The sequence below is a fragment of the Paramisgurnus dabryanus genome, chromosome 7 (assembly GCF_030506205.2).
Source record: "Paramisgurnus dabryanus chromosome 7, PD_genome_1.1, whole genome shotgun sequence".
Classification (NCBI taxonomy): Eukaryota; Metazoa; Chordata; class Actinopteri; order Cypriniformes; family Cobitidae; genus Paramisgurnus; species Paramisgurnus dabryanus.
Genome location: NC_133343.1, coordinates 35,289,484 through 35,495,606, shown reverse-complemented (window position 1 = coordinate 35,495,606; position 206,123 = coordinate 35,289,484). Strand labels below are relative to the sequence as shown.

The 206,123-nt window shown below is 36.7% G+C and overlaps 3 protein-coding genes and 2 long non-coding RNA genes across 12 annotated transcripts; 3 read left to right on the top strand and 2 right to left on the bottom strand.

Annotated features, from left to right (window-relative positions):
- Positions 1-9,323: 9,323 nt before the first annotated feature.
- Positions 9,324-33,393, top strand: LOC135770072 (uncharacterized). Its single transcript, XM_065279717.2, has 8 exons — positions 9,324-9,479; positions 22,969-23,070; positions 24,981-25,171; positions 25,804-25,887; positions 27,061-27,181; positions 27,345-27,397; positions 29,664-29,813; positions 30,873-33,393. The coding sequence occupies exons 1-8, from the start codon at positions 9,356-9,358 to the stop codon at positions 31,047-31,049; spliced, it is 1,002 nt and encodes a 333-aa protein (XP_065135789.2). The 5' UTR covers positions 9,324-9,355; the 3' UTR covers positions 31,050-33,393.
- On the top strand, positions 19,499-21,675 carry LOC135737607 (uncharacterized). Of its 2 annotated transcripts, none has more exons than XR_012336995.1 (4): positions 19,499-19,749; positions 19,853-20,003; positions 20,312-20,388; positions 20,484-21,675. It is a non-coding gene; the product is annotated as an uncharacterized lncRNA (long non-coding RNA). The 2 variants fall into 2 exon arrangements; XR_010528547.2 differs by having other exon boundaries at positions 19,501-19,749; positions 19,846-20,003.
- A 4,006-nt stretch (positions 33,394-37,399) lies between the features above and the next one.
- LOC135769885 (uncharacterized) lies at positions 37,400-39,830 on the top strand. Its single transcript, XR_010542529.2, has 2 exons — positions 37,400-37,513; positions 39,634-39,830. It is a non-coding gene; the product is annotated as an uncharacterized lncRNA (long non-coding RNA).
- Positions 39,831-45,123: 5,293 nt separating this feature from the next.
- LOC135770070 (membrane cofactor protein) lies at positions 45,124-59,102 on the bottom strand. Of its 2 annotated transcripts, none has more exons than XM_065279715.2 (12): positions 58,773-59,102; positions 57,936-58,127; positions 57,548-57,647; positions 57,387-57,457; positions 56,993-57,181; positions 50,694-50,867; positions 50,301-50,363; positions 50,191-50,223; positions 49,196-49,246; positions 49,053-49,095; positions 45,671-45,737; positions 45,124-45,494 (listed from the first exon to the last, which is right to left on the bottom strand). In XM_065279715.2, the coding sequence occupies exons 1-12, from the start codon at positions 58,831-58,833 to the stop codon at positions 45,480-45,482; spliced, it is 1,059 nt and encodes a 352-aa protein (XP_065135787.2). In that variant the 5' UTR covers positions 58,834-59,102; the 3' UTR covers positions 45,124-45,479. The 2 variants fall into 2 exon arrangements, with proteins under 2 accessions (XP_065135787.2, XP_073671358.1); XM_073815257.1 differs by having other exon boundaries at positions 57,002-57,181; positions 58,773-59,100.
- A 4,747-nt stretch (positions 59,103-63,849) lies between these two features.
- Positions 63,850-201,263, bottom strand: magi3b (membrane associated guanylate kinase, WW and PDZ domain containing 3b). 6 transcript variants are annotated; one of them, XM_065279712.2, is made up of 22 exons: positions 200,248-201,263; positions 124,900-125,016; positions 115,163-115,282; positions 101,057-101,263; positions 96,281-96,467; positions 93,469-93,548; positions 92,645-92,702; positions 90,455-90,567; positions 85,091-85,285; positions 83,871-84,488; positions 81,729-81,760; positions 79,827-79,986; positions 75,494-75,591; positions 74,692-74,884; positions 74,399-74,578; positions 74,051-74,248; positions 71,774-71,864; positions 71,550-71,655; positions 70,984-71,121; positions 68,504-68,639; positions 68,302-68,375; positions 66,822-66,956 (listed from the first exon to the last, which is right to left on the bottom strand). In XM_065279712.2, exons 1-21 carry the CDS (start codon positions 200,555-200,557, stop codon positions 68,323-68,325), a joined length of 3,390 nt encoding a protein of 1,129 aa, XP_065135784.2. In that variant the 5' UTR covers positions 200,558-201,263; the 3' UTR covers positions 66,822-66,956; positions 68,302-68,322. The 6 variants fall into 6 exon arrangements, with proteins under 6 accessions (XP_065135782.2, XP_065135779.2, XP_065135780.2 ...); XM_065279707.2 differs by lacking the exon at positions 68,302-68,375 and having other exon boundaries at positions 63,851-66,956; XM_065279708.2 differs by lacking the exon at positions 68,302-68,375 and having other exon boundaries at positions 63,851-66,956; positions 74,051-74,236.
- Between the last annotated feature and the right edge of the window lie 4,860 nt (positions 201,264-206,123).

Below are 206,123 nucleotides of genomic sequence, written 5' to 3'. Positions count from 1 at the left end.
ACGGCATATATGAAAAATGTCCTTGCAAGATTCAATCTCATTGATTGAGTGGCAGAACATTAAGTACAAGTCAGTTGGTTGGTTGGTTACAACAGTGTATACTTTAATTAACAAACTACATTGAAGGAGGGCACCTATTACGCCCATTTTTACAAGATGTAATATAAGTCTCAGGTGTGCCCAAAATGTGTATGTGACGTTTCAGCTTAAAATACCCCACATATCATTGTTCCGTGTCTGTACCTTTAAATGCAAATGAGCTAGCTCCTCACTCCCTTACAAAAAAAACATTGAAGGCGTTCAGGTAAAATAATCTGATTCCTGAGAGACAATATTATCTTACTATTGAGATATGGCAGAGAGGGTACAACTCGTCGAGGGGGGAAACTATGGTAATGCAAGACTGTCAGTAAGTGGCTGTGGGCAGGGCTTCATCAGTGTGATGTCACAATAACAAGAGAATCAAAACAGCATGTTTAATGTAGGGATGGGCGATAATTAATGCGAAATTGCCCCGATTGTCAGTGAACTACGGCTTTGTGTAGTAAATGCCGCTCCATATGAAAGCAGGTGATGGCGATTTACTTCTATTCATGGAACCGGCTTCACTGACGAGATGCGCAATGACAATCACATGCGAATTATCACCCATCCCTAATCTAATGAGACTTATTTATGAGATTTGAAAAGAACGAGTGGGTGGATTTTTTTTTCATTGTAGAGGGGTTGTGTTCACACACTGCCAACACACATTTATGTCCAAACTCTTTGTAAAAGTGGATTTTGCAGAACAGGATTTTGGCAGATTTTTTTGCTCGTTTTATGCACAAAATGCCTTAAATTTGATATTTTTGGTCTAAAAACTAGACTTATTTCTTGGGTCGTTTTGCTCATCAAGTAAAAGCATCTTAATTTTAAGAAAAATTGTAAGAATTTTTTTTCTTGAAAATCATTTTTTGCAGTGTAGTTTTTAGACAAAAAATATATAAATATTTAAACAAACAAAAAAGACAAAAATAGAAACTTTAAGTAAATACGTGCTTAAAACAAGCAAAAAATCTGCCACTGGAATGAGAAAAAATTTCTTGAATTAAGTGTTTATAAAAAAAGTTAACTTATTTCAAGAAATTTTTTCTTATTCCACTGGCAGATTTTTTGCTTGTTTCAAGCACTAGTTTATTTAAAGTTTCTATTTTCTGTCTAAAGACTAGACTTATTTTCCTTCATTTTGCTCATTAAGAAAATACATCTTAATTCAAGAATTTTTAGATATTTTTACTGAAAACAAGACAAAAATATTTTTTTCTTCTGTAAATTTTTTTTTTGCAGTGTACCAAATGCACTGCAAAAAAAATATTTTCAAGAAAAAAATTCTTAGTATTTTTGTCTTGTTTTCAGTAAAAATATCAAAAAATTCTTAAATTAAGATGCTTTTTCTGGATGAGAAAATAAGTCTAGTTTTTAGACCAAAAATGTCACATTTAAGTGATTTTGTGCATAAAACAAGCAAAAAAATCTGCCAATGGGATAAGCAAAAAATCTTGAAAATTGTTTTATGCAATGGGGTCGTTTTGCTCATCGATTTTTAGATATTTTTACTGACAAGACGACAAAAATAATAAGAGGTTTTTTTTCTTGAAAATCTTTTTTTGCAGTGTGCACTGAAAATAATGACTTTCTTACTTAGTATTTTTGTCTTGTTTTCAGTAGAAATATCAAAAAAAAAATATTATCAAGAAAAAAACATCTTAATTTAAGAATTTTTTATATTTCTACTGAAAACAAGACAAAAATACTAAATAAGAAAGTCCTTTTTTTGCAGTGTGTATATATCTGTACCTAATTGGACCTTTTTAAAGTTAAAGTTGGGGTACATATTTGTCCCAACAGTGTATCAAAAATCAGTCATTCAGATTTTCAACAAATGAATCAGTAGCAGGGGCGCCATAAGGGGGGGGGGGAGTTTGGGCGATTCTAAGGGCCCATGAACTTTTGAGGGCCCCAGCCAAGGACTGTGCCGCACACGCAACCCCCTTATTAAGCTGAGCCCTCTTAGCTCCGCCCTGTCTTTACTCTGCGTTTTAGCGCCGTCTTCAATCCACGGTCTCACAGTGCGGAGTGAACTATACAAGAGAGCAAGGTGTGTGTATTTACTGCTATTTGCTATCTGCATATGTGCACTTCCTTACTATAAATGCAGTTTACACAATGTGACGCTGGATCAATACAATGTAGTTTTCTTTCCACTGTCTTCGCTCTGTTCACCTCAGTTTAAAAAAACACAAGGTGATTTAGGTTCCCTGTTTTATGTTATGATTCTAACGCGAAGTCAGCCCTTATAAGCTGTTTAAATTAACGTAGCCCGTATAAGCTAATTAACATAAACTAGAAATGCGATCAGTTACACACTAGTTTTGTAACGCAATATGCCAAGGAAGTATTTTTATGCAGTCGTGAATCAAGTTGGTTGTGATAATACTGAAATGCAACTAAGGCTAAACTAGTCCAGTTATGTTATAAAGCTTCTCAACTTGCAACAGGTTTAAGAAATCAATGGAAATCTATGTCGTAATCTGCTATAGTTGTCATTCATTTCATTTTAGAGCCCCGTTGATTAAAAAACAGTCTGAAGAATCATTTAATAACAGTATAGCTGTTTTCTTAAAGAGTAATATACCATAAACCAGGGATTCCCAAAGTGTGGTGCACGCACCCCCAGGGGTACGCGAGCTGCCACCAGGGGGTGCGCGAGAGGAAAAATGTAATGGCGGTCTGTTTCTTTAAGTGGGATTTTTCCATACAATAAATAAAAAAAGAAATGAACAGTAAACATTTCCTTTGTAATCGCTTTTATTTTAAATAAAAAACTATAATTAATTAGTTTTTGATAGAAACGTAGAAGACAGCTGCTGTCTTTTTCTACGCACTGCTCTTCTGTTATGCACTGCAGCCGCTAAATGCGTGCCAACTCGTTTCATTCATTCCATATATATTATGCTTAACTGGCTGAAATCAGGGAAACTGTCAAGTGTGGGACGTCTTATGATAATGTTGTAACGAAGGAGGAGAGGGACCAAGAGAGAGAGAGACTTTTTTATGGCAAAAATAAAAATAATGAAATGTGACGAGACATGGGCACGTCTAATGCACAGGATCCGCGAGCAATGTGTTTTCATGCATTGTAAAAATACATAAATACTTACAAAGACACTGTAGAGAACTTATTAAAAGCTTTCATTTAATTTTGTTTTAAACTTGAGCTGTTGTAATGAATCTGCAAACTATTATACACCTTTTGTGCGGACAGTAAAGGCTTTCGTGAATGATGCGTCTGCACGTTACGCACGCATCTAGAAGGAGAGCGCACTGGTAAACATGAGGAAACTCTCATATCATCTATTAGCTGACGGCAGTAAGTGTACGTTTTTTTACCATAGTAAACTCGAATGGCATCTAAATATCACAGTGGTTAAACGCATACACGGGGCGCGCATCATCTACGCTGAGTGTAGCTGCGTCTGGTCGTAGTTTCAGATGGTGCAACACGCGTAAATATTTTTCACAATGTCAGACGTAGCTAAGCTCGACACCCAACTTCTTAACGTCCGGCTGTTGCAACCGGCCCCTGGTTATTTGCGCATGATTAAACATGAGTCTAAAATCTTTGTAGTGTTTTTTTTTTTTTTGAAGTGGGGATTGGGGGTGTGCCAACCCGGTTGGGACATAGAAGGGGGTGCGCAGGAAAAAAGTTTGGGAACCCCTGCCATAAACCAACATTTTTAAGTTAATGATCTGTAAGAATGGGGTTTTATTAGTGCTGTTCATTGATTTTAGTAAGTTTTTTGACATTTGGATATAAAGTGTTTCAATACTGGTGTAAAAACGTCTGAGTGCTGCCCTCTTCAGGTTAAACGGTGGCCACTGCAGTTGAATTTTTGTATTGGATGTTGGGTCCAAAAAATGCCTCGTGATGTAAGCAGGTTCAAGCTCACCACACATTGTTACGATCTCATCACACACTTAGTTCGTCCCCTCTGTCGTGTGTGTAACAGCTCAAGTATACAGTATGTCACTGAGACTACATGTGAAACTCAGAAAAGTCTCAAATCTTATTGTGAGATAAAAAGCATCACAGTTTTATTTCCAGCATTAATTTCACTATGATTTCAATCGCTGACATGACATTACTCAGTCAATATTAAATATATCAAGTTTATATTTTCACAAAATGTTCTTTACATTATAGGATGATTTTATGTGGAAAACAGTAAATACAAAGAAATACTTCAGCTGGGTTTTCACAGGCATGGTCACATTTATCTTTAATCTTTAAGAATGTTGCATTTTCTCTGAATATTTGATTTAATGTACTGTATTTTTCAATTAAATTTACATTGCACTATAAATTATCTAGCTGCAGACATTTTAGGTATCTATAAATACTGATAACTGTGGTCAAAACAACAGTAGGTTGGATTGTATGTTTGGAGCGAAATGGGTATGGTGGGGGCCCGACCCCCTAATTTTTCATAGGGCCCAAAATTGCTAGCGGCGCCCCTGATCAGTAGTACATTCAATTCAATTCCGATCAAAACAGAAGTCATAACATAATGCCTACTAAAACTATTACAGTTTTACTATTTTCCCATTATCCTGTACCACAAACATTGTTGGTTTTGAACCTTAGTAAGCAAATAGACAACACAAAATACACTCTGCCCTTAATCAATGAAGCCATTTCAGAATAATGAGAATAATTCTTGAAGCAGTCAATGGCCTTTCAATAACAGCCCCGTACGCTTCATCGCAAATAAAACCACTAATCTCTGTTATGACCGTGAGCCTGCTTATAATAGACATGTACCCATTTATCCATTAATTTATTCAAAAGGGACATTGTGCTCTAAAACACAAAGTATATTCTGTGAGTTTATAGTGATGTGGCTGATCTTGATACCCACATTTATTTGCAGCAGGGTAATTTTGGCACAACAGATGGCGTGGACTGCATGCATGTCTAAAAAGGGATGTGAGATTTTACAAATAGTAACTAAGAATTCGAAGCCAAAAGGAAACAAAGTGAATAAATCTTGTTATCAGAGTCATATCATGCCATATGTTATTTTAAATGTACATTGCCATGTTTACTCAAAAGTTTTGAAAGTTACAGAAAACAGTAGGCGTCCATATGACACTTATTGTCAGGAAGAGATGGTGCCTAAAAAAATCCATCACGCAGACAAATTGACAACATTGAAGATCACCTTAGTTATTATAATGTTTCACAGGAGAGCGCTTGTGACTGTGCGCTGTGAAGGAGAACATCTGCCACATTTTAATAATGTCTTTCAAAGGAATGATAGACCAGGCGTGTCAATCCATCCCTGTTGACTACATCTCGCCAATTAAGTGAACATTCTGAACCCTTCAATACTGATGAATGAATCCCTCGTTGCTTTTCATATTTTGATGCAGGGCGGTCTACAGCATCACACTAAATCTCAAAATGCTATACGGTAAATGCCCAAACATTCGGCCTGAGGCGCTATTCTGCAGAGGCAGCAAAGTCATATTCACAAGTATCTAAGACACATATCACAGTTTTATTTTTGCTTACACCTCACTAGCGGTGTAATTGCTGCAGTGCCCCTGAGTTACAACTGCAACTGTGGAGATAAGCAACTGAATTAGTGGCCAAGAACAATCACTCTCACAGCAGCCGTAGTGCGCTTCTGACATCTCCTCTTCTTCTAATACAAGACTCCTGGACAATGTCTAAAAGCAATTTTCTCTGCTCTTGAGCTTTATATGGAAGCGCTATTAAGGCAGTCAAAGTTAATGAAAAATGGCCACACGGAGCTTTGGATGTTAACTAGGAGGGCAGCGGGCTTAAACATTAGCTTCAGTCTTATTCGAAGGTTTATAATGTGATGGGCAGGTATAAATTTGTACATTTCACTTTATTTATTAGTCTTTTACAATATGAACATTGTATGCAAAACCAGCAAGAATGGATTCACAGCTATTGCTATATGATGAAATAGCCTATGGAAATACCATTATGAAAAAAAATGATTGATTAAATTTCAAAGCATACACTGTATGTTTATTATTATTATTATAGGCCTATTTTATTTATTGTAGTATTTACAGACTATATAAAATAGAGTAAAATATTACTATGTACTACATACTTTGTAATCAATCAGAAAAAATAGCAAAAAGCATTCCCTAGCTGTCACTGGTGCGGTACCCTTTCAAAAAGTACACCTTTGCATTTAAAGTTTTTTTACAGACCGGGCTCGGGTCGGGCTCAGGTTTATTTTAGCGTCTCTCCTCTGTGTGTGTGTGTGTGTGTGTGTGTGTGTGTGTGTGTGTGTACCTGGTAATTATCACGTTGTGGGGACCAATTGTCCCAACAAAGATAGGAATACCAGTATTTTTGTGACCTTGTGGGGACATTTTGATGTGCGTGCGTGCGTGTGTGTGTGTGTTTGCGTGTGTAGCAGAGACAGTGCGCATCTGAGAGGGCGCATCCGAGAGAGGGAGCACGCATCAAAGAGCACGCGTATCAGAGAGAGCTTAAAAGTGATTGATATTGGTCTCGGGTCGGGTTCGGGCTGAAAAAATTGCAGGCATTGTCGGGCTGGGGTCGGGTAGGGCTTGTACACTACGGGCCAGGGCCGGGTTAAGGCTGGAGTTTTTGGCCCGTGCAGGGCTCTACTCAGACGTACATATTGGTACCAAATGTATACATGTCTGTAACTAAATGGTACATATTAGTACCTTTTTAAAGAGTAGGCTACCTTCCCAGTGACAGCTTGGGACCATTTTTTCTGACAGTGTATGTGATATATTTAACTCTTTCACCGCCATTGACGAGATATCTCGTCAATTAAGAGAAAACGCTTCCCCGCCAATGACGAGATTTTCCGTCTTTCCGTAAATACCGCTATTATCCACCAGGTGGCGCCCTTCCGCAACTTTTTAAACTCGGAAGTATTGCCCTATGGCAAGCGGCTGCATGTCCGTGTCTGTTTTAAAGATCGCTCTGAATGGGATCTCTATGAAAAGTCTGTCACAAAAATTGAATTATCTCTGCTTTTTGCTCAAAATGTGGTGTTTTTGCAGAAACCTACCCATATTCAAAAGCTGATTACAAAAGAACCACTGAAGGTAGGATGTTTTTTGTTTTTTTTTGAAAGCAGAGGGTCTGTTCTTCATTTGGTATATTGTATGTTTATATATTTAAAGAAGAACATTTTCTGGAAGGCATTACACTTTGGTGAAAATCATGAAAAACGCTGGCGCTGGCTGGCAACTTTTTTTAAAAACGCTGGCGGTGAAAGAGTTAATGATGAGTGCATTTATTGCACTGGCATACAGTTTTGCAGAGGCATTGAATACTACAAAACATAATGTGATATAACCCAATAATTATGTAGACAGAAACAGGATATTCAGAAAGGAAACTGCTGGACTAACATTTTCCCATCAGGAATTGATTGGGTAATTAAAAAGTGTGTATGCAAAAATACACAGTGGCCAGGGAATAAAAATATGGCAAGAGCGACTGTAATGTTGTATTTAAAAGACAGATAGGTATAACAATTTGATGCAAGATTAGAAATATATTTTTTTTTTCTTTAGAATAATGAACTAATGAAACCTGTATTATATGAGAGTTAAAGGGATAGTTCACCCAAAAATGAAAATTCTGTCATATTTACTTACAAACCTGTATACATTTCTTTGTTCTGATGAACACGAAGGAAGATTTTGAGGAATGTTTGTAACCAAACCGATCATGAGCCCCATTCACTTCCATAGTAGGAAAAAAGAATACTATTGAAGTGAATGGGGCTCACAAACATTCCTCAAAATATCTTCCTTCATGTTCATCAGAACAAAGAAATTTATACAGGTTTGTAACAACAGAGTGTAAGAAAATGATGAGAGAATTGTCATTTTTGGGTGAACTATCCCTTTAACACGTTCTTTATTGACTTCATGTTAAAGGCTCACGGTTGAATCATCAGAGCTCTAAATTTGTAATGTAGAAAACACAGATTTGGTTTAGTAGTCCCCACATTGCAACTGTAAATATTTTGGTACAGTGGTTTTATGCTTATAATGTTTGCCTCACAAAACACAGCGTGCAATGCCTCAGGGCATGAAAGTACACTAACTTAACTCACTCCTGTGGTGTCAGAATGGACTGTAATGCATTTTCATAAATAGAAATGCAGGGCTTTCATGTGCATTCTCGGTAGACTTGCTGTTGGGATATACTTCAGCATCATTGGCTGGAAAAGCAGATGTGGTGCTTTACTGTATAGCAGCCTTACGTTCTACATCATTTAGAAGGACAAACTCTTTAACTATCAATTTTTACAAAATAAAAGCAAATGTTTTTTTTCTAAAAAGGTTTTTAGCGTCCCATATTTTTAACACAGTCAATCTCTGACCAGGAGAGCTTTCATAATCAAACATTCATTTCTCTGAACAGCTCATTCAAAGAGCATTTCTTAAAAATTGGGTTGTCATTAACAACCCAATATCCAAATTTGAAAAAGTTGCTATTTAGATTTAAAACAGCAGGGGGCAGAACTCTCATAAAACTTTCACTGCTTATAAAAAACAGAAAGTTTGGATTAAATGTACATACTACTAGATAGGTGCATTAAATGCTAAATTAAAGAATATATTTTAATCTTTTATTTAAAATCCAAAGACTTTCGCTTTTCTAGCACTATTCGAAGTCACTTTAATAACACCTAAAGAAATACTGTAATGTTTCTGTCAGGACAGAACAACATCCACACCGTCACTTGAAAAACTATACTAATCCAACTCAAATCTGAATATCCCGACTACTAAACCTTTAAAATGGTTATGTATTCAGTTGAAAACGATGGCTGGAAACTATGCGTCAGGATAACACAGGACATTAAAACAACATTTTGCTGAGCTACAGCGGGGCTAAAATGCAGTTATAGACCGTAGAAACCATTCCCATACACGTTCAGTTTAAAATGAGTTTACAATATTTGGGAATATACATAACGAATGGTTCTTATATGCATTACTGCAAGGAACTCATTATAGCATTTGCTTTAGATGAGGATAAAAAATAAAAAACAATAGACTGGATAAAAAGTCATTCTTGAGATCAGCACATTGAAACAGAGAGACAGAGAAGGGGGGCAGAGGCATTGCTTTATCCCTTGTGTGACACTCACAGAGGAAACCTAAAACTTACCCACTCACACACACGCACACACATAGAGAGAGAGAGAGAGAGAGAGAGAGAGAGACACACACACACAGAGAGAGAGAGAGAGAGTAACACCACATGTTGCAGGACTGCTCAGACTTGGAAAAACACTCGCTCAGGATGGTGACACAAAGGATGAGAAAATGCCCAAAAATGTTATCCGGTGCTTTTATGGTCTGCATTTTTGCTGTGGTCTTTCAAGGTGAGTAACATTACTTTTTTAATTAACTGCAGATGTTTGCTTCTAACTTTGCATCAGTTGAGATGTTGTGTGGCTTTAGGAGGGAGGAGGGTGCGGTCCATGAGAGCTTTTAAAGCTCCTGTTAGACCAAAGTTAAATAAAAGACTCCAGTTATCCTTCATTTCTTATTCATCTATTCTGTTGGTTTTGTATCTGCAAGATCACAGCATTTATGAAATAAAGATGATGAGTTTTCTCATGCTCAGGATGAATTTTAATAGCACACCGCTTCACACGGGTTGTGTTTGTGCATATATTAAATTACCAGGTAAAATCGGGGGCTTATCTGTTGTGATTTTTTTAGATAGAAATAGGGTTTTTTATTAATTTGGGAAGATGTTAAGCAATCAGGTGTGATATAAAGACCTGGGCAAATGAAAAACTGGATCAAGTGATCTATCGTATTCAGAGACAAAACACTAATGTTTGTGTTATGTGGAAAACATAAACAACAAATCATTCTTCTTACTTCCAAATAAATCGTTTTTCTTTTTGTTTAAAGCATAAATTAACAAAATTAAGTATGATTTATGTTCAAACAAATGCATTGCCAAAATGGTAAGAAAAGTTAAGATGCAACAGCGACAGAGGAGTAAACTGCTTTGTTGCACAAACAGATCAAGACTTTTATCAATAATGGATTATATTTTAGGTTATTATTCACCAAACCTATGCCTTCAGAACATTTGAAATATCTTGCAGCTGCTTTACATTATAAATTGCATCCGATTGAAGCTTTAAAAGGGTTCCTCATCTACTCCCAATGTAAAAATCCATTGATTCCAAATAGACAGAGATTGAGAGTTTGAACGACTGAACAACTATTTCTAAGGTTTTGATATTTTTACTGGAAAGCAAAAATAGTATTTAACATAAATATGACATCACATGCATTTCTGGCAATATATTTTATTTTTGATTTGTCGGTTAGCTGATCTATATTAAAGGGCGATTTATAGTCGTGCGTAGGTCCTACGCCGCTATCCGTAGCCCTGCGTAGCCTGACGTGCACCTCACAAAATTTCTAACAGCGCGTCAGCTCTATGCGGACCGCAAGCGCTGTGATTGGTCCACCAGAACCCCTCCCGTCAGGTAAAAAAACTGCGTCATAGGGATTTCCGTTTGAGATGGTAAAAACAAAGATTAGCCAAGTTGAGGAGTGATTTAACTCAAACTGCAACATAAGTCGCTGTTTATTTACTTCCATCATTGCTGGTCTTCTCAAATTATACACAACAAGTTCCTTTTCCTTCCTCGTTTGTGGGTTAACTTGCTTAGCTTCTTCTTCTGTGACGACTTCTGCTGCTACTGTGGTTACACGCGTGATTACTGCTAACCAGCGGTTTTGCGTGTGTTTGCACGTCGACGCGGACGGCGACGCAAAAGTATAAATGAAAACCGACGCGGAACCTACGCCGTAGGACCTACGCACGACTATAAATCGCCCTTAAGTGTTTAAGCCAGGTGTGCCTCATAAGTCTTGAAAAGTGAAGCCGCTGGCTCTTTGCTCGCCCCCCTGGTGGCTGGCTGCGGTACAAGTCATAAACCCCGCCCTCTCCATTCAAAGGAATGGGACTCTGCTCTAAATAAAAAAAAATATTTACATTTCCAATAAAAGTTTCCGAAAGATGGTTTTGGTAGTTGATATCATGCTGATATATGTTCAATTTGTGATACGTTTTATTTTTGCTAGTAATTTGCTGCTATAGAAACGTGGCGTGTCGTTATGATTGGCGTGGTTGAATTGGGCGCTCAAGCATTTGGGGGATGTTTGATACTGCGGCTCCGCATCTGGCTCCACAGACTATTCCTTCTGCGCATGCCTTGGCTTCAAACTGACGTTTTTACGTAACATGGCGGCGACCATGGTCGGACATTTTTGGCTTCAATTCATTACAATGGAGGGAGGCGACGTCGCATCGTCCATCTTTTTTTACAGTCTATGGTGTAAATCAAAAGTTGGTGACAAATGAAAAACAGAAACATGCAATGTTTAATATTTGTAAAATGTAAAAGTATTTTTTCGATGTATGCATTGCTTTACACATAAAAACCAGGAACAGATTGAATTCTCATTGGCTTAGGTCCCACTACAATTCATTTATTGTAGGGGGCTTTAAGGGGGTATACGCTTTTCTGATAATGATGCTTTGGCAGTGAGTGAGGGTTCTGGTCTGTTCAGGGAGCGTCTAATTGGAAACATAAGAATCGGGTTTTCTCCATATGTTGTTGCACTCCCCATATGGGTGGAGACAACATGGGTGCCGTACTCATTTACTAAGAGAGGAAGAGAAGGGTCAGAAGTCAGGGGGTGCTGAGAGAGAAAGAGAGAGAGAGGGGGGCGGGGGTCCAAAGAAACGCTCCTCCTTCCCTTCAACAGGATTGTTTTAGTTTCAAATTCCATCATTCCTAAGGGATCTCCTACTATAGCGGAGGACCACCGGCTATCCTTGAGAAAGTTTCTATACCACCGCAGTTTTCTATGCATCAGAGTGAAACCGTGGATACTGTTTAGATGTAGTTTCCCTTTGGTTAAACCAAACGTTGGGTTACACTAACATTGGAAATGTTTTCCAAATCCAACATTTTGGGTTGAACAACCCAGGAAGGGATCATTTAAACTCATTGGTTTGTCCATATTTTAGTCAACCATAGCATTTCTTTCCATCAATATGTGATTTTATGTTTTGTATCATCTGCCAATAGTGAAAACTGAAGTAACAGCACACGTCTCCTCTAGATGCCACATGAACTGAGCATAAACCATGGGTATGATCAACACTAATATGGATGCTTGCCTTAACAAGCACAGTTAAAACAGTTTGCTCACAGCAGAGATGTGAGGACATTGCCATTTGGAGGCAAAAGTGACAGATGTAGATGGGAAATGGAGGCATATGCTAGTGCATCTGCTGTGGCAAATCTGATATCTCTTAACAGCTGATGAACCATCAATATTGAAGCGTGAAGCGTGGCAAACTCGCTTCCAGCTCCGAAAATCTGAGATTTGGGCATATTTCTTGATTGTTAAGTATCCCATTACAGAATAAATAAATGTCACTTTATTGACACTTGGCATGATTTCTGTGCATGATGGGATCCTTTATCATCATTAATTATTCACGTCTCTGGCGTAGAAGGAATCCATCCAATCCCGCTTTCAAGCAATCCTGGGGTTGGAATGCTGAAACATTCCATGACTGGGAATTCCCAGAGGTTGTGGGGAACGGTAGTAATTGGACGAATCATTTAACCTCCTGTGAGTTCTGTGATGGGAAATGTGGAATGTTCAGATTGGGTTTAGGGTTTTTGGGGGGTGGGGGTAGAACAGATCTAACATCTGTTTAAAGGGGGTATACGGGAGGGGTTTAAATGTGCTCTTTGGTTGTAAAGGGCTCAATTGTAAGGGCGAGGGGTAAGATTCGGAGGTAAGGCCATGTGTATGAATTAAGAGATATTTACTCAACACCAAATTGTTTTGGCAATTCAAACAGGTTTCAAAGTGCAAGTTTTGGACAAAAATGCAAATTTGTGAAAATTGTGATGTCATGTGCATGCGTATGACGCATTCAGACACCTACTGGCTTGGCATGCATAATACAGCGTTTACTGTAAGTCGTTTTTGTGGATCTGTGTGAACCAGAATCATTGTCGTCTGTAAGTGATAAACGTAAAAAAAACCAGTTCAGTTTTAGTACATTGTTATGTAAACACCTGAGTCTGGGTCAAATATAAACGCTTTCTTTTCTGAGAAAATATACCACTAAATACATCAGCTACTGCATATACAATATTATGCGAAGACAGATCTCTGTTCTACGCTAACTTCATTTAAAATTATACATTCAGAAGTTGCTTTTCTAACACATTGCCTCGGCATAATGCATTTGCATTGATTCAAAGCAAAATCTTTTCTTAGAATCTGAATCACAAAAATTATTTTTGCAAACTTTAGACACGCCTTTATTACACTGCTTTTCCAGACCTCTTAATGTGGTTGAATTTAATTTGTCAACCACTGAACTAAGAGACACCAAAGCAGAACCTCATTGTAGTTTCACAAGTCATTTCCCTGTTTTTCAGATATTTTTAAGGTTTTCTGTGAGTTTTTTTGTGCTTCTATTTCCTGGATACCAAAACATCAATGACAGTATTTGTATACATCCATCTATAAAATGAGTAAAATTGGGCAGTGTACATGCACAAACAAATCTGAACAAACATTAAATAAGATTTGATGGAAAAAGCAAGATGAGTGGTTTTGAGGGTGGATTTATTCAAAAGCTAAAATAATGTACACATTTAAGAATTTGTAAAGTAACAATTAAATACAATTTTGAAAGGGGGAGGTGGTCTTAATGTTGGGGAACACTGGGCGTTTGCATGTCTGGGTTTCTTCAAATTACCTAAAGTTTATACATTCCTTTTTGATGTGGAGGCTGAAACATTCAAGAACTGAGGGCAAAAGTCACATGATAACAGACCTACAGTAGTCAAAGTGTATCAAGTTACTCTCACGTCGTGATAAACAACTGTGCTGAACCTTTGGTTTGAGCACTCAGTAGGTACGTTTACATGCAACCAAATAATCCATTTGTAATCGTATTGAAAAGCCTTCATGTAAACACCTTAATCAAATACATTTTTACACGTTTATACTTTTAAAACATTTACCAAGCGTTGTGACTTTTAAAAAATGTGTTTTCATCACCTATATCTGAAAACTTCTTAAGAACAACTTTCTCCAACTCCGTTTTGACTTTAATCCAGAGATAAAGCCTGAACTCGACGAGAGATGCTGTACGCAGCGAGGCGTTGCCAGATCCTCTGCCTTTATGAGTTTAGATTTGAGCTACTGTTTAAACTGTTTCCACCAGTTGTTTTTTACTGCGGGTTAAATATGAAAGTATTTTGTTCATTAGTTATTGGTTTTTGGGCTGTGAACATTCATTGGGATGCTTTTGGGCTAGTTTTGATTGTCCATTTGGGATAGTTCTGATACGCGAATCTGGCAACCCTGGCTGTGCACTTGCGCAGACGTTCGGTTCGGATTCTATATAATGTACATGTAAAAGAACATTTTAATCAGATTGCAATCATACGGGTGCATGTAAACTGTATCGTTGTAACCTTCAATCGTATTAAATTCAATCGTATTGACAAAATGTTGTGCATGTAAACATAGCCAATGTAAGTGTCCTCCTCTACAACCATAAAAGTTATTTTATGTTTTGAAAACCCTTGAAAATTATCTTATTAAAGAAGCAAAAACTTTTTTTGCACTATTTTTATAACTATTATTAATAATAATGGTGATGATGATGATGATGATTATTATTATCATCATCATTTTTTATTATTACAGTAATAATTTAGAAAGCCAACAATACTCCTTTAGTATCACAATGCCAAATTTCAATAGTATTTAGGAAGTGATTTCAGGTTTATATAACTATTTAAAGCTTCTCAAATGTTAACTTTCCATCCACGTTTTAAGAAAACACATAAGGCTGTTTATAATAAAATAAAACATAAGATAAAGAAAGACAACTAACAAACGATTCTCATATTACAAACTAGGCCCAAGATCTTTGTTATGTTAAGTTTCCACATTTGCTCTTTTAATAAGCCTCTCTTATTCTAGTTAAAATATCAGGTGTACAGAAACACACACAAGCTTCACATTTGCTTCTTTTTTAACCAATTAATGAACAAAGAAATAAACCTGTATCAGGCTGCTAGGAGCTCAGTGGGGTGAGTGAAGGAGTAAATACCGCTGAGGTGAGGTCATGTTAAGAAAAAGTCTTCGGGGAGGCGGGAGGAGGTTACTGGAGTACAGAAGAAAATTACAACCTTCAATGTACTCTGCCTGAAGTGCATGCACAGGGCTTGTGTAATGAAACGCCTGTTTGGTTATTTTAGCTCATGATGCTGAAAACTCTTTAGTCATTTGCTAAATTTAATCTTTAAGGCATTTCTTTCCAAAAATGTATTGGAGGAAAGTTGTATCGTAGACTGTGAACAATTCCTTGTTGCACTTAAATTTTTAAGTTAAATCTACTTGAATTTATAATTCATTTCAACTTTCTTTACTCTACTGTAAAAGTAAAAGTTGGATCAATGTAAAAAATTGTAGGGCTGCATAACAACTAATCGCAACTAATCGTTTGCAGAATAAAAGTCTTTGTTTATATCATAAATGTCTGTGTACTGTGTATAATAGTTATGTATATATAGATTCACACACATGCATGTACATATTTAAGAAATATTTATATACATTTCTATATTTATATATACAGCAGTTTATATTATATATGAATACTTAATATATACACATATTTTTACATGCATGTGTGTGTATTTATATATACATAATTATTATACAGTACACACACATTTATGATGTAAACAAAACTTTAATTCTGCAAAAAATTAGTTGTTATCCAGCCCTAAAAAAAAATTCAATTGGGAATGCCTACATTTTTTTAAAATATTTAAATTAAATTAAAATTTGAAAATGTTTTAGTTGTTTAGTAAGTTTTTTCACTTAAAGGCGTTCTAAGCGAATCTGCGAGACGTTAGTTTTTGTTGACGTTTGAATTGTTTTCAAACAGACGGAGCGTAGCTAACTCCTCCCCCTCCCTTCCGTGCTTTCTTGAACGCGCCCAACCCCCACCCCCAAATCCTTCTTGTCGTTTATTGGCTGGAACACTTTGAGGCTGTTTACACTTGGCATTAACATGCGTTTTCGTCGATCGGATCACAAGTGGACGACGTTAATGCCAGGTGTAAACGGTGTTCAAAACGTTTTGAACGCGTCCACTTTCGACCACTTTCAACCACATTCAGAGGTAGTCGAAACCACTTTCGATCGGATCGCTTTGGAGTTGCGGAACGCAATGTGGTTGAATGCGTTCGAACAGCCACATGCGACCGCCTTCTCTCCGCCCATTTATCTAATCTGAGGTATTAAACACTAATTTTACGTCTTTTTTGACTTCTGGCGTGAACATACGGTGAACAGCGCTATTTTTAGCCTTTCATTGATAAAACTACTGCGGGGTGTTCTCCGTAGTTTCGTTTTGAAAGCGTGAAAGTTGCGCGATCCTATTTCATCAATTGCGCCGAAAATTCAGAGAAAGCTCCAACAAATAAACGTACAAAACACTGTGCAGCATGTATACTTGCTAAACAAGCAGCGGGCTCCGACATAATATAAGTTTGCGTCCATATAAACTCATAATTACTCCCGCTCGCGTTTGAATGACAGCAGAGAGACTCGCCCACCGTCTCACAGACCACCCCCTCACAGTATTCAGGACAGATGCGGTCGAAAGTGGACAAAAGAGACGGATTTAAATACCAGGTGTAAACGCAATGTGTCTCTCTCGTCCACTTGTGATCCGATCGATGAAAACACATCTTAATACCAAGTGTAAACAGCCCCTTTGTTATGGTTTCTGTTTGTAGGTTTGGCCACTGTGTTGTTATTGCCGTTTGTGAAGCCTGGGCTGTCTACAGAGATCGCGTTTTTTTACAGTTTGATCAGCGGACAGGCAGCAAGCAGATAGTGAGGAGATGTTTGCTGTATGTAACAAAAATGTTTTATGGTCTAAAACGCGTCAATTCGCTTAGAGCGCCTTTAAAGTGAGAAAATTTAAGTTTATAAAACTTAATAAACTTTTTAGGTGTTGATATACATTATAAAAAATAATGTTGAATAAGCTTAAGTTATTTAAACTTATTCTTATAATTTAGCAACTCCTTACAGAAAGTTAATTAAGTTGTAATTTCAAGTTGATTAAACTTAAAGCTGTAAGTGCAACAAGTAGTTTTTTTTACAGTGTACACATTTCTCTTTTGGCTTAATTTATTATACATTTTTCATTTCTGACTTGTTGGCTATGGGGAGATAAAATAAATGAAATAATCACACAAATTGTTTTAGACAAGCATCATTCAGTGGACTAATAAAATTATTGGCATTGATGGTTACAATTTTAAATATACTGTTTCGCTCCATGTGTTACATAATACATTTGTTGGCATGCACTTCAAAACATTTAAACCTACATTTAAACATCAGTCAGATTTACTGGCGTATAGAATAATCAAATGATCGATTATAATAAAATAGGCTACGATGACCTAACAATACAGTGCATTGAATAAAATCTCCTAAAGCATGTAAAATTATTCTGACAAAGGTCTAACTTTATCTTTAGACTTGTCTTCTGAGCACATGGCCAAACACAAAAAAAGATCTCTCTTTAAAACTGAATCACTCTTTTATTAAAAACATCTCCAGCAGAAAATCTCATAAATCAAATCTCCAGCACATAATCGTGTGCAAATGAGAAATGGCTCTAGCAAGCTACTTGAGAGCCATAAATAAGTGCTTCTTTTATTTCTCCAAATCTTTGCCTCCTTTTCTGTCACCAGTCTTTCTTTTTAAACCGCTTAATCTGTCCCTCATCCCTCCCCCTCATCCTAGAGGTCTATAGTGGGGTAGTGTGCTCTGTCAGGGTTAGGGTTATAGGTCAGGACCTCTCGTGGTTTGGGGGAGGGTTAAGGTTAAACAGTATTCGTATCCACGTCTCATCAGTCTATCAATTATAATGCGCCACATCACATTCGGTTTACTGATTTATAGCAGCACGGCTCTTGGCACGGCCTCGTGGTCCCAAAACTGGGTCAAAATGGTTCATAACTCTGCTTCTGAATAGCATTACGTTATGTAGAACATTGAAAAAGTGCTAAAAATTCATAGAAAGTTTAAAGCTTCACTTTGCATTGTCTGGGAGCTGAGAATAAACATAAATCTAAGAATATGATGTCATAAGTAAGCTTTTGGCCACTTTGTGGTGTGGGAGCCATTCTGGCCCTATTCTGCTTGTTTCCACCAAAGAAAATGTGCTTGACAATGCTCCAAAATGCTGGTTTTAAACCAGAAACTAGTAATGGCAGAAGCCATGGGACGGAAAATCCTTAAATAGAAGCCATGGGACGGGAAACCTTTAAAATATAGTCTTCAAAACAACAAGAACCTCAAAACAAAAGCTTAAAATTCGGTCTCCTAAAATACAATTAACATTTCAAGAGCAGGATGTGTCAGATCATAGGTCTGCAATGGAATGCCTTTAAAGGAGACATTTCACAAGACTTTTTTAAGATGTCAAATAAATCTTTGGTGTCCCCAGAGTATGTACCTGAAGCTTTAGCTCAAAATATCATATAGACAATTTATTATAGCATGTTAAAGGGACACAAGGCAGCATTTTTATGTTAATAAAAGTTCGCTGTATCCGACCCGGTGTCCTTCAGTCTTGTATAGTCTTAGATATAGAACGCATTTACTCCCAGACACTAGGGGGAGCTAGTAGAGAAATAATACTCAGACTTGCCTTGTGTGCCTTTAAAATTGCCACTTTTCAAAAATGTGAATTTTTTGGGTGTGTCCTTTAAAATGCAAAGTTGATCTCTGCACTAAATGGCAGTGCAGTGGTTGGATAGTGCAGAATAAGGGGCGGAACTATCCCCTTCTGACATCACAGGGGGAGCCATTTTTTCTAGCAGAGAATGGTTTACCAAAACTAAATTACTGGGTTGATCTTTCTCACATTTTCTAGGTTGTTAGAAGCACTAGTGAACCAATTATTACGGTGGCCTCGGGGTGCAAAAATAAATTACAATGGTAAATTACTTATTTACAAGATTAAAAACAAATTTACAACTTTTTAAACAAATTTATATTTTTTTTAACAAATTTACAAGTTTTTTTTAAACAAATTTACAAGTTTTTTTAACACATTTACAATGAGTGAATAAATGTACAAGTTTTCTAAACAAATTTACAATGATTGAACAAATTTACAAGTTTTTTAAACAAATTTACATGTTTTTTAACATATTTACAATGAGTGAACAAATGTACATGTTTTTTTTTTAAATTTACAAGTGTTCAAACAAATTTACAATGAGCGAACAAAATTACAAGTTTTAAAACAAATTTACGTTTATTACGGAAAGGGTAGGTACAATACGCTGACGTCACGCATCTGAGCCTCCGGTGGGAGGAAACCCGGAAGTATCGCCGTGAATCACATGAGAGTTGTGAATGCGATGTTGTGTATTAGGCTGTACATAATATTAACGGAAAGAGAGTGATAATATATAACCTTTCATCGCTTCCGAAGTGACTAAAAGGGATATTGGACCTTATTTTCAGGTAAGTGAAATAGTTTTAGTTAGCTAACGTTAGCTGTCCAAGTTGCACACGTTTTGGATGGCAGTTATCAAAATAATTCACTGACTTTCTCATTAGATTACAGACAACACGAGAGGGTGCTTCAAACGTTTTAATCAGGACTGCATTGTTTGTTCGCTCCCGGGGTTACATAGACTGAAACGAGGAAGTGTGACGAGTTTGTTTACATGGTGCTGTAAACTTCAACCCAGGAGGACACTTCAAAGGAATCAAGGGTGCGTTAACTTGTTCGATGATATAATCTGAATAATCTTTAAAAGATTAGGATTTTATGTAGTGACTAATGAGACGATTTGTTAAAATTACCTATATTTATACTATAAATTATATTTTCATTTAATCATTTAAACCTCTCTGAGTGTGACAGTATTGTAATGTTTTATCATATTACAAAAACTCTAATGTTGCCTAAGCAAACTGTCATTTATGTCAGATAGATAGATAGATAGATAGATAGATAGATAGATAGATAGATAGATAGATAGACTGCCAAGACTGAAATCATGATTATGTTAATTTCCAGTGTCTGTGATATTGAAACACTAAAGGAAGAAGAGGAGGACCACCATTCGTTTCCTGAGCAGAAAAAAAATTAAGCATGTAATTCATTGATGAAAATTAGAACAAATAAATCTCATGACTTCATTGATCTTTCTTTTTTTACATGTAATTTTCTCCTCTTTCTCAATACACAGATCTAACAGTGGTTCTGGGGCATTGCAAGACTATGGTTACCTGGAAACATCTCCTATTATGGAAGATTATCGCAACATTTGTGTCTTGGATCATTTTTTCTTGTTTCTCTGCCACAGATTTAGCTGTAAGGTTTAAAGGTCCCGTTTATCCTGATCCCATTTTTTAAACTTTAGTTGGTGTGTAATGTTGCTGTTAGAGCATAAATAATATCTGTAAAATTATAAAGCTCAAAATTCTATACCAAGCGATATATTTTCTTTAATAGAATTTCCCTTTCAAAGCCTATAGCAAACGGCCAGTTTGGACTACAGCCCTCTACTTCTCGATTGAATGACATCCAAAGAAGAGTTTTTTACTAACCTCTGCCCACTGGAATATGTCAGTCGCCAGCTAAACTCAAGTGGCTCTACTAAGCTGCTGTTGAATCACAGCACACTAAACAAACTACATAATCAGAACTCGATAGGTATTTCTGAAGGAGGGACTTTATAGAACAAGGAAGACATCAGCTCGTTTTTAGTAAAGTAAAAACAGCGCTAGAGAGTATGTAAAAAATATTGTCTTTTTTTACACACAAAACATGAACACACGCTATATTGCACACCATAAACACAATCATAGTTTGTGTTAAATACTCTCATTCTCACGGCACCCATTCACTGCAGAGGATCCCATTGTAAGCAATGTAATGCTTAATTTCTCCAAATCTGTTCCAGTGAAAAAACAAACCATCTATATCTTGGGTGAAAAATTACTTTAATCCCAAAAACAAACGTTTTTCATTTAAATGTTTTTACTTTGCTTTATTGTTACAATTTGTACAGTAGATAGAAAATATACATTGGAACAAATGTATATACAGTGGTGTGAAAAGGTGTTAGCCCCCATCCAGATTTCCCATGTTATTATTGCATATTTGTCACACTTTAATGTTTCAGATCATCAAACAAATTCAAATATTAGTCAAAAAATAAAACCCAAGTGAACACAACATGCATTTTTTAAATGAAGGTTTTTATTATTAAGGGAAAAAATCAAAACTACATGGCCCTGTGTAAAAAAGTGTGTTAGTACCCACTGGCTTTTAATGTAAATATGTTTGGTTCTAAAAATGTACATATATATTTTTTCATACTTGAGACAATATACATTGAAGTTCATTTATAAATAAAACTATATTTTGAACAATGAGTGAAATTAAGTTTCTTTAATGTAGAAATGAGTTGTTCTAAAACTGTACAGTTATTTACTTAACACGTATCTAATGTGTGCATTGCATGTCTGTTAGAAGTGTGTGTGCTATTCCTGGGTTTATAAGCATGTGTTAAGCAGCCAGTAGTTAAAAAACGAGTCCAACTTAATTTTTACTGACTTCCATTTCTCTAAATATACTATTTGGAGGGTTTAGCCTCCGCCCACATCTCCATCATAGTAAATGCGTTCCAGGTGGATTCGGAAGTCAGTTCTGGTTTTGACAAAAAAAATCACACCATGTTATCCCTGTGATTCCTCTGATAGTGTCCTCCTGGGTTGGAGTTTACAGCACCATGTAAACAAACTCGTCACGCTTCCCCGTTTCAGTCTATGTAACCCCGGGAGCGAACGAACAATGCAGTCCAAAAAGTTTGAAGCACCCTCTCGTGTTGTCTGTAATCTAATGAGAAAGTCAGTGAATTATTTTGATAACTGCCATCCAAAACGTGTGCAACTTGGAAAGCTAGCGTTAGCTAACTAAAACTATTTCACTTACCTGAAAATAAGGTCCAATATCCCTTTTAGTCACTTCGGAAGCGATGAAAGGTTATATATTATCACTCTCTTTCCGTTAATATTATGTACAGCCTAATACACAACATCGCATTCACAACTCTCATGAGATTCACGGCGATACTTCCGGGTTTCCTCCCACCGGAGGCTCAGATGCGTGACGTCAGCGTATTGTACCTACCCTTTCCGTAATAAACGTAAATTTGTTTTAAAACTTGTAATTTTGTTCGCTCATTGTAAATTTTTTGAACACTTGTAAATTTAAAAAAAAAAACGTGTAAATTTGTTCACTCATTGTAAATTTGTTAAAAAACATGTACATTTGTTCACTCATTGTAAATATGTTAAAAAACATGTAAATTTGTTTAAAAAACTTGTAAACTTGTTCAATCATTGTAAATTTGTTTAGAAAACTTGTACATTTATTCACTCATTGTAAATGTGTTAAAAAAACTTGTAAATTTGTTAAAAAAAACTTGTAAATTTGTTAAAAAAACTTGTAAATTTGTTTTTAATATTGTAAATAAGTAATTTACCATTGTAATTTATTTTTGCCTTTCCAGGCCACGGTAAATTATAGCACTTAAACATGGAAAAAGTATTTTTGTGATATGTCCCCATTAAAATGACAAGAAAGGCTATTACAATAAAAATCACATAATACAAACGCTGTTTGTTTGAATGTGTTGTTCTGACATTGTTAACCTTGTTTATCAGGTGTGCTTTGTGAATTTGGGGTCGACGAGGAGGAGCTCATGCGTTTTTTTTCCCGTGGGGATGGTGATCTAACCTTTCCAACAGCAAACAGTAAAGACGGAGGTAAAACTGTTACCCCTTGTTTTCAGTTATTTTAAATATCTAATTTTCATAAACCTTACGACTAATATCTTATCAGATACTGTACATCTGATAAAACATACTACATTGTGTATAAATGCACACTGGAAACAATGCAGCATGAAGTTAAAACAACTTGGTTTTGCAAGTAAATTTAACCTACTATTTTAAGTTTTGACCAGTGATAAGTTGACATAACTTAGAAAAACAAGTTGAAATTGTTAAAGTAACACAAAAATGTATGTTGATTTAACAAAAATTCAGCATTTTTACAGTGCACTGTACACTGAATGATTCATTCAATTTACTCAATTTTTTTAAGGTAAGTGGTCACAATCAATTTATGTAAGCTACGTTTAAACAAAAAAAATTGAAAAACAAAACAAAAAATTTTTGTTTATAAGTAGCTTAAATAAATTGATTGCAACCACTTACCTTAAAAAAATTAAGTATATTGAATGAATCATTTGTTTTTTCAGTGCACTTGTTCATATGATATTCATTGATGCATTATTTATGATTAAAGTGACATTGCTTTTCATCATTTGTATGTTACTTTTGCCTTTAGTTTAGTTTAGCTAACAACCAAATCTTGTCCGACAAACTTGGAGAACTAAACCCCTATAACTAGATAATTGTTTTTTAGATATATTCATGTAAATGTTTAAGTAACAAAATTGACTGCATCTCAACATATTTAAAAATAAATGTATAAGAGCTAGGGGTGTAACGGTACGTGTATTCGAACCGGACCGTTTCGGTTCAGGGCTTTCGGCACGGTGCACGCGTGCACCGAAAGGCCGAATGCATTTTGTGTGCGCCTGTGCGGAACATAATACGTGCGTTTCCGCACGAACATATTAAGTGGCGGAAGTCTCCGCGTTCAGCGCAAGTCTTCTGTCAAACATATAACATAATTCGGCCCGCAGAAAGATTTTTATTTACTTAGTTGTATATCCGTTTGATTATTGATGTAAACGTTTACGTGTCGTATCTAAAAGCGCATGTTAAACGCGTGTCAACGCGCTGCTTTGTTCTTTCAAAAGTGCGTGAGAGGATGCACGTCTTTCGTTGCTACGCATTCATGAGACGCACTTTCTGTGACAGCAAGAATAAGGAATGCGTGATCAGATTTTTCATCTGCATATCACGTCAATCATATCATTGTCACAATGCGATCAGCTGGTCGGGACAGAGAAGAGCTGTAACCCGGGCTTACTCAGCTGTTACTCAGCTGCGGAGGGGTTCGTAAGTAAAGTCACAGCTTACATTGACAACACAAGCAAAGATTAGGATAAACGTGCAAAAGATCAAAGATGGCTATGTATGCAGCTCACTAATCTCAAAATGAGTGTATCATCATGTTGCTTGCTATGCAGTTACACATAGAGCAGTAATATTATTTTTATACAGAGATGGTACATAGCCAATTCAATTCTGTGAGTTAAACAATCCAAAATAAATCAAAACAGAAAATTTTTAGTGGCAAAAATGTAGGCTAATAGTTCATAAATGTATTCAGGAATTGAATTTGTTAGTTCAAGGTTTTAGTAGAAAAAGTTTAAGAGAAGGTTACCTTCTGTTATAAAATAATGTAAAAAATAACTTTGCAGTAGTATTTTATTTATAATTTTTTCATTTTATATATATTTTATCTGTTATATTTTAATAAAGTGTTTAAAAAAGTGTAAACAAATTGTAAAAAAAAGTTAAAAGTAATAAACAACCTGCAGTTTAATGTTTGCATTTCTCCCTTACTGTACCGAAAATGAACCGAACCGTGGCTTCAAAACCGGGGTTCGCACCGAACCGTGATTTTTGCGTACCGTTACACCCCTAATAAGAGCACATGAGAAAGACCATCAAAAGTACCAAATCAATGTCTCTAATAGGTGGTTTTGATGTCCAAGTGATTGGCTTTGACAACTTATTCCCTTCATCTGAGTCACGGACCACAGAAACAACCACGGTTGAGATGAGTGTGTCCACCCAGGCAACGGAGTCCACCACATACGAGCAGAGCACACAGATCCCTGATCAGCCCAACTCAGACTTACCTAAAAACAGCATGGTCACATCAAACGTAAGACAACCAACGCATTCACCCTTAACTGTAAAAATGGATTTATTGCTATTTAGCACCAAGATTTGTGGCTTTCCAACACAATACTTATTGTTTATTATCCAAAAAAGCACTTTAAATGACCAAAATTATACAGAAATGTATTAATAAACATTATTTTAAATCATACTGGTTCACCTCCAAAATAAATTTGTGATACTTTTGGAGCCTTTTTAATATGATTCTGTTGTAATCTCAGTATTTTCCTGGTCTTACAAGCCAATCATTTGCAAAACAAAACGCATTGTGGTCAGCACAAACTTCGCTTATCCTCTGTGAATTTGAATGTAGTCTTGGTTGAATTTTCTCTTAATGTACTTTTCATGAGAATTGAACTTGTTCATTTGACTAGATACAGAAAATTTGTGCCTACAAAGACTAAAAAGATAAGCATTTTTTTTACTATCCTAGTTATGGACAACTATCGCTTTTCCTTGTTGACCCTGATCAAAAAAGACACAATTTGGCCACAAATTGCTATTAAGAGAGATGGATGCATTATTTGCCAAACTCTATACAAAGATTATGTTTATTATTAGGTTAACATTATTAGGGACCATTGCTCCTATAACTTTTTTTTTATTGATCTGTAGGAACATGTGGTGTGTGTGGATAAAATACCGGCGGAGAGATACAAACACAATGTTGAGCTGAAACTAAAGTCTCCCTCCACATGTGTAAGTAGTGACCTGGTTTAACCCTGCATAACAAAGTCAAATCTGGGTACTGTATCTCATAATGGTGCACTGATTCTAGATCAGTTCGGACTAGTTTAAAGAGATGGACTGGGAAACTCTTTCACCAGCTTCAATAAAAATGAATACAGTATTTATACTGATCAATACTGTATATTTATTTGTCTACAAATTTCTTTAAGGATCAAACCATTGATTTAATAATTGGTTTGCAAACAAATATTTGGTTAAAATCCTTGCTTCAAGACAGAAAAGTTAAAGATCGAAAGGCTAAAGACTAAAAGGAACACTTCACCAATTTCCATTAAGCTTTGTATAATTAGAACCCCAGTCATGTTTTTGAATAGTGTGTTTGCATTGAATAAATGCATAACACACTATTTGTGTGGCATCTAAGTTATGGCCATGTGATTTCCAAGCAATGAATGTACTGATAAAACATACCGCGTGGATGCATCGAAATCACTTACAGTAAGACAAAAGTGTCTGCCAAATGCAAACATGTAAAAAATGTAGAAGTCCCTAATAAGTGTGCTATGCCATGTGATCGGTCTCATAGGGCAGATCAGTCACAGAGGTCTTGTGGCGTGCACATGAATGGCATTCCATAACACGCTTTGGGCGGCGGCCACTTGGAATTCATGCCAGGATGTTTGCCAAGATACACAGCCAGGCCTCTGCGTTTAATGTCAGAGCCAAAATACAGCTTCAATAGAGTGAAGTATATTGTAAATAAAAACCACACTGGAAATTATATTGTGTGACTCCAACAGGCCGGGCTGGGAGACAGAAAGCTTGCGACTGATGTTGGCCCGAATAAGAAAACAGTGAAACACGATCCAAACGTTAAGCGTTTTCATCACAAGCCTTCGGCTAAATGAGAATTCGCTCCCTCAGGCAACAATGATTTAGAAAGAAGCAAATCTGTTGCTATGAAAAGAAACCTTTATATATAGCTTTATATTACACCGTATTCCTGAAGAAAAAATGAATTCGAGGAAAAGAGAGAAAAGTTTAAGATCGAAAGGCTAAAGACTTAAATCTGTGAGTTTGTAGTCGTTCTTCAATAAGTCCTTGTCTATTTTGGGTATGCTGTATATGTATTTAAAGTGTCCTATAAAACACATTTAATATAAACACATTTTCATCCAATAGGAAGAGACTAAAGCCAAGATTCAGAGTGTTCTGGAACATCTCTGCGGTGAAGACTGCAAACTGGAAATCTACCAGGAAGACAACACTGATAAGATCACAGTTTATGGAGACATTATCGAAGGTTTGTTTTGTTGTTGCTTTTTATCACTTATATATATATATATATATATATATATATATATATATATATATATATATATATATATATATATATATTATATATAAAAACATTTTCCGGTGCTGTAAATAGTTGGACTAAAATCTGTTGTTTTTATTGTATGAAGCTAACCCCAAAGAAATGGCTGACAAATTCAACAACGACAACATTCTGGATAAGGTAAGCAACACCAAGCAATTCATAATATCATTCATAATATCAACAAAAAGCTAGAAATGCACATTTAAATGATAGAAGAGTAATGCTGCGTACACACCAAAAGTGAAGAATCGTGTGTCTCACTAGATTACTCGTGGGACTTAACTTCGCATAATGCAGCGTACACACCAAACGCGAAGCATTTCATTCCTTGCTTTAGATTACTGACGGGATTTTACTTCGTATCATGCAAAATTATTAACTTCACGAAGACACGTTTGAGGCAAATAACACGCGTTATTGCGGCAATCACTCCTCCCATTTCACGTCATTCGCTCTGTGTGAGTTCACATCTATTCGCGCATTTGCATTGACTTTGTATATAATTCATTTGCGCAATGAATTATATTTTTGTTTCTGGTGTGTATTCAGCATAATGCAGCGTACACACCAAACACAAAGCATTGCATTCCTTGATTTAGATTACTGACGTGATTTAACTTTGTATCATGCAAAATTATTAACTTGCGCGAAGACACATTTGAGGCAAATAGCACGCGTTTTTGCTGCAATCACTCTGCCCAATTCGCGTTATTCGCTCCGTGTGAGTTCGCGTCTATTTACACCTTTGCATTGACTTTTTTTTATAGTTTATTCGTGCAAATTTATTATATTTGCTTCGGCATGCAGCGCACACAACAAACGCGAAACATTGCATTCCTCGCTTTAGATTACTCACAGGATTTTACTTCGTATCATGCAAAATTATTAACTTACGCAAAGACGTTTGAGACAAACAGCACGTGTTTTGCGGCAATCACTCCGCCCAATTCGCGTCATTCACTCCGTGTGAGTTCGCGTCATTCGCACTGTGTGAGTTCACGTCTATTCGCGCCTTTGCATTGACTTTGTCTATAGTTTATTTGCGCAATTAATTATATTTGCTTCTGGTGTGTATTAAGCATAATGCAGTGTACACACCAAATGCAAAGCATTTAATTCCTCGCTTTAGAATACTCACAGGATTTTACTTCATATCATGCAAAATTATTAACTTACTTTTATTAACGAAGACATGTTTAAGGCAAATAGAACGTGTTTTGCGGCAATCACTCTGCCCATTTCGCGTCGTGCGCACGGTTTGAGTTTGTGTCTATTCGCGACTTTGCATTGACTTTGTATATAGTTTATTTGCGCAAATTAATTATATTTGCTTCGGCATAATGCAGCGCACACAACAAACGCGAAGCATTGCATTCATCGCTTTAGATTACTCACGGGATTTTACTTCGTATCATGCAAAATTATTAATTTACGCAAAGACATGTTTGAGACAAATAGCACGTGTTTTGCGGCAATCACTCCGCCCAATTCGCGTCATTCGCTCTGTGTGAGTTTGCGTCATTCGCTCTGTGTGAGTTCGCGTCTATTCGTGCCTTTGCATTGACTTTGTCTATAGTTTATTTACGCAATTAATTATATTTGCTTCTGGTGTGTATTGAGCATAATGCAGTGTACACACCAAATGCAAAGCATTTCATTCCTCGCTTTAGAATACTCACAGGATTTTACTTCGTATCATGCAAAATTATTAACTTACTTTTATTAACGAAGACACATTTAAGGCAAATAGAACGTGTTTTTGCGGCAATCACTCTGCCCATTTTGCGTCGTTCGCACCGTTTGAGTTTGTGTCTATTCGCGCCTTTGCATTGACTTTGTATATAGTTTCTTTGCGCAAATTAATTATATTTGCTTCGGCATAATGCAGCGCACACAACAAACGCGAAGCATTGCATTCCACGCTAAAGATTACTTGCGGGATTTTAATAAATATTTTCAATTTGTCCGAAGACGCGTTTGGGCCGAATATTGCATGTTTTCGCGGCAATCGCGCTGCCAAATTCGCGCCATTCATATTGCGTTTGGTGTGTACGCCACATAATACTATAGATGAGTAAACCATGTTTATATGTTAAAAGGGTTTCACATAGCAGGGGTTGAACAAAGTTCATGTGAATAAAACACAACACACTCCTATGGCTCTGAATCCGCAAACGCTTCGTGTTTTACAATGTGGTTGAATTTATGTGAGAGTGAGGTAAAGCTGTAACTCATTATGAAGTAAATAGCTGTGCTGATGATTCAGATAAACACGCCACACACCACAAACAACCCAGCATATTGATTCCACTTCATATCACGCAGTCTTTTAACACAGGGCTGGAATAATACAACACCTCCCAAATAAAAAAGATAACATGTGTTGATTTCTCTTCATGTCTAGGTTGAAGTAGAAGAGGCAGTGTCTCGTACGAGCCAGCGCTCTAAAGATGTGTTTGTCTCAGTGTTGATAGCTGGTTTGCTTTTGGCTGCTTTGCTAATTGCTGGTTACTTTCTAAAGACTCGACAAGAAGAGCCGAAAGGGCTTCGACTGGTGAGTTGCTAGAGGACATATTTGATTTTTTAAGAACAAATGAACATTCAACGACAGCTCAACTGCTAGAGCACTGTGTTAGCAGCGCAAAATTCACGGGTTAGATCTCAGGAATCACACAAACTGATAAAATGTATAGCTTGAATGAACTGGATAAAATCATTTAAACTCACAACTTTACATACACTATTTGCATTTTGCTTGTATGCAAAGCGACCTACAGTGCATTACAAGCTATGCATTTTATCAGTAAGTGAGTTTTCCCAGCCGATTAAAATTTCATTTTCCATCTCCCATAGAGTTAAACATTTGATTTTTACAGTTTTGGAATCCATTTAGACGATTTCCGGGTCTGGCGGTACCACTTTTAGCATAGCTTAGCATAATCCATTGAATCTGATTAGACCATTAGCATTGTGCTTAAAAATAACCAAAAAGTTTCGATATTTTTCCTATTTAAAACTTGACTCTTCTGTAGTTACATCGTGTACTAAGACAGACGAAAAAATTAAAAGTTAGGATTTTCTTGGCCTATAAGGCTAGAAACTATACTCTCATTCTGGCGTAATAATCAAGAACTTTGCTGCCGTAACATGACTGCAGGAGGCGCAATGATATTACTTAGTGCCCGAAAAATCCCCGGCTATTGAAGGTTCTTTTCAGGCGCTGCGTAATATCATTGCCCCTGTTGCAGCCATGGTACGACAGCAAATTCCTTGATTATTACGCCAGAATGTGAGTATAGTTCATTTCAGCCTAGAAAATCGCATCTTTAAATTTTCCGTTGGTCTTAGTACACAATATAACTACAGAAGAGTCAAGTTTTAAATAAGAAAAATATCAAAACCCTTTGGTTATTTTTGAGCACGATGCTAATGGTCTAATCAGATTCAATGGATTATGCTAAGCTATGCTAACAGTGGTACTGCCAAACCTGGAGATCGGCTAAATGCATTCCAAAACTGTAAGTATCAAATGTTTAACTCTAGGGATGCTGAAAAATGAGCATATATAAAAAAAAGGAGTGTCCCTTTAACTAAAGTTACTTTCTTCATCAAGGCTGAGGAGTCCTATCCTGTGGATCAACAGTCCCAAGGCAACACATTACTGTCTGATGCCCCCCTCCCTCAACAGGAGCCTTTGGACAAACCAGTCATCAATGGAGAGTCACCAGAATCTGCACCCACCAATGGACATTCTGCCACACAGACACAGGTGGCCGATACACCAATGTAAGAGGCTCGGCGATATCGTCAATTCAACAACCAACAAAGAGATGACAAACATAAACGGTTATTGTAAACAACAAACGCAGGCTATCTAGACATTATACAGATTTTTGTAAATCTATGAATATTATGGTGATAAAAATGATACTGGAAATTATGCTGAGAGACTGAACAATAAAGATGACAACTGCGATTTTATCTTTTGTGCAAGAGACAAAGAAAACAATCTGCTCTGACTAAAGCTATAATGTTAGGTGCTGATCGCAAACATGCATATTTACAGATGCTTTGACACAGCTTTTCTATGCAGAAAATGAAAAATATATATTTTTTAATGATTTGCATATGTGCACATTTCGTGTCCAAAGTCGTAATTTTTTTCTGCTTTTTTCAAATGCTTGAATTATTTTAATAAATTTGGTACTCATTGTTATGATGCCATAACAATATAATATTTTCTATAAAAAGCGTCTTAAATAGCAGAAAACAGAATTAACCGATTCAGACAACAGGAACTCATGGCTTTCAGCTATATAAGACACTTTTTAAAGAAAATATTATAATGTTAGGGCCTGTAACATCTTATGATCCATAACGATGAATACCACATTCTTAAAATAATTAAACATGTAACAATTTGACAAAAGCAGATAATGAATTATGACTTCGGACACCAAATGTATACCTGGAATTACATAATCACCCATATGTTTGAATAAGAGTGTGCATTCCCTTGTAAAGTCTGCCATCATGCACCGCTTTCAGGTCCAACCGATCTCATATGCCATAGGGAATAACAGAAAAAAATACACTAATATACACTCGTATCATAATGGAAAACGACCAAAACCCCCCGATCCTAATTTTTATCTCAACAACAAATCCGAGATGACCAAACATGGACTCATGGAATTGGATTTTTTACGAATTATTGATATATTGCTGTTGGTGATTCATACACTGTGTGTTTATCAAATTTTTGTGATTTAAATAAATAGTGCTCATAAACGGTTGTTTAAATTGTATCCTCTAAATAAAAAGAGTTGAGGGTTGGACCCAGAAACAGTATTCCTTATGTCATTACTTAACAAAGCCGACTGTCTTGTGCCTACATGGTATGTGGTACAGGGTACAGTAGTAAATAAGTATAATTGTACATTTTTAAGGTACTTTAGAACAGAAATATGATTATTTACTGTACATGCAGCAACAAATAAGGCTGAGTTCAGCAGCCTCGGGTTTCTCTGACAAGTCATATTTTTCTCTTTGGTTCATGTAGGCATTTTTCTACTTGCTACCTAGATTGATTTCAGCAATGTTCAGGATCTTTTATGTAGATTTTGTTATAAATTATGCATTTGGTATATGCTGTAAGCCAAACCTAGTTTTTCATCAATTTTAAGTGTGCTTCTTTTATGTCTCTGAGAACCTATCAATTTGTTATTTTTAGCATTGTGCTCTACAAGTTGAGCTACAGGAACTGGGTAAACAAAAAATTATCATTTTGGTTAAATTAACATAAACACAAGCACTGCTAATATGCTTAAAGGTGCAGTGTGTACATTTTAGCGGCATCTAGTGGTGAGGTCACGAATTGCAACCAATGGCTTAGTCGACTGCTCACCCCTCGCTTTTAGAGAAGCTACGGTAGCCGCCACCAGACAAACATGTCATCGTCGGAGACAACTTGTCCGTTAAGGGCTTCTGTAGAAATATGGCGGCACAAAATGGTGACTTCTATGTAAGGGGACCCTCAGTGTATGTAAATAAATGGGTCTCGTTCTAAGGTAATAAACCCATACCGGTTCATTATGAAAGGTCTTTATACACCCCTGATAATATAGTTTTGTATATCATTTTGCATTTCCGTCAAGAGATCCTTCTAAAAATTACACACTGCACCTTTAAATATCAGATATATCCGGTGTATCTTAAAATAATTGTAATAATTGGTCAATATCTCCCTTAAAGTGTGCCATCATGAAATTGAACATGGTCCTTGAAATATTTTACCTATACAGTTTTTTGTTATTGCCTATATTTTTATACAAAGTAAGTATATTTAGTTTTATACCTTTCCGGTTTTGGCGTGTAATCTAGACATTTAGTTACTAATTGGGAGAAATAAAGGCAAGCATCTTGTTTTTTGTGCATGTGCATAGTGTATGTTCAAGAGCGAGTGGTTATATCATTTTATTTGATGCTGTTTTCTTTCATGTATGTGGAAAAGCCAAATTCCAGCAATAGAATAAAAACAATTTCCATATGTTGATTATTTGTGTTGATGAGTGTGGTCAGTATAATAGATGTTTACTGTTATAACATGTGACAATAAAAGCCTCTAAATTGTTTACTTTTTCACTTTACATTTTATCATGAATCAATTTCATGTGTTCTACCAGACAATGTGAAAATGGGCCTAAGATATAAATATTTAATTTTGCTAAATCACCATTTCAGACATGTAAAGAAAGTCTGATATTAAATGTGTTTTCAGTTTATCACACCACCCAGCCAAATTTTGAATGATTAGTAAATAAGTAAAATCTTGGAAAAACAGGCAAAGTGCGCTCAAACGCTGGGGGCGTGGCACTGAAACCACGCCCACTCGTGGGAAAGCTGCCATCTCTCTCAACTTTCAATTACCACTACAACCTGAATAGATGCTTACGATTGTGTTAGGGGCGGGGCCATGCGCGGTGGCTCCAGTATGCCATTTAGCACACTTAAGCCCCGCCCAAATAATCCTGAACACAGAAATTTGGAAAAACTGTTTAACGGTGTAACAGTGTTAAAATTTAAAAACATGTACAGCGGTAGAGAATCAAGCCAAACACTTAAAGGTATCGTTCAGCCAAAAATGAAAATAATGTCATTAATGACCCTCATGTCGTATCCAAACTTGTCAGACCTCAGTTCATCTTCGGAAAACAGTTTAAGATGTTTTAGATTTAGTCTGAGAGCTTGTTGTTGTTATACTGACCATGTCCAGAAAGGTAATAAAAAACATCATTAAAGTAGTCCATGTGACATCAGTGGGTCAGTTAGAATGTGTTGAAGCATTGAAAATACATTTTGGTACAAAAATAACAAAAAATACGACTTTATTCAGCATTGTCTTCCCTTCCGCATCTGTTGTGAAGCACATGCCGAAACTAAAATCACATGACTGCAGTGACGTGCATGACGTGTTATCCTAAGACATGTTTGCAAAGTTGTTGTTTTTTTAAATTACAGCATGCATTTCCCTCATACTGTAAACAAAGCCCGGGCGCACAAAAAAAAAAACAGCTGGGGCGCACCAGATAACACGTCAGCCACGTCACTGCAGTCACATGATTTTAGTCTCGCGCATGCGATTCACAACAGACGTGGAGAAGAAATTTTTCATTTTGGGGTGAACTATCCCTTTAAATATTCAAGTGCTACAAAAGGTTCTTCACGATTTTTGCTTTTCCAAATAACTGTTTAAGACGTTTTCCATTTCTTTCTTGCCGTTTTATAATCTTAATAACTTTTTTCCACCACAAAGAACCTTTTGTGAAACAGAGAGGTGCTCTTTGGATGTCAACCATGTTTTTATGGAGCCAAACATGGTTCTTCTATGGCATTGTAAAACACCTTTATATAATTCATAACTTGCCAAAAAAGAAAAAATCACTCCTTAGCACTATGAAATTTGTGACTAATGAATAATTTTTCTCTTAGCTTTTGTAAATGGCTGTTTAAGTAAAAAAGTTAAATGAGCTCAGACTGGTTTAAAGAAAACATAGTAAAGGCCCCTGGGCCACATCAAATGTGTTACATGTATTTCATGGGATTTCAGTGGATCCGCATGCCGCAGGAGCGTGGGATTAAGTGAACTGTGTTAAACCCTACAGTATGTGGAGCCTCTGAGTATAACATTCTGTACTATGGTACTGTATATATTATACAGTCCTGCTTTCACCACCAAGAGCAGAAAAAGGCCAGTGTTGCCATGGTTTCGAAAGAGAAAGACAGAGACAGGGGTAAAAGAAGGCGGAGCCACAATTTCACTCCAACTATGAACCAGTGAGTGACAGAACTCCGTTTTAGATTCTATTAACTTCACCCACTTAAGCAACCAGCCAAAATAATCACATGATAATGCAAAGTTTATCAGAACCATTTATTCGCTAAATGAAATTTACTCCCAGCTGCAGTTAAGTGCACTTATGAAATGTTATTACAAACATTTATAATACACGTTTAACATACTGGATATGTAGCTATAGTAAGTTAAATGTATAGCTATGCTTCTATTTACAGTTAGACACTTTAAACTGACAAATAATCGAAATACAACTTAAATTAATTGTACAAGACAGAGATATTTACTTTCAGAATTATTTACTAGTTTAGGGAAAAGATCTGAAATATGAGTTGAATTATGAGCAATTCATATCTAGAGAGAAGGATCTACAGATAAGAACTTGCAGCATTGCTTATGGATAAGAATAAAATAATAAGACAAATAATAAAGCTCACTTTTAATAAAAACTGGAATTATTTCTTGATCATTTGGAATATATTGAATAAAAATGCTGGGCTATGGCTTAATGGGTTCTTGATAAACAGATGATAGACAGCTATGTATTCACTAATGCTCAGTTTAAATAACCAAATATAGACATACTTTATTTACTATAAAAAAAATCAATATATCTGTTTCTCTATAGGGTCCTAGAAACGTGTATTTGTTATGGTTGATTAAATGGAGTGACCATGTTCTTTGTGTTGTTATTGATGGTTTAATGTGTGCTTATTTATGTTTGGATGGTGAACCAAGCATTCAAGATGTTTGGAACAGGATTGTTGTATAAAGTGTGCCATCTAGTGGGTACAAAGAGCTGTTGCTTTGGTAATGATGGCAACCTAAGAGTTCAGATGAAATCAACTGCTTTGATTTATACATGTAAGTACAACAATTATTTCTTACGAGATGTATAATGGATTTGTTTGTAAAACTAATAAAAAAGACGTCACAAGGGTGAGTTATAGCATCGTTTCCCTTTAAATACCCTACATATTTCTTAAAAACAGTTGATAAGTATTAAGCAGTATATCACAAATAATGAGATCATGTCCTTGTATTGCATGATTAAACCTGATAGTGACGTACTCTGATAATTATTTGTTAAGGATATATTTTATTACTGCGTCATAGCTATTGCGACAAAAGGAATGGAATTTTGCCTGCGTAAGAGCTTTTGTGGACCGTTCACTTTAGTCACATTGTATCGACACGTGGCATTAAAACTATCTAATAATGAGTCAGAGGAAACTATCTTAACTAAATGCTTGAGACGGGCTGAAGACGACGATTGGAAAAGGATGCTGCGCGCGAGAGATGCAATGCGTAATAACGCAACAGTTTAAGTGCGCACTTAACGCTTACTGACCTCATTCCAGCATAATGTTTTCCTGATAAACGGAATATAGATAAATGAACAACAGATGCATACTTAAATTACGTGCAATAAAATCAAAGTAACCTAGCTATTTCTTTCTCTATGGGCCATATTTGCATTATAGATAAGTTTAACATTTGTTAATGTTTAGGTGTTAAATGGAGTGACAATGTTCTTTGTGTTGTTATTATAAGTTGAATGTGTGCTTATTTATGTTTGGATGGTGAAACCAAGAATACAAGATGCTTGGTAAGTTCTAGAACAGCTTAGCGAAAGTATTTTAATAAACTGTGCCATCTAGTGGGTACAAACAGCTGTTGCTTTGGCAATGATGTGTTTTGATAATCCAGAGAACAATGGGAGAACAATGAAAAGTGGTGAAGATCGTCATGGCTTAAAATACTGACAATATAACAAGCCACTTCCAACAACAAACTACAAATTTTCTCACAATGTATCCAAAAAGCAACTAGTCAGATCAAAAACAATTATCACTGTATATTAGAGAACTCTGCCATATTTACATATATATGCTTGGAATTAAAATGTACATATTCCCGGACAAATGTCTGAAATAAATACTAAAGTAATATATTAAAACAACAAATGCTCACAAAGAGCATTATCTAGACGAATAAATATTTGAAAGGATGACTTAACAAGAGATAAATGTATAAAGAAAAGCTTTTGTTTTTTATTATACGTTATAATAGACATGTTGCGACAGCATAGTGATGCGCATTAAATGTCCGCTTGTACCACGTGACCTCATTCAATGTTTGTAAACACGCGTCAAGCACATGTGATCCCGATGTGTTTTGGTACGTGTGGCGCCTCGCAACCAATCATTTGTTGGGGGAGTGTCTGGGGCGGGGCCTGACTATCGCGTCCTGGAAAAACCGATAGGGATCTGGTAATGATGCGAGGAAGAATGGAAATAGTGGAGTTGTGTTTGGATTGCAACGAGGAAAGTGCAGGCATTCTTGGAGTGTGGCTAACCTACGAGTACTGACGAAGTCAACAGCTTTGATTTAAACATGTAAGTACAACAGTTATTTCTTACAAGAGGTAAACTATAATCAATTTGTTTGTAAAACTAAATAAACAGACGTCACAAGGGGGACGCGTCTCATTCCATTTAAATACCATAAATATTTCTTTAAACAGTTGATAAGCAGTATATCACAAATAATGAGACCCAGTCCTTCTAATGCATGTTTACATCTGATATTAAAGTACTTTGGTAATTTAAGTACTTTGGTAGTTAAGGTTTAGAAATATTACTGCGTCATAGCTATTGCGACAAAAAGGAGATTCATTTGGGAATTTCACCTGCGTAAGAGCTTTTGTGGACCGCTCCCTTTAGTCATATAAATGTTTTGCATTAACATGACCTAATAATAAGTAAGAGGAAACTACTCAACCAAACGCTTCATTCGCGTTGAAGACGACTGGAAAAGGATGCTGCGCACGTGAGAGATGCGATGCGTACGCTAATAACGCAGCAGTTCAAGTGCGCACTTTCTGTAACGCTTTCAGCCTTCACGTCTGAAACGATCACACAAAATTATCGAGTTAACGAGTCGCATAATTGGTTACTGCCAGTCACAATTTAGTGGTTTATCAAAGGTTTATATCAAGGTTTGTTTTAAAAATGTATTGGTATTTTTGTGCAGCCTATAGTCTACATTTTCAGGAATAAGTACATTATCACAATTAAAGTGTGTTTATGACGTCGAGTCGCAACAACAATGCTCGTGTTTCTTAAAGAGTCCAATAACTTGGGATTTTCTATCTAGTGCGCACTTGACCAAACGAGGTAAACAAACCATTAGCGCAGTGTTTACTTTTGTCTCTAGGGGGCGCAGTCAGACCGCATTGCATGTGTTTTTGTTAAGCGTACTAATCTAATTAACAATATCTTTGTGCGCAGTAGGATCGTTTAGCAGGCAACTGAACTTTTATTCGGGATATAGTGAGAGGAAGCTAGAAAACGGGGGTGATTTTATGAATTACTTAACACTTAAAAGCATAAGGTTATATTTAGTAGCCTATTCTGGCATGTCTGACTCTTGCCCAAGACAAATCAAATCTATATTTGGTATTTTTTGCAACCTTTGTCTCAAAGAATGCAACTGTACTAAAACAATCAATATAATTAAAGAAAACAATGCAATACAATCAAAATAATATGATTATGTAATAAATGTATATATTATGTATTTCATAAACATATTACTTTATTCATAGCCTATAAATACTTGAAAATTTAGAAGCCCATGCAGCAGAGGTATTAAAGGTAATTATAAATATTTGAGTATATTTATTTCATCCTGCTTGCTGAACCAAAATAATGAGTGAATTTAAAAAAATAATAATATTCATAATAAAAATAAAAACTTTAAATGTAAATATATATATATATATATATATATATATATATATATATATACACATATGAAAATATTAAATATATATATTTTAACAATATTAAACTCTTTTTATGTTGAGTCCTAAATCCTAAACACTGACTGTTTTTGATGACCTATGGTTTGAGACGATTGTAAAATGATAAGGATTAGAGTTTTATCACCTGTGGACCTGTGTACATGCACTTACTTGTTTGACTTTGCGATTATCACAACAACACAGTTTACATTATATATTTAAACAAAATAACATAATCTTAACTGTCTCTATTTAAACTCATGTACTGCATAATAAATTCCCATCATTGATCTTTTCCTTTCCATTTATATAAAATGCAGACTGCTACATTTTAAAATCTCAACAAAGACGTCTAGCCCTTTAAGAGCTGTATCAGCATTACACAAGCGGGTCAGGTGCGCAGAGGCAGCAAACCAAGAATAAACTGATCTACTTGAGTAAAAAAGAAACTTGTAAACAAATGGCCTCCCTCCCTCTTGGTCACTCCCCTGTTTCCATCATCCTTTTCTATTATAAAAAAAATCTATTGACTTCGCTCTGTATTCCACAGCTTTCCAGAATAACACTTTCAGTATAATCGATTTACATTACAAGCATGTGTGCATTTTTATACCAAAACAGTTTTGACAGAATAAGGCAAGGACGAATGTTTAAAAACTCCAGTACTGTCACCATTTTAACAGCTGACATCTATCTTGTTTTTTCTTTCAGTGCTTCGAAATGATACGGGAGGATCTGCAAGTCCAGTGCTGCCCCTGGAAGCTGAATTCATATGGTGCCATAGAGTATCCCATGTCATCTAGCACCATTTGAAATCAGTGTTCTTGGGGTGGTCTATGACGTCACACAAGAAATCTGAACGCTGTGTGCTTTATATAAATAATAAATAAAAATTGTAATGCCTCTGACTGTGTCTTTGTTTATTTGATTTAATTTGCAACATAATAAGTGAATTAAACTGTATTTCTATGAAGTGCTGCAAAGTCTGATCTGTCATTTGCCACCTTTTAAGATGTTTCTTTACATTACCATTACATGATATTACATTTATTAACTATTATTAAATATATAATTACTTTTTTACATTTATTGAACCCATATTGTGCATCTCACTTTCTTTCTGCACACCTGCAGTGTTTTAAGAAAAATCTGCACACTTGCTGTAAACAATTTTTAAATAGCACTCATTAATTTTTCACTATGTGTCATTACTGCAATACAGGTAACTTACGTTAGGCTGTGCCTAAAAAAACATAATAGCTTATAGTAGATTGGCAACGACAACGGTTTAAGGGCACTAGCACATATTTTGAATAAAAAACAAATATAAAGTCCAGTAGATTTTTTCATTAGTTAGTTAATAAATCTTCAACCAGACAAAACAAACTCAAATTACTTGAGCATTGCATACGGTAGTAATACAAGTGAGTAAATGTAGCTGTTAATTGAGTAAAGTTTGACACAGTAAGGCCTATTACCTGCAGCTTGGTCACGTGAGAGTCCAGCGCAGCGCAAATGAGTTAGGGCTTTCAAATCATCGCTGTTTAATGAACAGAAAGGTAAACAAGAACGTGTCTTGTAATATCAGACAAATACTTTGGCATTCACATGGCTTTTCGTGTTGATTTAACGGTTACAGACTGTGACGGAACGGGCAAAATGGTGTTCAACATCATGGGGCGCTGCGTTATGACGTCAAAGTACTGCGAGATCGCATCAAAAAACACAGCATTCAAATCAGTCTCGCGGTACTTTAATGTAATACAGCGACCTGTCTGCGCAGCGCAACATCTATATCGACCTATTTATCTCTTCAGGAAACGACGAGGTTCCGATATGGTTGTTTAATACAATGTATTTTCGAAGAAAATGACGCCTAAACTTCTACACTATAATTTTTAAGACTGACATTTATACAAAAAAGCCTTAAAACTATATCTGTTTGTAATTCGTTTTCTTATTTTATGTCCTATAATTCTTCTAATTGATCAACACAATTCATTTATAAAATCCCCGCCCCCAAATAAATATTTGTCATTATTTGATACTTCTTTTATTATTTTATATTATTATTATTATTATTATTAATATTATTATTTGATACTGTACTTCTACATTGTTTTGAGCATCAATAAAAACACTGATATTTAAACTTTTAACCAGTAGATGGCGCTGCTTGCTTTTTAAATGGGATGCAGGCCAGTGTTTCTCCACCACAAGGGACCCTCAGTAGACTTCACTCAAAATTATTTATAAAACAAAACAAACATTCAACTAACGCAGAAATAAATATTTTTTAACTGATTATTTTTAGAATGAATAACCTAGTCATGCCAAGCTCTAGGATAGCCTACTTTGTTGTATAGAAATTGTGAGGCAGGAGGCCTTCAAATTGTTGTAGATAATGTTAATAAAAAATAAAGGTTCCAAAAAAGGTTATTTATCTGGCTGTATGGTTCCATAAAGATCTTTAACTTCCACAGAACCTTTCTGCTGCACAACAGGTCCTATACCGACTATAAAAAAGAAGGACTAAAACGTTCTTCCGGGGGGGGGGTAATGGTTCTTCTAAGGCATAATTTATTTTTAAGGGTGTTTTCAAAGTCAAAAAGGTTGCGAGCCAGTTGTCTGGGCCGCATTTGGCTGCCGGTAGATAAGACATCCGAGACACTGTGGCCGACAGCCCTGCATAGTTGGGATGTTTTCTTTATTTCATACACCTGATTCAAATTAGCCTGTTAGAAAAGCGATCCAAGAACTGAACTGAGCCTGTTAGATAAGGGAGACACAAACTGTACAGTGTAGAGGAGACCCAGTAACAGGAAACAGCAGCTCGAGACAGATAAATAATGAGAGATGACTGAACCAGTCCAAGTAGAAAGATAGATATAATTTTGTACTTAGTGTCACTTTCACAACACTTTAAAGCATTGCTGTCAGCTTTTGATGGGTGAATATGTATTTATGTATGTTTTTATGATTATATATATGTAAAACAAGATGTGCTTTTGACACAGCAGATTGACCAACACTAAATTGTCTATGAGAACGGAAACTTGTTAGAAGTAAGGTCAGTTTAAACACGTGTGATCCATCTGTAAGAGTTCAGACAGTTTTATATTCAGTAATAAATGTACACTGTCTGAACCTAAATAGTTCATATTAGTACCTCAAAGGTACATGCTGGTATCAAATGTATACATATCTGTACATAAACAGTACACATTAGGAACTTTTTAAAAGGTATAGCCCTACTGGCCCAGTTACAGCTTGGTACCATTTTTGACCATAATTTCTGACAGTGTATGTGTTTGTGACCTGTAAAACTTGCTTAATTTTGCATTCCTAGATGCGAGATCCCAAAATAACTCATTTATTCTAAAAAAGAAGGTTTTGAACATGTAGACCCTCTCTGTACAAGAATACAGTGGCTGTAGAGAGCTGATTCAATGTGACTAGATGACTTAAAATAAAACAGTGACAGATCAGACCACCCATCTATGTGGATGTGTGTAATACCCTAATACCACACCCCAGACTGGTAAATACATCATAGCCATCACTAAAAAGCATACACCCAAATAAAACACAAACATCTGCATGACTGGTTTTACTCTAGTTGACGTTTCCAGTAATATGACGAAACAATTATAATATTCTTACATTTTTATGGTTTTATATCCTTAAATCAAAGTGAATGGTTAAGAACTCCCTGTAATTCTTTGAGTTTCCTCCCTAAAAAACTGGGATTAGAAATGATAGTGCCAGAGACCTATGCGTCATACAGTCTGGGGTGAATCAGAAAGATTACCCAAGCGGAAAGCCAAAGATTGGGGTTCCCCCAGAAAACCAAAACCACTGAGACAAAGAAGAATACATTTTTAATTAAATGTGCGGCATTGGTGTGGAATGTCTGTCAGTGAAACCACAAGAAATTAATTACAAATTACATCTCGTCGCAGTTTGTAAAAAAGGCACATTGTCCTACTAACTGTCTAACCAGGCAAACTATTATTGCTAAAAATTGGGTGAGGGATTTTTACAAACCCCATGTGGGAATATGTTGTAGTGCTGTTTAATATGTGAATTAAATAAATTAAAGGGACAGTATGTAGGATTGTGGCCAAAACTGGTACTGCAATCACACAACTGGTGGCCAATATACAACATGACAACATCAGTTGAGGGCTGCAACTCCACTTTTTAAATGAAAATATCCTGGCCAGAGCACTGTTGTCAGTGATATAAGTATTTGAAATGAAAATGATTTCTTAATGTCTAGTGACATATCAGGGCCATTTTATGATTAATTGATATAAATTTCTTACATACTGTTCCTTTAAGGAGTCATTCCTGGGTTTTCCTGTAGCTCAACTGTATGAATCTAACAACAACCAGATCCTGGGTTTGATTCTTAGATATGCTCTTAAAAATAAAGGTGCTTGAAAATGAAACATTTATTTTATACCTTTTAACAATCAAAAGAATCTTTATCCACTACAAAGAACCATTTGTAAAAACAGAAATACATTTTCTTTTTTTGAAAATATGCTCATTTTCCAGCTCCCCTAAAGTTAAACATTTGATTTTTACCGTTTTGGAATCCATTCAGCCGATCTCCGGGTCTGGCGCTAACACTTTTAGCATAGCTTAGCATAATCCATTGAATCTGATTAGACCATTAGCATCACGCTAAAAATAACCAAAGAGTTTCAATATGTTTATACAGCATTTAAAACTTGACTCTTCTGTAGTTACATTGTGTACTAAGACTGACGGAAAATTAAAAGTTGCGATTTTCTAGGCATATGGCTATGAACTCTACTCTCATTCTGGCGTAATAATCAAGGACTTTGCTGCCGTAACATAGCTGCAGCAGGCGCAAGGATATTACGCAGTGCCCGAAAATAGTCCAATAGCAGGATCTGTGTAATATCATTTAAATAGGAAAAATAGTTGTTTTTAGCTCAATGCTAATGGTCTAATCAGATTCAGTGGATTATGCTAAGCTATGCTAAAAGTGCTAGCGCTAGACCCGGAGATCAACTGAATGGATTCCAAAATAGTGAAAATTTAATGTTTAACTCTAGGGTACCTGGAAATTAGCATATTTTTAACAAAAGTGGAGTGTCCCTTTAAAGGACTAGTGTGTAAATTTTTAGCTGCATCTAGTGGTGAGATTGTGAATTGCAATCAATGGTTCAATCCAAAGCTCACCCCTTCCTTTTAAAACGCATACAGTATCCGCCACAGGACAAACATGTCATCGTCTGAGACAACACGGTGACAAAACATGCTCTAAAGAACAGTTTGTCCATTTAGGGATACTGTAAAAACATGACGCGACTTCTTTGTATGAGGACACGCGGTGTATGTAGATAAAAACGGTTCATTCTAAGGTAATAAAAACAATACCGTTCATTTTGTAAGGTTTTTATACACAACAGATCTATTTATTTAGATTATATTGCATTTCTGTCAAGAATCCTTTTAAAAGTTACGCAATGCACCTTTAAAGGGTCTTTATTGAACTATCCACCCAAAAATGGTTCTATTGTGAAGCACTTTAATTGTTAAGAGTGTAAGCACGTGAAATGTATAAATAACACAGTTTGAAATAAAGTGTCTGCCAAGTGCTTAAATGTTGATCCTGGTAATCTAGAGGGGGACTTCTTTGACTTACGCTACTAAGTAACCACCTAGCAACCACATAACATGCCAAAAACCACCCAGAATACTTTTAACCACCGCATAACAACCAATGTGGCAACAAGCCTTGCATGGCCAAGTGCTATTCTCATTTTTTAAGATAATGTAAACATACAAGTTGTTTCTTAGGATTTTTCCATGTGGTTGGTCTTGGGTGACTGTAGAGAAGTCAGTGTGATTCATTACTTGGCTTGAATAGCTGCAACTTACTCTGCTATTGTCCTGGTAACCTTAATGCCTGCTGACGTCAAAAACAGCAGGACTTTCAGGAGGGATAAACGGTGTGTAATAACTATAACAAATGTTTTCTCATTCTGAGTTATTCATAGCAAATACAATGCTGTGGTGTAGTTTAATATCTTTGTCTCACTAAATTCACATTTTATGAGGAAACTTTTCAGTAATACACTGAAACAGAGATACTTTGGGAGGAGGCTGGAAATGGAAATGAGAGTTCAGACTTAGTCACGATGGAAAAGAAACACATCCATGAACATTGAAGGGTATAAAACTTTAATAAAAAATATAAAAATATAGTGTTTTAGCAATTTTACTGTAAAAAGTGAAAGCTCTACATAAGAAAAATAAATAAAAACTTTAGGTGAAAAATAAAAGGTTAAAAATTACTTCACTTGGTAATACCTAAAATATTTGAACAATTTCAACTTTTTGGAGAAAATGTAATCATCATTTATTTGATCATATAGAATATATTTCAACATATAGAAAGTACAATATTTTAAATAAATAATAGATAGTTTAAAAACTACATTAAGAGTTAACACTGTGCATATCCACTTGTAGGAACAGATGCATCCTAATCCAGGGGGGCAGTCCGACTGTTTGCCCTATAGTTGAAAATTCTGAGGAAAAACACAAAAACAATCAAACGGCTGCCTGATGTGATCAAATAAGAAGAACAAAGTAAGAATAACTAAGAAAATTAAAGAAGTTGCAACTAATGCCAGAACACATTTATCTGAGATGAAGTCATTTGAGGACTTTGACTATACAATAAAGAACTCTTACTGGCAGATACCTTGAGTTTACTTTGACTAAGTAATAATTCTCCTTTTGTCCTGCGTTCTTCACCGGTATTGTATGAACTACGCAGCATTATAAAAAATAAGGAGATAAAGTTATTATAATTCAATTTTGATGTTAAAATTATTTTGTTAATAGTCGATTCGTGCCACAATTTGTGCTGTTTGCATGTTATTAGAATTAGCTTTGCATTTAAGGGATAGTTCACCTTAAAATGTAAATTCTGTCATTTTCTCACCCTGGTAGTACGGAGCCCCTAAGGGGACATGGAGCAAAAATTAAATAAAGTTTAGTTTCACATGCGCACGTGAAACTATTGAGCTTAGTTTCCAACACAGTCTCACGGCAAGTCGTGTTATAGTAATGAAAATTTTGATTGATTTATTCGTGTTTGATGACACAAAATTCTGCTGTTTTTCGTGTCTCCGGAGACGAATGTCTATTTCGTCCTTCCCAGCACGAATTTCTATCAATGGCTGTTCGTGTCTGTGCCAAGACTTTCTTTATCGCGTCATTTTATATTTTGTTTTCTCATCGTTCTTTACAATTTTTAAATCATTGTCGCTTGGGTTAGAATCACTTTCTGCGACTTCCTAACCCAAACCCCAACTCTTACCGCAACTCCAGGCGAGTTTGCGTTAAGATGTAATTTTATGCATTGGTTTCTACATGTTTTTCGTCCGCTTTTAAAACTATTCTCACCTGGAGTTGCGGTTAGAGTTGGGGTTTGGGTTAGGAAGTGATTCTAATCCAAGCGACAATGATCAAAAATAGAAAACAACGATAAAAAAACAAAATATAAAATGACACAATAAAGAAAGTCATGCCACAGACACAATCAGCCATTGATAGAAATTCGTGCTGGGAAGGACGAAAGAGACATTAGTCTCCAGAGACACGAAAAACAGCAGAAATTCGGTTCATCAAAAACAAATAAATTAATCCAAATTTTCGTTACTATAAAACGACTTGCCGTGAGACAGGGTTGTAGTTTTGCGTGCACACGTGAAACTTTTGAGTTTAGTTTCGTGTGCGCACGTGGAACTGTTTTACGTGAGCATGCAAAACTAAACACGATAGTTTCACGTGCTCGCGCGATAGTTTCACATGCGCACACAATAGTTTCACGTGAGCCCGCAAAACTAAACTTTAAAAAAAATTCTGCACATGAAGGTTTCGCGTGAGCACCTGAAAGTTCACGTGAGCACATGAAACCTATCTTTAGATTTTTTTACTCCAATGTCACCTTAGGGGCTCGGTATTACCGGTTATAAACTGCATGAGTTTCTTTCTTTTGCTCAATACAAAATAAGATATTTTGGTGGTAAGCACACCCAGTTGACCGCACCCATTGACATCCGAAGTAGGAAAAAATAGTATAGAAATCTAGCATGATTTATCAAATTATTTTATTTTCTTTAACAGAATAAAAACTCATACAGGTACAGAACAACAGTGGGTGAGCAAATTATGACAGATTTTTCATTTTTTGGTGAACTATTCCTTTAAATCATTCCTGTCGTTTTTAAAGCAGCACCATGCTTTCCATTCTTTTCAATCATACCGCAGCTGATTATGTGCCCAGATGTACTGTAAAACGTTTTTAAAGGGCAAACCAGTAACAATTAGCCACCTAGATCATCCTTGTAGGGGTGGCACGGTCCATGAAAAAAATCCGAACCGTTCGGTTCGCTTGTCTCGGTTCGGAGCGCGTGTGTACCGCACGGTTCAACGGTTCATGGCATGCGCAATGTAGTCTCATGCCCTGTATGTGACCTCAGATAGCGTGTTTCCCTTTCGCGCGAAAGAAGAGGTGACTGGTTTGGAGTATAAGTACTGCAGGTTATGTTACGTGTAGAAATGGCAAGTGGGAGAGAAAGGGAAGTCTGCCCGCAGTTGGAGGATGCGCCAGCGACAGGAGATCGCCTTCTCTACAACCATTTGTCTAATCTGAGGTACTGAAAGTTTTACGTCTTTTCGTATTCAGCGCTATTTTTAGCCTTTCATTGATACAATTAAAGCGGCTGATTTCCGCATAGTTTCATTTTGCTAGCGTGTGAAAGTTGCGCGATCTTATTTCAGAAATTTCCCCTCAAAGTAATCAGGACAGAAGTGGTCAAAAGTGGACAAAAGAGACTTAAAGAGATTTAAATATTACAGGTGCAAACGTTATGTTTCTCTCTCGTCCACATATACTCTTAGTATTAAAGCAGCCTCACAGTTATAAACCTAAGAGCTACACTGAAGTTGGCATTTTAATAAATGCAAGTTATCTTTGTGTGCTAAAAATGCACATAAAGTTCATGTAGATGGGAATACACATTCTCTTTTTTGCCAAATAAATGAAAAGCATGTTGAAATCATCAATGTCTTCCCTCTTCCTCTATCAAAATCTCACCTGGCTTTCCTCAGAAATGGTCCCAATAATGTGCTTAAAGTCAAATTCAGTTTGTGCATGATTACATGATATAACTTTTTTTTTTTAATACTGTATCCTAAATAATGGATAATTAATACATTAATAAGATAAAACATTTCTGGAGTGTTAAAAATGTAAAGAAAAAATAACAACAAGAACCGTACTGAACCGTGAACCGTGACCATAGAACCGTGATACGAACCGAACCGAGGGTTTTGTGGACCGTGCCACCCCTACATCCTTGAGGTGGTTTTCTGTTAGTAACCTGGTAAGCATGCTGGGAAATAGCAAGGGTGGCCAATTATAGCCAAAAGGCAGTCACACTTTGTTTTACTTGCGTTCATGTTACTGTGTATTTATTTAAGTACTGGTATACTTGATGAAGGACAAGAACATGATACTGTACTGTATTTAAAACCCAGCTAAAGTCATTTTTGTGATTTACAGTTTTTTTTTACATAAACTCATACGACATAATAACCTTAGTATCTTAATACTGACTTGAGTAAATTCATGAGATTGAAATCTATATCAATGATTGAAATCAAAATATGATGCACCTCATCTCATCATTACATTATGAGACTATAGCCTGGATTTCACAGACAAGTTCACATATCAGTAACAAGGACACTGTCAAATAAAGTGTTACTGCCAAAATGGCTTTAAGTCCTTACATTTCCTTTATTTTTTTTGTCTAACATAGTATATAATATAAACAGAATAGATAATTTCGAAAGTTAGTTCATGCTACAGCACAATGACAGCTAGCGTTATTTATTAAGCAAACAGCAAAGACAAGCCATACAGTATGACCAATCATGCAAGAGAAAACAAGTCAATGCATTGTCTATGAAAGCAGATCTAAAGCAAGTCACAGTTTGCCATGCCCACTAAAGCCAACATGAAGTTAAAGTCAGATTTTAAAGTCAAAATACAGAATGAGAGCTTTGCTTACCCTTTATGTTTGTTTTGACAGAATACATATATAATACCACATACTGTACAGTGGAAAGTAAGAAGATATTATTTAATTATAACAACAACACTTGGAGATCATAGCTTCAACATCCAGATTTTATCCTTATTGAATATACTTACTTAAAATAATGACAGCTAACACGAAGCAAACCACAATGATAATGACACTACCTAGAGGAACAGTTATTATATTTGTTATCATACAGAAGATGTATAATTTTCATTACATGATTTGTATCGCTATGGCATACAGTGGTATTTTCACAAAACTTTTATTAACATGTCAAATAAATCTTTGGTGTCCCCAGAGTACATTTTTGGGTGTGTCCTTTAAAATGCAAATGAGCTGATGAAATGCAAACACTGATCGGCATGATGGTGGTTTGATGAAATTAAATCTAAAGTTTGCTGTCAATTATTTGGATAGTGCAGATTAAGGGGTGGTATTATCCCCTTCTGACATCACAAGGGGAGTCAAATGTCAATGACAATTTTTTTTCATGCTTGCAGAGAATGGTTTACCAAAACTAAGCTACTGGGTTGTTCTTTGTCTCATTTCTAGGTTGATAGAAGCACTGGGGACCCAATTATAGCACTTAAACATGGAAAAGAAAAGGGGAATGTCCCATTTAAAAACTTTGTTGCAACAGATGAATCACTGTTTATGCCTCATTGCCCCTGAAATGTTCACAGATGGGTGTGGAAGATGTTGACAGGTCTGCACAAAGTCTAGACCCTGACCCCATTGAACGGCATTAGTACCTGACGTCATTTATATGAATGAAAGCTGTTATTGCAGCCAAGGGACGGACAATTCTCTTAAAGTCAGCGTTTTTTTAAATAAATGCTCGACAGGAACATTCAGGCGTGTTTTCCGGGTGTCCTTATTTAAGGAAGTAAATACTCATTAGCTGTGTGGTGACCCTCAGTAAAGGGATTGGTCTAATTTAGATTAAGATTAAACAGTGATGCATTACTCATATACTCATATAACCAACCGTGCCAATTAAATGGTGACATATGTTGCATGGGAAACAACCACTTGAATTCTAATGAGGAGGAAATACAATGAAATGTCATTCAAAACACGACATGTATCATTAAAGATTACTCACTTGGATAAGCAATACGCTTTTCCTCTTGACTTCCTGCAATAAAATTAAACATCCTTTAAAGTTTAACCATGACAGTTTCCATAAACAATATTTGGTGGACAAACACTTACCAGACAAAATTGTTGTGTTTGTGGGTATGCTAGTAATGCTTGCTGTTGTGTGTACATTGATGTCTGTCGAAAAACAAAAGTTTAGTACGTTATCCTCCCCCTTTGATTTCTCGTATATAATGTTTTACATCTAAACAGTTGAGGCAAAACTTGGCAAAACGGTCCACAGATTTCCAAAGCACTGGAATGTCCATCATTTATACACTTCTGCGCATTCCACATCCATGTTTGGGTATTAAATATTTTCACTATTTTAATTACATCGATTAACATTTTCTTCTAAATCACTGCAGGAAATGCTTAAAAGTGCCAGGTTCTCTCTAGGCCTGTCTATCTCTAGTATTCTGAATCAAAACACTTTACATCTGGAAAAGTAAGAAAGATTAGATATACCTTTAACGCAGACCGGAAAAGCAGACCAGCCTTTCTCTTCACACACCACAGTGTGTGAACCGTTCATGCTGTAACCCGACAAGCATTTAAATGTGGCTTGGCTTTTATAGGGGTAAGGGGGGCTTCCTTCAATCTGGATACCAGACATAACTTCTGGAACTGTACAATTAATAGCTAGGAAAGAAAAGGACACTTGGTTAAAATCAAGAAAGCACGTGAAATTATTATTTTTCAATCCAGTAATAAAGTTTATAGCAGTAAACCCATTCAGTACAACAATAAAGTACTGAAACCACATCAAGGGGTCTATCAAGACATGTGGCAAATATCAGAATGCTTGGCATTCTAGTAATTTAAGTAGTCAAGTGGAGGCGTAAGATGCCAAACCTTTTACATTTTTTTTTACAATAGATAAGGCTGTTTTCTTTTAAAATGCATGACGTGTTTCACAATTTTTTATCTTACTATTTTAACCAATATGCACACTTTTCTACATATTGGGTTATTGGTTATTGGATTAGGTTCGGACACTCCTAACACACCTCACACCAAGGGAAATCTGATAAAATAATCTGTAGAACCATCAAGATAATCAGGACATAGCTAGGATTGTCAGAAGGGGGAAATCGGCCCAAAATCAGCCCGATTATCTTTTGGTGTGTACCCAGCATTAGACTACAACAGTTTTTTGTCCTGTGGTAGCTACCGTAGCGTCTTTAGGTCTTTTGCAAATTCACAATCTCACCACTACATGCCGATAAAAACTTACATTACTTTTTTGAAAAAATAACTCAAATATTAAGGTGTACATTTAAAAAGTAATACGTTACTTTACTCGTTACTTCAGAAAAGTCATATTAATACATAATGCAGGTTACTTGTACTGTGTTACCCCCAACACTTGAATAAATGGTAATTTTACATTAACATGTACGGACACCTATTAAACCTGCTGTTTTTAGTTGAATAACTTGCCTTTCCAGATTAAATATCTGTTCTTCAGCTTGGATTTTGTGAATCCATTTTCTAAATAAACTCATATAGTCCAGTGTTTTTTCCTCTTCAAAACGCATTTTTGACTGATGCGACTTATTCTCCGGAGCGACTTATAGTCGGAAAATACGGAAGCCAGCAAACCTTAATAAAGTCATCTTTTTTTAATAAATATTAACCAAAGATGTGAACATGTAGCAATGCATGCTGGGAAGCATTCAGACCATTGTTTTTTATTGTTTGTTCAGATTACTCAGTTTGGCAAGTTGGGTAAAAAAGTTTAACACACACTTGCATATCTAAGTCTAGTCAACAAAATAATATCTGTTAGCTGGATGATTATGCTTATTTCATTCAGTAAACACAAAAAATAAATTGACCCCCTTTAACAAAATTTTTTTTTTAATTTACTTAATTATCTTTGTTGAAAAAACTATTTTGAAGTTGGATTTTTTTACAGTGTATAATTTTCTTCCAGTACAAGCCGCAAGCAACTGTGTTTTATCAGCTCTCTCTCAGACAGCTGATAATCTTCCTCTGCTCTCTGGTCGTGCCACAGTTTGATACATCACTTTCCCCATAAACAAACTAATGATCCACCAGCTGCCTGTCACAACCACTACACACATCTCTGAAAAATTAGCCCGAAGTGTGGTATCCGTAGGTTGTATACTGGAAACTGTTTTGTTATTCAGTGATCACAGCGGCACAGACTAAATAATAAAACCAACATATAAACAAAACATTAAAAGCAGCTCAACGGAAAGTCAAGGATCACAAAAGACACGAAAGACCTGCTGAACGAGAAGGCTTGTGGTGGGAGGTCACCTAAAAGCTCAAAGAAAAGCAGACCACAAATAAACTGATCAATAAGAAACCAAACAATAGCAGAACAATACACTGTGTCGAAAACTGCCTCCTGTCCCCTATATGGAGAACTGGTAAAACATCAGTACCAGCCTGTTACATATCAGCTGCATCACATGGTGAAATATTTTTATTAATACAGTAGGTGTGACTCTTTAATTGTTTTACAGTACAGGACAGGAGAGGATTGAATCACGCCTGTATGAAACACCTTGATAATGCATGACACATTTCAGTTTATGTGACGGCTCCACAGCCCACTCCAAGAGACAATATTTACATTAGTGTCTGAATTTGCCCACGCATTTCCGTTCAGTTTTCTCTCATGTAGTGGACTGTGTGTGTACAACATGACATACAGTGATATCGCACCTCAATTGGTAGAGCATTGTTATAGCAGTGTAAAGGTTGTGGGTTTCATTCCCAGGGAAATTTGGATAAAAGCAAATGCGTAAATATTAATAGATTATGTTTTTCCACAACATAACATCTGCATAACTGTGTCCAAATACATTAACAAACTAATATTAAGTCAAATCTTTTAATCTTAAAGGATAGGTTCACCGCAAAATGAAAATTTGAGTTACCCTCATTTCATTCCAAACATATAAACCTTTGTTTATCTTTGAAACACAAATTAAGATATAGTCTCCGATGCATTAAACAACTGCGTCCAGCATCAGCCATACATATAAATATGCACAAATGCCTCATTAGTCCATCCAATGCAAGTCGTTAATTGGGGTACTTAATGATATCTTTACTGCCTTTCTGGGCTTTCAAAGTTGTGGTCTCTGATTCTTTATTGCAGCACAAGGTTGTATGAAACTCAGTTGTGTATTGGGACAAACTCTCTCTATAGATTATACTATTCAACCATCTATACAGTATGCAATAAACCACTCCTTTATAGACCAAAGCCTATAGAGGGTTTTCACAGCATCAATACGGAAGTCGGCCATATTGGCGATACTGAGCGTAAACAATGCAATTGAACCAAATGGACCTCGCACATTTTTGCTGCTAAAAATGGTCATGTTTTGGGCTGTACTAATCGGTCGGACCGAGAAAAAACATTTGGAGTACTACAGACTGCCAAAAGTTATAACAAACCAGGAAGAAGAGTGCAAAAAAAAAAAACTGTCAGAGGAAAGAAGGCGCTTGTGTTTGGCCAAACTGAACCAGGATTTCCAGGGCAAGAATGGAAAAACATTCGTGTTCGTTCTTCCCAACCCATAAGTTGTATTTCTTATCCATACATGGTGAATGTAAGGCCACTTAAGAAATAACTAATAGAAGTAACATTTTACAAAACGTGTAAATCTTGTACTATTACAGTAGATTATGAAATTAGATAAGAATCGGATTTTTAGCCAAGTTAGTATTTTACAAACAGCACCGTATTGTAAAAGTGCATACTATTACACTACAAAGTTAGTTAAGATATTAAGAAATGGGAAGAACAAACACAAATGTTGTCAACATTCTCAGTCCACGACCAAAGAGCCAGCTCATACGGATATTTACCGCCTAATAACTTTATTTTTTTTAAATATTGCGCCCTTTCCTGCTTACTGAGTCCTTCTCTGTATGATTTAGCATCTTCCACAAGCCTTTTCTGTGGTTTCGAGTCGACATCATCAATTAGTAGGACAACTTCTTGAATACTACTTTATCCATGCTGTTGTTTACATCTGAGTATCTCCAACATGGCCGCGCATCTGGGTAACTGTCCAAACTGTGACGTAGGTGAAAACACTCTACAGTATATTGTGGACAGGGTAATCCACCTGTCACTCATTAAAGGAATATTCCATTTTCTTAAAAGAAAAATCCAGGTAATTTACTCACCACCATGTCATCCAAAATGTTGATGTCTTTCTTTGTTCAGTCCAGAAGAAATTATGTTTTTTGAGGAAAACATTGCAGGATTTTTTTTTTTTCATTTTAATGGACTTTAATAGAGCCCAACATTTAATACTTAACTCGACACTTAACAGTTTTTTTTCAACTGAGTTTCAAAGGACTATAAACGATCCCAAACGAGGCATAAGGGTCTTATCTAGCGAAACGATTGTCATTTTTGACAAGAAAAATAAAAAATATGCTCTTTTAAACCACAACTTTTCGTCTAGGTCCGGTCCAGCGTGACCTAACGTAAATGCGTAGTGACTTAGGAAGGTCACGTGTTACATATATAAAACGCACATTTGCGGACCATTGCAAACAATAAACTGACACAAAGACATTAATTAGTATCAGTTGACATACAACAACGTAGGAACTAGGGATGCTTAACAATTAATCGCGATTAATCGTTAGCAGAATAAAAGTTTTTGTTTACATCATATATGTGTGTGAACTGTGTATAATAAATTTGTATAAATAAATGTACACACATGCATGTATTTGTTTTAGAAATGTTTACATGTGTTTATACATTTGTATATTTATGTATAATTTATATTATATATAAATACTTAATATATAAAAAAAATTCTTAAAATTATACATGAATGTGTTCATATTTATATATATATACATATTTATTATACACAGTTTACACACATATGTGATGTAAACAAAAACTTTTATTCTGCTAACGATTAATCGCGATTAATTGTTTAGCATCCCTAGTAGGAACGGTCCTCTTTCAACACACTTGTAAACACTGGGGCGGAGTTTCGCATTCTTCCTCTGTGACCTCTTGACGTCATGACGTATTGCGTGGGGTCACGCTGACGCATCACGCCCGGATCTAGACGAAAAGTTGTGGTTTAAAAGAGCATATTTTGTATTTTTCTTGTCAAAAATGACAACCGTTTCACTAGATAAGACCCTTATGCCTCGTTTGGGATCGTTTAGAGTCCTTTGAAACTCCGTTGAAAAAAGTGTTGAGTTAAGTATTAAATGTTGGTGTCTATTAAAGTCCATTAAAATGAGAAAAAACCCTGCAATGTTTTCCTAAAAAAACATAATTTCTTCTCGACTGAACAAAGAAAGACATCAACATTTTGGATGACATGGTGGTGAGTAAATTATCTGGATTTTTCTTTTAAGAAAATGGACTATTCCTTTAATTGTTGCAGTCATAGCTGACTTGGGCGTTGCAAAAAAAATGTGGGTGGGGCGAAAACGGGTGTGCCTCATACGTCTTAAAAAGTGAAGCCGCTGGGTCTTTGATTGCCCCTTGGTGGCTGACTGCAGTACAAGTTATAAACCCCACCCTCTCAATGCAAAAGAAAATTATTTACACTTCCAATAAAATTGGATATATGTTCAATTGTTCATTTTTGTGATAAGTTTCATTTTAGCTAGTAATTTGATGCTATAGAAACGGGACGTGTCGTTATGATTTGTGTGGTTGAACCATTGACTAAAAAAATATGGACGTACACATCACCGTGAATCACTCACGGATAACCGAAAATGGGTAAAGAGGCGGGACATGGGTGAAGCTGAGCTGGCTGGTTGCTCAAACCACGCCCGTCTAGCTTGATTCTCGTGACAGCAGTGGCAATTCACCTGTCACTCAAGTGGCCACGCCCAGTTGTCATGAAGGGCAAAATTAGGCATATAGACCAAAAACACTTTTTGTACCAGGCTGTAAACATACTGTATTTATTTCTGCTCCAAAGATGGCAGTTTTAACATGGAGGTCTATGGGAATTGACTCCATTTTCGAGCCAGCCTTAAGCGGACAGTCGATGAATTGCAGTTTGAGTCACTTCGTATTGATTTCATCAGAGAGATCGGAAGGTTGCCCCTCGGGTGGCATGGACGATTCCTTCTGGGCATTTGCCTTGTGTCCAAACTGATGTTTTTACATAACATGGTGGCGACCATGGTCGGACATTTTTTACTTCAATTCAGTACAATGGAAGGAGGCGACGTCGTGTCTTCCATTTTTTTTACAGTCTATGGTCTAAAACATTTACTGGAGTAGGTATTTTGGTCAGCTCTTGAAATTTTCATGGCTTTTAATTAAACAATTGCTTTTATAGCCTAAAAGTGTCACAGGAGTGCAGTTGGCAAAAGTAGTAAAACACTGACTCTAAATGAGCCAAGTGTTGCGGATTTGAGGAAGCAGCTGCGTGGAAGACAAGGCTGTAACTAAAATGACCATTATCAGTGGTCTTAAAAAGTGGGTGGGTGTTGTCCCGCCCAGATATAATGGTTCAGATGCCCATGTGTGGAAATATATAAGCAACTGTCTTTACAATAAGCCGTTTATACCAGACATTCCGGAAAAAACACAGATAATGTGTGCAGGGATTTTTCCTGAAATCGTTTGATTTTGATTCATTCAAACTGCTAGTCATTTTCATCAGGATGTGACATCTTATGTAAGTATAATCCTGTAATTGATTTTAACTGCAATTTTCTGGGATCAATGAGAGGATTTAGAGAAAGTAAATCTGGAAAAAGACAAAACGTACTTTTCATACCTTTACATGTTGGTGGTGGTGAACTGTATTCCCCATATTCATCACATGTAATGCTTTTTTCTCCAACAAGGACATAGCCAGCATCACATGAAAATTCAATGACTTGGTCCAATAAAATCTGATCCAGTTGTGTGAGTATCTTTCCATGTTCAATTTCAGCAAGCTGCTCGCAAGTGATCACTACAAAAAACATAGTGACACAAAGAAAAATCAGCCATTTGTAAAGTTACCACTGCTGATGGTATCAATGGTGTTCTTGTGATTTGTTAAAGTTGCACTAAGTACACTGTTAGGAAAAAATGGTCAATATATGTGCCCCAGTGACAGCTGAGGTACATTGACCATTTTTCTGACAGTGTATCTGGTAAAAAAAAAAACGACTTACGTAAACATTTTGGCCTTCCGGTCCAGCCGTGTACAAGACACTGCCTGTAGCTTGATCCTTGTAGGCGATATCTTAAAAAACATAATATAAGTAAAACCTGACTGTTATAGGAAATATACGAATAGGAAAATATGGACCACAGTGGACACAAAAGTTCTTACCCCTTCTCACATGTGGGTTTTGCATATGCGCCAAACAACGTTCCATCCGGAGTCTTGTAAGTCATATGAGGTGAAGCCTTGGGTTCCCCACAGTCTTTTTCTGGAAAAGGGCACACACAGATATAGTTCACCCAGACATGAAAATGATGTCATCATTTAATCTTGTTCACCCTTTTAAACCAAACCGGTATGAACATTGGCTGTTTCACTGTTGTATGGTAGAAATGACAATAAAGGCACTTATGCCAACATGGAAATAAGATAAATGTATTATTTTGCATCATTTTGTTTTAGAACAACATAGGGATGAGTAAATTATTCAAATTTTCACCTAAGGGTGAACTATTAAGCATGATTAGTATTATGACAGATGACTTAATGACTTTACTTTTGCATTTCAATTCCACTTCACTCCATTTCCCATCCGTGCAGAGGATTGAAGTCGACCCTGCCTCATAAATGTATCCATTGGCACATTGCAGGACAGCTTTGGAATGATCTGGGAAGCTGTTCTGCAGTAAGGACTGCTCAGACAAGAGATAGGTGGTGTTCAGACCAGGCGATGGACAATCCGCTAAACCTACCACAGATACATAGTCATTATACACTCCTCTTTTATAACCCAATATCAAATGGAACATATATTTATCGTTTAGAAAACATTTATTTCCATAATGAAGGGATAGCTTATAAAACTCCTATAAAACTGTTAAGAACGTTTTGAGAATGACAATATAATCCCAAAAAGTGATTTGTAGTATGATACAGCATTTATTGTAGTAAAATGTATACTGAAGTGATTTTATTCAGTAGTCTATTTACTACAGTATATCAATTTACTATAGTTAGCACTAAATAATATTATATTATAATGTACTTGCAATTTTATAAACGTACTAAAGTGTAGGCTACGTCACATACAGTAGCCTAAATACTAAAGTACAGTATACTACAATTTGTGCTTCAAAAAGCTTAAATATAAGATTCTAGTTATAATTACATTTTACGAAGTTATATTTCAACAATAAGACATGGTGACAGGTGCTTTTGACGGGTAAGTTATCGTAAAGTTTGTAAAATATGTAAAACTTCCATGAATTTACACGTTGACTTTAGACCATAAAGCATTTAAGAAACATTTGCTCATGGTAACTTATTTTACTGGTTTTATCTAAAGCTGAAAAGTTTATGGTGCTCGGTTGATAAACAATGTACTTTAGCCTACCTTTCACCATGGAGACGAGCCCATATAACAGAAGCAACAGCCAAGTCTTCGCGTTTGTCATCGTTTGTTAAATATATTTTAATTTTTCCAATATAAATGCTTGTCTTGAAGTTGTATATATGAACCGACAGTTAGGATACTGAGCGCATTGCGAGAAAATAATAAATTTCTGTACGAAAAATTGTATTTCCCATATTACATTTACTAAAGCAAACAATAAAATGTTTAAGAAACAGATGTAGCACTGAGATATCGCGGTGTGTCGTCGTTCATGTCAGAAATACACAACAGCTTCATGGTGTCTCCCTCCTCCTGTCCAAATGAAACCTCCTCCCTTTAAAAACGCTGCACGTTGCAGTGTTCGAAATAGATTAGGCTACTCTCGCGTGCTCCACCAAACTTTTAGCTGATGACTTTTTTAAACAGGTATGCTAAATGCTTCCGACTCTTTTTATATCATTATATCCATGGGCAAAAGTGAAAGGGCACTAATCTAAATATTCTATAATGCAAATTGATAGACTCAAAATACAAAGCAATTTTACATTCCTGTTCTTTTGTTTGAACAAAAATTGAAAAATAGTTTGAACGCAAAAGCCTACGACGTATCTGCGTCCCCTTACGAAAATAAGTTTATTCAAGTTTGCTATGACTGAGTACACTTAAACTAAGAAAGTATACTTTCAGTTTACTTCTCTAAAATGTACTTTAGGTCATCTCAGAAATATACTTAAAACTGCAGTGAAGTATACTTGACCTATACTGACAGAAATGTCTTAGTATATTTGGCCTGTACTTTTTTTACTGACATATACTTGGCTTTTAGTTTTTTTACACTTTTGATTGAGTGGCCTAATAAATATAGTTTTTTTTTCTCCATAATATTACATTCTGTCTTATAAACTTACCTGTTCAAGTTCATATACTTTAGTAACAAACTTTAGGGTGGAATAGATTTTAGAGTAAAAGTATAGTAAAAGAGCACTTGCAAGTATACCTACTAGTTTACATAAAAGTACACTAGCAGAACACTTGCATGTACACTTGAAGTCTACTACTTGTTGGCTATGAGTACAATTGCAGTATAAAACTTTTAAAATAGTAGTTTAGTAAGAGTAAACATCGGTGTACTTTTACAAACTAATCATTTACTACAAGAATAACAGTAGTAAACTACTAGTATAGTCATGAGTTCATTTGCAGTTCAAATAAAAAACATAATTGTGGAATTGTTGTGCACTACAGTTAACTGCTTTTACACTTATGGTACACTTAGAAGTATACTTTTATAAACTAAAAAGTGGGCCATTTTAGTCCCAAGTGGTATTCAAGTAGTACAATTACTAAAGTATACTTAACATTACTTATGGACTTGAAGTATAATTCTTTTTCGTAAGGGTCCTGTGTCAAAAGTTATTAAAAACAGTCAAAGATGACCAAACCCTTTTAAACTGTTGCAGATGTACAATATTGTAACTTTAAAGCAACACTATGTAGTTTTTTACCTTTAATAATAATTACCTTTAATAATAATTATTAATAATTAATAATAATTTTGCTAATAGTAATCAGAAAAAAAAACTTTACCACTAATATACATGGCTAATTTTCATAAGGGAGTTGATTCATGCTGGTCAAAACAAGTGCATTGCTTTGTGGAAAAACAGATTCCCCTGTAGTCTGTTGCATACTGCACATTTTGGGAACATATTTCTAAATATCTAGCCAAAACAGTGTCAGAAGTACAGTATGCATGACCAGTAACAAATTTGACATCAGCTGGGTGTTTCCTTCCCTTCAGGAAAAGATTTCTTCTGAGGAATTTCAATATTATTTCTTATTGTTTCTAAAGAGACCACATGCCGTTCTTGTTTTTTTTTTTTTGTATGAATGTCACATAGTTTGTTTAAAAAGCCAGGATCTGAGTAAATATTGAAATTGTTGTCACGATCACCGTTGGCACCAGAGGTTTTTCTTCCCAGATCTTCTGCACTACATTTCCCATAATCCTTTGCATGGATCTTTAATCACTCTCACCTGTGTCTCATTATCTTAATTAACCCAGCCTATTAAACCCTGTCATTGTTCATATTCATTGCGTGGTCTAGCCCAGTTCTTGTTTTATGACTAATGTTGCATTGTCCTGCCTGTCTGCCTTTGGCTGACTTGTGTCCTGTGCATATTGCAATAACTACAGATATTCATGTAGATTGTGTGCTTTATAACAGGTCTATAAAATAAGTGCTATTGCTACAGTAACCATGTATATGATTATTAATAGTTAAGAGAAATGAAGCTTGGTGAGGTTTTAAAAGCACCCCGGTTAATTTCCTCTTTTAATTTGAATGGAATGTTTGAGTCAATGTAGGGTGTTCCCCAAAAGGGCGTCCCTGCATGAAGATTAAATATAAATGTATTTGACAAACCCTGCGTGTCCATGTTGCAATTGTTGACATCAGCTTTAGGTTACTTTGGATATGTTTATGTGTCACTATAGAGACTGAGGTTTCCATTTATGTATTTACTGAATGTTTGCAACCACACAATGGTGTCATGTTACAAAATATGTTACTCACAGAAACTCCAGACACAAAATGGCCTTATAAAATGCGCAGTGGTGGTCATTGCCTCATGCCTCACATTGCAGGCCTATTATTGGCTCAGTATAAAACTGTGAAAGTCAAAGTTATATAAAACTGTTAAGTATAGCTGTATAGCACACATAGACTTGAATAACTGTTTTCACATTCAGAGAAGTATTTTGAAGACATTACAACACTCTGAGGCATGACTGTCTTATCTCAGAAACAAGGAAACCACCCATTCACAGCTGTATGGTATATACATACAGGTTCATAGACTTGAATAACCATCTTCACATTCAGAGAAGTACTTTGAACAGTCTAAAGGCATTACAACACTGTGAACCATGACTCTTATCTTAAAAACGGGGACCCCGCCCATTTATTCCTGGCCTGAAAACAGAGATAACTGTTCATTCGTCCCTTTTATATTCATCCTTGAAAAACAAACTCTGTTTTCTCTCAGCTTGTTCATGATAATCCAGGTTCAAACACAAAGGATCTAGAATTACAAGAGAATTTCGATGTTATGATGGCCTCAAGTCAACCTTAAATATTTTATTAAATTAATTAAATTACATGCAAAATATAAAACCAAGTTGTATCAGTTAACAAATTCTAGATCTTTTCACAGTACTCCCTACTTCCTGTTGAATAGTTTCTGCCGAAACTTTAAAGGGATAGTTGTATAAATTATTTGGTTCTATTGAACACAAAGGAAGATGTTTTTAACCAAACCAAATCAGAAGCACCATCCACTTCTATAGTAGGGGAAAAGAATACAATGGAAGTGAATGGTGCTTCTAATCTGTTTAGTTACAAACATTGCTTAAAACATTTTCCTTTGTGTTCATCAGGACAAAGAAAATTATACTGTACAGGTTTGTAACAACATTATGTCTAAAGGGATAGTTCACACAAAAAAAATGAAAATTCTGTCATTATTTACTCACTTTCATGTTGTTACAAACCTGTATAAATTTCTTTGTTCTGATAAACACGAAGGAAGATATTGGGAGGAATGTTTGTAACCAAATCAAATCAGAAGCACCATCCACTTCTATAGTAGGGGAAAAGAATACAATGGAAGTGAATGGTGCTTTGGATCTGTTTGGTTATAAACATTCCTTAAAATATCTTCCTGTGTGTTTATCAGAACAAAGAAAGTAAATCAGGTTTGTAACAAGATGAGTGAGTAAATGACAGAATTGAAATTTTTAGGTAAACAATGCCTTTAACCATCTGATGTCCCTTAAAGGGATAGTTCACCCAAAAATGAAAATTCTGTCATCATTTACTCACTCTCATGTTGTTACAAACCTGTATAAATTTCTTTGTTCTGATAAACAGGAAGGAAGATATTTTGAGGAATGACTGTAACCAAACCATTCGTGAGCCCCATTCACTTTCATAAAAGGAAAAAGTACAGTGGAAGTGAATGGGGCTCAAGAACAGTTTAATTACAATCATTCCTCAAAATATCTTCCTTCGTGTTCACCAGAACAAAGAAATTAATACAGGTTTGTAACAACATGAGAGCGAGTAAATAATGACAGAATTTTAATTTTTGGGTGAACTGTCCCTTTAAGTCCCTACAGGTGTCCTAGCAATGTGAAGTGCTTTAGTAATGTCAAATGATGACAGGTAAAATATGTCTGAGATCTTTAACATTTATATTAAATAGAATTAAAATATAAACTATAAAAATAAAATATATAAACAAATAATTTCTTCATACTAGAAGCAGATTTACTGGCGACAACCCTTTGGCGGCACCTAGTGGCTGCACACCAAATAGTTTTAAATCACTAAAGAAATATTACAGAATACAGATCATATGTAATGCTTTTACCTGACAGCCTGACAGACAAAATGTGCTTAAAATATCATTGCACTATTCACAGGTACTGAGTGGGCTGCTTACACATTGCTTATCTCAGCAGAACAACTCCAGCCTAGTCTGACATACTTTTATACTGTAAGCCATTAAAGTAGTGCAAAGTTTATTCTTTTTGACAAGCCGTTGGGATAATATCTATTCTAGACAATGATTTATAGACTTGGCATAGCATCTTTCTGTAGCTGGGCAAATAAATCTTAACATTTAGCTTCCTATTAAAATAATTAAATTAGTTAAACATTATTCAAAAGTTAATCATTTTGGTTAATATGTGCTGCTATGTGTATGTGTTTATTAACTAAATTTGTTGCACTGTGTATTCTCCTTTAAACTTAGTTGAAAATCTTAATTTAAAAACAAATTGAGGAAATATAGCAATTTGATAACATCTTTCTTTTATAGTTTATCTGAGCGTCACTGAGCATTACCAAAGTTAGATTTGCAGTATGCGCTGTGGCAAATTGAACTTTTAAAGATAACCTAATCATTATTAAATGACTGTATCAAATGATATAAAACTCATTTGATTTTTGATTAAACTGTGAAATTCATTTGATTTCCATAAAACATTACAGAACACCAGGACAGGGTTTTTATTTTCTTTCTACTTGAAATATTTTCTTGCATTTTCAAATCCATACTTAGAAAAATAACAGAACCATTTACAGATCGACCACTTAAAGGCTTTTCTATAAGGTGCTGTACAATATTTAAACATTTAATTCGACCACATATGAGGATTTACACCCCTATAAATAAATCTAGGCCTCACTTCCAAATATGAATAAATTATATGAGCCGGCAAATTATTATTATTTCTTATGACATTTTTCACATTTTGTATATACATTTTAAATCAAGCTTCGGTTGCAAAGTCTGTCATATGCTCAAACACACAACAATTTACCTTAAATAATATACTAAATAATTTAATCAATCGTGTTTAAGTACTTGTGCTACACAGCTGTTAGATGCACATTCATACCCTGAGGTCAAGTTCAATAAACATCTCACACATGCCATGCAATGGCCAGCAGTACTTTGGTATTGATTGATCATTTTCCCGTGAAATTAAGACCTTATGGGGTGGTTTCCCGGACAAGTGCATGTTTGAGCTGGCTCAATTAAAAAATATCTTGCACTGACATATGCACATCAGTAAAGTTTTTTTGTAAAAACTACTAAAATAACTAAGGCCTAGTCCTGGTTTAATCTAAACCCTGTCTGAGAAACTGCCCCTAAATTCACGCTGACCATCTTAAACCAACAAAAAATGAGCCCTTACGAAAACGTCCCACTAGTGACTGCGTGTCGTAAGCAAACATGGATGTTTTTAACTAGAAGACTTGCAACATTCCCATTTTTAGGATGAATTATTTTCCATAGTCTGTGTTTTTAAACAAAGAATCACTTTGCATTTAGATGAATCTCATATTTGACCCTTACATGAAAAGAAATGAAATATTACATTTTGCATAAATTAAATAAAGTTTATTTATTTGCCCATTAAGATTTTGAAAATTGTGACATTACTTAAATAAATACAATCAACTTTCCATCCCTAAATTCTTAATGCATTTCAATGTTTTACGAATTTATTTATCATTTGAATTATTCCACATAATTCTCAATTTTATTTTTGATAGCACATCAAATAGTGAAACGTGATCTGAGCACTTTCTTATGAATGAGGGGTTGAATTGCTTACACTGCTTGCCTTTAATGAAACGGACATGCGTGTCCAAAAAAAGGAATAAAATAAATATATATATTTATATAACCATATTAAATCTGATTTCATATTCAATATTTAAAAATACATCTGCATGTACCATTTAAGTCAAAACATCGTTGCTACAAGGTAAAACTACCACGGTGCTTGGACTCTCTACACCGAAATCGTTTTTAAGATTTCATATAGCTACATGTATCTATGTTCATATACACATTTCAATAAATAAACATTTCTTTATCTTGGTATATTAAAAGCACAAGTTTCTGGTCATTTGCAATATGATAATATTTGGAAATCAGGGAGCCAAAGGTATGGAAGAGAGAGAACAGTCTAAAAAGTCCCGCCAGTCCTGATGAAAGTTCATATATTTACAAAGTCTGGGAACGAACTGCATGGGTTTTACAGTCATGCAACAAAACAAGAAACTGTTAGTCCTATTTTGCATGCACAAAGTGGATCTTTGGAGATTCGGGGAGTGCGGTTTGTGACCAAAAATTTTAACTTGCATTGATGCTGTGGCGATTGATTTGGGATGTCCATTAAGTTGCATAAGAAAGGATTGCATTGTGATGTGTGTAGGGTCCAGTTGGCACGGAGGAAATGAAAAGTCCAGACAAAGTGAAGCTTCATGCGTTTGGCCACGAAGCCACAGAAATTGCCTGTCGACGTCGATTTTGTTTATCAGCAATGATCCCAAGAACTGCATATAGGCAGTTTGTGTCGGATGAAACGTGAGATCAGTGAAATTGCCGATTGCAGTTTTTAATAAGCATGAATGTTCAATTAGCAGCAGATGCCTAGCAGGTGTGAGACTTTCTAAAACCTGGATGGGATGAAAAGCTGCTGGCTGGAAGGCCAGAAATGTCCTTTGTGCAAGCATGCATTCCCAATAATTGTGTCGGTAACAACCCTCAAGTGTTATTATTTAGGCAGCTAGCTATGAACGTGAACGTGTGCATTCGGAGACGCAACTGAGTTTGGGGTCCATAGTCTCTAGTTTAAGTAGAGGTCCTATGTTTCAGGCTACTCAAAAACATCCCGCATGACTTCCTCCCGGGTGAGAATACGAGCATAGTTCGGGATTTTCCACATGACGTTGTTCGGTGGACCGTCTAACACCAGATTTGCCCTGTTGGGTACTGTGGTGGCGTCAGTGGTGACAATATCTTTCCTGTTTTTATTTTCAATTACGCTTGTTTTGATTTCTTTGTTGTCTCTGATCTTCTTATCTTCCTTCTCGCTGTATTCCTTTGATTCCCTAGAAGATCTCTTATCTTTTCCTTGTTTAATCTTCTTCTCTTCCTCTTTGTGTCCGTTTAACTGTTGTCGATCTCTATTTTTTTTCTTCTTTTGCACGCCATTCTGCTCAACCTCTCCTTCATAAACCCGCTCATCTTTAAGTCTTCTTTCAGTTCTTCCTCTCTCCTTTCCTTCTTGGATCAAATTTTCTTTACTTCCCCGAGTTTCCGGTTTTCGACGGGTGTCACTCGTCCCTGGCGTCGTCTTCACGCGGCGTTCCTTTTCCCTCCCTCGCTCCAAACCAGTCATTACTTCCGGTCCCTCAGGCTTGGACTTCCGGGGACTGACGGAGCGGCTCACTCGAGGACGCTCTGGCACATTGTCTTTGTAGCTGTGAGCTTTGTCTTTGGCTTTGGATGGGGTTTTGGGTTGCTTCGTATCTTCAAGATCAATGAGGTTCTCTGTGGACCAACTCTTCAGGCGCTGCTGCCGTGAGGAGCTGGAAGTGCTGGGCTTTTGTGGTTTGGCACGCTTCTCCTTCTTGCTGTCTTTAGGGGGAGGATCCTGGAGAACGAGATCTAAGGAGGCACGGGAACGGGCAACGGAGTTTGACAGGCCTGACGTTCTCTTCTTCGCTGAGGGCGATGATGGATGACGGAGAGGAGAACTGAGGGGAATTTTGGAAGTGTTGGATCCCTGCGGGTCAGGAGGAGGAACTTCTGAAGAACCTACGGGTGAAATCAGCACAACATCATACATTTGTTACCAAACCAAAAAAGATTAACATGTAATCTTAAAAAAATCTTACTACACTGCAAAAAATGATATTCAAGAACAAAAAAATCTTAGTATTTTTGTCTTGTTTTCAGTAAAAGTATATACAAATTCTTAAATGAAGATGCTTTTTCTTGATGAGCAAAACAATCCAAGAAAATATGTCTAATTTTTAGATCAAAAATATCACATTTAAGTTATTTTGTGCATAAAACAAGTAAAAAAAATTGGTCAATGGGGTAAGCAAATTTTTCTTGAATTTTTCTTGAATTTAGTGTTTAAGAAAAATGTTCAAGATTTTTTGCTTACCCCATTGGCAGATTTTTTTGCTTGTTTTATGCACAAAATCATTTAAATGTGATATTTTTGGTATAAAACTAGACTTATTTTCTTGGGTCATTTTGCTTATTAAGAAAAATCTTAATTTAAAAATGTTTAGATATTTTTACTGAAAACTTTTTTTACTATTTTTACTATTTTTGAAGACAAAAATATTAAGACAATGTTTTCTTGAAAATAATTTTTTGCAGTGTAGTGTTTAAAAATGGCTGAAGTTCCTTCTTTAATGCACGTCTCTTTTTAACCATTATACACTGCAAAAAATTATTTTCAAGAAGAAAAAAAAATCATAGTATTTTTGTCTTGTTTTCAGTAAAAATATCTAAAGATTCTTAAATTAAGATGCTTTTTCTTGAAAAGCAAAATGACCCAAGAATAAAAGTCTAGTTTTTAGACAAAACATATCTAATTTAAGTGAAATATTTAAGCAAAAAAATTCTGCCAATGGAGTAAAAAAAAATCTGCCAATGTGGTAAGCAAAAAAATCTTAAATTTTTTTCTTAAACACTAAATTCAAGAAAAATGAAGGAAAAATCTGCTTACCCCATTGGCAGATATTTTTACTTGTTTTAAGCACAAATTCACTTAAATTTGATATTTTTGGTCAAAAAACTACACTTATTTTCTTAGGTCATTTTGCTCATCAAGAAAATACATCTTGATTTAAGAATTTTTAGATATTTGTACTGAAAACAAGACATAAATACTAAGTAAGAAAGTCATTTTTTTGCAGTGCAGGCATTTTATTTGAGGCAAATTTGAGGTATAATTCACATCTAAGGCACAAAATAATTTAGTATGCAGTACATTTTATGCAGTGTTTCTGCTACTGACTGTGTTGAATCGATTTTCTCAGGTTTTGTGAGTGCGTTAAAATTTTGCATCAAATCTATCGACTTGCACAAGAGGTTTACAGTGAGTAGTAAAAGCAAAGCGAGTGTAGAGAGAAAGCTCTGTTACCAAAGAAAAGAAAAGGAGTTGTTAGTGATGATGCTCCTGGGGATAATAGCACACTGCAGAAGAGCTTACACAACCTGCAGAGAAAAGAGAGAAATAGAAAGAAAGAAAGATGGAAGGAAGGAAAGTTAGAAAACTCCCCAGAGTCTCAATGAAGTGTGCATGCTTAAGTTTGCATGTGTTCATGTGTTTGTATGAAACTGACTGTTTTCAGATAAGAGAGCCTGCGGTCGCAGTAACAGATGAACTTTATTTCCTCCAGCTTGGATCAGCTCGATGGCTCGGGTGTGGCTGATGCCTTGTGTCTGCTCTCCGTTGATCTCCACGACTTGATCTCCCACCTACAGATTACACATTTTACAAAAAAAAGAAAAATATTTGATAAGCAAAATGATATGTAACCATAGACTGTAAAAAATATGGACGTACAGTAGTGTCTGTGACGTCAACCATAGGTTTGTGAATAGCCTTTTTTAAGCCAATAGTTGGCAGAGCCTGACATCACCATCTTGGCATCACATCACCGCGCATTAGTTATTTGTAAGGGGGTCATCGAAATCGATCAAAATTAAGTCAACCTCAAACTTCGAATAAAAAATTGAATCGTTGATGCTTCCACGCCCCCATGTTTTCAAACTAGGGGCCGGGGCCCCCCAGGGGGGCCGCGAGATGGTGCCAGGGGGGCCCTAGTTTTATGACATTTTATGAAATACATTAATTTATCATGAATTCTGTGTAATTAAACCTAAAAAAATTTGGCTACTAACCAAAGCACTACTTTTTTGTATAATTTAATGTTTTTTTTATTAAAATGTTGAGTTTTAGAACAGTCTTTGTCACAAATTTTCTTTGGGGGGCCGCAAAGGAATGCACCGTACACAAGGGGGGCCACACGCTGAAAAAGTTTGGGAACCACTGCTCTAGACAATAGGTCTTTAACAGGGCGTCCATGGTGGTATCACCAGGGAAATATCATTAAAATCTTTTTTTTTTGTGAAAAATCAAATCAGGCAAAAATGCAATAATAGGCTAATAATAAACATAAAAAAACACTGATTAAAATGCAGAGCATTAAGTTCCCATCTAAAAAAAACCCTTTGCTTTAATTGGGTCCGCAATGCTTTTATTAATCTAGAAAATGTGAAAGAGAACTACAGAGTAACTAAGTTTTGGTCAACCATTCTATGCAAGCAGGTGAAAAAATAGGTAATTGAAATTTAGCTCCCCATGTGATGTCAGAAGGGGATAAAACCACCCCTTAATCTGCACTATCCAACCACTGCACTGCAATTTAGTGCAGAAATCAACTCATTTGCATTTAAATCAAATAAAATAAATTAATTATCAATATGGTATTTTGAGCTAAAACTTCACATATGTACTCTGGGGACACCAAAGATTTATTTGGCATCTTAAAAAAGTCTTGTAAAATGTCCCTTTTCTCTGTGGTGAATCAGGCTTTTTTTGTTTTATACGGGTTTCTTGCGTCTACTTATGACGTTTGTTTGATTTTTGCATTCAAAAACATCAAAAGCAATAAGTATTAGGATATTTTGTACCCTTGTTTTTAAGGCTGGCTCGAGAAATGCTCTGTTTTGATGGATTGAAGACTTGGAAGTAAACACCCACTGCTATAATTGCGTAAGTTTTTTGTAGTTACCTAGCTTTCAACTCCTCCGTCATTACATGTGGGAAATTGTTTTGAAAACTTCCGATGTGGAAAAATAGCAGCCGGAGGGATTAACCCATATTTAACCCAAGACATGATACACAAAAATCACAATGCGTACACGGGTGAATTGGCAAACAACAAATCTTCAAATGCCACGGGCCTAGAAATTACCGTAAACAACACAGCACATTTTTGGCAGCCTCAGATTCAAATAGTTGTATTTCTGCCAAATATTGTTATATCCTAACAAACATACATCAATGGAAAGCTTATTTTTTTAATCTGATGTCTTATTTTTAAAAATGGTCCCTTCTGACTGGTTTTATGAACCTGGGTTACAAATTATTATTTTAATATTTTTGTAATGCAACAATCATAACAAAGTATGTACATTTAGTCTTAATTTAAAACATGTACTGGGGGTCCCTGCTCCTTCCCTCTATCCATTAAAGGATCCATGACCTGAAAAACTTTACCCTGACTGCTATACATATTAGCATGAGCATCCAAAAACACATTAGTTGGACACTAATAGAAAGTTCTTATGTAATTTCCTGTGATTGTGAACGGTTTGGGGTCATATAATGGAAAAATCATAAAACTAAGTTTTTAGTTCTGCTTTTAAGATGAGAGAGGGACGTGTATAACTGAATTATGATGCATTTTGTCGCAAAAATCATTGCTAATATGAACCAGTAAACTATTTTTTCATTTCAAAAAAATGTATGACTATATTTAATATTATTTTGTCAAATTATGTTTGGAAAATGTTTGTGATAAAGCCTCTGGATTTAAAGGCAGTGGTTGGCCCAGAAATCTGCACAACTAGAAAGCCCATCGATCATCAAGTCCAATACTCTCCATCCCTCGTGTGTGAGATAATGAACTTATAATGCTTTCAGCCAAGAAAAGCATTCCTTGTTTAACACATTTTACTTTATTTAACCCGTTTTGCAGATTTAACCACAAAATCAGTCAGCAGTTTCCATGCATGTCTGAGTCTCTGTACTCACGTGTATTCGGCCGTCCTGTATGGCAGGGCCGTCCTCAGCCAACCGCAGGATATAGAGACCCATGTTATACTCCGTTCCTCCTCTCAAACTAAAGCCAAAACCACGAGAACTACGTTCCAACTCGACCGCAATACAGCCCTGTGTACCATACACACACACATTCACAGTTTGCCTTTTAGCACCTGACTCTGACAGTAAAGTGAATGCTTTTCTGTGGCTCAGGTCAGCAAAGAAAAACCTCTTCTTAAAGGGCTGCATTTAGCTGTAAAAGGTATTAGAGTTCATGGTTTTTGAGAGATAATAAATTAAAATGATTGATGTTAAATTATAGCTTCTATATTTAGATATTAAGTATAACCCAAAGCTTACATGGTTACTGTTTATTTTCCGACATGTTATTTTTTATTTTGGCTCATGTCTTAGTGACAGCTTTAATAGCAAATGAGGAAATAAAGAATATATATTTTTATTTTATATTAAGTAACATTTATTATGTTTAAAATGCAAAGAAAGTTGCTTAATAAAGTATCAGTGTTCATTTTTAGGGAACATGAGATGTTTCTTGCCTGTTTGAAGTTTGAGACACACAGCGTTCCCTGTTCACTCATAGGAAGAGCTTTATACTCGGTCCAAGCAAGCCCGTCCCTGAGTTCATCCATATCCAAATTATATCTGCACATAAGGTACAAACACATTATTAAACTACTGGTAGATTGACTTATCTGTGATAAAATTCACCTTGACATAAGGGCACAATTTAAACTAGAATAACAGTAATGGTGTACTGCACCTCTCATCCTGATTGGACGATTTCAGCATCTTGTGCTGTGGCGCCGGACTCTGTTTGGCTGAGCTGGCTCCTGAAGGCGGGCCTTTGTACTCTAAAACATGTAAAAGAAAATATGAACACCAATACGACAAGAACTCTTAGATTTTAATGGACTTTAGACTTTCACTAAAGAACGTTTACTGAAAAAAGAGGCAAAACTCAAAAGAACATTCCAGCAGCAGGCCTACACCTCCACCATTTTGGGGTAAAAGTGACCCTGTAGTCCAATAGCTTCTTGCTGTCATACTAATTGGTAAAAATTGGTGTTAAATAGCACTAAAAGCTCGTAATCATAGGGGGAATCATTTTTAGTGCTATATAGCACCATACCGGGAGATACAGCACCACTTATGGTTCTACAGAGCACAATATGGTTCTACACAGGTGCTACATGGCACTCAAAATGGTTCCCCTGTGATTACAACCAAGTGAAGCCCTTAAAGTGTTATTTAGCACTGTTTGTTTTTAAAGTTTACCATCTAGTGGTTTCTGGTTAGAGGGGATACAGCTACGGACAAATCTTGCAAGATGTTGGGTTTAGGGTTAGGATGAAAAACAGCAGTTCTGGCTATATAGGATACAGTTACAAGTTAAATCCAGTGAGATGTTGGGTTTAGGGTTAGGTTTGGGGGTGGGATTAGGATGAATCAACGCTCATCTTCACAAGAATTTGGCCATAGCTGTATCCCTTCTAGCCACAAGCCCCCAAAAAGCATCAGAGATTCGCCTCTTGGGCTCTTTGCTGTCTCCACACACCAGAAAATGTTTCTGGAAATTGATGCTATTGTAAAAATACCACAATTGTATTCATAGAAAACATGCACTCTTAAAAATGCTGGGTTATCTTTTACCAAGTGTTGGGTCAAAAAGGGCAAACCCAAGCCGCCAGGTTGTAATTTAACCTATGTTGGGTTGTTGCAACCCAAAATGCTGTTTAAACCATTGTTGGGTCAAATTTAAACATTTTTTTGGATTAATTTAACCCAATGGTTAGTTTTTTCCATTTTTGACCCAAAGCTGGGTTAAACATAACCCAGCATTTTTTTAAGTCTACATGTTACTCATTTCTTACTCTTTCAGAATAGGGCTGTAGCGATTAATCGTGTGCCCATTAAAAATGTGACTGAAATCGATTCTGAATCGATTCTGTGTTTCATGCACAGCTTGTGCGTGTACTACACCATTTGGTCAGTAGGAAGACCTTATCAATCTAAAGGAGTCGTTTATAACGTGCATTTAAAAAAGCAACACATTTGTTAAACTAAATCATTCAAATATTTTTTACTATCATGAAAATACCTGAAAGAATTTAAAGAACAGCGCTATTAATATTCCTGGAATAGCGTCTGTAATGTTACTTCTTCTGTGGCACAAAGGGAGTTTCTGCACGAGAGCGTCCCCTGGCTTTGGGATGTGCCAGGATTTCACCGTAATTCATTAAAATTAATTCATTGAGAAAACACGCATTTGCACGGTTAATCGTTACAGCCCTATTTCAGAAATAATGTACTAAAGCTGTCACTGGTGCGGTACCCATTCAAAAAAGACAAATTTTTACCGAAAGGGTTGCGTATTAGTACCTCAAAGGAACATATTGGTAACTCTTAGGTACATATTAACTCTTTCACCGCCATTGTTATCTCGTCAATTAAGAGAAAACGCTTCCCTGCCAATGCAAACCATATTTCCGCTATTATCCACTAGGTGTCGCTCCTACCCAACTTATAAAACACTGAAGCATCCACTGATTCAAAAACAGTAAATCTTCTGTGTATTTTTGATGATCGCTCTGAATTTGATCTCTAACAAAAGTCCTTTATTTACAAAAATGCAATCTCAGCTTTTTGCTCAAAATGTGGTATTTTTGAAGAAACCTAACCATAGGTATGAAATGTTTTTTTTTTAACCAGAGGGTTTACATTTGATATATCATATGTTTATATTTGTTTATTCTGGAAGACATTTAACTTTTGTGAAAATCATAAAAAATGCTGCCACTGGCTGAAAACTGTTTTTTTAAAACGCTTGCGGGGAAAGAGTTAAGACCTTTTGAAAGGGTCTCGTCCCAGTGACTTCTTTAGTACCTTTTATGTCTTACAATGTAGGTGTAGCTTGAAATGGATAAAAAATACTTAAAAAAGCGTATTTACTTTGTGCATATTGTATTAAAATCATGCATGTGAGTTTAGCATGACCCATTGCGACAGTATTAATGTGACATTTAATTATATCACTCACCGTCTTCGGGGACCACGGTGAGTGTGACGGCGTTTCCGGCATCTTTGATAAGCTGAACGATGTCGTTGTGCGAGAGCTCCACGATGGACTGACCGTTAACGGCGGATATGCGGTCACCCACGCTCAACAAACCGCAGCGATCGGTCGGGCTGCCGTCGATTATGCGGCCAATTTTGTGAGGAATTACTGAAACACACACTTATTCAAATCACTTAGCAGCATGAAGTTTTGGTGAAGTGTCGGCTATAAATACATGATTGGCTGAAAAGTGCGTGTTATATAGGAATACAAAATCAAGTGACGACTCAACCTATGGTCCCTTATCTTCGTGAATGGACCATCTCTTACCTCCTGGTGGCGGTTTGCTTTTCGAGGTGAGGATGACAAATCCAAACCCCTCGTTCTCTTTACGGTGCAGGGTGATATCGAACGACTCCTGGTCCTTGACACTCGGCATCTGGATGCGAGGATGCCGCGGCGAGCCATTCACGAGGGCCATTGCCCCGCTCCCAGCTTCTTCTGACACATCTACAGCGAAGAAGATTACAAGGAGTGACCTTTTTATAGAAGCTTTTCAGACAGTTAATTATACCCCAGCGGCAGTTTTTATGTCTAAGACCCCGTCAGTCAGCAGATCTCACCTCTGTAAAGGACCTTTCTGCGCACACCCAGGAGAACCTGGCCGTTTCGAGCGGCGTTAGTCATTAGATCCAGAACTTGTTTGTGCGATTTCCCTTTCACCGTGATGCCATCGATGCCAATAAGCTCATCTCCGGCCCTTAGACAACCCTCCATTTCTGCCGCCCCTTGGGGTATGATGGCACCAATGTAGACCTAATGAAATGAGATGGATGGCTGGTTTTAAAGCTACACTGATGGAAAATCATTACAATCAACCAGCGTTTTGTCTCGGTTCTTGTTTTTTTTTTTTTTTTAAGTTATATTTTTGGGCCATTTTTGCCTTTATTAGATAGACAGTGATTAAGGAGACGACAGGAAAGTATAGGGTGGAGAGAGGGGTATGGGATTGGCAAAGGACCTCGAGCCGGGATTCGAACTCGGGTCGCCAGAAGTGCGTCTGCACCATGTGTCGGAGCACTGTCCACTACACCATCGGCTCCGACTTTTGTCTCGGTTCTTTATGAAAAATATGCAAGAAACCTTTAGATGCAAAATTGCGTAATTCAAAATATTCTCACTCAAAACAATTTCATTTCTCTTCCCCTTAACATTACTTTTACTCTTAAATATCATATTTAATAAATGATGGTAAGAACACAGTTGATGGCACCCATTGACTTTCATAGTAGATAAAACAAATACTATGGAAGTCAATGGGTGCCATCACCGGTGTGCTGCTAACCATCATTTATCAAAACATTTTCTTTTGTGTTTGACTGAATAAAGAAACTCATACAGGTTTAGATAAACATGAGGACTAACCGGCTGATCGGCTCCTTCTCCTCCCAGAACACGAAAGCCAAACCCCGTCTCCTGATCTCTCTTAATAAAAATCTCCAGCTCTTTATAGTGAGGCACTACTGGAAAAAACAAACAACACAAAAGAAATATATAGAGGCAAACTCACACAGAATAAACTACATATTTATATAACTCATCGAAAAAGAAAGTGGAGCAATAAAGCCGTGCAACATTTTTATTTATAGATTGTATTTTATACCAGTGTATTTTATGTATTTTTATTAGAAATGAGTTTGTCAATGGCAACAAAATAAAACAGAGTTTTGCAAACGCTGTACCAATAGCACTAGCTATATCATGCACAAAGGGAAAATGTTGTGCATTTGCAGTCAATTACAAATTAAAAGGGCGGTCACACTACACCAGGGCTAGTGAACTGGCGGCACGGGCCAAATACGGCCCTCTAGTCATCTTTATCTGGCCCAATGGTCATATTTGCCTGATTAAAATTAGTGTGGTTACTTCTACCTTTCCACTGTACACGACAAAACACGGCCAATAAACAGGAAGGATGGTCCGAAAGGAGCTGGGTGGCATGCCAACCATCTGCGGGTGCATAATTATCGGATCCAATTTGAGCTTTGGATGCATAAAAAAAAAGGGTGCAACTACACCACATGTGACACACCGACCGGAAGTGATGTATTTCAGTGCGTTTCGATCAAAACACTGTGTGGGACATAAAAACAATTAATTACTGATATGTAAATTATTAACTATATTTAAAAATTAAGCTTCTCTCCCATGCTCACACAGATTTATGATTAAACTGAAATTCCATTACGACTGCCACTAGGGGGCGAACTCTGACAGTCTCATCCCAATGTAGTGTACAATGGAAAGGCGGTTTAGCATATATATCTTTAAATATTATAAAAAAACATGAAGTGCAATTTTAGTCATCAAGGAGAAGACTGGCTATATGTTGTAAAAACTTGAAATGTAACAAATTATGAAAATTAAACAGTTAATAAATAAAAGACGTTAAAGAGCTCTGCACTACAGTTTGTGCTATACAAAAAGTGTTTAGTCTTTACAGTGCTTTAATGGCGCTTTTCCATTGCATAGTACCCCACGGTTTAGTTTAGTTTGGGTCGGGTCAGCTCACCTCACTTTGGCGTGGTTAGCTTTTCCATCGAGTTTAGTATCACTTCGTAGTGGGAGGGATTATAGGCGTGTCGTTATATTTGCGCTGCCTACTGCTGTGACATCATACACGTGAGAGCGTTATTGTACATTCCCATACATTCATTTATTTCTCAGTCCGCCACAAAATTAAAATTGGCCACCACAAATAGATGTTTGCTCATCGCGTTTATCACTACCTCGGTCTCACATGACATTTCTGTTCAAACACCGGTGGTGTCATTCGACGGCGCTCCGTTGAGCCTCATTGAAGTTGCATTTAAGCATGCGAACGTGCCCGTCGCTAATGTGCTGCCACAAACTGCAAGAATGGAAAAAACCTGTTATGGTGTCCCTGATTCTCAACCTGTGGATGTTTTTTTATCGCTAAAAGGAAGTTTGGGAACTGAGCAAAGCACAGAAGACAACATGTTTCCTCGAGACAGCAAGCTAGCACTAAGGTAAAGCTAATATTTACATTATAGCGATGACGCTGTAGTGACGAGTCTGTGAAACCAATCAGTGATCTACAGTGTTTACGCGTCACGTTTGGTATCAGCTCGGGTTGCTTGGAACCCCAACCGAAGTGGTACGAAAAAAAGTATTGAGTACTACGTACTGCACCCAATGGAAAAGCTCCCAAAAGTAAGCTGACCCGACCCAAACTAAACTAAACCGTGGGGTACTATGCAATGGAAAAACGCCATAAGTGGCCAAAAGAGGTGCCGGTACTCTATGTTTTTTTTTTTTTTTTTTGCTGACTCGACTCCTTTATTGAAGGGGTTTTATATTCAGCAGTCAACAGACGACCTTGTAAAAAATAATAAATCATTTTATAAATTTGTGGATTTGCTTGAGCTAGAAATAGCTACCGAACATAAATAAAATGTGCAAAAGGATTTTGAAAAAATACCATTAGAAAGAGCTACTGTACAAAGAGCTTTTGAACATAAATAAAATGTGCAAAAGGTAGATATGTGAGTACAATTTTCAGCATGGTTAAATGCTAAAACTAGTTGTTCAGATAGAAAGAGCTTGAAAAAAAAAAACTTTAAAATGACACCAAGACCATGTCTATGGGGTAAGAATAACAAAATACTGGCCATTTGAAACTCTAAAGTCATTTATTTTGTCCCATTGTTTTCCATTTTGCGGGTGGTAAAACTACTGTGCACGTCGTTCAAATTCATTGAAATTTCGTTTACTTGTAGTTTAGCAATTAAACTAAATGTATATTACAATTTCAAGAATGTTTTTTGCACATCGCCTGAGGAAATCCGAAGTTGCTTCGAGGGGAACCAAACTGACAGCCGCGACAGCGGAGATTATCACGTACCTACAAGGCTTGCGTCTGACCTGCAGCTATCATTCTGGCTTGGTGGGATGTCAGCGAGTCCTCTGATTCTGACGGTGTTCTTTTACTACTCAGAGTCTAACAAGGAGGGCATATTACGTGTTCATTGTATTTTCATTTTAACCGAGCAGCTATGGTTGCACGTTTCACACACAAACACACACCTCTCCAGAGCACGTTGACACTGACTGACGGACGCATGCGCTTTTAACTTGTAAACGCAAGGGTGTATGGGTAATGTAGTCTCTGCTCGCGGTGGGACGAATTAGGAAGCGTACATTAAGGGCGCTCTGAAAAGCGGCAGCGCAGCCAAATGATTAAATTAAACCTCTGATTTTTAAACAGATGTGCAAATGAGCGTTCCGGTACGCTAAAAGCACGTTCTGGGCGCACGGAGAGGTGGTGGTACGCTCAAGAGCTATTTTTAGAAGTGGCGGTACTGAGTACTTTACACTTGCACTTTTTTTGTGCAATGTTCATAGTTGAGCCTATTAAAGTTTGGCCTTTTGTAATGTTAAACTTCAATTGTTTTTAAAATGATAAAAATGAAAATGAGTTTTCATTAATTAAAGTGTAACTAAACCCCTGGTCAGAGCCTGACTCCGCCCACTGGCAATATTTGAAAAATGCAAGAAAAGTGGGCAGACCCCAACGGAGATAGAGGGGACGAACTAAGTGTGTGGTGAGATCGTAACAAGGTCGTGGTGAGCTTGAACCTGCTTACGTCACGAGTCATTTTTTGGACCCAACATCCAATAGGAAAATTCAACTGCAGTAGCCACCGTTCAACCTGAAGAGGGCAGCACTCAGACGTTTTTACACCATATATTGTAGTATTGAAACACTTTTTATCCAAATGTCAAAAAGCTTACTAAAATCAATGAACAGCACTAATAAAGCATCATTCTTACAGATCATTAACTAAAAAAAGTTGGTTTAGGGTTTAGTTACTCTTTAAAAGGCAAAATACTGGATCCAATAAGTGTGTATAATTTTTGATAATGCGTGTTTTTTAATATATGATATATAACAAAAAGTAGCAAAAACAACATAAGTTATAGCATATAATAATAATAATAATAATAATATATAATACGTAAGAAGAGAAGTAAAAAATATATATATAAAAGCTAAAAATAGGGGTAAATGTTTGGCCCGCATTATATTTACAATTTTAAAATCTGGAGTTGTTGAAGACCCCTGCACTACATTTTTCATGCTATTGACTTTCATTCATACGCATGCAAATGCGTTAGACAGAAACACAATCTGTGGAAGATATTTCGCATTTCGCTGCGTACCAAAGTTCAAGTCTGGTGAATTTGTATCACGTTGAGACATGTGCCGGTAGAAAACTGGTACGTCATGGCATGACCTCTCTCTACTGAAAAGCAAAGATGGATAAAGCTATTCCGCCCAAATGCGCAGTGACGTCCAAAAATATTTGCATGTTGAAAGGCTAGTGTGACCGCCCCATAAAGCTGCAATCTGTAACTTTAGCCTCTCTATCGCCCTCTCTGTTTGAAACACAAAATTGCATGATACTTTACACCTGATATTTCCCACAAAATCCAACCCAACAGCTAAACTATAATCATTATTAAAATAGGCCTACCCTTTTGAATCAGGGTGAGGTTTTAAATACTCAATAACTCAATAAATGATTCTTGTTTTTTTGTATTTTTGCATGCACATGACACCTGATAACAGAAACAATTATAATTATCTGATCAATCTCTATGCATGTAAAATTAAACCCAGTTTCTTGACCAAAACAGACTTTGGTCCACATTGCAGGATGTGGTGTTGACTCACCTATGCTCTCTGTCAAGGCTTTGGGTTTGCTGTAGTGAAAGGAAGTGTTTTGTTTCGGAGAACTACATGGCAGTGTGTTTGAATGATAAGTCAAAGCTGGGGGTGTCGTGATATCATGGCAACGATCCAAAGTCTCTGTGCTGGCACTTATTCCCGGTCTCTGTCGGGATAAAAGAGGAGAGCGTGCGCTTTTAAGACCACCTCACAAATGACCAGCAGGGCACTCATAGATAGAGACTCTATAAGCAACATGGGATATAGATAATATTATGTCATCTATCATTCTGTAGCATGTGGATACATTAGCACTGTAATGAACATAAGGCTTGTGTCTGGTCGAGTTAGCGGCGTTATGAAAATTACAAGAACTCGTATGCAAATATGGGCTGTCTCTCATTGGACAATACACACAACAGTTTGCATGACAGACAAAACATCATACTTTTAAGATCTTATCATGCTTTTAGAAAACCTAAGGGAAAAAATTGTCCTTAATTTTTAAGAACACCTATTATGCAAATTTTTAAAAGAAATGTCCAACATGATCTCACAAAGTTCTGTGGTATACTCACAGAATATTTTGCTAATTTATCCGTGTCTTTATCACGGATCTCCGCATTTTCCGTGTCCATACACGGTTTAGGGTTTTATTTGGGGTTTGGCTTAGGATGTTTAACAATTTTTATTTAAAAATGCGTCATAGGTATTTCCGTTTGCGACAGTGAAAACAAAGATGAGCCAAGTTGAGGAGTGATTTAACTCAAACTGCAACAAAAGTCGCTGTTTATTGTCTTCCATCATTGCTGGTCTTCTCAAAACATACACAACAAGTTGCTGTTTCTTCTTCGTTTGTGGGTTAACTTGCCAAACTTCTTCTTCATTGACGGTTGCGCTGCTACTGTGGTTACACGCGTGGATACTGCCTAGACGCGGACGACGACGCAAAAGTATAAATGAAAACCGACGGGGAACCTACGCCGTAGGACCTACGCACAACTATAATGAGCCCTTAACCCGAAACCCAAGCGACAGTGGTAAGGAAATAAGAAAAACAATTGAGTAACTAATACATGAAACTGAACAGAAAAGAAAGTCCGTGGTACAGACCCGGAAAAATGCGGAGATCCGTGACAATGACATGGATAAATGGGCAAAATATTCAGTGACTATAACACGGAAATACGTGAGATCAGGTTGATAAGTCTCAGGTGTGCCCAGAATTTGTCTGTGAAGTTTCAGCTCACAATACCCCACAGATCATTTATTATACCATCTTAAACACCCCGATTTGGGTGGTGGCAAAAATGCGCTGTTTTCGTGTCTGTACCTTTAAATGCAAATGAGCTACTGCTCATCACTCCCTTACTAAAAAAGACAGTGGGGGCTTTCAAAAACTGAAGTCTGAGACAATAGTATCTTACTATTGAGACATAGCCGACACTTACTGTACAAAACAGTGAAAGCAAAAGCTGTGGTATTAAAAGGACTGTCAGTCATTATCAGTGTGATGTCACATTAACAAGAGAATCAAAATGGCATGTCTAATGAGAATACTTTGTTTTAAGGGGATTAAAAATAGTTTTTCCATTGTATGGTGGTTGTGTTCACACACTGCCAACACACAATTATGTCCAGACACCTTCTAAAAGTGGATTTTGCATAGTAGGTGCCCTTTAAGAGTGTAATAATCTTTGCCGGCCTTATTCAAGAGCCCATCAAATTCTGGTCTATACATACTGTATAACCTGGGTCCCAGAGAAGTTACACACCCATTTAAAAAGGACCTTTCTATGTTTCCAATTAAAATGTAGACAATTTTGATCAGTTAAAAAATAAAATATTTAACCACTCCACCAGTTTCACAAGGTCATTTACACCTCCAAAATCTATGATCATACTCACGGGTCTTAAACTCTTCACAGGCGACGTCTGACCTAGAAACAGCAGAAATGGAAATTAGCCGCTTTGGATGAGAAAAATGGAAAGAAGTCACTCATCGTCATATGAATAAAAAACACGAACTCGTTACAAAGACAGAAAGGCATCAGCTTTATAATAAACTCTTGAGAATACATTGTTTCATTTCTACATTATTCATTCCAACTAAAAAGCAACTCAAAGAGAAAGCTTCATTTAAAAATGGGGCGTTTCCCGAGCAGAGTTAATCGTGAGACATACATCAACCGGTGGCCAATAATGAATAATGAAAAGAATGAATGGACATAAGAGAGAAAAAGGTGATGGATACTACAGACCAAACCTTCAGAGAGAACCGCCAATAAAAACTCATGCATAAAATAATAATGACTGCTCTACACCTCCATTTATCAATACACCATCCACACCATTATTCCAATTCCTTTTTTTCCATCTCTCCCAGTCTAATTTCCCTTGACTGGTGTGACTTCAATCCGATTCATGACTGAACAATGAATAACCAAACTCAGTCAGCCTTTGAGAGTTAATGGAACTGATTAAAGCATTGTCTAGCTTTCTTTCTTTCTCACGTCCTCGCTTAGCGGACAATAAATCCTCACAGATCTCTTTGCGGGCACGTCCCGAAATTCCCCTGTGATCTAAACTCATTTCCTGAATTCCCATTCAGCCAACGCAGAGTGAGTGAAGAAGATGCAAAAACACCGTCATGCCAACTGTGTCAGAAAGAACAGTCCATCATTGTTACATAACGTCATCCTGAGGGAGGGAAGCACCTCTAGATCAGTGAGATGTGGAGAAGAACAAGACAGACTAAAATCTAAAGTTGGCAGATAGAAAGGATGAAGTTTATTGCTCATCTGCTTAAGAATAAAGAGATAACTGGGGTATGATTAAATAAACAGAAGAAGAATAGAGACTTGAAGCACAGAAAATTAGATACAATGTTGTACATAACAGAAGTTACGTAAAATCAACCAATCAAATTCTAGCATACAAGATTGAGAAATTCTTGTGTGCAAACTTTTTTTTCGAAAACATGCTCTTTTTCCAGCTCCCCTAGAGTTTGATTTTTACCGTTCAGCCGATCTCCGGGTCTGGCGCTAGCACTTTTAGCATAGCTTAGCATAATCCATTAAATCTGATTAGACCATTAGCATCATGCTAAAAATAACCATGAACATGGCAGCAGGAGGCCTAATGATATTACGCAGCACCTGAAAATAGTCCCCTTGGTAACTTTTAATAGCAGGGGACTTTTTTCGGGCATTGTGTAAATTACTAATATCATTGCGCCTCCTGCAGCAATGTTACGGCCGCAAATTCCTTGATTTTTAACGCCAGAATGAGAGTATAGTCCTAGCTATATCTGCCTAGAAAATCGCAACTTTAAATTTTCCGTCGAAAAATATTGAAACTCTTTGGCTGTTTTTTAGCGTGATGCTAATGGTCTAATCAGCTTCATTGGATTATGCTTAGCTATGCTAAAAGTGTTACCGCCAGACCCTGAGATCAGCAGAATGGATTCCAAAACGGTAAAAAACAAATGTTTAACTCAAGGGGAGCTGGAAAATCAGCATATTTTCAAAAAAAGTGGAGTGTCCCTTTAAAAGGAGACCGAATGAAGACCATGCACATACCCTCCTAAAAATTAAGGTTCCACAAACCGTTCTTTACAATGATGCCAATGAAGAACAATTTTCTTTCAGGTTCTTTCTTACATTTTTAAAGTCTAAATAACTTTATTCACTGCAAAAAGAGAGGTTCATCTGCGTCGATAGCCCTGTGCTTTGTGCGCCGACATAAAGCACCAGTATGCTCACAGCGACCCGAGTTCGATTCCGGTCTCTGAGGTCCTTTGCCAATCCTGCTCCCCTATCTCCACCCAACACTTTCCTGTCTACGCTCCACTATACTGTCTAAATGAAGGCTAAAAAGCCCAAAAAACATATATATCAGATTCATCGGATGTTCAAGGAACCGCACAGCTAAAAACTGCACTTCACTGGCATCGTGCACCACCTTTATTTTTAGGAGTATAGCCAAGCCTGCATTCAGGTTCTTAAGTATGTCTGTAGCCTGTGAGATGTTTCCTTGTATCATTCGTACCTCCTCTTAACACCAACAGATTGACTTCGCTCCCGACAGGCAGGTCCTTCAGTATATCCACCACTTGCGTGTGACTCAGTGTCTGCACGTTCTGTCTGTTAATCTCCTTTATAACATCTCCTTTCAGCAAACCTCGGCACCATTGCTCATCGAGGATCATTTTAACCTTCTGGCCCAGCGGACAGTCCGCGATGGCGAAGCCGAACCCCCCTGGTCCCTTCACGATTGGTACGCTCACCAGCTCGGGCTGAAGCATCCCGCCCTCGGGTCTGTCGTTGGCACCGCTGCCTCCGGCAGGAAGTGCGGCGACCACCGGCCGCCCGCTGGCGTCTGTTGTTACGTAGTGAAGCTCTTGCGAGGAGCCGTGAAGGGCGTCACCTTTGACCAGCAGCGGCTGGCCGTTGATGAGGGGTACGGCGGTTACGATTTCTCCCGTTGGAGGGGGAGGAGGAGGCGGGAGGTCCTCACTGTCCACATCTACGTCTGGAGGAAGAGAGTATCCGCGGCACAGGACCATGTCCACGTATTGGTTGATGGGAATGCACTGAAACATGTGGACTACGTCGGCATGGGTCTTGCCTAGGATGAGCGTTCCATTGATTTCAACGATAACGTCACCTTGGATGAAAAGAAAAGGAAATTGAGTAAAAGTGTGTAATCTTGTAGATCAGTGGTTATAGTACCAGCAAAGACAAGTTATGGGGTTGATTCCCAAATAACGTTTGAATAAAGTCACATCAAAGCACTTGCAAATTCATAAATTAATTTATAAACAGGAGTCTGACTTGGTCATCCTAAATAATTCAGTAATTGCCTTTGATGCTGGTAATATACCAGCTACAAAAAAACTGATTGTACTGACATAATCTTGAACATGAAATACCCCTACTGTTAATTACTGTTACAATATCTGCCTAACACAAGGAGGAAGAGGACGAAACATTGTTAAGGGTGGTGTGTAATTTTGTCAAGATTAAAAGACTTTTTCTTATGCCAGTTTAAAGTGAGATAGCTATGGAAAGTAATTTGTTGTTGATTTCCCCAAGGAGTATAAACACTGAATCTATTGGTCTGACAAACACATAGTCCAATCTCAATTTCTAATTGGTTATGCAGCGTTGCTGAGTCCGGATGGTCATGATGCATACACTAAAACAGCAATGTTTTCATACAGATAATCTACAGTTTTTAATTGTTTGGAAAAAACACTTTTTAATTACCAGATGCCATCTTCTTGTCCTGGGCGGCCGGACCGTCTGCAAGAACGTTCTTCACCTGCAGGAACTCATCGGATCGATCTCCACCAATGATGGTGAATCCAAAGCCCTGCTGGCTCTTCTTGAGAGCTGTATGATACAGTTCACCCTTCAGCTGGGTTGGGTCCAGTGTGAACCCGGGCCGACCAGCCGCACCCCCTAAAAACACAAAGAACATTTGTAATGGCTGTAAAATCTGAAAAACTGTGAAAGCTAAAACAATAATGAAGATGTCCATTTATAAAAATCCTACGATGTCCCAGTGCCAATGTTAGCTTATAAAATAAATGATTATAATCCCATCACAGACCAATAAATATTGTGTAGAGCGATAAAAGCACTGACTGCACCACATCATTCAAGACTCAATTTAAACCTTTTAATGACTTTTATTTTCAAACAGAAAGCCTTTTTGTATAAAAGCTTCTTCGTAAATGTAATGTCGCAGTCTAACAAAACCAAGTTTATGGAGCTCAGCTTGTAGTATTTTGAAAAATACGACAATTATTTTATCATAAACCTTTTTGACGGATATTTTGACATGACGCATGAAGCACATAAGTTCACATGACGCAACAAACACATTTAGAATTTGGCCCCTTGGAAAAGAAGTCACCGGCCACCACTGATTCATAAATATTCCTATAACAACTCATAACACCATTGTGTACAAGAGTCAATGACCTGACGTAAATTATTTTGTGTCCGTATGGTTCAATTAAATGTAAAAGGTTAAAATGTCAAATAAATTTGCAGATTACTTGCATACATTCAAAAATGTCTGGTTTTATTTCATTTTAAAAGAATATTTGGGGGATAATTGCAAAAATGTCAATGTGGTTATAAATGTAAATATATTCATAAAAAATGTGAAATAAAATATAATCACCTAGTTGATCAATCTATAGGACTTTTTTACATACATTTTTTAATCATTTGTCAAAGATTATTTAGAAAACCGGGCCTTTTTTCAGCATACGTCCGGACAAATATTGCAAAAATGCATTACTATTTACATTTAGAAATAACTAATAAAATGATATTTAAATTATTATATATATATATATATATATATTTTTTTTTTTGATGATTACGCTTACATGCCATCAAGGTGGATAAAATATTTCATATTTCTCATTCTTTGGCGCAATTGGCGGTTACACCATTTGACATTTTCAGGTCAGTAAATATTTTTATTGCATAAAATTAACATAAATACACTATGTGCATTGAAATAAATATCATGCGTGCTTTTAAAACAAGTTTTTAAAAACGATTTTTGAATTTCTTATCTTGCCAAACCGTTTTTGTCACTGACGCACATATAAAAATCCTGTAGATGTTGCAGAAAACCATACCTTTTTATTAGGGCTGGGCATACATTAATCTAGATTAATCTCATACAAAATAAAATAAATTTTTGCATAATATATTATTTGTGATGTGTGTTAATATTATGTATATTATGTAAATAATGTTTTATTTAAATTTTGTTTTTTATTTAAATATAATTTAGAATATATAAAAATATAAATAAATATATATGCACATGTAAATGTTTCTTAAATACATACATGAATGTGTGTGTATTTATATACAGTATACATAATAATTACACACAGCACAAACTCATATGTTATGCAAAAAATAACTTTTATTTTGTATGAGATTAATCTAGATTAATTTATGCCCAGCTCTAATTTTTATCCAGGTTTGTCTTTTCTCTGTCTGACTGACATGTAATGCAAACACAGTCATTGTAAACATCTGGTGTTGTAAACAAACGCATTAATAATTCGCTCTGACAGCACAAGCGAGAAGGTTCATCAGTAGCGGCTCGACCTTACAGCAGCACATCCATCCTCTTGTTTCCCAAGAGGATCCCACGTGCTGACAACACTTATATCCTGACCTTGATAAAACCACATGAAGCAGTGCCATAACTTTCCACACCAGGCCAGGGTGTGGAGTTTTCCAGCTAATGCTGTAAATAAAACGATTTAAGAGAAGTTGGTTGTGTTTCGCAACCGTGACCACCCATGACTCACATTTCTGTACTTTCTATACAGAAAAATAATAATGTTAACAGTCGGTGATGGAATATTTTACAGACAAATGTCAAGCAGAGAGAAAAACTGAAAAAATCTATAAGACACTGAGTGTCACACTGTTTTCATGAGCTATTTCATCTCTGAACAATAACAGAAACTACACTGAGATAAAAACAAGATTGTGTATTGAGTGAGTGAGTAAGTAAGAGAGAGAGAGAGACAGAGAGAGACAGAGAGAGAGAGAGAGTTTGTGTTTGTGTAAGGAGCCTTGATTGCTTCTGATGTAATGACAGCATTTAATTTTTTTCATTTTTTTAACACTGCTTTCTGACATTTTAATGGCAAGGGAAATAGATAAACGGAAATGATGAGATGTAAGAACAAATGCAGGACTTAAGGTCATAGGTCTCCCATGTGGAAAGAAAGATACCAAAAGTGCTCACATCTAGCAAACCATTATACAAAAGAAACAAACCATTGAAATAAAACAAAGTGTGCACGCGATTCAGCAGTGTCCACTTTTAATCGACACAGTTTCATAGCAATTCGTGACTATTTTACGATATAGCTAAAGTCCAATTTATACTTCTGAGTCGAGTATACGGCGTAGCCTACGCATAGACACACGGTGCGCACCCCTTCGTAACAACGCGGGATTGGTCCGTTAGTACACCTCCCTCAGGTAAAAAAAATGCGTAACTTTGCCTTACATGCATTTTCGCTTGCGACAGTAAAAACAAAGATGAACCAAGCTGAGGAGCAATAAAGATTGCATCCCAAATTGCGCACTTGCGCGAGACTAAAGTCACGTGACTGCAGTGACACAGATGACTTGTTATACTTAGACATGTTTGCGAAGATTTTTTTTCAAACTTACACCGGGCGCACAAAAAAAAACTGCTGGGGCGCACCAGATAACACGTCAGCAGCGTCGTACGAGAAGACAATGCTGAATAAAGTCGTAATTTTTGTTATTTTTGGACCTAAATGTATTTTCGATGCTTCAACACATTCTAACTGACCCATTGATGTCACATGGACTACTTTGATTATATTTTTATTACCTTTCTGGACATGGACAGTATACCGTACGTAGATTTTCAATGAAGGGTCAACAAGCTCTCGGACTAAATATAAAACATCTTAAACTGTGTTTTGAAGATGAGCAGAGCTCTTACGAGTCCGGAACGACATGAGGATGAGTCATTAATGACATTATTTTCATTTTTGGGTGAACTATCCCTTTAAAACCATAGGGTGTCCCAATGGTCCTTTTAGGTTTGAAAAGGGTGCTCATGGGCCTTTTCAGCCGATATGCGTCCTTTTTCTGAGCTCGCACTTACTTCGCAGCAGACTTCTTCCCAACGTTACATCACAAAAATGAGGACTTGTAGGAGTGTTTAGGGTGCCATTTGGGACAGGTCCATACTGTATAACAACTCAAGCTGCAACAAAAGTCGCCGTCGATACAGTAACAGACCTGTGGACGTGTTTAATTGCACGTCAATGTGAACAATAAGTTTGTACAATCTCATTCATACGCTTGAGTATGATTTGCTTTCACCCCAGCGATGTTACACTTAGGAACAGGGTTAGGAGTGGGACTTCATTATTGCTTTTATCTAATATTACATAGCATTCATCCGAATTAGCCACCACTTAAAAGAGTTATGAATCCCATAAGATCAGGTTCCTCTAAATCCATGGCAGCATTTAGTACTTCAGATCGGATTAGTGATTGACACAACGTCTATGTAAAAAGCCGCAAGACACGACGCAACAGCCCCAGATGTCTGTCTAACCTGGCAACAATTACAACAATTTCCATTTCCCATCTGAGTGAGCACTTGGTTGATTTATCTGTCGAGCTCTTAAAGTATTCAAAATGACCTTCCATATTATCTTATTCAATGACATTGACACATTTTAAGTGTGGTTTAAGCGAACAAATGCTTGCGTGAGAAGTGCTGAGTGCTGACGTCTCACCACAGCCATGGGAACCGAGTTAAGATAGCAAAGAAAATGCACGTTTTTCCCTTGACCTTCCTTCAACCCCTAACGACTGAATAGATAGTTTCGCTTTGCGTTTGTTCACTCACAGATTCGTGCATCTTTCATTTTCCTTCCGTTTCTGTCATCTTTGCCTCTTTCATCATCACTTTAGTCTATTTCAGGTCAATGCTCTCATAAATAGCATTATCTCTGACCGGAATGACTGAGAAGGGTAATGCACGTTGGATGGCATGTGTTGCTACGCTAGACCCTATTTTAAGGGAGGATCAAACACCTGTTTCACATTTCGGTGATTATAAAACGGATCTTCAAGTTTCCTGAACACAGTGGTTGTGGTTGCATTTAATAATTTGGTTACATTAAGTCTTTCCTCTAGTAAGCCAATTGTGGTATATCACATCACTAAACATCTGTCACATGCTAAATAAAGCACATTTGCTGATATACATCTGGCACACAAATGCCATTTTATTTCATTAAAATGATTTATTTTATTTAAGTTAAGTTTACGGTGTAATGTGGGGTTTTAGCGACATCTAGTGGTAAGATTGTGAATTGCAACCAACCTCAATTTCTATACGCAATACTTTATCGTCTGATACAACGTAGGTACAAAACACACTCTGTAGAACAGTTTGTCCATTTATACACCACAGTATATAGTTATGTATAAAAAATTTATATTATTTATTTATTATATATTTAATATAGAGATCCTTCTAAAAGTTACACATTGCACCTTTAACTCAGACATGATATTAATGGCAGACTTTTGCAAAAAAAAAAACACATGCACTTGAATGAGTCACATAACCTCATATTAGGGTGCGGGCTGAGCCTCTTCAAGAAAAAAAGGACAGAATCGCCCCTGTTTGATCCTCATGTTTTGTTTTATGTTAATGCAGTCTTTGTACTTGTAAGCTCTATAACATTTCGTCACCCAAAAACGCTGCGCTTCTTTCTGTATTTTATAGCAACGCCCATGATCAAATCCATCTATAATGCATCCAGCGTAATGGAAGAATCTTTAATTCATTATTGAGAAGGGCAGAGGACTGACTGTTCTTTAATTCGATTTTTCTGTCACTCCTTTAGCTTTTTCCTCTTTAACACATACACAATTACACAGCGTGAAATCTGTTTGTTTGTCTCCAGGCTCCGGTTGGAAAACACTGCCATGCTGAGCATCATTGCTTTTTCCTTGTACGCTCATAAATCCAGGATGAATTCACAGTAAAGAATGTTGAGATCTATGTGTTTGTACCTGGAGGAGCTGCTGCCCTCTGTTGGTTCTGAGTTGCCACTGCAGTGTCCAAACCCAGTTTCCTCTTGGCCTCTAGTACTGGATTCTCAAACTGGGTTCTCTGGTTTATGTGACTGAAGATCAAAAGAAAATATTTAAAGAGACATATATACTAATGTACAATGCTTAACATTCCCATGAGATTATCAACATTTCAAGGTTTCTCTCACAATTTTGCAGTTTCAAAGCAGCTTTACGGTTAATACTGTACATATTACAGTAGCACATGCAGTATGTGACCCTGGACCACAAAACCAGTCCTATGTTGCACGGGTATGTTTGTAGCAATAGCCGATACATTGTATGTCTCAAAATTATATTTTTCAATGCTAAAAGTCTTTAGAATCATTAAATATAATATTCCTTTATTTATGTGAGTGGATGTTGCTAAGAACTTCATTTGGACAACATAAAAAATTATTTTATCAATAGATAGGTTTTTTGCACCCCCAGATTTCAGATTTTCAAATAGTTAAAATAGTGTCATATCCTAACAAACCATGGAAAGCTTATTTGCTTATTTATTCAACATTAAGATGATGTATAAATCTTAATATCAAAAACTGACCCTTTGTGCTCTAGGGTCACATACACCATACAACAAATCATTTTTCACTTTAATTTTAAGTTTAATCATCTAGGATATATAAGTCATTTCAACTATCTTGACAAGTGATGAGTTGCTGTAACTTATCAAATTAAGTCAGAATTTGCATTAGTTATGTCAACTTTGTTTAAAGTTACAGCAACTCATCACTGGTCAACACTGTTGAAATGACCTTTAAATCCAAGTTGATTAAACTAAAATCATTTAGTTTTCCTCAGTCGCTTTGGTGCATTTCTCACATCACTATTTACATTTGCACAACAAGTTAGTTCAACCTCCACAAGTCATTTTTACACTTCAAAGTAGCATTCTTTCGAACAAATTGCAAATTGCTTTTGGACATGCATCAATGGCTTTCATACAATTCTTTGCTGTTTTATAACATTATCATTTGCTTATGTCATGTCAGTCAAAATTAACTATACTTGTAAATGCTGAATAGTCATTCCATATAAAACCAATAGTCATCATTTCATTGCTTGAGTCATTACATCCAAAAATGTTGAACTAGTTTTCAAAACCATTTGTTTTTTGTATTCTTTGCCCCCCTGAAAATATCTCCAATTTCTGAACTCATGTGGCAAGAGAGAGATGAATTTCTGGATGTGCAAGAATTATTACAGTACTATGTATGTTGTGTGTTCAATTCCAATATGTACTGCACTATTTTTTACAGTTGTGCACACCTCTACCCAAAGGGAGTTTATGTTTGTTGTATTTTTTTCTTTTGCACAATGATGTGAACAAATTAGATAAGAGCGTATGCAGTAAAAATGTGAAATATACATATTCAGTGTCTTGTACTCAGTTACCTCACTAAATACAGTAATGTGTAACTTTACTGTATTTTTCAAATGGCTGTGCAATAGTATACAGGGCTGTCTTGAGTATTTTCAGGTAGTGTCACCAAGATCTCACTTTTTGCATTGGAAAACATTTATACAGTAAACTGTCATAATGAAAACATGACAAAGCCATCTGACAATCTTGTTCATAAACAATGGTGTCAGGACTTTTCATCTTGATGACACTGACACTTCATTGACATGAATACTTGGTTTTGAGAAATGACCTATGCATTTTGAGCAAGTGACACGCTTTTGCAGGTTATCAACTAGGTTTTGGTGTTTGTACTAATTGTTTTGAGAACTGCATTAACTGTTGTGCAAATGTAAATAGTGATGTGAGAAATGCACCAAAGCTTATGAGCAAAACTGTAAATGGAAAAATATATATTTTTCAATTCCCAAAATATGAACGTCTAAATGAAATTTGACACCTTCATCTTTTTTAATCATTTGTCTTTACTAGTTTAATAATTGAATAAATTGCCCTGTGGCGAGACAAATGAATTCTTAAAAAGCACAGCTCTTTAATGTTGGCTCTCAATTAATATAATGTTATAAAAGCTTAATGCACAAAAATTAGATTTAGTAAAATGCTTGTAAAAAAGTAGATTTACAGGGGTTTAGTATGAGACACAGTAACAGAAAGTATACAGTATCATCTTCCCATATGCACGATATATATCATAAATGACTCACTCAACGTAGTATGTGCCATACTGTGGGTCATCAATCTCTTCCCAGCCGTATGGTAGTTCTGATGAGAAGAAAAATGCAGTTAGTTAAAAATGTAAACACGTATAAACATTATGTGAATGACAGATGAGTGCTTTCTAACATCATTAACCAAATCATGATACTACATTATATATTTTTTTTTTACTTTTGCTGTGAAATGGAGAATATCTTGACTAAATTGATTAGAGGTAAAAACTGATTGCTTATATACAGTATGATAAACTGATAAACGAAAAAGGCGGCATATGATTTTAGCTAAAACACAACATATTTCTTAGCTTTAAAATTAATTACAAAACAGCGATACTGTGCTAAAGATGCTCAAACAGCCAAATAAACAGGCAGGGAAAGTTGCTGTGTGTGTTGCGAGCATGTGTGGATCCCCACTGCTGTACGTACATTATGCCCTGATGAGCTAATGAGGAGAAAAAGAGCTGTTCACGCTACAAAGAGCTTTAAACACATACACGCACATACAAAAGTATTGTGCAGTAACAAGCATGCAGCACAGTACTTTAAAGAGCGAATCAGCCACATTTTGTTAGATACAGTGTGTGCTCGTGTGTGAACGTGCGTAATGCGGATGGAAAAGTCAAGAGGACGCGACTGCATTCAGATTAGGTTATGCAATGGTGCCCTATGTAGCGTGTGACGACATATGTACTGTATGTGCATGTGTGCACTGCACATCCTACTGAATGAATACGCGTGTATCTGTTTATAGAGGAAAAAGCAAATATGTGTTCATTTGTTTATGTCTGTGTGTGTATATGTAAATTATTCACCTCCATCCTCGCACTGTTCGGGTAGCTTGGCCTTTTTTACCAGACGAGGGTCCAACCATGTTGTTGACTTTGTGTTGTGGCTACAAAAAAGAGACATGAATTAGACAATAGAGCTGGACTAATCGAGCCACATCATAAGGTCTCACAGGTAATACAAGGTAAGAATTGCAGCTGAGATTTTGAATATTTTGTAGATAGATAGATAGATAGATAGATAGATAGATAGATAGATAGATAGATAGATAGATAGATAGATAGATAGATAGATAGATAGATAGATAATATAGGTGGGTAGATAGATAGGTACTATAGGTGGGTAGATAGGTAGGCATGTGGGTAGGTGGGCTGGTCAGTTGATAGATACATAGATACATAGATAGACAGGCATACAGACAGACAGACAGGAAGGTACTTTAGATGGGTAGGTAGATAGGTCGGTTGGTAGGTAAGTAGGTACTGTAGGAACTGTAGGTAGATAGGTAGATATATAGATAGTAGGTAGTTAGGGATGTTGGTCAGTCAATAGATAGACATATAGACAGACAGGTAGGTACTGTAGATAGGTAGGTAGATAGGTTGGTTGGTAGATAGGCAAATAGGTTGGTAGATAGGTAGGCACAGTAGGTAGGTTGGTAGATAGGTACTACTGTAGGTGGGTAGATAGTTAGGTAGATCAGTTAGTCGATAGATAAATAGAAATAAAGATAGTTAGACAGATATAAAGACAGAGAGCTAGGTACTGTAGATAGGTAGGTAGATCAGTTAGTCGATAGATAAATAGAAATAAAGATAGATAGACAGATATAAAGACAGACAGCTAGGTAATGTAGATACGTAGGTAGATAGGTTGGTTGGTAGGTAGGTAGGTACTGTAGGTAGGTACATTTTTAGATAAATAAATACTATAGATAGATAGTTACTGTAAGTAGGTAGGTAGGTATGTGGGTAGGTAGTTATGTTGGTATGTAGGTAGGTAGGTCGGTCTATAGACAGACAGACAGATAGGTGGGTAGGTAGGTAGGTACCTTAGGTAGGTAGGTACTATAGGTCAATCAATAAATCGACAGACAGACAGACAGACAGACAGAGAGAGAGAGAGAGAGAGAGAGAGAGAGAGAGAGAGAGAGAGAGAGAGACAGACAGACAGACAGACAGACAGATAGGTCGGTTCATAGGTAGGTACTGTAGGTCGATCAACAGACAGACAGAAGAAAAGACATGTAGATAGGTGGGTGGGTGGGTAGGTAGGTAGGTATGTGGGTAGGTAGGTAGGTAGGTAGATCGGTAGGTAGGTAGATCGATCGATAGATCGGTAGGTAGGTAGATCAATAGATCGGTAGGTAGGTAGGTAGGTAGATCGATAGATCGGTAGGTAGGTCGATCGATAGATCGATAGATAGATAGATAAACGGATAGGTAGTTAATTTAGGTAGGTAGGTGATAGATGATAAAAAATATTGTGAAATTGATTCATAAATAATGGTTTTTTTGTTAGTAACTAGTCTTATAAGTGAAACAAAAAAACTTAAACTGAAAAATGTTTGGAAACCCTAAAATATTTATGATTCACGACCCAAAGCGTGCAAGCGTGCACAGACGTAGACGCTCAAACAAAACTTGTCTCTGTTCTTTAAAGGGTATCTAGGCCACACTGTGAGCTATATTTATTCTTACGCTGTGACAGCTCAACTGTTGACTTTAAAAAGCAACACAATCCTTCTTCCACATGCGAGAAACATCAGAAAAGAGTGCGAAGAGAAAGTGATAAAGCAAACGTCTGTCAAAGTAGAAAAGACAAAACTGTGTGGTGGAGCCTTAAGATTTAACTTGAACAGATATTGATGGTGGTGTTTGTTAATGATGAACGATGAAAAAGACAGTCTAATTTATATCTATATGTTTCTGTGTGTGCGTACAGTATATACTTTACATGTCAAAGATTGAAATCAATGTGAAATGAATGTTTGAAATCAAACTTTGATGCTCATTAGATTATAAGACTTCAGCCTGGATTTCACAGACAGGGTCGCATATATCTTATACTGTATATGAAGAGCCTTCAGCAGTGAAACACAATTTTGTAAACACATAGGCATGCATCTGACAAACTAAATTTGCATACTAATGCAAAACACAATAAAAACAAATGAATATAAAAGCAAATGCTGTAGTATTGTACACGGCCTGTACGACAAAAACAGTAACAAACAGAAAGCAATAACCTCTGTACAATATACAGTGCATCAAATCATATGAAGCCCAGCGCTGTGATAAAAAACATCTATTCTTTATAGTCTATGATGTATAAAAAGTGTTTTCTCAGCTTTTCTTTGAATCAACTTTAAACCCTTCATACTGAAGGCCCTACTGAGCTCATGTTCATGTTATGTCATTTGTGGATAAATTGCATACAATTTCATAGAATTTAAAGCATTAACCAGTTTGTTTCTTAAAATATTAATGTTTAAAAATACCAAATGAAAAGTCAGTTCTTATCACTAATATCAGGACTGATTTTGTGCATCACGCTGGGCATGCAATCTGTTTGATCTGATCTTAAACAACCTGCAAAATGCATAAATGAATGATTTTGTTTATATATTACACTTATATTAAACTGCATTTCAACCAAGCTATTTTATGGTGAAATAAACCACAGAATATTGCATCCATAAAAACCCAAACTGTGCTTCATCTTAAATGCTAAAGTTATTTTATAATATAACAGTGCTATGAGCCTTGTTATGTATGAACCAAACACTGACCCAAAATTACAAGCTAAATCTCTCTGTTTACAACCACACACACTCACTCTATGAAGTAGACCATGCCGGTCTCCGTATAGGCCATTTCCCAGTTGTACGGCAGAGGTTCCAAGCTGTCGTCCCTGGGTAAAGAGCTCCAGGTGCGGAGTTCCAGAGTCCCTCCGCCGCCTGTGCTGCCACCCCCGCTGGACTGAGTGTAACTGGGTACAGCCTTCCTCCACTCCTCTGTTCTCTCTATAAAAAGGTAAAAGTACAATGCAAACTACGGCAGGAAGATGATTTGCATGTCAAAGTAGGACGGTACCCGACCAAACCATTTTCCTCTTTCACATTTGCACCAGAAATGTTCCTTCTTAAAAATAACTATATTTAACCATTTTTGAAAGACAATATGAGTGCTACACAAATTTACATATCATACATATTGATGTTTGCATGCATCTACTGATGATGGAATTCACGAATACTGCTGCGGCAAATTTGGCAAGCGTTGGATGGCGAAGCAGTCAACAACATTGCAATAATACAAGAAATGCACAAGGTAACTGCATCTGTCTGTGTTTGTATGTAACAGTAGTAAGCGTGTGCACGAGCATGAAAATTAATACACTGCTATTTTTCCTCTCTGTAAGCACACTTGAAGTTTAAGGAGCCCGTTAAGCGTGTTAAAGCTGATATTGAACTACTCTGATGCAGGGACACTTAACGCACCATCAAATGTCTCTTTTAACATAAGCCGAGGGATCGTTTACTTGAACGCATGTTCAAAGACTTTTCTTCTGATTTTTGCCAAGGCTGGGATTGAATATCTCACCAGGGGTGATTTTAGCTGTGGACAAGTTGCCACCGGGTCGCAAGAACGTCCTGAAAAAAATGTGTATAATAGCTACGTAATAGTTTAATGGGGTGTTTTGTCCTTTAAGCTTCAAATCCATAATTTCCATTTTTCTACCGGGCTGCTCTCTCTCTTTAAACGCTGCATGTTAAAAGTATGCAAGGTATTTTAATGTGTTTGCTATTGTTGTTATAAGCTTTAGAGATGCTTGTGAATGATGGTTGTTGCGCATCTATCTGTTACCGTGGCAACATCTCCAAGCCCCCAAACAGAAATTGATTGGTTGCTTGGTTTTTAAATACAATATATCGGCCAGATATCGGTCTATTACAATTTTTTTTGGTATTATTTTATACGAAAATCAGCTGCACTGCTAAAAAGGCCAGTACGACTTTCATTATTGGTACGGGCGGGTTTATGCTGGTTTGGTGCAGGTCTAGCATCATAGTAGTGCTGGGCAAAGATTAATCGTGATTAATCGCATACAAAATAAAAGTGCATATATGTGTCTGTGCTGTGTGTAATAATTATGTATAATATACACATGTAAATGTTTCTTAAATACATACATGAATGTGTGTGTATTTATAGATACATAATATTTGCACACACTCATATCTTATGCAAAAAATCACTTTTACTTTGTATGCGATTAATCGGGATTAATCTTTGCCCAGCACTACATCATAGGCATGTTATTGTACTAATTATACTTAGTTAGGCTAGTTGCCTATTATGATAATTCTAAGGAAGCTGGTTTACCAAAAAATTCTGATTGATCAAACTACCCATGGCATTGTTCAAATTTACTACCCTTTCGTATTGTTTGGGATGAAAACATCCACTAAATTAGGTTGCTATAAAAATGTATGACAATTTTTTTTATTATTTTGTTTGCATAAATTTGTTAATAAACCTCAGTCCTGATCAGTCAAAACTACTAAATGTTTACAAAAATTCCAGGATTTTAACTCTTTAATTGCCAGGTTCATAAGTGATGTCACTGATTTGGGGGAAAAACACACAAAATGACTTATTTTCAATATAAAAACTGATCGTGGACTGGAATTTTTAAAATCTTTTATCACAGTCTTGGGCATGTCAAAGATAAGTAAAAACATTGGCTTCGATGCATTGTTAGTTTTTGTGCAGCATCAGATACAAAAAAATTCTCCCTCATTTAATGTTCGTGGCTGTTTTTGGCCCATTGACTTCCATTATAACGACATTTTTTAATGGCAAGTCATGACACCATATAATCAGTGTTGGGGAAAGTTACTTTTAAAAGCAATGCATTATAATACTAAGTTACGCTCCAAAAAAGTAACTAATTGCGTTATTTAGTTACTTTTCATGAAAAGTAATGCTTACGTTACTTTTAAGTTACTTTTACGTTCCTTGATCTCTTTCAGGCCTTGCAGGAGTTTTTTGATCGCAAAAATGTCAAGCTCTGGCCTGCCATCTCCGTTTCTGACTTAAATTGTTCCCACTCAGGCGCACAGAGTGCGTAATTCTACGTAAATATGTTCCGATTAATTCAGTACATTAATTTATTTTTTACTTAAATTAATTAATTAAACTGAAAAGTAACTCACATTACTTTTTAAAAAAGTAACCTAAAATATTAATGTGTACATTTAAAAAGTAATGCGTTACTTTACTCGTTACTTCAAAAAAAAGTAATATTATTACATAATGTGCGTTACTTTTAATGCGTTACCCCCAACACTGCATATAATCATGCATTCTTGATTATTGGTGGTTTTCCCTGTTGCAAAGAGGTAAAATTTGTCATTTTTACTGCTGATCACCAGGTGGGACCATTAACCCTTTAGATAGGCTTGTGCAAATTACAAAGCTTAGTTTCTGGTTTGCACATGTAGTTATATGAGTATAACAACATATTGTTGTCTGTGTGCACGTGTGTAGGTTGTATTTTTCACTCAATGGTGTATTGTTGAGTTTTTGGAAAATTTCAAAACATTTTCCCTAAATATTTGTCAATATAAGATTTGTCACCAAAAATCATTACATTTGCTAAAACACAGAAAGAGTTATGACTAAATTAAGATTTTAAAGCACACCACAGTGGATGAAAGCATCCCCAACAGTACATAAGGGTTTAACAGCCCAGTAGCAAATGGATCTGGGATCTAAAACATAACTGTATGCTGGTAGCAGCTTTTATGACCTTATGACGTTTTATTTTTTTGGCTTTCACATGCTTTTATGATCTTATGAGGTTGTATTTTTTGGCTTTTACAACACCAGCTTTTATGATCTTGTCTGCAGAACACCTTCAACACAAACACACATACATAATATGGGAGAAAAGATGCTGGAGATATCAGTCCTTCCTGTCGACACTCAAGGCTTATAAAAGCAAATGCACAGGTTCATTCACCAGTAAATATTTAAACCGTTTGTTAAAAGCAGGCGTTGGCACTAAGGTCATGTACTAGAGCTCAAGCACACACAAGCAAGCTATTATAGGCCATGATAGCATGCTTACCATATGCTCCTAGAGTAAACACAGACTCTCAAGCATAAATCAGGCCCTAAGCTTTGAAAGCACAATCACGGTTCTTCAAAAGGATTGTAAAGTTATACTGTGAACTAATGAGAGCAGTTTCCTCGTGTTAAGCTACGCTTGCCTCGCAGCGTCAAGTTCTCCTTGAGATAAAGGACAAGGTCCTCATCTGTGAGATCATATAGGGACTTGCCAATTTTTACACAAGTGAAGCGGACTGCAGAAAATGACTGAAGCCCAAATGACAAACTGTCCTGTCTAAAGCACTGTATATTACACGATTGGTTCCCCCCTTAAATTAAAGTACATTGGGAATATTATGTCAAAGCTGCCAGGATGGGAACTATTAGGGAACTGGTGCATTTTTGGGATGGTTCTCCATATAATAATACCCATAAGCCCTTGCACCTTTGAAACTATATGCGATGATTCAGCTTTGGATGTGAGCCTTAATCTGCCACAGCATTTTATGTGTAAACCTAAAATTAAGCAATAATACATTTTAAGTAAATATGAAGAACTCACAAGCAAAACCCTAAGTGCATCTGATAATTCTTATAAATTGCATTTTTTGTCAGGCTCTTATGTTTAAGTTCAGAAATGTAATGGCAAATGCCTTATTTTCACAAATATCACTTCATTGGTATCCAGTCCCTCCAGAAAAATGCAATTATGCGATCGCATGATTCAATGCATAATCAGACAAAGTCTGCATATTTATGCGGGGGGGCGGGATTTATAATTTATATGCGCACTTTCACCACATAAATTGTAGATTTCTGCTCGCAAAATATGCGGGGCTTGCATGATTTCATAATCCCCGCATTTTCATAGCATAAACTCATATATATCTTAGCGATAAGTTGAAAAATGGTGCATTTACTTCACACATGCGCAGCCATGTCCCCCGTGTTATCATGGGAATGTTAGGAAGTGATGTAATTACGCGACGTGAACATCAATAAAAAGCTGCAAACAGTTTTTGCAAGTTCACACAGTTCTTGCAAATTTCCGCACATTTTGGCAAGTTCCCGCGATTTCATCGCATAAAATTGTATAAATATCCCATATATTCCATCGCATTTTTAAAGAAAATTTGCAACAAGATCAAGGATTTTTGAACAAAGATTTTTTGGCAAAATATCCGGTATACCTCCTTTAACTGGGTAAAAAACTATTTCAGCTTAAAGCACATGCGTTCTTTCAGTTCTTCTTCCGTGCACTTAGAGGACTTTGCTAAAAAATCATTGTGGCATTTAATGAATTTCAAACCCTTATTTCTGAATGGCCTGAGGCCGAGATTAATTACATACGTACATACATATACGTGCATTCGGTTAATATCATTATCTTATTTTGACGGAGGTGGTGTTTAGCAGATTATATTTTAATGCTAACATGTACATGCAAACACAAACAGTATGTCTAAAAAAAACACAGAATAACCCGTTAACTGACCCGGGATGCCGTTTGGCAGCTGTGGTCGCTCTTCATCTTCTTCCTCCTCAGGAACGACACTGTCCTTGCGGTCCATCTTGCTGACAGAAGTGGTTCGCTTTCGTTGGACCTCAGAGCCGTAATCCTCTTCAAACAGAACCTGGTCAACCAGGTCAGGCTGAACCAAGTTGGGTTCAGCAGGGGGTGTAGGGGTCCCATAGAAGTTACCTGAAGAGATTTAAAAAAAAGAAGACCCCATCAAATGTGCTTTCAATGTATACATATGTAACCCTGCCTGTGAAATCCAGACTAAAGTCTCATAAAATAAAAATTTGATGATGAAAGTTTGGTTTTAATCATTGATGACCTTCCCCCATCAATATTAAACATATCAAGGTTGTATTTTGACTGAATGTTCTTTACATAATGTAGGATGATTCACAAAAGTAAATACAAAAATATAGCTGCAAGCAGCAATACCGGGGTCAAGCCGAAAAGGGCACAGAAGGGTGTAAAGTTGAGTTTGGATAAGAATACTAAAGAACCTATGTAAACCTCATGATTTCAGATGAAAAAACCACAAAAGTAATCAACAAAAATAATCTATGTTCTTGTCTACTGCAATCGTCCTTCTGTTATTGACAATCATGGAACATTAGAGCACTGAAGGACATGTGAGTGATGTTTGCAGTGGCATAAAACACAACATGTCACAACATGTTACAACAAGTTAAATCAGTCAAAAGAGACCATCCTCATGTCTCTACGATGTTCTGATGCAGAGAAAAAGCTCTTTCAAAACGGTTCATAAGGTATTCTCATTGGTTGCTAGAGAGTAAATTCACATCCACCAGTGATTATAGACCAAGCCATATGAAATGAAGAATCCATGATGACTCATAGTTTTAGATGTGTTTTTGCAGTAGTTTTAGGCAAATATAGCTATTTTCTATCTCCAAACCACTAGGTGGCGCTATGACAGAATCGTGCATGCAACCTCAGGTCATGACTGCGTTACATCTAGCTAGTTTCATGACTAAACACTTTAGTTCAGCAAAGAAATAGTTGTATGACCATAGGGCTTGCTTGATATGAAAGATTTTGTTCAATTATAGGGCCACCTAGTGGTTCAGGCATACCAATTTTTTTGTGTGGCCTCAGACTCTGCTCATACATCAGCGTATCAAATCTGGTGAAAAAATCTCTTTTCGTTGCGAAGTTATAACCATTTATGTGTAAAAAACACAAAATGTAAAGGTAATTTTTCGTTTTTTGCAATTTTCGGCCATTTCTGATGAAAATTTTAATATAACGCCAATAGAGTTTTTTGTTCAGAAGGTAATGCAATGTTCTTCCTATGGCATTTTCGAGTCGATCGGAATAACGCTCGCGGAGATATTCGCGCATGTTTTTTAAGTGCTATTTTGCCGCGCAGGGTTAACCGTAAGGCGAATTCTGGCATGTTTGGTATCGTTGGACTCGGCAACTATTCAGAACTCCAAAGAAACAAGTCCCGTGAAAATATGTCAATCGGAGCCAAAGTTATAGGCGTTTAAAGCATAAGTCTGACCACTAGGTGGCGCTGTGACGAAACTCTGCATGCACCCTATGTTCCTGACTCGCATCACAAGTACCAAGTATCGTGTCAATAGGCTTAAGTTTGCCGAAGATACAGCCTCAAATCCGTTTTTTTGCGCTCTACGTAAAATTCGTTGACGCGGTTTACGAAAACAGATTGACGAATTGACATGAATTCCATAACTTTTTGCCGTGAGGGTCTGTAGATGCTACATACCGATTTTTGTTGAAATCGGGCAAAAGCTCTAGGACGAGTTCGCAAAAGTAGGTTTTACGAATAATTCAAAATGGCGGAAAAAATTTCATGACGGAAAATGACGTCATAGGGTCCAATCGAATCGTCTTGAGCCAAGGAATCAGAGGAAGCAAGAATTTTGTTTCTAGGACTTACGGATCAGAAGTTATAAGCAAAAACATAAGTGCAAATTTGGACTGTTGGTGGCGCTAGCGGGTTAGAGATAGAGACTCCAAATTTGCTATGGGGACACATTGGACTGTCCTTTATCAGTGTGCCAAATTTCATAACTTTCCTACGTACGGTTCTATGGGCTGCCATAGACCGCAATGGCGGAAGAAGAAGAAGAAGAAGAAGAAATATAGCTGCAAGCAGCGATACCGGGGTCAAGCCAAACATGGCAAAAAATGATTCATACGTGATGACTGCCATGATTTAACATCTAAGTTTGCATTAGTTTTATGAAAAAAACAATTTATTCGTATCTTGAGACCACTAGGTGGCACTGTGCTGAAAGAATAGATGGTGCCTCAGGTCATGACTGTGATGACACAAACCAAATTTAGTGTAAATACAATAAAGCGATACGGAGATATAGCCTTAAATGACTTGACCACTAGGGGGCACTGCCCAAAAATAAATTGTGACTCAGGTCTTGATTGTGATGACACCCACCAAATTTGGTGTGAATACAATAAAGAGATGCAGAGATATAGCCTTAAATGACTTGACCACTAGGGGGCACTGACCAAAAAATAAATTGTGACTCAGGTCTTGTTTGTGATGACACCCACCAAATTTGGTGTAAATACGATAAAGAGATGCAGAGATATAGCTTCAAATCTCTTGACCACTAGGGGGCACCGAAAAGTTTACAAGTCCTCCCAGAACATGTTGCTGATGAACCATACCAAGTTTCATAACAATACGCAATTGCGTTTCTGAAATACTTAAACTTAAAGAAAAATTCAAAATGGCCGACACACAAAATGGCCGACCAAAAACCATTTGGTATCGTTTGACTCGGCATGCCTCATGAAATCTAACAAGACCAGTCTCATAATTTTACATTCAAATTTGCAGTAGTTATAAGCAAAAATAGACATTTTTTTATATATCGTGACCAGTAGGGGGCAGTGTGGCGAAATGGTGCATGCACCCTCAGGGCATCACTGTTATGACATTTACCAAGTCTCATATTAATACGCATAAGTTTTGCGAAGATACAGGCTCAAACACATTTTGACGTGCTCGCTCTCGCATTCTTTGATGCATTATACGACAACGGATAGGTCTACCGAAAATCTTTTGATAACTTTTTGTATAGAGTGTCTATAGACGATGCATACCAAAAATCAAGCCAATCACACGAGCGCTCTAGAAGGAGTTCGAAAAAGTAGCTGTTCAATATAATTCAAAATGGCCGACAGGAAGTAGGTTTGACTCAGACATATTTGGTACAGTCGGACTCAGCATGAGCCAAGGAATCAATAGAGTGAAGTCTTATGTCATAGTGGCAATTTAATCAAATGATATAAAGATTTTAAAAAATTGTTTTACATATCCTGACCACTAGGTGGCGCCGTCCTAAAGATTTATAGGTGCGCTCAGAACATGTCACTGATGAACCATGCCAAATTTCGTAGCGATACGCCATTCTGTTTGTGAAATACTGAGCTTAATGAGAAAATTCAAAATGGCCGACACCCAAAATGGCCGAGCGAAAACCGTTTGGTATCGTTTGACTCGGCATGCCTCAAGGAATCTAACAAGACCACCTTCATGATTTTAGACTCAAGTTTGAAGTAGTTATAAGCGAAAATAAGCATTTTTCGAATCTCGTAACCACTAGGTGGCGCTGTGACGAAACGTTGCAGGCACCCTCAGGTCATGACTGTTATGACATATACCAATTTTCGTGTCGATACAATAAAGTTTTGCGAAGATAAGGCCTCACGTCCGTTTTGGCGTGCTCGCCGCCATATATTTTGTCAATTTATATGAGAACGCATTGGTCTATCAAAAAGCTTTTGATAACTTTTTGTCTTGGGTGTCTCTAGATGCTACATACCAAAGGACATGCAAATCGGACAAACGGTCTAGGAGGAGTTCGAAAAAGTAGGTTTTTCAAAAAATTCAAAATGGCGGAAAGATGTGCATGACACAAATGACATCAATGTGTGCATTTGAATCACCATGAGTCAAGGATTCAGAGGAAACAAGAATTTTGTTTCTAGGACTCATGGGTCAGAAGTTATGAGCATGAACATAAGTGGATTTTTGGACTGTTGGTGGCGCTAGAGGGTTTGAGTCAGACACACCAATGTTGCTATAGTAACTTCTGAGACTGTCCTCTACATGTGTGCCAAAATTCATAACTTTCCTATGTACGGTTCTATGGGCTGCCATTGACTTTCGGCGGAAGAACGAGGAAGAAAAATAATAATAAATATAGCTGCAAGCAGCGATACCGGGGTCAAGCCAAACGTGGCAAAAAATGATTCATACGTGATGACTGCCATGATTTAACATCTAAGTTTGCATTAGTTTTATGAAAAAAAGCAATTTTTTCGTATCTTGAGACCACTAGGTGGCACTGTGCCGAAGGAATAGATGGTGCCTCAGGTCATGACTGTGATGACACCCACCAAATTTGGTGTAAATACAATAAAGCGATACGGAGATATAGCCTTAAATGACTTGACCACTAGGGGGCACTGACCAAAAAATAAATTGTGACTCAGGTCTTGATTGTGATGACACCCACCAAATTTGGTGTAAATACAATAAAGAGATGCAGAGATATAGCCTTAAATGACTTGACCACTAGGGGGCACTGACCAAAAAAATAAATTGTGACTCAGGTCTTGATTGTGATGACACCCACCAAATTTGGTGTAAATACGATAAAGAGATGCAGAGATATAGCTTCAAATCTCTTGACCACTAGGGGGCACCGAAAAGTTTACAAGTCCTCCCAGAACATGTTGCTGATGAACCATACCAAGTTTCATAACAATACGCAATTGCGTTTCTGAAATACTTGAACTTAAAGAAAATTCAAAATGGCCGACACACAAAATGGCCGACCAAAAACCATTTGGTATCGTTTGACTCGGCATGCCTCATGAAATCTTACAAGACCAGTCTCATAATTTTACATTCAAATTTGCAGTAGTTATAAGCAAAAATAGACATTTTTTATATCTCGTGACCAGTAGGGGGTAGTGTGACGAAATGGTGCATGCACCCTCAGGTTATCACTGTTATGACATATACCAAGTCTCATATTAATACGCAAAAGTTTTGCGAAAATACAGGCTCAAACACATTTTGGCGTGCTCGCCCTCGCATTCTTTGATGCGTTATACGACAACGGATAGGTCTACCGAAAATCTTTTGATAACTTTTTGTCTAGAGTGTCTCTAGATGATGCATACCAAAAATCAAGTCAATCACACGAGCGCTCTAGGAGGAGTTCGAAAAAGTAGCTGTTCAATATAAATCAAAATGGCCGACAGGAAGTAGGTTTGACTCTGACATATTTGGTACAGTCGGACTCAGCATGAGCCAAGGAATCAATAGAGTGAAGTCTTATGTCATAGTGGCAATTTAATCAAATGATATAAATATTTAAAAAAAATATTTTACATATCCTGACCACTAGGTGGCGCCGTCCTAAAGATTTATAGGTGCGCTCAGAACATGTCACTGATGAACCATGCCAATTTTCGTAGCGATACGCCATTCTGTTTGTGAAATACTGAACTTAATGAGAAAATTCAAAATGGCCGACACCCAAAATGGCCGACCGAAAACCGTTTGGTATCGTTTGACTCGGCATGCCTCAAGGAATCTAACATGACCAACTTCATCATTTTAGACTTAAGTTTGAAGTAGTTATAAGCGAAAATAGGCATTTTTCGAATCTCGTGACCACTAGGTGGCGCTGTGACGAAACGTTGCAGGCACCCTCAGGTCATGACTGTTATGACATATACCAAGTTTCGTGTCGATACAATAAAGTTTTGCGAAGATAAGGCCTCACGTCCGTTTTGGCGTGCTCGCCGCCATATATGTTGTCAATTTATATGAGAACGCATTGGTCTATCAAAAAGCTTTTGATAACTTTTTGTCTTGGGTGTCTCTAGATGCTACATACCAAAGGACATGCAAATCGGACAAATGGTCTAGGAGGAGTTCGAAAAAGTAGGTTTTACGAAAAATTCAAAATGGCGAAAAGATGTGCATGACACAAATGACATCAATGTGTGCATTTGAATCATCATGAGCCAGGGATTTAGAGGAAACAAGAATTTAGTTTCTAGGACTCATGGGTCAGAAGTTATGAGCATGAACATAAGTGGATTTTTGGACTGTTGGTGGCGCTAGAGGGTTTGAGTCAGACACACCAATGTTGCTATAGTAACTTCTGAGACTGTCCTCTACATGTGTGCCAAAATTCATAACTTTCCTATGTACGGTTCTATGGGCTGCCATTGACTTTCGGCGGAAGAACGAGGAAGAAAAATAATAATAATAATAATAAGAAAACTAACAATAACAATAGGGTTCTACGCCCCTTCGGGGCTTGACCCCTAATAATAATAATAATAATAATAATAATAAGAAAACTAACAATAACAATAGGGTTCTACGCCCCTTCGGGGCTTGACCCCTAAATATAGCTGCAAGCAGCAATCACCGGGGTCAAGCCAAAAAGGGCACAGCAGAAAGTAAAGTTGAATTCGGATGAGCAGTTTAAAGAACCTGGGAAAATCTCTTGATTTCAGACTAAATAATATAACAGTTATCAGCTAAAAAGCTGTGTTTTCATTCAGTGTCATCTCTCCCTCTCTTTCGTCGAGCATTGATAACTAGAACACTGACGTAAAAATGAGTGGTGCTTCTAGTGGCAATACTCAGCTCACAAAATGTTACAGTGGTGTTAATGAGTCAAAAGAGCCCACCCCCATGTCTCTGCGATGTTCTGATGCAGAGAAAAAGCTCTTGCAAAAACAGTTGATAACGTATTCTCATTGGTTGCTAGAGAGTAAATGGACATCCACTAGTGATTATAGTCAAAGCCATGAAAGGAATAATCCATGATGACTTATGGTTTTAGATGTGTTGTTGCAGTAGTTTTAGGCAAAAAATGCGTTATTCTATCTCAAAACCAGTAGGTGGCGCAATGACAAAATTGTGCATGCAACCTCAGGTCATAACTGTGTTACATCTAGCTAGTTTTATGACTATACACTTTAGTTTAGTGAAGAAACAGTTGTATGACCATAGGGTGGCTTGATTTCAAAGGTTTTGTTAAATTATAAGGCCAACTAGTGGTGCAACCATACAATTTTTTTTTGTGTAGCCTCAGACTGTGGTCGTACATCAGCGTATCAAATATGGTGAAAAAATCTCTTTGCGTTACGAAGTTATAGCCATTTATGTGTAAAAACACAAAATTTAAAGGTAATTTTTCGTTTTTTGCAATTTTCAGCCATTTCTGATGAAAATTTTAATACAATGCCAATGGAACTTTTTGTTCAGAAGGTAATGCAATATTCTTCCTATGATGTTTTCGAGTCGATCAGAATTACGCTCGCGGAGATATTCGCGCGTGTTTTTTAAGTGCTATTTTGCCGCGCAGGGTTAACCGTAAGGCCAATTCTGGCATGTTTGGTATCGTTGGACTCGGCGACTATTCAGGACTCCAAGGAAACAAGTCCCATGAAAATACGTCGATCACAGCCAAAGTTATAGGTGTGTAAAACATTCGTCTTACCACTAGGTGGCGCTGCGACGAAACTGGGCATGCACTCTCAGTTCCTGACTGGCATCACAAGTACCAAGTGTCGTTTCAATAGGATTAGGTTTGGCGAAGATACAGCCTCAAATCCGTTTTTTTGCACTCTACTTAAAATTTGTTGACGCGGTTTACGCAAACAGATTGGCGAATCGACATGAATTCCATAACTTTTTGCCGTGAGAGTCTGCAGATGCTACATACCGATTTTCGTGGAAATCGGGCAAAAGCTCTAGGACGAGTTCGCAAAAGTAGGTTATACGAATAATTCAAAATGGCGGAAAAATTTTCATGACGGAAAATTACGTCATAGGGTCCAGTCGAATCGTCTTGAGCCAAGGAATCAGAGGAAACAAGAATTTCGTTTCTAGGACGTACGGGTCAGAAGTTATAAACAAAAACGTAAGTGCAACCTTAGACTGTTGGTGGCGCTAGAGGGTTGGAGTTAGAGACTCCAAATTTGCTGTGGGGACACATTGGACTGTCCTTTATCAGTGTGCCAAATTTCATAACTTTCCTACGTACGGTTCTATGGGCTGCCATAGACCGCAATGGCGGAAGAAGAAGAAGAAGAAGAAGAATAATAATAATAATAAGAAAACTAACAAATACAATAGGGGTCTTCGCCCCTTCGGGGCTTGACCCCTAATAATAATAATAATAAGAAAACTAACAAATACAATAGGGGTCTTCGCCCCTTCGGGGCTTGACCCCTAATAATTGTGCTTGCTAGTAAATAAATTACTGGAGTTATTGGTAAATTATATCTCCACCTCTCATTTAGTCTCTCTCTTTGCTCAGGAGTTGTAGGTGTCGACTATCCATATATAGTGTGAAATGTTATATATTTTTAATTTAGTGATGCCGTGAAAGCAGTAACACTCACCACTGGATTCAGTAATGAAACTTCATATCTTCTCATGCAAAAATCAGCTCATTAATATGCAGCGCAAACAACTGTGCAGCCAATCAGTGAAGCAGCATAATGAATTTAAATGAATGTCTAATTGGCTGGTTTATAGCGTGTGTATGTGTAGCTCGAAGGTGCGAGCTTCATTATCTTCTCTTGATGCCAGACTAAGAGAATTAATCTAAGTATTAGACGCAGCCAATGGGAACACATCTATTCAAATCAACCGTTCAACCTTCGCTAATTATATGCAGATTAATTTAAATGATCTAAATTTGTTGTTTTGTTTATTCGTTCCCTTCATCCTGAAAATAAATTTGCATCCCCTAAACATAATTGGAGTCGTTTTAAGGTCACAAAATCATTTTTTTCAATGTAAAATATAATCCTTATCAGTCGAGTTTAATCTCCTTTTAGACTGTAAATTTCAAAACACATATTTGGCAAATAAGAACAGAAAGCACAAGGGAATCGACTTTTTTACAAGCAATTAGCTACCGTTGATAACACCGCACACCTTCCATGAATATGCCGTGATGAATGTTCATCTAATCCTTCTTCATTATACTAATTAGATCTCTTTTTATCCAGTGTCAGGGAGTAAGGACACATTCTGTGTTGCTTGCATAATATTTGGTATGCATTGTGCGCATCCTTATGCGTAACCAGTCAGAGCTTGACTTTTGAAAATTGGCATAAAATTTAGGCCACAACCTTTTCTTGCTATAAACCGCCCACATAGAGAGGTGGGTCAACTAATCATCATGTAAAACATCCAATTACAGTAAACTTTTATGTTTAATGTGACATTAAGGCTAAGTAAATCTAGGCTATGCAGAATCCAACCGTTTGTATTTATTTCACATTTATACTACACGTTTTAAGTTGTTTGTTATGAATAATGGTAACACTTTACAATAAGGTTGTATTTGTTAACATGTCAATCCATTAGATAACATGAACTTTCGATTTACAATACTTAATCAGCATTTATTCGTTTTAGTTCATGTTAATTTAAACATTTATTCATTAATTAAAAGTAACCAAAAGTTGTAACTTTTCATTAGTTAATGCACAATGAACTGTATTGGCATTAACAAAGATTAATAAGTGCTAAAAAACTATATTGCTCACTATATAGTTCATGTTAGCTAATGCATTTATTAATGTTAACAAATACAACTTTATTGTACACTTTTACCAAAATGATTGGGTATTTACTGTAATATGCGACCCTTGACCACAAAACTTAAGGCCTTAAGTCACACATGTATTTTGTTGCAATATACATTGTATATGTCAAAATTATAGATTTTTCTTTTATGCCAAAAATCATTAGGGTATATAGTAAAGATATTTTGTAAATTTACTACCATAAATATATATTTAAAAAAATGTTTTTATTATTATTAATTTGTGTTGCTGAGGATTTCATTTGAACCACTTTAAAGGGGACATTTCACAAGACTTTTTTAAGATGTCAAATAAATCTTTGGTGTCCCCAGAGTACATATGTGAAGTTTTAGCTCAAAGTTTTTGACATTTTTGGGTGTGTCGTTTAAACGCAAATGAGTTGATATCTGCACTTAATGGCAGTGCCGTGGCTGGATAATGCAGATTAAGGGGTATTATCCCCTTCTGACATCACAAGGGGAGCCAAATTTCAATGACCTATTTTTTCACATGCTTGGAGAGAATGGTTTACCAAAACTAAGTTACTTTTTTGTCACATTTTCTAGGTTGATAGAAGCCCTGGGGACCCAATTATAGCAATTAAACATGAAAAAAGTCAGATTTTCTCAATATTTTGATTTATTTAACTTTCAGATGATGTATAAATCTCAATTTCCATTTTATGGTCCAGGGTCACATATAACAAATATGTAGTCCCAATACAACAAACAAGATTTCCATGGTCTGTATATGTATTCGAATTTCATTATAGTAAAAGCTTATTTATTCCCTTTCATTTATTTAATAAAGTACTGTGTATTTCTTTGCTCAATTTAATCATATTTTCTTTGATTTCTTGTGAATTACTCAGTCAGAACTCTCAGTCAGCAAAAGAAATTCCAACATGATGTCTGTTCATTCATTTATCTGTGACTCACCAGACAGTAAGTACAGTGAATTGTTCTGCAGTTTATTCCTGTACACAGATCGGCACCCATAAGATTCTCTGCGTCTGTTCGCTTTCAACAAACAGTAAATCTTTATTGATCTGGATCAAGTCTTAATTCGACCAAGCTTTCTTAGACAGGATTATATTAAAAGCTGCCTTGAGGGCTGTAAATGTATCAACACTACTGGAATGAGGGATTTGGGAACGTCTACCATCTTTACTATTGCACAAGCACAGACTCAAAGAGACATTCAATATGTTGCCAATCTAAAACACATGGCATCAAATACATCAGATGTTTAGTACAGATGTTCAAGTGCATAAAACTTTTGAGTACATAATAGGACCTCATAAATTAAAGAGGACATATCATGAAAAACGGACTTTTTCCATGTTTAAGTGCTATAATTGGGACCTCAGTGCTTCTATCAAACTAGAAAATGTGAAAAAGATCAACCCAGTAACTTAGTTTCACTGCAAGCATGTGAAAAAATAGCTCATTGAAATTTGACTCCCCTTGTGATGTCAGAAGGGGATAATACCACCCCTTAATCTTCACTATCCAACCACAGCACTGCATTTTAATACAGAGATCAGCTCATTTGCATTTAAAGGACACACCCAAAAATGGCACATTTTTGCTCACACCTACAAAGTGGCAATTTTACCATACTATAATAAATTAACTGTGGAGTATTTTGAGCTTAAACTTCACATATGTACTCTGGGGACACCAAAGATGTATTTGACATCTTAAAAAAGTCTTGTGAAATGTCCCCTTTAAAGAAATAGTTCATGCCAAATTAAAAAAAGTTCTGTTACAAGGGTTTTACTTTTAAAATAATCTGGATTTGGGTAAATATGATCAGATTGAAATCTTTAAAAACATTAACTTCTGAGCTCAGTTTGAGACATTGATGAGATCTCTTCTGAAACTCCAATGGAGACATTTGTGAGACTTCAGAGTCTTTTATCAGGTAAAGCATTCGAAGCGCAAAATAGATTTAAGAAAAAATTATATTTGCTCTCCATTTAATCTAATTAATGTCAATGAGTAATAACTGAGATATTAAAGAGATCTCATTTGTGTTTTTTCTTATGGGTATACAGCAACTGTCGTTGAATAGGATATGCAAGAATCTTTTCAACACTTCTCCACAAAATTAAAATACCAAACAATTAGGTTGAGTTAATAAAAAACTTTGTTTAGTCTCTGGGAAATATTGAGCGGGACACATATGGACATTACTGACTGGCATGGCTCCCTGTCCCAACAGGATATGCTTGGCATAAGTTTGGCCCACTATAGGCATGGAGCGACACTAAACTACACTCGCCTGGCACGCTACAGTATCTGTCTCTCGAGATAGAGACAACCAAAGACACCAGACTGCTGACAAACACACACACACAGCTTTGTTGCTTTTCATTAATGAACAGGAGAGTAGAGCACGGTCACTTCAGAAAATAAATAGATGCATTTTTTTTACTTCACAATACTTTGTTCCTGAGCCACATTCAAGCTGCTATATTCATATATCAAATATTACAGGACTGCTGTTACAGACTGCTAAATTTACCTTCGTTATGTGTTTTTTTTAGAGGTTCACCTCAAACTCAGTACAGCACGCTTGCACCGTGTAAAGCTGTTCTAATGAATCACTGTCTGTGTGATTCGGAGGCTAAATCTGTCATACGTTTTCGAGGATACAGTTTGTCATTACATCCCTTTAGCAAAAAATGAATGCGTTGAGGTGTTGGTGAAGGGTCTTAACAGTTCTGCTGGTAGAGTAACATTAAAACTAATGTAGATTCACATTTTTAGAAGTAAAGCATTTCAATTTTCAATGTTTGTTAGCAACAAAAGACTATTAACAGAATAACAGAAATGTTATTTGGATGTTTAAGATTCATCCCAGCAAGCAAATTTGCATTTAAAAGATGTCTAATAGTCGTCAAAACATCTAGGTTTACATAATCTGGGCTGTCACTGAAAATTTTATAGACGTCTAATCATATTCCAAAAATAAATGAAATAAGTAAATGAAACCAAACAGCCTGTAATCACTGCTGACTTTGCTTATATCATGCCTCACAAGTTATTTTGGCAAAAACATGTAACCAAATTCATATTCATTTTGAATTATAAAAGTGGGTTACTCACAGCTGGACTACATTAGTGCTTTAGTTAACCTAGATAGTGAAATTGCTATATATATCAGGTCTTTAGTTAAAGGAACACTCTACTTTTTTGAAAATATTCTAATTTTTCAGCTTCTCTAGAGTTAAATATTTTATTTTTACCATTTTGGAATCCCTTCAGCTGATCTCAGGGTCTGGTGCTAGCACTTTTAGCATAGCTTAGCATAATCCATTGAATCTGATGAGACCATTAGCATCGTGCTCAAAAATAGCCAAAGATTTTACTATTTAAAACGTAACTCTTCTGTGGTTATATTGTGTACTAAGACCAACGAAAATTTAAAGTTGTGATTTTCTAGGCAGATATGCTAGGAACTATACTCTTATTCTGGCGTAATAATCAAGGACTTTGCTGCCGTAACATGGCTGCAGCAGGCGCAATGATATTACGCAATTACCGAAAATAGTCCCCTTAGTATCTTTCAATAGCAGGGGACTATTTTCAGGCACTTCGTAATATCATTGCGCCTCCTGCAGTCATGTTACAGCAGCAAAATCCTTGATTATTACGCCAGAATAAGAGTATAGTTCCTAGCCATATCTGCCTAGAAAATCACAACTTTTAATTTTCTGTTGGTCTTAGTATAACTACAGAAGAGTCAAGTTTTACATAGGAAAAATATCGAAACTCTCTGGTTATTTTTGAGTGCAATGCTAATGGTCTATTCAGATTCAATGGATTGTGTAAGCGGTAGCACCAAACCCGCAGATCGGCTGAATGGATTTCAAAACGTTAAAAATCTAATGTTTAACTCTAGGTGAGCTGGAAAATGAGTATATTTTCAAAAAAAGTGAAGTTTCCCTTTAACCTAGATACTGAAATTGCTATATATCAGGTCTATAGTTAACCTAGATGGTGAAATTGCTATAAACAGTATCAGGTCAATAGTTAACCTAGATGGTGAAATTGCTTTCAGGTCTATAGTTATACCTAGATGGTGTGGCTATTGCTTGCTGGGATGTAACAAAACTGTTTGTTTTTTTCTATGGCGTTGTGTAGCACCTTCGCTAATTTTAAGCTGAGGTTTTGGTTGTGCGAAAATAAAATGCTGCATTATTGCAGCTTTGCTGTTGTCATGACAACCAACACAGACCTTGTTTTCTGTTGTACAGGAGGATCAACAATAAAGCATCTTTTTGCCACCATGCATCATGTTGGAGCGAATGCACTATCCAACAAGCCACATCTCCATCAAAGAAAAAGTTTGTGTAGATGAAAACATGTCAGTACAGTGCAAATACAGCATCAATCAAACACTCAATCGTTATCATACCATCATAAGTCCCGCTCTCCAGCAATAATCCACTCTCTTCCAGAATGCGAAAATCCCCGAGGCTGATAAAATTATAGTCCACTCCAGGAACTTCCCCATCTCTGGGCAGCCTGGTGGTACCTTCCAATAAAACAAACACAATTAGACACTGAACTAGTTCTGATTTAAATATCTAACACCCACAGTCCTCTTTCTCTGCAAACTTTGTGCCTGTCTAAACAGCCTAAGATTGAGCAAAATAAAAAATGATTGCCTGGCTCGACTTCAGCATTTCCCTCCAGAACAAGTTCATCCTGTTATAAATTGCCAAACTGTAAATAGAACTGATCCCAGACTCCCACAAGCACGATCCGGAAACTGGGATTCTGAACCAGAACTGTAAAACTGGAAGCATTAGATGGAAGATGGCAAACAAGAGTTTGCCAATTTGTGGTTAAAGTGGATGAAATAGCATGTGCTTCATGTGATCTGAGTTTAAAAAGAACTTAATTAGGCAAACCGAGAAAAAGGCATTACATCATATCAGATATGTTATTTAGTGTTAGTCAAGCAAAGTGTAGTCACAGATTGCAGTATTCACTGGGGAAATGGTGACACATAGATTGGGTGTGAACAGACTGTATAAAATGAAATTCTGTCTCTGAAGGGTTGTGGAGTTTTGAAAGTGTGTGTGTGGGTAAAAATATAACTTTCTCATTCCAGTTTCGATAATAAACTCTGCCAGAGCTCATATGGGGGTTGTTTATCGCAAATCTTTTATCATTTTCACACCCTTGTGTCATTTAAAAATGATATGTTTTACTTTCATAAATGGAACAAAAAATATTTTTTTTACAATTTATGAGCTGAATTTGCAGCATGTTTTAGATCAGGGTCTCTCAAACTGGATTTCGCAAAATGGTTCCCTGGTGGTTCGTTGGGGAATTGCAGGGGGTTCGTGGGTTGATGAAAAACAATTAGTTAATAACAAATAAATCATAAAATGTAAAAAAAATAAAAATAAAACACTTAGTTACAATAAGGATGGATATTTTTGTTTGTTTAATCTGCGACCATTACACAACATTACAATATATCAGAAAACTAAGAATGTGTGTAAAATGGACAGATACGTTTTATAAAAGAAAACTACCAGATAAAGGTTGAGTAACAGGTAATAATAACAATAACTATGGATGAAAAATACATGTTTTTAAAGTTAAACATGCAAATGTGCAGTTTTGGCGCCACAAGCGAACCAAGGGGTGCTTGGCCACTTGAGTCCCTGTGTCCCCTTACTTCTTGAAATAATAATAACTTGATATTAAAAAAATAATTGTTGCGTTTAAATGTTGCATGTGTCTGCAGCAGGCACTTATTTTGAAAAGACACGTGATGCACACAGGATCTCTCGATGTGCAGAACACATATTTTGAAATGATGAACCACATACATGACGCGCTACATACATTTTGTGACGAACTTCGCATCGTGCACCCTCGAAAAAAGAAGTCACGTAATAATAACAATAATAATAAGGTGAATGAGGTATGCCCCCCAGTGAAACATGGAGGCCTCCTCATTCTGAATTGTCTGGCAGCGACCCTGCAAATATTTGTATTAACTCTTTCACCGCCATTGACGAGATATCTCGTCAATTAAGAGAAAACGCTTCCCCGCCAATGGCGAGATTTTCCGTCTTTCCGCCCTTCCGCAACTTTTTAAACCCGGAAGTATTGCCCTATGGCAAGCGGCTGCATGTCCGTGTCTGTTTTAAAGATCGCTCTGAATGGGATCTCTATGAAAAGTCCGTCACAAAAATGGAATTATCCCTGCTTTTTGCTCAAAATGTGGTTTTTGAACGATTTACTTTGTACGAATTAGCCAACTCGTAAAATACATCCAAATTCATATGAGATCAGGAAAGCTATTTTTATCTTTCCATGTAGTATTCCTTTAAAAATGTTTAATGCACAAGTAGGAGTTCATCCTACAATTTGTCTGTTCTGTGTGTATTTTTGTGTAAGTTTGTGCTTGCTTAAAAATATCAAGAATTAACTGTTTGGAATTAATTTTGAAGGTGGGTTGTTTAGTTGCGAAATCCTCATAAGAGACATCTGAGGGTGGCATTTCTTGCGAATAATAGGCCAAAAATATAATATGACATTTCTGGAGTCTGTTCTTGTGTGTGCTGGAAAATGCCACCAGGCTCTACTGTCATCGGAAGGACATTTACATTACATGCAGCACAATAAAATGAGAGAGTTAAGTGTCTGTAGAGACCTCACTCGAAGTAAAGAGCAAACAATATTAAAAACTGACTCCTTTACATTTTCCCCGAAGATCTACTGTTTAAATGCCAAGAGAAGACTGGGGGGTATCAGCACTGACTCGATGTGAACATCCACCGGCAAAGTTAAAAGGGTTTAACCTGTCCAAGATCCAGAAAACATGGTAAAAGGAGAGGGCAATCTGGCCTTGTTTCAAGATGAACTGAGCAGGTTCTGGTTGGAAAAATTGCCTTTTCGGAAAAATTATTCAGGATGCACTGACTTTCCGTAACTCATTTCCCGCCAGCCATTTTTTGAAAAGTTGCCTGCCAGCATTTTTTGTGATTTTTCAGAAATGTTTCATAAAGGAAAATTTTCTTCTAAAATATATAAACATACAAATATATCAAATGGAAGAACAACAAACAATAAACAAACAAACAAAACGGGGGAAAAAAAAAACGTTTCATCCTATCTATATTTTTTTCTTTGCTTATAAACTCTTAAATGTGGGTGTTTTACTTTAAAAATATTTTTTAGCAAAAAGTTGAAATAATTGCCTTTTTTTTAAGGAACTTTATTTAGATATCAGATTCAAAACGATTATCAAAACATACACAAATTTGTAAATTAAGTTTTTTTGCGTCAGTTTTTTATAAATTGAGTAAACCACCTAGTGGATAATCACGGTATTGCAGATTAACATAAAAATTAATCAGGAACATGTTTTTTCAATGCAAATTCTTTTAAATGACGGGATAACTTATCAATGGCGGGGAAAGAGTTAAAGGAATAGTTCACCCAAAAATGAAAATTCAGTCATCATTATTTTTCTTCTTTTTTGGTATCCATTTAATTTTCCTTAAACACCAACAATACCATTTACACTTGTCGAACCCATGACCTGTGCTAGCATCAGTATTTTTTATTTTTTTACAGCAAAAGTTTTGTTTGTCAAACCCACAGACTGTAAAAGAATGGACGCCGTGTCCGTGACGTCACCTATAGGTTTGTCTTTTTAAAGCCAATAGTAGGCGTAGCCTTCCGTCGCCGTCCTGGCAGCGCTTTACCGCTCCTCACTCATGGATAATGGGAAATTCACCTGTCACTCAAGTTGCCACGCCCTTAATTAAAAAAAATTACCCTCACATTTGTCATGAAGGGCAAAATTTGCTATACAGTATAGACCAAAAACACTTGCTACCACACAGGCGGTAAACATTTATTTCTGTTATAAAGTCAGGCTTTTTTACATGGGGGTCTATGGGATTGACTCCCTTTTAGAGCCAGTCTCTAGCTGCCAGTCGATGAATTGCAGTTTAAGTCACTTCCGTGTTGGCTTCATGATAGAGATTGCAAGGTTGCCCCTTGGTCAAACCGTACCATTCAATCTGGTGAATATGCACAAAAAGACTAAAATAAACCAAGAGTGTCATGCACTGTTTGATGATGAACAGGTTACTAAATAACACAGTCTGTTATATCGTCATTCGCCTCTGAAGTGGAAATGCGGGCCGGGTCTGAAAGGGGTCCAGAGACCCCTCGGGCGAGCACCTGCTCTGGCAGTTTTCATTGGATGAGGGATATAAGTGGCACCCTGGGCTGTTCTTTATTTCCCTCCATCAGAGAAGCTTTTAGGAACTTTTGTTCATAGCTCCATAAAACAGCTTTGTGACTAAAAGCACCAGAAGCCCTCCGTCTCCCTTAGCTTCTTTGCTTTCCATCTCTATCTTAATTTTTTGCAGGTCTCTGCTTTACCACTTGAGGGTTTTCTCTTCATTTACTGATTATGGTAAGGAGAGACAGAGAAAGAGTAAAGTAACTAGGCCAAGTGGTTCGGCACCAGAAGAAATGCTGCACTTATACTGCTGGCTTGGTATCCGCTGGAATTCTTTGTTTTGCTTATCTCATTATGTGTCGTCTTTAATGGATCGTCCCAGGTCGGTTAATTTTCTATAAATGCTAAAAAGTAGCTTTACAGTGGAAAATTATCCCCTATTTCGCTTTTACATTTATGACCTTGACAGACACAGTGATTTATATTTGATCAATCTGGGTGTTCCCTTGGGATTTAAACCTTCACAGAATTCACAGTAAAATACAGTGTTAAGCAAAAATGTATTTACCACAAATACTATTATTAGACAGCTTTGGTGTAAAACAGCTGAGTTTACTTTAATAAAATGTACAAATAAACAGAAAGCTAGTGTCCGCTGGCTGTATTCTGTGTTGATTAAATGGGTCATATTAGTGATTATTTAATCGTTTTTCCTAAAGTACTTACAAAGTTTCTTGCACACACATTCAAAATTTAGTTTGAAATTATTTTCTACATTCTCTGACCTTTAAAATAAAAAAATCCTTTAAAGTAATAATAAGAATGATATCAAATCAACATTTTATGTTACTTTAACAAATTAAGTTTAAAAAAAAAAAATATGTCAAAACTTAAAATAGTAGGTTGAATTGACATTTTTGACGGCATTAATTTTTACAGTGCATGTGAAATGTGACCCTGGATCACAAAACCAGTCAATAGTTTTAAATTGATATTAATACATCATCTGAATAACTACGCTTTCCATTGATGTATGGTTTGTTAGGATTGGACAATATTTGGCTGAGATACAACTATTTGAATACCTGAGGGTGCAAAAATATTAAAGGACAAGTTCGGTATTTTAGACTTAAAGCCCTGTTTTCAGATTGTTTATGATGAAATAGAATGGTTTTGACTGAAATTTCGACATTTTCGGCTGCCCTGAGAATTTTCGCGTGTTTGTGTTTCAGCTCAGACCTCTACAATGGGTTTAATGGTGCACTGGAACAATCCTTCCTAAAATGCATTAAACTTTCGTTTACAAAGACGTGAAACTCACCGAGTGGTCAGGGGTGTTCACTGGTATGCTCACACAAAAATCGCTGCAAAAGATGCTTTCCAACAGCTGTTTTAGCATTCGTTGTTAACTTGTGGACCTATTTTCCCAAACGCCTCACACCCGTACATTCTTCCGCTTAGAGCTTGAATAATAAACACTCCAGCCCAGGTGGTGGCGCTAATCCGCCTTTGCCAATTGCAAGAATAGAAACAAAGTTCCCGGCGCGGAGTAATACCGTACCTCACAGCACATCTAATACATGTCAATGGAGTTGGAAAAAACTACGATAAAACCTGTTGGAATGCGTCTTTTGGAGCGATTTTTGTGTGAGCATATCAGTGAACACCCCTGACCACTCGGTGAGTTTCACGTCTTTGTAAACGAAAGTTTAATGCATTTTAGGAAGGATTGTTCCAGTGCACCATTAAACCCATTGTAGAGGTCTGAGCTGAAACACAAACACGCGAAAATTCTCAGGGCAGCCGAAAATGTCGAAATTTCAGTCAAAACCATTCTATTTCACCATAAACAATCTGAAAACAGTCTAAAATACCGAACTTGTCCTTTAAAGCAACAGTATGTAGGATTGTGGCCAAAACTGGTACTGCAATCACACAACTGGTGGCCAATACACAACATGACAACATAAACATCAGTTGAGGGCTGCAACTCCACTTTTTAAATTACAATATCCTGGCCAGATCACTGTTGTGTGATATAAGTATTTGAAATGAAAATTATTTCTTAATGTCTAGTGACATGTCAGTGACATTTTATAATTAATTGATATACATTTCTTACATACTGTTCCTTTAATATTGGGAAAATCACCTTTAAAGTTGTCTAAATGAAGTCCTTAGCAACACATATTACAAATGATAAAACATTTTACGGTAGGAAATTTAGAAAATATTTATGGAACATGATCTTTACTTATCCTAATGAGTTTTGCAGTAATGACACTATTTCTCGCTTTACCTGACCGAGCAGGGCAAACAGGTGATGTGCAAAGGTTATGACGCGCAGAAGGTTATGCATTAATTGGTCTTACATCAGTAAAACGTAGGAGTTCAGTAGACATGTTTGATGTTTATATTCAGTGAACTTTTATTTCAAAAGATCAGGGTCAAATTTAAATTCTCTTTCTATGATTCTCTTTACAACAGCTACTGAGTTGGACTCCAGCAGCAAAAATTATTTTTTAAAGTGTTATTTATACATTATTCATTAGCAATACAATATAACCTAAATCATTTATGCTGAGAGTCATTATGCAAATCAGGTAATGTTGCAAAGACACCCACAAAATTAGAGCTCTTCGCGTAAAGCAGGCCAGTTGTGAGTGCCAGATTGTGGGGAATGCAGTAGACTTCACAATCTGGCATACTTCAATGGGACTATGCAGCATCTGTCCATCATTGCGATCCAGACATTTCAATCTGTGTTTTAAAATGCCAAAAGTATGCTTGACTTGAAAGCTTGTATAGATATGTTTCCAGTTATAATGCTCCTTCGCATTCATTTTTTTTATTTATGTACATTCCTAGCTCTATTGCATTAGCACCCATATAGATTCAGATCCGAGGAACAGACATATTGATAAAAAATGTATACATTAAAATTCACTGTAGGTTGCTTCGGATAAAAAGTGTCTGCCAAATGCATAAAAAATCTACCCACATGACTTTCTTAATGGCCTGGTGCGATTAATGCTGCATTATTGTTGCCTATGGAAATTCATCTAGTTTTATTAAAAAAAGAGATGTTTTGCATGTAACATTGGTAGCATAATTCATCAAATGATGAAGAACATTATCATAACCGGATTCACATACAGAAACCAGACTCTCAACTATACTTTTGGTAAAGACACGCTAGGTCAGCAATTGCATTGTGCATATTTTATACATATTTTATGATTTGCTTAAGTCTTTAGCTAACCTGGCACCAAAACAAGGCAAACAGCATGTCAAAGTAAACATCGCTATAAGCAGGCGGATTTCATTATCGCTAAATTCCCCTCAGAGCTTTGCATTAAAATACTGCATGGTAAAGTGGTAAATTCACTTCTCGGGTGTTTTACGACACGTTTGTCACCTGTCGAATTATGCAGAATGTGACATAACAAACTAACTGAATAAGAATTTTATGAGCTACTTGCTACTGCAATTGAACGAAATGTTTGTCTCAAAGATCCACTGTACAAACTGCATGTGGAGATCACATCAGGGTGGCTGGTGGACCAGATGAACAGGAAAGTATTTGCCTGAAGTGATGCTTGGTCTCCCTGGCCTAACTAATATAGAAAACAGTGAAAAACCTTCACTAAAGACCAAATGAGAAAGACTGAGAGCTCGAGAGGAGATTTGTGGAGATACATATATTTGTATAACAGAATGTGTTCATTAATGCCATGTAATGCAATTTAATGCAGTGTAATGTAATGTAATGTAATGTGCGTGGTAAAGACTTTATTTGGACTTTAAATGCAATTTTCTCAATATTTAGATTTTTTGGCACTGTTATGTTCCAGATGTTCAATTTATTGTATCTCAGTGAAATATTGTCATATCCTAACAAACCATACATCAATGAAAAGCTTATTTATTTAGTTTTTTGGATGATGTATAAATATCAATTTCATAAAATTGACCATTGAGGGTTTGTGGTCCATGGTCAAATTTGTTGTTTAAAAATTTTATGTGATGCCTTAAAATAATATTAGTTGACGCAACTACTTTTTTTGAGTTGAGTACGATTTTTAACTCTTTCCCCGCCATTGACGAGTTATCTCATCAATTTAGAGAAAACATTTGCATGAATAATGTGTCGCTTTAAAAAAAAAAATTGTTTAAAAAGTGTATGTGATGCCTTAAAATTTTGAGTTAATATGAGTTGACGCAACTACTTATTTTAAGTTAAGTACGATTTTTAACTCTTTTCCCACCATTGATGAGTTATCTCATCAATTAAGAGAAAACATTTGCATGAATAATGTGTCCCTTTTTTTAAAAAAATGTTTAAAAAGTGTACGTGATGCCTTAAAATTTTGAGTTAATATAAGTTGACGCAACTACTTTTTTTGAGTTAAGTACGATTTTTAACTCTTTTCCCGCCATTGACGAGTTATCTCATCAATTAAGAGAAAACATTTGCATGAATAATGTGTCCCTTTTTAAAAAAAAATGTTGTTTAAAAAGTGTACGTGATGCCTTAAAATTTTGAGTTAATATTAGTTGACGCAACTACTTTTTTTGAGTTAAGTACGATTTTTAACTCTTTTCCCGCCATTGACGAGTTATATCGTCAATTAAGAGAAAACATTTGCATGAATAATGTGTCCCTTTTTAAAAAAAAATTTGTTTAAAAAGTGTTAGTGATGCCTTAAAATGTTGAGTTAATATAAGTTGACGCAACTACTTTTTTTGAGTTAAGTACAATTTTTAACTCTTTCCCCGCCATTGCAGGTTATCTCGTCAATTAAGAGAAAACAATTGCATGAATAAATCTGTCCCTGATGAGTTTTTAGGGTAATCTGTAATTACTTACCCAATTTATAGACCCTTTTACAGTTGGTAAACATTGTGATGTATTTGGGCGTGGCTTAGCTGGAGGCAAAAAGAGCCACGGAGGCAATGTTTTGGAGCATGTTTTGGATATTTCCTATATAACATATGATTACTTACGGTGGTTTGGGAAATTTTGTCCAGATTACTAAAATAATATGGATTATTTTAAGAGACAATTCAAGGGATGGCACACACATCTATCGTTGTATGTTTGTTTAACATTTAAGCTAAACAATAGCGCGGTTGGCGACTTTTCACCTATAAAACAAAAACTTGCTGATTTGTACTAGATAAAACCAACACACCAGTACATATGCATAGATTATTTTACCTGATATGAAGTGTGCACTGCAAACATGAGCATTATTTATGATCAAACCACAGTTGTCTTCTTGATTTCTGTGAAGGAATGTCTGCCGGGATCCGATAAAACTCTATTTTTGAACCAAAAATGCTGTTTCTTCTATTCTGGCAGCCAAAAACACAACAAGATGACATTTTAAAGTCAAAACCTCAAACTTTTAGTGCGACGGCTATGAGTTCCTACTTTTTTTTACCTCCAGCTAGAGCGGAGACGTCATGTTGACGTAGGCGATAAAGGGGTCTATAAAAACTGAAACAAAACATTATTTATTAATTTAACACTGCGTTTATATTTTGATAATTGTTCTGAATCTGATCTCTGAAAAGTATTTCAGCTTTTTGCTAAAAAAATTTTTTTTAAAGAAAAATACCCATATTTTTTAGTTTATAAGCAGAGAAAAAATATAAATAGAATGAAAGATTTTTTTCCTGATTTGTTTGTTTCATTTGATATATTTTATATATTTTTTGAAGAAAAAATTCTTTTTTTAAACTTTTTTAAAAGTTTTTTTTTACTTTTGTGAAAATCACAAAAAATTCTGGCTGGCAACTTTAAAAAAAGACTGGCGGGGAATGAGTTAAGCTGAATTTAACGGCAGCACGGACACCTACTTTTTTTAAGTTGAAACAACTAATCAATTTTTTTACTGTGTAGAGCAAGTGTATACGTGACTTACATGGAATGGTTCGCAGGTAAAGGTTGTCTCGGATGATTTGCTGCAGTTTGTGGTCGATTGATCCTTTTTGGAACTGCAAGCTAAGATAATGCCTCAAATCACTGTTCAGTACTTTACCTGCAGAGAGAGAGAAAAAAAGATAATCATTTATAAGTGATTTCAAAGCTAATAAAAAAGTAGTCAAGCTAGGCATTAAATCCAAAGAATACAACCTAGATTCACTCTCAAAGGAGAAAATTGTATTGCTCCTCTGTTAAAGTTAAAGACCCTTAAGATGTTTGTTTTAATATTTCTTAGGAGAAAAACATAACTGTATTACAGTTAACACTTTTCTTGTATGCAATACCCACTATTTACAATCCAATCAATTTATCCCAATGTATTAAATCAAGTCTCAAGTATCATGTTGCAGAAATGTATCAGAAAAGGGGCTGCCATTTTTTTTCATGATTCAAAATATTACTTAAGCCTCATTAATCTAATTGCTGTCTTGGAGAATCAATTGAGAAAAAGAAAACTTTCTACGGGTAATTTCACACGTACAAAAAGTACTTCCAGTGCCCACTTGTTTTTAAGTTTGTTTTTTGGTACTTTCTAAAACTACATCTACATCTTACTTTGCCCAACCACAAAAAAAAAAAACACACAAGTCTCTCACAAGGTTTGCTAACTCAGAAAAGACTTCACAAACAAGCTGACACAGTTTGTGTCGAATGAGACTCTGAAAAGTGAAACCTAATGAAACTCTCCACGCAGAACTTTTAAAAGCTCAAACTTTCTCGCTTTGCCTCTTTTTGACAAACTCCAAAGGCTCTAGAAAGTTCACAGAGAAGCTCTGCAGAATAAAGTAGCTCTGTGGAAGAAGACTGTGCTTGTTTGCTGATATGCAGTGAGGGCGAATGAGGCGAGGAAGAGAAACGGAGTATATAAATAAAGAGAGACCAACAGCACAAGAGAACTAAATTTTTACCTTGATTCATTGAAATAAGAGTTTAATGTACTATGAAAACATACTAGAACTTTAAAAACTCATAACCTGACACCCAGAAAATGTTTATATTTGACAACCCAGCATTTTTGGTTGAAACAACCCAGCACAGATCAAATTACAACCCATGGGCTAGACTCGTCCCTTCATGACCCAATGCTAGGTTGACAGGACAACTGCGTAAAGGTTAATGTAAGCGCAACATGGTGGCCCCTATAAGGTAACTTATATAACTGTCTTTAAGACACCTTTCCAGTGTAGACGATAAAAGACAGCGAATAAACCGGAGGTCATGTTTTTATCAGAATTAGAATTAAATCCATGAGCATTGGATTAACGTAATAACTAATGATGCTTTCAGACCAGCCGCGGTAGAGGCGTCAAGCGCGCGTTATTTCATGTTAAGTCAATGTAAAGACGCATTGACGCGCGTCTGGAGGTCTCGCGGCGCAAATGAGGCGTTTAGCACGGCGCGGTAAATGCGATTCCGCCTCATTCGCGCGTCTAGTTCACACGAATGGGGCGAATTGAGCGTTGCCACAAAAACACGTGAGTTAAAAAATTTGAACTTTGGCGGAAAAACGAGCTGCTTTAACCAATCAGGAGCTTGCTCTAATAGTGACGTAATTAGTGGAAGTGAGCGGAGTCGCAGAAGCCCCTCCCATGATGCGAATTTCCGTGTGAATGTCTCGATAATTAGAATTGATTAAGAACAAAGCGAGTACACTCAAAATGTTCAAGCGTCCAACTACGCATGGTAGATGCCTCAAAGGCATCTGGTGTGAACCCAGCATAAGGATGCAACAATGCAGTTAATAAACGGTACAGTACATATCTTGGTTTTTAAACCACTGTTTTCGGTTCAGATGACATAGCCCATTAAAGTGTTTTTACATTATTTATGCTTAGGCGACAGAAACAGTGAGACGTTAAGAAGAAAACTAAAGGTGCCTGCCGTGGCAAAATTCGAAAGAAATAAAAACTAGTGTAACCATGTTTTAAAAGAGCCCACCCCGATGTATCTACGACACTCTGCTGCAGAGATATAGGTCTTGCTAAGAGGATGCTAGGGGCACCTCGGTTTGGTTGCAAGGGAATAAATTGTCATCCACCAGTGGTTAATGAGCTTCTCTTCCATGTTGGCATAGATTTACAATTAAACTGAAATTTCAATCTACTGCCAGTAGGGGTCGAACTCCAGCAGTCGTGTCCGAATGTTGTGTACGATAAAAAGGCGGCCTTAATTTGAAGGGGAAAGGCATTTTATGTTTTAAAGTATCATAAAATTTAAACAGAAAAACACAAAAGCAGCAAAAAAGTGCTTAAGAAACAGTCATGGCCTCTTATTATGGTACATTCAAATGGGGCAAAAGCGTTAACGCTTGACGGAAGGCTTGTCTGAAGCGTGGCCAACAGCCAATCATAGTGGCCGAAATACGAAATCTGATTGGCTGACCCACGCGTTGCCGCTTGAAAAGTTGAGAAATGTTTAACTTCTGCAGCGGGCAACGGCAGTGACGTGGCGTCGACAGATCCACAATTCAGTTCGGCAACGCATGATGTCACCCATTGAAAGTGGGAAGCGTTAATGCTTATGCCCCGTGTGAATGCACCGTTATAACTTTTAAATTATCAGTGCAAATAAAGGACTACAGGAAAAGGATTTTAAAAAAGTATACAGTACGATAAATCTTTAAGAGAAGAATAACTCAGAATATGTGAAGACAGATGACATAAAGCACTAAAGCCTTTCCTACTGTATAAGCTCCTTCTCTCAACCCTATGCCATGCTGTTAGTGCCGGTCCATAAACCTCTATAATCTCCTCATAAACACACTGTGACCTGTTATGTGTCATAACCTTTGGGGTGGAAAGACAGGTGTTCTATAAAAAGTCCTGAATTAAGCCGGATTTACCAATCACCAAAAGCTCAAATATGATAACACCCTAATTCATTTTGAAAAACATACGACGGGAATTATAACAATTGTTGACATGAGAACCAGATATTGGCGGCATTTTATGCCCCAATGACTCAATGTGCCTTGGAGATCGCTGTTTTATTTTATACATGGGAGAACTGGTGCCTCATCTCAGCATGCTTCATTTTAAAACATGCTTTATTTCTTTTTTAGCCAGCAACTGAGGAAAAAAGCAAGTCCATCTGGTACATTATGATGTTGTCAGATCATGTTCAAGTTCATGATAACAGTGTGTTGCTAAAGACAGGGACATTAAAATGACACACTGATGAGTCAGGCCTGGTGAATAGTCTTCTGCATGAACTCTGTCAGGGTCATCCTTACAAAATAAAACATTCCCATTTCAGCCAACAGCTTGGTACCATAACAGAACCTCAAATGTACAGTTCACAAAAAAAAAAAAAAACATTATTCACCCTTATGTCAAAAAAAACTACTTTGAACTTTGTATGCTGGTCAACTACAGTACCACTTGACAGTGTTGACCACAGATGTGTTAACATAACAAACAATGGCAGACAGGAAACAGGTAGAGTAAACAACTAGCATATTGTGCATTAGACCTGGGGTCAAAATGACCAGCAAAGGTACATTTTCATTTTCTTCAGCACATTTTCTCGATCCCTGGCCTCAGCAGGACACAAATCTGGGCTCCTCTCATTTTTGGCTTCATTTCTTGGATTCTGAAAGTTCAAAAGAACAGTCTGAGCTAAAAGAGCACTGCTATCAAACAGATGCTCTGATGTGCTCTCTATCGCTCTCTCTTTCTGTGCCTTGGCTTATACCACAATTTTTTCCTACCAATAAAAGAAGGTAATATAATAATCCTGTCTGGGGAAGACAGAGAATTTGTTAGGATGAAGACCCATCGTTTTCCGAGTACATTATTTCCCATTTTGAACTGTCAATTTCTCTTTTCTTTTCAAATAGAGTTTTCATAACTCCTTTAACCTCTATTTCTCTTTTTGTCTTATCCCTGTCCTTCTCTTTGCCTTTGCTATGGGTGAGAAATAGCAGAGCTTTGTCATCGTTCCCGACTCGCCCCTGACAAAGTGTTCACCAAAATACAGCAAGGACAAACACTTAAAAAACTAAACAAGCAAACAAAACCAACCAAAAAAATAGAAGACAGCATGGGTCTTCAAAGGGACACTCCACTTTTCTTTGAAAATAGGCTAATTTTTCAGCTCCCCTAGAGTTAAACATTTGATTTTTACAGTTTTGGAATCCATTCAGTTGATCACCAGGTCTGGCGCTAGCACTTTTAGCATAGCGTATAATCCATTGAATCGGATTAGACCATTAGCATCGCGCTTAAAAATTAACTAAAGAGTTTGAATATTTTTCATTGAAAGTTACTAAGTGGACTATTTTCGGCTGCTGCGTAATATCATTGCACTTCCTGCAGCCATGTTACAGCAGCAAAGTCCTTGATTATTACGCCAGAATGAGAGTATAGTCCTAGCCATATCTGCCTAGAAAATTTCAATTTTTAATTTTCGGTCGGTCTTAGTACACGACGTAACTACAGAAGAGACCAATTTTAAATAGGAAAAATATCCAAACTCTTTGGTTATTTTTAGCTCGATGCTAATGGTCTAATCAGATTCAATGGATTGTGCTAAGCTATGCTAAAAGTGGTACCGCCAGACCGGGAGATCAGTTGAATGGATTCCAACACAATAAAAATCAAATGTTTAACTCTAGGGGAGCTGGGAAATGAATATATTTTCAAAAAAGTGTAATGTCCCTTTAACATGGGGTCGGTGTGATATTATTGGGGGGGTCACCCAAATAATTTATGTATATATATATATATATATATATATATATATAATATATATATATATATATATGTATATATATAATAAAGTATTATTGCAACACTTTCGCCCACTTAAGCGTAGCATTCATCTACATTGGTTCAACTTTTACACCCCGTTTAGGAGCAGATGGCATTTTTCCTGATTTGGCCATCAACTCGAAACCTAACTGAAATGAAGGCTTATTTTCTCAGCTGTGCTCCATTTCCCCCCATTGATTCAGCTGATGGAGTCTGTCACACATGCATCTATTAGACATCAATGATTATGAGACTCGAATGAGCCATTTTTAGCTCCAGAATGTTGGCTAATGTCTCCAGAAGCACTCCGGGTTGATGTTGCTGAATCTGTGAGGTAAAAAGACTTTAGACAAGCAGCTGCTGCACAATGGATTGAACAAGAGCTCGACGACAGCACCAAGACAGCTGCATCGCTCAATTTTTTGATCGCTTTCCCGACCTCTCTATCTCTCTCTCTCTCTCTCTCTCTGTCGATGTACATTCACTCCCTAGAAGAGTCCAGATACGGCGTCTAGCTGTAAAGATTTGAGTCGTCGTGACAGTCGCTAAGACAGCCACATGACCGCGGCACACTGTTATTTCTGAAAGCGGTGTGGAAAGCTATTATCCGTCTTTTTCAAGGGAATTTGAAAGCTCTGTGTGTCACAACATTGTGGTGAGGGAGTTATGATTCCTGTGACCTAAAAGCTCATATTGAAGGAACAGAATAAAAATCAAGAATTGAAAAATCAAGTAAGACAATGCCCAAAGAAGAAAAATGACAATTTTAGTAAAAGGAAAGCATATGTAGACAATAACCCAATGCTGGGTGAACCAAGCGATGGATTTTTATAGTGTTTGTTCACTATTTTGGAGACTATCCATTAAGGGTCGGAATCGTTTGGACCCTCATGATTCGATTTAGAATCGATACTTAAGGTCCCGATTTGATTCAGAATCGATTCTTAACATACTAATAAGCATATCTGTGATGTTATTATGTTGCATTTGCACTTATTACAAGGTATACATTTGTTCAACATGTGTTCCCTGGGTTCAAACACATTGTACTACCACTGAGCTATTCAAGAACACATTGACATTGGCTCTGTTTCTGCTGTCAGACATTAAAATAAGTAAAAATGAAAGTATTAAAACGCGACATTAATACTACATGTTAAAGTGTTGTGTGTAGACTTTTAGCGGCATCTGGCTGTGAGAGTGTGAACTGCAACCAACGGCTCAGTCCACAACTCAGGCCTTGCTTTCGAAACGCATAGCAAAGCTATGGTAGCCGCCACAGGACAAACACATCATCGTCTGAGAACGTAGTGACGAAATGTCTACAGAACAGTTTGTCCGTTTAGGGCTACTGTAGAAAAATGGTAGGACTATAAAGATACATCGATATGTATCGATAAATCGATTCCATTTTTAGCTATACGATGCATCGATGCCACCAACGTCACAGGGGTCAAGGCAAATCGTACCAAAACTTACGAATGTGATCCTATGAATTAATACGAATAAGCCAATTTGTAAAATATGTACGAATTTTCGTGAGATAGCGTTGACTGGCAGTAACTTCTACAAACTGACGTGGCAGTCTGATCATCATCATTATAAACCTACAGCGGGGAAAATAAGTATTTGACACATCAGCATTATTATCAGTAAGCATTTTTACTTTGTTCTCTTCATGTGTTCAATACTTATTCCCCGTGTCATTTCACTTTAGTTATTATGACTCAACTTGTATACTTAAATGTTCTGATTTCTTTGTATGATAGTATGATATGTAAATACTTATTTTTCCCGCTGTATGTTAAGGAGCATTGGTTTTGGCAGTATTACTGTATTTGTCAAATGCATTTGTCTTGACTTTACCCCTTTGGTTCCCATAACGTCAGGTTATTATTTTGTAAACTAACTTTAAAAAACTAATTTTGAAAATTTTTAATAGATTCAGAATCGTTCACGTCCGCATCACGATGCATCTAATTTATTTTTTCCTTCACCCCATCTATGCATAGAAGCAATCTGAGTGTGCATATATTTAATATAAGAAAATACTTTACATATAAGAGAGCTAGGTCTCATTATACATAGAGTATACTTGACAAATACATGATTTATAAATGCATACTTTAACAGTGTGTTGTAAGCATGTGATACACATAACTCAACAACATAGTCAAGTCTAATGATCTAGAACATATCTAAAGGACTACACCAAGAACAGTTTATCTTATATTTTTCCCCCTCTGCAGTTGTTTTCAAATGACTGTGTCAAAAGTTTTGTGGCACGCATAAACCAACAGCATTTGTCATCCATGCTGTCAAAGATTCACCACCATGTATTCATTTTATACCGCATGCATCCAGCAATGATTTTCGAGAGCGACATCAGAAAGGAAGATTGAGAATGAGTGACAACTTACAGCAGATTTATCACATGAAGCTATTGATATAAATATTGAGAAGACTACACACGGTGCTTTCAAGTTCGAAGTATTTGCAGCCTGGTCTTGCAAAAATGCGTAACTACTTTGTGAGGTGGCTGGTTTGCAAAAATGAAGCCCCACCCCTAAATCCAACTTTAAGCAGATTGACTAAAATGTATAAATGAAAATGCACTGTGTAAAATTTTTGCTTTAATTGCGTATAATTGCTATGAGATTTAGGAGGTATTTGTGTTTCCCTGGGAGTCAAACCTACAACCTTAGCGCTGCTAATGCACTGCCCCACCAATGCACTGCCCCATCTCCTAACCAATCAGCAAGAAGCAAAGTGTGCAAGAAGCAAAGTGGACAAAAAGCATCCCGTGAGCTGAGCGTGTTAAAAGGTGGATGAACAATATTTGCAGATAGTGAAAGTGTTCAAACTTGCCTTCGGCAACAGCTACTGACAAATTATATAGGAACTCAGAAACAACACACCTGAGGACTTCTATATATCTGACAAATAAAACCTCAGCAGCCCCATCCAATAATTCAATTCTACTGTAAAGGGCAACATATTGTTATTGTGCAATGCATAATGCAATGCTTTGTCAAGCCAACTTTCAAAGTTTATCTCAACAAACTTTCCTTTTTTTCCAGTTAAGCCCTTTAACATTCAGTCAATGTTCATAGTTAAATCAAGTGTCGATTCAGATGTAAAACGCAGATAGTTTTTGCTTTTAGGAGCAGAGGGAGCGTTGATATGTGCCGTCTCTGTTCAATAACAATCGTTACAGCGCAACCGCACCGTGTGCTGCAACAAAGCGTGCGTGCCTCAAACAAGACATCGCAATCTCAAGCTTCCATATTTTGATATAAAAGAGTACGTTTGTGCTCCAGTTACGACGCATGGAGATGGGGCCGATCAGAATAGCCATCAGCCCAAACAAACGGATCCGAGGTGAAGGGGTTGATGGGAATTTGTGGAGGCAGAGTTTATAGTTTTGACATGTTACATAAGCATCCTCCTCAAAAGGTGTGCGCTCGGCGCAGCTGTCAAGTCTGAGAGGCATTTGGGCGGAAGAGTTTGCTGAGTAAATATCTCACATCATGCGATGAATTTTAACAGCGTGAGGCACAGGCTACTGAGACTTGTGTCTTATTTAACCAGACTAAAGCATCTCCAGAGAGATGTGTGATTTTTTTATTTAATTGACTTGTCATGGCATTAATCTGATTAAGATCATAAATTAGGTATTTCCTTTTAATTATTCTACATTCTCAGATTTTTATTTTCACAGTATTTACATCTACGCATTTGGCAGATACATTTATCCAAAGCAACTTGCAGTGCTTTCAAACTATCCATATAATCAGTATGCGTGTTCACTGGGATCAAACTAGAGGTCTTCACAGGTCCAGTTAAATCCAAAAAACAGAGGTCCTACACGAGATCCAAGCGGGTTTGGGTCTAAAGGTTTCACGTGTGCCTCGGACACATGTGGGTATAATAATATATATTCGGGTCTCTGGTAATTTAAAGTTGATGTCTTTGCCAAACGGACCCAAGACGACCCGACGAACAATCTCCCGACGAGTCCTTTTCTGAACCCCCCCCACATGTTTGCCAAAAGTGCTTGTGACAGCGTTTGGGTAATTCTTGCAAAATGAGACTTATGAGGTGTCATGAAACATTTTGATAAAAAAGTAAAGCTAAGTAAGAGTATCAAAATAAGAAGCATACAGTTACAAACATCTCTTCAGGTACTATTTTGCACATGATTTCAAATGACATCATACAAACCAATTGTGTTGTTTTTCCACATTTAAGGGGAAATTTTTCATTACGGCAAGGTGTCCATGACTGGATTTGGGAATATTTACAATTTAAAAAATCTAAAAAATAAAAAGCTTCAGTGCATGTTATACTATAAACATTTACAGTAAAGAAACATGTGGTATTTGGTGATCATTGGTAAATGTAGAGACAATAATAAGGAATATAAATGTGTCCAAGAACAATTTTCTCATCCTCCGCAACAATTTTCAATCATTGTTTAAGCCCTCAAGGAACTAACATTTTTTTTAAATAAATTGTTGGATGGGACATAATTGACTGTGACACTCAAGATGGCTGCCAGGTAAGCAGTTCTTTTTTTTCCTCTCCAGATAAAAGTTGAAATTTTGTTTGTCATAGTACCTTTTTAGTTCTCATCACCGAAACATGAGTTTGTAAATGCATATATTTAATGTAATATCATGTTGTGGTAATGATAATTTTTGATAATGATAATCTAAAAAATGTAAATAATTCTATAGGAAATTCTATATTAAATCCTCTAAAAATAATGGTTATAGTAAGTTCAGACCTTAATCTTACATGTGCAAAAAATGCTGGACACCATATAAATCTAGATTTCGTGAAGATCACCCGTTTGGCTGATAGTAGGTTTATTTTATTTGAGACAGAGATGCCAGTCAATTTTGAATGCACATTTTAGCAGTTACCTTCGTGCTTTTGTCAGAAAACAAAGGAAATTAAATGAAGCAGCGGGCCAAATTGGATGCCAATAGTGTTTCTTTTTGTCTGACTGGTGCATGCATGGATGCAGACTGAAGTCGGTGCCATATACATATGGATCAGGTTGCCACTGGGTCAGGTCAAACTCATGTCTAATAGTTTTTCTCGGATATATTTTGTTTATATTTCTATAAATCTGACAAATGAAATGTCAGTAGCCCCATCCAATAATTCAACTGTAAATATTTTCCTAGGACAAACCAAAGGCACATTTTATTGTGCAATGCATAATGCAATACTTTGTCAAGCCAACTTTTAAAGTTTATCTCGACAAACTTTCCTTTTTTCCAGTTAAGCCCTTTAACATTCAAGCAATGTTCACAGCATAAACTTACATCATGTGTCGATTCATATGTAAAACGCATCCAAACGCAGGTACTTTTTGCTTTTTGCAGCTGAGGGAGCATTGCTTATGTGCCGTCTCTGTTCAATAACAATCGTTCAATAACAAAGGCTTGCGTGCTTTTTGCTCAAACAAGACTAGTAAAAAATATATTTTGGTAAAACTTGAAGGTTTGTGCATATTGACATGACACGATCATAATCATAAAAGGAGATTTTATGCACGTTAATAACAACTGTCGTTTAGTTTCATTCACTCATTTTTAATGCAATGATGACATTGTTTGAGATGTGTTTATGACGACAACTGTACATAAGCCAAAACATCATAACTTGTCATGACAACTTGACATTACAAGACAACATATCTTGTCATAAGTCTGTCATAAACATGACATAGCAGATAGATTATCAAATTTAGGAAACAACCTAGCTTTATGGGTTAACATTACATTAAACTGTCACGTGGTTGGTTTTGACATTGGCTGTCATGAGGCCATTATAATTGTGTCATGAACATTTTTCTGACCACTTTTAATAGTAATACAAATTAAATTTCAGTAAGTGTTAATACACTGTCAAATAGTTTCCTAACAGCATCATGAATATTATTCTTGACCTCAACTACAGTGGTACAAATTTAACTTAATTTCATTAACTTCATTTCATTAAGTGTTAATACTCTGTCAAATTATGATGTATTGGTTTATGTCCAGTTGTCATAACAAAGACTTTTCAAACAATGTCATCTTTGCATTAAAAATGACATAATAGAGCGAAAGACAATGACAGTTGTCATAAACGTGCATAAAATCTCCTTCATGTTCATGGCACGTGTCAAGTCAGTCTTATGAACACGACAAGTAAGGTGTTACAATTTTTTATATTTATGCAAGTTGGGTAAAAAGTGATTCGGGTCATATTTGGACCCAAAAAGAATATCAAACCTTTGTAATGCTGCTAACGCTCTATTAACTGAGCCACATGAAGTGTTTTGGAAACCTACCATAATGTTTACTATATATAAGCAGCTGCCTTCAAAAAGTATCATACTAACATCATAACGTGACTGATTCGGATCAAAAATTGAAACAAAAGATATTTCAACAAAGTAGATGCATAAATAAATGCAGGCAAGATGTTAGATGCTCCTGTAGTTCAGCTGGGAGAGCATTGCGTTAGCAGCGCAAAGGCTGTGGGTTTGATCTCAAGGGAACAAACATACTGTGAAAAATGTATAGATTGAAGTTGCTTTGTATGAAAGTGTCTCCCAAATGCATTGTAATAGCTACATATGTTCAGAGGAAGAGTTTTCAGGACCAAAGGTTATAAACCTAGAGATTGCTGCAATCTAGAATGAAATTACTTTTTTTTTTTTTACAAATAATACATTTAATGCTCCCTTGGTGTTTGCTTGAAACAAGACATCTTGGAAGGCAAAGTAAAATGTTGCTGCCTACCTTTTAATGCTTTAAATACTGTTCATGTAGGCAGCTCAGTAGGTTTTAGGTTAATGTTATGACCTTTACCCAAGTCCCTCTAAAACAGGTCAGTTCACTTGGCGGCCATCTTGGCAATACCCTCAGGCTGCTATATTTCTGCTCATACATATTCGAAGGAGAAAAAAATAAGAAGAGACTGCCAAGATCCTGTTTTAACAACATGTTTTAGCATAAAATGTCACCCTATGAAATTCGGGCTAAAGTCTCTTAATCTAAATTAATTATGAGATTAGGAGCATCAAAGTTTGATATCAATTACTTGTTTCACATTGATTTCAATCTTCCACATGGCCTTTACTCAGTCATTATTAAAGATATCAACGTTTTCGACAATTTATTGTAGACTAGGTTACAATTCATGTGCTTATTTTCCTCAAATCATGCTTATAAAATATTTAGGCTGGTTAAGCTCCCGTTCATGTGGAGCAAAAAGCTCCATCACAAAACTGAGAGGATATATTTTTCTATACGTTATCTCTCTCCGTCCCCTTATACCATTTACGTTTTCCTCACTGGAGAAATACATCAACTTAAAGCGACAAGTTATATTTCCATAAGCAAATCTAAAGTAGCTCCTCAGACAAAATAATTCAGTAGCTTATGAAAGTTAGCTACACATTTTCAGGAAAGTTTCTCGTTTATGAGGTTCTGCTTGGGTTTTATGGTCTAGGAGAGAACATTATAGTAAGGAATGATATCATTTCATAATGAAGACACTTGTGAAGTAAAAAACAGCTTAATTTTCTAAATGCTGTGTTCTGTTCAATACTGAAGATGCCTCATTGGCCACCCTTTACACACATACAAACAATGACTTCATTTTCAAAGTGGTTCTGGATGTAACAGACTTTTATTTTAATTAACATCAACCTACACATTGACCCATTTGATCTATTTCCATATGGAGTCCCCATGAAATCAAAACTGACAATAAGTATTTTTTTATATATAATATTACAGTGTTTATTATGAATACCTCAACTGTTTATATTTTTTTATTTCTGTGCCCTCATGAACTCATGAACCTCATGTTCAAAATCTTAAAATGTACTTCCGCCCTCTTGTGGCGATCATTCTCTGATGACATCAGCTAGACGGCTTGGGCGGGAGCATCCATTAACCCCGCCCCCTCAAACTGTCAGTCTGCTTTGAGTTCCATTTCTGAATGAAATGCCTACTTTTCTATATCCAATCAATTCACAAAGGAAAACACAAGCTACGGCCGCTATTTTCCATGTGTGATATTTTGTTTTACTAGGAAATACATCACAACACGGAAGTAAAGTCGATCCACAAGGACTTTGAATAGAATTAACTCTACTAAATGTTGTTATTTAGTCGCATCCAACATTAATGGAATACTCCACTTTCATAAAAAATTCTGATGATTTACTCACCCCCATGTTATCCAAGATTTTTATGTCTGTCTTTCTTCAGTCCAAAAGAAATTGCGTTTTTTGAGGAAAACATTACAGGATTTTTCTCCATATAGTGGAATTTAGTGGACCTCAACAGTTTACAGTTTAAATGCAGTTTAAAATCGCAGTTTCAATGCAGGTCAAAGAGCTCTAAATGATCCCAACCAAACTTTAAGGATCTAGCGAAACAATCATAATTTTCACACAAAAAACTGTACTTTTAAAACACAACTTCTCATCTTGTACCAGCCATGTTACTACCGTGATGCCAGCGCGACCTTACGTATTACGTAATCACATCAAAAGGTCACACATGTTTTACATATTTGAAACGCACACTTGCGGACCATTTTAAACCATAAACTGACACAAAGGGCCCTATCTTGCACCCAGTGCAATTGACTTTGTCAGTGACGCATGTATCATTCGTATTTTGCACCGGCGCACAGCGGGTTTTTCCCACCACAGACGCACGTCGGCAAACTAGGGAATGAACTTGCGCTCCCTGGGCGGTTCAGCGCAAAAAAGGAGGCGTGTTCCGGCGCAAACCATCCCTGGTGCTATTTTGCAGTTTCAAAAAACAATTGCGCCACTGACCAGAAAAACTAGTCTAAAGTCATTGGCGCGTTGCGTGTTGTTCATTATGCTATTTTAAGGGAGCATGCTTGAACATAATGTATAGTGTGCACAACGCGCACACACTTTGCTTATCTAATCTACACAGATGCAACAGTTATTTTTGCAAATCATAAATTGTTACAATAAAAAATATTACCACATGAGATAAGGGAAATCATAGTGGTGAGCATTGTGGTGATAGTTTTTATTTATTGTGTGGCTGCATTAAAAAATTCTCATGCAAATAACGATTAAAATATTTTCATAAGTTTGTTGTGTGGCTGTATTATGTTTATTTTTTATAATGTTTTATTTTATGTAAATAATAATTAAAATGTTTTATTTGCGGCTATTTCCTCCCATGCCTGTTTAAGCGACGCTGATTTGGGCGGGTTTCTCCCATCCCCATACAAAACAACTTCTCTGTCTTTGACTGCTTTTACAAGAACGTGGGTCTCCTCGACTGTAAACCGCTCCTGGCGTGCGCCTGGTAAATCCGTCATAATAATAGCAACCCGCCATGGAACTTGCGCACTTGCGTTTAAAGGGAATGTTGGATGACGTTCTGATTGGTTTATTTGACGTTACGCCCAAACCACACCTATGAATAATGAACCTACTTCAGACCAACCCCTTATTGATTTGCGCCTGGAGCAAGAGTTATTTTTCCCGCCGGGAAAATAGCAACAGCGCCCAAGATCCGCCCACAAAGTCGCTTGCGCTTTGCGCTTCGCACTTGCGTTTCAGATCGTTAAAATAGGGCCCAAAGACATGAATTAGTATCATTCCACATCGAAACGTACTTGAGCGGTAGTTTTGCATACGTCTTGATTACGTAATACGTAAGGTCACGCTGGAGCATCACAAGGCTAGCGCAAGACCAGAAGTTGTGGTTAAACTTTTTCATATGCCTCGGTTGGGATTGTTAAGATCAATTGGAAGTGCAATTTTAAACTGCATTAAAACTTTAAAATGTTGAGGTCCACTAAGGTCCACCATATGAAGAAAAATCCTGAAATGTTTTCCTCAAAAAACTTAATTTCTTTCAGAACAAAAAAGGACATACTGTAAACATCTTGGCTGTTATGGGGGTAAAAAATGATCAGTATTTTTTTGATAAAAGTGGAATATTCCTTTAAAAGATGTGTTTGCTGTACAGCGCTTGGAAGTCTATGAGTTATCATTATAATACGTGCGACCGCCACTGCTTATGTTTAATGTATCACTCTGTTATCTCTTTTCTCAAGCCAAAATGAAATTCTTACAAAATTTACTCGTGGCAAACAGTTGGGGTCCTGAACAACCTGTCTAGATTAATTTTGCAATGAAAAACGGCTGGATGTACCTCATCTCTTACTTTTACTTTAAAAGGAAAAAAGACAAATAGTATTTGACAGTAGTTACACTTTTCCTCAGGCTCTACTGACTCTTGCTTAAGTCTCTGGACACAAGGGCCAAGAATTAATTAAAGATTAATTACACTGCCAGAAATCTTTATTTATTATGACAAATAGCCCAGGGAACGTGGCAGAGGAAGTGTCGGCCCTTTTACGGATGACTCTGACGAATTTAATCAACTTTGTTGAAATTCATGCCACTTAACACGAAAATCCTCCTTCCTGAGTTTAGAACAAACACGCTATGAAAGAGCTGCAATACTATTAATATTAATTAATGAATAAAAAATAAACAACTGCATTAAATATAAATAAATGTAATAAAATATGTTGTTTATTGTTAGGTCATGTCATCTAATGCACCAACAAATATGAACAAATAAACCCTTATTGCAAAGTGTGCACAAAATGCCTAAAAAGCATCTTTCTTATAGCCATCACAGAGGAAGATGTGATATTTTTAACCCCACCCGTGTGCATGTGTGAATAATCCTTTACGTGACATCTAACTCTGCTCCTCAGTCAGTCTGAGATTTGGGAGTTTAATGCCTGGATAAATATCACATTGGCAATGTAAAGTGCAGCAGAAAAGACATTTCTGAAATGGCACATAACTGACACAGGTCGTTACTTTCCCACCAGAGCACAGTGACAGAGACCTATGCCTGCTTTACCCCAGCGCGTCCCCTCCCTTCGTCCTACCACTGCCAAAATGAAATGTTATTTGTGAAAAATGGGGACGTAACCTCTGCGCATTCAAATGTTGAACTCCTTTTTCCCACCTCATTGCTCTCAATGTGATTGATCTTACCATTACACGAGGACACGGGGGTGAAATGAAACATTACTAATGGAGACGATCCCAGTTTGTGCCTATATAAAAGCGTCACGTCTCGTCAATATCGAGATTGCTAAATTATGAATGCATAACTCTGAGATGCGTTAAGCACGTTGGAAGCATGGGATTGGCCCATATAGCTAGAAAAGTAGGCTGTATGGCATTAGCATAATTCAGGGATTTTGACAAAATGATGGAGCTCATCAGCACTACAGATATATTATCAGAGCAAATTTTGTGTATATACATCCTTTGCGTTCATGTTTTGCATTATGCATATCTGGGTATTAAAGGATACTTGTAAGATGTGAATCAACAAATATTAGCTTAGCATTTTGTTGTTTTCTCTAAATAAATTGGCATGACATGGTTTCAAAAAACATTTAATAAAATACAGAGTTTTAGAGGTATCATCTACATATTTGATGATATGAAATATTAAAATGTGACAAACATGCAAAACAACTAAAAATCAGGAAGGGGACCAACACTTTTTCACACCACTGTACACAAATAGCTGCAAATAGCTGATCTTGTTGGTAAAGTCTGTTTAGTACAAATCGAATATTACTTCCATTATTCCAAGGAATAATTGACGACGGGCCATTGAATTATAAGAAAATAATGCACACCCAAGGTGCAATGCGGCACGACGCGAAGCGTTACACCGCAGGTGTGCATTATTTTCTTTTATAAGTTCTGGTTCTTCATTCTGATTGGTTGAAACGCGTTCTAAGCCGTGATAAAATACACCGGTAACCTCACGGTTCAGACCACATTACATAATTATCACTGCGCCACTGTTGCTGCGTACTGATTTATGAAAATAAACAACAGTGTCTTTAATCATATTTTTAATTTGTCTACAATTGCACAATTAATGGCGATATCCAGATAAATGTCAATAAATATTGTTGAGTTATCTTGTCGATAAAGAGAAAACGTTGTCTGAGGAGTTTATAACTCAAGTTCATACGTCCGCTATTATCCACTGGGTGGCGATCTTACCCAACTTAAACACTGACGCATTCACTCAACACTGAAAACACAGTTTTGATGGCTTTGAATCTGATCTCTTACATAAGTTCTTCACAAAAAAATTATCTACGCTTTTAGCTAAAAAAATTGAGATGTGATAAGAGAACAAATGAAGGTAGGATGAAACATTTTTTTGTTTGTTTTTGTTTGAAAGCGGATGGTCTGTTCTTTCATTTGATATTTTATATTATGTTTTAATTTATATTATGTTTTATTTGATAAAATCCCTCTAACTTATGCATATGAAGTAACCGTTCCGCTTCGCGTAGTGCCTAACAACGCCCCTTAGCTGTTATAAAATGCACTGGTAACCCACTGCTTCTTGGGGTTTATTGCTTTAATAATTCAAAGGACCGGAGTCAATTATTCCTCTTATACCACGGTAACCACAAACATTGCTCTGGTGCCTATTTTTAAGACGGAACATTTCTCAGCCAATCAGAATACAGCATTCAACAGACCCGTGGTATAAATATCACTATTTGCATTAAAAAAGTGAAACAAAATACTATATGTACACTTGGTCCAAACTAAATCTACCACGGTTTACACTTTATGTAAATAACACAAGTGTTTGAGATTTGAATATGAGATTTATTCTTCCACAAGCTTCTCTAATAATGGTCATGACAAAGGGCTGTCACGATTATGAAATTTGTCTGACAGTTAATTGCCTAATAATTTGTGACGATTATGACGATTAATTGCCTGTTTTATTGCTTTGACATTTAATTCTCATACATTTTGCTTGTTCATAAAATAATAATAATAAAAATTATTTAAATGAAATCTTTTGCAAGGTTACCTAGCAGTGAATATTAATACACATAACACATATTTAAAAGTAATTATTTAATGATAATGGATCATTCTGCTTATCAAAGTTTTGCAGCATTTCTATAAACATCTGATAACGTCTCATTTATACAAGCGCTAAAGCTCCCCCTTGTGTTTTTCAGAGAGATGTGCAATCATTGCGGTGATCTGAAATCATCGCAATGAGGTCAAACAATAGCAATGAGATGATTATTTAATCATTGTGACAGCCCTAGTCGCACATAGTCGCTTTGGTGTTATGATGAATGATACAAAAAAACTGTTTAATTCAAGTCAATAATTTTATTTTGATATTTTTATTAAACTTAATTTCTAACATTAAAGATGTATTTTATTTTATAAATTCACATTCATAAAATTTCAATTATAAAATAGTTTAAATGTATATTTTTCACATATTTCCATTTAAAAATATGTTTTTGGGTCCAGGGATAGATTATACCTATTTGAGTGGGTCGAAAAATGAATAGTTTGGGAACCACTGCCTCATGAGCCATTTTTCAGCCATGTTTAACTTCAAATTTTGCGTCAATAAATTCCTAATTTACTGCTTATTAATACCTAGTAAGGTAGTTGTTGTTATATTTAAGTGTAGGTATGGGGTAGGAATAAGGGATGTACAATATACAGTAGTCATGCATTAAAGGTACAATGTGGGACTGTTAGCGGCATCTAGTGGTAAGACTGTGAATTGCAACCAACGGCTCAGTCCCGAGCGGCAACCTTCCGATCTCTCTGATGAAGCCAATACAAAAGTGACTTAAACTGCAATTCATCGACTGGCCGCTAGATGCTAGCTCCAAAAGGTCGTGAACTCCCATAGACCCCATGTTAAAATGCCCAAATTTACAGCAGAAAATAATATGTTTACAGCCTGGTACCAAAATTGTAATTGATCTGTATAGCTAATTTTGCCCTTCGTGACAACTGTGAGGGGGTGAATTTTTTTGTAACTAATCTGTTTAAATGATATTAAGTCTTAAAGTTCTGCATAATTAAGGGTGTGGCCACTTGAGTGACAGTTGAACTGCCTCTGCTATAACTGGAGTCAGGCTAGGTGGGCGTGGTTTCAGCAACCAGCCACCTCAGCGTCACCCACGTCCCGCCTCTTTACCCATTTTCGGATATCCGCAAGTGATGCCCGATGAGGCGCGGCCAAAATGGCGACCACAGGCACCGCCTACTTTAAGCTTCAAAAACGATCTTCAGAATCCTATATACACTACGTCCATCTTTTTTACAGTCTATGCCCACAGCTTACCCCTCCCTTTCAAAACGCATAGTGAAGCTACGGTAGCCGTCGCAGGACAAACACGTCATTATCTTAGATAACGTAGTGACAAAACAGTTTGTCTGTTTAGGGTCACTGTAGAAACATGATGGTGACTTCCATGTAAGAGGACCAACGGTGTATGTAGATAAAAACGGCCCAGTCTATACAGTTTATTTTGTAGGGTCCTGTATACATCACTAATAATATAGTTATGTATATTATATTGCATATCTGTCAAGATGTTGCCACATTGCGCCTTTAATATGTGCTTTATTAGTACTAATGAACAATTGTAATATGCATGCCAATAGGCAACTTGTTCAAAATGAGAAAAGGTTACCACACTTAAGTGTACCATATAACCTTATTGGTCAGGGAAAAATCATTTCCAAATTACAAAAAAGAATAAATTAACAAGCATGCATTGCATATAGCAAGATATTCCTCTTAAATTGGCTGAGACTTCTGTAAAGTTCTGCACGCACAAATCCTGTGTGGCTCAACTCAAGTTATAAGCTAGGATAAAATTGCCTCCCAATGGATTAACCTGCCCGGTGGTACCTTTAGTAACCCGGACAGCATTATCTGCATTTCTCTCTCTCTCAACCTGATAGAATCCGGCACTTCTCAATATCCCAATTTTCTTGTCTTATCTGTTCACACTGCACCAATCAAGCAGTAAGTGATTCTCTCTCTCTCTTTCTCTCTTTTCTCTCTCTCTCTCCTCTTTTCTGCACTGATGGAGTGAAATGCTTTCTCCTCTCTCTCCATAGCCCTCATTACGACTGTCCATTTCTCCTGCTTCAACCCTTTCCCTTTTCTTTCATGTAGTTCCCACCCCTCATTTGCCCTCAGGCGAAGTGTAAGGCAGGCTAACATTTGTACTTGAGACAAAAATGCATTGAATTCTCTCTCGCTTCAGGTTGACTTGTACATACTGTGTGAGCCTGTATGTATCAAGCGTAGCTTGGAAAGATTTGTGATGACTTGTGCCAAAACAGCTGCTGTAGCTGCGCATGCTAATATAAGCAATTGTAAAGCATTGGTGTAATACGGTCCATGTGCATCAAGACTCGAGTGTGCGTGCGAAAAATAAAGATTGGATGAACCGATCATTAGAAATCTCCTCTCGAATGCCCTAACAGTTCCCATGGCAATAGCGTGTCTTTGAGTATGCCGCTGTGCCTGTAAGGTATGTATGACTGATGCAATGATGCAAACATTTTTAATGAAAAAAATAAATTTTGGACAAATCAAAGCATCAGGTGATCAAATTATAGAGTTTATGAACAATTTATTCAATAAAGAACCATTAAGCGTGATCCTCTGGATTAATGGTGTGTGTGATGTACCATTAACATAGGAGGAAAACATGTATCTTGTGTTTATGAGCATAGCTTATGGTGAAGGTTAGCACCTGCTTCGTGTGTGTATTTTTGTGTGTGCGTGAGTGAGAGAGAGGGGGGGGGGGGGGGTGGGTGAGATTATACTAGACACAAGGGGCACTACTGACAAGTGATGCCACTAAAGCTGGAGGGCAAACTGTGATGCCCGTCTGGAGCTCAGGGGCATCGCGCACACATGCACGCACATCCAATGAGGTGCTGCCTGTCACTTTGTGTTGAAATGAGGCAGATCGCTGTGAAAAATTGTGCATTGTATATAAAATGTTTATCTTTGTGGTGATAACATATTGCGATTATATGAATAATTATTTAGCGGCGTAACTCGTGTGTGTTTGAGTGAATGTAAGAGGCGTGGGGTATCGCCGCAGGTCAAAGCAATTCACCCTCACATAATTACAGGTAGATACACTCTTGACCTTTATTTGTGTGTGTTTACAGGTGTGTTGTTGTGTGCCTATGTGTCGCTTTCGATGTTTACTAAGAAAATGTCACGTTGCACCAGTAACAGTGCCGTTAAAGGAAAACATCACCGTTTTTCAATATTTTACTATGTTCTTACCTCAACTTAGGCTAATTAATACATACCTATCTTTTTTCAATGCGTGCACTTAATCTTTGTACAGCGCGTCGTGAATGTGTTAGCATTTAGCCTAGCCCCATTCATTCCTTAGGATCCAAACAGGGATGAATTTAGAAGGCACCAAACACTTCCATGTTTTCCTTATTTAAAGGTGTAGTGTGTAATTTTTTAGGAGGATCTTTTGCAAGAAATGCAAAATAATACAACCAGATAAGATATTATCAGTGGTGTATAAAGACCTTTTATAATGAACCGTTATATTTTTATAACCTTAGAATGAGACGTTTTTATCTACATACACAGAGGGTCCCCTTACATGGAGGTTGCCATTTTGTGCCACCATGTTTCTACAGAATCCCTTAACGGACAAACTGTTGTCTCTGACGATGAAATGTTTGTCCGTTGGTGGCTATCGTAGCTTTTTTATGCATTTTAAAAGCGAGGGTTGGCCAGTGGACTGATGAGTTGGTTGAAATTCGCTACTTCACCACTAGATGCCGCTAAAATTTACACACTGCACCTTTAAAGACTTTAACAGTAGTTACACCAGTAAGTATGGTGGCACAAAATAAAACACGGTGATTTTTCCAATTTGTGTTTCATTTACTTTTTGCCTCCATTTCTATGCTCTTATATAATAATAAACACAAATTATTTTATCACACACTCATATCTTTATTTTAAAGAGGGTCTAACAGTAATTTCAGGCCCTCAATGTATAGTATATGTGTATGACAGGACAGCATAATCACAGTGTACATCAAAGACCCAAAACCGGCTCTCGCTGAGACAAACTCGAGCTCTAGAGAGACTCATACTACACTGTTATACATTATGCATGAGATCAGACCAGAGCCACTGAACTCTTAATGAACAGAGTGAAAAATTCACATATGACTCTTGAAATATACAGTGAGATGTGCAGCTACATCACTTAAATTGCACACACGCAGACACATTTCTGAGAGCATTTACCATCAAGTAGTAGCTCATTCAAGTGAGATTAGCCTGATAAGGATGGTCAACAAGCTGTTATTTCTCTCTGACTTTTATAAATGTAAAAGCTATAACCATACTGAGATGATGGTATTTATTTACCTTACCCATAAAGCCAACCCTCACACAAAGCTGTGTTGACAAACTTAGAAGCCTTTTAAACAAGTTGTTCTGTAGCATGTAGCTGTTAATGTTGCTTTGGTTGAATTGAAAAAAAAAAGTGCATTTCACGTAACAATATAAATATATTGTACAGACCTGTTGTATTGAAATAGCTATAAACTAATTAACTAAAAAATAAACTTTTGCATAAAAAAAAAAATAGAAGCAGATTGTTTTTCCATTTCAGGACTGATTATCTGTTTTCCAAACCAAAGATTTGTTAGACTTGGACTATTTTGGTTTTGGGCAGCCATTGGGCAGCCAAGTAAGCCCAATGTACTCTGAACCTTACCTTGTAAAAGAAAAACTAGACACAGGAGCAAGAGAGTGTGAAACAAATGAATATGTATGATGATAAAATGACCTTTAAAAGCCACACACAAAGCCGTAATGGTGCGGATCACTACCCTTAAAATATTATATTATTACAGTGTACTTAACATGCTTGATTCTGATTGGCCTATTCAGCAACGCAACGTATATTTTCAATCCGTGTTATTTGCTATAGTGGAACTATTTTTTCACAACCGCGTATATACTTCCGCTCTATATTTGAGTCTGAAGCGTTAGCACACTCCCGACCACTTGATGGCGACAACTACTTTGCCATACAAGGACGCTGAACCGAACTCGGTGTCTAGCGTATAGACAGTCACAATTGAGCTCAACTTCAAACCTAAAGCTGGTCACTGAGCCATCAAATATGGGAAAAATTTATTCTGAGAGAAACCGATCGAAAAAACTACAACCACATGTAAACAGACCCTTTTCTGTTTCTCGGCGGCGGAGTGATATATCAGCGAGCAATGAGTCTTCCAAGAGAAGTCAATGGAATTTTACAAAATGCCAAATAAAACACGACAGAAACTGTATTTCACTACACAACTTGTTTTTAATCATCAGCAAACACCACAAACCACTCGGTGAGTAGCACAGTTTTGAAAATGAACATTAAGTGTTGTTTTAATGACATGTTTGTGCATGGTCATTGACTTCCATTCTGAAGCAGTCAAGAGACGCTTCTAAACGAGTCGAAAAGTCAAGACACGACCCATTGTCAAAATTTCTGTGTCCATCACTGTAGTTCATACAAAACAAACCAGAAATGAGACTCAAAGTGTTAAATACCGGAATTATTATATGTCTTTTAACTCGTTTCCTGTAATTTTACTGTAAGATATTTTGTGAAACTTAACAAATAACAACAATTGCTGGAGGGCAACTTTAAAAAAAAAGGCTGGCGGGGAATAAGTTAACAAAGACCACCGTTTTAGAGCTTCACAGTCTAAATCTATCCCTTCATTTAACTATCCAGATCAATTCCTATAAACTGTATGTATTGTAAAGATTTTCTAACACATTAAAATGTGTTGTAATAAAGCTTATAATCATACAGTATATACTGACTTACAGTATTGTATATATTATTACTTGTATATTACAGTTTATTATTTGTGTGATGTAGTTTAGTTACAATCTGTTGGTGTTATAAAGACATTTTACTGTACAGAAGCAGGCAGTATAGGCTTTAAAAATCTATACACGAGTCCATTTAGCGTCCTGCTAAATAAATCTATCTTCTCTCTGAGGAGTCTGGCATTACCGCTAAAGAGCAAACATCAGGACTTCTGCTCAGGGAGTGCTTGTGGAATGAAACCATCTCTACGAAACCAGTACACTTTCTTTCACTCGCGTTCTAATTTACGAAGAAATCAAATCACCGCCGGACCACTGTCTATAGATGATGATGGTGGCCACATTAAAAGACGCATCAACACAGGAAAGCAGGTGGACTTAGTTTCAACTCCAGGGCAACTTATACACAATATATCTTCTAACAGAGAGGCATACTTGTTGTTTAGCAGCACTAAATGTGAATCCATTACAGCTGAGGATGTGTAACCTACTTAGGACCATCTTCCTTCCCCTTTCTCTCTCTCTCTCTCTCTCTCTCTCTCTCTCTCTCTCTCTCTCTCTCTCTCTCTCTCTCTCTCTCTCTCTCTCTCTCTCTCTCTCTCTCTCTCTCTCTCTCTCTCGGGAAGGTGATGCTCCTGGGATCTGCTCTGACTTCAAAGGTCTGTTTGCCACCCACTTCTTTTAAAGCTCGACAGGAAAGAAAAAAGGAGAATGCAAGCTCTGGTGTGGTAAAGGAGGTTTAAAGGAACAGTTCACCCAAAAGTAATTTTTTTACGTTTACATATTTAGCAGCTCCTTTTATTTAAAGTGATTTAAAGTGTTTTTATGGGGGAAACCCACACTGATAAGTCAGTCCCTCCAGTTTATCGTGAATCTGCAAACCCAGCGCAAAATCAACAAATGGACGCAGTTTGTGCAATCCTGCTTAATTTCTCATTTCATCACAAAATAATCGCAAACATTAAAAAATATATATAATAAAAAATTATCTAATATTCTGTCATGATTCGGGGTAGACAACTTTTTGGCTTTATTTTACTAACACACATGCACATCTCCTTCTAGCATGTACCCTGCTATATAGGCTAGCAACCCTCTACCGCGTAGTTAACTCATTCTCCGCCAGCCATTTTTTGAGATTTCACAAAAGTGTAATACCGCGATTATCCAATAGATGGCGAACTTACCAAATTTATAAAAAAAATAAAGCAAAAAATTATTAATTAATTTGACACTTTGTGTATGTTTTTGATAATTGTTCTGAATCTGATTTCTAACAAAAGTTTCACAAAATGCCTTCCAGAAAAGGTTTCTTCTAGAAATATATAAACATACAAATGTTTCAAATGAAAGAACAGACCCTCTGCTTTCAAACAAAGAATAAACAAACAAACAAAACTGGAAAAAAAACTTTCATCCTATCTATATTTATTCCTCTGCTTATAAACTCTTAAATATGGGTATTTTTCTCTAAAAATAAGATTTTTTTAGCAAAAAGCTGAAATAATTGCATTTTTGTGCAGGAAATTTATTAGAAATCAGATTTAGAACGATTATCAAAACATACACAGAGTTTAAAATTAGTAGATAACGTTTTGGATTCAGCTTTTTCATAAATTGGGTAAGTGCGCCATCCAGTGGAAAATCGCGGCATTGCAGAATTACATACAAATTCATCATTTTTATGCAATTTTCTTCTGTTTTCTCTTAATTGACGAGATAATCACATGAACACACAATTCAGTCTTGCACGTGACAAACCCGTAATTAACAGAATACCCCGTTTTCCGACAGCAGCACTAATCGAATTGCATAACCTACCCAACCCGTTTGACTTGAACCCTCAAATCGCGCTGTATGGAATCGAGTTGAAGTGGTCTTGGGTTTTAGGGTCGCAGTCTGCCCGTGCCTATTGATTCCTGTCTCAACCCGCATATGAGACGTTAATATTATTCCACCCGTTAAATCAAACGGGGTACCCACCCGCGTACAGGACTCTGGCACACGTACGCATGCCACCTGTCAGCACGCAAGGACCGCACTGCTTTCTCCTTTCAGGATTTGTACTTGAACGCTCACATACATACAGATCAAAATGGTGAAAAAAGGTACACAAAGACAGTTATATAACACACAGTTAAGGGAAAAGATAGTTTTGGATGTGAGATTATGAATCCATGCATTACTGTATAGGTTTTTAAACAACCTAAAAATGACACGAGAAATCCGTGGGCGTGACACGGAAAAGACATCTGTGGTCCCGTCATGGAAAAAAGCTGAATTCCATGACATTGTCAAGGATAAAGTGATTAAATTTTCCGTGACTATAACACGGATTTCCATGAGATCATGTTGCTTTTAAAATGACAGTTGTCAATGTTTATCAAAAAACAAACAGTACTGTACCTCATTAAAGCACTGTTTGTATTTATGTTGACTCACATGGATTACATCTGTAAGGGATGGATGCACTTTTTTATACCTGTTTTCTCCCATTATAGGCTTGGAAAAGCAAGGACATTTACTAAAATAACTCAAAATGTGTTTGCCTGAAAGATGATGGACATGCGTATCTCAGATTGCTTGAGGGTGAGTAAATCATGGGGTAATTTATATATCTGGCAGGAGTATCGCTTTAAGTTTACCCTTTTGAAGGTCAGTTATACATACTACGCCTGTTATACATGACGTACAGCCTGACCACAGCTAATTTGTCTATCTCCTCTCGAAAGCTCATCTGGTGGCGGTGCTGATTTTCTCAGCCTCGCTTTAAGCCCACCAGTAGGGAATAAACTCTTGCTCTAACATGAGAGGCTGCTGAGAATATCAATCGAAACCTCGCTGGTGTCGCGTCTCCCTCTCTCTCTCCCCCAACGAACCCTTCCGCCTGTCCTCATCCATGTGAATGATTAAACCCTCTGCTGTTTCGGGCACTTCCATTGTCAGCAGCATATCTAATTAAAGTTAAATCACAGTTTAATCACGGCAGCTTTTAAATCACACACCCCATTAGTTTAAACCTTGACCCGTTGTGTGAGCTTGCACGCGGACAGAGAAACATGCAGGGGGTACGCTTAGCACTTAAAGAAGCACCGTTTGTTTGACACGTTCATTTTTTAGCTGTGTTCACCTGCTCATCATGGGTTTTATTTGTGCTTTATTTATAGTAATGACTCACAAAAGCCTTTCTGTAGCTCAAAATGCATTTTGTTAGCAATGCAAAGGTCATGGGTTTCTTGCCCAAGGAAAACACATGCATTGATAAAAACATGTATAGATTGTATAAAAGCATCAGTGCATAAATGTAAACAGATTCTATGCATACCCTTAAAAACATCAAACCGAACCTATTTACAACGTATGTCCTGGAAAGTCCACCCCCTTATTCTTAAACAAGCACACAATACATGCACAAAATCTGGGATTTGCAATACAAGCCAGAGCCGTGCACGGCCCATGCTGTGCTCCGTCCCTTCTGTTTGTACCCATCATGGACTCCATATGAATTATTTAACTCATTGGTACTGATTCAGCATAAATATGCATCAGCATGGCAGCGAAGAGCCTGTTGAGTTTGATTAGATGCCAGCTGTGCCAGGACAATGGGGCAACATTGATATCCGGCCTTATTCATCACGAAACTCATATTCACAAGATCAGGTGCCAGGTGCCACCGAGTGTCATTTACTTACGATAAGTGCCAATCAACCACGGTGTCAAACTGGCACGTTTTCCAACACACACACTAAAAACAATCCCCATATCCCACCGAATCTCATCTGTCACTCTTCCTCAAGTCATCTTTATCAATTCACTTTAACCGTGTGCCAGAGGAGATCGACATCTCTCCTCCTATAGAGCCGCCTCAGATTGATACTCGTGATTTGAGCGCAGGGGAAAGACACAGATAACCGTGCCTTTTCAAATCCCAAATCGAAATTTGCAATTCAGGACTCGGAGAAAAGAGGGAGATGTGGAATGATGGAACATTTCTCAAAGGAAGTGTGAATGACAGAGACTTGCTGACTTAATTTGTTCAATGTCTCAGATGAGCCTCATTAGCAGCAGTGCATGCTGGGAAAAAATGCAGCGGCTTGATAAAATCAAAAAAATCTGAAATCTAAAAAATCTAAATATTAATCCTATAGTTATTTAGAAAACCATCTATGTACTGCATAAAGCCAAATCGAAAAATGTTTGTGGCAAAAAGAGCCTTCTTTGTCGAATGTAAAATACCTTTATTTTTAACACTAGGCCAAGCAAGACGGTGTACCTTATGTACAAAGTATATTAGATCCACTAAACTAGGATCTGCATTTTTTTTAAGTGATTTGGATATTGGTTAGTAATCTTCAGCTAATACAAAGATTTTCGCCGAATGTTTTCCCCAGATCAGTTCCTCAGGAGACTTTGAGGTAATGAAGACTGCTTTGAAACGGCTGAGTACCGCAGCACTTTTGTAATTACGGAGCAAAATCAAACTTGCCCAGGTCCCTGTGGACTTTGCCGGCATGAAAAAACCCTGCAAACTTTGAAGTAATATGAGGGTTCATCAGAAAAGAAATTTAGGCTGAGGACTCTTACGACGTCCCAGCGTGCCTTCATTTAAAGGAGGCTGCAATGTGTAAAGTGCGGTAATTCCCAAATGCCCCTTGGATCAGAATTTCCAAGTTAATGCATTTAAATGGAACAGTCACAATTTTAGCAACATGAGCAGGCTGAACAAAAGGTTTTGCATAACTAAACTAGTACATTTTCTGAAAAGTACTGCTCGCTTTGCAGAAGTGTTGTGTTTACTTGCTTTACGGTTGTCCTAGGCTATTTTCAGGAAGGCTCATGTCAAAATAGCCCAAGTGGATAAGTTGTTCTCGTTTCTCCTTTACTTCAGCGATGGGTCAAAATGGGACAAACTTAAAATTATTTACTTAGAATTATTTACATTACATTTTTTAGATCAATTTATCATTATCAAAAATTATCATTACCGCAACATGATATTGCATTAAATAAATGTATTTGCAAACTCATGTTTCGGTAATAAGAACTAAAAAGTTGTCTAGATACTATGACAAAAAAATTTTTTACTTTTAGCTGGAGAGAAAAAATAAGAACTGCTTACCTGGTAGCCATCTTGAGTGTCACAGTCAATTATTTCCCTTCCAACAATTTTTTTTTTTTTTTTTTGAAAATGTTAGTTCATTGAGGGCTTAAACAATGATTGAAAATTTGTTGCGGAGGATGAGAAAATTGGTCTTGGACACGTTTATATTCCTTATTATTGTCTCTACATTTACCAATGATCACCAAATACCACATGTTTCTTTACTGTAAATGTTTATAGTATAACATGCACTGAAGCTTTTTATTTTTTAGATTTTTTAATTAGAAATATTTCCATGTCAAAGAACCCAAATCTAGTCATGGATTGTTGCGGTAATGAAAATTTCCCCTTAAATGTGGCAAAAATTGGTTTGTATGATATCATTTGAAATCATGTGCAAAATAGTACATGAAGAGATGTTTGTAACTTTATGCTTCTTATTTTGATACTCTTACTTTGCATTTACTTTTTTTATCAAAATGTTTCATGATACCACATATGTTTAATTTCGTGAGAATCACCCACATGTAGGTGTAAAAGGGCATCAATAGCAATGATTTATGCAAAAAACTATGCAACGTACAGTGCATTTAATGTATGTATATTTATCAGTGTGTGTTCCCTAGGGAGCAAACCTTTTGATGTTAGCTGAGCTACAGTACAGGAACGATCATTATTTCATTAATATGTTCTGTTTTGTCGCAACACATAACTTGCATGCGGTAAAGTCTTACCATGATTTCTGAATGCCCAAATGAAACGAATGCATTTCCAAACGTTTAAATGCCATTCTACCTCAATCACTGATGCTAAACTGGCATGAGATTTGTCACAGAAATTCAATCATTGTACCCAAAAACAAACCACAAATAACAGCAGTGGTGACAGCCTGGGAAGCATATGCGCCGTGGCACAACGCTTCAAGACTTTCATCTCTCCTTTATCCTTTAACACCTCCACACAGCTATAGTAGAGATCGTCCTTGGCGGAAGTATAAATCAAGCATCGTTCCGTAAGCCTGGGTTTATGTGCCAGCAAAAGCATCAACTTAATTAACTTGCATCTTACAGGATGTGTGTGTGTTTGTGTGCGCGTGTGTGTGTGTAGAAAGAGAAAGAACTATAATAAAACCATAACACAAGACCAGAATTAGCCTGATGAGTTGGTGTAACAGATGCATTAAATGTAATAAAGAGACTTCATATGGGAAAAACAGGAATGTGGGTTACAGAGAGACTGTCAAAGGTTATTCATACAGCCATAGCTCAACAACGGAGCTTCGATCCCAACTGCATGAGATATTTTTACAAGCAACTACTGTAGGGAGGAGTAAAGCAATAAGCCATGAGAGGCCATTCATTACAGTGTTTTATACCATGGTTAAGGGGATTTGTTGCATGATGTAAATGATGAAACCTGTGGTAAAATAAACGCTTGAATGACTTAATACTTTGAATAGAAAGTAGTGATGATATTTAAGAAATACTTGATAGTAATAATTTTAAAGGATTAGTCAATTTTCTTAAAAGAAAAAAATCGAGATAATTTACTCACCACGTCATCCAAAATGTTGATGTCTTTTTTTGTTCAGTCGAGAAGAAATTATGTTTTTTAAGGAAAACATTCCAGGATTTTTCTCATTTTAATGGACTTTAATGGACCCCAACACTTAACAGTTTTAATGCAGTTTAAAATTGCAGTTTTAAAGGACTCTAAACGATCTCAAACGAGGCATAAGGGTCTTATCTAGCGAAAAGATTATCATTTTTAGCAAGAAAAAAAAAATGCACTTTTAAACCACAACTTCTCGTCTTCCTCTGGTCATGTGACGCGCCAGCATGACCTCACATAAACGTCTTCACGTCAAGAGGTCACGGATGACGTATCGAAACTACACCCCGGTGTTTACAAGAGTTGAGAAAGAGGACCGTTCCAATGTTGTTGTATGTGGAATGATACTAATTAATGTCTTTGTGTCAGTTTATTGTTTAAAATGGTCCGCAAATGTGCGTTTCATATATGTAACACGTGACCTTTCGAGTTACGTAAGGTCACGCTGGCTCATCACACAGCCTTTATGGTTTTAAAGTGCATTTTTTTATTTTTCTTGCCAAAAATGATAAGACCCTTATGCCTCGTTTGAGATCGTTTAGAGTCCTTTGAAACTACAATTTTAAACTGCATTAAAACTGTTAAGTGTTGGGGTCCATTAAAGTCCATTAAAATGAGAAAAATCCTGGAAAGTTTTCCTCAAAAAACTTAATTTCTTCTCAACTGAACAAAGAAAGACATCAACATTTTGGATGACAGGGTGGTGAGTAAATTATCTTGATTTTTTTAAGAAAATTGACTAATCCTATAAATTGTGACTAATCCAAGCAATAGCATCTTCCACATATACAGTGCTGTATTATGGATAAATACACAAAGTGATTTTATTTCCTTAAATCTGAGAAGCAAATCAAACTGCATTGTTTTCCTCTGATCTATTGCTTCAGTTTGCTCTCTCTGAAATGTCGGCAGAAAACATTTCATTACAGGAAATATAGCAGACCTCACCATGATTCAATCTCTACATTACAAAAACCATCAAAGTTATGAACGTTTTATAGGGAATAAAATTCAACAAGAATCCAATACAAAGTAATGAAAAACATTCAAAAGGAAAACCGGGCAATTTGCTCAAGGTCACCGGATTCGAAAGCAAGGAAGCAACAGAAAAGACCGGGCAGCAAAACACCAGCTGCCCATTGCTCATGCCACATCTTTTCTTTCTAAAACATCTAAAAGGAAGCATCTCCGCATGACAGCTTCACAATTATTCATAGCACTGATTGTAGGTTATATTTATCTCAATTCTTCACATGCCGGGTTGTTAATTTTATGCGATCATTGGCATTGTGTTAAAGAATAAGTCGTTTGTCCTCTGTAATCTGGGTTTTGTCCTTTAAGGATGACTTCCGCTACATCTGACATGCATCATCGCCGGGTGGTTCTGTGTATTACAGGCGAGAGAGCCACGGAGATGAGCTCTCCACGCTCATTAGTCTTTAACAGCAACATAAATTTCACCTGTTCAAATTGATCTACAGACTGCCTGTTGCACTCAGTCACTGTAAAAAATAAAAAGTTGGTTTATCTTTAAAAAAGTAAGTTATCTGCCTTCAAATTTTGAGTTAACTAATATTTTTAAGTTGAGGTACCAACCAGGTACGACATTTTTATACCCATTTGCAATAAATTACAGGGTTCCCACACTTTGGCTAACTTCAAATTCAATGACCTTTCAAGGACTTTCCAGGTCCAATACCCTCAAATTCAAAGACTAAATGTGGGGACACATTTCGAGTGAGAGCCAGGTTACATCGTGTTACCTTTTAAGATGCATTGTTACAGTTCCCTTTTGAGGGAACTCGTGCTGCGTCACTGCACTCCAGTGGTAAGTGCGTCTGAATGTGTATATCAAATTCAACCAATAGTGAGGCTTAACGACTAAGGCAGGGTGCAGGAAGTATATCGCTATCTGAAATATTGCCAAAGACGGCATTACAGGGACGCAGGAAGTATGGCAATGGAGACGCAGCGTCTCGTTCCCTTCTCAGGGAACAACAGTTACATACGTAACCCGAGACGTTTCATGTGTTAAACACAACTATGCAAAAAAGCATTTTGGTATGAATCAACATTCGCATACAGAAGATATAAGCATTAAAAACGAACAGTTTAGCACGTGTGCTTAAAAAAGTCAAGAATTTAATGATATTATACACTACACAGGGAATTATATGGATTTTTTTCAATTAATTTTACATTTATGCATTTGGCAGATGCATTTATCCAAAGTAACTTCAATCTACAAGTCTTTTTTAAATATGTGTGTTCAAACCTAGAAGATAATAGCCATCATTTCATCATCTTTTTAAACATGGTCACTTCCAGGCAAAATAAACTCGAATGACGTTTTCCTAAAATAACTTGTGAGAAAACTAATTGCAAGCTGTTTGGTTTCATTTATTTATTTTTAGGGCCGGGACTTTAACGCGTTAATTAAGATTAATTAATTACACAAAAAATAACGCGTTAAACATTTTAACGCATTTTAATCGCACTTATTAATAGAGTCATTCGTAAATGCTGCAGACCCTGTTTTAGTTCGAGAACTCCGGGGTTGTGATGCAGTGTAAATAAAAGTAGACGGAACCTAAACGAACAGCTGATTTTAACGTGACAACGCATCAATTTCAAAGTAAAAATGATTTATTCTGGTAAATGGAGGTTTGCAACGGAGGTTTTGCCCAATAAACATCTACCAACAAACTACAGATTATTTTAACATGTATCCTAATGTCTGTTATATGTTAATGTTTGAGTATTGTTGGGTTTAAATATTGTTGTAATGTTGTTTTGTTTCAATTTAATTAGTTTATTACGAGTTTAATTTAAGTTTTGTTTGCTACTTTAAAACGAATTTCGTTTCAAATAATTTGTCTCGTAATTATAAACAATGTTTTGTTGTTAGGTTTTGTGAATATAAATTAAAAAGAACATTAAAAGCAACACCGTGCATCTCATTGATGCATATGCTACCGAATGCCAAAACATGCAGTGAGTAGCCTATATCACTTACTTTTCAAAAAATCAGCCTGGCAGTGCCCAGAAGTTAAATTTACACGCGCATTTAGAGCATACTGTAGCAGCACGTTTGATTTGCGGTGTGCTTAAGACTTTTAAAAATCAACTTCATATTAATTTTAATAGGCTACTTTGACGGAGGACACGCACAGAGAACAGCGACGGCAGGTAAAGGAAAAAAGTTAAACGAATAGAGTCAGTTTGTAAGAACATTTTTAAATTGACTATAAGATCATCAATATGAACTCTGAACAATGAACTATTATAAACATAACAGCAAGAAAAGCTGAAGAGGAACTCGCAACATTAAAGCAATAAGCATTTATGTAGGCTAAAGCTATATATCACCTCTTATTTTTTTTAATTTAGTTAAGTTTCAATGGTAACACTAAAGGCGCGTACATTATGCAGCGCTTTTCACATCCGAATCCCACTTAAGAAACCTATAAACGATGTGCAACTTAAAAAATATATTATGCACATTTTTATATATTTTATATATAGTATATTATGTTTTGTTGTTTTTATACGCGAGGTGGGGCATCCGCGCACATAGGTACCAGAACACAGACAGTCAAAACCTGAGAAGTCCCGAACCCTGCAATATTAAACAAACTACTTTAAGAAATGCGGGCCAGGAAGCGGGTCGGGTATAATATATATATATTTTTCGTTGCGGTCCGAGTTGCGGGCGGGTTGTTTATACATTGACCCGCGCATCACTGGTAAGCGTCGATAAGAGCATGGTTGTGTGTAAGATATGGAACAAGGAATTCACATATCACCGCAGCACATCGAGCCTCAAGTATAATCTCAATGCAAAACATACAGCAGCTAGGGTGGACATTAGCCCGACTCCGGGTACAACGACATGGTTGAACAAAAATAAACAATATTTTGTTAAGCTTATGTATTCAGTCATTATTCATAAAAATCCATGTAAAAATTACTTCTTAATGTTCTCAGGTCAAATATTTATATGAGATTAAAATGCGATTAATTTAGATTAATTAATTACAAAGCCTCTAATTAATTAGATTAATTTTTTTAATCGAGTCCCGGCCCTATTTATTTTATTTCAGGCTGTGGTTAGACGTCAATTAAATTAATTTTGCCTTGTTTTAGCCTAGACGTCTGAGCTGTGTCTGGACAGCTATTAGACAACTTTTAAATGCAAAATTGCTTGCTGGGGATGAGTCTAATGTAGACCCGACTGAGCCACATGAGCACATTTTAAAATCCTACAAGTAGAATAATGAATTAAGCATTTTATCTAATGCACGAACAACAATGACTCCTTAAAATTTAGATTTATACAATTATACTCTAACAAAGTATTATTATGGTTAGAAAACATGGTTTAATCATTTTAAACAACATCATGCATCTAGTTCAGTGTCTTCCAAGTTTTGATATTGCACTATAAATTCACATTAGAGTGGCATGAGTGCAACGACGTCTCTCCCAGAATTCTGTGGGTGAGACGCAAGCAGGTTCATGTGAAGTTCATATCACTTGTGCAATTCTTGCCGTATCTAACCTGTCCTGATGGAATCACGTTCGGTATAACACCTTTTTCTGAAAATCTCTGAAAGGTTGTGCCACTTCTGTCCAGAAAAAAATGTTTGCAGAGTAAAACAAGAGAGCAATTAAGCCACAAAGGAAAGATTCACAATAACACGTATTTTATTTCTCATTACGAAAATTGAGCCCTTACAAAACAAAAATATATTGCAGTGCATTGCATTAGGTAATATATTGCCATATATGGTAATATTAATATTTTCCAGTATATTGCAATATATCCATAGATCATACATGTACATATATATTGATAAAAAATATATTGCAATCTAGACCAAATATATTTGTAACATAATAGTTTGTCTTTATATGCTTTAAGTAAGGGATAATGTACGCTTCGCGTCGGGTCCTGATCACACTGTCGGGGCTTATTTCCCAATAACTACCGGCTGCCTCTACATTATCCCGCTTATTACACGGCTACTTGCCACATAAGAAAAAAAACTGGACATGAATATGAATTTGAAACATTTTATTGGCATATTTGTTTTAAATTAACATTTTTATCCTTCCGCGAAACTTTGCACAGATGCATAAAATGATCGTAATACCTTATAAAGATCCTCTGCTTCATACTTGTCTGTCTCCATTTTTTTCTCTTTTAGCCAGTCTTTGAGAAGTTTTAATCCCCATTCTGTATTTTTTTGTGTGTTGGCTTCGTAGCTGTCATGCTCTATTTTGTCAAGTTCAGTCTCAGTAAGCTCTCTGTGTCTTGTCGTGGTTGTCCAGTGTTTGTCACAAGATGGCGCCAACAAGACAGTAATCTTTATTGATCTTTATTGGCGCGGAGCGATTTTACTCGTGCAAGTAGTCCGGCTATGCGTTATTATTTTGGAGCGGTTATTATTTGAAAAGAACGAACCTGCAAATGTCTCAACTGACCAATCAGAATCAAGCATTCCAGAGAGCCGTGTAATAATATACTTTAATATACAATATATGCATGTGCTATATAAATACACTGTATTTAAAGGTATGGCCAGTTGTGTAGTTTACCAATAACATAAGAGCTACCAGAAGTTAAAATGACTGTTAGCTAGTATCAGTGCCAATATCAGATGACCTCCAGCTCCAAAAGATCTCAGTGTGAACGTTCTCAAGGACTTTAACAAGAGACCAATTTTAACTTTTTTATGACATTTCAATCTGGTACATTTTTCACATTTTGTTCTCTCTCTACCCTCGTACGGATGAATACAGCCCACATATAATGAGATGAAAAGCAACTTGCACAAGCAAAGGGATACGGCCTTCAGTTTGGAACAGCGGGTCAAAGAGAAAACTCCTGCATGTTAGATCAACAGTGTTGGACGATTTGGGCGTCTGTAAATGCTTTCCAGCGTGGTAATTGGTATATGATTACATGAGCCAACCCGTGCACATAGCCACAGTGACAGGTGCCTATTGGAGATGAAAAGAAATGAGAAATGAAGGAGGGGTAAACTAACGGGGTAAAAGCCGAGGAGAACGCATCTCATTAAGCGCTGATACGCTGGATGAGTGTGAAATTGTGTTTTGTGAGGTGTCGGTGTGCGTTATCGCGCTTATCTAATAAAGACTGTGGTGACTGCCGCAGTAAAACGACTCTGGCACATTGTTACAACCTGAGTGTGATTTTCAGGGAGTGGAGGAAAATTAAAATGATGTATGTTAGCATACTCTGACAGCACAATAACAGGAATGGATGAGGAGAGTAATGCCGGGGCAGTTCGGACAGGGGCGCATGCGGAATAATGCATGTGCATATTACCGTCCTGTCAAACCGTGCAAACAAACAAATGACTGAAAATAAGCAAGCAAAACTGAAAACCCTAGACTGACTGAATAGAAAACGAATGCAAAAAATGGTAATTACATTTAAATAAAATAAATAACTGAACACTGGGATGTTTTATAAGCAGTTTTGACAGGAGATGAAGAGGAAACATTTATTTAGTTTCCATTGCACTTCCAAACTTTAAAAGTTTGTAGACCGGCTGAATAAATAAATGAAACGATAAAGCGGATTAAAGTTGCAGGGCAGATAAATGGAGTGTCACAAGGACATTTGGCTGAAGATAAAGCGGAATAATACATTCCAATCAAACAGCCATAAAAGACCAATAAAATAGATAATAAAGTGCAAAACAAAAATGTGCAGTATAAGAAGAATTCTTTACTTTTGTAGTCTCACAAAAAAAAAAAACAGTTCTGACTATAAGTCACTTACACTTATTGTGGTTGATCTTAGTTATTTTTCTGTGCTGTGACTTATATGTCAGCATCTTTTATGTGAAATAGCTTGGTCAAGGCAGTACAAAATCCAAACAATCTTCAATTTGTGTGATTCCTTACATTTTAGCCCATTTTGTGGTCCTGTATGGCTCAGTGATACAGAATTGCATTAGCAGCGCTAAGGTCATGGGTTTGAACCCAGGGAATGCACGTTGATAAAATGTATACCTTGTAATCCACTAAAAGCATCCACCAAATGCATAAGTGTATATACTAATGTTTTGCAGATTTTGCAAGGGGTACACTACAGTATAAAAACTTATGAGCTGTATAGTTTACATTTCAGTTTTTTCTTGTGTTATGCACTTGATGATCAACCACAACAATGCACATGCTGTTATATAAACATGAACAATGTGATAATCACAAAAACTCTTCTAGAAACAACTGTCGACAAATTCTTGGAAAACACATTTTATTGTTGTCAGAACCATGGGATTTCAACAACAAACAAGGAGTACTGGGAAGTGCTTGCGTTTCTTTGTTGGGTCTTGGGAGGATAATAAGATTACGTCCAGCTCCTGACAAATCTACCGCCTCGGAAGATAAAACCAATTACGTCTGCAAAAGACTTCTGTGCATCTTATGTGAAAATGGGAGGCAAAGTCAATCTACTCCATAGTGACGGAGTTTATCCCATACAATGTTTTTTGTTTATGTGGTGGGTGGTGACAAAGCTTCTTAGTACGTCCAAGGTTAAGACAGAATAAACTTTCCTGTTTAGTTTGAGAGACTAAAGGCACGGAAAAGAGAGGGCGAAAGATCCCAGGAGAGAGAGACATTTTTAAGCCTACAAGCTGCTAAAATGACAAAAGCGACAGCTGAATAGACACAAAGCTACGTAAAGCGCATTAAAAACATTACAACAAACTTTGAAACCATTCTTTTGGGACTGAGCTATAGGAACACAAATACTTTTAGAGAAGTAAATTAACACTTAAAAATTTAAAGGGATATTTCACCCAAAATGGACCGGAATATCTTCTTTTGTGTTCATCAAAATAAAATAAAAACTCATACAGGTTTAGAAAAAAATGAGGATGAAAAAATTATTTTTGGGGGAACTTTCCCTTTAATGGTACACAAGTTTGAGAAAAATAAACATATTTGATGGCCATCTTTAGTAGTGAGTTGTAAGGAGTGATGATGTTACTGCGCGCCAAGGGCGAGGTGTTGCAAACTAAGTCCTCTTCCACCACACAATATAGTTCTCAATTTTATCCACTTTAAAATCGCAACGTTTTATTTTGTGCCACGATTCTTACTTGTGTAACTACTCATGTAACAGTCTTTAAAAATAGAAAACATGGAAGTGTTTGGTGGCTTCTAAATTCATCCCTGTTTGGATCCTAAGGAATGAATGGGGCTAGGCTAAATGCTAACACATTCACAACGCGCTGTACAAAGATTAAGTGCACGCTTTGAAAAAAGATAGGAATGTATTCATTTGTCTAAGTTGAGGTAAGAACATAGTAAAATATAAAAAAACTGTGGTGTTTTCCTTTAACATCACGTACGAATACCCATGCATAGCTCTCATAGATCTCATGGAAATTACACACTTGAGATTTCAGTATGTACACTAAGATCAATACGCTTTAGCTTTAAGTAAACTTTACGTATAAACGCCAATGAATACCAATAAGATCACTTAGAAATAACACATACACAAACATGCGTCCACACCGGCTTCGTCCTGCTTATTATCTGCGTAGCGACTGGAACCGCAGAGGGTGGCTGTGCTCCTGAGATTTGCGGATTCGCTCTGCCAAGCAAGAAAGCACATTCGCACTCACGGTGGGCATACACAGAGTCCTGGATGAAGTTAATGACTATGTCCTCTCTCTCGCTTTCAATCAATGCAATACAAATATCTGATTCTATTAGATTAACGGCCACAGTTCCAGCAATTTCCACAGAGTTCCTTGGGGAGATTTAGTTCACGCTTTGCGAGCCAATATCCGTGTTGTTAGAACTGTGCCGATTCCATATGTCAAGCCAATTTGGTTCCATTAGAGCCGCCCCATGCTGGGCACACCGGCAAAACAAACTTAGAACAAAAAGAATGAATGATGAGAAACCTTTCATAGGTCGATGAATTTGAAAAATGAGCGATTATCCTGCCAAAGTGTGGTCATCTCTGCTGGTGACCTCATCGTGATGAGAAGTCTTGCATGGGCTTGGCTCCAAACCAGACTGGGATTCATAACAACTCCCTCCCGCATTACAGACACAATCAATAACCTAGTCTGAGCATGCATAATTATTACCACGGGGGATTTGAAGAAACACACAAGTCAAAAAGGGGTACTCAATTACCTGCAGGCACCGGAGTGGACACCCTGCTGTCAAATGATTGGTTTGCCCGGCTGCGTTGTGTATTATACTGATCGACTGGAAACCCAATGGTATTTCAGCATTGAATAATAGAGAAGCTTGAAGGTGACCCTATGGTCTGTATACACTGATACACACACCTTTATAATCCATACAATCACATATAACGCCTGTTTGGCATACTCCATATGAGTGGCGGCCGATGACATTTGTTCCACGAAAACCCTTTGTTTATGTTGTTACTGCTGAAACTTTCCATGCACTCCTACAAATGCACACTGCACATGCCTATTCATATATACACTCACCTAAAGGATTATTGGGAACACCTGTTCAATTTCTCATTAAGGCAATTATCTAATCAACCGAGGTATGCAGCAAAGCATTTGTGAAGCCACAACACGCACAACCTTGAGGCGGATGGGCTACAACAGCAGAAGACCCCACCGGGTACCACTCATCGCCACTATAAATAGAAAAAGAGGCTACAATTTGCACAAGCTCACCAAAATTGGACAGTTGAAGACTGGAAAAATGTCGCCTGGTCTGATGAGTCTCGATTTCTCGATTTTCTGAGTCAGAATTTGGCGTGAACAGAATGGGAACATTGATCCATCATGCCTTGTTACCACTGTGCAGGCTGGTGGTGGTGGTGTAATGGCGTAGGGGATGTTTTCTTGGCACACTTATGGCCCATTAGTGCCAATTGGGCATTATTTAAATGCCACAGCCTACCTGAGCATTGTTTCTGACCATGTCCATCCCTTTATGACCACCATGTACCCATCCTCTGATGGCTACTTCCAACAGGATAATGGACCATGTCACAAAGCTCGAATCATTTCAAATTGGTTTCTTGAACATAACAATGAGTTCACTGTACTAAAATGGCCCCCACAGTCACCAGATCTCTACCAAGTGGAGCATCTTTGGGATGTGGTGGAACGGGAGCTTCGTGCCCTGGGTGTGCATCCCACAAATCTCCATCAACTGCAAGATGCTATCCTATTAATATGAGCCAAAATTTCTAAAGAATTCTTTCAGCACCTTGTTGAATCAATGCCACGTAGAATTAAGGCAGTTCTAAAGGTGAAAGGGGGTCAAACACAGTATAGTATGATGTTCCTAATAATCTTTTAGGTGAGTGTATATATATATATATATATATATATACTCACACACTCGCCTTTATAAATGGCATCCAATTACGCAAGTTTGTACAATTATGCATGTCTTAAATCTTCACCAAACACAGATGTCCTTAAATAATAATTGTTTCTGTAATGTTGGTTTCCGATTAGAAAGCGAGGCATTTCTTGATAAATTAGGCTGCCATTATAGCTGAAATTGCAGATAAATTACGCCTCCAACTTAATACAACAGAATAAAGTCACTTGATTACAACATAAATGCAATTTTCATAATGCCAAAGTTTTAAATTCACTTATTTCAGTTCATTAAACAAGCTTAGTAATTACTCTTAGAGCCACAACAAAATGAAGTATGCGGTATATGCAGCAATTTTTAAAGTTTAAAAGAAGCTGAACAGCTAACCCTGCTGATAAAACAGCATCAAACCAGCATGGACCAGCATTGGAATTATGCTGGTCTATGCTGGTTTGATGCTGGTTTAGCTGGTGGTCACACAACATATGCTGGTCTTACTGGCTTGTCCAGCAGGGATATCAGACAAAAAGGCAATGAAGCATTTCATTTCATTACCATCCCCCCCCAAACAAACATACAAAACAAACTTGCAGACATTACATTGATGCATTAGGTCAATGACCATTTGCACTACTAACACAATGCTCTACCAATTGAGCTACAACAACACGTTTGAATACAGCGTCTGTTTGGACTCCAATTTCCAGTTATTGCTCTTCAAAACCTTCTACATGCCAAGGACTATTTACACACCAGAAGATGCACAACACATTTAAAAACACATTCTCATCATTTAGATTGCCTCTATACTACAGTACGAGCTATTTTTGAATAGCGACAAAATATTGTCCATGAACTTGGAAATTGTTTCATAAAATACCGTCTTATCACTCGCCGCTCTGATGTCCTTGAGAGCTGTTATCTGTCACTCCTGGCTGGGCAGAAGCCGCTTCATCACAAAGGTGCCCTTAAATGTGCCATTTCATGGACAGCATCAAATAACCTTTTATCTATCCACCACTAACTTTATTATGCATGAAACATGCTTGTAACCTTTAAAAGTTTAACCTTAACAAGTTTTATTATTTTTATTAATCTAGTATTAATCAAGAAAACACATCTCAATGACCGTCACATCTAAAGATTCAATTAATCAAGAAAAAATACATAAGCTGAAAGTAAATCTTTTCAAAATTCGTAAAAAAAGAAAAAAAACAAGGTGTGTTTCCATCAAGTTGTTTGAGCGAATGACGGTGGTATTGGTAACCTAGTAACCAGCAGTAAATAAGACAAGGCACGCTTAGAAAATGCAGCAGCAATGCATTTAGTTACATTGTGTTATATATTGTAAACACAATGTCAGCTAGACGATCAGTCACGTCGGTTTAATGTTCGCTACGTCAGAATTTATTTCCATCTCCTATTATTTGCATTTACTCTTTTTCGCATAAGACAAAAACCACAAGCAAGCATAAAAAAAACTTTTTTGCAAATTAAGGGAAACTTGGTATTTTCATAATTCGTTTCTTTTGCGATACTTCAAAACGCGCATAAAATCTGTGTGTTGGAAATCCAGCTATAGACACACATATAGTTAGACAGACATATAGACAAATTATACTGACTCACACACCACTCCTACTTTACATTTATGTACGCACTGCCTATTTCCTTATATGCAACATACACATTAATACATGCACCAATATATAGCCTGCTTTATGTATATAAGGTTTAAAGGAGAACACCACCATTTTTCAATATTTTACTATGTTCTTACCTCAACTTAGACAAATTAATACATAACTATCTTTTTTCAATGCGTGCACTTAATCTTTGTACAGTGTGTTGTGGATGTGTTAGCATTTAGCCTAGCCCCATTCATTCCTCAGGATCCAAACAGGAATGAATTTAGAAGCCACCAAACACTTTTCCCTACTTAAAGACTGTTACATGAGTAGTTACACGAGTAAGTATGGTGGCACAAAATAAAACGTGATGATTTTTTAAGCAGATAAAAAATGAGAACTGTATGGCGGAAGAGCACTTAGTTTGCAGCAATTCGACCTCGGTGCGCAGTAACATCATCACTCCTGACTACCCCCCCCCCACTTTCGGTCAAATTTCCATCGATTTTACTGCGCCACCGTTTTTCAATATTTTACTATGTTCCTACCTCAACTTAGACAAATAAATACATACCTAAAAAATGAGAACTATATTGTATGGCGGAAGAGCACTTAGTTTGCAGCACTTCGACCTCGGGCGCAGTAATATTGGTAGTCAGGAGTGATGATGTTACTGCGAACAGTGCTGCAAACTAAGTGCATTTCCGCCATACAATAGGCTATAGTTCTTATTTTTATCTGCTTAAAACATCGCCACGTTTTATTTTGTGCCACCATACTTACTCATGTAACTACTCATGTAACAGTCTTTAAACAGGGAAAACATGGAAGTGTTTGGTGTCTTCTAAATTCATCCCTGTTTGGATCCTAAGGAATGAATGGGGCTAGGCTAAATGCTAACACATTCAGAATGCGCTGTACAAAGATTAAGTGCACAAATTGAAAAAGATAGGTATGTATAAATTTGTCTAAGTTGAGGTAAGAACATAGTAAAATATTGATAAACTGTGGTGTTTTCCTTAAAAGCTAAAAATGTTCACAGACTAGTTGACACAACAAAGTGACTACTGTGTTCTTGGAAGATTACTGACCAGTCAATCATAGCAACCCATTGGTAGCACACACACACATCTCTCCAAGCTATGGCTAATAATCTTTCCTCCTTAAGTGCTTGTTGACCATCTGTGTGGTATGATGGAGTTGGAACACTTATAAACGTGAGAGAGAGACAGAGAGAGAGAGAGAAGTGAAGTGAGAAAAGTCTAGAAGCATTGCTGTGTTTGATAGGATGCGAGCAACACCACATGTGTGCCTGAAATCCAGAACTTAAAAGAGGATTTATTCCGATTCAGAGACATTCCCAGAAAAAAGACATCCGACCCCCTAGACACTCTCACAAACACGCACGCAACATACAAATAGCAGCCAGACACAGAGATGCATACTGTATGAAACATTTGTATTCAGGCTATTATGACTATATCCTCACCAGGTGAAACATGAAGTAGACAGGGTTCGAGCGTTAAATCTAAACGAATCTGACGAACACGGACTACAGCCCACACAAACAAACACAGCAATGGTACTGTGTTATAGTGATTAAATTGTTTTTTGTACTTGTGAGTAATACAGGTGGTAATTTATAGAAAAGGAAGGGGTGATTTAGCCGAGATGAAAGGAAGATGTTTCAAAGAAGCAGGAAAATAGATTTTTGCTTTGTGGAATTCCTAGCACACACACACACACACACACACACACACACACACACACACACACACAGTGTGATCCATTGCTTCCGTAGACATAAAGCATTTGTATGCACAGGTAAAAGGAACGGTATGCTGTTGAGTCGCTGGTTCGCCATTCAAAGAGCCTGTCAGACATTCATAATGCAAAGGGCTAAAAATACATCAGATGTTCACCCACCGCACACACACACACAGCATCTGGAATTCTCTTCATCCCACGATCCGAGCTAACCAAGCAACACTGAGTGAACAACAACCATTTTATTAACATTATACAAGTGAATGGTTTTTAAAACATCTTTTGTTACAACATCTGAGTTTATTAAGTGAGTTATACTTAACAATGAGGTTTCTTTCATTCCTCATTAACTTTATGCATTGGTTCCTGAACAATATATTTATTCATCTTTGTTAAAGGCGGGGTGCATGATTTAAAAAAAACACTTTGGAAAAGGGATTCGAGCCGAGTACCAAAACACACTTGTAGCCAATCAGCATTAAGGGGTGTGTCTACTAACCGACATCGTTGCCTGGGTTGCATATGTGAGGGGCGGGTCTATCAAAAGAAGGTCCGGATTTTATTTGGGGGTAGGGGCGTGTTTGTTTAGGTGATTTCAAATGTTAACATTGGCTTTCGGAGATCATGCACCCCGCCTTTAATTTGAGTTAAAGGGATAGTTCACCCAAAAATGAAAGTTCTGTTATTATTAACTTACTCTTGAGTGTGCTGAACACAAAGAAAGATATTCTGAGCAATGTTTGTAACCAAACCGTTTTCGAGCACCATTTACTTTCATAGTATTTCATAGGTGCTCCTTCTTGATCACAAATATCTTCCTTTGTGTTCAGCAGAACAAAGAAATGTATACAGGTTTAGAACGAGGGGCAACCTTCCGATCTTTATGATAAAGCAAATGTGGAAGTGATTTAAACTGCAATTCATCGACTGGCCACTAGAGGCTGGCTTCAAAAGGGAGTGAATTCCCATAGACCCCAATGTTAAAATGCCCATCTTTAGAGCAGAAAAACAGGCGACGACAGGCACCGCCTACTATTGGCTTCGAAAATTATCTTCAGAAACCTACGGGTGACGTCACGGACACTACGTCCAATTTTTGCACTTAATAAAATCACATACCTTCGATGTAGATATACGAGAACAATGTAACATATTGTATCAATGCATTCTTTGGCACCTTAACTAATGCAGTTATCAAACGCAAAGTTATTACCATCGATTCTGCAAGCCAGAATAAACACAACTAGAGTAAAAATGAGTAGCTATTACATCCAAGATAAAGCGAAAACCCTACGTCTAAATAACCGAATTGTGTTCAATTACATGGTTAATTAATTAATGCCCATGCTAGAGCTCCATACAACAACGCTTAAATGCTGCAAGTCACACGGCTAAATGTGCTCGGATCGAGCGACTGTGTCAGTTTGATTACTGTGCTGCAAACTACAAGCGCTTTCCGGCTGTCATCCACAATTCCCACTGTAAACATCCAGGTGTCAAACATCTTATGCTAGCATTCGCTACCTGCTACTATTAAATCATCTGTATAGAGGAGAAAAACAACATCAAGCTGTATGACCCAACAGACGGCATGCAAAAACGTAAACGTGCTGATTGGTTCGCTAAAATAGGCAAGTAAATTGGTCCACCGCAGGCGGCTTAAGATTTTTCCGGCTTGTTAATGCATTTCATTCACTTGACTGACCATCACGGCTGAGTCATTTGCAACAAATAGCCGTCTCAACAGCAGACCACGACACCTCGTGTCACTGTGAGACATTTAGACATTTATGACCTTTTTGGTTTTATTGCAGATGGTTTTTCACCGGGCTCCCAGGAACACAGGTTGAACTGAACTGCTATTTCGCTGTCGATATGCGCAAACAGATCGATCTGATACTAAAGGACTCCGCGGGGTGGATGGGGTAAACAGAGATGCTGCATATTCAAGCAGTTTGCTTTTTTTATTTCCTATGAGTGAAGTTTAGTACATTACCAATGGTATTTTGGTGAGTAACGTGAATCTGAACAGAAAAAAGTATATCCACTTTATGCCTAAACACTAGGGGATGGAGTGCAATTTCGGCCACCGAAAATATAAACCGCAAAAATAAATGTTGTTCTACATCTCCTGTTAGTGTTTAGCCCATTTAGATGTCACTCCCAGGGCGGCCGTTATCACAGCAAAGTGCGATTGTGACAGCAGTTTGGAAATACTCAAAATGATACACAAGTTCTGCATGAGGCACAACTGCCCGTGATCGTGCTTTAATGTGTCTCTAGTGTCAGAGATCACAGCACTAACTCACGTGTCTGACTTTTAAAGTTGAGCTCAAGCCCTCCTGTGAAACGCAACAGGGTATCAAGTATAGTTGTTACTGTTTGATGATGAGATGTGCGCAGATTTCAGGAATTCATGCTGGACTGACATGGTGCAGGTGCTGATGTCACTGAAGTCTATATTTTAAGCCTGTTGAGGATCACTGCCATGCTGTGTCTTGCCTGTCGTTTCCATTAAAAATTATTGTGTATCTTAATTAAATGTAGTATTAAGTTTCTGAATTAATTTACAAATGTTTTGCATATAACAGTTTTAACTTTACATTATCTTTTTTTACGTCTTTTTCAGGTTTTGGTTTTTAGCCAAGTGCTTGCAGAATTTTTCAGTTTCTGCCAAGAATTTAAATTTCAGTATATGACTAATAAGCAACACAAATACAATGTTACAAAATCATTAAAACAATGCTAAACACATTTACAATGAGGTTCTATTTGTTAACAAGTAGTCACTGCATGAACTTACAATAAACAACACCTACAAACTATTTATTAATAGGGCTGTCAAAAGATTAATCGCGATAAATCGCATACAAAATAAAAGTTTTTATTTGCATAATATATTTGCGTGTTTATTGTGTGTAATTATATTGTATACATAAATGCACACATACATGTATACGTCTAAGAAAAATGTAACTATATACATTTTTATCTATATATAATATAAATATATCAAAATCTCAATAAATCTAACGTTTCTTAAATACATACATGTATGTGTGTATTTATATACACAAAATAATTACACACAGTGCACACAAAAATATATTATGTTTTTATTTTGTGTGCGATTAATCGTGATTCATCTTTTGACAGCCCTATTTATTTATCTTAGTGTATGTTCATTTCAACATTTACTTATACATACGATAACATTAATTAATGCACCAATAACTAAAATGATTAACTGTATTGACATTAACTCTTTCACCGCCATTGACGAGATTTCTATGAAGGTATATTTGGTGCAAAACAACTGCACACCTGTGACAGTGGAATTTGTATTTGTAGAGATTATCCACACATGTGTATCAGTAAATTTGAAGTCACAGATGAAGAGTTGCAAACTTGTAGATTTTTTTTCTTTCCCTCAAATACAACACAACAGTTACACATTCACAAATCCTTCAGTGCAGCTGCACAAATCCCATTTTACAAATCACAGATTAAGAAACTCACAAGCTCACGTTTTTTGCTACAATTGCTGCAGTAAATATGGTGCAAAACCTACTTGAACACCTGCATCAAAGTATGTGAAGTCACACACAAATTTTGTACATTCGCAAATCAGTTTGTGCATCTGTGCGATGAGAGTTGCATGTGTGTAAAAAAAAAATTTCACAAATATTTTTTTATTTTTGAAATATTTTCTAGCACAAACACAAGTACATAAATACAACTGCTTGAATCTGCTGCTACCAGTTTCAAACACTCTTTTTTGTGTGCTCTCTGTTTTGCACCAAATATCTCGAGATAAGTGGTGCGAAAGTGATTTGTATACCTGTAGGCTATGTTCAGCACTTCCCACCAGGTGGCGCCCGACACTCACTGAAGCAGAGTTTATTAATTACCACCAATGTTTCAGCAAGGTAAATCGCCTTTATCAAGGTATTATTTTCACCAAGTGGAGAACAATATAAATGGGAGTGCTAATTATACACAGATGAAGGTAATTACATACAATATTCCAATGATTCATTAGTAAACAAAATATAAGTTCCATAAATCTCAAACCATCAATATAAGTAGATTAAAAAATACAAGCAGCAAATACACACATAGGCCTACATATACCTAATAGGCTTTAATATACCTAAAAGGCCTCCTGTCTAAGTAAAAATTGGTCCAACTCACCTCACCTTCTAGATGAAAATACCCTCTCAATTCCTATATACAATAATGAAGTTATAGGATGATTAAGTTCAACAAAATGCAGTGCTAATGGAAGGTTCATATTTCTGCATATTATTGCACTCTGATGTTTCACGATGCGTGTTTTATACTCTCTATTTGTTTTCCTACATATGATTTTCAACAATGACAGTGTTAAAGTGGTTTCTGTTGGTATACATGGAGAAGAGAGGTCCGATCTAACTAATTTATCTCCTAGATTACATTCACCTATATTCAGTTAGCCTATGTTTACTTTACTGACACAACAATGTGCCCAGGATGGTAAAATAATTATTTCAATGTATTACTAATAAACAACACAAGTCTTGTGCATACTGACATGGTTTGACATCTATAGTTATTTGATTGTTTTTTTTCTGATGTGTTAGAAGTCATATATGTAGAGCAGAGAAATAAGACATTTTTTTCTAGGGTGCATGCCCTAGAAAAATACATATTGACCTTGGTATTTATAAAATCCTCTGTACGGCCCTGCTCATGACAATAAGAATCCACTCTCAATAGTGTATGACGAGCTGTAGGTTTTTTAATCGGATCCCTATGTAAAAAATTACAAGCTACCCACAAGTCTAAAAAGCTGATTTGATTTGGGTTAGCATCCAGGGTAAATGTTAAGAAATCAGAACAACTGTTTAGATAATAATAAAAACAATTTAGTTGTTCAGTTACCCGATTCAAAAAGACAGAAATAATCATCCAAATTAGTATATTAGAAGAAAAAGCATGTATCTTAGTTAAATGTAGGCCTATGTGTGTATTTGCTGCTTGTATTTTTTAATCTACTTATATTGATGGTTTGAGATTTATGGAACTTATATTTTGTTTACTAATGAATCATTGGAATATTGTATGTAATTACCTTCATCTGTGTATAATTAGCACTCCCATTTATATTGTTCTCCACTTGGTGAAAATAATACCTTGATAAAGGCGATTTACTTTGCTGAAACATTGCTGGTAATTAATAAACTCTGCTTCAGTGAGTGTCAGGCGCCACCTGGTGGGCAGTGCTGAGCACAGCCTACAGGTATACAAATTACTTTCGCACCATTTATCTCGAGATATTTGGTGCAAAACAGAGAGCACACGAAAAAGAGTGTTTGAAACTCGTAGCAGCAGATTCAAGCAGTTGTATTTATGTACTTGTGTTTGTGCTAGAAAATATTTCAAAAATAAAAAAATATTTGTGAAAAAAAATGTTTACACACATGCAACTCTCATCGCACAGATGCACAAACTGATTTTGCGAATGTACATAATTTGTGTGTGACTTCACATACTTTGATGCAGGTGTTCAAGTAGGTTTTGCACCATATTTACTGCAGCAATTGTAGCAAAAAACGTGAGCTTGTGAGTTTCTTAATCTGTGATTTGTAAAATGGGATTTGTGCAGCTGCACTGAAGGATTTGTGAATGTGTAACTGTTGTGTTGTATTTGAGGGAAAGAAAAAAAATCTACAAGTTTGCAACTCTTCATCTGTGACTTCAAATTTACTGATACACATGTGTGGATAATCTCTACAAATACAAATTCCACTTTCACAGGTGTGCAGTTGTTTTGCACCAAATATACCTTCATAGATTTCTCGTCAATTAAGAGAAAACGCTTCGTCTTTCCGCAATAGCGCTATTATCCACCAGGTGGCGCCCTTCTGCAACTTTTTAAACCCGGAAGTATTGCCCTATGGCAAGCGGCTGCATGTCCGTGTCTGTTTTAAAGATCGCTCTGAATGGGATCTCTATGAAAAGTCCGTCACAAAAATGGAATTATCTCTGCTTTTTGCTCAAAATGTGGTGTTTTTGCAGAAACCTACCCATATTCAAAAGCTGATTACAAAAGAACCACTCAAGGTAGGATGAAACGGGTTTTTTTGTTTGAAAGCAGAGGGTCTGTTCTTTCATTTGGTATATTGTATGTTTATATATTTAAAGAAGAACATTTTCTGGAAGGCATTAAACTTTGGTGAAAATCATGAAAAACTTTTTTAAAAATATGCTGGCAGTGAAAGAGTTAAATAACTTTAATAAGAACTAAAACATGTTGAAAAACTATTGTTTGTTCATGTTAATGCAATTACTAATGCTTATTATACAACCTTATTGTAAAGTGTTACCGTAAATACTTTTAATAATATAATGCTTGAATATCTGTTCAACTTAACCCTAATAAGACCCTTGGGGTCAATTCTACCCCAAGCCAATTTTCTATAGTTTAAAAACATGGTTCCCTTCATCTCAGTGGAATAAGATTTTGTGACTTTTCCAGATTATCTTTCAAGATTCATATAAAAAACTGGGCTTGATTCGGTCGTTCTAAAGAGGCGTAAAAAAAATTCACTTAATTAGTCCCTTTGGGGGTAAAACTGACCCCAGTTGAATTGAATGGGAAATGCAAAACAAAAAATTTTTTCTTTTTATTTGTCAAAAAAAAAATGCATTCAGAATAAATCCGAAAATTTCAACACAGAAAGGTAGGCCTGGTACTAGAGCACAAATGTTACATAGAAATGACATGCTCAATCTCACACACACACACACAAACAGACACACACAAGCACACAAAGGTATGACAGCCACAGAGAGCATTTCTTATAGAATTTGGCAAAAAAACACCCACAGATGCAAAACAAAGATGTCAAATACACAGGTGTGCGCGCACACACACGGACACACACACCAACACACACACACTTACATTCAGTCAAATTTCTATGGCATTTTGTAAAAACAGACATTTCAAAATGCATCAGAAACTACAAAAAATTCTACTATTGGAATTTTTTATGTCCTTTCTAATGTTTATATAAACATAAATTCACAAAATGTATCACTAAAGTACTGATGTTGAGCAGTTGGCTACATTCAGTGAAAATAATGGGTCTCTATGGGCCTCTGCTGGTCGAAGTGATTTATTTCCTAAACTGTAACCAAAAAAACAGTTTTTTTCTAATTCAACACATAACATCTAGATCAATATCTAAGATCAAAATTTAGATCAAAATTTATTTGATCTAGATTATGAATTTTTCATAAAAAATGTATATTTTTCAGGCAAGCTAATGGTGTTATTGATGAATTGAGTGGTAAAGGGGTATAAAAGTACTTCATATCTCCTAAAACACAGCATTAATGTATAGATGGGAATATATCATTTGTATCATTAAAAATTTATGTATTTTTTGTAATCACTCTTTTAATCTCTGGGGTCATTTTTACCCCCAAGGGACTATAACATACAGGAAAATCGGGTCTTATGAGGGTTAATTATCAATGCAAGCTATAAGCTACATTACCACAATAGGGAAATGAAACTGACAACTATATTTATTAACAGGTCCTGTTCCTACAATAACTTACAGGAGTGGCTTGTCGGTAAGAACAAAAAAGCCCCTTTTTATTTGTGTAAAAGTCATAAAACTGTAACCATAGTGACTTAGACTAAAATAAATAATCACAGATGACCTGAATAACACTAAAAAGTCTCATTATTACCTACAATGTTAATTTATGAACAAGTCCAATCATGGCAGTTCAAAAGTACATTTGTCACATCTTTTGAATGTTTTTTTTCTGTATGTACTTTCATTTATAACAGCTACTAGGATGGTCATTGTTCAGCAGAGTTTATCTACAGCCCTGTTCAAACACATCTGAACCAGCAAATCAAAGTCATCCCATGCAGGTGTGTTTGATGAAGGTTGCAGCAAAGCTCTGCAGGACGGCGGCCCTCCAGGCACAGGACTGAAGACCCCTGGTGTACACCATGGCATTTGGATTGTGCAAATACCACAAAACTTTTGGGAACACCATCTGTGAAAAATAGCGACATCTACAACTACAGTATATGATGACATACAGGTCCTGTCTCACGTGTGTTCTGTGTGATGCTTTTGTTCACAATACAGGTCTATCAAACTCACTCTCAAAAAGCATCAAATGAGGAATTTTGGGTACCAAATATCTCGCTTATTACCGAACTGTCAATGCAAGCACCTCCAGTGCTTTAAAACACAGCTGATAACCATATTCTATTCTGTCGCCGTGCTAAAAATGTTGAACAAACCTAAACACCTGCAGGGAATGAAACACATGAAGTTGATTATTTTCTTGTTGACACAGGCGGTTTACAGTTATCTCACAACAAAGAGAAAATTCCAAAATGTTTTACACAAAAATTTGTCTTGCCAACTCATTGTTTTCGAATTTATGCAAGTGGAAGAAGAGACTCCCACAAAATACACAGATTGTAGGAACAGGCCAAGCCGGTTTTCTGTAGCAGGCTATGCACAGATGTAGACAGAAGTAGGCAAAGTTGTCTTGTACACATTCATTCCCAACAAAGAAAAATCTTGCCATACCTTTATCATAAACACATGCACACCTGTACAGGTTATGTCATACTATACAGATGAAATACCTACTGTTGCCTAAAGATATGTGCTAGATTGCAGACACATGACCTCCAGGTGTTGAATTCAGTGAGGGTCCATTACTCGAAATACATTTAAAAAACTACAAAATGATAAAAAAGAGATATTAAAATACAAAAAATTCCTCCTGGAAAAGTAAAGTCATGGTTTCGAACCCACACTGTAAAAAGTCAAAGTTAGATCTACTTTAAAAAAAAAATCTATAATATAACTTTATTGTTATCACTTTAAAAAAAAAATTTAATGTATTTATCAACTTAAATTTTTCAATTTATGTTGATTTTAATTTTTTATGTGTAACCAATTGAAGTATTTTTTTTAAGTTTCAACGTTCACTTTTTACAGTGTAGGACAGAAATATGGACGTGGTATCTGTGATGTCACCCATAGATTTATGAAGAGCTTTTTTTAAACTCGTTACCCGCCATTGACGAGTTATCTCGTCAATTAAGAGAAAACATTTGCTGAAAAAAACGTGTTCCTGATGAGTTTTTATGGTAATCTGTAATACCATGATTATCCACTACTCTCTAAAAATAGCTGGATAATTTTTGACCCATTATGGGTAAATATTGGACAGAACACATGCGGGTTAAAAATTACCCCATGCTGGGTTCAAAATTAACCTATGTTGGGTTGATGTTATGCAACCACTGTGTATAATAACCCAGCAGTTGGGTTAAAACAACCCAGCATTGGGTCAATTTTAACTCAGCGGTGTTCTGTCCAATATTTACTCATTGGGGTCAAAATTAACCCAGACATTTTTAGAGTGTACCCAATTTATAAAAAAACTAAAGCAAAAAATTATTTATTAATTTTATACTCTGTGTATGTTTTGATAATCATTCTGAATCTGATCTGAACAAAATTCCTTCACAAAACTGCAATTATTTCAGCTTTTTGCTAAAAAAATTAAGAGTTTTCATATTTAAGAGTTTATAAGCAGAAAACTTTTGGCGGACAACTTTTCAAAAAAAGGCTGGCTTGTTAAGCCTAGAGTTGGCAATGCATGGCATCGCTATCTTGGCAGCGCGTCACCGTCAAGGAGGCAGGATTTGGGTGGAGCTGAAATGCCTTGTTGCTGAAACCACGCCCGCCTAGCGTGACGGTAGTGACAGCAGTAACAGTTCACCCGTCACTCAATTGGCCACACCCTTAATTATGCAGAACTTTAAAGCTTAATATAATTTAAATGGACGAGTTACAAAAAAATTCACCCCCCTCACAGTTGTCATGAAGGTCAAAATTAGCTATATAGACCAAAAACACATTTTGTACCAGGCGGTAAACATTTATTTCTGTTGTAAAGTTGGGAATTAAAATATGAGCCAACCTCTAGTGGCCAGTTGATGAATTGCAGTTTAAATCACTTCTGTGTTGGCTTCATGACCTTGGGGACACACTTTACTGATAATAAAGGAAATATATATATATATATATATATATATATATATATATTCAATGCACTATAAGTCTCTTTGGACGATAGCATCTACCAAAAGTGTAAAAAATTCAACCGCATTGCATTCTGGGATACAGGGCTGTAGGCTGTTTTGGTCATTGTATTAGGTCATCTGGGAAAACGTACATAATGTGCACACTATACATACTGTAGACTGCAGCAAATGGTAGAAAATACATGTATGGTATTCCCAATTCAGTCATTGCGTACGATCACATAACAAGGCACAAATAAAACTCTTGCATTAAACATTTACATTCATTTATGAACACAAAAATCCATACAAACTACAGGCATGCCCTTAAGCATTCTGAGCGATGTAAAAATAATAGGTATAACAAATCACATATACATTGGCAATAACAACATGCAATATTAATACTGTCTGAATCAAACCATTAACATTCATCCAGTTGATAATCAGTCAATATTTACAGTGCTAACAAATTTATTAGAGCACCACCCACCGTCCCACCCAATGTATGGTTAGTTCCCTAATCGTATTGGTGATTAACAAAATCAATTGTTTATGTTTCATTCAATACAGCGCTATGTGTAAACTCTTCAGTCACAGTAGTATTTCTAATGCTTAAATATAAAATGTACTGTTTCAGAAAAAAGGCAGAAAATGCTTTATTATTTCGTATTCAGGTGCCCAATTACAGTTATTTACTTGCAATCCTTAATAGAAAAATAGATTGAATGTTACACGGAATTAATTTCTGACTTCTGAAAGAGGTTGAATGTGCCGACTCAAATTTGGGAATAAAAACTAAAATTAATTTTGACATTCCATTCAGCAGAGTCAGCATTAAAGCGCTTTCATGATGCTGGATGGTCTGTGAGACAGATAAATAAATATGTTAAGCACTGTATGACCACAAACTACCCTTAAGTATTCAATACAACACCATATTCAAGCATATAAAACAAGAACGGACACATCCACACACTAAGCCTCATGAAAACAGCCTCCAATCTTTTCAGCACCACTGGCCTCTGACTCGCCCGGAGGGGACGTAACCCATAGCAACAACCACAATGAGAAGACCACTTGACTTTGGGAGAGATGCGATAACCACATACACATACTGTAAACACTCGTGAGCGGGTTTCGAAATCCAATATGTCTATAATATAAGCTGGGATTTTGATTAAATGGAAGAATGATGGGTCAAAGAGAGAGGGAAAACGAGAGAACGAGCTATATAGGCTGCTACTGCCACTTTGGGTCAGACGGTAGCATCTGATGGCTCAACGTGAGCGCTGACCAATAATAGAAACAGTTTGGCGAGAAACCCAGAGGAAGGAGGGCAAAGGAGAGATAGCGAGCAGAAAAAATTTGGGAAATAATAAGGTCACACCAGACCTCCATCTCAAAACCAATGGCCCTAGGGTCCATCATTTGCTCTTCCACTGTCTTTCATGTTTTCAGGGTTGAAGGGAAACGCTATACTTTCTTACCCCCAAAATGAACCAAGGTGGCGGGCATCTGGATAGCTTCATGTTTAAACTATGTACTCTAAATGGGGTCTCTGAAAGATTTGGAAAAATATGTATCTAATGTAACAAACTTCCATTCAAAATCTTGATTCCCTGATTTGAATCAAATAAAAAATGCATAAAAACGTAAATACGAAAAAATCCAGAATATCGCCCAGCCCTAACTTCAATCAAAATCTGAAAAAGTAATTTTGACCTATTGTGGCGAACATTCTCTGATGACATCAGTTAGATGGCTTAGGTTGGAGCATCTGTTAACTCCGCCCCCTCCACCTGTCAGCCTGCTGCCATTTCTAAAAGAAAGGCCTACTTTTCTATAGCCAATCAAAGCACAGTGGAACACACAAACCACGCCCACTTATGTCTTCACGTGATATTCGTTTCATTCGTTCATTCGTTTTAAATACGTCACAACATGGAAGTAAAACCGATCGGACTTCCGGTTCACAGGGAATCTATACTTTTTATCTATATTTTTTCTCTGCTTATTAACTATTAAATATTTTTTCTTCAAAAATATTTTGTAGCAAAAAGCTAAAATAATTGCATTTTTGTGAAGAAATTTTGTTAGAGATTAGATTCAGAACGATTATCAAAACATACACAGAGTGTAAAATGTATAAAAAAAACTGCTTCATTTTTTTTAATTGGGTAAGTGTACCATCTAGTGGATAATCGCAGTATTAAAGATTACCATAAAAACTCATTGCGAATACGTAATTTTTTCATGCAATTGTTTTCTCTTAAAATTGTTTAAAATAGGTGACTTGGACCAAAAAATTACAATAAAACAGCCAATATGAGCCCAGAATAGATGGTATCTCCTTCAAAACCTCAAACCCTGATCTTTTTTTGAAATTCTAGACAAGGGATAAATACATAAAAGATGTTAAAATATAAAATTGTGATGGTCATTAATTATGGGATTTTAACTTTACGCTTTATTGCGAAAATGGTTTGAGGCGAATAGCGCATATTTTCGCAGCAATAGTGCCACCCAATTCGCGCAATTCCTATTCGCGTTTTGCGTTGACTTTGTATGTAATCTACTCGCACAAACCATTGAATTCGCATTTGGTGTGTACGCCCCAATAATATTTATATTTGTGTTATTTTATAATTTACTATTATTCTAATATATATATATATATATATATATATATATATATATATATCTTTCCTCAACAGGCCACACAATTTAAGGTAGAACTAGAAACTAGAAACAGTAATACAGAAGTACATTCATAAAGAAAGCAGAAAAAAAATGTTAAAACAGCTGTGCAATCCTTTTCGCAAGATCACAGCCTTTCTGTTGCAGTCCCATGAGTATAACTGCTGAGAGCCCATTCCCGCTAAAAGAGTCCGGCTTTAATGACATACTATGAAACCTGATAGTCCAATCAGACATCTGAATCAATCAAAATCAGATCTTAACATCATGACACAAGTCTAACGTCACCTGATGCTCTGCTATAATCTCATTGAATCAAGCCACCAAGAAAAGCACCATCCTTAAAGCCAATACTGTATTACATGATAAAAGAGATAAGATATTCATCTTTATGTATGTACATAAATTAAAGTACGATTCTAGATCGTTTTTCATACACCTACGTGTGCCCAAAACTAGACCCTACACTTGAAAATTTGGTTTGTATAACAAATTATCATAATATAAGTATGCAAGCAAATTATACTAAACCTTTTCTTAGATTTAACTAAGCACACAAAATTTGAAAACCTGAAAGCATTTATATGCTTTGACTTAATATCGTCTGGTATATCTTTCATTTTAATAGCAGCTTAAGTGCCTAAATGCGTATTAGGATTTATTGTGTGGAGAAGAAACCGAATCTACATCCTTAAAAATAAATGGCTGCATAATAAGGGCTACAAATTGACTGTATCTTTAGCATGCTGTCCACCTTTAAACAGTGCATTAACAGACACTGATGAAAACAGATTAACCTTTGTGCTTACTCGTGCTTATATTTTCATCTGTTACAGCCCATATCTAATGATGCAGGTTCATTATGCAGATCGTATGCCATTGTTAATTGCCAAATACCCCATTGTATTTTGGCTACAAAATTGGCTTCGTTACTGATGGGCAACATTTTAGGTCAAAACCTTGTTAAAGATTTACATCTGCATTATCATCAAGAATTCAGAATGCATTCAATGAAAGGTTCCTCTAAAAATAATAAACATTTACTTAGCTTTAATCTAGTACGGTCTAGTGTTGAACCCAAAACTATGCTTTCAGAAAACTGAAGCATAATGCTGCATTTACACCAACCGCGGTAGAGGCGTGAAGCGCGAGTGATTTCAATGTTAAGTCAATGTGAAGACGCGTTGACGCGCGTCAGGAGGTCCCGCGGCGCGGAAGAGGCGTTCGGCGCGGCGCGGAAGATGCGTTTCCGCCTCTTTCGCGCGTGAAGCTCGGGCGAAAGCCGCGAATTGAGCGTTGTGCGCGGTACGCGCGGTAAGCGCGAATGGTGCTTTTTGTGCATCTTGCGGTTCACACGAATTTGCGGCTGACGCCCGAGTTGAAAAATTTGAACTTTGGCGGAATTTCGCGCCGCGTTAACCAATCAGGAGCCTGCTTGCTGCTGTGGTGGCAGCCCCGCCCGGAGTCACTCATTCAACCAAGGCTTGATATTGTCCATAAGCAGACACCCGGAGCTATACGACACAAGTTCTTATTTCTATAGAGGAGACAGGAATAAAAAGGACCTCGCTTGGAAGAGTGTCAGTGAGGACATTGGGCAACCTGGTAATTGTAATACACACTTCACGTTTGAGTCACGTGACGTTTATCGACCCGTGTCGTTTATTTTCCCCATAGTAAGGTTACCAAATACAAACTGGTAACTCTCTCGATAAATGCACAATCAACATCAGTCATTTTGCAAACAGACAACCGCATAGCACTTGCCCCTCCCACAAGAAGCGGAGTTTGGCTCTGACGCGCGTCAAATGCTTGCTTTTTCCGCGCGTCTACTCCGCGAATGCATCCAAATTGTTCAAGCGGCAAACCCCGTGCGGTAGACGCGATTTTGACGCCCAAACCGCGTTTGGTGTAAACTCAGCATAAGTGATATTGACTACTTTTAACTCATTCCCCGCCATTGACGAGTTATCAAATAAAAGAAAACATTTGCCTGAAAAAACGTGTTCCTGATGAGTTTTATGGTAATCTGTAATACCGTGAATATCCACTAGATGCCGCTCTTACCCAATTTATTAAAGAAACTGAAGCAAAAACATTATTTATTATATTTCACTCCGTGTATGTTTTGATAATCATTCTGAATCTGATCTCTAATCAAATTAATTCACAAAAATGCAATTATTTCAGCTTTTTGCTCAAAATTTTTTATTTTTGAAGAAAAATACCCATATTTAAGAGTTAATAAACAGAGGAAAAAAATAGGATGAAACGTTTTTTTTCCCATTTTGTTTGTTTGTTTATTGTTTGTTTGAAAGCTTTCATTTTATATATTTGTATGTTTATATATTTTTAAAAGAAAAGGCATTTTGTGAAACTTTTATGAAAATCACAAAAAATGCTGGCGGGCAACTTTTCAAAAAAAAAGGCTGGCGGGAATGAGTTAAAGGAATGGTTCGCCCAAAAAAAAAATTATGTCATCATTTACTCACTCTCATGTTGTTACAAACCGGTATACATTCCTTTGTTCTGATGAACACAAAAGGAAGATATTTTGAGGAATGTTTGTAACTAAACCGATCAGAAGCACTATTGACTTCCATAGTATAATTTTTTCCTATTGAAGTCAATGGGGCTTCTGATCGGTTAACCATTAAACATCCTGAAGGTTTTAATGGGAAGAGCTCCTGCAGAGTGTATTGTTTTTATTTTCGCTCTGCCTGTGAGGTGTGTTTGAAACTCATCGATACGATGAAGTATGTGATCTAGCAACAAATATACTTGCATTGCTCATCTTTCATTCAGGTCTGACTTGTTTGGAGAATGGATTGTAAACATTCTTGATCAGTGTGTGAAACTACAGTTGCAGGGCGTGAAACCCCTTGTAAATCCAAATCCTGTTTATAGTTGTATTGTCAAGGAAGCTAAATATATTTTATGAAGCGAATAATTAGTAAGGAGGTGTGTACACCAAGGCGTTTACGCCTTTCAATTGTTGCCAATGGAATTGCGGTGCTTTTCAAAAACGCCATGTTTGGGTGAAACGCTCAGCTCGTCAATTTCACTAAGCTGTCCAATCACAATGCAGTAGGGGCGGGATAAACACCACAATAACCAACCGGCACATAGTACAATGACTGAAACAGAACAGAATAGCAACCAAAGCACCCAGCTGAAGAAACACTGGCAAGCGCCCACAGTTGGCATCTGCCTGGCATTTCCAGCCGTGTTTAACACTTTGGTGTACACGCCCCTTTAGTATCTCTGTTCTGATTTCTTTATAAGGAGATGTTTAGATAAAGCGTTATCATCATTAAAAAAGCCAATGCAATGTAAGTAAGGAATAATGTAGAGGCAGCCGGTAGTTATTGGAAAATAAGCCCCGACAGTGTGATCAGGACCCGACGCGAAGCGGCTACTTGCCACATAAGAAAGAAACTGGACATGAATATGAATTTGAAACATTTTATTGGCATATTTGTTTTAAATTAACATTTTTATCCTTCCGCGAAACTTTGCACAGATGCATAAAATGATCGTAATACCTTATTAAGATCCTCTGCTTCATACTTGTCTGTCTCCATTTTTTCTCTTTTAGCCAGTCTTTGAGAAGTTTTAATGCCCATTCTGTATTTTTTTGTGTGTTGGCTTCGTAGCTGTCATGCTCTATTTTGTCAAGTTCAGTCTCAGTAAGCTGTCTGTGTCTTGTCGTGGTTGTCCAGTGTTTGTCACAAGATGGCGCCAAACAGTAATCTTTATTGGCGCGGAGCGATTTTACTCGTACAAGTAGTACCGGCTATGCGTTATTACTTTGGAGCGGTTATTATTTGAAAAGAACGAACCTGCAAATGTCTCAACTGACCAATCAGAATCAAGCATTCCAGAGAGCCGTGTAATAATGAATGGTAACATGCGTTGCAAATGATCCTGTCGCAAGTGTTGATACATGACAGACTGCAATTTTGATAAAACACCATCTGTCTGGTATCTCAAGCGACCGCTTGTGATTGGATTTTGTCGAGATTTAAAGTGAGATTTTCTGCACAAATCACATTACATCAGCATGCCGCTGCATTTTGACACCAGGCATACTGAAGATGCTCTTGTGCATCTGTGTGATTTTTCTTGGAAAGCCATCACTTGGCTTCTGTTGGTGGATATATTTCAGTCCTTTAATACAAAATCTTCACACAGGCTTCACACAAAATAGAAAAACTGAAATAGTTTTTAGTTTAATGACATTTAAGATTGTTATAAAACTAATGCCATGTGCCACCATCTCGTGCTTGCCCCCCCCCATTTTGAGAACTACTGGGTTAACCCCAATGTTGCCAAGTCGGTCTGGCAAGGATGCTCATAAAACATGGTTTTAATAGTCAAAGATTTGGGAATCATTTTATATTCACGTTATTGCTTACAGAATTACAGAAAGATACAAATTCAATCAAGTTTCCTAACAATTTCAATTTCTAATAATGCTGTTGTTTACTTGCTGTTAAGATAACCAGGTGTAAACTGGGTCACAGTAAAAAAACAAGCTTTGAGTAAAGCTCTGATCTATTAGAGACATCATCAGGTAAAGCATGGAGTACGAGTTTATACTAAAAGTATCTGTTGGAGACCGCATATCTCTTTATACTGCAGAAAGTTGTAATAATAGCACAGATGCTGCTGTATAGTTTCATCAGCAACATAATATAAGTCGTACCTAAAAGTGCTGTAGCGTCTGCACTAATGGTCTATGGCTAGAGCAAACGTCCATAAACTGAATTGATTATTAAGATGCATACAGAACAACAGCGTAATGCACCATTTATCACAACATAAGGGCATTTTCTGCTGAGGTCTGTAATTGTTTGGGAAGATATTAAGTATGCTTTGACTGAACGCCAGCGAATGGTATGGATCTCGGCCGCAGTCAGCCGTGTCTAAATGAAGACAAGGTCACGCGCACGTGCTTCTAAACAAACCATAGCCTCAGAGGAGGTCCAGGTGCTCCGCAGCATGTGATGCATCATGATTTAACAAAAATAAAAAGGAATGCATGCAGGCAAAGATAAACAACTTTACGGTATTTAACTGTATGAGTGACTTAAAACAGTAAACTCTGAGATGTTACTGTGTTTCAAGCGGTTACCATTAGGACTATGTATTATCAAGAATCTTGTGGTACGATGCGTATCCCAGTTTAGGTGTCCCTGTGCGATATGTTGCAATACATTGCGGTGCTGTAAACTGCAACAAATATATTGGTATTTCCTAGTATAAAAGGATATCATTTTAGGAAAGCTGTCATTGAGGACAAACCACCATATGCAAACCTCAGCAAAAAAAAAATGTGGCACACTCCTATGTTACCACATTCTGTCACTGTTTAAGTTCAGAGATAAGAAGAATGTGATGTAGTTGTCTGGATGTAAACTCCAAATGATTTGGAGATGAATGTCGATATGTGTTAAATATCTCAGTATTGAATAAGTGAAAGTGGAATAAATGTTTCTTGCGAGTCAAAGCCTTATATGTGGGGTTGCAAAATGGAGGAAAGTTTCCGATATATTTCAAGACACTTTCCATAGGAACTTAATCTGGATATTCCAAATTGGAAAGTTCATGGCAATTTATGGGAATTATATGAAAAGTTAGGGCAATTTATATAATTATACCATAAGTTTTGTCATAAGCAGAAATCCATGCAAGGTAATACAAATTTTAAAGGATCCTGATATTTAAGCTCATCAAGCCTGGATTTATTTGATCAACATGCTTCAGAAATCATACTAATATGAATGAATTCTGAAGGATTTTTGATCAGATAAATGCAGGGTTGATGAGCGTAAGGTTCAGGATTTATCAAAATGTCTATTATAATTTTTGGTACGTTTTTTAAATATCTCACCTCAATGTTTTCTCAGTCAGTGTATTTGTCTTTACAATGGTACAATGTTGTTGCACACTAGCTTACACAAAGCACTATATAAAGTTTTAAACAAACAAATGTAATTTATGTAAATAAATGCAAAGATGGACATTTTGAAATAAAATTCCCAGTTTATTCCCATGAATTCCCAAATTTTCCCGTTAATTCCCATGGAAGGTTTCCTGCCTTGAAAATTTTCAACTCTAGATTTTGCAACCCTAATCATGAGATCTTACAATCACCTTTATTAATTAAGAGAAAACATTTGCATAAAAAACGTGTTCCTGATTAGGTTTTATGTTAATCTGTAATACCGTGATTATCCACTACATGGCACTCTTAACCAATTTATAAAAAAAACTGAAGCAAAAAAATTATTTACTAATTTTAAACTCCGTGTATGTTTTCATAATCATGCTGAATCTGATCTCTAACAAAATTCCTTCACAAAAATGCAATTATTTCAGCTTTTTGCTTAAAAAAGTTGTATTTTTCAAGAAAAACGCCCATATTTAAGAGTTCATAAGCAGAGAAAAAATATAGATAGGATGAAACGTTTTTTTCCCGTTTAGTTTGTTTGTTTATTTGTTTGTTTTAAAGCAGAAGGTCTGTTCTTTCATTTGATATATTTGTATGTTTATATATTTTTAGAAGATCATTTCCTGGAAGGCATTTTGTGAAACTTTTGTGAAAATCACAAAAAAATGCTGGCGGGCAACTTTTCAAAAAATGGCTGGTGGGGAATGAGTTAAAAACACTGTAGGGCGGTTTACCGGACAGGGCAGACTAAAATGCATGTTTGAGCTGCCTTCATTTCAAAACACCTTGTACTGACATCTCTTAACATATATCAGTGGCATTGTTTTGGGTCAAGATGCACACCGTGACCACTCCAGTATGGTTTGTGTAAGGTTTGTTTGTAAAACTACTTTAATGTCCTAATATATCTAAGCCCTAGTCCTTGATTCATCTAAACACTGTCCAAAAAACAGTTGTTTGAAAATATAAAGCTGCACAACATGCAAGCGAATCTGACATCAGTGTACATTTCTGGTAGAGTTTCTGTTGCCAAAAATGGGGGGGGGTCATATCATATATAGACGATTTATCAATATAGACGGTTTTGTCTCATAACACTGGGAAAAAATAAAGAAATATTACCAAAACTCAATATACCGCCTAGCTCGACAAATTCATTTTTCGAATTGTCTAACCTTTATATGTATACGTAAAACAGCTATGCTATTAAGCACATTCATAAGCATAGTGAGATACCATCTGTTTACAGCATAAATAATAACTTCAATCCTAAATTTGTTGCTGAACGTATGTGCTTTGACTTTGTCAAACCCTGTATACAAGAAGATGGTCCCTGTAGTGTACTGTAGTTTTATAACCATCAGTCTATCAGTCCTTTACTGGCGGTTTGAGACCCACGCGTGTCCTGTGACCTCTGCTGCCCTTCCACATCATTTCAGTCTTGTCGTATTTACGGTCACGCTGGATTACTGCAGGCAAGCAGAAATCCATGTCCTCATGGGGACGTCTGCATGGGGAGCTTACATAATACTCCATAATCCCTAGATAGTCCATAATGTGTATGTGTGTGAGAGAAAAACAGGAAAAGCGAAAAGGAAATGAAGAGAAAAACGTATGTCAGGGGGACACGAATCCACCCACTCCGAACCATCCATCTGTTTGAGCTACAATGCCATCCTTTAAAGACTAAAATATTTTCAAATGTAAAAACACTTTATATCATTTACGCATAGATGCTTTTATCCAAAGCTACTTGTGCATTTTATCAGCATGTGCATTCCCTGAGGATCGAATCCATGACCTCTGCATTGCTAACGCAAGGATCTACCAACTAAGCTACAACAACACTCATCAATGTGCAGTTTTGACTGGTGTCGCACAGCTTCACACTTCGACATCAAGTCACCCCGGACATCTTTATTCTGCACTGTCAGGATAAACACGGTCGCTGGCAAGTGTGGAGGACAGGGACTGAATGCTGACTGGATTTGCAAATGTACCATGCCACTACAAAGAGAGCTGTGTAAACACATTTTCTAGTATGTCATTAATATTTACACACACACGTCACCACACACTTAGCTCTCCAGCATTAGCAGCAACTGTTCGCACGGCCAACTGTTGTTCATCTCGTGCAACAGGGCACTGTGGGAAAGAAATGTGATGCTATTTGAATTAGCCTGGCACTGCGTCTGTCTCTGTGTTAACCACAACAGTGAGTAACCTCCGAGCCGACTTTTTCACACGGGTTTTCAGTCTTATGTTGTAGTGACAGAACTACAGTTCAAAATAAATAAATAAATATGCTCTCAAAAATATACACTTCTCAAATTTTGGATAGTACCCCTATTGGTAACACTTTACTTGAAGGGGTGTTCATAAGACTGACATGACACCTTCATAATCATGACATGACACGTGATTTTATGCACAACTGTCATTAAGTGTCATATGTTCAATTATGTCATTTTTAATGCAAAGATGACATTGTTTGAAATGTTTTTGTTATGACAACTTGAGATAAACCATTACATCAAAACTTGTTATAAATCTGTCATAAACATACATGACATAGCAGAATAATTATCAAACTTAAGAAACAACAAGTGTTAATAATAATATGTCAAATAATTTTAAATACCTTAACAAAATGCAACGCATACATCAAAATATTATACTTAACTTAATGTATGTGCATAATACATAAACAGCTAACAGAACTTGTTCTTCCTCACACAGAGGGTTCTGAAATTTCTGACATAGAAAAAAAAACTAACAAAAATTTTATTAATTATTGTACTGTTTTCATTTAATTTTAGGTGATTCGGTTTTCAAATGCAATAAAATATAATTATAAATTTTAATTATTATTATTATTGAATGATTGATTTACACATGGCGGAAACTTAAAAAAACATTATGAACTGAAGAATATTAATGATGTTGTTATAAAACTATTTGACAGAGTATTAACACTTAATGATATTTTAATGACAAATTAAATTTGTACCACTGTAGCTGAGGTCAACAAAAATATTCAAGACGCTTATATAAAACTATATGACAGAGTATTAACACTTAATGATATTTTAATGACAAATAATATTTGTACCACTGTGGTTGAGGTCAAGAAAAATATTCAAGACGCTGTTATTAAACTATATTAGGGCTGGGTATTGTTAGGAATTTCACAATTCGATTCGATTCCGATTCTTGAGGCTTCGATTCAATTCGATTCGATTCAATTAGATATTGTTTTGTTTGCTTCAATATCGATTCAATAATAAGTAGATACACAAGTAATTAAGTACCTGAGTAGCCTATATTTTAATTTTAGCTTTTGGTGCAGACTTGGAACGGAGTGCAGCTGCTGTTTGCCATCTTGCTGTTTTGGTAAAGCGTGTTTTAGTAAAGCGTTTCTTGTACAATGCTGAACGCTCTCACTAGAGCAGGGCTATTCAGTTAGTTTGTCATGGGGGCCAGTTCATGAAAAGCATCTCATATAAGGGGCCGTAGATATATCAGTGATTATGACTTAATTTTCATATATTTAAACTCCATAACAACAAAATCAGTGCATTGTACAATAGGCATTTTCTACAAACATGTATTTTCAAACTGCATACAACAAAATTAGTGCATTGTAACATGTCCAAGTAGGCTTTTTCTACATCCAGACATGTTCATATGTTGTATTTTAAAACTGCATGACAACATAAGTGCACTGTAAGATGCTTTAATTTACATTTAAAGGGGTAAATAAGAGCCATATCACACTCATTGAGAATTTAACTTATTTACTCACTTTAGTACACATAACAAAAAAGTTTACAATATGTAACATAACATTGTTTTATGCTGTTTTTGTCAAAGCTAATTATTTCACTACCCCTATTTAAACTACAACAGCCATCTTAATAACTGGCAAACATTAGTCTAGCTTCTAATAAGAGAAATTATACTTTTAGATTTCACTAGAGCAGTAAAATCAGGTGTATGTTTGTCAGTAGATAGATACGAGTTCAGTGGTGCAGGTGTTGGGCGCGATGGGTGATTAACTGTCACTAATCGTTTCAATGCGTTTCCTTTATTAAGACATCTAATGTAATTGTGGATAAGCAAGTCATCATTGAGCCGACATATCAAACAACAACTGTCGGAAAAGCCGGTTTTGTAAGATGGAAATACAAGAGGTTAAAACAGCTATAGAGTCCGTGGTCTCACCACTGTCAGTCATTGCGTCTTGATATGCGGGCGCGAGCGGCTCGCGTTGGACCAAAGCACGAATATAAACACGTGACAAAACTGCTCGCGCCAGTCACGTGACTCGCGCTCTGCATCTCATGCTGTAACAGATGCACGCTCATCAACTCGTAACTGTAGGGCCCGTTGTCCAACTACATTTATTTTAATTCTAAATGTATTTATTCTAGAGATGTCTTTTTCACAGACTACATAAAGGGCCGGATCAAATTACCTCGGGGAGCGGGCGCTAGAGTGTTGCCCACCCACAGCGCCGCCACTGGCCGGTAGGCTGAATCGATTCATGAATTTGATGAATCGATATTGAATTGAGGAACAAATAATTGCAATGCATTGATGAATCGATATTTTTACCCAGCCCTAAACTATATGACAGATTATTAACACTTAATGACATTTTAATGACAAATTATATTTGTATCACATGTCATCAAACTATATGATGAGTATTAACACTTAATGACATTTTAAATTACAAATAATATTTGTACCACTGTGGTTGAGGTCAAGAAAAATATTCAAGACGCTGTTATTAAACTATAATGACAAGAGTATTAACACTTAATGACATTTTAATGACCAATTATATTTGTACCACTGTGGTTGAGGTCAAGAAAAATATTAATCATTTTATGATGTATTGCTTAATGTCAGGTTGTCATAACAAAGACATCTCATACAACATGTCATCTTTGCATTAAAAATACATAATTGAACAAATTACACACAATGACAGTTGTCATAAACGTGCATAAAATCTCCTTCATGTTCATGGCACGTGTCATATCGTGTCATGTCGGTCTTATGAACACCCCTTCAAGTAAAGTGTTACCAATCTATTTAAATTATATGTGTTTCTCGTAACTTTAAATAACATAAGATCTGTTTGTTGTTTAACAGACAAATTAAATCAATTACACTAATTACATTTGGTTTCCCCAAATTTTAGACTAGTAGTGTTATTTTCCTTTTAAAGGAATGTAGGTATTGCATTTAGTTTTAAAGGATTTGGTAGCTTTTCAAAGCAATAAAATGTGCCAACAGCAATACAGTACAGTCAAAACAGTGGTCATTTGCATTAAGTAAATTGAATTAGTCCAAAACCTAATGCATTTAGCTCTAATTGAGTTGCACAGTATTTCGAAATAATCGATATATGCAGATGTGTACATACCAATGTGTTATGCTAAGTCAAAGTCTTAGGTCAATGCAAAAAACTGACACACAAATGTGACCACATAAACATTATCTAATGTGTGGATGATGATGATCAGAAAGAATGTGAAATGTATGTTAGTTCTTTAATTTCTGGTTTTAATTATATTTTAATATAATTTAAATTGCTTTTACAAACGCAATCAAATACTGCATTATTTAGACTTGCATAACGCATTTTCCTATCAGAAAAGTCAACACGCCACAGCTCCAAAAAATATCAAAAATATATTATTAAAAATGTATCATCATAATGTATGTTTCTTCACTACCACACATGCTCAACTTACAATAAATGTCTGCTATACATGATGCACGTCTGTAGCAAGCAGCACCTGGAAATGATTTTATGGTTCAAAAGTAAAAAAAAACAACCCCCTCACTTCCCCATCGATCAGTCAATCATACGTCATTTTCTCCCATTAGATCTGCTTTTAACATTTCACTCCACTGAACTTCAAGGATGCTTCGAACTCTTGCATTACTTAGACACATTTCCTCAGGAAGCATAGAGAATTCATGTCATCGTCTACATCCTCTCTGTCTCTTTTGATAATCTTTCTTTATGTTATGGCTTTATTATCTCCTGAAGATGTACTCATTCAAAAGCAGATTTACCTTTTACTTTAAGTTTACAGTTTGACTTATACGGCATGCTTTTTGTCATTTCTGTGTAAGTTTATTTTACGTTTCACAGGCAAATAGAAGATTTATAGGTTTTATAGAAATATTTTCACATATTTGACTAACAAACCATACATCAAAGGAAAGCTTATTTATTCAGCTATAAATCTCACAATTTAGAAAAAATTACCCTTTGTGGTCCAGGGTTGCATATAAGCAGCGAGTGCTTTTGGCCACCGAGTATCCTGATGTGAAATACAGTTAAAATGAAGACATTAAACACAAACATATTCAGTCTTTTGAGTCTCATTCCTGAGCCCTGAACTAATTATCTCCTCCCTCATACATTTATTTCATTCTACTGCATATCTGTCACTTGTTGAACAGCCACACCCCCAACATCTGCTAAATATTCCAGCATTTCTAAAACCACACCCACCATAAATCTCTTCCTTGACGCATTGGCCCCTCCCACTAATCTGCTCACGGCCAAACATCAGTGACTGGAATATCTCTGGTCCGTATTTAAACACATGCATTCTCCATTTTACCATCTCTATATGGACACAATCCATCAGTCTTATCCACCCTAATGCTGGTAATTAGCAACAGGGTGAAAAGGCCACGCTGGTGCCATTTAGAGGTAAAACCGTATAATCCCTTGTGCTACAAACACAGATGGTGGTACAGGTTTGTGTTGATGTGGTTACATAATCAGTATCCAATACCTTATAAAGAGAAGTGTTGGGCTATTTACTCAAAAAAGACATATCATTTATTAGTTACTCATTTAATTTATTACTCCCAGCCAACAGTAACTAGTTACATTACTAGTTACATTACTTTTTCATTACACCCCACAAAATTGTTAAGTGGGTGATTCTCGAAAAATTAGACTTATGAGGTGTCATGAAACATTTTTATAAAAAATTTCAAACATCTCTTTGTGTACTATTTTGCACATGATTTTAAATGACATCATACAAACCAATTTTGTTGTTTTTTCCACATTTAATGGGAAAATTTTCATTACCACAACGTGTCCATGACTGGATTTGGGTTCTTTGACATGAAAATATTTATAATTAAAAAATCTAAAAAATAAAAAGCTTCAGTGCATGTTATACTATAAACATTTACAGTAAAGAAACATGTGGTATTTGGTGATCATTGGTAAAGGTACGGACAATAATAAGGAATATAAATGAGTCCAAGACCAATTTTCTCATCCACCGCAACAATTTTCAATCATTGTTTAAGCTCTCAAAGAACTAACATTTAAAAAATAAATTGTTGGAAGGGACATAATTGACTATGACACTCAAGATGGCTACCAGGTAATCAGTTTTATGATTTTTCTCTCCAGATAAAAGTTGAAATGTTTTTGTCATAGTACCTAGACAACTTTTTTAGTTCTCATTACCGAAACATGAGTTTGTAAATGCATATATTTAATGTAAAATCATGTTGCGGTAATGATAATAATAATCTAAAAAAAATTAATAATTCTATAGGAAATATTTTTTAAATCCTCCAAAAATAATGGTTATAGTAAGTTCAGACCTTAATCTTATATGTGCAAAAAAACGTATTGGTGTGTAAGTATGTATTAGTACATGTTAACGATATGCAAAAGGTACAAACCCCAAAGTAAAAAATGATGCAAGTTATCGTCTCCAACGTAAAAAATGAATTTTACAATCGAACATCGAGTATGAAATTTTTATAGGGGGTCTGTGTGCTACAGCATTTTCCCCTCCTGCAATTAAGCAAGACCCTGGGTGACATCATAAGTTGTAATGCATTTATTTTTAACCACCAGGCCTTTGACTAGCTATCATCCTCGACTGTTTCATTTGATATGTAACTGGCAACAATAGCATGTTTAAAATGACAGAAACAGGAAGTTTAGAGATAGTGTGAATAGCTGGAGAATGAAGCAAGAGAATGAGAATGAATTCTTGACTTGTCTCTAACTATCAAGTCTTTGCCGCAGGCATGCATACTCTTCGTCGATCTCTTGATGCGTCTTGTTCCTCCTATACTTTTGATTGCTAAAGGCTGTCGGCGGTAAAATTAAGCTAATTAGTACATGCGTGACATGCGTTTATTCGTAGCCTGTGCACAATACCACAAGGTCCTTTCCTCCATCGGAGACTCAACCGGCGATGATAATTAGAGACTGGAGAGATGTTCGGTACAAAGGGGACGAATACTCTCTCTCTCTCTCTCTCTCTCTCTCTCTCTCTCTCTGGTTTATCACCATCCTGAGTTATTTATGTAGACACAATTCCCCAATGCCACCTTTGCCTGTCCTTTATTAAGAAAATAAGCTGGCACGCTGCCCATATATTGTTCATTAGCATGAAATATAGCGAGCCGCAAACAGAGCGTTTGAATGTGCGGCGGTTAACACCTTTAAAGTAACTGCTGATTCACAATTTGATATGCAACAGAAGCATTTATCAAAATAAACGAGAACCCAGAGGAATATTTGATGAAACCTTTAAATAAACCTTCAATAAGCTCATTAAATTCAAAATACAAGATCCCCCTCCTATGCCCTGGCATGCCATCAATTTAAAACAGTCGACGGGGTTATTGCTTCAATTTTGAGTGACAGAGCTGTTAGGCGTCCATCATTTTAACATTTTATAAGTCTGTAGGCCCTCAGGAGGTGATATTTCATGCGAGGAAATACTTATTTTGGATAGATGAAAGGCTGAATTAACCTTTCATTTGTTCTAATCAAAGTTTCGCTGTTTTGGACAAAGCATTGCAGTTTCTTATTATATGAACTGTGGAATTGAAACCTCTGGCTGATTTCCATATCAAAGAAATAAAAATTGTACTAAATTACAGTCAATGCTGCCCTCCTAGAGAGATGAAACTATACAAGTTTCGAAAGCACAATGCATCAGAATTGCTACGAACTACAAACTTAGGCAATGACTGAAAACATAAGAGTCCTTGCTAACATAAATAAACGTTTGAAATGAATAAAAGTAAGTTATTTGGCATTAAGTGAATAATTTTCCTTCAAAATGATATACAGTCCACTAACTGTTTAATACAGTAAAAGTCTAGCAAAAGCAATCTGAGATTTGAAGAAACAAGTTTTTATTTTTTTATTTATTAATATGCATACATGACATGTTATGAGGGGTGTGCCTCGTACATCTTGAAAGCGAAGCTGCCGGCTCTTTGATCGCCCTCCTGGTGGCTGGCCAATGACAAGCTTTTTCGGCAATCCATATTTCCACTATTATTCACCAGGTGGTGCCCTTACCCAACTTACAAAACTTGGAAGCATCCCTTTAGGTCAAACAGTATGAACTTGTATGCTTTGATAATCGCTCTGAATCCAATCTCTATCAAAAGTCCTTCACAAAAACGCAATTATCTCAGCTTTAAAGGGGACATGACTTTTTCCATGTTTAATTGTTATAATTGGGTCCCCAGTGCTTCGATCAACCTAGAGAATGTGAAAAAAATCAGCCTGGTAAATATTTTTTGGTAAACCATTCTCTGCAACCATGTGAAAAAACAGGTCATTGAAATTTGGCTCCCCTTGTGATGTCAGAAGGGGATAAAACCGCCCCTTAATCTGCACTATCCAGCCACAGCATTGCCATTTTTAGTGCAGAGATCAGCTCATTTGCATTTTAAAGGACACACCTACAAAGTGGCAATTTTAGCATGTTATAAATAATAAATGATCTATATGATATTTTAAGCTAAAACTTCACATATATACTCTGGGGACACCAAAGTTTTATTTGACATATTAAAAAAGTCTTCATTAGAAAACGCTTCCCTGCCAATGACGAGTTTTCCGTCAATCCATTTTTCCGCTGTTATCCACCTGGTTGTGCTCTTACCCAACTTATAAAACCCGGAAGAAACCCTTTAGGTCCAACAGTATGAGCTCGTATGAACTCGTAATCGCTCTGAATCTGTTATTTATCAAAAGTCCTTAAAAAAAATGCAATTATCTCAGCTTTTTGCTCAAAATTTGGTATGGCTGGCACATTTTTTTAAAAACGCTGGCTGGGAAAGAGTTAAAGGGAAACGCAATGAATCTTTACATCCATAATTTGCATATGGTTTGTCTTAAAGCATAAAAACACCACACAAAAATATAAACAACAACAAAAACTTGATTTTCACCACAGGGGACTTCACCAAAGCTGCAATTAACTAATTAAGTAACTTTTGCCTCTCTCTCTCTCTCTCTCTCTCTCTCTCTCTCTCTCTCTCTCTCTCTCTCTCTCAGAAAACATGACTTTTACATTTAAAGTTATTGATGATCATCTCAATTATCATTTTAAAGACTAAAAATTTATTTTTATTTCTTCATCATTTATATAAAGGATAAAGATCTCAGGAACCCCAAGACTGAACCTGAGTTTGAACCTTCAGCATTGTGTTATCTGCCCAATTCTTTAACCATGAGTTGCCATGCAATCAAGTGATTTCAACATCAATTCTTGATGAAAACCATCATGCATGCATAATTGATTTACTGGACTTGCTTTAAAAATATGAAAGACTGTAACATATTTCAGTTATGGACAGAAAAACAGCACATACTGCTTGAAACATATTAAACATCCCCCCGGTTTAAAGCAAAGGCAGGTAGAGACGAAAGCTAGAGTTCGCATCATCATTTCCTGTTATTATCTATATTCTCCTTGCATACTGTATATACTGTACTCACTTCACTTCTCTATCTATTATTTACACACTTTAAATTTCATATGAGTTCTGTGCATGAGATGCATCCACAAACGCAAACGATAAGTCATCTATCCACTACTGTACGCACACAATAACATGAGAGTATAGCAAGGTTACCAAGCACACTTGAGGTATTTCAAAAGATCTCCAACAAAACCGATCCAGTATATATCAGGGCCATCTCACACATAGAGACACACATACTGTAGACCCTTAAAAATAAAGGTTGTAAGGGTTCAAAAATGTTTTTGTTCCTTGAAACAACCACTTTGTCTTTTTATAGTCTGCAGAAAATTTTTGGAGCAGACATCACCAATCAAATTTGGGCTAGCGTACTTGACAATCACAAAACATGTGTTTTAAAGGCCAGTCCCCAATTTGAGCAACCCCCTCCAAGCATTAGTTATGAGGTCATTATCATAAAAGCAGGATGTTGCATACAGTAACTGCTGGGCCTCAGCTGCGTCTGATGTAATTCTTCACACAAACTCACAATTTATTCAACAATCAACCATCCAGTTAGTTATCCTCCTGTACCCTCTCTCCATGGCAACGACTCTCACATCTACATGCTAATAACATTCTCCAATCTCCATAACAACTCTCTGACATATTGTGCATCTCCTCTCCTTCTGCTAAGAATACACTCGTTCGACCCATCAATAATGCCAAGATATTCTGTGTCCATGGTAACAACATCCTCCCCATTTCCATCACGGCTTCACACCAGTCACCTTTCCGTAGTGACAAGGGTGCCCTGTGGAAAGGTGACTCCCTTTTTGTGATCGATACAGGGTTCTTAAAAATTCTGCTCTATCATTTAAATGCTCGGTGAAGCACGCTTGCAATCCTCCATGCAGCCCTCGGGCGAACTCTGAACTTCTGACATAAAAAGCACTTTAAGCCAAAAACAGGGCATGTGGTGAAACCACTAGGGGCAAGAGAACAAAGAATCTTTTGAATGATGGTTCGGCAAAGTACTTGTTTATGTTCCCGGTGTGTATTTCAACAAAAAATCTTTAGTTTGAAAAGAATAGTTCACTCAAAAATGAACATTCTGTGACTCTTACGTCATTTCAAATCAGTGTTGATTTTCTTATGTAAAACACAAAATGTTATAAAAAAAAAAACTTTTACTGGAGCTGTGAAGATCTTTAAATGGCATATTCCAAGTTTCACGAAAATCTCATTTGTGCATGCCAGCTTAAGGTTTTTCAATCAATGCCAAATTAAATTTAAAACATTGCCCACTGTTGTACATCTTTATGAAACTTGGAATTCAGTCTCTTAAATATAAAGTTTTTGTGACCAAAAATGGTACCCGGAATCAAACCCATGACCTTTGTGATGCTAATCCAATGCTTTACCAATTAAGCTACAGGAGGAAAGCGGAAATGTGCATGGGAGAATGAAAAAAGATACAGAAATTTCATTTTTGAGTCTCATTTTGATAATAGCATACTATAAGATGCGCGCGCTCGCGCACTCACGTGCAATCACTTTGGTATGTTGCAGGTTCACTTTGTCAAAACTCTCACCCTTGGAACAACCGAGTTTCACACATTGGCCACCACCAAAACACAAAGTTTTCCCCGTTTACCTGGTTTGACCGTCTTAATGCGGATCGGCTCCCGAAAGTGACGAATGACCGCGTGCGTATCCCGGTTCGTCAGTCCGCTGACAGGTGTCCCGTTCACCTCCAGCAACACATCTCCGTAGTACGGCAGTCTCCCGATGTGACACACCAGCACATCCAGGTTCATCTGACCGAGAAACGGGAACTCCCCGTGCTCGGCGCCTCCGAGGATCTCCACGACATCTCCAAACTCCCCGACACCTCCCCACGACACGGCGCACTCCTGCACTTTCGTGGTCCAGTGTTTTTTCCGCTTTAGGGTTTTAGACATCATTTATCCTCCAATGTGCGGTTGTACTTCAAGGCAAACCTTGTTTTAAAAGCTTTCCCCCCGGTGAGCGCTCACTTTACCGGGCGTGGAGACGACGCGTCGATGTTGATCTGCATCAAGCACATGTTACTGTATCTCCATCATCACCATCTCGTTTGAAAGCAGTTTCCTCAAGATATGTGGGGTCCAAATCAAACACGTTTACGTCCCAACAACGTTATATGTGTGAGAATAACATGGCTACATAATCCTGTCAGACGCCAAATAAGAAATCAGTAGTGAAATTGTTTACCTATTAAGTTCACAACGGTTTGTTTGTATGCACAGCATCACCACGCGCACCAGACAAACACACACGCACGCGCGCACCCGAGATACGCGCGTCACCACAGTAAGATAAATCCACGCATAAACGGATTGGAAAGCAAAACTGCCTCACGGGTATGAAGAACCACTTTATCTCATCCGTCCGAAGTCGGTTTCTTCCAAGCGCAATGTCCGTTCCGCGCGTGCCTGCGACTGACGCGTCTATATTCCGGGTGTCTGAACGGTCAAGCTCACCCCAAAACTCGAGAAATTAACCGGTATAGTATCTATTTACGATGCTATGTGATGACTTTACATCCAGGTGTCGCCTCAAATGGCCGCTGTTATTCTGAGATCTCCAGTCGCGTCTGTCACTGTTGCGCGCAGCGTGTGTTTGCCAAATGAAGCGAGAGTGTGTGTGTATGTACAAGGCGCGCACACGCGAAGCAGCCGGCGGCGCGGCCCGTGACATGGTCTGCTTTATATCGACCAAACTATTAACTTCTTTGGTGAAAAAAAACTAAACGTTGTTAAAAAAAAACGTATTAAATAGTTGATAGACGTACACTTGTGACGACTGAATTTTCAATTGCTATACGTTGCTAGGCAACCATAAAACAACCTATATTATTTAGAATAAATATAAATCACTATTAAGAAATACAAACATCTGCATTTTATAAAAATAATTAGATGGATTTAATAAAAAATTAGGCTAGATTAGGTTTGATCAAACTACCCAGAACATCGCCTGTAACATATCACTACCAAAATAGACTAAATAAAATGTCAATGCTTGCTCAGTTTCACTCTTATTATATTAAATTTTGTAATTTAATCTGTAATTTATGTCTAGATGAAGATATTACAAGCAATCAAAGAATATCTCTTCACGTAATCAAATTACAGGGCCAATTATCTTTATAGCAATCTCATGCAATGCTTTAAGCTGCCATCTACTGGTTCATAGACGCAACTGCACAAAGCTCTGTGCTGTCGTCACATGGTTTCATTTAAGCTTGTAAAAGACAAACCTGACACAGACTCATTATTAATTAAAGGCAAGTCACGACAATTCAAATCTGCACCTTTTCGAGCTTGTAATGAATCCAATTTAATTCCACTTCCAAAACACTTTCCCCAGAGCATTGAGATCAAGCATAATAAATACAGAACAAACTAGACATGTTCATTATGCTGTGACACAAGACCAGACATGAAACTAATTTCAACGTGTTAAGCAGATCCATACAAAACAACCCATTCAAACACAATATACGTAGACGTGAATTGAATACATATCTGATCTCAGTATGGACCTGCTGATACTTGATATGCCTCGGTTATTAAGTTTTTATAAGCTGAGAATCATTCAGTACTTTTGTTGCGTAACAACAGAGACCTGAGAGTTTATTGCACAAACCGTAGAAGAGACCTTAAGGCTAGTTTATACATACCAAATCAAGAGAAATATGCATTTCTGTCAATTTTATTTAGGCATGCTTATATCTGGTAGCATAACAGCAAGGCCATGGGTTCATCCATCATCATCATCGTCACCAAGGACATAACTTTGTAATGGAGCCAAATGTCACTCCTGTGCACTAGGCAGGGAGTAATGTGCACATATTTATACCCAATTTCAGACTTTTGTCTCAAAACTGTGACAACTATTCGTCTCCTCTATGTGCTTGGAAACTACTCTTAAAACTAATAAACCAGGAGTTCAGACTTGGTTATGGTCTAAATGGGCAATTTTTTTTTTTTTGGAGCGGCGTAGGGTGATGTGTGCAGAGAGCAGCAGAGCGCATTCCCATTTGATGAGTTTAATAATCCACAGCGAGTCTAGTGTTTGAATGAATTATTGATAAAGCTCACTAAAGAGGGTTAGCAGCGGGTGGAGGTACACATGCTTTGATCTGGCAACTGTAATTTCTCTCTCAGCATTTCTCCAGGAGGAAAGGAATGAAAGTAGTCAGTTGAAATGTTTAGTGCAATTCCAGTGTCTCTGCTCTTTTAACTCGGATAAAACTTCCATTAAAGTTCTGCATCTCACTAATTTATTGATACTGTAATGAAGGGCCAATGCTTAAGGTTAGATCTCAAAAAAAAAAAAAACTGTGGCACAGGGGTCTCTCCAACTTTTTTGGGAGCAAGAGGTACCACAATGGATCTGGAGGGCTACTTTTGTATTTACTTGTTAATTTTATTTTACTTTTACTATGTTTAAAATGTTAACATAGCAAGCTGATATAAAAATATGTAATAAATAAATATCAAAACTGAGGCTATTAATAGAATGTGCTTTGGTGGGCAACCAAATTGGAGACCATTGCTGTTGCATAACTAATAATGCACTTACAATACTATACTATTGGAATAAATTAATGAATTACACAGCTATTTATATTATATATATTATCATTTTCGTGAAATAATGTGAATGTGTATACATTACAAAAATGTTGGTGGTTGCCAGGTTATTGCCATGCAGCTGCTAAGGTTCTCAAACTAGGGTGCACGAGATGGTGCCCAGTTTTGTGACATTTTATAAAATTAATTAATTTATCTGTGTAATTAAACAACAGAAAGGCTACTAAACAACGTCAATGCATTTTATCATTTCATGTTTGGTTTTAATTTAAAGTTTGAAATTGTTTTATGTCTTACATTTTCTTTGGGGGGGTGCAAAGGGATGCATCTTACACATATAAAAAGTGGCCTCTCCAACGTAAATCTATTAAAAAAAAAATATTTATCGTCCTTTATGTTAAAACCATAAACCAGATTGCGGTATTAGCATAAAATAGCAAAAGTATTATTCATATCTGCAGCATAAATAAACCATTAACCCAAAGTTTTGGGGTTCACATATAGCACCTACTACTGCATTTATTTGAATAACATAGTGCACATCAAATGCATCTAAATTTTCATTTTATTGTTTAAATGTCAGCTAAATGTTGGCATTTTCGGAAACATAATATATTTTATACATGCTTTACAGAATGTACAGGTACAGCATACAAAAAATACACTTGACAAAAAATATTAAAAAAGCAGCACTTAAATATTAAAGCATTGACGCTAAACTTTGGTTTCTGTTTTGAACGTGTGGTTGAAAGAAGGAACGTTGATGCACACGGGTTTCTCTTTGGTCTAAACTCAACAGAATTGTGATTCAATATGAAACAACACTTGGTAAGGTGATAAACATTTCAAACAAAGCCACATATTATTCAGGGTAAATTAAATCATTTCGCCTGTATCTCCCGAGAGAAAGATCACTGTAATGGGCAAAACAATCATTAACAGTAATTTTACGAATTCAGATACGATATATGATGCAGGATGCCAGTGATGACACACACACGAGCACTTCTTTGATATCAAACGCTGAAATTGACAGCATGGGGTCAGCTTTATCATTTGGCATTAAGGTCTTTGATTAATCTAATTGTAGAACTAACTGCGAGGCGAATGAATATGCAAATCTGTGGGTCTTTATCACAGCTGGAGAGTGACTAGAAAAGAAATATTTTCATTTAAAAAAAAAACGATGAGAAGTCAGACAACAGTTATCTGTCGATCTTGTTCTGTGGGCTCAAAAAGTGCAAAAATCCTTACGAGGATAAAGGATAATTTGAAGTTTCAAACAAAAACGCTTGAATCATGGAGTGATGATTTGGAGCAATAAGTGTTCACAACCCAAAACCCTTCTTATTCTCAGATGGTATCCAAGGTAGGAAAGCATCAAAGCATCCTGTGATATCCCACAATTCTGTGCGCGTGGTTCGAGTCCATTGGAGTGGCGCAAAGCGGTAAATTAACTTACAAATGTATTTCCCCAATTTCAAGCAAGATATTAGCACTGTGGTCATTAAATATTCCCTTGGATCTCTTGCTCAATTATCTTCATTCAAATTTGTTCTACATCATTAAATGTGACATTAGGGTGCCGATAAAAATAGGTCTGAAATCATTTTACTTAAAAAGGTGCCTTCGTACAAAACGCTTGTCTAATGGCATTGACTCCTTGGGTAAGGTAAACCAAATGACTTTTGGTGGACACAGCCCACTTCAAATAAATGTTAACGGACAAGAAGGTCAGAATTCACCTTTGCTTCTAAAGCCCGGGATACACTGCACAAATTTTGGCGGTTCCAGACGAAAGATTTCCATCGTGAATCAATCGTCCGGGTTTCTGTGATCGTGGCTCTTTATCGGTGGTCATATGTCGTACATTGAGAGGTTCAAAGAAGGTGATTTTTCTGGTCTACAAAATTCAGAATGATCAATGCGCAATGTGTTTGCTGCTAGGACCTGCGTACCGATATTTGACGCACCCGAAATTGGTTCTTCTTAAAATATCTAAACATACAATATATCAAATGAAAAAACCAACCCTCTGCTTTCAAACAAAAATAATATTTCATCCTACCTTCATTAGTTCTCTTTTTATCACCTCTCAAACATGGGTACGTTTCTTCAAAAACACCAAATTTTGAGCAAAAAGCAGAGATAATAAATTTTCCTGAAGGACTTTTGATAGAAATCAGATTCAGAGCGATCCTCAAAACATACATGGACGTCCAGTTGTTTGCCACAGGGCAATACTTCCGGGTTTTGTAAGCTGCGGAAAAATTAACCACCTGGTGGTTAATAGCAGTATTGCGGAGAGCCGGAAATGCTGGTCATCGGCAGGAAAGCGTTTTTTTCTTAATCGACGAGATAATTCGTCAATGGCAGGGAAAGAGTTAAACCCTCCATGTCACAAAAGTCGTGCAGTATATCCCGGGCTTAAAGGGATAGTTCGGCCAAAAGCGATACTAAACCCATGATTTTTCTCACCCCCAAGCTGTCCAAGTTGCATATGTCCATCGTTTTTCAGACAAACACATTTTCGGATATTTTAGAAAATGTTTTAGATCTTTCAGTTGATTAAATGTAATGTTACGGGGTCCACGACCTTCAAGTCCAAAAAAAGTGCGTCCATCCTTCACAAATTAAATCCAAACGGCTCCACGATGATAAACAAAGGTCTTCTGAGGGTAATCCGCGCGGTGTTGTTGTAGAAATATCCATATTTAAAACTTTATTAACGAAAATAAATATCTTCCGGTAGTGCCTCCTCTGTATTCAGGAGAGAGTATTAGCGTAGTGTACGCACTTTTCTAAGTGACGTATGACAAATTCAGAGGGCGGGGGCACAGAGCAGCAGCAGAGTAGCCTCCATAGGCTGCGTAAGCTCTCATCCTGAATG

Coding starts and splice junctions, on each gene's coding strand:
- LOC135770072 (XM_065279717.2), top strand. CDS start 9,356: ATGTTGCAGGACTGCTCAGACTTGGAAAAACACTCGCTCAGGATGGTG. Junction 27,182..27,344: donor TTATGGAGACATTATCGAAG/GTTTGTTTTGTT, acceptor TATTGTATGAAG/CTAACCCCAAAGAAATGGCT. Junction 27,398..29,663: donor ACGACAACATTCTGGATAAG/GTAAGCAACACC, acceptor CTTCATGTCTAG/GTTGAAGTAGAAGAGGCAGT.
- LOC135770070 (XM_065279715.2), bottom strand. CDS start 58,833: ATGACAAACGCGAAGACTTGGCTGTTGCTTCTGTTATATGGGCTCGTC. Junction 50,224..50,300: donor AAACACAACAATTTTGTCTG/GTAAGTGTTTGT, acceptor ATTTTATTGCAG/GAAGTCAAGAGGAAAAGCGT. Junction 45,738..49,052: donor TGTCAAAACAAACATAAAGG/GTAAGCAAAGCT, acceptor AATGCTGCGTAG/TTCATACAATACCGGTGAAG.
- magi3b (XM_065279707.2), bottom strand. CDS start 200,557: ATGATGTCTAAAACCCTAAAGCGGAAAAAACACTGGACCACGAAAGTG. Junction 81,761..83,870: donor TCTGTTGGTGTTAAGAGGAG/GTACGAATGATA, acceptor TGCTGTTTCTAG/GTCAGACGTCGCCTGTGAAG. Junction 79,987..81,728: donor CTGTGAAGAGTTTAAGACCC/GTGAGTATGATC, acceptor TTATCCCGACAG/AGACCGGGAATAAGTGCCAG.